This window comes from Syzygium oleosum, unplaced genomic scaffold (genome assembly GCF_021117445.2).
Source record: "Syzygium oleosum isolate NSW1041296 unplaced genomic scaffold, Sole_v2.1 Sole_v2.06, whole genome shotgun sequence".
Classification (NCBI taxonomy): Eukaryota; Viridiplantae; Streptophyta; class Magnoliopsida; order Myrtales; family Myrtaceae; genus Syzygium; species Syzygium oleosum.
Genome location: NW_026607490.1, coordinates 5,712,156 through 5,959,967, shown reverse-complemented (window position 1 = coordinate 5,959,967; position 247,812 = coordinate 5,712,156). Strand labels below are relative to the sequence as shown.

Here is a 247,812-nt window from a genome sequence, read left to right as displayed (position 1 = left end):
AGCAAAACAGATGACCCATCAACACATTAATTTATGCGCAATGATATATGTTTAAATAGGGTAAGCGGTCAACCCACATAAGAAACGGTATTAACAGTGCTATATTCGTTACATGACATAACCCCGTAATGCCAATTACAAACCTTATGTAGTTATGCGCCGTGTCTTGTAAATAGATCGCGTTGAGGATTGTCAATTCAAATTTATCCCTCCGAAGCTTCAGAGAGAGAGAGATCTTGGCAGTTGGAAAAAGGGAAAATGTCACAAATGATCCCAACACTTCGATCGAATGTGCAATGCCGTCCATTGAATAAATGGTTCAGGAATTTTGACTTAATATGCAATGTCGTCTATGAACTTTTAATTTATTCAACGTGGTCCCTGAAATTTGGTCAATGCTCAATATGATCCATGAAATTTTAAACATTTCCATATAGTCTAGGGAATGCATTGAACATTTAACAATAGTTCAAGTACCACGTTGAACAAATTAAAAAGTTTAGGGACAATATTGCATATTGGGCCAAATTTCAGGGATGATATCGCATAAATTAAAAGTTCAGAGAAGGACGTTATATATTAAATCAAAGTTGAAAGATCATCTCTGCTATTATCATTCTAGGAAAAGAATCACAGTTGGAATCTCTTAGACTACTGTTTTAACAAAGAGAACAAGACAAAATAACATCGCCCCCGGGCAATCCTAGCCTCAGTGCACAATGACCTCGACTCGCATGGACCATTAGATGAGATGAGTTCCTCTTAAAAATCACTTTATCTTTGCACCTGTGATAATATTTTCTCCCGTAATAATCATAAATTTCTCCTTCTAATAATCCCGGCTTGCTATTAGGAGGCAATTGAAGTAGAATAAGTTTAATGATGCAAACTACGGCGGCCATCGGTAAAATAGAGAAACATTTCTGTTATATCTAAACGGAAAAGAAATATAAAAGAAACGGATTCACTTGCACTCGGAGCAGACAAGATTTTCTCCCATAATAATCATAAATTTCTCCATTCATAATCCCGTCATAATCATAAGTTTTTTGGACATTTATCCCTTAGTTTGAGGTATCGTGGCCATCCTTAAACAGAATGTATGGCATTCATTAGCTGAACCGAACGATGCTCGTAAGAAAATGTCACTGCACTGTGCAATTTGGATTAGGAATGGCTAGAAAGTTTCATGTCATGGCAACGCAACTAGTGATTTGTTTTGATCAAGGGCAACATTGCAAAGGGCCAAATGGGGTGGTTGCTCCCCTCTTGAACATCGCAAGAAGCAACTTTCCTCGCTACAAACTACTCTGTGTTGCTCGAATTCGAATCCCGACTTTTTGATTCTTATCGAGGGGTCACTCTGAATCTAGTTTATCCTTCGAGTATCTAATCGAATCAAATTTCCAGAATACTTGAGTGACTCGAACTCCATGATACTTAATTCGTTTGGCTTGCTAGCATGATCGATTAGCTAACTCATTTACGTACATGTAAGAACAAACACATGAAATGTCGTGTCATTTGTCAATTTTGATCACTGCGTGAACTTGATGTCGAGATGGAAATTTTTGAAACATGACTCAACTTTTATCATCTCAATTATTCTCCGAAACAATCAAACCTTCCAAGTGAGTCGATTTAATTCTCGTTTTATGTCCACTTGTTTGGACCGTGGCCCATGAACCATGATTAATTACGACCATGTAATTTTTAGAAATCACACCTGACTCATGTAATCAAATGGTGATTGACCTGGTTGACAGATGTTTTATCTTAGGGCAAACTAGTCGTATCGTGTCGGAATATGGGTATAATACAAGCGTGGTTAAACCCAAACAAGACACGTGTAATAAGCATGTGAAATTGTCTCAAAACGAATGCAACACACCAAACAAAGCGAGTTACGCTATTAGACATGACCAACACGACGTGTCACTGTGTCAGGGTCGACTAAACGACTAAAAGGTGTCACCGTGTCGGGTTGACTAAACGACCATCAAACATGTCACAGTGTCGGGTTTTAATACGACACGGCATGTTAACTTATATATATATACACACACATACGTTAACATGTATACATGATAAAAACACATAAAACATATTTATGCGCGATAATTCATATCGATACTTTCAAGACAATAGGAGTAATTTCACTTCACATTAATCTAAAGTGCATCGTTGAAAAATGCGTTTCATTATGTTGAATTTCTTGTGTTTGGAATTATGTTTGTACTTTATCGATTGTTCGTTCTCTTCGACACAATGTTGTTTCTATAGCCTTTTGAAGATAAAAAAAGTCCTAAGCACGAGTGCCAAACATGTTGAAATGTGTCTAATTGTGTCGCATCGAAACATTGACACCTCAACTCAATACACATTGATTTGTGTTTAAATAAATTGAACGCGTCATACCTGTTTACGGCACGAAATTATGGTTGCCTGACGCAAACCTATTTAATTACACGCCGTATCATATTAGTGAACCGTGCAGAGAATTCTCACTTCTAATTTATCCCTCTTGGGCTTCACACAGAGAGAGAGAGAGAGAGAGAGAGAGAGAGAGAGAGAGAGAGAGAGAGAGAGAGAGAGAGAGAGAGAGAGAGAGAGAGAGAGAGAGAGAGAGAGAGAGAATTCTCACTTCTAATTCTCATTGATTTGTGTTTTACTCTTTCTCTTTACAGAGTGTGTGAGTTGAACTCTTCACCTGTAACTAAGGTTCTATTTAGTAATGTTTCTATTTCCAGAAACAATTTCTGTTTAGAAATAGTTTTTTCTATTTTCATTCCCTAAACGATTTTCTTAGCAAAAAAACGCGTTTAGTAACTGCACAAAATTTCTAATCCCGGAGTAGAAAAAGAAGATAAATGCGTTTGGTAGGACACTAAAAATTTCTACTCCCAATTTTTTCATTTAAATATAAAATTGTCAGTAGAAACTTAACAATTCATATTTGGATAAAATTGGACTAAAAATAGAATAAAAATATATTATGATGTAGAATTGGATGACCTTAATACAATCATAAAGAAAATTACTCCTTATAGACAAAGCAAATACCGGGTGGTGGTCGAGGAAATTGCAGTTTATGAGACTTAACAATTCATGTTTGGATAAAATTGGACTAGAAATAGAATAATAATATATTATGATATAGAATTTGATGATCTTAAAACAATCATAAAGTAAATTACTCATTATAGACAAAGCAAATATCAGGTGGTGGTCGAGGAAATTGCAGTTTATGGTGTAGGATTTTAGGATTTGGGGTTAGGGTTTAAGGATTTTGGTTTTGAGGTTTGGGGTTTGGGGTTTTGGATTTTAGATTTTAGGGTTTAGGATTTGGGGTTTAGATTTTAAAGTTTCGGGTTTTGGGTTTCGAGTTTGGGGTTTAAGGGTTTGGGTTTAGGGTTTACGGTTTTGGGACTTAGGATATAGGGTTTACATTTTAGGGTTTATGATTAAGGATTCGGGGTTTTGCAATTGAACATTTTACGATTTTAGGGTTTGGAATTACGATTTTAGGATTTAGATTTTAGGGTTTGGAGTTATGGGGTTTAGGGTTTAGTATTTCGGATTTTGGGTTTTTGGGTTTAGGATTTGGGGTTTAGAAGGTTTAGGGTTTGGGTTTTGGGGTTTCGGGTTTTTTTATTTTAGGGTTATGGGTTTTAGGGTTTGGGTATTAAGGTTTAAGGTTTTGGGATTTAGGGTTTGAGGGTTAAGGTTTATGGTTTTAGGGTTTAGCATTTGGGGTTTAGGATTTGGTATGAGAATATTTGTGAGAGAGAGAGAGTTGATCTTGTTTTTCTATTATTTCTCTTTTTGTTCCAGAAACAGAAAAGTAGATTTTTTGTACTTTTTATTTTTGTTCCAAATCTATTCTCTGACCACTTTTCTGTTCCGATAAACAAAAAAACTAACTGACATTACTAAATAGATTTCTGTACTTTTTTTATTCCATGGAACAAAAGAACAAAAAAATAGAGAATGGAAACATTACTAAACAAACCCTAAACGTCCCGCTCCACCCAATGTTGCCTCTTCTGATGTAGAGCCTCAAAGCTTTAATTCAAACAAACTAAAAGAAAGGAGGCGATCAATAGTCAGTGCGTCCCCATGTTTGAAGAATTATCCGCTGGCATTTTGCATTTCCAAAATAGGAGCTTAATACTGCCCGCAACCAATACATATCAGCCCAATTTCATACGTACCGTTAGATGAGGTGAATTCCTCGCGAAAAATCGCCTCATCCGATGACATATGTAAACCAGGTTCGCTTGCACCTCGAGCAGACAAGATCTTCTCCCGCAATAGGCGCGATCATCTCCTGTTTTTATAATCCCGGCTTTGCTTATAGGAGACTATCGAAACGCGATAAAAGAAACGATACGAACAACAACGGCGGCAATGGATAAACATAGGGAAACATTTCTTCTTTACTTAATGCCCTTGTCCTCTTTCGATTGCAACTTTGATTATATATAAACCGGTGATTAACTTTAGTAATCCACGACCCACGAGCTTGGCACGTGAAATGCAAGTGAGATCGATGAATCTAGCATCCTCCATGAAATTTAATCGTCGACCACGCAATTCAATGGTGTGGTCGTTAATGTCAGAAGCTTAGCGATGGTTCTTAAGCCCTTGGACCACCCCCAACTTCGAAAATGACCAATCGATGAGACTCGGGACATGTAGATTTGCCTACTATAATCATTGATTTGATGCATCAAAGATCCAAATGGGCCTTCAAGAACTCTCCGGCTAGAGGTGGACCCGAGGCGGGAGGGCGAGTGAGGCCATTGGCCTCCCGGACGACGGGCACGGCCTTGAATTAAGGGTTTTGCGTTGAAAAATAAATTGGATTCGCCCCCCCCCCCTCCCGATTGACAAAGTTTGTTAGGATGTACGTGTGAGTTGTCTTAGAGAAATTTCACATCGGAGAATTGATGTGGTGAGAAGCAGTTAATATATTTAAGTTAGCTCATAATTCATTGGCTTAAGCTTTTCACTGAAGATGAGTTCAACTATATATGTTGACGGGATCGGACTTGGATTTTCTCTTGATGAGCTCCTCGAATGAAGGTGTTGGGTTTTCGCTGCGCGCTCACAACAAAGTTGAGGTATGTGACACTATTGAGACATGGGACACGGGGTTGGGCCATGCACGCAAATTCAACTCGTGGATTGAGCTAACACAGCCCACTGAAGCAAGTCCATTGGGCCTCAAATGATCTCCCACCTCAAGGTTTCTTTCTTGGACATCAGTTTGTGATGCACTAGTAATGTCCCAAGCTTGCCACTCCTTCATTTGCATTCAAGTATCTAACCAAATTAAACATTTATGTCGCGAAAACTACGGATGTGCTCGTAGGCTCTTTGCTCGTTCTCATTGCAGTAACAATAATGCAACGTTTAGAGCTCGACTGTGGATTAAGAGATCCTTTCTCACCTCCCCCGTCTCTTTGTCGGGTCCTTCTCACGGATCGCGACGTGAAATGATCATTCCTAATAAATTAGCATTAGGGTCTAGCTCAATTCGAGTACTCTAACTTATATCAAGTCATATCCGCCACTGTTCAACTTGTTCAATCAAATGCCGTAAATTTGTCGACATCACTCTACCAAATGGGCCACACAGATTGACGCGCGCTGCTGCTAAACCGAGAGTAAAAACTTCGACGTTATCCCTCGTGAATTCTGATGGGTCCTATTGAATTGATAATTTCGACAGGTTTGTGTGTGTGGATCCTAATTTGAACGCGAATTTGGGAACAGGGGAATCTGATCGAATGAAGCGAGGGACTGACAGAGAGAGAGAAAACAGACAGAGACAGAGAGACAGCGACCTGTTTTGACAAGCGTGACAGGTGACAATGGAAAGACCCCTTCTCCCATTCAATCAATCTCAAAGACAAGCGAGACTGTGACGCCTACACAGAGAGAGAGAAAGAGAGAGATAGGGGTCTATTACTCGGAGACAGGACATCATCCCGCGAAATGCACGGGAGCTATTTCTCTGATCCACCCCACTCCCCCCACCACGCCCGTACTCTGTTCCGCACCCGTCCAATCATCGCCAAACCCCCCCTTCTCTCTCGCGCGCTCTGTTTTCCTACATCTTTCATTCCGTTTCAGCTTTTGTTTCACGGGGAGAACAGTGAAAGAAAAGAAAAAAGATCACATCCCTTTCGATGGTTTTTTCCGAAGATTTAATCAAATCTCGGCGGCCTCCCCTCGTGCGATAATAATGGAGGGGCGATTGTCATCTTGCTATTCACATGGGTTTTCCTGATATGTTTATGGTGGACTCTGCCCTGTTCTTGGGTGGCCATCTACAGTTGACAGACATAAGTGATGAAGCAAAACTGAGAAGTGAAATTACTTGGATCTAATAATGTTTTAATGCGTCACTAGATAGATACACTCTTCTCTGTTTTCCTTGATCTTGTTTGAAATTGAAAAAAAAGAAAGGAGAGCATGCATTGGAGCACTACATAGGCACAAACAAGAGGGAAAGACTTGGAGATTACACTTGGCGTGCAGTACTTAATGAGCAGCAGAAGTTAGAGTGCCTCATTTTCCCTCTTCATAGTATGGAGGGCTGGTTATTGCTCAAAAGCTTAACTAATGACCGCTAGCCGGTCCTCCCAATGTCAGAACCACGCCTTGAAGATCGCTCCTCTGCTTCGGTTCCCTGCCCAACGGAGGAGAGGCTCTGACGACCTGAGGCGGCCTTGTCCCTTGCGCTTGCTGAGCATGTCTCATGAATTCCGCATGGCCCGAGCTTTGCAGAGGGTGAACGAGGGGAATTTGAGCTGGGCGAGGTGGAGGATTTTGAGTGAGAACGGCTCCTCTGGACATGAAGCTTGGTGCCTGAGTCATAAAGATTCATAGACGAGTGAAAACTATGATGCTGAATCGACGAATATATAATGCGATGTTAGATTTACGACGCTTACCGGTGCAAACAAGACTCCTCTGAATATCTTTCCATTAACACTTGCGGTTACTAAGAAGCCCGAATCAAATGCTCCATCAACTTTTCCGCAAACATTAGCTCCAATCTGCACAAAAGAATTGACAATGATGGCGTTAGAGCAAAACTTGTAAGACAATTGTATCTAAAAAAAAGGGTGATCGGTTCCATTCTAAATTATCGCAAGAGACAAGTAGATTTGACTAATTACCATATTTTGAATAGGCGCCGAACCACCCGGTGTCTGTTCTGGTCGGTGATGCAATCCTTGTCGATAATTGTGAGCAACATGAAACGATGGTTCTTGTCTAGTGATGACTTGTCGCCCCCCTAGAATGAGATCCGGCGGACTTCCTTGACTGTCAATTGTGAGTGTCTTCGGGCTGCTAAGAACATTGCCATCAGGTTGGCCATCGCTATGATTTTGATTGAAGTTCTTAAGAAAATGATATTCTTGAGATCCTCTGACTGAATCGGCGGCTATGAAAACTTGAGTTTGCTCTTGATCAGACTGCGATGGGGAAGAATGCTGAGACAGCGAGAGGGAATGCTCTTCTTGCTCTGATTCTACCTCCAAGGCCCTCGAATTGGCAGTTCTTTCCCGCTTTAGACGAAAAGCATCTAATAAAGAAAATCCTTTAAAAAAATATTCATAAACTAACTTAATGAGGTTTACGATAGAGCACCAACCTGGACTGAAATGAACAGATTCCTTTAATTCGGCTCCTGCTGCCAAAACTCCTCCGCTGAAAATGTCTTTGCCATCGTAAAAGGTATCGTTCTGCATCGCAAGAAACGCGATAGAGAATGAACGGCGAATAAAGCAAAGAGAATCTGATGCTTTAATAGTCGGCACTTTTCAGTAACTCACTGTGCTACTGGTTCCTCTTGGCCGTCTTCTATTCTTTTTGTTCCATTGCTCCGACAAGATGCTACACATAGGGTTGTTCTGATGGGATTTAGGATGTTCTTCTTCAAGCTGCAAGATCAATAGCTCATTGAGCGGACGCTCATCCTCTCCACATCTGCAAATTGGGAACACTGAATAAGAATATTTGCTTTTACACAGAACAGAGAAGAAATGGCGAAGATATACAGGAGATTGTGAAGAGCATTGAGGGAGGTTCTTACCCGCCGTAGATGGCAATGTCAGTTCCTAGAGCGACAGCCGTATGTGAGAATCTGCCCCGAGGTTGTTGGCCATGTGCACCAAGCTGCGTCCATAGATGATTGACCATGTCAAGCACCCAAATGTCATTATAATAATGCTTGTCTCCGACCCCTCCAAGGACATAGATCTGCATCTCATTTCACAAGGAGCTTTCAGTTCTAATTCACATTTGGTCGTGTTGACACTGATACATCGGCCTCAACAACGAGAGTGGGAGTACTAAGAGCATTTAATGCATTCACCTAGGATCACTTATGCTTACTAGCTCGAGATGGGTGCGCAAGTTACCTTGGTTCCGATGCTCACAGCACCGTGACCAGCCCTGACTCCGGGTGAAAATCCTTGAACATTCAACTGTCAAGCAAATGAAACAAGCCTAAGCAATGTTCTTATTGACACAAAACTCCACGACAAGCAAGGGGTTTTCTCTTCCCCTTTCATACCTTCGACCAGGTCATTGTGTCCGTATCGAGTATATCAACATCGCCAAGATACCGATTGCCGCAGTCTCCACCATACACCACTAATTTGTTTTCCATGGCAACAGCGCTGTGACTGTCCCTAGGGACAGGAATCTCGCCTTTTACCTCAGGAGACATCCACCTCATCGTCTCTAGGTCCAGAATATGCAAGTCGTTCAAGTAGTTTGCTTCGCCTTGGCCACTACCCCCAAAAACGACCATCTTATCATTCCCGATAAGCGTGGCAGAGTGACTTTCACGAGGGCACGGCGGTTTCCCTCTGAAGTTCGGCTGAGTCCACTCTTTGGACCTGAGATCCAGTACATGAAGGTCATTAACCTTTCTAGAGCCGTTCGTGCCCCCAAACACAATCATCCTGTGCCCCACAAGAACAGCACTGTGACTGTCCCTCGGGCCAGGTCCTTGGCCGGTGGTCGCAAGAGTTCTCCAAACCATATTGTCGAGATCAAGAACAAGCACGTCGCCAAAATGCAAACCTCCACAGCATCCCTGAAAATGGATTGCAAAGGGAAAATTTTACTCATCTTCTCATATTGAATTTTCTGTTCCAACAAGCACTTGAAAGTTGAAACTGTCAAACTACTACTTCCCATGTATTCCAATTTTAAACTGTTTACCGACTTCCAAAGAGTAGACAACGAAATACGGATTAACAGGAAGCAAAAGAAAATTCTACAAACAATAGGTCCGACCTTTGCGCGGATTCACTGTGTTTGCAATAATATTCTCTTTTGCTAATCCTCGATTCTTTCTAGTCCTCTATCCTAAATCTATGGCACTTCAAATCATGTAAACAGTTACAGAGAAAGTTATTTCAGTTCAAGATAGAAAGCAACTCAGATCAAAGTCATGACGGTCACACAAGGAAATAGATGTGATATGGAAGACGGATTATATGGCCCTCCCTCTTAAGTGCGTAGAGCCTTTTTTGCAGGAGGAATATATAATCCCAGTGACCATCGTAATTTAAAGAAACTATGCGGGGGAAAAGAATATGAGGGAGAAGAAGATAGCAGAGAATGCCATGTTCATGCAGAGGCAGGGATTTCTGGAACAAAAAAATTCCAGACAGAACGATATTACTAAATTAAGAAAGGAGGATGATAATTGTCACCCTGCCTTGTAACTTCCCTCCTAAATGGAGGAAAAACAGTGCAGAACAGAAGGAAAAACCAGAAATCTTCCATCATGAAACAGAAATTAAAAGTGGCAAAGAACTAAAAAACTGGTGGGAAAGTGACCTTGTCGCTTGTCAAAGATAATACAGAGCCTATACAACCAAGAAGCAAATTTCTTGCTCATTTACACAAAAAAAAAAAGGGGACTACATGTTTCAGCTAAATATAATTCTCAGAGGCAAGGCTGCACGTTCAGACCACTCATAAAGAGTAGGTTCATGAGATAGCTGGTCTTGTATGTTAGATAGTCAGTTACAAAAATTAAGACCACCTGAAATTCAAGAAACTCTTATAGATACATACCCCAAAAATGTAAAGATGCCCGTGAGAATAACAAGCAGTGTGTCCCCATCTCTCAGGAGGGTTGAATCCCTCAACCTTTGGATAGAGCCACATTGCCTTCTTCTTTGCACTCTCACCTCCTCCACACCACATTCTCTCTCTCTCTCTCTCTCTCTCCCTCTTTCTCTCTCTCTGAGGTTATCTTTTTAGCTCCCACTCAACTCAAGCACAGGGCATTCACATGGAAGTAGAAGCAGGGGGAGGGGGAGGGGGAGAGAGAGAAGAGAGAGAAAAAAAAGCAAGAGTGTCAAAAGGAGGACATGAACCAGCCAAGTGACATATCAACTATCAATGTCAATAGACATGAAAAGATGGGCGCTTTCAAGTCCAAATCACTGTGTCAACCAACATCAACAGAAATTCTGCGGTGAAAAGAACATATTTTCCCTACTACCCATCTTCAAAAAAACAAGGTACTAGCACATTAAAGCGAAAGGCATAGGCAAATGTAGCTAGCTAGATAGGCTCAAGCCATTCTTCTACCAAGTAATTCTTTAATAAAGAAGACATTATTTGACAGAGGACCGCGATAAGCCACTCCTGATTTCTTTGCTTCCCCACTTTCTATATTTCCTCAAGATTGCAAGTCTTATTTGCTTCCGTGCCTTCAAATTCTTGTCCAACCGATAATGATGGGAGGGGTGGGGGCATCGGGTTGTGGGAAATGATGGGTAAAGACTAGCGGATGTTATGTTGCTGGTGAAGTGGTTCTTTTGACCATATGGATTGATCCACAAAAGGAGGTGGTCTTCTTCAAATAAACAAATGCACAAAACTCACATTATGTTATACAGTGAAATGAATTTTGATGTGGGTTCTTTGCTAACGTGATGTTGGGGGGATTGATGCGAGTGACCGAGAGAGAGAGAGAGAGGGAGAGAGAGAGCAAAGCTGGCTGTTTACTCTCTTTCTCTCACTATATCATTATTATAATGTATCCCAGTTTTCAAGGTGGGTTTTGTTGTGGATCTAGAAATGTCCCTTTCCTCAAGGGTGTTTGGGGAAGCGCGAGGGAGTTTCTTGTGCAACGGGAAATTCTTTTTAAGTGTTTTTGGGAAATGGAGATGGGTGGTGTTGGTGTTCGTGTCTGTCGCCAAGCTTTTCAAACAACACTGTAGTCATGGTGATATCACTCGGTCTTCCCTCGTGATAGAGATCATTGATCGGCACTCCTACCACCGTTATCTTACCGACTTTCAATTTTTACCGGTAAAAAGAGGAGAAAACAGTCTTTCCAAACAACTCAACTGATCGCCGTTTCAAAGGTTTTTCACTCGTAACGAACTGTTTGATCCGAGACGCACCTAATTCACACCGACGGGCAATTCGAAGATTCGAGATTGGTCGGACCGTCAAACATGTACAGCATAATTGGCCAAAAGAAACAATGTAATAATTTGAGGAAAAACTGCAATAATTTTTGTGATGTAAGAGAGAGAGAGAGAGGAGTGGAGTGCACGCGACAAACACGGGAGAGTTCGAGGAGATTCAAGTTCGGGTAATGGCGGTAGACTGTACTGCTCTTGCATTGATTCCCGAGATACCCCCGGAAAAGAAAGAAAAGGGCAAAAGGGGGAGAAATAGTCATTGTAACTTGAAACTCTTTGGGAAAAACAAAAAAAAAAAAAAAAAACGGAGAACTCAGTTGAATGATGGGAAAGACATCTATCTTTTCAAGCACTCCTTTGATGTGCTCCAATAACAAAATAAAATTATTAATTCTTTATTAAACGCCCTCGATTTTAATATTATTTTTTTTCTCTTCTTTTATTTTTTATTCTATATTTCTTCCGGACTTATGCGATGGACAATAAGAAAATGAATTAATACCACGAAAAATCATAAATTAGTACACCTATAAACAAATCTACCCCAAACTGAAATCGATATATTTGTGATAAATTTACTCTTCGGGGCAAAATCCTAAGCTGGTACACACATTGACTGCCAAGTGTCATCCAACTAGATAAACTAATAGAGGATAAATTTTTTTACAGGTGCACCAGTTTGGGATTTTGGGTGGTTAAAAAATTAACTTGAGATAAATTTATTACAGTTGTACCAATTTATGATTTTTCGTGATGTTAACCCTAAGAAAATACAAGTGGTGCTCGGATTATGTGTTGACCTTTTATTTTAGCTTTTTTATATTTTTTTTCCATTTAAATTAAGGTTTTTTATGTACAGATTGAACACCTTAAGTCTTTGCAGTATGTAAATATTAATTTTTTAAAGTCATTTAATCTTTTGTTATGTTTTAAGACCGATAAAAGAAAAATTTTCTATCAAACACCTGCGTCTCTAGTCATCCTCATCGAGTTGTAACTCCGCGTTTCCATCTATTTGAACGCAATTAGCTTTCCTAAAGTAAAAGCCGCATATTGGTATCCAAGGTTAGTAAGTTAAATCAAATTTCCTATTAATCATCTAATGTCGGTCGAAAAACCGAACGGCTACTAAGTATTTGTGCGTCTTCACAACCGTAAAACATTTGGACGTCGCATATCATGATTTCAAAATCGCGATTGAAAAAATATTTTCCAAATAGTTTTCTCACATAAAAAAAGCTATTTTTAAAATATTTTTCTCGAATAATTATAATTATATATATATATATATATATATATATATATATATATATATATATATATATATATATATATATATATATATATATATATATATAGTTGCTAGAGCATTGAAGTCTCTTGGTCTTGGAGAAGGAGGAGGACGAAAGCGTGGCGTACACGGGCCGTTTGGCACGTGCGGAATTCGATGCCGCAGTGAGCATTTTCACAACACCACCTCCCACTGAATTAATAAGTAATTGCATTTTTTTTCCGACCAAAAAAAAAAGTAATTACATTTTAAGCCACCATTTTTCACGAATAACAAAAAGAATGATGCCCGATAAAAAAGAAAGATTAATACCACAAAAAATCCCGAATTGGAACATTTATGATAAATTTATCCCAAATTAATTTTATGATCACCAAAAACATAAAACTGGTACACATGTGATAAATTTACCAAAAACTAAAATTTTTAACCACCAAAAACTCTAAACTGGTACACTTGTGACAAATTTACTTTTCGTCTGTTTCACTTAAATTTGATTAATACCGCAAAAAATCACAAACTCGTACACCTGTGACAAATGGAGAGTAAAACCCCCAAACTGGTATACCCGTCAACTGCCACGCGTCGCCAAACTTAGCAATTTGAAGGTAAAATATAACGGAAACTAACGGGCGTAAATTTGTTACGAGCGTAGTAGTTTGGGATTTGTGTACTAATTTGGAGCATTTCGTGGTATTAAATCTATAAAAAAAAAATAAACAAGAAATATCCAGTAAATCATTTTTATTCCAAAGACCCATGTTTCAAAAGGAAAAGACAAGTGCTGCGACTTAAATTTAATTGGGCCGAGCTTGGAGCTCTAGTCTTCACATGAAAATGGATCAGGTGGACAGCTCAAGCCCAACTATATATTCAATCACGGGCCTAACTTGAACATGGGGAAATTCGATGGATCCTAATGTCTTGCTTCGCGGAAAAATGAGTGATTTGGAAAATATTTTTCTAAAAATAATCGTTCGTATCGCTTACAAAGATAAATGAATGGAAAATATTTTCATTGCCCGCGAAAATAGTTACGCATAGATTGTTATTGATGACGAAAACATTTTCCATCTATTGATTTTTCTGAACGATAAAAGCAATCATCCTTCGGAGAATGTTTTTCAAATCACTCATTTTTCCTCGTAATGAACGCACCCTAAAAGGGTTGCTTCTCCAGCCAGCCATCTTGATTTATGAATGTGTCGACGGTGATCAATTGCTGTAGTTCGTTGCTCGATAGTGTCTTCTCCCACTTGATCCGCTGCGACAAGTCCGCCCCGGGCCCGGTGCATTGGTTCTCCACGAAGGTTATTGTGCCCCTGTTCGTCGATTTCGAAGGAAAAAAAAATGAAGCAATCAATTGTGGAATCATCGTTGCTCTTGATGTAATCACACCGGCATTTTATCGATAAACTTCCTTACTCTTCATTGGCATATAACCAGGGATCCCATCCCTTCGGCACGATGATGTTTGAGAGACCTGTCTCGTGAAACACAACTCTTGCGTACTGCTTGTACGCCCTTCCAAGGTAGACGGGCCCCGTCCCCACCACGTAACACCGATCGAAGACGTACCCGCTAGAGTCCTTCAAGCCGTTGCGGCCCTGAGCCGTGATATAGCCAGCTAATCCGCCTAGGATAGCCGTGCTTGCGTTTATCGTGCAGCCCTGCATGTGATCATGCTTTCCTAAGTCTGCAAATAGTTTACGGCCATGGTTGTAGTTTTGTAGAGAAAGGACAGGTTTCGCGCATGTAACATTCGTGTTTGACCTGATAGATGGATTGGCCGCCGCCCCAGATGAAATCCGCGGCACCCTCGATGTAGCAAGAGTTGAAGTAGTGACGTCCTTGGTAGTCTGACAGTGTGTCTTGCACGCTGATGAACGCGCAACTATAGAATGAGACTTTGTCCGTCGTTACTTGGAATGCCGGGGCCGGCTTGATCGAATTCCAATCTCCACGTCGTGTCAATTCGTTGTAGGTATTCTGCTAGGAATTCCGACAAAGTCTGAGTATTTTCACGAATTCTAAAAAGACGGAGCAATTGTTAGGCAGAATCAATCAAAGTAGCGTTCAATCAACCATAGCGTGAAGTGCACAAGGTCAACAGATGTACTGAAGTCCATACAAAAACGAGGTCGTTTTCCCGAATGTAACACCAGGGTTAACCGCATTAGCCATAGAATGTGTATGCATGGCAATTTCTCAGAAAGGGCAATTCTGACCTTGAATCCTATATTTTTGGCTTTGAAATTATCCGCATAAAGCGTGAAGGTACCGCTTTGATCAACTTCACCGGCGCTGCTCCACTCAATGATGGTGTCCCTTTCCGTGTTCCCTTCGAGGACTATGCATGGCTTGTCCGAAGGTATCGAAACCTTTTCCCTGCAGAAACCATACAACACTTACATTTTGTTCGAGAGCTAGCTTGGTCACATGAAATGTCACATTTTTTTCGACCTACTTGTAAATGCCGGGCCTGACCAGGATACGAGTCCAGACGCTGTTCGGCGCCGGGATGGAGTCGACGGCTTTTTGCACCGTGGTGAATTGTCCCTGGCCCGACCAATCTACGACTATGGTCGTCGAATCTTGACCTCGATTACTACAGTCTTGACAAAAGCTAACCTTTGACAGGCTCAGCAAAGCCAATAAGAGAGCACTAAACGGCAAATACTGCATCTTGAGTTAAAGAGATTACTTCCAAAGACCAGAGAAACTTGAAGCAAATCGAAGCTATGCATGTGTAGCTTTATATTGGAACTCAGGCAAGCAAATATGCATTAGCCACAAACAACTTTCTCTATTCTGTGGATTAAGATTCACCCGTGTTTTGATGATTTATAAGGCAGGTGTTTAAAGATTGCCTCTCATATATGGTCGAGAATGAATTCCAAGCTCCATAAAGAGAATGAAAGATGGATTTCTTAACAAAGGAGTCAGTTGTACCTGTCAAAGGATATCAAATTTGGAATCTAATATTCAGCAGATCTCTAGCAACCATTCTCGATATTCAGCAATCGCTCCTGATATTCAGCGAATCTCTTGCAATCACTCCTTGATTTGTTTCTGATTTATTGTTGATCTGTTAATATCCTTAACTTCTTATAAATGGAAGCTGAACAGAGAGATAAAGATGTACAAAAACATTCATAAAAATTACAATATAGTTTTACGTTTTTAACATGGTACCAAAGCTTTTCTAGTGAAAGCTTTCTTTTTATTGTCAAATGGCATCCTCGCCTTCTTCAGCATCTGCTTCGATCTCAAGTACCATCTCTGGCTTAACAACCCAGGTACTTGGATCCACAGCCACTGGAATTCCTGCAAATTCCGTCTCCTGTCCAGCAATTGAAGTCAAGCTCACAGGAGACAATTTTGTTATTTGGAGTTCACGCCTATTACCGTGTCTTCGAGCAAGCAAACTACTACCAATTGTGGAAGGATCTTTAGTATGTCCACCTAGCCAAATTGTGCAAACAGCAGATGGAACCACCACCACTATTCCGAACCCAGCATATGACGAGTGGGTAACACGCGATCAAATCACACTTGGGTGGTTCTTAGCACGACGTCCGACGCCATCGTCGATCAGCTTTCGAATTGCAACACATCTGCAGAAGCATGGGAATTCCTTGGTACATCTTATGCTGCTCATAATCTTGCTAGAGCAACTCATCTTAGAATGCAGCTGCAAGCTCTTCGGAAAGGTAACCAAACAGTTACGGAATTTCTTCAACAAGCCACTGTTCTTGTAGACCAACTTGCTTCGATTGGCAAGATTATTTCTGATCATGAGTATCAAGCTCGCATTTTTCTTGGATTGGGAGCCGAATATCAAAGCCTTGCAGTATCCATATCAGTGCAAAGTCAAAATCAAACAATGACTAGAGATCTGCTGAATATCATATTCCAGATTTGACTAGAGATGCCCTTCACGGTCTCATATTGTCCCGTGAAGCACGCTTAGACCTCATGGAGTCTACTGTTGCTCCACCGGCTGCATTTGCTGCACATTTTGATGGGCCTACAATGGTTTCCTCACAACCTCAAAGATCACGACAACAACATGCTGTCAGATATTCTCGAGGTAATGGGCATTCTTTCCAAAATCGGAATCAAGAAGGAAGAGACAGAAATTATCGAGAGGCTGGCCAGCAATATCACAATCCGAATCTCAACACCATTTTCAATCCGTCTTTTGGCAATAACCAGAGTCAGAGACCAAGCAATCTTCGGTGTCAGATTTGTAACAAACACGGTCACATTGCCAATGTTTGCCGTGATAGATATCTTCCGCATCCACCATCCGAATTTTCTTCTCAACTCAACTTGGCTGAAATTCCTCCTCCACCTTCCATCTTCTCAAGTGAATCCTGGTATCCTGACTCTGGTGCTGCCCACCATGTGACAAATAATGCTTCCGGTCTGTATAATGTTCAGCCTTATTTTGGATCCCAACAAGGCACCATAGGTAACGGGTCCCATCTACCCATTACTCACACAGGTAGCTATGTTTCTCCTCATTTTCGTATGTCTAATGTTCTTGTTTTTTCCCATAATAAAAAAGAATTTGCTATTTGTACATTAGTTTTGTCAAGAAAACAACTGTGATTTCCTATTCTCATCAAACTCCTTTTTTGTGAAGTGTCGTCACACGGGGAGGACTCTACTTCAAGGGGAAACTGATCACGACCTTTATTTCATTCCAAGGTCTTCTTCGCAATCGTCATCTCCGTCCGTGTTCCAAGCCTTTGCAACCAATCTTGTTTGTCTGTGGCACAACCGACTTGGTCATGCCGCCTTCTCAGTTGTTTGTCAAGTTCTTAATAAATCACCGGTGGCACTCTCACCGTGTCCTGCATGTATGTCTAGTAAGAGTCTTAGTCAATTTCATGCACCCATCCATCATAGGTCTACCTTTCCGTTGCAGTTAATTCACTTTGATGTATGGGGTCCAGCTCCTGTAACCTCTACATCTAATAATCGGTATTATATTTGTTTTGTTGATAACTATTCCAAATTTACATGGCTATACTTGTTGCAATCTCGTGATCAATTCCTCTCCATTTTCTCTGTGTTCCTTAATTTTGTGGAAAATCAATTTTCCACCACAGTCAAAACCATTCAGTGTGATTGTGCACAGCGTTTATTACGGGATCGTGGCATTCATCAGAGGACCTCATGTCCTCATCAACATCATCAAAATGACATAGCTGAGAGAAAGCATCGCCATATTGTTGAAATGGGCCTTTCAATGCTTAACCATGCTTCTGTGCCACCTCGCTTCTGGGATTTTGCATTTGAGACTGCAGTACATATTATCAATCGGCTGCCGACACCAGTTCTACAGAACCGAACACCATGGGAGACACTTCATAAAGCTGTTCCCTCTATTCAGCACCTCAACGTTTTCGGGTGTATGGTTTACCCCAATCTTCGATCTTATGCAAAGAACAAGCTCCAATCCAGATCTCATTTATGCATTTTTCTAGGATATTCGTCGTGCTACAAGGGCTACTGTTGCTATTCTCTAAGAGATCGTCGCATCTACATCACCAACGATGCAGTTTTTGATGAGCAATTATTTCCCTTTACTACCTCTTGTCCAATGAATGCTTGTCAAACTTCTGTTGCGGCTCCAGCATGTCTTATGCTCCCTCCATTTTTGAACAAAAACGTGAACAACCTTAGTCAATGGAGCGCATCTCTACTGCCCCAACTAATTTTCTTTCTCCTATACAGGTTCAGCAAAACTCTCCAACACCTTTTTCAGAATCGGAGTCATCTTTGCTCCTAGATCCACCCACTACTGATGTTCGAAACGATAGTGACAGCACCCTCCAACTCTCCTTCACCGCCAGCTGCCTCATCTCATCCTATGGTGACAAGGCTGCGGGATGGAACTTTGGCACGGCGTCAACTTCGTGCTGATCACACTTATGCCCTGCAAACCGAAGCTTCCTCAATACCGACACCCACTTCCTTCACTCAAGCAAATAAAGATCCAGCATGGCGAGCGGCTATGAATGAAGAATACACTACCTTGATGCACAATCAGACCTGGACCCTTGTATCTCCACCGAAACAGTGCAAACCCATTGGTTGTAAGTGGGTATTTCGAGTCAAGTTGAAGGCTGACGGATCCCTTGAAAGATACAAGGCTCGGTTAGTCGCCAAAGGCTTCAATCAACAGGAAGGGGTAGATTTCCATGAAACTTTTAGTCCCGTGGTAAAACATGTAACGGTTCGCACCGTTATTTCTCTTGCCTTCAGTCAGGGATGGCAGCTTCGACAATTGGACGTGAAGAATGCTTTTCTCCATGGTCATCTTGAAGAGGAAATTTATATGCAGCAGCCTCCAGGCTTCGTCGACTCTACTCATCCTCACCATATATGCCATCTTCAACGTTCACTTTATGGACTAAAACAGGCACCGCGTGCATGGCACCAGCGACTAAGTTCTTTTCTTCTCTCTCTTGGGTTTCAAGTATCTCGCGCTGACTCCTCTTTATTTATGCTTCACTCGGCAGCATACAATGTCTTTCTCTTGGTATATGTAGATGATATAATTTTAACTGGATTGCCCTCAACGCCTTTATCTGCTCTAATCGAATCCCTGCAACGAGAATTTGCTATTAAGGACCTCGGCGAGCTCCATTATTTTCTCGACATTGAATTGCAAAGAACTGACAGAGGTCTACTACTCCATCAAGGCAAGTATGCACACGACATTCTTCAATGTACCAATATGCAAGATGCTCGACCAGTCATGACTCCTTGTGTTACTGGTACTGACCCGTCTTTACTACAGCATGGAGCTTTATTTCATGATCATACCTTATATCGTAGTACTGTCGGCGCTCTCCAGTACCTTACCATCACTCAGCCGGATCTTGCCTATGCGGTGAATACCGCGTGTCAGTTCATGCATGCTCCCACCGATGCACATTGGCAGTTTGTTAAGCGTATTCTGCGTTTTCCAGCGTGGTACTACTAATTATGGCATTCTGCTTACTCGCAGCTCTACTTGTCAACTACATGCTTTCTCCGACGCAGGTTGGGCAGGTGACCATGACACTCGTAGATCTATTGGTGGTTATAGTGTCTTTCTTGGATCTAATCTTATTTCCTGGAGCTCCCGTAAACAACGGACCGTTTCTCGCTCTAGCACCGAAGCGGAATTTAAGTGTCTAGCCGATACAACGGCCGAGCTCATATGGATAGAAGCCTAATTACGCGACCTCCATGTCTCCTTGCCGAGTCCTCCTGTCTTATGGTGTGACAATATTTTGGCTATTTACCTCACTGGTAATCCCATTTTCATGCCCGAACGAAACATGTTGAGATTGACTATCATTTCGTTCGGGAACGGGTGGTTCAGAAGCAACTCCATGTTCAGTACATCTCCTCCATAGATCAACCTGCGGACATCTTCACCAAAGCCCTATCTACCACTCGATTTCATCTATTGTAGTACAAGCTTACTGTGAGATCTCTCACATCAGCTTGCGGGGGATGTCAAAGGATATCAAATCTGGAATCTGATATTCAGCAGATCTCTAGCAACCATTCCCGATATTCAGCAATTGCTCCTGATATTTAGCGAATCTCTTGCATTCACTCCTTGATTTCTTTCTGATTTATTGTTGATTTGTTTATATCCTTAACTTCTTATAAATAGAAGCTGAAAAGAGAGATAAAGATGTACAAAAACATTCATAAAAATTACGATATAGTTTTACGTTTTTGGTGGTTAAAAAATTAACTTGAGATAAATTTATTACAGCTGTACTAATTTAAAATTTTTCGTGATATTAACCCTAAGAAAATACAAGTGGTGCTCGGATTATGTGTTGACCTTTTATTTTAGCTTTTTTATTTTTTTTTCCATTTAAATTAAGGTTTTCTATGTACAGATTTTTTTTAGGTCAGAATGTACAGATTGAACACCTTAAGTCTTTGCAGTAAGTAAATATTAATTTTTTAAAGTCATCTAATCTTTTGTTTATGTTTTAAGACTAATAAAAGAAAATTTTTCTATCGAAATGTTTCTTTACTATCTTAAATTTTCTATCGCACACCTGCGTCTCTAGTCATCCTCATCGAGCTGTAACTCCACGTTTCCGTCTATTCGAACGCAATATACTGTCATAAAGTAAAAGCCGCATATGGGTATCCAAGGTTAGTAAGTTAAATCAAATTTCCTATTAATCATCTAATGTCGGTCGAAAAACCGAACGGCTACTAAATATTCGTGCGTCTTCACAACCGTAAAACATTTGAATGCGCGCATGTCATGATTTCAAAATCGTGATTGAAAAAATATTTTCCAAATAGTTTTCTCACATAAAAATAGCAACTATATATATATATATAGTTGCTAGAGCATTGAAGTCTCTTGGTCTTGGAGAAGGAAGAGGACGAAAGCGTGGCGTATACGGGCCGTTTGGCACGTGCGGAATTCGATGCCGCAGTGAGCATTTTCACAACACCACCTCCCACTGAATTAATAAGTAATTGCATTTTTTTTTCGACCAAAAAAAAGTAATTACATTTTAAGCCACCATTTTTCACGAATAACAAAAAGAATGATGCCCGATAAAAAAAAGATTAATACAACAAAAAACCCTGAATTGGTACACTCGTGATAAATTTATCCTGAACTAATTTTACAACCACCAAAAACTCAAAACTGGTGCACACGTGATAAATTTACCAAAAAAAGAATTTTTTAACTACCAAAAACTCTAAAGCGGTACACTTGTGACAAATTTACTCTTCATCTGTTTCAATTAAATTTGATTAATACCACATAAAATCACAAACTCGCACACTCGTGACAAATGGAGAGTAAAACCCTTAAACTGGTATACCCGTTAACTGCCACGTGTTGCCAAACTCAACAAATTGACGGTAAAATTTAACAGAAACTAACGGGCGAAAATTTGTTACGGGCGTACTAGTTTGAGATTTGTGTACTAATTTGGAGCTTTTCGTGGTATTAAATCTATATAAAAAAACATAAACAAGAAAAATCCAGTAAATCTTTTTTATTCCGAAGATCCATGTTTCAAAAGGAAAAGACAAATGCTGCGACTTAAATTTAATTGGGCTGAGCTTGGAGCTCTAGTCTTCACATGAAAATGGATCAGGTGGACAGTTCAAGCCCAACTATATATTCAATCACAGGCCTAACTTGAACATGGGGTAATTCGATGGATCCTAATGTCTTGCTTTGCGGGAAAGATGAGCGATTCGAAAAACATTTTTTTAAAAATAATCGTTGGTATCGCTTACAAAGATAAATGAATGGAAAATATTTTCATTGCCCTCGAAAATAATTAAGTATAGATTGTTAATGATGACGAAAACATTTTCCATATATTGATTTTTCTGACGATAAAAGCAATCATCTTTCGGAGAATGTTTTCCAAATCACTCATTTTTCCGCGTAATGAACGCACCCTAAAAGGGTTGCTTCTCCAGCCAACCATCTTGATTTATGAATGTGTCGACAGTGATCAATTGATGTAGTTCCTTGCTTGATAGTGTCTTCTCCCACTTGATCCGCTGCGACAAGTCCGCCCCAGGCCCGGTGCATTGGTTCTCCACGAAGGTTATTGTCCCCCTGTTCATCGATTTCGAAGGAAAAAAAAAAATGAAGCAATCAATTGTGGAATCATCATTGCTCTTGATACAATCACACCGGCATTTTATCGATAAACTTCCTTACTCTTCATTGGCATATAACCAGGGATCCCATCCCTTCGGTACTATGATGTTTGAAAGACCTGCCCTGTGAAACACAACTCTTGCGTGCGGCCTGTACGCCCTTCCGAGGTAGACGGGCCCCGTCCCCACCACGTAACACCGATCGAAGACGTACCCGCTAGGGTCCTTCAAGCCGTTGCGGCCCTGAGCCGTGATATAGCCCGCTAATCCGCCTAGGATAGCCGTGCTTGCGTTTATCTTGCAGCCCTACATGTGATCATGCTTTCCTAAGTCTGCAAATATATAGTTTACGGCCATGGTTGTAGTTTTGTAGAGAAAGGACAGGTTTCGCGACTGTAAGGTTCGTGTTTGACCTGATAAATGGATTGGCCGCCTCCCCAGATGAAATCCACGGCACCCTCGATGTAGCAGGAGTCAAAGTAGTGACGTCCTTGGTAGTCTGACAGTGTGTCTTGCACGCTGATGAACGCGCAACTATAGAACGAGACTTTGTCCGTCGTTACTTGGAACGCCGGGGCAGGCTTGATCGAATTCAAATCTCCACGTCGTGTCAATTCGTTGTAGGTATTCTGCTAGGAATTCCGACAAAGTCTAAGTATTTTCACGAATTCTAAAAAGACGGAGCAATTGTTAAGCAGAATCAATCAAAGTAGCGTTCAATCAACCATAGCGTGAAGTGCACAAGGTCAACAGATGTACTGAAGTCCATACAAAAACGAGGTCGTTTTTCCGACTGTAACACCAGGGTTAACCGCATTAGCCATGGAATGTGTATGCATGGCAATTTCTCAGAAAGGGCAATTCTGACCTTGAATCCTATATTTTTGGCTTTGAAATTATCCGCATAAAGCGTGAAGGTAGCGCTTTGATCAACTTCACCGGCGCTGCTCCACTCAATGATGGTGTCCCTTTCCGTGTTCCCTTCGAGGACTATGCATGGCTTGTCCGAAGGTATCGAAACCTTTTCCCTGCAGAAACCATACAACACTTACATTTTGTTCGAGAGCTAGCTTGGTCACATGAAATGTCACATTTTTTTCGACCTACTTGTAAATGCCGGGCCTGACCAGGATACGAGTCCAGACGCTGTTCGGCGCCGGGATGGAGTCGACGGCTTTTTGCACCATGGTGAATTGTCCCTGGCCCGACCAATCTACGACTATGGTCGTCGAATCTTGACCTCGATTACTACAGTCTTGACAAAAGCTAACCTTTGACAGGCTCAGCAAAGCCAATAAGAGAGCACTAAACGGCAAATACTGCATCTTGAGTTAAAGAGATTACTTCCAAAGACCAGAGAAACTTGAAGCAAATCGAAGCTATGCATGTGTAGCTTTATATTGGAACTCAGGCAAGCAAATATGCATTAGCCACAAACAACTTTCTCTATTCTGTGGATTAAGATTCACCCATGTTTTGATGATTTATAAGGCAGGTGTTTAAAGATTGCCTCCCATATATGGTCGAGAATGAATTCTAAGCTCAATAAAGAGAATGACAGATGGATTTCTTAATAAAGGAGCCATTGTATCAATGGAGAGAATTGCCGTTTTCGACAGTGTTGCAGCAATCTGCTCTCATTAGATATAGACAAATGGAGCATATCGTCTGTCCAAACTCCTTGTTTTGGACAGCGGAATTTGATCATTATCTGGCCAAAACTGAAAGCTGCTGCTCAAAAGAAGCAATCATCGAAATGGAAAGTGGAATCTCCCATGGATGGTTCGAGAATGGAATCGATTGTTTCTCGTTCGAGATGTGGACTCACTCCATATGAAGAAGAAATCTCGAATGGAAGCTTTGCCATCAAAACTTCCCCCAAACACCGCGCAGTTGCCACTGTTTGGTGGGACTGAAAGGAAATGACAGCTTATTGCTGTAACCTTCGATGTAGGAACGCCCTAAGAATTTGAACTTATCTCGGTGGTCGAACAAATAAGGACATCTGTGCCTTACCTCTTCTGCGAGCTGTCGAGCGGCCTCTCTGTCGGTGTGCTTTCGTCACCAGATTTTTAGATAAGGAATACTTGGGCGACGTGGCACTTGATCCTTTCTATGGATGGACGAACAAGTTAAATCTCGTAAGTTAAGTTCTTCTTTAACCTCAAAAGTAGATATCTGGTAAATTTTCAAGATACGACAAATATTTCCGCACTAAAGATAGATGAAGCACATTATGTGCTCCGAACAAAACTAGTGGCCGAGCAAGCTTGTAAGTAATGTCGCCAATCTTCTTTAAGATTAAGAGTGGCTCCACGTATCATGGACTTAACTTGCCACGTATACCAAATCATATAACGCCCTTCATAGGAGAAATATTTAGGTGTGCGTGACCCACTAAACTAAATTCTACTCTGCTCTTTTAAGATCTGCATAATTTTTCTAACAATTTTATGTTGCTTTAAGACGCTCTGGGATCAACCTGCTCTTTAGATTTCTCAATAAACTTTGGGCTAGTTAGTTTATTTTCATCAACATCATCCCAAAAAATAGGAGTTCTGTATGTTTGACCCTATAAAACTTCAAAATGAGTCATCTTAATGTTGGAGCAATAGCTATAAGAAAATGCCGCCAAGTGTAAGTGTTTATCCCAAGAGCTGCCAAAGTCAGTAATGCAAGATCTCAACATGTTCTCTAAGGTCTGAATCATTATCTCTGTCGTCCATCTGTATGCAGGCGAAAGTTTAGTATGCAACGATTCTTGTAAACTCAAAAAATTAGACACGAATCTAATTGGCCCTATTTACAAGTTACCATAAAGATAATACATACACCAACCAAATTCAATGGTTAGCTTCTTCTTCTTTTTTTCTGAAAAAGAAAGCAAATATCTATACTCACAATTATTGGGGAAGGAGAAGTCTAATACATGGAATCATCCAGTCAGATATCATGGATTTCATTAGGGCCGGGTCATATCTGTTGATTCTCTATTGTCTGCAAAATTGAAATGGCCATGTTGCTCCCTTGGACCTACTCCACTAGTGTTACGGCTGAAGAAAACGAATCAATTAACTTTAGCAATGACAAGTATGGTATTAACCCATACTAATTATATGAAATGAAATGCTGCTTCTGAATTGGGCAGTGAAAGCATGAAATTGATAAAAATATTCGAGTTGCCGAAAATGCAACCTCTGCATGATTTCCTTCCCACAAAGGAGGAACAACTTTTGGCATCCTATGATATGCCAAAGTGTATGAATTCCCAATATATATACACCTTCGGAACATTTCCATGTGGGTCGATTTTGTCACCCGAAAACTCCCAAATAAGCTAATCAGATCATAAACAAATAAAATGAGAGATGCACATGGTTTCTGCAAAGACTAAAAGGGTTGCTTCTCCAGCCAACCATCTTGATTTCTGAATGTGTTGACATTGGTCAACCTATATAGAACTCCTCACCTGATAGAGTCTTTTCCCACTTGACTCGCCCGGGCATGTTAGCCCTGGCCCGTTTCATTTGTTTTCTGCGTAGGTTATTGTCCCCCTATTCTTCAATTTTGAAGAAAATAAGGCAATCAGTTGACATTTGAATCGATTAATATAGGTATCATTGCTCTTAATGGAATGACATCAGTGTTTATTGATAAACTTCCTTACTCTTGACCAGCATATCTTCAGGAGTCCCATCCCTCTGGCACCACAACGTTTGAGAGATCTGTCTTGGAAAACACTACTCTTGAGTAGTGCCTATTCGCCCTTCCGAGGTAGATGGGCCTTGTCGCCACCACGGAACAATAATTACGCTAGTACGTCGCGTTACCGCAGCCCTGAGCCGTGATGTAGCCCTCGAATCCACCTAGAATATCTGTAGTTGCATTTATCTTGCAATCCTGCATATAATCATGCTTTCCTAAGTCCAGGAATAATTTATGGCCGCGACTATTGTTTTGTAGAGAAATGATGGTTTCGCATATGTTAAGTTTGTTTTTGACCTGATAAATGGATTGGGCATAACCCCTGATGAAATCGGTGGCCCCCGCGATGTAACAGGATTGGAAGTAGTGATGCCCTTAGAAGTTTGTTATCGTGTCTTGTGTGACATCCGGAATTTCCGTAATCGTATTTTTATGACATTTGGAAATTTCCGTATCCGGTAATTATACTTAGATTATAAAGTTAAGTATTATTTCGTTTAGAATTCGGTGGACAAGTAGAAATCTTAGTTTGGATCATAAATTTTGTGAGGCACGGATGATGATTTCATGAACAAAATCGTTCCGAGTTTGACATGTTGCAAATTAAAATACATCAATGTATACGTTAATATTATAACGGTGTTAATTAATTCACCGTTGTCTTAGTAATTGATGGGTGATATTATTAGTTTAAACTTTAGTTAATTAGTGATAATAATTAATTAATTGCAATATGGTGTCAAAGAGAGAGGAATTTTTGTTTTCCTTATAAATTCTCACAAAAACTCCTCTTAAGACACATTAACTCACGTGGCATTTGGAGAACTCATGCATGGCCACATGCCACACTTAAACTTAGCTTCTTACACTAATATGACACATAATCATAAGCCATTAATACCTTTGGTGATTAGTCATCTCTAGTATATCTTAACTTCTTACACTTGGCTGCAGATTGAGTGAAGATTTGCCACCTATGTGTACATGCATTCTTCCACCTAAAATCTACTCTTACACATCACTTTAACCTTGGTAACATCGAAGGAAATTTTCATCTTAGCCGTAACTCTTTTCTTCACCTTCAAACTTTCAAAAAATACTCTAATTTCACTACTTTCCGATGCAAGACCTACAAGGTGGATTGTTCAGACTTTGTGCAAAGTAAGTGAAAACTCTAGATGTTAAGTTAGTTCAATCTACTTAACGCTTTTAACTTGGTTGGTTGAGATATGTCATTTTGTTATGGATATGGTGATTGTTGGATTTGTTTTGCTGGTTTCGTACATGTTCAAAAGGTGTGTGATTTGTTATCTTAAAGTATAGTATAATTGGCAAGTAAAATTATTAAATCTTGTTAAATCTGAACTTGAAAATCTCATCATTGAAGGGATTATTGAATTCGTATTGCTGATCTCATATGTATTTAAAAGGTAATTGATCATTTTTCTTAAAGTGGGGTACATTTGGTAAGTGAAAATGATGAATCTGAATTTGAAAAAGTTATATTTGTAATCCAAACTTAATCGACGTTCGTAAAATTTATTTTCTGAACCCGAATAGATTTTACTCTCAGAATTTGGATATATTTATTTATGAACCAGAGTAGATTTTACCATCAGAATCTCTCAGAATCTGGATATATTTATTTTTGAACCCGATGATGATGTGTATATTTGACTTATATTTTGATTATATTTGGTGGTATTTTGGGCAAATATTCGAATAAATACAGTGGAATTTATTTGTTTTTATGCATTGTGGTTAGGTGATGGTGAATGATGCAATTGAAAAGATTTTGGACGCTTTTGATGTGTTTTTGAGCTGTTGGTTGGGATTCTGCATGCAAAAGATCCATTTTCCAAAGAGCCGTGCTCACGGCTTAAGGTCGTGCGGATGCAGAGCTGGTGCAGAATTTGGGGATGTGATTTGGCCATTAATTTTCATATTTTGCAGATTTGATTGTGCAGGATTTTTGTACTTAAATAGGACTCTTAATTAGGGATATCAGGGAGAATCTTTTGCCTACTTTTTCTCTCTTTCAATGTCGGATAAAATTTCTTTTTCTAGACTTTCTCTTTTTATTTAAGAGGTTGAACGCAAGAGGAGAGGAGACTGGACTCTAGAAAATTCGGAAACATATTTTTTTCTCTTTGGCGCATTTTGTAGCCATGTGTGGCTAACTCCTCTTTAATCTAGCAAAGGATTATCAAAGTTCAAGTTCATTCAAGTTGTGAGATCTAAACTTAATCATCCTTCTTCATTTCTGCAGTATTTATATATTCTCTATTTTATTGTTTAACATTGCTTTGTTGGTTGTTACAATAAGAGCTCGTTGCGCAACTAACAGGGTGATAGTTTGCCAATTGAAATACCCAAACCCGTAATTGTTTAGGTGTTTTAATAATAATGGCAAATAATATGACTTGATTAAAACCAGATTTTCAGGTTGTATTATGAGAATATATGGTCCAGCTTGAATAAGTTACGCGTGTGATTTATTGGCTAGGGTTGGGTTTTTCTCGTTTTTCATGCTATTAGCGAATTGAATCCTTTGCGCGTGTCGGGATTATTCGTTAATAAAGGATTAATTATAGGCGCGTGTCCGGTTAATCTAATATTAAGGAAATATTAGGTTGTTAGAAGCGTTTCAACAACCATAACCAGTCTATTGCAGTGTTTGAGATTATTTGTTTGACTCAATGATCAACTTTCGAACTTAAATGAGATTACCTTTGCTAGATGTTGCATAATCTGATTTTCTTTAATTTCTGTTTGCTTATTTTATTTAAGTATATTATGCATAAACCTCCCTTTTTAATTTCACTTTTATTGTTTACTTGGTTTTCAAAGGATTAACAATTTGTCAGTCTCTGTGGATTCGACTCTGCTCATCCTAAGTACAATTTATTTGTGATTTAGAGAGTATGAATTATTTTTGGTGAATTCGACCACTACCACCCGAGTAGATTTTACTCTCAGAATCTTGATATATTTATTTCTGAACCCAAGTAGATTTTACTTTTTGAATCAGAATATATTTACTTTCTAAACTTGAGTAGATTTACTTTCTGAACCGAGTGGGTTTACTTCCTAAACTTGAGTAGATTTTGCTTTATAAACTTGAGTATATTTACTTTCTAAACTTGTGTATATTTACTTTCTAAACTTGAGTAGATTTATTTTCCGAATCGAGTAGATTTACTTTCTCAACTGAGTATATTTACTTTCTAAACTTGAGTATATTTACTTTCTAAACTTGAATAGATTTACTTTTGAGTGTGATCACATATTTCTTCTTACTTATTTGCTTGAATAAAGTATTTCGTTGCTTTGAAGGATATGTGATGTGATAAGAAGGTGAGTATATGCATGTAAATACTTATTTATCACGGCTTGCATGAGGATAATATATTTTCCGTCAACTACAAATCAATGGTGACGATGCTTTGTGTATGAGGATGCCCCATAGGTTGGGATGTCTTGAAGGGTGTATCGGAATGCCTCAAGAGTCGAGATGCCGCACAGGTTGGGATGCCTTGGAGGGTGTATCGAGATGCCTCGAAGTTGATATGCCCCGTGTGTCAGGATGCCTCGGGAGAGTTCGGGAGGAGAAGTAACGAATCTAACGCATGAGTGTTATACCATACGCTTGCTTATGAACTAAAATATTGTGGAATAATGAAGTAATTAGCTTATTGTGGCATATCCAAATGAGAAAGGTATAACATTTATTCAAGTTCTCTGTATACATATTGGTTGTTATGCATTTACGTTGTTTGTGCAAGGTGAAATGGTATAATGATTTTCTTAACTTAAAATTAGATATTTCATTTACTGGCCTCGGCTCATTCCTTTATTTTTCATACATGTAGGATGGATGTTTCATAGCCTTTGCATTTTGGAATTCCCATGTATTATGAAGGTGTCTATGAAATGGTGTTTATACCTGAGTCCGAAGTAATATATACCAAATGTAGTTCTACTATGTGGATCGACGTGGGTTTTTTGGAGTGGGTTCCCCTACGATTCGTCGTACGGTATTGGAACCTCAACGTCGAGCATCAATCTTTTGTACGGGTAGACTTTTGGAGTATATTCTAGTATGGAGATAGGCAACATCGACCTACCTAGACTTTTGTTTTTTGTGATTATGTGAACTATGGAATGGAGTTGTAAATATGATAAGTAATGTAAATAAAGAAGCATAAGTACTTTGACTACACTCATGTGAATTTCATGGTTAAGAAACGTTCATTTAACTTCCGCTTGCCTAATTATTAAGATAAGAGACATGTGTCACACGTGACGTTCTAGGGAGTCACATCTTGCACGCCGCGCACATTAATATAACAAGACTTTATCCGACGTTATATGGAACACCGAGGCCGATTGGATCGAACTCCATTCTCCATGTCATGTCATTTTGTTGTAGCCATTACGCCAAGAATTTCATTTGGGTCAAATATTTCTCGGAACTTGAAATAAATGGAGTAAATGTTATGCACAATCAATCAAATTTGTACTCAATCAATCATAATATGAAGTACATGAGGTCGATAGATGTATTGAAGGGGAAAACTGTCTAAAAAGTTCTAAATTTATTACACTTTTGCTAATTCAGTTTAAACCTTTCAATTTTACCAATTGAATCCTAAACCTTTTTACATTTTGCCAATCAAGCCAATCTAGCCAATTTTGGCAGAAATTTGCTGATGTGGGCACTAGCCATCCTACGTGACAAGGCTAGCGCTAACGTGAACAAATTTTATTAATTTTTAAAAAAATCAATTTTTAATTATTTTTATATTTTTAATTTCTTTTTTTTCCTCTTCTTCCTTTGCTGATTGCCCAGCCTCTGGTGACCAATCGGAGGCTACGACTGGCGAGGGTCGGCCTCAGGTGAGGTCGCCCTCATCGGGATCTGGCGAGGGATGACCTTGTTGGCCTTAGGGGCGAGCCTCGCTCGTGGCACCCTCTTTGGCCTCTAGCGAGGGTGAGCCTCGTTGGTCACAGGCCACCGCTGAGGCTGGGCGACTGACAGAGGGAGAAGAGGGAAAAAATAGAAAAGAAAAAAAGAAATTTAAAATATAAAAAAATAATAGTAAAATTCGAAAAATATTTAAAAAGTAATAATTTTTGTCTACGTCAGTGCTGGTTGTGTCACATAGGACGGCCGGTATCCGCGTCAGCGAATTCTGGCCAAAATTGGCCAGATGGACTCAATTGGCAAAATGTGCAAATGTTTAGGATTAATTGGCAAAATTGAAAGGTTTAAGACCGAGTTGGCAAAAGTGCAACAGGTTCATGACTTTTTGGACACGTTTCCCTATACTAAAGACCATACAAAACAAAAGACATGGACTAAAGAATAGGGAAATGCATGGGATTAGCTATTTTTCAAAAATAAAAAAAATAGAAATTACTTATGAAGCGTAACTCTTACCTTGAATCTTGTATTTCTGGCTTTGTATATTCTGCATAAAGCGTCAAGGTAGCGCTTTATTAACCGCACCCCCGTTGCCCCACTCAATCACGGTGTCACTTGCCGAGTTCCCTTCGAGGACTAGCATGGCTTGTCTGTAGGCATCACAACATTTTCTCTGCGAAACACATTCAACACTACATTTTTTTCATGAGCTAGCTCTTGCTCATATGAAATATCACAACCTTCTTATAAATGCCTTGACTAGGATGTGAGTTCGGACACTATTTGTGACATCCGGAATTTCCTATGTTCAATATTAATACACACACATATGATATAAAGTTAAGTAGCTTGGAGTTTTGGATGGCTCATATGGAATCGTAGGTGGGTTATTAATTTTGTGGGAAACGGAAAGTGCAAAGGATGATTTTCCACAATCATAATCACCGGAATACAATGCTTTAGGATTAAATTGATAAATGTTGACATGTATGTTGATGGTGTAGGGTGAGGGAATTTGATTTACTGTCATATTAGTTGTAGGAGGGAACCGATAGCTCAAAAACACGTATTGGATGGTTTTCAAGTTTTGAAATTTACTGAGTGAAGATTTTCTCAGTATTCATGATCTCTCACTAGTGGGTTTAAAAAATTTCTCGGACTTATCAATATTTTGAATGGACATCGGTTTCCTTGTTTATTTACTATAGTACAAAATATCTTGGAAGATTATCGAGATTTCTACTTTGAAAACCATATAGTTGAGCCATTTGTTACTTTCTAATTTGAACACTTCTCACTCAATTGCAACCAAGTATTTTAACCCACATGCTCTTATTTGTTCCATTGAATCTACCCCTGAGATGACATCATTCATGACATCTCTTGATAAGCTTAAATTATTACAAATCAAATAATGACTCCTAATCATGCATCAAATTGGGCAATCCTATGCTCTCTTCACTCATTATGCTCATTTAATTACTCAAATTATGCCACTTGTAACCTTTTAATTTGTACACATCTCTCTTATTAATGCTTGAAATGATTATAACTCAAATAATGTTTCCTCATTCATGTATTTTACTTGGCCAATGATGCTCCCTCTCTCTTTCCAATCAAATTCCTTTATCTTTCCATTCAAAATCTTGCCATTTGTCACTTAAGTAATAACACTCTTTTACTTGGCCAAGAAGAGGCCATCTTTCATTTGAATCAAAATATCTTCTTATAGTTCTTCTTATTAGGCCACTTGTAAGGCCACATGTATTCCTTGGATTGAAGCATGACCCCCCCCCCCCCCCCCTTACACCTAAAGCTTTTAACCCGAAGTCATAATTACTTTTAACCCATGGTTAGTTGTTCTTATCTTTTTGTATCTCATGAAAGCTTCTAAATACATCCCTTGTTGATCGTGTGAAGCCATTTCAAGAATCCAAATTCTAATTAGAGAGTTCTAACTTATTCTTGCAAAGAGAGAGAGAGAGAGTTCCATGCCACTTTTCCTACTCTTTCTTTTCCAACCTTTTTAAACAAAGGTGAAGGTCCCACATTTATGTTTTTAAAGCTTCTAAATCAATATTTTCAAGTGTTTACGAGGTGAACTTTCGGGTTTCTTCTTTCATTTTATCAAACTAGTTTTGTTGCTTACAAAGAATGGGAGTTATTAATTGGTGTTATTGCTTATTTTACCTTCAAGGTATCCAAAGCTTTGGTTTTACTCAAACTTTTTATTCAAGATAAGTGAAAACTTTAAGGGCTAAGTTAGATTGATCTACTTAGTATTCTTGACTCGGTTGGTTGTGGGTTATTAACTTGTATTTGGCTTTTGTTGTCAAGTGTAGTTAAGCTACAATCATGGTATGTGAAATTTTTGTGTTCGTTTGAATTGGATCATTAAGCTTGTTACATGCCTAAGATGTGTTTGATAGATTTCTCAGGGGATATTTGATTGTTTCTCTAAGATGTGATGGCACTCTTTTAGTGATAAGAATGTGGAAAAGATGAATATAAACCTAAAAGTGATATCTTTGCAATTTGACTAAGTGTTGTTGGTTAATCAGGTGGTCGATTCTTTGCGTTAGTAATGTTCACATTGTCGAATATTTGAGCTGTTGATGTTCACATTGCCGATTCTCTGAGTTAGTAATGTTCACGTTATCGAATATTTGAGTTGTCAATGTTCAAATTGCCGGTTCTCTAAGATGTGATGGCACTCTTTTAGTGATAAGAATGTGGAAAAGACGAATATAAACCTAAAAGTGATATCTTTGTAATTCGACTAAGTGTACGATTTACTAGCTAAGTGTTGTTGGTTGATCACGTGGTCGATTCTTTGTGTTAGTAATGTCCATGTTGTCGAATATTTGAGTTGTCGATGTTCACATTGCCGATTCTCTGAGTATATTATCATTGCTTGCATAAGAAATGAAATGAGGTAAGCATGCCGTTATTATGTGATCATTGAAAGGCATGATGAAAAATGAAAAGAGGTAAGCATGTGAACATCATTATCCACACATTTGATCATTAAAATGCAAGGTAATAATATGCATGAAAAAATGTTGTATATTGGATATCAATTGTTGAAATGAGTATACATTTCGTTGTTGATCCAGCGGTGATCATGTGATTATGATGTTATTTTGTGCACTGTTGCTATGTGATGAATTTTATGTAAAGTATTATGAAAAGTTATGCTTGTCGCTCGCATATTAGTGGTAACAATGTCCGGGAGTTAGGATGCCCCAAGAGTGTTCGGGATGTCTCATAGTAGAGATGCCTTGGAGAGTCGGGATGCCCCAGGGAGTGTTTTGGGTTGCCCCGGAGTTGGGATGCCTCGGGAGTTTGGATGAAATGAGATGAAATAATTAATATGCATACATGTCTATTAATAAACTAATTTGTGGTAATCATGCATCACAATATATTAGGCAAAAGTACACCACAAGTGCCATAACTTGTGTACGGCGATCACTTTGGTGCCAACTTTTTTGAAAATCGATCACTTTAGTGCCAATGCTGACGTGGCTCGCCGGAAATCCGATGTGGCGCTGACACGACTCGCCGGAGAGGTCCAGTCAGCATTAAAAACCAAAAACGACGCCGTTTAGCCCGCTGACGTGTATTTTTTTAAAATATTATATTATATTAATTTAAAAAAAAAAAGCCCTGCAGCAGCGGCGAGGGCCGGCGAGGGAGCCCTCGCCGCTGCTGTCGCCAAGCCACCACCGCCGGGAAGGGCCGGCGGTGGTGGGCGCAGTGGTCGTCGAGGGTCGCCGGCCCCTGGCCGGGGCCCGACAACCCTCGCCGACCCCCGGCGACCCTCGCCACGCCGGCGAAGGCTGGATCCGGCGAGGCGAGACCTTGCCGTCGCTGGGTCGCGACGGCGAGGTCTCGCCTCGCCCAATGGGGCGAGGCCGCGCCTCGCCGTCGCGACCCGAGCGACGGCGAGGTCGGCCTCGCCCCGCCGGCGAGGCGGGACCTCGCCCGGCGAAGGCGAGACCGCGCCTCGCCATCGCGACCCGGCGACGGCGAGGCGAGGCGGCGGGGCCTCGCCGTCGCCCGGGTGGCGACGGGGCCTCGCCGTCGCCGGGTGGCGACGGGGCCTCGCCGTCGCGACCCGAGCGACACCGAGGTCTCGCTTCGCCGGATCCGGCCCTGGCCGGCGTCCACATTAGCTTTGGGCTGCCAAAATTGGCCGGATAGACTCAATTGGCAAGAAGTGAAAATGTTTAGGACTCAATTAGCAAACTTGAAAGGTTTATGACTGAATTGGCAAAAGTGCAATAGGTTTATGACTTTTTGGACAATTTTCCCCGGTTGTTTTTTTATTGCCTTGAACTTTCGTTGTTTGATGATATCAGGTTGAGTGGTAAGTTGATCTCTTACCTTAGACTTAGATATTTCATTTACTAGGCTTCGGCTCACCTCTTATTTTTCAATTTGTAGGATGGTCCCTTGGACATGGTGATGGGGGGATGAGATGATGTCAGAGGTCATCAACCCTTTGGGTTGGATGGTGGTTTAATTAGTATGGGTTTAGTGGGGTTAGGTTATCCCGACCTTTCCCAGACTAAGTATTTTGTTGTGATAATAAATAATGGTGTTTGTAAAAAGTTGAAAACATATATATTGTTAAACTCGTGCGATTTTCTTGTAAGGGATGTTACGAAAATGTTATTGTGCTTCTGCATGCGTAATTATAACTATAAGTACAAACGGAAATGACACGTGTCACGGGTGATGTTATGGGGTGTCACACTATTCATTGCCAGTACGGAGTCGATGGCTTGTTCCACCGTGGTGAACTGTCCCTGGCTCGACTGATGGACCACAATGGTTGCCAAATCTTGCTTTGGATCGCTTCAATCTGACCTTTGACAGGCTCAGCAAAGCCAGTAAGTGAGTACTCAGGAATGAATATTGCACTTTGAGTTAAAGATGTGATTCAAAGACCAAATAAACTTGAAGCAAATCGAAGCTGTGCATGTGTAGCTTTATACTGAAACTTAGGCAAGCAAAATGCATTACTTACAAAATCTATAATATGCTTAAATTCAGAAGATATTATCCTATTCTGTGAGTCTTAATACACTCACTTCTGATTTTGTATCAATTAAAAAGCAAATGCTTAAAGACTACGTCCCAAATACGGTCAAGAATGAATCCCAAACTCAGTAAGAAAACAACTGACAGATTTGTTTAAAGAGTAGCCAATCGTATCAAAAGAGAGAGGAGTTGTTTCCGGCAGAGGCAAGAGAACAATCTTTTCTAACCAAATTTAGGCAATTAGAGTATATTATCTGTCAAAGATCGCGGTTTCCGACCACATGATTGATAAATTTTCAAGAACACGTTTTCCCCGCACTAAATTTCACTTTGTGCCGTTTATGGTCCGCATAATTTTTTTGACGATTTTGTACTATTTCGAGACTCTCCCAGACCAACATGACTTTCTCTTTAGATTGTTGAATAAACTCTAGACTAGTTAGTCTATTTTCACTAACATCATCTCCAAAAATAGAAATTCAATATTTTTGACCATATAAAACTTAAAAAGGAGTCATCTTAATGCTGGAATCATAGCTATTGTTACCACTAAATGTAAGTGTTTCGTCCCAAGAGCCACCAAAGTAAAAAACACAGGACCTCAACATGTTCTCCAAAGTTTGAGTCATTCTCTCAGACTCAACTCTTCTCGTAAACTCCTCTTCCAAAAAGTATACACGAATAAAGTCAACACGTAGCTCTATTTGCAAGTTACCATTAAGATTATACATGCGCCAACCAAATTCAATGATTAGCTTCCTCTTTTTGAAAAAAGAAGAAGAAGAAGATAATTATACTCACAATTATTGGGAAGTAGGTTTCTAATACATCATGCATTTGTCCAATCATATATTATGGACTTTGTTGGATTCGGATCATATTTGCTAATTCTCTATGGCTCACAAAATTGATATGGCCATTTTGCTCCCTTGGACCTCCTCCACTAATGTCATGGAAAAAACACCCAATTAATTATATTTTATGCATGAGTAGGTGTGGTCCTTATTAACCCGTACTAATTACATGAAATGAAATGCAGTTTCTGAATTTGGGGTGGTAACAAATTTGGTATCATATGCATATGCCAAAATTTATAAATTTCCAATACATACCACTTTTCACGTGGATCAATTTTCTCTCTTGGAAATGCCCCAAAAAGCAAATCATATTATAAGAAAAATAAAATGAGAGATACATAGTTTCTGCTGAGACTAACAGGATTTCTTTTCCAACTAGCCATCTTGATTTATGAATGTGTTGACATAGGTCGACCTATGTAACTCCTCATTTTCTGCGTAGGTTATTGTCCCCCTATTCATCCATTTTGAAGAAAATAAAGAATTGATTGCCGTTTTGATATATTTATTTAATCATCATTGGTTTTAATAGATTCACGCAAGCATTTTCTGATAAACTTTCTTACGAGATGAGAACACCGCAAGTGCCACAACTTTCGTACAGCGCTCACTTGAGTGTCATAATTTTTTTTTCGATTATCTGAGTGACATAACTAATGTACGACGCTCACTTAAGTGCTATAACTATTTATCCGATCACTTGAGTGTCATTTAACTTTTCAATCAATCATTTGAGTAACATAACTTTTTAAAAATGTTCACTACAAGTGCCATGCCATGTTGGATTTAGAACACTTGGGTGAACATTTTTTTAAAAAGGGTTAATACCACGAAAAACCCTAAACTGGTACACTTGTGACACATTTACCCCAAACTATTTTTTTTACCACAAAAAACCCCAAACTGGTACACCTGTGACAATTTTACCCCGAACTATTTTTTTGACCACCAAAAACCCCAAACTGGTACACCTGTGATAATTTTACCCTGAACTTACCACAGAAAACCCCGAACTGATACACCTGTGATAATTTTACCCTGAACTTACCACAGAAAATCCCAAACTGGTACATATGTGACAATTTTACCCTGAATTAAATTTTTAATATTAATTTTTATTTTTTCAAATTTTTATTAATTTTTTCTTTTTTTTCTTCATCTTCAACCTCTGGCCGGAGATGTCGGCCCTGCCGGCCGCTGGCGAGGGCGGCCCTCGCCGGCGTCGGGCGAGGTAGCTCTTGCCTGGGCGGGCAAGGACAGCCCTCGCCTGGGCGGGCGAGGGCAACCCTCGCCTGGGCGGGCGAGGGCAACCCTCGCCTGAGTAGAGCGAGGGTTGTCCTCGCCCGACGCCGGCGAGGGCCGCCCTCGCTGGCGTCGGACGAGAACAACCCTCGCCTGGGCGGGCGAGGGCAACCCTCGCCTGAGTCGGGAGAGATCAGCCCTCGCCTGAGTCGCCCTGGCCCACGTCGGCAAGGTCGAGCCTCGCCAGCGGCCGGCGAGGTCGAGCCTCGCTGGCATCGGGCGAGGGCTGCCCTCGCCCATGCCGGCAAGGTCGAGCCTCGCCAGCGGCCAGCGAGGTCGAGCCTCGCCAGCGGCCGGTGGGGCCAACCTTGCCGGCATCCGCCTCTGGCCGGTCGCCGGTCCGGCGACCGGCCAGAGGTTGAAGATGAAGAAAAAAAAGAGAAAACAAAAAAAAAGAAAAAATTCAAAAATCCAAAAAAATAAAAAATAAAATTAAAAAATTAGTTCGGGGTAAAATTGTCACGTGTGTACCAGTTTGGGGTTTTTTGTGGTAAGTTCGGGGTAAAATTGTCACAGGTGTACCAGTTTGGGGTTTTTTGTGGTATGTTCGGGGTAAAATTGTCACAGGTGTACCAGTTTGGGGTTTTTTGTTGTCAAAAAAATAGTTTGGGGTAAATGTGTCACAAGTGTACCGGTTTATGGTTTTTCGTGGTATTAACCCTTTAAAAAATTTGGCATTTAAGTAATCGATTGAAAGTTGTGCCATTCAAGTGAACATTTTTTCAGAAATTATGGCACTTAAGTAACTACCGTACGAAAATTATGACATTTGTAATGTCCTTATCCCCTTTATTACTCCTAACCACCATATCTCCAGGAGTTTCACCCCCCGTACCACAATATTTGAGAGATATGTCTTGTAAAACCCAACTCTTGAGTACTATCTGTACGTAGGGGTGTAAACAGTTCGATTCGATTCGATTTTTAAAAAAAACGAACCGAACTTTTAAGGGTACAACATTGAACCGAACCGAATTTCGCTTGAGCCGAATATAAACCGAACCGAAAAATCAGTTTGGTTCAGTTTAGTTCGGTTTGGTTAAGCTCAATTTTAAGTTTTTTCTTATTTTTTCTGAAAGTGTAGAGAGGCGGAGGAGGGCGTTCAGACCCAACAAGCACAATGAAGTCAAAGTGGACACACGATCTCTATCTTTCTCTCTCGCCCACTTCTCTCTCCCACATCCCCCTCCCCTTTTTTCTTTGTTCTTCTTTCTTTGGTACCCAGTGACGCAAGCGAGAAAAGGGAAGCCGAAGAGGCACCACCACCACCACTTCCCTCTGTTTCCTCCTCTTCATTATCTGTCTCCCCATGCTCGCACGCTCTTGCGCTTGGCAAATCTTGATCCTTCTCAAGATGGGTCTCTCTGTCACTTGATCCCTCCACCGCCCTTTGCCTTCCCTTCCTTTCTCGTGCTAGTTCCGGGATCAATCTTATTGGGTATTTCTGTTTTTTGGGGTGCTTTGTTTCTTCATATGGGTGTCCGAGATTCGTTGTGGTGGTCGTTGCCGAAACCGAAACCGATGCATGCATACTCTGATGCGAACGAGGTAAGATACGAGCATGGATCGACTAGAACAGCAACTTTTCCCACTTGCGCTCGAGAACCCACATCGCATCCGCCTCGAATCCGAGCCATTTCGTCTGAGCTCTCCTTGTCGATCACGGGAACTCCGCAGAATCTCGCTTGTTCGAGCGCCACTTTTGCTAGATCTTCGCCAGCTCTCGTCGCGAGGCTGCCATTGCAGAATGCCGCACGGCCACAGCCGTCTGGGTGCTGGCACGGCGGAGAGAGGGGCTGAGCTGAGCAGCGCTGAGAGAGCGAGAGAGAGGATTTAACCCTTTTAGCTTTAGGGTAAAAACCGTAGGTTATTTTCAGTTCGATTTCGGTTTGATCCGAACCAAATCGAAATAAACCGAACTGAAAAAAAAAAGAATGGTTTGTTTTGAGTATCCGAATCGAAAACCGAACTGAACCGAAATGTATAAAATTTCCGGTTCGGTTCGGTTCGTACCTCGGTTCGATTTTTCGATTCGGTTCTGACACCCCTATCTGTACGCCCTTCCAAGGGAAATGGGCCCTGTACCCACCACGGAACCCTAAATGAAGACGTACCCGCGTTGTCGCAGCCCTGAAACGTGTTGTAGTCCGCCAATCCACCGAGGATATCCGTAGTTGCGTTTATCTTGCAGCCCTGCATATAATCTTGCTTTCCCAAGTCCGAAAATAATTCATGGTCGTGACTGTAGTTAAGAATGAATACTGCATTTTGAGTTGAAGAAATGATTCAAGGACCACAGAAAATTGAAGCAAATCGAAACTGTGCATGTGTAGCTTCATATTGAAACTTAGGCATGCGAATATGGAATAATCACATAATCTATTTTGTTCTATGTATCTTAAGGTACTCATTGATGATTTTGTTTATCAGTTATAAAGCCGATTCTTAAAAGAGAGTTTCCCAGATATGTTTACAAAGGAGCCAGTTGTATTAGAAGAGAGACTGTATTTTTCGGCAGTGGCCAGAGAACAATCTTCTCTAACCTAATTTAGACAGCTCGATTTTGTAGTCCGTTAAAAAAATCGCCGCTTCCGACTGCATAATTGATTGTTAACTAACCAAAACTCAAAGCTACTGCTCAAAAGCGGCATTCATCAGAAGGAAAGTGGACTCTCCTGTAGATGGTTCATGCACGGAATGGGTTGTTTCTCTTTTGAGATATGGAGCCTTCTCACTCCATAAGAAGAAGAAGAAATCTTGGATTTACCAAACACCAGGTAGTTGCCGTCATTTGGTTGGACTGAAATGAAATGAGAGCTTGCTAAAGCTAGCATTTGATAAACTCGAGTCGACCATTAAGAGAGTACTTACAAATGAAGTCACATTATGCAACTGCATTTTTAGTTGCAGAAAAGATTTGAAGTTCACAGAACATCGAATCAAATCCAAGCTGCATCTATTGACTGCTACTTTTGAGCGGTTTATTGAAGTACAAGGTCAAAGCCAGTGTCTTGACTGCAGTAGTGAGACTAGAGAAAGGAAAAGAATCCAAAGACTGAAGCTTTCCTTGACGATTTTTATGCTACTGGACTAGGCATCTTCTCTCTCCATCCATCTCCATCTACGAAACTCGAGCCGATAAAGTGAGACAGCTCTTTATCTTCCAGTTTCTTCATCCAATTCACTCTCCCGGACATGCTCGCTCCGGGTCCATCACATTCTATTTCTGCATAAGTTATGGCACTCCTGGAAAAAGGGAAACAGTTTCAAGAATTACTAACTCAAATCAAATTGATAGATGATCAATATAAATCAAGAAAAGTAAGGCGGAGGACAATATTCTTACTCCTGGCCCGCTTGCTTCCATGAAAACCAACCTTCGGGAACGATAACATTGGACATGGATGTCTTGTAAAATATCACCGTCGAGTATGCCTTGTAAGCTCTTCCAAGGTACGATTTACCATTTCCTGTTATGTTGCAGTACTTGAATACAAAACCATTTGTTTGCGAAGAATCCGACCGGCCTTGAGCAGTGATGTAACCTGGACCGCCTCTGAGGCGATCAGCTACAGCATGAATAGAGCAACCCTGCGTCAAATTAACCTCCTTTTAACTTTCTTCGTCCAATGTACTCAACTGAAGAATCGACCTAATGTGTTTTTAAGTACAGCTGATGCAAGAAATTTCAGGTATCCCAACTATCCCGATTGCAACTAAAAACAGTTTTGATAATATGGAACGAAAATGAAGTAAGGGGAACGATCACAGGTTGGAACCTGGTACACGGATTGCCCACTACCCCAAATGAAGTCCATTGCACTTTCGATGTAGCAGGAATCAAAGAAGTGGCGACCTTGAGAGTCGGTCAGTGTGTCCTGAATGCTCACAAAGCCGCATTTGTAGAACAATGCCTTGTCTCCCATTAACATGGCCGCCGGTGCCCACGTAATGTTTCCAGCATCGTATGTATTCTGTCAATTAGAAAAATTCTCCAAAGTTAAAATAATCAGAAGTTTAAGAGATCGATCCAGGCCAAGACATAACCAGCGATGATCGAATTACTCGAACAACATTCCCTTTACCTTAATAGTTAAATGTGCCGCCATAAAATTATCTGCGAACAATGAGAAGGTGGAGCTTTTAGTGACATCTCCAGCATCTCCCCACCGGATCACAGTATTACTTCTGCCTTCTCCTTCAAGGTATATGAATTGTCTCTCTTTTGTTATTTGGACCTTTTCGCTTCACAACAAGAGGAAACTAAACTAAGCTAAAGCAAATCAACATACACTGCAGACTGATGCAAAGAGATGCTGATTGGAGCGCGAAAACATACGTGTAAGTATCGGCCTTAAGATGGATGCATATCCAGGCATTGTTGTTGAGCGGAACGGAATCGACTGCTGCTTGAACTGAAGTGAAGTTTCCATCACCGGACTTGTCGACCGTGATTGTGCTGTCTGCCTTGAACGACTTCGGCCTAAACTTCAAGGGGTGATTTCCCCCCTCCGACCCATCAAAACATACCAATAGAGCCATCAACAAACGTCGTAAATATAGAACACGACGCGTTTTCTAGCAATTATAGTGAATGATACTGAACCCAAAAACTGCAAAGAAGTTGGAAATGCGTGAAGATGGTGCAGAACTTGTTTTGCTCGAAAGGGTCCAAGGATTCACATCTTTTATAGGTGCATTGCAAAGTGTAATCAGAGAGACCAAAGAGAAGAAAGAGGGAGAGTTAATGGCAAGTTTTAGGACCTAGATCGATCCAAAATGTTTCCATCTTATTGTGCTCTCCTATAGCAATGTTAGATTTAGTTAAAAAAAAATAGAAATGTTAGATCTTTTAATAAAACTGACACTGTTATAATGAGAAAACATTTGTATCCTTTCCCTTCGGATGAGGTACTTCGAATCATGTCATGGTTCAATGTTTGTAGCATCATAATTAAGACGATCATTGTCTGATAGTGGAGTTCGTTTAAGGAGCGGAAATAGGTTGTTGGTAAAAATTGCATGTCGAGCAGAATATGTCCTAAGTTCAAATCCTCTGCACCTCCCACAGCCATCCAACGGCCCATGTTCGTCCAACCTCCTAACAACGAAAAAAATGTTACACCTGGTTTATGTGGATCAATATCATAATGCACCAACTTAAATAAATAATTTATAAAGAGAAAACTTAGTAATCTCGGAAGGTCCTAAAAATTTGAACTTATCTCGGTTATCAAGTAAATAAGGGCATTTGTGCCTTACCTCTTCTTCGAGATCTTGAGTGGCCTCTCTCTGAGTGTGCTTTTGTCATTAGATTTTCGCATAAGGAATAATTAGGTGACATAACGCTTGATCCTTTCTATAGATGATACGAACAAGTTCAATATCATAATTAAGTTATTTTTAGACCTCAAAAGTAGGGCTGAGCATGGTTCCGGGGTTGAACCTGGAACCTGAGAATCAGACCGGTGTGAATCTATCCGATTTTAGGTTTTAAGGTATGCGGGATAGATTCTAAGTTCAAAAAATTGAGGAACCTGTTTTGATGGACAAGTTCTAAGTTTTAGGTAAGTAGAACCTGGAACCTGGAACCTAGAACCTTGAACAAGTTTTTGTATTTTTCATGATATATGTCTTCGCGTGATCATGCGGTATTCTATGGCGTTCGATAATGAGTGTATAATTTGTAACCACTAGTCTGAGCTTCTATTATATGATTGAGACTTTTACTTTGTTAATGTTTTATATTTTTCGTGTGTCTAAATATAAGTTGTGCTCAGTAAATTATAGCAGTAAATGGTGATAATTAAAGGTGATGATTCGCTGCAATCGTTTAATAAATAATAAAAGTGGAACCCGAGTAGACCCTAGAACCAATCCTGGAATCTGTGACATGGTAGGTTCTAGATTCCAGGTTCCAAGGTATGCAGAGTAGGTTCCGGGTTCCAAAAATTAAGGAATTTGTTCCAATAGGTAAGTTCACCTGGAACCTGTTCCAACATATAGGTTCACCTGGAACCACTCACCCCTACTCAAAAGTGGATATCTAGTATATGTTCAGGATTTGGCACATTTTTGTAATAAAGATATATGAAACACGGTATGTGCTCCGCTCAGAATTGGTGGTAGAGCAAGTTTGTAACTATGTCACCAATCTTCCCTAAAATCAAGAGTGGTTCTACGTATCTTGAATTTAACTTGCCGCATCTGCCAAATCATATAAGACCATTCATAGGAGTAATTTTCGGGAACACGCGATCTCCTACACTAAAGTTCAATCCGTGCTATTAAGGTTTGTGTAACTTTTTTGACGACTTTATGTTGCTTTGAGACCCCCTAAGACCAACCAACTTTCTCTTTTGATTACTTAATAAACTCTTGAATATATTTTCACCAACATCATCCCAAGAAATAGGAGTTCTATTTGTTTGACCCTACAAAGCTTCAAAATGAGTCATCTTAATGCTGGATCAATAGATATAAGAAATGCCGCCAAGTTTAAGTGTCCATCCCAAGAGCTACCAAAGTCAATAATGCAGGATCTCAACATATCCTCTAAGTTCGACAAAAAAAAAACATGTCCTCTAAGGTTTGAATCGTTCTCTCTATCGTCCATATGTATGCAGGCAAAAAGTTGTACCATAATTGAGTTTAGCATCCAACTCTTCTTGTAAAGTCCTCCAAAAATTAGACATAAACATAGTCAAGCCCCATTTACAAGTTACCTAACACATACACCAACCAAATTCAATGGTTAGTTTCTTGTTCTTTTTTGAAAAAGAAAGGAAGATATCTATACTCATAATTATCGAGGAAGTAGAAGTCTAATACATGGAATTATTTAGTCAGATATCATGGACTTCGTTGGGTACGGGTCACCTATGCTGACTCTCTATTGTTTGCAAAATTGAAATGGCCATTTTGCTCCCTTGGACCAACTCCACTAATGTTATGGAAAAAGAAAATGAATCAATAAATTTAATTTAGCAATGACAAGCATGGTCCTTCTTAACCCATAGTAATTACATGAAACGAAATGCAGTTTCTGAATTGAGCAGTGAAAGCATGAAATTGATAGATAGATTCAAGTTGCCGAATATGCAACCTCTAAACGATTACCTTCCCACAAAGGAGGAACAACTTTTGGTAACATACGACATGCCCAAGTCTATGAATTCCCAATACATGTATACCTTCGGAACATTTTATGTGGGTCGATTTTGTCACTTGGAAGCACCTAAATAAACTAATCAGATCATAAACAAATGAAACGAGAGATGCATGGTCTCTGCAGAAATTAAAAGGGTTGCTTCTGCAGCCAACCGTCTTGATTGATGAATGTCTTGGCATCGATCAACCTATCCACCTCCTCACTTGACAGGGTCTTTTGCCACTTGACTCGCGTGGACATGTCCGCCCCAGGCCCATTGCATTTGTTTTCTGCGAAGGTTATTGTCCCCCTGTTCATCAATTTTAAAGAAAATAAGGCAATCAATAGACATTTGAATCAATCGACAAAGTCATAAAATTGCTATAAATAGAATCACATCAGTGTTTATTGATAAACTTCCTTACTCTTGACCAGCATATCTCCAGGAGTCCCATCCCTCCGGCACCACATCGGTTGAGAGATATGACTGGTGAAACACGACTCTCGAGTATTGCCTGTACGCCCTTCCGAGGTAGACGGGCCCGGTCCCCCTCACAGAACACCGATGGAAGATGTACCCACTAGCGTCCGTCGCGCTATTGCGGCCCTGAGCCGTGATATAGCCTGCCGATCCAGCTAGAATATCCGTGGTTGCATTTATCTTGCAGCCCTGCATATAATCTTGCTTTCCTAAGTTCTAAAGTAGGTTATGGCTGCAACCATAATTAGAGAGAGATAACAGGTTTCACTTATATTATTTTTGTGTTTGACCTTATAGATGGATTGGCCGCCGCCCCATATAAAATCCACAGCACCCTCAATGTAACATGACCTGAAGTAGTGACGCCCTCGAAAGTCTGTCAGTGTGTCTTGCACGCTTATAAACGCGCATTGGTGGAATGAGACTTTGTCCGACGTTATTTGGAACGCCGGGGCCGGCTTGATCGAACTAAAATCTCCGCGTTGTGTCATTTCATTGTAGGTGTTCTGCCAAGAATTCCATATGGGTCAAATACTCCTCGGAATTTGAAATAAACGGAGTAAATGTTATGTATAATCAATCAAATTTTTACTGAATCAATCATAACCTGAAGTACATGAGGTCGACAGATGTACAGAAAAATGGGAAATGCATGAGATTAGCTACTTTTCAAAAATAAAAAGTGGATTATACTAATGAAGGGCAACTCTTACCTTGAATCCTATATTCCTGGCTTTGAAATTATCCGCATAAAGCGTGAAGGTAGCGCTTTTATTAACATCACCAGCGTCGCCCCACTCGATCATGGTGTCACTTGCCGAGTTCCCTTCGAGGACTATGCAGGGCTTGTCACCAGGTACCACAACCTTTTCTCTGCAAAAACCATTCAACATAACATCATTTTTTTTTAAAGCTAACTTAGTCTCATGAAAAATCACATCCTTTTTAACCTACTTATAAGTGCCAGGCTTGACAATGATACGAGTCCAGATGTTGTTCTCCGCCGGCACGGAGTCGATGGCTTGTTGCACCGTAGTGAACTGTCCCTGGCCCGACTGATCGACAACAATGGTCACCGAATCTTGATTTTGATCGCTACAGACTTGGCTATAGCTAACCTTTGACAGGCTCAACAAAGCCAATAAGAAAGTACTTAGGAATGAGTACTGCATTTTGAGGTAAAGAAATGATCCAAAGGCCAAAGAAACTTGAAGCAGATTGAGGCTGTGCATGTGCATGTAGCTTCATATTGAAACTTTGCAAGCAATATGCGTTACTCACAAAATCCATAATATCCATAAATCATAAGATATTATCCTGTTATGTGATTCCTAATACAATCGTTCTTGATTTCGTATCAGTTAAAGGCAACTAATAAAAGACTACCTCCCAAATATGGTTAAGAATGAATTCCAAACTCAATAAGAAAACAACTGTAATATTTGTTCACAGAGGAGCTAGTTGTATCAAAAGAGAGAGTAGTTGTTTTGGCAGGGGCAAGTAAATAATCGTTTCTAACCAAATTTAGACAACTAGAGTATATTCTCTGTCAAAGATCGCGGTTTCCGACCACGTGATCGATAAATTTTCAAGAGCACTTGATCCTCCTACTATCCACTCTGCACATTTTATGATCCGCATAATTTTTTAGAAGACTTTCTGCTATTTTGAGATTCTTCTGAACCAACCTGACTTCCTCTTGAGATTGCTAAATTAACTCTGGCTCAGTGACCCTATTTTTACTAACATCATCTCAACAAATAGAAACTCTGCATTGACCATATAAAACTTGAAAATGAGTCATCTTAATGCTGGAATCATAGCTATTGTTATACAAATACTCCTTTAAATGTAAGTGTTAGTCCCAAGAGCCACCAAAGTCAATAACGCTCAATCTCAACATGTCCTCCGAGGTCTGAATTGTTCTCTCTAATTCTCCATCTGTCTGCGGGTGAAAGCTAGTATCATAGTTGAGTTTAGTATTTAGTACCAAACTCTTGTTATAAACTCCTTCAAAAATTAGAAATGAAGAAAGTAAAATCTACTCGATTTCAAGAGTAAATCTACTCAGTTTCAGATTCATAATTTTCACTTACCAAATATACTACACTTTAAGAAAACTAATCACAAACATTTTAAACATGTACAAGACCAGCAAAATGAATCCAACAATCACCATATCCACAATATTATAGCACATCAAAATGGCATAAAAGTAGATTGAAGTAACTTAACATCTAGAGTTTTCACTTACCTCGCGCAAGATCTGAACCATCCAAAGTTAAAACCACCTTATAGGTCTTGGATCGGAAAGTGGTGTAAGTAAAGTATATTTGAAAGTTTGAAGACGAAGAAGAGTTACGGCCAAGATGAACAATTTCCTTCGGTGTTACCAAGGTTACAGTGATGTGGAGGAGAAGATTTTAGATGTAAGAATACATGTAATCATATGTGGCAACATCTCACTCAATTGATGGCCAAATGTAAGAAGTTCAGATATAATTAGAAAGACTAATATTCAAGAGTGATGGTGGCTCATGGTTTGGTGTCAAATTAATGCAAGAGGTTGAGTTTAAGAGTGCATGTGGCCATGCATGTAGTCTCCAACTGCCGCATGAGTTTAACGTGTCTTAAGAGGTGTTTTTGTGAGAAATTATAAGGGAAACAGAACTCCTTCTACCTTTAACACCATATTGTATTGTATATAATTAATTATTATCACTAATTAACGAAAGTTTAGATTAATAATATCACCCATCAACTATTAAGACGACGGTAAATTAATTAACACCGCTCTACTATTAACGTATACATCAACGTTTATAATTTTAATTTTCAAATACGTCGAACTCGGAACGATTACGTTCTCGAAAATCATCCTCTGCGCCTCACAAAATTTACGATCCAATTAAGATTTCTACGTGTCCACCCAAATTCTAAGCTAAATAATACTTAGCTTTAAAATCTAAGTATCGTTATTGAACACGGAAAATTTCCAATATCACATAAATATTATTACGAAATTTTCGGATGTCACAATTTTCATGCGGATCGGTTTTGTCACGTGGGAGCGGCTAAATAAGCTAATCAGATCATAAACAGATTAAACGAGAGATGCATGGTTTCTGCAGAAACTAAAGGGGTTGCTTCTGCAGCCAACCGTCTTGATTGATGAATGTATTGGCATCGATCAAACTAGCCAGCTCCTCACTCGACAGGGTCTTTTCCCACTCGACTCGCTTGGACATGTCTGCCCCAGGCCCATTGCATTGGTTTTCTGCGTAGGTTATTGTCCCCCTGTTCATCAATTTTGAAGAAAATAGGGCAATCAATAGACATTTGAATGAATTGATAAACTCGTAAAATTCCTATTGATAGAATCACATCAGTGTTTATTGATCAACTTCCTTACTCTTGACCAGCATAATCCCAGGAGTCCCAACCCTCCGGCTCCACATCGCTTGAGAGATATGACTCGTGAAACACGACTCTTGAGTATTGCCTATACGCCCTTCCGAGGTAGAAAGGCCCTGTCCCCTTCACGGAACATTGACTGAAGACGTAAGCGCTGGCGTCTGTCGTGCTATTGCGGCCCTGAGCCGTGATAAAGCCTGCCAATCCATTTAGAATATCCGTGGTTGCATTTATCTCGCAGCCCTACATATAATCTTGCTTTCATAAGTTCCAAGATAGTTCATGGTTGCAACCATAGTCATAGTTTAGAGAGATATAACGGGTTTCACTTATGTTATTTTTGTGTTTGACCTGATAGATGGATTGGCCGCCACCCCATATAAAATCCACAGCACCCTCAATGTAACAGGACTCGAAATAGTGACGTCCTCGGAAGTCTGTCAGCGTGTCTTGCACGCTTATGAACGCGCATTTGTAGAATGAGACTTTGTCCGTCGTTATTTGGAACGCCGGGGCCTGCTTGATCGAACTCAAATCTCCACGTTGTGTCATTTCATTGTAAGTGTTCTGCCAAGAATTCCGTCGGGGTCAAATATTTCTCGGAACTTGAAATGAACAGAGTTATGTTATGCATAATCAATCAAATATTTACTCAATCAATCATAACCTGAAGAACATGAGGTCAACAGATGTACAGAAATATGGGAAATGCATGAGATTAGCTATTTTTCAAAAATAAAAAGTGGATTACACTAATGAACGGCAACTCTCACCTTGAATCCTATATTCCTGGCTTTGAAATTATCCGCATAAAGCGTGAAGGTAGCGCTTTTATTAACATCACCACCGTCGCCCCACTCGATCATGGTGTCACTTGCCGAGTTCCCTTCGAGGACTATGCAGGGCTTGTCAGCAGGTACCACAACCTTTTCTCTGCAAACACCATTCAACATAACATCTTTTTTTTCTAAAGCTAACTTAGTCTCATGAAAAATCACATCCTTTTTAACCTACTTATAAGTGCCAGGCTTGACAATGATACGAGTCCAGATGTTGTTCTCCGCCGGCACGGAGTCGATGGCTTGTTGCACCGTAGTGAACTGTCCCTGGCCCGACTGATCGACAACAATGGTCACCGAATCTTGATTTTGATCGCTACAGTCTTGGCTAAAGCTAACCTTTGAGAGGCTCAGCAAAGCCAATAAGAGAGTTCTCAGGAATGAATACCGCATTTTCAGGTAAAGAAATTATTCAAAGACCAAAGAAACTTTGAAGCAAATTTAGGCTTTGCATGTGTAGCTTTATATTGAAACTTTGGCAAGCATTATGCATTACTCACAAAATCAATAACATGCATAAATCACAGGATATTATCCTGTTCGGTGAGTCCTAATACTCTAATTTTTGATCTTTTATCAGTTACGAAGCAAATGCTTAATGTCTACCTCCCAAATATGGTTAAGAATGAATTCTGTATTCAGTAAGAAAACAACTGAACAATTTGTTTACAAAGGAGCCAGTTGTATCAAAAGAGAGTTGTTCTTTTTGGCAATGGCAAGAGAACAATCTTTTCTAAATAAATTTTGACAACTAGAGTATATCATTGCAACTAGGCAAGCAATATGAAGCTGTGCATGTGTAGCTTTATATTGCAACTAGGAATGAATACTGCATTTTGAGGTAAAGAAATGATTTCAAAGACCAAAGAAACTTGAAGCAAATTGAAGTTGTGCATGTGTAGCTTTAGATCGCAACTAGGCAAGCAATATGCGTTACTCACAAAATCCATAATATCTATAAATCACAAGATGTTATCCTGTTATGTGAGTTTGAAGACAATCGTTTCTGATTTTGTATCCGTTAGAAGGCAAATGCTAAAAGACTACCTCCCAAATTTGGTTAAGAATGAATTCCAAACTCAATAACTCACATATTTGTTTACAGAGGAGCTAGTTGTATCAAAAGAGAGAGTTGTTTTCGGCAGGGGCAAGAAAACAATCGTTCTAACCAAATTTAGACAACTAGAGTATTTTGTCCGTCAAAGTTTGCGGTTTCCGACCGCGTGATTGATAGATTTTCAAGAACACTTCATTCTCGCACTAAATTCTACTCTGCGCTTTTTATGATCCGGATAAATTTTTTGAAGACTTTATGCTATTTTGAAATTCTTCTTAACCAACCCGACTTTCTCTTGAGATTGTCAATAAATAAACTCTGGACCAATTAGTTTATTTTTACTAACATCATCCCAACAAATAGAAATTATGCATTTTCGACCATATAAAACTTGAAAATGAATCATCTTACCGGTGGAATCATTGCTATTGTTATACAAATACTCCTTTAAATGTAAGTGTCCGTCCCAAGAGCCACCAAAGTCAATAACGCTCGATCTCAACATGTCATCCAAAGTCTGAGTTGTTCTCTCTAATTCTCCCTTTGTCTGCGGGTGAAAACTAGTATCATAGTTGAGTGTAGTACCCAACTCTTCTTGTAAACTCCTTCGAAAATTCGACATGACTGAGGTCAACATGTAGCCCCATTTACAAGTTACCATTAAGATTATGCATACACCAACCAAATTCAATGGTTAGCTTCTTTTTTTCTGGAAAAAAAAGGAGATATCTATACCCACAATTATTGGAGATCTAGATTTCTAATGCATGCATTTGTCCAATCATAGATTATGGGCTTTGTTGGGTTCGGGTCATATTTGCTATATATCTATTGTTTACAAAATTGAAATGGCCATTTTGCTCTTTTGGACCTACTCCACCAATGTCGCGGAGAAAAATCCCAATCAATTACATTTTATAAATGAGTAGGTATGGTCCTTATTAACCCGTACTAATTAAGTGAAATGAAATGCAGTTTCTGAATGGGGTAGTAACAAATTTTTGGTATCATATTCATATTCCAAAGTTTATAAATTCCCAATACATACCACTTTTGAACTTTTCATGGGGATCAATTTCCCCTCTTGGAAATGCTCCAAAAAGTAAATCATATTATAAGAAAAATAAAGTAGGAGATGCATAGTTTCTGCATGAGACTAATGGCCTATTCGGTAACCGGGCAAACAGTGCCTGATTCTATTCTTTTGTTCCTCGGAACAAAAAAAGAATAGAAATCCGTTGGGTAAATTTTTTGTTCCCGGGCACAAATTTATTCCCAGAAACAGTTTTGGAACACAATCAAAAAAAAAAATTGATTCTTGATTCTGGGAACAAAAATCAGAAATAGAAGAGATTTTTTTTTCTTTTTCTTCTTTCCTAGCCGGCAACCAGCGATCGACCACAGGCCAAGGCCGTTGAGGGTGAGGGCTAGACCCTTGCGGCCTGGGCGAGGGTCGCTGGCCTTTTCCAGCCCTCGCCCAAGCTGGCAAGGGCCGCCGTCGAGGCTCACGGCCTGGGCGAGGGCGGCAGCGATGGTCCAGCCCTCGCCCAAGTCGCGAGCCTCGACGGTGGCCCTCGCCAGCTCGAGCGAGGGCTAGAAAAGATCGGCGAGGGTGGCCCTCGCCTAAGCCGCGAGGGCCGCGATGCTGTTGCCGGTCCTGGCCTATGGCCAGTCGCTGACCATGGCCAAGAAGGAGAAGAAGAAAACAAGAAAGAAATATTAAAATATTATTAATAAAAAGAAATGTTGTGTAGTTACCAAACGCATTTCTGTTTTTTTTCTATTTCAGGAATGAAAATTTTGGGCTGTTAGCAAACGTCTTCAAATGCTTAGAAATTATTTCCGGAAACAGGATAAGAAAAAATCATTTCTAAGCAGAAATTATTTTCGGGAACAGAATAATTACCAAACGCACCCTAAAAAGATTGCTTCTCCAACCAGCCATCTCAATTTATTAACGTGTTGACATCAATCGGCCTATGTAACTCCTCACTTGATAGAGACTTTTTCCACTCGACTCGCTTGGACATGTCAGCCCCAAGCTCGGTGCATTGTTTTTCTGTATAGGTTACTATCCCCCTGTTCATCCATTTTGAAGAAGATGAAGCAATTAATTGCCATTTTAATAAATTAATTTAATCATCATTTCTCTTAATAGAACCACATCAAAGTTTTAGGACTCAATTACATTAGAAATAAAATGATTTTTTATCATTATTAAATCTTGGGAAAATTCCAAATAAGGGCTTAAAATCCTTTCATTTTTACAAATAAGAGCTTAAAGTTGACCTCATTTCAAATAAGAACCTGAAGTACCTTCATTTTCTCAAATAAGGAGTTGAAATGGATCTTGTTTCAAATAATGACCCGAAATGGTCATGTTAGTCTCAAAGAAGGGTCTAACCTCATCGGCTGGTCAAGAACATTTTTGTCATTTACTTTTTTTTCCTTTTTTTTTCTTATTTTTCTATTTTTTTCTTTCCTTTTCGCCGGTAACCGGTTTTAAGCGATGGCTAACCACAGGCAATACTCGAAGTAGGGGTGTGCAAAAGAACTGGGACCCGCCCGGACTGCCCGAGACTGCCTGGAACCGGACCGAAACTGGTGGTTCCAAGGGAACCGATGGGTACCAGTCCGGTTCCCGGTGTGGAACCGCCCATTCGGACCGGACCGGTAATATAATAATAATTTATTTATTTTTTAAATTTTTAATTAAAAAAATCTAACCAAAAAAAATTTTAAAAAAAAGAAAAACTAAATCCCTAAACTAACATAACTCTCTGCTCTCTCATCTCTAGACGCTCAACGACTCAAGTCTCACGCTAAGCTGAGAAGTGAGAACCTCATGCTCACTCTTATCTCCGACTCTTCGGCCTCGACTCCGTCTCCGTCTCTCCAGCCTCAACTGTCAACTCCTGATGGCCACACCTCTGGCCCTCGCTCTCGGTCGCCGTCAAGTAAGTTCAAATCCCTAATCTTTAATCTATTCACTAAATCCCTAAATCTGTAAGTTGTAGGTTTGTTTGTTTGGTCAATCTAGCTCAAAAGCTCTAGAAAAAATAAAACCCTAAATCCTTAACCTCTATGTTGTTTGATTGTTTGGTCGGTCTAGAGAAAAGTTTTGATTAGAGGGCTTAGTTTAGTTGGAGAATGGCTCTGTGAATAGCGATCGGTCGAACTGTAGGACCAAACTTTTTGCTTTTCTTTTGAGAATCGCAATGCTAATTTGAATACACAGGGTCACTTTGTTATCTCATGTCTAAGGTTGGTTCGTATCTGAAGCTCTTGTGTAGTTGGGATATCGTGGTCATTTTTCCCAATCATTGATAGGTATCCACTTGATTTATGGATGATGTGGTTAATAGAACCGATCATAGTGTAGGAATTGTATGGAAAGTTATGTTCTTTTCTTTTTGTTCTGTTGATCCGATGTTGGTCCACATATTTTTTTCATATGTGATTGGCTTGGTCTATTTGGAGTATTGAAAACTCTTAAAGCCTTTTGTCTTATATCTAAAGTTTGGCCTGAATTTTGTTGATACTATTCTACTATTCTTCTTTTTTTGCCAATCGAAATCGACTTATATTTTCCCTTTTTATCCGGGCAAAGTTCAACCTTTTTTTCCTCTGTTTTTGTATGATATTTGCTGTGCTTTGCTTGAGCAGGTTGTGTACAAGCTTGGAAAGTTGTAGATGGCAGTTTTGCATGAGACCATTTTAGATGGAAGTGCATGACTTCTGCATCGGACTAGTGAAATCAAATGCCAAAGTAGGAGTGTTATGTGTATACTGAAGATACATCACACATGTACATTAAGGTAAGTCAAAGTAGCATATGGTGAACACAACCCATCAACGGGCAAGAATTTGACCAGTCCATTTTTTTTTTGTCCAGAAAAACTTGGTGAGACTGGTTCCATGGACCCACCCGGGAACTGGACTGGTGGGTCCATGGAACCACCCGGGAACCAGACTAGTGGGTCCATGGAACCGACGGACGGTTCTCGGTTTCAATTTTTTGGAACTGGTCCTTAATGGGCAGTCCACGGTTCTAGTGTGGGAACCGCCCACCCGGACCATGCTCAGCCCTAACCTGGAGAGGGCCAGGCGAGGCCACCCTCAAAAGCCATAGGCAAGGGCTGGCCTTGCTTGGGCGACCCTTGCCGGCCACTGGTAAGATCGGCCATCGCGACGATCATCTCGCTCGCGGCCCTTGCCCATGACTTGATTTTGTGTTAAGGTTTTTTTTTTCATATTTTATCTCTCTCATGTGGCGTTAATGTTAACTAATGTATCAAAACGATGTCGTTTTTATCTAAATCTTAATGTTTACACAAAATCTCAATTACATTAGGTTAAAATTTCAAAATTGTTTTTCATGGAAAAGAGACACTCAATAAAGAAAAAAAAGTTCAAACTTAAAAAATACACACAAAAAAAATTCAGACCCTCCGCTTGTGACAGCCACCCCTTCGCCGTCCTCCCCCTTGCGTTTTTTTAAAAGAAATTTTTTTTAAAGTTTTCAATATAATTTTTACTAAAATTTAGGTTAAAATTGTTTTTAGATGAAAATGCCATTGACTGACCGGAATATGTAGCCGGTTGGCGAGGTGAGACCCTTATCTCAAAATGCCATGACCATTTCAGATTTTTATTTAAAAATTTTATGATTACTTTGAGCTGTTTTTTTAAATAAGATCTATTTTAAATCCTCGTTTTTTTTGTTCTTTTAGAGGAAAAATTGCAAAGTAATAGATATATTTTTTTGGCTCATCCTACTTTATTCAAAGCATAAAGCCATCGAAAGCTCCCAAGCCTCCTCCCATCGCTTCACCCTTCCGCTGATGATCCAAGCAAGCATGCAAGCAGAAAGCAGCCGAAACGTGTCTGCCGGAGTTGACGAACGCAGCTCCAAGTCCAACGGCCGAACATCCCCGTACGTCGCCGCCGCCGCCAAACCTGTCGAGGATGATCTGTTGAGCGACCCGGACAAGTTCTACGCGAAACTCACCCAGTTCTTCGAGTCCACTGGACTGAGCCTCATGTGAGTTTCGAGTCTTGCTCTCTCTTCTTGTTCTTCTGAATGCCCATTTCCCCAGAAATGGTGCCGCGAAGGCAAAAGTTGTTCTCTTTTGTACGCGTTCAGTGAAAGTTTTGGTTTTGGGGGCATAATTGAAAGAGGAGAAAGGAGTTGTGCTCTGGGTACTTTTGGTTGTTTCTTTGCTGAGAAAAATGTGAGAAAAATTGGCGTAGAGAATCTCCGTATCGACGAAAAGGTCTAACCTTTGTCCCCCCCCATTTTCTTGTTTCTTGAAAATGGGCTTAAAGTTCCTCCCTTTTCGTTTTCCCTTTCGAGTTTCTAAGGAAGTTTTAGGACAACTTAATGCATGGCGTTGTGAATTCAATTCTAACACTTCAAAACGGCAGCCTAAATGCCCGGGAAACAACCTTGGACTTGTTTCAGCTGCACAAGGAAGTTGCCAGAAGAGGAGGATTTCGCCAGGTGAAATCTTTTTTTTTCTATTTTGTCTGATTTACGGGCATTTTCTTTTTTTCTTTCTTTATTTGTTCAGCCCCATGATTTTCGACATCGTGGGATCATCAACTCGCGAGGGACTTTTGAGTGTTCGCTTCCATTTCCATCATTGATTTGACGTTATCTGCTGTGTTTAAAATCGGTTAATCTTGTGGAAGAGCTAAAGTTGCTATTGTCTGTGCCATGTGCTTAAAATTTGTACTAGAAGGCCATGTTCAAGTAATGTGCTTTATCTTTTATGTGGCACGAGCTAGCTGCGTGTTCTCGTCCAGACAATCTGATGAAACACAATGAAGACCGAAGTACATTGTGCTTATTTAGGAGTATCATCTGCAAAGGCACACTCACATGGTTACAAGTTGTTTAGCTGCTGCATGTATTGGTGAAGTCCTGATACCCCCAATTTCTAGAGCTATAAAGATCGACCATGGATGCAGGCTTGAGATTGCTTTTCAACATGTAAATTTTGCACGACTTACTCTTCATTGTGCTTCGCAGATTAACAAAAGGGGCAAATGGGACGAGATAGTCTCTGCCCTTCAATTGGAAAGCACGGCTCCCACGATAGCTACTCAAGTTCAAAGGCTTTATGCACATCTTCTTTACAACTTCGAGCAGTCCATCGCTAGGACTAGGAGTGCTCCCAAACCGCCTGCAGTCTCAGACTCATTCTCAGGTATCTGTTATATTTCATGAATGTAACTGGCTCACGGGGCTTTACATAGAACATGGATGTAATTGACTTACAGGACATTTGAAATATAAGAAGCTAAGGTTGAAAAACTTCCCTTTGTCTATATAGAAAAATTGATTTGAGTTCATGTGATGTATAGTGTTGTGTGACGACTTTGCAGGCTTTAATTCTTCGAACAGCAAGAGCCCTGCCCTCAAGCGGAACAATAAGAACAGTTCTTCTGTGCCGATTGATTTAGTGGATCATCCTGAGGAGAAGAAGTTGCGCACAGAGGCTATCAAATTGCCAACAGGTGAGTCAATCTTTTAATTGCACAAGATTCTCTCTTGCATACTGCTGGTTGTCATTTAATTAAATTGAAATTAGGCAGCATAGTACAACCTATTATTTTTTTATGCATTATATTATGGGATATCAATTCATATGTGTGTCAGGCCATCTAGTTTAAGAGTATGAAAGCAATCATTTCCTTGGTTTAGCCATTAAAGGAGAGGTTTATGCTTAATCTACAACGGCTGTCCACTTTTGTGACTCCTTCCACTTCCTTTTTTGGAAGAAGCAACTGTTTAGCAGTCATGTAAATGATATTTGAGGTTTGTTGTAGTAATTTAACTAATCACTATCAGCTTGTTTTTTCTTCACTCAAGATTCAATCATCTTCCTTTGTTGTTATATTGAGTTTACCTTTGTGGAGCTCTGGTATTGTTGGACATGGCTGATATTCCATATGATTTGCCATGTAACTGTTTGATTAACTTTCTTGTTAGTTGACTTTATCTTTCAATGGTAATTTCAAGATCTGACTGAACCCCTAGGGGAATTTGTAGAATTTGAACTTACATCTGAACTTACATCACCTATAATATGGTAAAATTCGAATCACAGTGGAGACCATGCACGTTATTATCTCTACTCTCTGATAAATTTCAGCACATTTTTAATGTAAAATTGTCAGAAGTTCTGATCTGCATGCTTGTGCGTGTCTCATCACAAAAGAAGAAAAAACGGCTCAGGAGATGGCAGCGAAGCTTAAGGAGCATATGAAAAACCCAAAAGCTCCACTTGCGACACGGAGTGCATATCAGCTCTTCCTCAGCAAGGAATGTGCTCGGCTAAGAACCCTCCGAGGAGAGAGTCAGGAGGGCCAAGATATTCTGAGGGTGGCCATTGATGCATGGAGACAACTTACTGAGAAAGAGAAGGAGGTACAAATTTGCGAATTTTGTTATATTATTAGCTGCACATGTCTGCTGCACGACACCACTTCTGATATTTCTGTCCAACGTAAAGTTTTTCTCCTTGTTTAAGAATCCGAGAGGGTATGATTCTGCAACTTTTACTTAGAGGTTGCGTTCATTCTAAAACACTAGGTGATCTTTGTTTGGATAATGCATTTGCAGCCATATATCGAGGAAAGTATAAAGGATAGGGAAAGGTACGAGCAAGAAATGGCTGCTTTCGCCGAGCAAGGGAAAACGCAAGATAAGGTTACCAAGAAAAAGAAAGCCAGTTTCCAGAAAATGCAAGATGAGAATGGCATTCACAAGAAGCACCTCGATAATGTCTACAAAGTCGTCAATCTGAGCCCGTTAGAAGACCCCCCAGTTCCATGCGCAGATCAATCTGTGGTTGATATAGCCATGGAGATAGCAAAGAATGCACCGACAGACCAGCTGCTCCTCTTCAACTGGGACGAGTTTTGCGGTTCACTTGATATAGCCTGAGTAGTTGGTCGAAGAAGCAGCGATCTTTTGGTGGAGTTTGATTTCAGATGGGACCGAGGTAACCTCGTTAGTTCAGCTTCGAAGTTGACACTCTCTTTTTGCCGAGGTCTCACGTATTGCCAACTAGGAGTGTCTGTTTAGTTGATGATGGAGATGCAACTCTTGTGTCCACCTCTTAAGCTGCTCTGTTTCTTTCTTGTTTATATGATGCAAAGGACCGTGTCAAATAGCTCTGTACAGCTTTGGACATATCGAGCCATCAGTTTCTGTTATCCAATGGAAGGCTTAAAGATGCATCGAACAATGTAATATTTGCTTGCATCAATAGGTTCTTTTTTTTAGCATCAATTGGAGTGGTCGCACGAGGCCTTGCTCGGCGAAAGCAGCCATTTCTTGCTTTTTTAGCATCAGTAGCATCGGATGGGGCCAATTAGCAAAGTGTTGGAGAGCATAGAAAAGGGCAAGGGTTTCGGCTTTAAGGGCGGAAGATGCTTGGACTGGCCACGTGAGACCTTCCATCAATCTTCCTTATGAATCGCCGCATACGCACGCAATTGCCCCTTCCGTGGTCCTTGAGAGGTGAGATCCATCAATATTTATCTTGAGCAAACCGGAGTCTGTTGGTCTCCATTTTGGCTGTAAGTTTAGCGATAGTGCTTTGCGCTTTAAGTTGCTTTTTTTCCACCATGCGTAATTGCGATGCATGTTTAGAGCAGAGTCGATTATGCTAATTGGGTCTAGCTACTCGTGATGGAAGACAAAGGATTTACGCGCTATCCTTGATTAGTTATCTATTGTTGCTAACAGTAGGAGACACCATTTGATTTCTTCTCATGCCCCCCGTTCAAAATGGGCAAAATTGTTGCGGGAAAAATAGAGGGCAAAAGAATCCAAACCTCCAAAATGTCAAAACCTTTTGAATTCTGTGGCCAAAAATTTTCAAAATCTTGGATTTGCTCTCCAAAGGACAAATTTTGAATTAACATGCAGGACATTTCCTTATTTTTCTTTGTCTTATGCGGGGGACGCCACTGTCTTGGCATGGCTGTCGTTTTGAAAAGGCTAAAGAAAGAAGAGAGAAAAAGGGGATCCCTCCATTTGCGCAGCTAACCATACCCCATCAATCAATTCTCACGTAATCAAATATCTCCACTATAAAAATCCTACCTTTAAGCCTTTCAGGACATGCTAGAACAGCCCCCCCTTTAGAGAGAGAGAGAGAGAGATTGTAATAAAGAGAGTGCCCCCCCTTAAAAGGAGGCCAGAGGGTATACAAAGATGCGCTTTGCATTTTAAAAGAGAAGGAATCAAAGCTGCACACACTTCTCTAGAGAGAGAGAGAGAGAGAGAGAGAGGGAAGTTGGGATTGGAGATGTCGGGGAGGTGGTCGGTGACGTCGCTGCGGTGGCTGGACTTCTCGTTCCCGCTCCGATCCTCCATCTTCCGGTGGCCCCAGCTCGTGTCCTCCTACTTCACGGCCGCCCGCCGGGTCGGCGGCGGCGGCGATGGCGGCGGGTGGGGCTTCCCCCGGTGGTGGCCGGCGGAGCTGGGGCTGGGGCTCTCGATCCTGGACGACGTCGTGTGGAGCCTCGTGACGGTGTTCGAGTCCGTGGCCCTCGTCTCCATGCTCTGCTTCTTCTTCCTCTTCTGCGGATGCACCATCTAGACCCCGCCGGGGGCGGCGAATCCGGCGCCAGCGCCGGCGGCAGGCGGAGATGACGATGGCGGTCGGGACAGGGACATGCGAGATTTGGTCGGGGATCGGTAGATGAGCTGGAGCACGTGCGGCACGTGCGGTCTCTCTTTTTCGTTCTCTCTTGTTTTTTTTTTTTCCATCCTTTTTGGAATTAATTTTGCCTTTTTTCCCCCCCTTTCTCCATTTTCTCTTGTCAAAAGTTTTGGTTGCTTTGTCTCTGCTTTTCAATATTTTCTTTTTTTTTTTGCTCTTTTTTTTTTTCATCCTCCTCCTCCTTGTAATATTCTTGGGTTCTCGTGAGAAAATTCAAACCTTGGCTTTGAGTATATAATTTCCTTTGTTTTATTGCTAATTAAGTCGCGAAGGAAAAAAGAAAAATTTTAAAACTCGGGATCTTTAGATGGAAACAAATGAGGCACAATTATTATCATTATTATATTATGAAATTAAATTAATTCGGAGTACATAGCATCGAATAGGACCGTTGACCAATCCGCCTCAACGGCTTAAGATAATTGATTAGCCAAATAAAAAAAGAGACATGAAAATCATGGTTGGCATCTTATCACAGCTTTGAACAACGCATAAGTTAGAAAAAAAAAAAAAAACGTAAGAGCGTGGCACGTGCATTGCAAGATTTGGAATTTGTCTAATTTGGGCATCAATAATAGGAGGTTACATTTTTTCTTGACGGTATTCCTACTCGATATCGTTCGACATCGACCCGCCATCTGTATCGATCGATAGCGAAGGCATTTGATAAGATCGAACCGATCCCGACCAAATACAAAAAAAAAAAAGAGAAAAAAGAGAAGATCGAACCGATAATTTTTTGGAAATTCGCTCGTGATTTTTCTCGTGTAGTCGCCACTGTTACCGACAATTCTCTCGTGCCGTGAAAATGGGTTGTGTCGCGTGTAATCGTCTGTAAAATCACGATAGCCCTCCTCCAAAGCCATCGCCATCGCCATCCTCGACTGCGAGGGGAAAGGTTTTCGCGGACTGCGCAATCCGATTCGTTCGTTCCCGTCCTTTCAAGACTCTTCTCCAGATCGCCTCCGTACGCCGGTAGGTCCTGTTTCTTTGGCGGGTTCGGTTCTTCTTCACTCGTTCTTTCCCATGAAGTTCTTCGCTTAAAGAGGCTTTTTTTTTATCTTTCTGCTGGGGCTGGGGATTTCCGGGCGGATTGTCTGGATGAGGTTAAACGTGTGTGTTTTGAGATGGGTTCTCAGTTATATTCGTTGAGAGCTCGGTAACTGGTGATGGGATTGCTCGAGAGCTTAACCAGTGAAATGGGCAATGTCTTCTTGATGATGATGATGGGCAGTTGCGCTGTGGCGTTTTAGTTGTTTTCGTGCCGGTTTGGGAGTGATTTGATTCTGATGCACTTAGTTTTTTAGTCTTCGGGCCGGACCAGAGAGTTTATAGCATTGATGATTTGATGTGGTGTGGTTATCTGTGGGGGTTTGAGGAGGTGTTCACTTTATGCTGGATTAATTAACAAGCTGTAGCTTTAAAGATTCTCATTCTCATGTTGTCGAAGCAAAAGTTCGGGATGCGCCAATTTCACATTTAAGGACATGTTTTCTCTTGCAGTGTTTGTGTAGTTAAGGTGGGAATACCGGAGTTTTTGCGATGGATCGGTGGAGGGGTCGAAGCCCATGTCGCGAAGCTCGAGTGGGAGATTGGTGACTTCAACAAGTTACTCGTTTCCTGCACGCTCAAGCTCAAGAAGCTCGGCATTCCTTGCAAACAGGTAAGCTAAACCCTTCGATACATAAAATGGAACTAACCATTTTTTCCCCTCGCCATAGGTTTGGGTCATTTTGCTAGTAGATGAGGATGATCTTGCTGGCATGTGTATATGCATTAGATAGTTTGGAGGAAGTCATGTAAAAGTGAAAGTGTTGAATGGACTCATGGGTTTGCTCATTCATTCTGGTGTATTCCTTATGGTTCTGGATCTGAATAATGTTGCCACGGCAATTGTCTTCTATTGTGCTCCTCTATGATGTTTCTTTATTTGGCATTCCATTTTATTACTCTTACTGTAGTTGAATCAATGTCGAGAAGCGCCAGCTCCATCTGTGGGTTTTAGACACGCAATCAGTCTTAAAGAATATAACGATATGATTTACACTCTTTCTGAAGAGCACACTAAGAAGTTGTTCATTTATGCAGAGGAAGTTGATATTGAAGTACACCCACAAATATAGGGTCGGGCTGTGGAGACCTCGAGCTGAGCCTGTCAAAGCTTAACGACAGCGTTCCTGGCAAATGTAACGAAATTATATTCCCGAGCTTTGGTATGCACCTGCAGAATACATTCTGTGCTTGCACTAATCGCAGTAGCAACTTAAAATTGCCAGACAGGTTGTACTGGTTCAGAAAAATATCATGCCCTCGTACTGCCTTTTGCTGAAAAAAAGACCCTTTCGAACTCTCTTTGCACACACCCGGCGTTAAGAAACAAAATGGTACAGAAATGGCTTGTGGAAGCATCCATATTTCAAACTTTTCATGTGCTATGGACTGTGGAAACCCTAAAATGAACTTGCCTTGCGGTACAGTTGTCTCCTTTCTGTGTTTACTGTTCTGTTAAGGTCGCATGGAGGTGCAATAAAGAAATTTCAGTTCATTATCATTGCATGAACAAGATGATGATCCAACAAAACATCGCTCTAAACACCGCACAAACTCCATAGACCAACTTTTATTAAGCATAAAGCTAATCTTGCTCACGATCCCATAACTTAGTTTCTTAGAGAAGTGCAGTCCCAAGCTTGTATGAAGCATATGCATCAATACAAGCATACTCCACTTGGTTTATATTGAGCACCCTGGCCTCCCAGTTACTCATGCTAACATGCTTGGGCTTGTCCATGACAAGGCCCACCACCTCAAGCGCTAGATCCTTCAAGCCCGGCTTACGAAACCTCCCTGGCCAACGCAGTTTCGCCAGCTCGCGAACATCCGCGTGCTTCGCGCACTCCAGGCCGTACTCAACTTTGAGCTTGTCCACATCACCATCGACCTCCACCCCAACGAAAGTGAAGTTAGGGTCTCTGACAAAGTCCTTCAGCAATTCAGGAACATAGTCGATGTAGAATAGTTGAACGATCAGGCATCTCTTGTCGATGCAGAGCTGCAGGGTGGCGGTCTTGTTGCTCATCGACCGGATCACATTAGGCCTCCACTCAATGTCCAACCCTACAACGGTTGGGCTCCCGGTGTGGAGCGACAGAGTTTCTTGTATCCATTGGTTGACCACGGTTGCTTCGTCGGTCACGGTCGTTTCGATGGTTCTACCATCATAGGTGACATTGTACCTGGAGTTCGCGGGATCGAAGGCAGTATGGGTTCTCGTACGACCGGTACGCATCGTTCTCTTCTTCTAAAGTCTGTTTCCTGCAGATACAGTGTGCTCGACATGGAATGCTACTTATAATGAAATTTTAGGACTCTTGGTTGTCATTGTGGAAGAAACCCAAGAAAGGCTTTTGGTTTTTCGATTCATTCGCATTGATTCTGGGCGAGAAGTGCGATCGGTGATTGTGCATCCGTCTCTTCGATTTTGCAAATGTGTCTCTCTTCACATTATCGTTTGATTATCTATGTTTGATTCCTGTGCTCATCATTAATCCTAGGAAATTGCGTTCGTAGTGTTTTCATCATGAGTCCTACTTAGTTTCCCGCCATTACACCTTGAAGGGAAAAAGGTCAATGGCAGGATCAATGTCATGAGCTTACAAGGATAAATAGTTAATGGATCCTTGAAGCCTTAATATAACCAAAATAGAGGGGGCTCTTACTTCCTCCTATCGCGTTAATATGGTATATCGGATTAGCTCCGTACATGTCGCAATTAGGCGGTACGTCGGGACCAATCTTCCATGCACATTGGAATCAATCTGTCTACTTACCTCGATCAAACACGCGTCATGCATCCACACATGAGGACCGGAGATTATCCTCGATCGATTGCCTTCCTTCAAGCGGAAATAGAAAAACTTCCACTTAATAGTCGTTTAACCTACTCGATCGATCTCTCGAGATGGAGTCATGAGGGGTTTTTAGCCATATCCATTGATAGATAAACTCTCCGTAAGGCTAGATTTTGGTGAGCCTATCTTGTTATTTCCAAGATTACTTAGGTGAGCACGCGTGGTATGGTCAACATAAACGTCTCTCGACTTTGGGAAGAACGTTGACCCCACCACGTGAAGGGTGGGGGAGGTCAAACAAAACTTCGAATTTGGGCAGGCAGACAAGGAGGGAGATGGGGACAGATGAGGAAGAGAAACGTGTGCGAATGAAGGAGGCCACGAACGTCGTTGGGTGCGTCACCGCAGAAAGGTCGTCGCTATCTGCCAAGAATGCCATCCCCTTATCAGTTCATGTCAACCCACGTTTATTGTTCTTTTGCCCCAACAATCCCCTCCACAAAACATACCTAAATGTGGGTCATCACTCTGCCAAAATTTGGAGATATATATCCTCTTTTCTATTTTTAGGTTGGTTGTAATTATTCGAATTTTATTCACATATATCTTCGTTCCCATAGTTTCTCTTCATCTTTCTTGATTCTCAAATCTGCTGGTATGAGCACGCGGTAAAGCCGACTGATCGATAAAACAATGCTACCTAATGTTGTATACCGGTCTTGATTCAACTCAAGGAACCGGCATAGCCAAATTGGTTCCGTGAGTTCTTGATGCCGCTTAGGACCTGGCCACATCGGCCTCTGATTTGGACTTTCGGAAACGGCCCCCCTCCAAGGTAACTTTTCTCGGTTTCACTCCCCCAACGCTTGAACCCCGCCTGTTAATTCACTGGGACCATGCACGCTCCTACTTTGCCTGACTATCGAACTTAACATATACGGTAAACCAAAAACTCCATTTTCGAGAAAGCGCCAAAGAGAGGAAAATGATGCTCATATCATTTCACGAAAACGGCATATCTAAGAATTCAAGGCTAACAGAGATTCATCATCAGTTAGGTCCGCATTCAATGGAGGAATTCGGCTAAGGTCACCATCCCAACATGTCGCCCGGACTAACATTATGACAAAATCATTCAATTTTTTCACGTGTAGGGCGCGTCCCACGTACAGATATGGGAACACCAGAGGGGGCAGTGCTTGTAAAAATCGAATTTTGATATGTATTGTTGGAAATCCTAGGTGAGATAAAAATATGAAAAATTGAGAAAAAAGTATTTATTTTCCGACCCCGTTATTCTCAAGTTGTGTGTGACGGGGACAACTCACCTGAGTAAAGGCAAAGGTAGGACAAAATCTCCCGACAATATTGCAAACCCTAAATAGAAAATGAGACAAACTTTTTTCTTCCTTTGCAAGTGCAGTAGCTGTCCGTGATAAATAAGGGTCATTTGCATTTGTACCACTTAGTTTCAAGTGAGCATAATGTATCATATTTCAAGGAAAAGGACAAAAAGGAATTGTTCTTTCCTTGAAAATTTGCTGCTTTCAAGTAAATATCGTGCATCATATTTTGAGAGAGAGTGAGAGAGAGAGAGAGAGGGGGTCGGTCATTGAGTAATTGTATGTTCAACCGTCCTAAGCCTCCCTAGGAAAATGCATATGAACCTTTTGCATTTTCTCGCGCTGCGAACATGTTTAACGTGCCATGTGAACAGAAAATCGATGCATCTGCCTAATAAGTCCTCTTCTTACTGCACCGCGTATAGGCGGGCGGCGAGGGGGGTTTACAACCCATGTGGGACGTTGCCGGTGGTCGCTGCATGTGCCTCGATTCGAGTCACGTTTTTGAACACGACCATTGACACGCGGAGTGATGTGATAGTTTTTAAATAGTAATTAACACGAACAGACCCTATTCGGATGCATAGCAAATCTTTAATCGCTTTATCGTTTTCCAGATCGGTCGCAGCATTAATCATGCTGTCTAACCTGTAAATTGTAAATCGAGATACATGCCGTCGGTTAAAGAAAAGAGACATGCTTTATTTTAACAAAAAGAAAATCACATAATGGGTTGTTTAGGCATTAAAAAATATCATGCATTGATGACTTTAAAAAGTTTGAAACACCCTCTCTCTCTCTCTCTCTCTTCCTCACATCACATGCAAGTCACTTTGGGGGGAAGAAGGGGTGGGGTAGGGGGAGCACATGGCAGTGTAGGGCCATGGAGGCACATGTTATGGCCACTGTGCTTGTTTGTGTCATCACTCATGCAAAACAACAAAAGGGAAAAAAAAAAAAAAAACAAACACCCCCCAAAAAAATTTAAGAAGCAAAAGAGAGAAATCAAAAAAGATAAGGGATAATGACACAAATAGTCCATGAACTTTGACTCAATATGCAATTTGGTCCCTAAACTTTTAATTTGTTCAATGTAGTCCCTGAACTTTAACATAATGTTCAATTTGGTCCCTGAACTTTTAATTTGTTCAATGTGGTCCCTGAACTTTTAACATGTGTTCAATTTAGTCCCTGAACTATATGAAAATGTTCAATATAGTCCCTGCACTTGAATTAATGGAAGGACTATATTGAACATTTTTAAATAGTTCAAGGACTAAATTGAACACATATTAAAAGTTGAGGGACCACATTGAACAAATCAAAAGTTCATGGACCAAATTGAACATTAGGTTAAAGTTTAGGGACTACATTGAACAAATTAAAAGTTCAGGGATCAAATTGCATATTGAGTCAAAATTCAGGGACTATTTGTGTCATTTTTCCAAAAGATAAAGGGAGGGGGCCAAATTGCTTGCCACATGACATGCTGCCTATCCACCTTTGTCAGCCGTCTCTCTCCCCCCACCACCCAAAATCAGATTTTGTCAACTTGATTCGCCCTTGTAATCTTTTGGGTCTTGGTTCTTGCTTCTCTCTCTCTCTAGGATGGGTTTACACATTAGCCATCTTTATGCTGTGGTTTGTATTACTTCAAGTGGGAGCAGCGACACCAGTTGCCTCGACTCTCAAACCCGTGTCTGAAAGGGTTTCTTGAGATGAATTCTTTGGTCCGAGGGCAACGATGTTATTTTGACTAAAGAATGCTCTCGATGTGAATCGAGTACTCTGGATAAGCTCGACTGCAGGGGTTTTGTCGACGAGTGTTCCTGGGGCACCCGGTAATTGTGCTCAATAAAGAACAAAGTTCCGATTTTCGATGTATTGGCCACACATAACACGAGAGAGCCGATGTTTCGTGAATGGATTGTGGAATGTAGCGTATCGATTTGGGATTGGAAATTGTCTATGCTTTCCATTCGATCCAATGACGTGATTTTGATGATGCTCTTCAACCGCAAAGTTTGACATTCTCGACCTCACCACCCACACCCACACGATCCTGTCATGCTAATCCCCTCCTCTTTCCTCCCACCCCCATTTTCCTACTACTGACCAAAACAGATGAATCACATCTCACCGAGCCGAGGACAATGCCCAAAACAAGACAACCAGACCAGACCAGAGACCAAACTTGGTCGTCTACAAAACGCCCACTTCTCTTTGTCGGTCATCGACACTAATCATCACGTCGCAAACCCCCCTTCAACTGAGTTAAAAGGGCAATCTCAGGCACTGAATACTTACTGATGCAGCAAAATTCTAACAATTGAATCCGCAATCACACATTGAGGGTCGCACTCATTGCTCCCTCGAAGTCCAAAAGCTCGTCGATAAAAAAAAAAAAAAAAACACGAATCATGTGGGCTGTTCTGGGCAAATGCCTGTTCAAACAAGTGAACCATCTATCTAATGAGTGCACTTTGCTTTCATTAGTTTTGTTTTCTCAAATCGCGGGCCCAGAGGTGTCGCCTTGACGGGTTTAATCTCACCCCTTCTTCTTTTTTTTTTTGTAACTTTTTTTTTTCGTGTCACGACATTTTTATACTTAATTACGACATCACATCCTAATAGTAGAAGGGCGTTTTCACGGCGACCCGGAGCTCAAAGGAAAGCGATTAACTTAGGCTCCAAATCAATGAAGCTTTTTCTTAAGCAAAAGCCGTGGGGGTGGCCAGTCTTGTCTGAGCCAAAAAAGGGGGAGGAATCAAAGATTAGGTGGCATGCTAATCCCCCAATTAATCAAGGCTCCCTCCCTCCCTCCCTCCCACCACATTATCCGCTAATTAAAAAGGATTAAGCAATAGATTAGAGAGCAAATGGGAGGGAGGGAGGGAGCGAGAGAGAGAAGAAAAGGCCATGTACATAATAATAATAATAATAGAATAGAATAACATGAAAATTTTGATCCTCTCATAAGAAGAAACAAAGGTTGAAAAAGGAAAAGTGGAAAAAACATTACAACTAATGACACCAGCTTTACGCCGGCGGCGGCGGCGGCGGCTTCTTCCGGCTCAGCCGGAGCCGGAGCCGAGGCCGAGGCGGTCGCTCGGCGGCTGGGAGCCGGAGAGGAGCTGGGTGAGGACGGTCATGGCGCGCACCTGCATCTCGAGGGCCGCAATGTAGTCGCTCGTCTCCTCCAGGAGGTTCGACACCGAGATCCCCCGGCAGCCGGGGACCAGCCGGCCGAGCACCCTCACCCGCCTCTCCGCGGCCGGCAGCCTCCGCTTCCCGCCCTCCGGCCGCGGCGGAGGCGGCTTCCTCAGCCAGGCATGGCCGGTCGGGGCCCTCGCCTTCTTGTGGCGCTTGCCGAGCCGGCTCATCCTCAGCCGGCTCGCCAGGATCGCGCGGCTCCACCGGGTCCGCCCCTTGGCCGCCGTCGCGAGGACCCGGTCCACGATCCCCCGGACCTCCCCGGCCCCGGACGAAGGAGGCGCAGGCGCCGCCGCCGCCGCCGCCGCCGCCGCGGGCTCCGCATCAGCGCCGCCGGCGGAGGAGGAGGAGGACGAGGAGCTGCTGCTGCTCCGGCGAGATCGTGACAGGGCCTCGACGAGCTTGGCGGAGTAGAGCCGCTGCTGCGCGGGTGACCTCCACCTGATCTCGCTCCCCGCGGCCGGCCCCCTATCCCGGTCCGACTCCTCGGCGTCGGCTTCGATTTTCCTCCGCTTCTTGCGGTGGGCATCGGCCGCGGGGTCGGGGTCGGGGTCGGAGTTGAAGGCGGGGCTCGAAGACGCCATGGCGGGGGGACGACGACGACGACGACGACCTCCTCCGGATCGAGGGAGGCTTATCTCCAAGCCGAAACGAACCGAGGGTATTCCGAGGCGAGGAAAGAAGGGAGACCCAGAAACGGGAAGCGCGGGGAAGGCGGGAAACAGAGCATAAACAGGGGAGAGGAGAGGAGAGGAGAGGAGAGGAGTACCTGGGAAGGCGAGTGACAGAGGTGAAGGTAGAGGAGGCGATGATGATGAAGAAGGAGGAAGATGAAGATGGAAGGAAGGAAGGAAGGAGGAGAAGGTGGGAAACAATCACGAGAAACCACGCGGCCGAAGAGGGATCACATTTTAATGGGGGGGCGGGGGTGGTTTTTCCTCCTTTATTTATATTCGGAATTTTCTTTTTATAAAAAAAAAACATTTCGAATTATTCTTTTTTTCTCTCTAAAAAATATTTGATTTTTTAGGAAACTATTTCGAATTCAGCCTTTTGAGTTTTTTTTTTGTTTGATTTGGTTTGATTTTTTTTTTCCTCTTTTGGCTCGGGGCGTGTACATTGCATATGAAATTTGTACTGCGGGGGGGTGGTGGATCTATCGATTTGGATTTTGTTCGGAACTCCACTCTCTCTCTCTCACTCTCTCTTTCGCTCTATTTATTTAACTCATTTATTTATTTATTTATTTACGGAGATATTCGAGAGAATCAATTTTTTCATCACTGCTCCATTTTCGAAAAAATCAAAGTTTTCGCCATGATTTTTCCAGGAACATACTTATTTCGATAATCTATTGGCTAGTGGGCGCTCGATTGTACTTTACTCGCTTCGGATTTTCCGAGAACATCAACTTGTAAACGGTTGGTTTTTAACGGGATATCTGTTTATGTTATTAAGTCAAAATGTCGTGTCGTCTCGCTTTTCGCGATTTCCAATGTGGTCCTTGACATTTCATAGATAAGCATTTACCGTATTCTTTTTATGAGTATTTCCTTTATTTATTTCGGCGACGTCCTTCTTCAATTATATATGACGATTTTCATCTCTTTTTAGCCTAATCAATGATGAGTGTTTTTATCCAAATCTATGATAAGTATTTTTATATGTCAGAAAAACTAATTTAAATATATGAGATTATCCAGTTAATTTACAAGAAAATTGCTTTAAATTTAATCGTAATTTGCTAATTTTTATTTTATTTCAACTTTAGATGGTTAGGCTAATTAACTAAACACAAGCATGTAACTGCAATAACTTTAGATGCTTAATACCACCATCGTGCCAAGACATGCATTACGAGCACGAGTGATTATGGAAAAGTTTCAAATAGGGGTTCAAAATAGAGCCATTTTCTCAAAAAAGGATCCAGAGTGGATTTTGTCTCGTATAAGTGCTTGAAATGGCCAAATCGTCTTAAATAAAGGTTTAAATTGGCCAAATCATTTCAAATAAAGACCCGAGCTCGTTGGCTGGCCAAATTTCTTCCAAAGATGTTTCCTTTCTCTTCACGCATAATCGATTGATGATCGTTAAGGACTAGATTCTGCGCTCGAATCGGCCGAGGTCAAGCCAAGGTCCTTAAGCCTATGCCCGGGGATGAGACCCCCGAGTCTGAGCTTGGGATCGCTTAACTCTAGTGCCCCAAACCCCCGCAACCAGGCCTAAGTTGCTAGTGCTTACTCTTGGGTCCCTCAAGGCCGGGACCAAGACCTAGTTTCAGTGCCTAGGTCCTTAGAGGCCGAGCCTAGTTCAACGGAGATTGGACTAGAGACCTCGATGGCTAGGCTTAGGCCCTAGAGACCGGATCTAGGACCTCTACACTTTGGGCTCGGATCTAGGACCTTGACACTCTAGGATCAGGTACCCAAGTACCCGAAGTCGGGATTTGGGGTTATATTAGAGACTTTTTTCTCAAATGTGTGTTTCATAATTTTCCTATAACAAGTATAAGAAGATGACTTCCATTTTATTTGCAAAGTACATCCAAACGTTGAAAAAAAACATTTTAATTGAAAATATGTTCCTTTTAAATTTTTTTCGTTAAAATCTATTTTTCGATGAAATAGATGTAACCTTAATAAAAAAAGAGAGTGCTTGGTCATTTAACTTTTAGTTTAAGGGTTATTTTGGAAATAAAAGAAAGTAAGATGAACTTCAGGGTACAATGTGGTCTTTGAACGACTTAATAGTAAAATTTACTTTGTCACTCTTTTGATTCCAATTGTTTAGAGCAAAAGAAGTAACGACATGGGTGGTTCACAGACATTAATGTTCAATGTAGTATCTAAACTCTTTTTTTTTTGTTCAATCTGATTTCCTAACTCCTAAAAATCCGCTCAATGTATCATTCCGTTAAGTGAATTGCCATGTCACCTGCACTTTTCTAACGAGGATGATGCATAAGCATCTATTGCTCTAAAATAATGATGTGGATTGGCACATTGTTTTCCCCGGTCAACGTATCTATATTTCCTTCTTTCTTCCTTTTTAGCTATGATATATATTAGGAGTGAACATGATCCGAATGGGCAGTTCCTACCATGGAACCGGGAACCACCCACTAAGAACTGGTTCCAAAAAATTGAAACAGGAAATCGCCTGTTGATTCCATGGATCCACTCGAAAATCGGATCGCCTATTCAGTCTAGTTCCTAGGTGGGTCCATGGAACTGGTCCCACCAAGCTTCGTGCCAATGGAGGTGACCGAGAGCAAGAGAGGGAGGCGATGAACGGCCGAAGGCGCGGTAGTGAGTTGAGAGTCAAGGCCGTGAGTCGATGGGCGATGAGCTAAGACCGTGAATGAGAAATAGAGAGGCGACTCGGACAAAGTGAGAGTGAGACGAGACGAGTACTTAGTTGATGGGTGTTGAGCTTTAAATTAGGGATTTTAGGGTTTTCATTTTTCTTAAAATGTTTTCTTTCTTTTTTTGGTTCGAAATTTTCCGTAAAAATTATATATATATTATCGGTCCGATCCAGGTGGGTGGACGGTCGGTTCCACACCTAAAACCGAGAACCGGACCGGTATTTACCGGTTCTAGTAAATTGGAACCAGGAGCCGGACCAGTCCCCACGGGAACCGCCGGTTCCGATCCGATTCTGGACAGTTTCTGGTTCCTTTATACACCCCTAATATATATAAGTCATGTGAAACTCGTATGTGCGTTACATAGATGTCAGCATGACCAATTCAACGTTAAGTTAACAAAAATTATGGTCATGTTAGCGAATAGTATTAGAATTTCTAACATAAAATTTTTTGAAAGTTTGAACAACCCGTGTGGTTATCACCCAACAAAAGATACAGTGATTATCAATGCAGATACAGACAAAGATATGCTCATAGAACAATATAAGTACATATTTAATGTCTTCATTTATAGTTACATAGAACATTGTAGGGCCTTTCTTAACTATATCTACTCATTGTGGATACTGCATGGTAACTTTGGCTATAAAGAGATATAAAGATCTTTTTTCTTTTCTTGCCATGTGCCAGAAAAAGTTAAGAGAATGTGTGGTCAACCCCTTTGTAAACATGTGAAAGTCACTTATTGAAGTTAAAGAGATTACGAATCAGAGTTATTGGTTTAACCCCCTTTTGCTTTCGATTAAGTATGTTCTACATGTCAATCTTCAAAATGAAGAGTCAAAAAGAACATCAATAAAATAACTTATCTTCAGAAAGGATTGGTTGTTCATCCTTCTTCATCAATGTTCTTGTAGAATTATGTATGGATGTGGTCAACCAAATCATCACAGAGACAAGTAAACTATTCTTGTGAATCATAACATCCGCCATCTTTCTGTGATGTTATGATGATCCGCAATGTGTTATACTGAACCAATTATCATGTTCAAGCCATAGAAAGCTAGAATCAATGAATTTTAGGAGAATGATTTCGTAGTGATCCGTTTCCGAGAGGCTTATCTAAGTAGTAGCTAGGATTGAACCCAAGACTTTTTTTTATTCTATTGTTTTGGCCAAGTAAAAAGGCGAGAAAAATATGGCAATCGGTACTAGCAACACTTCCGGTACACAGTTCCAAATTCAACGGTGGAACTGTTACTTTGCCATGTTAATTTACTCACGGTATGTTGCTCATGAGACTTAGAAAACTTTGGGTTCTCTTTGTTGACTCATCATAAATGTACCTCTCACCCTGGCACTTGGCAGGGGAAACATATGTTTTTGTACTTAACACAAACCTTGGACCCACCTCTGTGAAATGTGTGAATTTCGGTGGTGAAAATTGATTGCACGCCACTGTCCAAGTTGTACTTATTGGAAGGGTGAGAATGGTAGCTACACAAGTTACTTGACTTGGTCCATGAATCTTGACAAAATCAAAAAGGATTAGAACTTCACAAGAAACCTGATCCTTTGACACCCATGAAAGCACCTACCTATGTGTTCACAATCATGGGGCAACATGGGTTCGTTTCTCTTATCGTGTCTTGCAAGGTGGGGTGGAATTTTTATATGTCATCTCTCTCTACCCCTAAATTCTTGTCCTTTTTTTTGGGGGGAAATTGGATTTTGATGATGTGGAAAAGGGTGATTGGGTAGAAAAAGTGGTGGTGGCTTGCACTAATTGGGGCTGGGTGGTGTGTGGTGGGGCTGCTTGGTGCTTTGTATTTATGTGGGCAATGATTAGGGCAAAGAAACAAATAGAAAAACAGAGAACATAAAAGAGAGGAGGAAGGAGATGAATGCATGTGGGTTGCTTTCATGACACTTTCTATCAAAACAATTTTGCCTCTATTTTGGCTTTTTATAAAGCATGTGTTTTGGACTCACCTGGCCCTTTTTTCCTTTTGATTTTTGATTCTCGATTTTTCATTTGTTGCTGGGTGTGGACAGGTTTCATCCCCATTGCTCCTGCATCGAGTGCAGGCTTCCACCTTCTGCCTTTTCCTCTCCATTCTTATCACTCCAAAATCTCTCTCTCTCTCTCTCTCTCTCTCTCTCTCTCTCAAATTAGTTTCCTTCCAAGAATGAAAATGAATTATCAACATAAGTGATTAAAATCTAAAAGAAGAAACTGAAAAATCATGAACACTTTTGGCCTTCTCCTTGGAAAATCACTGTATACATCAACATGGACAGTTCAATCAATGCACAGTTTTCTATGATGTTTATTTGAGCTTAGGACAATTCTTTCATCTGTAGATTACTCATGGGGAGTCCACAATTTACGAACATCACAGTTAAAAAAAGAAAAAAAATGAACAGCTCCTTCTAAGGGAGAGGTGAAATGAGGTGAAAATTCTTAGAATAATTTCCACGTGTTTCAATCTCCAATAATAGAGCTTTTAGTGAATTATGTTAAGCCTCTAGGTTTAGGGCAAATTGGAGCCACAAAAGAAGGACAATAATTACCCATATAGCATATTCTTGGAGGGTGTATATTATAAAAATAAGTAAATTAAGATTACTAGGGACAAGTATATAAGGTTGAAAAGTATAAGATGAGCACATGCATCCGACAAGGACAGGCCAGAAAAGCTTGTCCCCTTGCTTGAGACAGGCTTAAATGTCATTTTTGTTCAGTCAGTCCCAAATTTTTTAAAGGTTGATGATCAATTAGTGCAATGTTAGTCGTGTATAGATGTGCAAAATCATGTATGTGCTCTCAATGAAAGGTTCACTGACAATGACCTAATCTTCTGGAAACACCAGCACCTCAGGGGGCAATTTTCAGGGAACCATCTGTCTCCTCGTTTTAAGCTTTAAACAGAAAAAAAGAAGAAGAAGATGTGTTCACAGACATGCACTTAGGATAAGTCGATTTCAGTGAATGAAACAACTATCTTTTTTCCCAGATTTAGTACTCTCTTTTTTTTTTCGATCAATCGCGGTAATATCCTGAAGATGGGATCATTGAGGTTTTGAGACAACCGTCACATGATCTTGGTGAGATATTTAAACTGGCATGGAGTCAATAGGGTTCTTGAGATATCGGATACATGAACAGCTAATGGCATGTGTTGGGCTCATTCCATGATAGCAGAATAATATGTCGTGCATGGAATTAACAAGACACTAATGCAATCTGCAAATGATAAACTTTTGTTCTCTAGTTGATCTTTAAGCCCTCTCTCTCTCTCTCTCTCTCTCTCTCTGGTTCATCCTTATCCATTCCTCAAGGTTACTTCTCATTCATGACAAAAGGACTGTCAGGTTTCATTCGGCATGTCTTTACTTGAAGCAATTAGATAAAAATTGGGTGTCTTGGTCCCTCTCACATGGGTTCCTTGATTTGTTTAGTACGAAAGCCTGTTTGTCATTATCGCACTGAGCCTGGAAATGGGTCGCTCTGATTATTGGTGCTTATGCTTGTATTATGGGGGTGGGGTTTGACTTGGAGCAATGCACTTGATTTTATCTGCAACGAAGAAAAATGCTCCTGTGCACCAATAGGACGCTGCCGTCACTGGACTATATGATTGAATTTTTGTCTCAGTTCAACATGAACTTGAAATTACTCCCCCTTTTTTAGCACAAATGATTATATTTTGCTTTGTTTTTCTTGCTTATTGCCGTGACTGCTCCTCAGCTAGGTTTGGATTATATACCAACTAGGCAGATACAGATAAAAAGTGCCACCGGAGTTCGATTTGGTCTCGGTGTGAAATGTGGTGACCAGGTCTCTTTGTCTAATCAGATGAATGCAAAAGATACTTAATATTTTAAGATGGTATGATCAGGATCAGTGAACCACAACACACCCACAATCAAAGAAAGAGATGCTGGGAATTGGATGAACATGGGATTTGGTAGAGCGAACACGTTTTACGCTGTCAAATGCTATTATAATACTCACCCGTCAGAGCCACCTCAAAGCCTCATCAGTTGATTAAACTATGCATCAGTGCCGCCTTGTTTGAAATAAACGCTTTGCCCGAGCATCGAAATCATTAAGAAAATGCATCTCCCGCGGTTGGCGCAGGGGGGACTTATCTGTAGCTCTAGAAAAAGAATGGATTAGCAATAGTTTATACGATTCCTAATAATTGAATCCCATGGTCATCATATACCCAATTGAAGGACAACACCGCACGAGCGTACGCCACCTGAAGGAATTGATCCTTTGCTTGTCTTGAAAACAAGGATAAGGATAGTGATTATAAGAAACTTAGGATGACAATAACATCATTATAAACAACAAATCGCCATTCACTAGTCAATCAGGGATCCTAAAGGACCAGGTTTGCGCCCTAATTTAGTACATAAATACACTAGTACAGCGTAAGCAGTTCTTGGGCGACAATGGCCCCAACATCGCTTGGAGCTAGATTTGGACAGTGCAGATTTTCATGTCACATATAGGGGAGTTACAACACAATGGAGGATTAAGATCATCCTCTCGACCAATGGGATAACAGCATGATCTTACAAGAAATAAAAGTATTTACTATTTAACTCTGATCTTGAGCCGAAATAAAAATAATTTTGCAGCATGTTGAAATCAATTGAGCAAGGAATAGGACACCCTAGACTCACTTGACTGGTTTATCCTCCCAAACAGCAAGGATACAGTTGCATGCTTGTTCTAATTGTCCAATCAGTTTGAGTCTGTCGTGGTAAGAAATCACCGCCTCTCTTCCAGTATTATTCTTCCTGATAGATTCTTAGCGGGTGGCAGGAAGTTGTAAGCTGTTTGAAGGAGATCTAGGTCTAACAAGATAGGCTAACGTTCTTTCTACCACGTTAGAGTCGGTTTCCTCCAGGAAAGGTACCTCAAAAACCAGAGACTGGTATAAGCAGACCTCATCTTCCTTGCAATAGTAGACCTGCAGCAAAAGGCTGGATTTGTCACAAATTTATTCAGACTCTTAGCATTAAGACAGTGATAAAAGATCCCATTTTCATCAACAAACAACAAGCCTCTTCCCCAAAAGTGGTTTGGATTCAGACTGTTTTATTCTATGGGTTTCTGTTATAAATTTCTCTGAAAAACAAAATGCCAAATTTTCAAAAGGCCAATGTATATAAAAGTGCTTGCAAAATTGGAATGGCTAGGAGAACATTCTCACTCCTAAAGAATGAAGAACTCAAAAAAAGGAAAAAAAGATGGAACTTATTCTTGCAATCACAGTTATCTAATAAGTACAATATCGAATTGAGTATAAATCAAGAGAATGTATTTCAGAATACGATATTTCAAACATCAACTCTGACCTAAACCAATAAGTGTTCTGATTAACATTGTTCCAAATGCTTTAGTAAACTACACGAGTTTGCAGCAACATAATTCTACCAGCAAAGAGCTAATTATTTCCTCCTGAAAAGTCGGAAGATGATGGATCCTCAATTTGATTTCTAGGATCCTCAATTTGTTCACTTATGCAAGGCCTTTTTATGAATATCAATGAAACTCCATTGAATTTCAGTTATCAACCTGAACGTGAACGTTTATAGCAAACTGTACCTTGCAATATATCCTTCCCATCGAAGCTGAGGGGGAGGACCTCTTAAAATGAATATTGCATGATCCTTCCAAATCAAGACTGCCATCCAAGGGTTCAATAGAAACTGCACCTTCAGGTTCAGTTTCAACAAAAAATTTACTGCGCGCTTCCTGCATGTGCAAATTGAAAATTAATGTAAAGTGTAATAGAAGAGAGTACTAATCTCATACAGCTTTTCAACATTTAGGGGTAGCAAAAGTCGCAATGAATTCCATTAAGCAAAGCAGTTCAAGGCCGTGAGTATCTCAGAGAGAGGGCCAACACCTTTGAGAAATGATATCCTTCAGGTAATGATATCTTAAGGCCAAGATTGCCCTCGCTAGATGAGATTCCATCATCCTTAACTGACAATGTATCAGAGGACGTTCGACTCCGGAGGCGCTTCAAAGTTCTAGATTTAGGCACAGGAGGCCTGACTCCTTTCAGCTCCAAAGTAAGAAGTTCAGCATCTTCCTTATTCAAATCTAGATATCTTATTACATTGTTGTTTGTATCAGCTATGAATAACCTTCCTGGAAATATACACAAAGGGATCATATCTGATCAGATTGCTTCTCTAAATAAATTCCCAAATTCATATGTTAAAGGCACCATATCTACATGACAAAAATTCATAGTAAGAGCTATAAAACAGTAAATCAGAATTGAGCACAGATTATTCCAGAAGAGCATCACCCTTTTCGCCTTCAATAATTCCAGCTGGCTCAGAAAGCTGTAGAAAAAAGTGCACGGTCACTATAGTTCATGCCACAAACTAGTCAACCGGCAGAAGTACGAAAAGATATCTTCCTCTCTCATTTATACACAGCATGTGGAAGAAGTGAAGAGGAAAGACTGTTTCTTCTTGACTATACTGCCAGAAAAGCACAGTATTGACAATTCTAATTGATGTTCTTCAGAAATATTGTGGTCAACAGAATATGACCATGGTAAATTGAGGAAATTTACGAATGTTTCTTGTGATTTGTAGTTTCTAGAAATGTTTTCTTGAAGTGCAACTTAGGAAACTGAGGCAAAGTAGTTTCAAATAAATCTATCAACCAATCATAGCACTTTTCTTTTTCTGTATAAAGTAATTACTTATTAATAGAGAAAGCTGTTCAAGTACATAAGGAATACACAAGAGCAGCAAAAGAAAGACCAAAATACAAAGCTAATTCAAAAAAGATTGGAACATGGAGCCCATAAACGCTTCAAATTAGCAAGATTCTACTGACAGGACAAAGATGAGTAACAAAATGCATATTTAGACTCCATGGACATGATGTCCTTATAGCTTTTGCCAGAGGCTATGGAATAATCTAAGGAAGTAAATCAAAGCACGAAGGACTCCATACTTTACACATGTTACTGCCATATTTAGTTATCAGAGTTGAAAAATGATCCAGTGAATTAAGTAAGATAGAACTTCAGGATCTAATCTTTTGGTTCCATGAATGACAGTTTATCCGACAAGTTCATAAAACAATAGATTGTGCCAATCATCTGAATTCTAGAGCAAGAAAATGGGTATGGACCTGAGCGGTCAGTGGAGTGCCATCCCTGAAACCAGCTTTTCCTGTCCCTGCTACAGTGGTAACTTGTTTACTAACTGGATCCAGCTTCTTAATCTGAAATTGTAAGTTAACTTTCAGGAATAAATAATGGTTCCATAAGAATATTCAAAAATGTTTCTTGTAAACAGTTACTTAGAAAAAAAACGGCAACTTAGAACCTTCCAGGGCATTTATTCCTTAGTCATAAAAATTGAGTGAATAGTGCATTACACTCGAATCTCAACATCCCATCAGACTATTGAACTATCCTTTGCATAGAAATTAGAGAGTGCAGCACCAGAGGGCGAAGAAAGTCATTAGCAGATATGACTGGAAGTAATCTTTGGTCAGACAACACTTCTTTTAAATGAAATGACAGATCAGCTACATCTCAGATGGAGCAGCTTTTTCGCCTACGACAACAGTCTCTGCTTGTTCTTATATTTACAGTCCATATCTGACCCTGAAAACAGGACAAAGGCAATCTTGTGGTTGGTCAACCCATGGACTGTGTTTAGACACTCTCTGGCATTTGAAACTTTTCCCAGTCAGAGATAGATCGAAGCAAGCCGCAAGAGTGATTTCTCGACAAAAGTCGTAATAGAATAGTAGGTTTGTAGTGAATCAGTATCTGCTATATCAGAGACTCTCAAACTTGGCCAGTAGGCCTAGCCATGTATGTCGAGTACATAGTCCAGCATTTAGTCCACTATTAATGATCCATAGAGCATCATGTAATGCATATCAAGTAAGAATGATGATCTACAACAATGTTCATGAATTATGTTTTCTAGCCCAGCCGAAGAATGAGAAAAATAATGGCTTATTTACACGTTTTACCATCTTCTTGTCACTTTGCTGAAGTCAAAGAACTCATATTTCTGAAGGAATTCAATTACCTTGTGGTTGTAACTATCCGCTATATATATTTGACCATCCTTTGCATATAATACTCCCAGCGGATGTTGCAGAAGTACATCAGGACCTGTACCATCAAGATCTCCAAACTGCAAAAATCACACATCATCAGACCAGAATCTGGAGTAAAAGCAGATGCCAGATGAAAATCTCTGCTCTGATGTTCAGACCGAATACTTTTGTCGACATAGAATAGGACTTACTCTGAAAAGATTTTCCGAGAAAAGTGGGTCACCGCCAGCTAGCAATCTTGATCCTCCTGTTTTCAAATCAAGTGCTCGGATGGAGCTACTCTCACTATCAGCTATATAGGCCTCTTTGAAATCTACAGGAAAGCATGGACTTTGGACCGTCATCATCATGGTTCACATCTATGTGCCAAAAGCTTTATGTGAAGAAAATTTTTTGTGAGATATTACCAGGTGATAATGAAATTCCAGAAGGCTGTGCAAAGGAAGTGCTTGAAGGGCTAAATTAATTGACAACAAAAGGAAGAAACTGTCATTCTAGTGTTACAATTAAAGAAATTAAAGAAAGAACCAAACAAAGCAGAGCGCAGAACTGCAGTAAACACTAGGCCAGTTTGAGGTTCATCTAAATCCTATTTTAAAACTTGAAGCCACATTACAATCAATATTCTTTCTAATAAGCAAAACTAAGTGGGACTCTGGAAATGTGAGTCCAATTCAAAATTAAGTAATGCAAAACTCGTGACATCATGTAAAGAGCATGTCCAGTCAACGAGCTTCAAATTACGATAGTCGAGCTTTCTATGGCACAGTAACCACAGAAATTGTGTAAGTCCAACTACAGTAAGAAAGAAGCTGATTGTCAAACCATGTAAAAATGTCCAATGCATTAGAATTCAGAACTTCACCCTCCAGTGCAGTTTCAAGAAAGCAAATCAGCTGAAGCTAACCCAATTTCAAAAGAAAAGTACAAATCGTGTTTTCTCTATACGGTACCTTGATCCATTTAAATTTCTTTCGTAACCGTTGCCACTAAAAGCCCTGGTCACACCTTCTGATGTATCATGTTCCCAGATTTGATGTTGACCAGCCATCGCAATGTAAACTTTTTCGTTCAATGGCTCAAAGCAAACATCCCAAGGAGAATTGAGAAGCTGAAAATGAGGGTAGACTTTAGTGCAAAAGGTGTTTCGCATCTAAAAGCAGGTGCCATCTTCAGCTATAGTCTACCAAAGAGGATGTGCACTGGAAAGCTGAAGTTTGAGCATGCACAGCTCAAAGAATCGTAATTTGTATTCAGAACTCGCCTGATCCATTCCTTTTCCTCCACCTTCATAGTCCGAACCCCTGGTCCCATTTCCAGCAAGAGTACGTACAGTCTCATTAACAAAATTAATTTCCCTGCAGCCACATAATGAAACCTAACTGATTGGTATGATACACTGGTAATCTCCTCTTTATTTCAAGACAAGTAATTCCATGTTCCTTCATTATAATAAGAGAACAAGACAAGTTTAACAAAGAGCTACTTAAAGAATAAGGTCTTTTGAAATCTTGATTACCAGCAACATCAGCAAAATCATCTAACTCCTGCTGGAAAGATTCATGATTCTATGATTTTTCCATTACCTTAGAGCGTGATTTTCTGTATCTGCCACATAGAGGATATTTTTCTTTGGATTGTAGGCCAGGCCCTGCAGATGCACAATATCCCAAAATTGCCGCATTTGCAGTCAATATCAAAAGTAAAACACAAGTGCAGAACCTCAGCATGATATGTCAGTATCAACTCACTAGATTCACCAAGATCAGGAGACAGTGGGCTATTAAATAAATAGAATGGTTATGAATTTTTTTTTTTTTTTGAAAGCATGATGGTGATGATAAATTTTAAGGAGATCCTTACTTGGGGACGATTGAACGTGACTTCATCAAAATTACCATCACGTAAGCCCTCCTCTCCTGTGCTACCAATTTGGACAATAAAGTTCCCGTCTAGATCAGTCACCACCTGAACATCAAGCACGGTATATCATTTGATGCTATTCCACCTAAGTCAAGAACTTCAAAACCACCATTACAGTAGGAGACGCATAAATATAGAATCACAGGCATCATGGAAGTATTGCAAAATAGGCTAGCAAGTTTTTGCAGACTTTAGCATGTCTAAATGATGGAAACAGGACTCATCAAAGATACGGGTTCCACGAAGTAGCTTAGGTAATTTGGGGTGAAATAAGAGTATCAAGCATTTTAAATGCATTATGGTCAGCTAAAGACATTCCCTAAACAAGTTATCACAAACTTTGTTCAAATTAATGTCACAACGCGAGGTATACACATGGTCTGTTGGCTTTGGCTTTGTGTCTGCATCTCCGTTTCTAACGTTTTCAACAGTTTGAAACTTACGATTAAAAAAAGGAGGAAAATCTGAAACTTGACCAGTAATAGCACTAAATTTTTTGTGCTTTATCATGTTATGTCTAAATGGAAACCTACTATAAACATCCAGGCATTGTTTTCTAAAAATAGAATATTTAGATTGATAAAAGCTTTCCAAATACCATGCACTTAATCACTTGGGCTGTGGAAATGGATAATACAATATTCGTGTCCTGATATTTTATCTTCCTATTTCAACACCTTGTAGCTGTTTGCATGGTGTTCTTAGTGAATTTGATCTTCCTTGCTTGAGAGAGAGAGAGAGAGAGAGAGAGAGAGAGAGAGAGAGAGAGAGAGAGAGAGAGAGAGAGAGTACAATGCGGTTATGGTTACTGTCTGAAATGAAAAGCCGATTGTTGAGGACATCTATCGCCAACTTTCCAGGAAACTTCAGAGGAGATGTGGATAAGCGTGGATCATTATTTTTCTCCAATCTCAAAGGTAAAGGGTTGTTCTGTAGGAGCTTCTTTCCACCATAGTAGAGAAGAGCTGCTTCAACTAAATCATCCAGATCCTACAAGGAATAAATGATCAACTTTAATATTTTTCTGATCTTTCGACTCCTGAAAATTAATAGCAAAACTGAACGACTGTCTTGAACTTATCATAGCTTTTAGGTAGAAAAAAACACCATTCAGGGGTACAGATGAATTTGCAGAGGACTAGGTATTAATACCTTCCGACGACCCTCTCCGGCTAGTTGAGCAATGATCTTACCATTGGGCCCAACGACAGCAAATGTAGGCCATGAATTAACACCAAGCTCTCGCCACATATACATCTCTCCATCATTGACAACCTAATCAGACAAGATACTTAGTCTAAGAAGGTGAGAAAATCAAGAAATACAGTTGCATGATTAAAATGGTTTTTCTGATGACACTGGTTTGAGTCATAATCAGATCAAAACATTCTTAGAGCTAATGCATTTCATAGAATGTCCCACTGAACAGCTCAATCTAATCTTGTATTGAAGAAAGAAACAACATTGTGAAAAATAAGACACAGCCAGTGTCTAGATCATTTGGTATGAGGAAGTGACTATATCCTATGGTCATGAAGAATAATTTGTTCTTTGGGTGGTAAGATGACTGAAACATGGTCGCACATGGGCAGATAAGAACTTAATAATGCACATGCTCATAAATAGTTCTTCATAGGCAGATGGCTTAAACCCTCAGCAACATGTTAACAACTCACAACAGAAAAGTGTAAGAACACATAAACAGGCATCGTACTCCTCAACAACATAATTGCTTTGGGAGACCATAATGTGTCATATATCTTAATACTAAGTGTCCAACTTACTGGATGAGTGATGTCATAACGTAAAACTGCATTGTGGATGGCTTCTAAATCTTTCTCATTATCAAATTTAGCAGAATGCACTCCGACAACAACAAACTGCCAAGTCAAACATGATTATTTGTCAATGAGCAATATATTCTCATTAGATTCAACAAATAAATAAAGTGGGAACAACAGTTACACAAGGAAATACGTCGTAATGTGAATACTATCTGCAATTCACATGATTTATTTTCTCTCTGCAATTCTTTAAGAATATTTGGTGCAGATTATGTATTGTTACTTCCATAGACACTGCCCTTTAATGATAAAGAGTATTTTGATGACTTGTGAGAACACTGTAGTGAGTTCACAATAAGTAGCATAACACATGCCCAGCAAGCTGCAGGCAATGCATCACAGCAGGAAAGATATTAACATTAATAAATGACAGTACAAACAAGAACATATTACATTGATAAATTGTAAAGTATGAAGTAGACATCTCAAAGGTCCAGAGACAACTAGACAGGTGAAGACAGCTTTTGCTGGGTTTCCATCAACACCACTCCCTTTTTTGTCCATCACTCCTCTTTCCTACCCCTTTACTAATCCAAATCATAGTTTAAAGGCCGAATCGACTTTGGATACTAATTCCTAAATCCTTTTGGAGGACCATGTGCCGTATCTTTTTCTGTTTTTTTTTTTACATAGAGAACTTCGAGCAAGTGAACTAGACAATAAGTAAAGATCATCATTTAAGAATACATTTAGATTCATTATTGCCAATTCCAATTCCTTCCATTTTATTCGAGTAGTCCGTATCCTGCTAATGAAAAGAGGCCTAAGGATAGCGGAAAAGGTACATCCAACACGGCTAATTAGTAAGAGTCACATCCTCCCTGCCTCACTCTTTTCATTAAGAAAGACTACTGATCTAATTAAAGAGGGGGAAAAGAAAAAGAGAAAAAGAATGGTATAAGCAAAGCCTGTATGTTGATGTGCCTATTCAGTATTCACTGAAACTGGATTGTTCCTCAGTATCCTAAGGTGACAAACAGATCATAGCCTTTCACTCCTTCACACATGTAGCGGAATATCTAAGTATCAGGTACACCAGAATTAGGTCCCCATATTTTACGATCGATAAATATTGACGGTATCTAGGAAGCAGTGGATCCAACATGAAACATTTCTCAACAAAGAAGCCACTCATATATGCCAGCAAGGTTCATCATAAGAAACCACAAATCTATAGACATCTGTGGGAATTCAACTTACACTCATTGGATTTTACATGAGAAAAAACAGAAACTTACCGGCATCTCTTTATATTTTTTCTCCAAGTAGTCTAGATCTGGTAAGACGTGCATGCAATTTATGCAGCAATACGTCCAAAAGTCCAACACCACCACCTTTCCTCTCAAATCCTGCAATGAGAGAGTGAGAGAGAGAGATTTAAACACACCATATGCCTATGCCTGCCGCCCTGCAGTGGGGGTGGGGTGGCGAGGTTGGGTGGTTTGAGACGTACGCACAGAGATGACTGGCTAAAAGCACAAGCAGAATTAATCCATCAAATGTCATAGGATCAGAAAGTAAGAATCTATGGCAATTATTGTCTGCTGAAAGCGACTGCACCATCACTTAACAAATCTGCGAAAGTTCATTAATGTTCCTAATGTGCAGTTCCCTTTTTTGTGGGCCTTATATACATGGCTCTCTCTTTCCGGTCCTTTTCATGAAAAAATCATATTCCAGTGCTTGGATATTGGATTTGCAACTTTATATTAGATTACCAGGTGCAAAGCCATAAATGGTTAGCTCTGAATGTAAGAAAAATAGCTGCCATAGTCAATTACGACGCGAACTCTGCAAAAGCTTCCGCTACTTAATGGTCTTGGGTCCTGTGGACGTGAGTCATGGACCACTTCAAGCAGTCAATGAAGGTCTAAAACTATTTATACAGCATACAGGAAAAAAAGAATGAACATGTAGCAGAGTTGATTGGTTGTGTTTAATTATGTCTTGAGTTTGAGCCATGTACGAAGCCTGACCCGTTTGGAGGATTTTGATTTGTTCAAATCGGTGTGCACTTTAATCCGAATAAAATTTGGATAGCTTGGGCAGTGGAACTTGATTTTGTTTCCTGTAGGAGAAGATTATCTAAGTTTCAACGGTTGGACTTCTTGGACTCCAATTGCCACAGAGGAACTTCTTTTGGCCATACAAAAAAGGAAGGGCTCATATATATTCTCTAAATATAAATATACTTGTGTGCCCAGGGAGTAATCAGAGGAAAGAAAATAAAAGCATAGGTTTTGCTTTTATTTTTCGAAGCCTGCTGCAGCCATATAAAAGGGAAAGAGAAATTCTGGATTCCTTCAGCAAAAGAAAGCACCGCACAGTACAAGGACGTTTCTTGGGCAGCCATAAGAAGAGCTTTTGTTTTGCTCATGAACACGAGCGTGATTGTGCTGTGAGCTTTACATTAAAATTGAATTGTTAATTTGTAAATACTATGGGCTTGGGTGTAATCTAGGTGTGGGAAACACTCGAATGGGTGAGCAATTGTAATTCTAATTCACCGATTATTAGTGGATTATATGCTGCTGACTCTCCCCGTGGAGTATATACCGACACTCTGACCGAATAACGTAAATCTTTAGTGTTCTTTATTGTTCCTTATTTATTTTTCTGGTGATTTTTTTTTTTTTTGGTAAGTAAAAATATGCCAAGAATTTTTCTGGTGATTTCACGTTGATTTAATTGCAAAATCCGATATTTTCTGTATCAATTTACAACAGCTTGGCTAAAGCAACTGTTGTAATATCAATTACCATACTAAGTGATAGAACAATCATATAACAAAGTCAAAACAAGATAGTGAAGGCTCTGCTATTGAAGTAGTTACCCTGCCAAACTGAAGGGGAGCTGTATTTAACCAGTCGAGCTTAGGTGGAAACTCTGGCACAAGAGGAGCAGATCCCCTTCATTATGATTATAAAAACCTTGTCAGTTCAACTAGTGATGAAGGAAAGTCATGATAGAAAAATATCACATGACAAGTATGTTACATGAATGACAAATCACTGAAAAGAAATCAGGAACAAGTGAAAATTTTAAAATTCTCACTTTGATTCCAGATCTGAGATGTAATTCACAAATTGTTGAACTCTTGAATAGCGTGAGTCACCTGCAAAAATGATATTAAATCTGCAATTTCACCCTTTCTCTCCTTCTACCATTCATATATCACAAGGAAAAGATAAGGATGAACAGAGTCAAATGACTTCGCCAGCAAATAATGTAGAATACCAACTTTTGAAGGCATTGGCGAGTGCAATATTAAATGCAAATAAATTATCACAACAGGCGCATATTATTACCTTCACCCTGCCAAAAAGATGGCTGATTAACTCCAAATAGCAAATTCCAAAGTGCTTTAGGTGATGCATACTGCATTGCCTACAACCATACCTTCATATCAATAAAGCAAAGTTCCTACATAGTAAGTCACTCAAAGTGAATCCAAATTGCTCATGATAAAATTATTCAGCATGAGAGGAAATTCTTGATCAGAAGCTGTACCTTCCAATTTGTAATGGTGAAGAAGAGACAAGACAAGGCTACACCCAAACTTCCGTATCTTACTAAGTCCCGGCGAGAAACCTGCAACCTGTCCAAAGATTATCTCCGACCTCAAGCTGAAAATGTTACCAAGGCATGCTTCCAAAGGAAAGTTACAACAGTGTTCCAGTAGACATCACCTATAAACATGCAAGAGAAAGAACAACTACAGGATCTCCAGGCTGATAATCGAACATATCTCTCATTCTTAATTTGAATTATAGCATAAGTGACAGAGGTCATAGTGCACATGATAGGTTAACCTCCACAATTAGAGTGGAAGTGTCATAGATGAAGAGGTAGCATGCAGATTTGTAATCCAGGGTAGCAGGAAAACCTCATGACAAAAATGATACCCAATTTAGTGATATGAAAACCAGTGAAGAGTAGAAGCAATTTAAGAAGAACTGTTTACTTTCCACATGGGAATTAAACTATGGAAGTTACCGAAAGAGATCTTTCACTTAGCATCTAAAATGAGGAAGAAACTGCATGGAGGCGTTCCTATTTGATTTCTAGAATTAACTAGGTTCCTGACATCAAGTAAATCCCAAATGCTATATATCAACTACTGCAAGTAACTTGAAAGGAAAAAACTGCAAGGAGGCTATTGATACATTTTTCTGTAAGGTGTGGATCATCTTAATGATCTTCCTAACTCTTCAGGCCACAGTCTCATCTTTGCATTTCAAATGGTGATTCAGATTAGTTGAAGATATTAATATATGGATGCATAATTAAGTAATAGAGAATATTCCAGTTGTAGCATAGAAAGAAACAAAGTTCGATCCGCAATATAAAAGCAATAGGTCATATTTGAAATAGTTAGCGAGTTGTAGAAAACATGAATTCTAATCAACATTGTCAGCCTTCAACATATACGAGGGGACTTACCCTACAGTGGATGACAAATTTCCATTGTTAGAGTATTTAATACTATCACTTCGATCTTTCAGCATTTCTGACGAGATTTGAGTGGATGCCTCATAATACTGAGGTTCCTGCATCTTCTCATCTGCAATAATTTATTCTCGTTAGAGTAACGTCAAGGGTTTTAAACATTGTCCGTAACAATTTCGGTATGAGAAAATCTTTTAACACGCTGGCTGTCTAATTAATAATGGCTTTAAAATTGACAGCCAGAGTGATTTATTGAAGCAAGAAACAAAACCATTGTTGAAGAAGAATTCAGAATAAAGATGAGCCAGATCAACTTGCAGCTCGACAGTCTTTGATTTAAAATGCCCACTACAAGCAAGTAGGTTAAACATAGGTTCCCAATACAAAGTTCATCATAATGATGATAGAACAGACAACACTAGCATCTCAGGACTACATACTAAGGTCACCAGAACCACCACTGACAATATCATCAAGCGAAACGCTTTGTATTTCCTTCCTAACGAGGGATGGACCAGCAACTTTTAGTCTCTCTTCAGATAATGTAGTCGTCAAAGCAATACATCTGCAAGCAACAGAAACTTAATTACTGTATAAAAGAGAAGATGGATTATGATTGTTCTTTGCAAGTGAAACTAAAGCAGTAGACTATGTAGACACCTATATCATCAAAAGACAGGTATAGTCAGTTAAGAAAGAACAAACTTGAGTTACGACAAATAAAGCAACTATTACTTCTACCTCATTTGTGCAGCTTTGGCAGCCTGAACTCCAGCTAGAGCATCTTCAATAACAATACACTGGAACAGGACAGGCAAGATCAGCTTTTCCGGTTACAGCACCAATGCCGCATGAAATACTTGAAAGCAGGGCTGTTTTGCAAATATTTCAGTTTGTTCTGATTTTGAAAACAGAAAGCATCTGAAAATTCTTTGGGTAAATTGTTTTGGTGGGCCAGTTTTACTAAATCTTCTTTTAATAGCAGATCTTTTTGTGAAATTAAGAACCGATAACTTCAAACTTCAACTTATAAGATTCTTTCATTTAACTGCACGCTTGGAGAAAATATATGTTATACTGATTGCTGTGAAGCATCACGACCATGTTAGACTATAACCATGACTATGTTACACAAGTCGTTCTGTGCAGAAACATAACAATCTTCACTATCACTAATTTGTCTCAATTACCACAGTATATTTCCATAATACTTCTTATCATTCTGGAAAGTGCCCTGAAACTGAGAATCTCAAATTTTGCTTGTCTGTGCAATCCAGTTAATAAAGACCAACAAGACAATAGATCCTTTTCTGTGAATAAACAGTGAAATATGAAGACGAATCAATCCCTTCTAGTGCAATGTCTAGTAAAACATCACACTACTGAGCTGGTAACAGAATCACTAGGAGAAGCTTTCTTTCTTTTTTATTTTTCCAGAACATTTGAGTACTGCAATTCATATATGACAGGCTTTCCAGAGGAGCTTTCTTTCTAGAGCGCTGAACATTTTCTACCAGGAGAGATCATAAATGGTTACACTTGATTAATCTTCTCTTGATTGAGATGCTCTTAGCATATTAAGCATTTAAAGAACTTAAGAATGCATACCTCGGTCGGTGGCACATTTAAGATCTTTGAGGCAGCTAAGAATATGTCAGGAGCAGGTTTCAGGTTTTCAAAAGCATCAGCTGACACGATAGCATCAAACCTGAGAAAAAGAAAAATAGGAAATAAGATACAAGGTTTAAACTCATATCGGAAGTAAAGTCTCATGCCCTCTTAGATACTCGAATAGTTGTCGATACAACTGCATCGAAAGATGATGCAAAAAACTCATTCAAGTTTATACCACATAAGCTAGCAACTGCCTGTTTAATGAGGAGAGGCGGTCTTTGGTCATATTCGAAAGATGGAAGAGAACAGAAGTACCATTAGAGAAAGAAAAAGGGAGCATGTATGACTGAAAGAGTTTATGAATAAGCTATTCGACTGGTTTATATCTTAGCACACTATATTCGACCATGTCCATCTAATACGGATTGAAGTCTCCATCCCAGCCACAATTGAAAATTAGTTATAATATTTCGCTCACACAAGAATCAAGATAAAAGTAATGATCATGCATTTGTAACTGGTTTAGCTTACATTGACAAGGGTAAACCAGCAGCAGCCAAATTTGCATCTACCTTGATGCGATCAGCACTAGATGCAACGGCAACTTTAAGGCCCTTGCTTTTACACTGCATAGACATTCCATTGAATGAACTTATTAGCATATGCAGCAACGGATTTTGTTTTACGAGTGAATTGAACTTGATCATCCACAAACCTGAGAAATGAGTTCCAGGGCACCCGGAAAGCCTATGCCGGAATTCGGTTTTGCATACTGACAATAGCAGAGACTTATGAAAGTGTTAATGGATTTTCAGGCACAAATGCAAGTCCACATGAACTGTACTCACTTGTTCATAACTTCAACTTAGACTTTGAAGCAATACCTTATCCAAATAGATCTCAAAGAACCTCTTCTTTGCTGCCTGAGTGTCAAATCCCTTAACCCCTTTAGCAGAAGCAACGCCTCCTAGAAAGTTTGCCTCACCTGATCAATAAGGAAAACAGTTTATCAAATGAGAATGAAATTCCAGCGTTGCACCAATAGACTCGTGGTAAAGAAAAATTAATATGAATGGAAATGTCCATTTCCTATATCAAAAGCTTCTTCCCCAACAATCTGAAACAAAAAAAAAAAAACTTTTGGCACAGGATCAGGGAATAAGAAAAAAGACACGAAATATTCCAGAACAGAATACTACTTGCCATTCATGTTGAAACTGAGTGTCACTAGCAATTATACAAAAATTTACTAGGGGCAAATGAACATGAAATAGCCACAGAAGCGCCAAAAGTGACAGCCTACTCTGATACCGCTGCGGAGAGAGTGCAATGCTTTATTTACCAGCTAACCGCGTCTTCACATTCGGACAAAATTTCAATCTTCGCATTGCGTTTTTGACCTTTTAGAACTTCACAAACCACCTACCTCCATTTCATATACAATTTGAAGTCAAAAGAATACTTATTATGCCTCAGCTACAAGTATATGTATTTTTGCTCCAGATAAGATTAGCAAGAAAATCAGAAATATCTTCAGTAAACTGATCGTGTGAATTTTTATCTAGACGTGAAATTGAGCTAAATCGTTCATACCATGAAGCAATATGAAAGCAAGACTTCGTTTTTCCCGCACCCAAGTAGTGATTTTTCTCTTTGCGCGTATAGATACATAAAACAAACATTTCGATACCTGTTCCCATGAAAGGCACGAAATCCTCCACGGTGACTTCCACGCCCATCTCCGCGAACACGTCGACGGCCGCCCTCCGCGACGGCTCCTCGCTGTCGCAGAGCACCCCGTCCATGTCGAACAGCACCGCCGACACCTTGCCCCACCCGCTCGCCGGCGCCCCGGGCGCGGCCTTCTCCTCGACCCTCGCGCACGCGCGCACGGACATCCGCCGCTCGAGCGGCGGCGGGGGCGGCGGCGGGGAGGGGGCCGGCCGGCGCCGCGGCAGGGCGACGCGGGCAGGGCCGGCGGCGAGCCCGCGGGGCCTGGAGGCGGCGGCGGAGGAGGAGGAGGAGGAGATGGAGAGGAGGAAGAGAGCGTCGGAGCGGGAGAGGGAAGGCGAAGGATGGGAGAGGAGTTTCATGGCGGTGTCTTGCTTGGGAGTGGCGAGTGGCGGCAGATGGAGGGAGAGAGAGAGAATGGCGGGTGATGGAGCTGATTAGACTTTTTTTCTGAACTCCATTTTTTTTGGGTTTTGTTTTTTTTTTTTTTTTTTTTCTCTGGTATGAATTTTTCCTCCTGTCCAAACATCTGAATTCTAAACATGTGATTTTGTTTCATTTGGGCAGCATTGCTCTTGTCAAATCTCAGTCATTAAACATATGAACTTGAGCTATCTTCTTCTTTTCTTGCAAAAAAAAAAAAACACATGCTTGCTTGGCAGTAACGAATGGAAAAGATCTTATTCAATTCTGTGCTCGAAGCATTATTTTTGGTTTCACGGATCTCTTAATTTGGCAATTGAAAGATCAATGAAACGGTGAACTCAATTTTGATGAATGATGAATAATTCAGATTTTACTTAATAGTAATTTATATTTTCTTTTATAAGAAAATAAATCGCATTTTAAAGACGATAATCTGACTTACTTTTTGTTGCAAATTTCAAAAGTAAATTTCTTTTGACATCTTTCTCGTTCATGTAAGGTCATGTCAGTGAAAAGGTGTGCATAAACCACTGGCATTATTAGGGAAGTAAAAACTAAACGAAGGATTTCAGGATGAAGAGACTCATTTCCTTTTTTTTTTTTAAGTGGTGGAGAAGCATTTTGGTCCGGTTGGATTGGTGGTGAGGCACTTGACAAAGCTTCTGCATTATCCACTCTGAGGACCACTAAATTTTCTCTCTCTGTCTCTCTCTTTTGCAACAGCTACATTTTCTCTGCAGATGGGCTTTTGCTAATGGGCCAAGACAGTTTCTGAACGAGTGACCAAGCCCAGGCATTTTCAAGCTCCAACAGTGCATGATCTGTTGCTCTCCTAAGAAAATATTTATGATTTCCCTTAACACACTTCTTAAACTGTAATTAATGTGCCCATAAAATATAAACAGAATGGATTCTCCATCAGTAATTTTCTCGCTGGAGTTCGCTCATTTCTAATGTCTCGGAAACATGACCCATCATATATATAATAATCTCTAACCTGTGTCATGACGAAGCTTTATTGTCATGTGTACTATAGTAAGAGAAACAGGTAAAATACTAGTTTGAAGATCACTTGAAAAATGGTCTTTGGCTCTGCCGTACCAGTGAAAGCTTTGTAGAATGAAAGACTGATTGTTTGTCGTCGGTCTGTTCAGCAATGAGAGTATATATCACGATTTTCGGTTGAGCAGTATAATAGTAGGAGATATTAAACTGAACGTGAATATTGATAAAAAGGTTTTGCATGCAAGTATAATGTGAAGCTGTTCAAGTCCATTATGCTTTTGAAGAACTTTCTTGCAGGTAAAACACTTGCTCTGTCCTCTGCAGCAGATTCTGAATGCAGTGTTAACACAGATATAAAGGGATATAGAAGAAGCCACGATAATCGGCTAATATATTAAAAAAAAGGCAGCTTTTTTTTCACATTGTTCTATAGGACACAAATCAAACAGTATATGCAAGCTAAAATGCCTTAGCTTGTTTAAAGAAAAAACAAAGAAGTGCATAGCAGAGCCTCCATGCCAGACCAAAAACCCCTGACCCTTGGCCAAACAATATGGTATCCTTAAGGTATTGCCAAAATGTCGAAGGACACGAACTTCCTATAGAGCTATATGGAAGAAAATAAAGAATCCCCGCACTATTAGATTACCCAAACTTGAACCCATTGCTGGGAATGTTTGGTACATTAGCTCCAAAAGTAAAGCCTTGAGCATCTCCATTGACAGCATCTTGTGCATCATCTTCTTCCCCATCTTCCTCAGCCCAATATCTCTCCAATATCTTCACAGCCTTCTCATAAATCTCATTGTTGTCGTGGCTCTGCAGACTCTCGATCTTATCCAGACCTTCACATTCATCTATCATCTGTCCGTAAAGATTGACTCCACCGTTCAGTCCCATCTCTTTATCCGCCTCTCCCACTTTCAGTATGTTCTCGAGCCCCTCGAGGCAAACAGTCACTATCCGAGGGTCAGGACAAATCAAAAGATCACAAAGGGGCTTGATGCAATCTTGGCTCACCAAGTATCTGCAGAAATTAAATCAGCTTGTGTTAGCTTTAGTTATCTTGATACAAGAACATGTATCTCCTCAGAAAGCCTAACCAAAATAGAGATTTTAGAATATCTCCTACTAATCATCAGCACATGCAATGGATAGAAAACAAAGGTTTGAGTACACTATGTATGGCATTGTCTGTCTTACAAACAACATAACAGATAACGGAAATACAAGTTAAATTCTAAGCATAAAAATCCATTCAACAGGCCCACAAGATGAAGAACGAGAAAGCAAGTTCCAAAAAGAAACGCACTGAATTTGCTCATGAGATCCTCCAGATGTGGCATTCGAAATTGCCCATGCAGCCTCCTTCTTGATCTCAAACTCAGCATGCTGGAGAAGGTGCACGAGAGGATGGATGATGTTGGCCTCTATAACCGCCTACACATAACATACTGTATTAATTTATCTGTGGACATGTCACCTCACTCAAAAAACAGATCATGAGATGATCCAGAGACTACATGACAAGTAGCTCCTGCATCGCCTATGAAGTGTGAAAAAAAAAATGAGCTTGTCAAAAGAACTAACACCTGATGAGCTGCAGAGAAAAACTAACCTACCAAATGCACAATGCAGTAGCTTGCAATCGCTCCGCTCAAAGCAGTCATGTCTAATTTTTATTTTTAAAAGCAGGTCATGGTCATAATTGAATCAGGCAAAGTAACCCACCATCATCGATTTGGTGTTGGTTTACGATAAACATTCAATCTACTTGAACATGCAGAAAAAATCTTCCACTAAACGAGTGTAGGATTTGCAATACCTGTATCTGAGCTCTATTTCCAGCTGTAATATTTGAGATCGTCCAGCAAGCCTCCTTCTTTATGCTTTTTTTGTGATTTTGAGTCAGTAGTTGATATAGACAAGGGAGGGCTCCATTGTCGATCACAAACTGAAACATACATGTGGAGTATCACTATGAGGAGAAAAAAATAATCTGAAAATCTAGGCACAGAGCAATACCTGTGTTTGGGCATCATCACCCGTGACTATGTTCCCTACGGTCCGTAGGGCAGGTATAAGAACAGTAGCCGAAGGATGACTATCAAAAGAGAGCTTTAATCAGAACATAAGCTTTAGCATGTGTTAGAAGCAACAGAAGAAATCACTGAACAAACACATGCAAATAGACTAGGAGACAAAATGATCCCATGATTTGACAAAATGATGTGGCATTCAAGAGAACTATCAGAAGGGAAAAAAGTTAGAAAGCAAACAAATGCCCTATTAGCACATATTCAAGAATGGGTCTTACAGCAAAAGCTGCACCAATCGTGTACAGACACCTGCTTCGATCACGGCTTGAATTTTGTCATTTGGGCCATCAGAAAGGTATGAGAGAGCCCAGCAAGCATCTGTTAAAACTTCTTCATCATTCACATGAATAAGTTGCTGGAGAACTGGTAATGCAGGCTTCACCTGAGTTAAACAAAGCCAATCAACACTGCAGTAACTTATCAAAAGTCATCATGCAAAACAAGTGCTACACGAAGGCTTCTTACAAAGAGTCTGCCCCTACATAAGTATGCTTACCTGTTCAAAAGGCGTAGGTGGCTTGCCACGGCAAAAGTTAGATAAAGTCCATGTGGCATTCCTCAGCATGGACAATTTTGAGTGTTCATTTAACTGCGATAACAAAGGAACAAGTGCACCATGACCCAGAACGAGATCTCTACAACTTGGAGAATCACCAGCGACATTACCCAAAGCCCACACTGCCTGGTTCATCAAAACAAAACACACATCGTATGTGTCAGCAAACATACCTAGAAGGTTTGCAATAGCATGGGAAAGGCATAATGATATATAATTGTAATTGAGAGACATATGACAAGATGATATCATCATTGTTATTGGCAGAATCCTGACAACATGACAATTCAAGTAGGGTTAAAAAAAGAGTTTGAAGGGGTAAAAAGCAGAAACATTTACTATAACTCAAAAGTCATTAGACAAATTGGGAAGCTTTTCCAATGCCAAAAACCGAAAAAAAAAAATGACAATAGAATAAAGAAATAAGACGATGTACTTCATAGATGATCTATAATAAACAAAGCATATAACAGGAAGGGGTAGGAAGTGGTAAAGGCAAAAGGCACCTCAATTTCAATGGCATGGGTATACGCCATCTGGAAAATACTTCTAAGGCAGTTTTTTCACACCTTAAGGTGGCAATGTACTCCAAAGCATAACTCAATACACTACAGCGTGTCCCAATACCCTGTCTTACACCTTTTTTTCTTCTTTGTCAATTTTATGCTTTCCTGATTTCGTTTTTCTTATATGTCAACAGATTATTATTTGTTATGATTTTCCTGAACTTTTCTGAGATGGCTACTTTTAAGGTGTATAGCTAACTATCGTCCCTTCTGTATTTCTTAAGTGCTATGATAAAATTCGAAGGAACAAACTTCTAATGAAAACTGCTACAACATTAAGTAAGTAAAGAAGAGAAAGAAATAAAGTTAGCAAGAACAACCTGCTCTCTAACATCGTCGCTGGCAGAGCTAAGAAGTTGCACAAACATTGGGACAGCACCATTTTCAATGACAACTCTGGTATGCTCAGATGTGCCAGAAGCAACATTTGTCAATGCCCATGCAGCCTCGAACTGCAGATTGAAGAAAGTAAGTTATGTAGATACTTTGGCATGCACTACTTCAACAATACAATAAAATAGAGAAACAAGAGCAGCAAAGAGAGCCCCACTTGCAGCTGTGGTAGGTCATTCCTTTGTAGAAATTCTACGAACCTCGGGACAACACCAGCTTTGATCACCTCATCTATCGGTGGGCTGCGCTCTGCAGATAAAGGCAGCAACATAATCAACAGATGCCAGGACTAATTATAGTAATGGAAAGCCACCCCGGAGCAACCATCGCACCAATCGACAGCAACTTTCTGAACTGAGTGGTAGCTTCCAACTGAGAGGCAGGATCATCTGACCATACTCCTTGAACCAATGTCGGAAGACTTTCCAACTGCACGACATAAACAATAAAGAAGGAGATGGGAAGAATAAGTAGATAGTCTGCCATTTGTCAAAAATAGTAGCAGTATCCATCATAGTTAGCCCACACAACCATAATGAGAAGTATAGGACCTAACAGGGGGGCTAGATAAAATGTACACAAACATGTCAACTGGACCCAAAATAAAGAAGTTTTCATTAAAGAACAGAACAGCACACGTGCATTCAGATAATACGTTCATTAGGGGGATAATTGATCCAAGTTGAGTCAATGCAGCTAAATCAATGAGACTAGTCGACGTAATTCGATATCCTAAACTTGACTTGACTAGAAAGTCTAGACTCAATACTCAACTTTAGCTCAATCAAGCTTGAATTTTTCTAAGCCGGAGCTCAACTACATATCGCTCTCCATGTGCTTGAACCCGACTCCACATGCATGATTACCCAAAAAAAGCTTACAATATAAACTCGAGTTGATCTTGATTTCAATTTTTCAAGGTGCAATAAGAATTTGAATAACAACATGATTTATATATCCTTATGTTCACTATTGTCAAGTTTATAACTCAACCACTTGACAAAAATCACAAGCTGCTTGAGTCAAGTATTATGAAGGCCAAACTCGACTCAGTTGGGAACTCAAACTCAATAGGAACTAAGTCCAGTCAAGCTCGAGAACTTGCAAGTAGCTTAACTCGTTCACACTCCTAACAACTATGCTTGGATGGCAATTATAGCATTAGGAAGAGAATGAAGACCAAAAGTTCAGGTTCAGTTCTACTCCAAAAGAGATTTCGATATTTCCTTCAACTCAGCTTATGAGCATTCTTCAATGTCAAATGTTCTCGTGTTCCTTTCTAGGCCAATTCTATCTTTACTTCTCACTAAAAGCAAAAGACTTAAACTACTCTAATCATTTCCCAGATTGACAATTAGTTTCCCCAACACAAAACTAGATACGAAGTTATCGACAGAATTAAAGAGAATGGAGTAAAACAATGAAGTATAAGATGACTGGAGACTCGATCATACAGCATAATAATACAATGTACAAGAAGGTTTATTTAGGCTTGTAGTTGGCTTTATCTGACTATTTGGACAAAAAGATCACTTGATTTCTAGACTTGTAGTTGGCCTTATCTGACTCGATAAACATGAGAAATCTTACACTTTCGTCAGCTTAAGTTGAATAAAAGCCAAGGCAAAAAGATATTTCCCGAAGAACACATCCCAATAACGGGAATGGCCTTTCCAAAGCAAATGGGGCATCAGACAAACACAACTCATACCAACAAATAACAAATCCTCTACACTTTATTTACTTAAGACCTACAAAACTACTCGCGATTATGCCCGTGGTTATCAGGAAGCCCGAAAAAGGAAAAAAGCAGAGCAGAGTCGACTTTGTTGTGCTCTGGTGACCAGTCACTTTTACAATTTACCATAATCAAAGAAAGATTTACACTGGCTAAATTCCTCATCTTACGTTGCTTCGCATTTAGCTTCGCGAAATCGTAAATTCAAATCCCACGCAAGAATCGATGCGCACCGAGATGTTAGCTTTCATGATCTGATCACACATGCTAGCTCGTGCTCATAAAAAGGTCGATAACCCAAATGGTGAGGTCAGCTCGAGCCTCCAATGTGCAGTAGTCAAACAGTAACTTCGACAAGTTAAGATCCACAATTCTGCGAGTTTTCTCGATAGATCAAGCAACACGGCATCCAAACGACCCGGCCAACGAATCAAAACACGCACTTTAGACGCGACCGAAGGGGCGATCGACATTGGGTAAGAGAAAAGCACCCTCTTTTCGATGTTCTGCGATCCATCGCCGAATTGCTGGGGCGACTGCTGCTGAGCCTGGACCTGCAGGCCTTCCCGTCGCTTCTTCAAGAGATTGTCCTCCCGCTTGCTCTTCCTGATCTCCACCAGGTTGTCCTCCCTCCTCCGCCGCGCCTCCTCCGCATCGACGCCGGTCTTGTAGGCCTTCTTCCTCGCCTCGTTCCGCGTGCTGGGCCGCAGGGACATTGCCGGTTCTCCGCCGCTGGTCTCGGCCGGGGCCGCCTCGCCGCCGTCGAGGTGTTCGATGAAATGCGGGACAGAGTGGAGCGGGCAGGCAGTTTGTGGGGAGGAGTGAATAGGGGAAGGGAGGAAGTGGTGGCGATTTTTGATCTGCCGATGGATGATGATGCATTAGATACATTTGGGACACTGTGGATAGTGGGATCCATTTTACCATCAATGCATGATCCAATCTTAAATTCTTTCATTTAAACCATTTTTCGACCACGAAAAAAAAAGTATTTTCATCGCTCGGGAAAATATTAAGACATAAATTATTGTCAGTAATGAAAACATTTTTCGTTGATCAATTGTTTTAAGCATTACATGCGATCATTTTTAAAAAAAAAATTTCCAAATTAATAATTTTTCACGAAACAAACAGAACCTAAATTTGTATTTGATATTTCCTATGTCTACTTATCTACGTACATGTTAAGAAAATTCTAGCTGATAGCATATCGAATTGTACATATTATCGCTTGCAAATTTCATATTGCTCATAATTATAATATTATTTATACCCTAATAATAATTACACTCAATTCATCATTGACAAATAATGATGACATGCTCATTTTTATAATGTTCACATACGATCCATTATTTATAGATATGCCGACTTTTTGATATAGATTAAATATCGCAATCTATCTCCAAGATTGTGGTTGGAATTGTCACTGTGCCTCGTATGAACGATTCCATTCCGAAGCTCGTGGTAGAGCAAATTTTTTTGGTCAAATGCCAGAGCAAATTCCCCCTTGAAAAGAGTGGATGGAATATAGAAAAAGAGAAAAAAAAATAAAAAAAAAAAATCGATTTCATTTGTTTCGTAAAAAATAAATAATTCAAAAAACAGTTTTCTCGAAATAATCGCTTGTATCGTTTACGAAAATGAATAAAAGAAAATTATTTTCTGCTATTCATGAAAGTGGTTATATGTAAATTATTATCGATAATGAAAACATATTTATTTAGCTAATCATTTCAAGCGATACTAGCAATTGTTTTTGGAAAAATAAAATGAAACCTTGGTATAATGTTTTTTTTTTCTAGAAAAATTAAATATGAAATATTTCTCACCGTATGGGCTTAAACGCAAGTCAAGCAAAGGCCCATGTCCAACAGCTACTCAAACGAGTCGCGAACGCTTTTTCCGCTTCCTCGCTCCCTCCAGCGCCACCACGTCGCGGCCCGTCTTTCCGCCGCCGCCGCCGCCGCCGCTCGTTGCAGCGGAGGATCTCTCTCCCCGCCATGTCCGACCTCGCGCGAACCGAACCGTACGGCGTCCTCCTGTACTACAAGTACGCCTCCGTCCCCGACCTCGACGAGCTCGCCTCGTTCTACGAGCGGAACTGCAGCTCGCTCGGCCTGCTCGGCCGTGTCCGGCTCGCTCCTCACGGCGTCAACGTCACGGTAAACCTCACTTCTCCCCCGGCCCCCGCGCTTCCTCGTCGTTGTCTCCTTGTTCCCCCTTTTTGCTCCGGACAGATAGGGAAGGTCCTCTTATGTTGTGGATATTGACGAGGTTCGACATCACTCTGTCGTGGTGGGTTCTATGTTGCTGGTGTCATCGGTGGCTGTAGAGTTACATGAAGTAACTGTCATGTCATGTGATATTTCTAGCTAATTGATGAAGTTTGGATTCCAAGTTTAAATTTTTGTTTAGCTGGCTCCTGAGGTGTAGTGTAAGACTGGCATTTGTGCTGAGCCTAGAGTATGGACGTTAGCTTTAGCTGCAGAGGCAAATTAGTGGTCTGGATGGACCCTGGAGTGTGGAAATTCTTAAACAAGTGGCCAGTGGGGTGTGAAAGCTTGAGGTGATAGAAGAGATGTGATGTAGTGTTCAAATGTTTTAACAAGTGGTACTGGTCAGGTCGGAGGCAAGTTGTTGGCGCTGGAGGCGCACATCGATGCAGTCCAGTCGAATGCTTTGTTCGAAGGAACGGACTTTAAGCTTGCTTCTTGCGATCAGCCGTTGAATGACAAGGTCGCAAAGGAGTGCGGTTTCACCTCCCTCTCTATTCGCATTGTTGAGGTAAAATGAAGTAATGTAATCCCCACATCTCTTTTTGTTATTTTTAGACTATGGATTTCGTTAGTCTGTTACACTTCCTTGGTTTAGACTAAGAGACTCGTCTTCTGTTTTTGGCTGGGTAACTGCCCAAGAGGCGAATAAGTGCCTGTGCAATTGCATGATCTCATATGATGAATCTGTTTATGATAGCTTGGTATAGGATCTACTGACAACATGATGTACAGTAAGCGATAGTTCGTTTTATTGTGTGGCAAAGGAAGTTGGAGGGCTATGTAATTTGTTTCAAGGATTAAAAGTCATTCTTCTACCTAATAGATTTGTGCAAGCACATAGCTGAGATGATTGTTTTCGTTTAGTTATACCCACAAAACTCCTGTAATTCTGTAACTGTGAAAATGTGTGGACTCCAAAGTGTGAGCACTTGATGGTCTAATCTGCTTCTGCATTTCTGGTGGATGAAAGCCACAGTCCTATGTCAGGATTAGAATTTATATAGCTGACAGATAGCGCCGGCTAACTCTTGATGCTGCTTATGAGTGCTATGGTAATGGTGTGTTATCATTCTCATGTTAGGAATTGGTGACGTTCAGCTCTCACCCCCTTATAAGATCACCCGACATTTCCATTGCTGGAAGGCACCTATCTGCAGTAGAATTCCATTCTGTCCTGCAAAGTGCTGGTAACTTTTTGTGTATTGTTGCATGTCTCTTTTCCTTTGTCTGTATCTTGTGCTGCTTTTTTATGTTTATTCTATGTGATTGTGGAATTTGTTATTAACCTTTTGTGTATGGCATATCTTTTCCTTTCCATGGTTCTATTGTTCAAGTGTTCCATATTTCAGTTCCTGCTATCCTTGTTGTTGCCATAATCCTGAGCCTACTACTTTGGACAATCTGTGTGATGATGCACAAAATCTCTGGCCAGTTTATGGCGATGTTGTGTGCGTCTGACAACCCACAGATTTGCGCACCAAAAAGAGACGCAGTCCTGGGTTTTACTTATGAGGACCCTTTGATCTTAAGTCAGTCCTTGTGAGGAAGATTATGAAAGAGAGAGAAAATTGAAATGGTTAAAGAGGTTAAAATTGTTAAGCAATGACTTGATAAGAAGTTGTTACTTGGTATTGTGGTGTGAGTGGATGGACTGGCTCTCCTTGTGTGGGCTATCGAGTTTAGGTGTCGTACCTTGTGGGCCCTGCAAAGTTAAAATAATTATCAAATACAATAACTGATGAATTTGACCCCGAGTGAGATACGAGACCAGTCATTTTTTTATCCACGTTAGTGTGGCATTCATATCTGATGGCTATGCATCTCTTTTCCAGGTAAGCTTCTTGATGAAGGTAGTCCTACAAGCAATGAAAGGCCTGTCTTGTTGGATGCAAGGAATTTATACGAGACTAGGATTGGGAAGTTCCAGACACCAGGTGTGGAAACTTTGGATCCAGAAATCAGACAATACAGTGACCTGCATGACTGGATAGATAATAATTCAGAACGTTTGCGAGGAAAACACATTCTCATGTCAGTGCTCTCCTAGAACTTGGTGACTAGGTTTTTCCCGATATTTACTTCTTCCTTTTTTACCTAATTTCTTAAGTCTGCCTCACTGATAATTGTCTTCATGTGAGCGAATGCTTGTTGTGCTGAAACTTCAAGATGATGGTCTGCTTTTTTAGCTCATGATTATCCGTTATATGTGTCTCTGTATACATGTATGAACTGCCATGGCTTTCATATGCCTTAAGTTGCTTTACTTAGATTAGAGATTCTCAGGAAGTTGGGAAATTGAAGTAAACATTATGCGCGACTGTTTCATTTTCTTTATTTAACTGGTCTAAGCCATAATAGGAGTAACTTTTGTCACTGATCAATGTGTTACAAAACCCAGTTTGTTATGTCTTCCTTAATACAAATGGCTCTTTATTGTGCCTAGGGACTGGCGGAGTTGTAGACCATCTTATTTCTCTTACAAGTTCATTCTATCTTGTTTTTCTGGTGCTGAAAGTTAAGCTAGATCATAGTGCAGCTCAAAGGGAATTATCTATGTTTTTCCAGCTGTGCCATGGTTGCATCATGTTCGTCCATAGTTTTATCCATGGTTTTTCTATAGGTACTGCACAGGGGGCATTAGATGTGAGATGGCATCAGCATATATCAAGGGCAAAGGCTCTGGGTTTGAGAACGTGTATCAGGTGGGTCTCTGGAGGAACTAGTTCAGATATGCAAATTTACTTTACATGGTTCTTAGTCCGCATTGGCGCAGCGACTACATGACTTTAGAGAAAAAATATATAATTACCCTGTCATGGTTGGGTCCCTTGGTTAAGGTAGTGATGGGTCTAACTAGGTAGATTTGTTAAAAAAATGAGACTATACAGGGTAAAATCAGATGTTTATATGAAATTATTACAGCTTCAGATGAATTTCAGATGCAAATAAGTTGGCCCAAGGATCCTTATTGCAAGAAAAATAAAATTTAAGCAAAGAATAGTCAAATTGACCTGCAGATGCGAGTCAAATTCTGCTTGATGACTGAAGTAATTTTTCACAATGTGCTCTTCTGCAGTTATATGGTGGGATACAGCGGTATCTGGAACAATTCCCTAATGGTGGATTCTTTAGAGGGAAGAATTTTGTCTTTGATCATCGGTATGTCTCTTGAAGTCTGTAACTGTTTGAGAGATGTATAAAGTCTTGCTTTTACTTACTTTTTCTTTCTTTCTTCTTTTGGAGCTTATTACGCTTGATAAAGGATTCTTGTCTGATATCAAGAATAGGTAATAAGAAACTTTACGAATTAGTCAAAAAGAAAATAGAATTAGTCGCTTTGAACTGGAAGAGGCATACTAACTTTCTAAGTGGTCATGCTCATTGATCGAGTTAGAAAAGAGTATGCTTTTACTATTGGAATGATCTAATGGAATTTTAAGTGTCTCGAATACTTGCTCTAGGCTTATGGCTTATATATTTCAAAAGTCTTCTATGTATATACTTGAAAAGCTGAACTCTTTGCCTCTGCCGCAAATCCATTCCATGCAGAAAATTAGTGGGACCCTTACACATTGAGTCCTAGGTTCTGAATTTGGTTTGTGTTTCTTGGCTCCCAGTGAAATGTGAGGAAAGATAGATAATGACTGTTCAAATTACGGTAGTAATTCTTGCTTTTCATTGGCACTGTAGGATCTCTGTTGGGAGCTCCAACACAAATGTCCTCAGTACATGCCTCCTTTGCAGCTGTCCATTTGATGATTACTCTTCCCGTTGTCGTTGTGCTTCTTGTAGAATGCTTGTTTTGGTCTGTGATAGTTGCCGGGTATGCTCAGTTATCCCCCGAATTTCTGCAACAGTTATTAGCAGTTATCAGTTCCTAATAAAACTCCTACTAATGTTTCTTTTAATTTTCATCCTGAACTATGTGTTAAGTACTTTTCTCTGGTGAACTTGAGATGACATGCAGCGATCTTGCTTCTGTATGAGCCAGCTAAGTAGTTGTACAGCAGGTGGAAGGTTCCATTTACATGTGTGAGCTTTGCCAAATACACGGTAAATGTGGTATTTCAGCTCCAGCAACTGAAAATTGCAAGTCGGAAGTGTTGCCAGAAGAGATAAAACTGAAAATTCCTCTTTCATCTGGGAGACAAGGTAAGAATCTAAGATAGCCCTTATCTACCCAAGGAACCCAATAACAAGTAGTGTCAAATACTATCAAGGACCTTTTTTGCTTGTCTATTTTCGCCATGGCACAACTGTTCGCCTGGTCTTTATCATATAGAATATGCACATTTTCTAGAGTTTGAGGTTGTGTTCAACGTTGTGCTGTTTGCTCTTTTGGGGGATTTGACTTCTGGAGTTCTTCTGAATCTGTGATGAAAATTTTCCATTTGATATTAAAGCAAAGACAACAGGTGCCATTGCTTCTAGAAAGCTCAGGATATTGTGTCTGCATGGCTTCCGTCAGAATGCCTCCAGCTTTAAAGGACGAACTGCTTCCTTAGCAAAGAAACTTAGGAACATTGCCGAGCTTGTCTTTGTGGATGCGCCGCACGAGTTGTGCTTCATTTACCAACCTTCAGTTGTTGATGGGCATTCAAAAGTATCAACAGAACACAGAGGTCCTCCAAAAGAAAAGTGCAACAAGAAGTTTGCATGGTTAGTGCCGCCTGATTTCTCTGCGGGGAGTGAAGCAGATTGGAAAGAAGCAGATGGTCCTTTTGATCCTCTTCAGTACCAGCAGCAGACTGGTGGGTTTGATTCATCATTAGCATACTTGAAGTCCACGTATTTGCGGGATGGTCCATTTGATGGGATCTTGGGGTTTTCCCAGGGAGCGGCAATGGCTGCTTTAGTGTGCGCGCGCAAGGACAAGTTAAAAGGTGAAATGGACTTTAGATTCGCCATTTTGTGCTCCGGGTTCGCTCTCAATCTCGCAGAGTTTGAGCATGGATCTATAAATTGCCCCTCACTTCATATTTTTGGAAGTGATCGTGGGAGAGATAGGCAGATACCTAACACGGCAAGTGCGGGCCTTGCAGAGTATTTTGAAGACGGAAGTCGTGTCATTATTGAACATGACAATGGTCATATAATTCCTACAAGGCCTCCATATATTGATGAGATCAAGGACTTCTTGCAACGCTTTCTCTAAAGGAAGTTCGAGTTGAGACATCCATCATGTGGATCTTGTCGACTTCTCAAATCTCCACCATTCACTGGCTGTGCAGCTTCCTCATTGGCAGCGCCAAAGTAGTACAATTTTCACAAATTATTGCCTGCTCTAAGGGGCCGTTTTGACTTTGTTCTCATGGTGTGTATTTCTTCTCATGTTTCATTATTTTTGTACAACTGAAACTTACGCTCCATTGGTGATTCTACAGAATCTGATGACCTTCCAACTCAAATCATGATAACATGGAAATTGAAAGCTTCAATTTAGATTTTTGTCATTGTTGACATTTGAATTTTCGCCAACAGATCTAATAAGGTTAAAACTCGAGACTCGGGATTCTTGATCGCGTCGGGTTTGGTTTCTTGACGAAAAAGAATCATTTGTATATAGAAATTAGTAAATATGTGCACTAGAAGTCTTAAAACTTGTCACAAAAGTGCAATTGAGTCCTAAAACTTTCAAAAAGTGCAAACAAGTTATAAAACTTGTCACGAAAGTGCATTTGAGTTCTAAAACTTTCAAAAAGTGTAAATAAGTTCTAAAACTTATCACGAAAGTGTAAATAAGTCCTAAAACTTGTCACGAAAGTGCAAATAAGTCTTGAAACTTTCAAAAAGTACAATCAATGGAATGACTTGATTGAATCAATTTGACAAGTTTTAGGACTTGTTTGCACTTTTTTTAAGTTTTAGGACTCAAATGTACTTTCGTGATAAGTTTTAGGACTTGTTTACACTTTTTGAAAGTTTTAGGACTCAATTGCATTTTCGAGACAAGTTTTAGGACTTTGAATGCACTTATCCCTAGAAATTAAGAGCCTTCCATTATATTTGTTGTATTTAGGTACCGTTTTCTTGATAAATCAAATGTTGACTTTTTTGTCAAACCTAAAAAAGTCTATTCTTGGTCTACATTTAATAAAATTTGTGAAAACAATAACTTTGCCTGGTTTTAATTTTTAGTTTTTTTGTAAAAGTGATAAAATTCTGAAAATCCATTAACTTGACTCTTTTTTAGATATTTGATTGGGGACTACGATCATTTAAGATAGCAGCCTCTAGCATAAGCTTAGTCATAGGAATTTTGGTGTCAATACATGATTAGTCTTCTTTAGAGTAGAAATTGCATTCCTAAGGTTGAATTTGATGTGCTTTTAGTTTATTGATCGTTAACTCAAGTTAGATGATGGATGTCTAGGTGTTCTAGTTCAATAATCTTTAGGAATTATATCTAACTCGAGCCAAATCGAACTTGATAAGCGTCGATACCTTGCTGGCAATGAAAACTCCTATTAGATGAAGTGATGAAATAATTTTTTGAAGAATGGCTTCTGGTATGTTTCCCTTGAGAATAACTTTGTCTCAATGTGTTCGCATAGAATCAGTTTTTTTTTTATTAATTGCATGATGAAACCGAAGATGTGCTTACATAGAAGCTAGATTCATCATGATATTGCTTGAGGAATGCAATTTTATAGGGATTGAGGACTGGTTACATGGACCCACTCAGGTGGTTCTCGGTTCCAATTTTTCGAATCGGTTTTTAATGAGCGGTTCCCAATTCTAATTTTTCGAAATTAGTCTTCAATGGGCGGTTCTCACCTTGAAATTGGTAACCGCCCACCCAGATCATACGCACTCCTAATCCCTCACCCCTAATCCCAATAAGTTAATGATGACTCCCATTTAACATAAAATATTCATAGGTTAAAGTTGAACTTAAAATGAATCCAACGTCACGTGAAGTAAGGACTAAGGAGAGCCCATGCCTTATTGAGGGCCATATCAGCCCGCCTTTTGAGCATGATTTCCAAACCCGTCTGTTTTTCCCGACCCCCTGTGTCGGGAACGGTTGCGACAGTCATGCGAGTTGAACGTCAAACAGCCCTCGATTTATGGTTGGCACGTAGAGCATGGGACCAATCCGGTCGTGTCATCTTGGTCAGGTGAGTGGGGTGGGTTGGGACAGGTCCATTTTTCATTACAGACCGCCCAACTACCTCCAATTAAAAGGAACGAACCAGAAGTGTACCTATTCAGTGAAGTCACATCCTCCACGGTAAAAGTTCAGCCATTCATTCCTGCCCGTACACCACGTCCCACCAAAATCCTCCACGCCTTTCGTCTCATACACGTGCATGAAGTCACATCGTTGCCTTTCGTCTTTCTCGTACCGGTTCCTTGCACCAAAACCTGTGCGAAATTCATGGATCCGGTCGACACGATCTCTCTTGCGAAGGTCTTCATTCGGCAACACGAGCATGGTAGGGAGTGTGCATTTGAATCGATCTAGCGCTACCGCCGCTCCCTACCCCCTCTCCAATTGCTGTCGCCGCTCCCTACCCCTCTCCAATTGCTAGCGTTTATGGTTCAAATGCATTAACTTCTAGATCTATCCGAGATGTCTAGGCCAACCCAACTTGCTATTTCACCATGATTTGAGTGGTCACCTCACCATAAATGCGCGTTGAGACTCGCAATGCGCACCAACATGCATCACGTGTGTAATTGTGAACCATAGACAGCTTGTGAAAAAGACCACGGATAAGTGCATTTGATGTGGTAAATCATCAATTGCAAAAGTAAATTACTAGCGCCGTGAAAAAATTACCAACATGGTAGAAAGTATATTTGTTTTATTTATTTTATCTTTGATTAATATCACCGAAAACTCTAAACTGATACATTTGTGATAAATTTACCCCTAACTAATTTTTCGATCACAAAAAATTTCAAACTAATTTTGTGACCACAAAAAACCTCTAGTACATTTGCAACAAATTTTCCTTCTATTAAATTAAATTAATACCACGAAAAATCATAAATCGGTAAACATGTAAATTGGAACACCCGTCAACTATCATGTATTATTCAACTTAATAATTTGACGGTAAAATTTAACAAAAATTAATATAGGATAAATTTGTCACATGTATACTAGTTTGGGATTTTTTGTGATCAAAAAATTAGTTTGAAATAGATTTTATCACAAGTATATCAATTTGGCGGTATTAATCCTTTTATCTTCGATCCTCTTTTAAGAACTAGCATCAATCCGGCTTTCTAATTCGGATTATGATGAGGCCTATTTCAACCTCCTCAATTCAATTTATTCCACGGCGTTTCTTAGGCACAAACGATCATATCTTTAGAAATATTTTTTTAAAATTATTTAAATTTTCGCGGAAAAGATATGAATTGAAACAATTTTTAGTCGGTGCAATCTGTGAGGAAGGCCATAGCCGCCATACCATGCGCGCGACACGCCAGCACCCCAATAAATTGAGATTGGTTACCACTCCCCCAACCACACGCCACGTGGGCGCCCCTCATTGGCAACCCCCATCAACCCCAGTCCTTTCGCCTTAATTTCGCCAATTAATGTTCAACTGCGCGCACATTAGCAGCCCCCCTGCTCCGTCTCAGGATCGTCCCCCCAAGAAAAAGCCCCCTCCTCTTCCCGAAATATTACCAAAATGCCACCCCTCTCCGAGAAAGCAAGATTCTTCGTGTTTGGAGAGATAATGACATTAATGGTCCTGAAATTTGATCCAATATGCAATATGATCCTTGAATATTTAAACATTTTCATATAGTTCTGAAACTACATTGAACATAAATAAAAAGTTTAAAGACTATATTGAACATGTAACAAAATTTCAGGGACTAGATTGCATATTGGGCTAAAATTCATGGATCACATTGAACAAATTAAAATTTCAAAGGCCACATTATACACATTCGACAAAAGTTGTGGAACCGTTTGTGTTGTTTTGTCGCCGGTTAAAGACACGACCGTGATGATATTTTAGCAAATTGGGTGGGCTAAAAATGGCATCTTTGGGGATAATTCGACCCGGGTATTGATGGCAAAGATGTATGCCCTCCGCTATAAAGGAACGGCCTTTATGCATCCAGCTGTAGCTCATATCGTTTTCGCTTGCCTTCCCATAATTCTTTCTGTGCAGAGGAAGAGAGAGAGAGAGAGAGAGAGAGAGTGAGGAGAGGAGGAAGACAAGGAGGAGGAGGAGAGAGAGAAGCAGAAGATGGCTCTGATCACCGAGGAGATCAAAGCCCAAGCCGAGTTCTACACTGGGGATGAGATGTGCCAGGTGAAATCCAAGTGTTTGCTCACGGACATCGGGCTGCCCAACGGGCTGCTCCCGCTGAAGGACATGGAGGAATGTGGGTACGTGAGGGAGACCGGGTTCGTGTGGCTCAAGCAGAAGAAGAAGACCGACCACAAGTTCGAGAAGATTGGGAGGCAGGCCTCCTACGCGCCCGAGATCACGGCCCAGGTGGAGCAGGGCAAGATCAAGAAGCTGACGGGTGTGAAGACCAAGGAGCTCCTGGTGTGGGTGTCCCTGAGCGAAATCTACTTAAATGACCCGCCCAACGGGAAGATCACCTTCAAGTCCCCTACTGGGCTGTTCAGGTCCTTCCCTGTCTCTGCCTTTGAGATTGAGGAGGAGGTCAAGGATGTGAGTAAGAACAAGGACGTGAAGGAAGCTGGTGCATCTGTGGAGGTTAAGGAGGCTTAGGAATTTCCTTTGAGAGAGGAGAGGACCGAAAAAACAGCTCTTGAAGTATTCATCTTTTATCAGTTTTCATCTTTGGGTTTTTACCAGTCTTAGTAAATGCTTTTGTTGCTAAGCGTGTCTGCTGCTGTGGGACACTAATGATGGAAGAGGGCATGCAAACCTGGAATAATTTTTAGTACTTGCTGATTCTCATTGAATATTGTCTTTGCTTCAGTATGTCTTTGCACTTTGGTCTATTAGAACGCACTTGAAGACGAAGTGATTAGCCCACTTTGCGTAAATCCATGGTTTCTGGCAACTCATGTTGCAGACCAAACTGTAGGAATTACACTGTTAAAAGTCCTTGCTGGAAACAAATGCTGCCTAAATCAGGAATAGAGCTGGGGAAGAGGATACTTAAATTACTATGGATCTATGCACTGAAATCTTTGCAAGTTCTTATATTCTTTTCAGTGTCTTTTTATTATCTTTTTTTGTTTAAGCAAGGATACTTCTGAGCAAAACCCAACATAGCATCCGGTTCAGACTAGAGAGAGTTGGGAACAGGCACTGGAGCCATATATCAGCAAAGCTTATATGCTTTTCCAGATTCAATATCTAAAATAAAGGTGGGTATGATGTTTTGGACAAATGATCTGCATTTCTCCATTAAGAGATGTAAAGAAAAGAGAAATCTCATGAGCTAATTGACCCTAGTCTCATGGTGGGATTGCACATGAGTTCCATCGCTCACAAAATTGCCGAGCAAAACACTAGCATTTCTCCTGGGTTTTAGTTAGGGGTGAGCAACTTGGACCGCCCAAACTGGGACCGGATCGGACCGGACCGGACCGACGGGTTTGGTCCGGTTCTCGGGACTATCGGTCCGGTTCCCGGTTGCTAAAAGCGGAACCGGTTTCCGGGCGATCCGGTTCCCGGTTCCAAGGGGGAGCCGGACCGGACCGGATCGATTATTTAATATATATTTTTGTTATTTTTTTCTTTAAAAAAATTAATAAACGTGAATTAAACTCTAAGTGAATTTCATTATCATAAATTCATTGATAAAAATTAGTAAAATGTGAATTAAACCCTAAGTGAACTTCATTGATAGAAATTCATTGACAAAAATTAATAAAATGTAAATCAAACCTTAAGTATTTAATCAAAAAAAAAATTAAACTCTAAGTGATCGGTTTCATTGGATCGGAATCGGACCGGACCGGCGGTCCGGTCCGATTCCCGGTCCTAGATCTAATCGGTCCAGTCCGCAATTCCCAAAATTGAGAATCGATTCTCTCGGTCCGATTTCCGATTTCCCCTTGAAATCGGACCGGGACTCGAAACCGGAAACTGGACCAGGAATCAGTCCTCCTTAATTTTAGTCTTTGTCCAGGTCAATCTGACAGCATCTCAAAAAGCTGTATCTAGGGTTGAAAAATGGCAATTTTCTGTTGGACAGCTTTTAACGCGAATGGCAGTAGGCAGATGCTTGCTTAGTCCCGCAAGCAACAGATAGGCCATCTGTAAGGGCATTTCTCTTTCTCCACCAGATTAAGCCATGACCTGTAATTATAAATATATCATGACAAGCACAGGTGATTTTGTTTCGCTTCAGGCGCATAATAACCTCCTATAGCTGAGGGCGATAACTGATAGTTTAGTTATGGAAATTCTGATTGCCAAATGCTTCTCCTATTGTTAGATTAGCACGGGGAGGCAAATGGTAGATGTGTCCACTTTTTTGCTAATTTTGCTTTGTTTAGACCATAGAGCGAGTGCTCAGCTTGGCCCTACGCCATTAGCACAACTATCAGTCTATTACCCCTTACATCGGGTGATCAAGTTGGAACATTTGTATAGTGCACAACGAAGAGTTCCGTCGCAAGTTGCTGTTGAAATGGTGTTGCAACGGTAAAAGATGTTGCAGCAGACTACGCCGAGATTGAGGACGCGCGACTTCCACACTAGTAATTTGATAAGACATGAACTCCATAATCTCCTGCGAAGTGACTTAAAAGAGTTCCGGCTCTGATGGTCATTCACTCAAAATCACTACCGGGGCAAACAAGTATGCACAACTCTTCCGGGGCATTTCCTCTGGATGAACTACTCAAATTCACTCATCAGCGAGTGCCAACCAGACTGGAATATCATGCACTGGACGAGAACTTTACGGCTTTGGGCAGGTGCGACATCAGCGACGAGATTGTGTGGAGTTTTCGAGCGTCGAATTCAAACTTCCAATGTTTTCGCCCTTTGTTCATCCCGATTGCATGTCCTTAACACGCAAAACAGGTGATCCATGCTTGAAGGAGGGAAAATGCTCATGTGACATGTGAAAGGTTCGGTCATAGCAACTCCACCATAGCAACATCCGTCATAGTTTTAGTGTGAGGCGCTCTTTTCTTTTCTGTTTTCCTCTTAGAGGAAGCTGGAGGGGAAAATCAGAAGGCCATTGAGGATCTACAGATATGCTGCAACTTGCCATTAAAATATTTCATGCAGTTCAAACGTCACTGAATTCTTTTGCTCCGGAACAACATGTTAAGTATGCCCTTTCGTTGGAGCTTAGTAAGAATGCACTTCTCCCATTCTTAACGTATAGTTTGAGATTCTATGCATAATTCAGAAGTCTCTTTGATAACTTGCTGGCAAGACTAAAAAAACTTGACAATCGAGCTCCCACCTTTTAGGAATGGTTTACAAAATCCGGATCACTCCCTAATCCTATGAATTCAGCTTGACATGATGACTGGTTCGATTGAGCTGAAAATCGTAAAATGCAGACGAAACAATAATGCATTTGTTTCGCCAAAAAATTAACGATTTGGAAATTATTTTTGAACAATAATTATCCTTAATATTCGTGAAACAAAAGCATACTAAACTTCAAAATTGAGCAGCATTTATACATGGTTTTGCAAAGATTTTAACTTTATTCATTATTTGTACTCTTGCTGTTGAAATTTGAATTGACTATTCTATTTAGTATTGAACAACTCAAATCAAACATGTTTGACCTCCAAGCACCAGAAAACATCAGAGCACATGTGTCTAAATTGACTGAGTTCCAGCAAGACGAGAGATATTTTCACTATTCAAATTGAGTTTGAGCAATTTTTCAGTCCCCACTGAGGTTCCCGACCAACGACCAGGAACCTGTCCGAGCTTTCACTGGATGATCGCGCGACGCTACGATGACACGGACTAAGCGGTCCATCAGCAAGCACTTCGTCGTCATCCCATGAATTTCGCCAAAGTTCGCAACTTTTCTGCGCTCGTCAAGCCAAGTTTGCACCGCCGCCCATCTTTTGCTCCCACCATCACTCTCTCAATCCTAGAGACCCACTTGGGACGATGCCGCAACCTCAAGCAGTTCAACCAAATCCTATCTCAGATGATCCTCACCGGGTACATCAGAGACGCTTACGCAGCGAGTAGGCTCCTCAAGTTCTCCACTGACTCTCACTTCGTCCACGTTAGTTACTCCTTTCGTGTCTTTAGTTATGTTGAGAACCCAAATGGGTTTTCGTGGAACACGATGATGAGGGCTTTTGTGCAGAATGATAGCCCTCAAAATGCTGTTTTGCTGTACAAGTTGATGTTGAATCACAATGTGGCTCCCGATAACTTCACGTATCCCATTTTAGTTCAGGCTTGCAGTTTGCGGTTCTCAGAATTTGAGGGGAAACAAGTGCATGATCATGTTCTGAAACTGGGTTTTGATTCGGATATTTATGTCCTGAACACGTCGATCAACTTGTACTCGGTTCATGGGAATATGGAAGATGCACGGAAGCTGTTTGATAAAAGTATCGTTCTGGACACCGTCTCTTGGAACTCAATTCTGGCGGGTTATGTTCAGGTGGGGAATGTTGACGAAGCAAAACTGATTTTTGATCAGATGCCTAAAAGAAATGTGATTGCTTCAAATTCGATGATTGTTTTATTTGGAAAGACAGGACGTGTGGTGGATGCGTATGAGCTATTTAGTCAAATGGAGGAAAAGGATATGGTGTCATGGAGTGCATTAATTTCTTGTTATGAACAGAATGGGATGTATGACAAGGCTTTGGTTATGTTTAAGGAAATGGCTGGTAAAGGTGTCAGAGTGGACGAGGTTGTCGTGATTAGCATTCTTTCAGCGTGTGCACATTTGTTTGCTGGCGAGATGGGGAAGTTGATCCATGGGTTGGTGGTGAAACTTGGGATTGAATCTTATGTTAACCTTCAAAATGCATTGATTCACATTTATTCAATATGTGATGAGATACTGATTGCAGAAAGAATGTTCAGAGCTGGATACCCTCATCTGGATTTAATTTCCTGGAACTCCATGATATCGGGGTATTTGAGAAATGGATTGATCGAAAATGCGAAGGCATTATTTGATTCAATGCCAGAGAAGGACATAGTATCTTGGAGTGCAATGATATCCGGATATGCTCAACATGACCATTTCTCAGATACTTTGGAGCTGTTTCAACAGATGCAGCTCACAGGAATACAGCCCGACGAAACCATTTTGGTGAGTGTCATCTCAGCTTGTACTCACTTGGCTGCCCTTGATCAAGGAAAATGGGTTCATGCGTACATTAGGAAGAATTGCCTCAAGGTTAATGTTATTTTGGGTACGACCCTGATCGACATGTACATGAAGTGTGGTTGTGTTGAAAATGCATTGGATGTTTTCCAGTTAATGGAGGACAAAGGTGTCTCCACATGGAACGCTGTGATTCTTGGGTTGGCGATGAACGGCTTGGTGGGGAAGTCACTAAACATCTTTCTAGAGATGAAGAATTGTGGAGTAGCACCCAATGACATAACCTTTATTGGAGTTCTTGGAGCATGTAGACATATGGGCTTAGTAGACGAGGGATGCTTTCACTTTGATTCCATGGTACAAAATTATAAGATAGAACCCAATGTCAAGCATTACGGGTGCATGGTGGACCTTCTGGGACGTGCTGGTAAGCTTAAAGAAGCAGAGGAGCTTATTGAGAGCATGCCTATGGCACCAGATGTTTCTACTTGGGGGGCCCTTCTCGGAGCTTGTAGAAAGCACAGTGACATTGAAAGGGGGGAGAGGATAGGAAGAAAGCTTGTTGAGCTTCAGCCAGACCATGATGGTTTCCATGTGTTATTGTCAAACCTGTATGCTTCCAAAGGGCATTGGCAGAATGTGCTTGAGATTAGAGGAATTATGGAGCAGCATGGAGTGATGAAAACACCAGGTTGTAGCATGATCGAAGCAAATGGGGTGATTCATGAATTCCTGGCTGGTGATAAGACGCATCCTCAACGAGAAGATATTGACAGCAAGTTGGATGAAATGGCTAAGAAGTTAAAGATGGAAGGTTATGTGCCAGACATGAATGAGGTTTCTCTTGAAATCGACGAGGAGGAAAAGGAAACAACTTTGTTAAGACACAGCGAGAAGCTTGCTATTGCATTTGGGCTTCTCAATATTCCTACAGCAATGCCAATTAGAATAATAAAGAACTTACGAATATGTAATGACTGTCACGCAATTGCTAAGTTCACCTCTAAAGCTTACAACCGTGACATTATCGTGAGAGATAGACATCGATTCCACCACTTCAAGCAAGGAAATTGTTCTTGCATGGACTTTTGGTAGCAAAGAATCTGAACTAAACATCAAGATCAACATAGCTGCCTTGCTGGAGAGATCCTCACATTTGAACTTTTGACCCTTTAAGCTTTGAGAAGCACTTCCTTCTGCTGTATGCCCTGGCGAGCCCTGAAGCGAAAAATCCAGTATGGATGAAGGAAAGGCCTTTTATTATTTGAGGTAAAATCTTCTGGTCTCTGAATTCCTTATGTTTTTGTTTATTTAGGAGAAAGATCCTGAATTCGAGATCAAACAAAACAATCTTGTGAAACTGTTAGGAATGGGGGACAAACCAATATCTGGGCATGACATTTATTTCTCATTTATTCCTTGCTGGAGCTTCAGATGATTTAGGACTTCTGAAGAAAGTTAAAGTTTCTGAAATCAGCTTGGGCAATGATGTTGCTTGCCAAGTATGAGATCCGCGTCTTGGTCAGATTCAAATTGACAAATTGCTGCATCGATTGTCCGTGCAACCTTGAAATGGATGCAGTTTCGTGGATTGCAGCCTGAGCAAGTGATGGTACAGCAAGTGATGGAACATCTTCTGTAAATGATATTTGACTTTTTCCCTCGCTTACAAAATCTCTTTCATATTATGTTGAGAATTGCTAGTTAAAATAGACTTAACTATACTAAAGGCGGAAGGTTGTGGAAAAGAGATGATACTTCATTTTGTTGGCAGGAGCAATCCTCAGAGCAGATTCCTGTATCTTATTTGGCTGATTGGATTTTATATCTTCATGTTACTGAAGAAAGAGATTTGTTATTAGTCTTAAGTGAAAGTTGCATGGGATGCTTGTGCAGTGCTTGTTCGAAGGGGCTAGTATCTGTTGCAGAGATAAAGAAGCTCTTTCTACTGATGAGAGGGTCACAATCTCTGCAGAGAAGAAGTCTGAGACTATTTGCCTGAGGATATACACAACTGGAAATTGTTATGATCTCTAATTTTTCTCTGAGGCTGTTAAGTTTTAGTCCTTCTGGCTGTTAATGTAGCTGAAATTATTCTTTTTGTCGTCCAAACGTGAAGGAGAGATTGTTTTATTATGCAAAGTCTTCAGAAAGTGGCTCTTGATTTTTACCAGAAAATGAATCTTTTCTTATAATTCCATAGGGTTGGCTTATCAGTTAAGAAATGAGGGTGTGCATGTAGATTATGTGCTCGACACATGTCCGATTTTCCGCATTGTTAATACATGCAATCTTATGTCTGGGTACCCATCGGAGCTTTTGACTTTTCCTTGTCAATGAGGTTAGTGTGGAAAATTGATAGCATCACAACCTATATTCATCTCGATCCAGCGAACTTACTTTGATGCTAGAAGGCAAACTATCAAAGTGAATTAAGAAGGGGAAGCTTGGCCCGGCTAGTTCAGCATAAGCGTCATATCCAAGAGGGTATAGGTTAACCTCCTCACCTGTCAACCCTCAGGCCAAGAACCGGTCAAACTGGTTACCAATTTGCACCCGGTTGAACAAGGGCAAAGCTGGCTTGCACACAGTGCTGAACTAAACTCGATGACTGACCACCATCCCTTGAAACAGTTGGTCCAGTCCATTTTAGAAACAATAAAATGCACATGGTGGGTACATAACTTGCATCAGGACTAAACATCAGCAGAATTACTAAGCCACATAAACAAAAATTTTGATACTCGACGTAATGGAAAACATTTTCTCAGGTTGTTATCCTACTGTCGAACAGTAAGTCTCGCATGTAGCAGAAGATGGACAAAATATCCATCTTTGCTTCACCCACACGCTAAATATGCTGGCCTGAATCACCAGCTGCAGGAGCCACTTCTCCATGAGAGCCAGACAGATTAGTTGATTTCGCTTATGCGTAAGAGGATCCAAAGCACCCATTATTCCAAGAGCCCGACAAAGGCATATTCTACAAAGTATCAGATGGATACTTATCAAACACTGTCATGTAGTTCAATTTCATATATAGCTACCTTCAGTACTTCGCGTCAGGTAGACCATTTACTCAGTAAGGCGTTATCCGGTACTGCAAAATCAAATGGTACAAGATTCTTGATGTTTTAGATTCATTGCATCAGATTCTTGAAATGGAAAGAAGAGCCATACATGAGTGAAGCATTATGTACATCAGTACGATCGAGGAAGTTGCAAAACATTCTATTGTACCTGCTGAAATCGGAATTCTGAAGCTTACAATTTTACAATCCAATAATCGATGACAGCTCAGCTCGTGCCAATATCAAAGTTGCCGGAGTCGCCATACATTGGACTTTTGCTATTATGTAAGTCTCCTTGAATTTGACAGAAGCACACAACTATTCCACTCTAAGGTATGAATGGAAGTGAGCAAGAACTCATATAATTATATTCGAACCAAGATATGGTCATGATTCACCAGTTAGGAATAATAAACCTGTTAAAAGTGTTATTTCCCACCGGTCAAGTATGGGGTTTCTTCGACCAAAGAAAAATATGGGATTTCAATGGGCTCACAAACATGTAAGTCTTTTAACTTAATGGCTTAAGTTTTTAAGCCGAACTTCTTAACATAGTATTGAAGAGAGACATACCTTCCGAGTTCATTGACTTGGCCGTGGAGCGACAAACGTTTCCCCCTACCATCGGAATCAGGTAGGTAGGCACTCCTTTTCAGCTCTGTTTTCACTGTTTCTTTGAAATCAGAGACGCCAAGTTTAATCGGCAGATTCACGGCTCTATCGTGTGAAAGTAGAGCTGCTATTGTAATGGATAATATGTTGATTTAGGTCTCTGTGTTTCATGTTTAAACTGAGAAGTGCGTTGAAATTGAATCTAGAATTCATGTTACCCACCTGTTCGACAATGTACCTGAGAAACGTGCTTGTGATCGCGACGGCGACGGGTTTGCTCGACCGGTGAAATTGCGAAGAAACGCGCGATGGTGGGTAAATGGGCAGGCCTGGCCCGGTTAAGCCTGAATCAGGTGAAAATTAGGCAAGTTATTATTTGTGCTAACCATATTACCTTCGCAATTGGTTTAAAATCATCTTTTGAAAGTCAAAACTTATTGTACGTCGTCCTTTAAATTCATCGTAAATCCATAGATTTTCCCAGCATGTGCCCTACCTTCACAGGTTCAAGGACAACAAAATCATGTAACGCTTACATCCTATGATACACTGGGCCAGTAATTCGTATCCATCTCTTCTATCCGTGTCAAAAGCTCGCGTCATTTCATGCAGATACCAAAAATTCTTCGAAATCAAACCAAAGCGTCGTTTTGAAAAAATCGAACGAGACCATGTCGATTCTAGTCAGCTTCGAGCTGCGCCGAATTCTGGCTCCTCACAAAATATCCGTGTCGCGTTCCGAGTTGTAGCCATGGGTCGCTGTCAAGAATCGCCCGTCGACTAACTATGCGCCGGCTCGATTTGACAGGGCCTCGGCACTTCGTCGGTCATAGGCGATGATGACAATGTGGGTGCACCCTGTTTAGGGAAACCAGTGAGCACATTTTCAGTTACTTCGGCGGCATCACAAAGAAGGCTATGATGACATCCTTGCTCGAGATCGAGAAGGGGGGGCATTGGAAAGGGAGCAGGAGGAGGGGGAGGAGGGAAGCGACGGATTTCCGGCTTGATTCGAGGGAGAGATGTTGACCGCAAGGGAGGCCCTGTCGGGGGTCGCAAAGACACCCCTGACCAAACAAAAAAAAAAAATCAACGAGGAAAGAGTTCGCGTTCGAGAGAAGTTTGGACATTCGATGGGATCGATCAGGACATGCCAGCATTGTGTGGCACGTTCACCGTGCAATTTTCATGGGGTTGAAAGCGGGGGGGAAACTGACGTATTATTCCCAGGCGTGATTCTTCCCACCTCGGCTCGATCTTAGAGGAATACGCACAAGACTCGCTCTCTCGTCAAATTGGGGCAGCAGCCGACACCGAATTTTCGTGTCGGCTTGGGTTGCCGTTTGCGTAGTGATTTGCTGTTTTCGTGTCGGCTCGCCTCGTTTTGATATGCCAATCCGTACACGACACGCCCCTTTCACGTTGAATTGACTGGCGCTATTCCCATACGGGTCCCTCCCTCTCTCGGCTATAGATCATTTCTTGCCCTCCTCTTCTTCTTCTTCTTCTTCTTCTTCTTCTTCTTCTTCTTCTTCCCTTTTTTTTCTTTTGTTTCGATTTGGCTGGAGGCTTGAAGCCGCCCCCATGCTCCTCTAGAACGGTACTTATTAAAGGGTAAAATCCGGGGCCCGCTCTTGATTTGGCAGTATTGCTTGCCTTCTCCTTTTCTTCTTTTTTGGTTTTTCCCCTTTTCTTTCTTCGTTTGAAACAAGATTGGTGCATCTCTTTTCCTATATATATATATTTGGTAGAAGCTAACTAAGCACAATTAACAGTGAAAAGAATCATCTCCCAGTTTTAGGACGCATTTCCGTTTAATTATAACTTTAATATGTGTCGTTAGGTTGTAATCCGTGTATTTTAACTGCTCAACTTTTATTTTATTCAATGAATTTAATAGCCAATTTTTTAATTATTTATTGTGTGATGTATTTAATATTTCGATCGACTCTGATCCATTTTTTCTGTTTATAGCAACAGACTTCAAAATGACAGTCAATCAAACGAAATCCGATCTTTCTTCTCTGAAGTGCAATAGAAATAATTACGTCGATCATGGTAATTACCTCCCTATCGCAACCAAGAAGAACATATCTGTCTCTCTTTGACCTTTTTATAAAGACAACATAACCTTGAGCAAGAAGATGCATCCGCTCACTACTCAAAAGATCCTCCTGTGATAGAAAATTACCTAGTAAAGTTTCAAGTGAACTTGTTGACCTGATTGATTGCTCTTCTCCATTTGCAGTTTCATCATCAATAGATACATTTAAACAAATAACAATATTGTCATCCATAGTGATTGCATTACAAAAAACAATACAATTAAAAATGAGTAAATTGTGCATAATGCACACATCAACCACAATATCGAAGTTAAAAAATCCACGATCGTGAGAATAATCTAGGGAAATAAAGTAAATAATTTGCAGATAGAACTAATATTTCTTTAATCCGGCATATGATTAGTGTTTGCTCGTATTATAACAATGGAGACTAAGTTCATACAAAGACAAACGTAAAGGAAATGTTAAAATGTAATGGGTGTGGAAGAAGTTGGTAATGTGAAAAAAAGTTGTTTGAACTGAATGTAGGTAATTTTGTCTTTTAGTAAAATTAAAACAAAAGAAAAGGAAGAAAAAAATGTACAAGATAATCTTAAATCAAGAGTGAGACCTGCAAGGAATAATGTAGTCAATTCATTGTAATACGGTATGTCAGGAGCCAAAAAGAGAGTGAAAATTGGGCCAACCACATTTTTTTGCCAAAACTTTAGCTTTAGGATCAATGGAACTTTATCGACCTTGGCAAAATGAGAGAGCCAGCTTGTATTTGTCGCAGACATCTTCATCACTTTTCATTTCCCCGATCGATTCACGCAACTCTCTTATCACTTATGTTTCTTGTAGTAGTTAGACGCACCACTATCAATCCATTTATATAATCTTGGCGTTGATGTAGTCACGCAAGCCCGAGTTAATCACATCTAATCATCTAACTTTTCGTCATCCTTACTAAATTCGTTCTGAAATGCAAAATCGGTATATTAAGCAATTTGAAAGGTTATCTGGAAGCCCATGGAACATCCCGGAATTTCATGAAACGGTTAAGCTCAGACCTTCCATATAGGTCGATGGTGGCCCTGACCCAAAACAATTTACATGCCGTCAGCTGGCAGGATTTGAACAAGTGATCTCTAATTCACGAGCTGGAAATCTCATGACACCCCAATTTACGGCGCTCGACCGTTGGCAAATTACCGGTAACAAAATTTAAGAATTGACTTTGTTATAAATCATTGATTTATATCAAGACAAGATGAAAATATTGATTACTAAGAGTAATTTTATAAATGGTCACCATATTCATCAGAATAACTAAGACTGACGATTCATTTATTTGTTTTTTTTTATAAATCCAAGGACATGAGATTGGAGATTCGACTGGCCCATAGGATACCTTGTAAGCCCTATCAATTAGTTAAGTCTAGATTTTTTATCTATACAGATGGCCCTAACTCAAAATAGTTTATACACAATTGTTCACATGCAAATGAATGACGTTTGAAATCCCCAAATCCATCAACCAATTGCACCAACCCCGAGGGATGACAAATTTATTAACAATATGATTGGGAAGATTAGAGAGTGTTTGGTTGAGCTTTGAGCCTCCAAAGCCCTTTGTGGGAATTATTTTGTGTTTGGCAAATTATTTTTGGAGCTCTTTAGCCAAACGTTGGCCTTCTCAAGGCTGAAAGCTCAAGGCACCTCCTAGGGTGCCTTGAGCTTTCAGCATTCTCGGAATGCTAGTACCTCATTTAATGAAATATGTTAGTTGCCTTTTTTATCCTCAAAATTTGTCCAAAAACCCACTTTTGCCCCTCGTGTGTACTGTTCATCATCTTCTTCTTCGTGAGGTGGCCGGCGAGGCGGCCGGCGCCGGATCGAGCCGGCAAGAGGCCGGCGGCCGTCGCCCAAGGCCGGGCGACCCTCGGCGAGGGTCGCGGGACCCAAGCGGCCGCCTGAGTCGCGCGACCCAGGCGACCGCCGCCTGGGTTGCGCGACTCAGGCTGCCGCTTGGGTCCCGCGACCCTCGCCGAGGGTCGCCCGGCCTCGGGCGACGGCCGCCGGCCCCAGATCTGGCCCGCTGGTGATCGCCCGACCTTAGGCGACGGCCGCCGGTGCCAGATCTGGCTCGCCGGCAGCCGGCCGACGCCGGCTCCGGCGAAGGTTAAGTTAGGTTTTTTCTTCCTAAAGTCCATTTGCAAAAAAAATTCACCAAACACTATATTTTGGCCAAAGTAGTTTTACAAAATATTTTTACCAAACACCATTTGTATTTCCTCAACGGGCTTTCACCCAAAGGTATTTGCATTATCCCAAGTAGCATTTTCAAAGTTGAACCAAATAGGCCCCAAATCACGAGCTATAACCAAGGATGAGTTCATTGGTTGACATCCTGCACAAGGCTGGCCATCTCAATAGCATCTGATCCTGTTCTTCTAGGCATATCAGGATCTTTCACAGCCATAATCCCATGTTTGAACTTTAGTGACACTGGAATTTTAACTTAAGATACACAGACACTGGACCATATCAACACAATTGAAGATTTTATTGAGAAGAATTACACTAGCTGAGTAGTAGTGTCAGTGGAATCAATTTTTGTTTCTCTTATCTGTTAGCTTCATCCAGATGAACATACATATAAAAGGTATGAACAAGCCAATTTCATGTGAACAAACAAACATACAATAGAGACTCCTCTCATTTGATGTGTTGCGAAGTCGTAAGTGCCAGAATACGCAAGACCCAATGACCGCGCTTCGTCATCTCACTATTCTGGGAAAAATGGGGCCTGAACTGTACAGCTTCTATGAATTAATTCAACAACAGATCACAGGTTGAATTCACAAAAAATTCAGCCCAAGGAGATAAAAAATGGGTAACAGGAGTGATCGAACAAATTAAAGCTTCGATCAACCATTTATCAATTTGCGTAAGATGTTTCTTCGCGTTTTTCTGCTTCTGACTGTGAACTGAAGAAGGATATCTGTTTCCCAACAAAAATCACCTCAACAGTATAATGGCAAAAGTTTTTACCATCTTGAGCTGTTTGGGAATTTCAAAAACTGCATTATCAATAATTGCATCGACCGCTCCACACAAATTTGCAAATCATGCAGACACATGAGGCCAGTCTCAAGTCTCCGTGATTCTCAGGCTGTTTATCGTTTTTTTTCTGTCCATGCTATCTTCTTTTTTTCTTTCTTTTGCTAGGCCTGCCTGTATTATCTAGGTCAGGCACATATCCCGCTTTTTTCATGTCCCAAATTAGAAATCCAAGAATTTCATGCACCCTAGGAACCATTTTATCTCCAGCAACGAGGGTAGAAATCTGGTTTCCAACCTCAATCCAACTCCTCCCAGTCTCTTTCTTGCTATCCATTCCCCTCATTAACTTCCTAACTCGTGCAAACTCCACCCATTTACCTTCAGCCGCATAAATGTTTGATAGGGTCACGTAGGTTCCGGCCAACCTTGGTCTTGAGTCCAGTACCCTCTGTGCCACTAATTTTCCCAGTTTCTTAAGTCGGTGTGCTCTACAAGCTCCAAGAAGAGCACCCCAGACAGACTCATCAGGTCTAAATGGCATACTCTCTATCAATTGATAAGCCTCCTCCACTCTCCCTGCGCGGCCAAGCAAATCCACCACACACCCGTAAACCTCGTGGCTTGGGGTAACATTATATTCACCCATTAGTTTGAAGTACCTCAACCCTTCATCCACAAGACCAGAATGGCTGCAAGCACTCAGGACGGCCATAAATACAATTTGATCAGGTCTTACGCCTGACCTGACCATGTCTTTAAACAACTTAATGGCCTCTCTTCCTTGTCCATGAGCACCAAATCCAATCATCATAGATGTCCAAGAGAGCAAGTTCCTGTGAGACATAGAAATGAATATTCTATGTGAATCAATTATGCTTCCACACTTGGCATACATGTCAATGAGTGCATTAGCAAGCCCCATGCTCCCCTCAAGTCCTCTTCGAATAATTACCCCATGAATTTGTTGTCCACATTTTGTAAGTGCCAAATTACCGCATGCCGCTGTAACGCTTGTAAATGTGAAGCAGTTCGGTTGAAACCCTCGGGACTCCATTTTAGAGTATATAAGAAGGGCCTCACTAGAATCTGGTCTTTCATATCCAGCTATCAAGGTGTTCCACGTGATTACATCTTTCTCGTGCATTTCGTGGAAACATTGACTCGCCTCAGATAAGCAAAAACACCTGCAGTACATGTCTAAAATAGAATTCATGACAGGTAGATTGGAGTGAAACCCGTGCTTGACAACTGATGCATGGAGTTGCAGGCCAAAAACTCGAGACCCAATTGAGGCGCAAGCTCTAACTGCAATTGAGAAGCTAAATGGGTTCAGTTCAGCTCCTTCCTGATTTGACATAAAGCGCATAAATAATGTGAAAAACTAGTTTAGGTTGAGACCACTTGAGAGGAAAATGAACTGTGGGCATCCTAAATGACCACATTCTGCTTAAAAAGATCAAATTAACTTCATCCAAAGCAAATTGATGAAAGGTGGTTGTTCAAGACATGAAACACACATACCAATAACATTTGGTGAAACACGCTAAGCCCGCTATAGCCATCTCCTCGGTGGGTAAACCCGGTGATCAATGAAGTCCAAGAGACCTCATTCTTCACATGAATATGGCGAAAAACCATGCAGGCATCGTCCATGCTAGAGCAGCACGTAGCATACAAGTCCAGAAGTGCATTTTCAACATACATAGACGCATCCAAGCCAAGCTTGATAGCCCAGCCGTGGACCGACGCTCCACGCGAAAGACTTCTCATGCCTTTGCAAGCCTTCAAGACACTGGATAAAGTAAACTCATTTGGCTCCTTCTCGTTCCGAACCATCTCACAGAACACAGCCCACGATTCGTCGTAGCAGTTGTTAGAAGAGTAGCCAGCAATCATGGTCGTCCAAGCAACCACATCTCTATGAGGCATTTCGTCGAACAGGACGCGAGCTTCCTTCACCAGTCCACTCTCGAAGTACGTTTTGACCAAATCCGTGGACAAAAACGATGAGTCCTTCGGCAAGAATGGTGGGTTCGGTTGGGTTATGCAGTTTCGGACCCGCCTGAGTGAGTTCAGCACTACTTTTGGTATTGATCGGTAATGGGTCGTCGTGGATAGTAGTTTCTTGGCACTCATGGATAGTGCCGTGCCCGCTCATAGCCTCCCTAAGCACGACCCTGCTTCATCGCTGTGACCGTCAAAACACCGTCTCAGATCACAGATCACAGCTGAGACGAAGTTCTGCGCCGCATGAAAAAGGCTATGCTCGGCTCAGAAGAAAGCAGAAGCGACTGAAAATGTGTTTGGCGATGGCGAGTAACTAATTTGCAGGCGGAACCAAGCGGGCTAGCAATTAAGTTTTAAAACTTTTAAGAAGTACAATCAATTCTTAAAACTTAGAAATTGAGTTTTAGAACTTTCAAAAAGCAGCAATTAAATCTTAAAACTTGTCAAATTGGCCAATCAAGCCTTTTCCTTAATTGCACTTTTTTGAAAATTTTAGGACTCGATTGTATTTTCGTGATAAATTTTAAGACTTTCGATATATTTATCCCTAATTAATAACCTGATCAATGAGCTCGCTTAAGAGGGTCAATGCTGATTTAAGATCTCTATTCAGATTAGACTCATTCTAGGAAGATTTTGCTTTTTTATCACGTCGACGGTATGGGATGAGCTTGCCTTGTGTTCTGTCGCTTCGATCAAATGGTTACTTTTCTAGATAAGGAAATCTGTACTTGTCACAAGGAACACTTCCTGGACCAGACTTTTGGGCAAGTATTTTTTTTTTTTTTTTCCAGAAGCGCTTTCGACCCTAAACAATAAGTAGAAATGAAACAACGAAATCTATCGGAACGTGCTGCGCTATGTCAAATGGAGGTTGGCCACGTATCATCTCTGTTGTCGGGCGAATCTGGAGATCGAATCTACGATTCCTAGGAATCATGTACATATGGCCAGAGAAGTTGCTGTTAACAAGAGTTTATTAACACTAAAAATATAAAAATGGGTAGCACATTACATAAGCAGGACATAAATGACGACATTTCAGGTAACTAATAACAAAATGCCAGAACACTCTGTGCAAGTGAACACTATTGATGTGTATAAGTTACAGACCAAGAATCACATGAAGTCTTTGCTAATTTCCTATCTCTATCACCACATTTCACTTGTGCAGAGTCTATTCCAATCAACGTAGTAATTGATTGGCTAACAAGTTAACAACTATGTATAAATGACCGGTAACCCTTATGCTCTCACTATCAAGTAAGAACTTGCGGCTCCAAGCTCTACAAGTCTATATCCTAAACTCAGTAACTGTACAAATACGTGAGGTGTTCTACCGCCCTCAAAAGAATGTAGCCTTTGTTAGACAAGAATCCGTAATACCGAATCATGCGAAGATCAAGCGAGCCCCGTGTCTGGTAATGAACTCGGCCTCTCAGACCAGTATCTGAGACCTCGCAGCACCTCGAGAGCATTTCCTCCTTCCCGACTTGCTCAGTGCGCAGACGCAGACTTCGAGTAGCTCGTAGTCCTCCTCCCAGAACAGATTCGATGCTGTCTCCGGGTTCTCCAGAAGCATTTTCGAGGTCAAGAAACCAGCAACTGTCCACGTTTGGAAGAGTCGTGATTGCTTTCCAATGAACCTCCCAGTTCTAGTATCATAGTATTCTGGCCAACGGTCCTCTGAAAGTCTCTTCTCAGCCAAGGCTACTGCCCTCTCGGCTAATTCCGGTCTTCCCATCTTGATGCATGCCAATGTGAACTAAACATAAACAGAATGAAATATGGATGAGTAATTTAAAATTTGCATAACGCATATATAATGAATGTCAAGCTTGAGAAAACCATTTCAGTTGAGAAATACTCAAAAAGGTGGGTAGATCAAGCTCACCTGCCACAGAAGGGTTGGCCAAGAGCCTCCATTATGATATGACCAAGGACTGAACATTAAAAGATGGAATTCCTTGTTAGTGGAAGGCAATAGTTCACATAATGTGCAACAATCAATTAGGACAAGAAATCAAGTGCAAAAGCACGATTGCAACAAAGCAGAGACTTACGTGTTCTTTGGATCACTTCCAGTAATTATACGCCAATCTTCATGCTCCAAAGCAGGATAACAGATCTTTAGAGGCATATGCCCAATAAGATCATCCCATTTGGATTCAATCAAATTCAGAATAGCTTCATTTTGCTTTGGGGTACCTAATGAGGAAACAATTGACCAAAGATTCCCAAGGGTGAAGAGTCTAAAATCCATGTGAGCTGGCTGCAGATTGCCAATCAGATAACCGCCATTCTCTGGAATCCAATCCATTAACCACAAGGGAATTTGGTCCGGATAGATATTGAACTTATTGGTGGCATCTGTTGAGTATTCCTCTGTTTTATAACGGTAAATCTCGTTTATCCTCCTCATATCTACCCAATAATATTCTCTAATGTGGAAAGAAAGAGCACTCAGCCTATTGTTGATTGCCCTCACCAAATTCTTGGAGCCATCATTTACACTAAGCATCTCCCGAGAGCATCGCAGTGCATTATAGAATAAAGCCTGAAAAATCAAAGTGCTTCGTGATTGAGACGAACCAACTCTTCAGTGAACCAAGTGAAAGCAAACTCCTCAGAATTTCAAAAGAAGTCAGGTACTAGAACAGGTCAAAAAGAAATAGAAAAACAGCAGCCAAACTAGAGCGGATATTCTAACTTCTGCCTTTAGGAGTTGATATTTTCAATGCGTCATTATGTTCACAGGTAAAAAAAATTTCCAACCCAGGTACCTACAAATCACAGCAGAATACGAAAACAAACAGCACATTGTCCGAACAATTTAAAATTACCACGATAAAAAGTTAAGTCCACACAAGGTATAATTATAACTTGCAATAAAAGAAGAAGAAAAGAAAAGGGGGGGGGGGGGGGGAGGGGAGTATACCATTCTTTTTGCTTGGTACATGATTCTTTTTGCAGAAATTCTATAATGTTCAAAAAACAAGACCTTGAGTATTCTCCTACCGTCCAAATATCAATGGTATTAAAAAAGTCTAAATCAGGAATTTCTACTTTACCGATGTCGACAAATGGTAGTTAATAAACAGCGCCATGAGACAGCCAATATCTAATTCCATAAAACTAAATGGGGAACTGTTAATGTTTCTTACTTTAACAAGCACAGACAGAAGATTGGAATTTCAAATAGCTTAAACCCAAGTGCACTTACTTGAATTTCCAGAGGGTGACCATGGATACCCATCCTTCGATCTATCATACAGGAGCCATCAGTAACAAGCAGAGAAGGGAACATATCAAAACCATCAGTTAAACACAGGTTCATAATCAATTTGATGCCAGTCTGGACGTCCACTCTCTCTTGCAATGCATAATCACCAGTGATCTTCCCATAAGCCCTTAGCAGGATAATCCACCACAACCCTACAAAGAAAATGAGAAGCAAGCTATAAAGTCAGGTCCTAAATAGCTACAGCAGAATGGAAATGTTGAAAAACCAGTTGTTTGCCAATGGGATACTCAGCAGAAAAGTCAAAGTTAGACATATCCATATAGTTAGATCATGATCATGATCTAAACTATAGAGCATCATCTATATCTTTCATAGAGGACTAACCAGAATCTACAGGGGCAACACGCCCAATAGCTGACTCGCCAAAATCAGGATCTAAAACCTCTTCAACTTTATTTTCATCAAGAGGCACGGACCTAACTTTAAAGCTTGCAGGCATCAAACCCTGCCCAGGACTGTAACAATCCACTGTCTTCTCCCAACTCTGAGAAAAAATGCCATACAAGAGTTCAGACTTTCACGTAATTCAAAATGAATCATATTCTGGAATCCAAAACATAGACAATCTTCATTACTTGAAATACTCAACTACCCAAAAGGTGCATCTCTTGAAATCAGCTCTTGAGCTAATTAAGAATTTTCCTTTACGACAAAGGCAGCAGTTCAAAACAATATACTTTCAAATCGAGCATAACAAAGTTTCAGACCATAGGAAAAAGATCTGCTCTCAGAGACTATGAAATCGATAAGCATGCATCCTGGAGAATCAAACTATCATGTGACCACCTATATAAACCAGAACATGGAAACTAACTTGCAGAGTGCAAAGCCACAAACTCATGGAGCATTGCATACCCATAATAAGTAAAATACCAGATATTAGCCAACAGAGCTTTCAATTGCCCAAATAAGTTCACACCAAAAGCAACAAAATCTCAAGAGTAGAGGGAACTCACACAGGCAAGTGATGCTCAATATCAGAAAAACATGTTAGTTATACCAAGCAGCAAAGTAAAGGGAAAGGTTTGAATTGCATTCGATTGATAACTTGAGAGAAACTAGCAGCAAGACACGCACCTATGAAATTCAGAGACATATACACATGGGCACAAGGATTAATTGGTGAAGCATAAGCAATATGAAGACGGACCTGCAATTGCAATGTGTGAAGGAGAAAGTTCCTCACAATCTCTCCTTCTCCCTTGAGCAAGAAGGCTAGGGCAGACGGCACAAAGTCACGAATAAACACCTGATCATAATTCAGTGGCTGCTTATCCGCCGGGTCATTCGCCGCCATGGTCCCCACGGGGCTCCCACAGTACATAACAACAGCATCCTGCAATAACCTCCACGCCTCCTTTTCGACCCGACTTTCCTCTCTCTTAGCACTAACATCATTGGACTCGTTCAGACCAGCCTTAGATTTCTCCAAATTTATGTTATCATCAACAACTTTTACACTAGAATCCTCCCCTCCTACAATATTCTCATCCTTATCAATCCTTTCAACCACCAACGGCTTCACATTCATTCCACCCTGGACATAAATCCTCTCGAAATTCTTGTCATTCACACGGGTCTCCACCGAAGTCGACAAACTCCTAACAGCATTAGCAACAACCACAACCCCTCTATGACTAACATTACCACGAAAACCGCGCGATTTCAACAAATTCCCGGGCCGCCCGAAACCCGACCCGGGCACGCAAAGAGTGTTCCGGACCCCATCAATTGCGCGGCCGAAATCCACGGCCCGGCATCGATCGGCGTGCAAAAGGCATCGGCCGAAATCGACGCGGGAGCTCGCCAAAGCACCCATTGATCCCGCACGGTTACACTTGGCAGGAATGAATCCAAACGGCACAGGACATCTGGTGGCAAACAGAATTCTACAAGCAGGCTTCATGGTCGAGCTTCCCAGATGCAAAAACGCATTCATCACGAGTAATACCGATCTGGGTCGTAACAAGGAGCCAATCAAAGTCGCAAAAGGACGAAGACGTGCTCAGCAATCCATTGAACCTACATACACGCGCGCGCGCGCACGCAGCCACGACTCGTCGAGGCGATATCGGGCGTCGAAAAAGATGAGGATTTTTGAGACGTGGGTCTCGCTTACAGGGAGAGATACCGCAGGAGCGAGAACAACTTGTGGATGCAGAAGAAGGGGAGGTGATTCGAACTTGGTTTTCGGGTGGTGGGAGAAACGGGGAGGGCGAGGGCGAAGACGTGGGCTGCAGAAATGGGAAGGTCCCGTTTTTATACAAGCGGCGAAGAGAGAGAGAGGAGGCTTTTTCCTTTGCCTTGGAGACGACGAATGGCCAACGGTGAAAAGCGCGAATTTACCTCGCTATCCCCCTTCCCAGAGAAAATTTAAAAAAAAAAAATATTCTTGGTTTTTCCACTTTCGGTTGATGTTTGACCCCCCAAAAAAAAAAAAAATTCAGTTGATGGATAAATTGTCGCTCAAAAACAATAAAATTAGTGTCTATATTTATAATCAAATTAAAATAATATAGTCCCCATTATTAATAATCCCGTTGAGAATTAAAATTACATATTTTTCTCATTTTGAGTACTAAAGCTAAAAACCATATATGTGTGTGGGTAACATTAGTAATTTCTTATCAAATGATGCGATTTTCTATCATTTTTTGAAAATAAGCGGGACTCTACAATTAATGACTTAATAAAAAGACATGCGTAATCCTAAATAAAAGGGTCTTAGCAAAAAAATATATATAATTTCCGACAATTTCTCAAGATGTGTTTTTCGGAGATCAACGGAAAACATTTGGTTAATAAAAAGAAGAAGAACGGATTTTTCTCTAATTTTAAAGTCACGCGATCTAATTAACGGAAGAGAGGGATAAGTATTGATGACGTGTCCATGACGAGGTGTCCACCGTTTTCGCCCTTCCCTGCCTGCCTCCAGCTCGTGGTGGAGAACTCCCGACCACCGGCGTGCCGCCACGTCGCATCTAATTATTTATTAGCGGCCCGTAATCGCACCGCCGTCTGGATTTTCCACGTCATCGCTCTTAATTTTCACCGCGGACAAGGGACGGGCGCCACGTCGGAAAAGCGCCGCGGAGCGGGTTCGGAACCGGCGCCGGTGACGTGGCCGCGCGCGGCCGGCCAGCGTGCCACGTCGGCAGCGCGACGTGGGACGTCGGTCGGAATCCCAGCCGGGTCGTCTTTTCTCAGCCGCGGAGATCCGAAGATCCCGAACTGCCTCTTAGCGATCGGAGAACCACGAGAACCCGGAAAAAAGTTGAAATTTTTAAGCTCGATTCCGCACTCTCATGCGGGTCTTCTCTCTCTCTCTCTCTCTCTCTCTCGTCGTCATCATCGCTTTTAAGATGTGAATTCTCGACGAGTTACTTACTGGGTCTGCTGTGGAGATGCCTGATGTTGCTGCATTTGTGAAGTAGTTGATGTTGAGCACATGGGATGAGGCATGGCAAGTGGGGAAGAGGAATGCCATGAGCTTCTGCTGACGTTCACATTGTCTGAGGCTGGTTGTTTACTTTTTTGGGGGAAGCTTGTGATCTTGAAAAGGAATGGGCATCATTCCTTTGTCAAGTTGTTTCTCTCAGAATCTTGGAAAATGACAATGTAGGACGACTTGACGAATCTGAAGTAGTTTCAGTTCTCGCAATACGACTGGATAGAAGAAAGGAGCATCGCGTGTTTCTGCATTGGGCAATAGCGAAATCCTCATAAGAAAGAAGGAACTCATTCCACTCGATTTCTCGCGCGTTTGGACAATGGCATCGCGTGTTTCTGCATTGTGTGCCTCCCTGAGCACTGGTTTCTAGTTCCAAAATAAGTAGTCGAAAGAATCTGCTTTTGTTTCAGGTGAACATAAAATCTTATGCCGACAATAACGAACTAGCCGTTATGCCCCAAGATTGAGTGGTTTGTCCGGAATAGGGTCGGAGGTATCTCTCAGTCGCTGGAGTGAGGATAATAAGTGGTACGAGTTGAGGCTACAGACACCAGAAAATGTCTTTCTGGAATAAGAGAATGATCTTCGCCAGGTCATGTGTTCGTCCAGAGTAAACAAGGTGGCCGGTTAATTAACTTAGATGAAATGTGAAGTCCTAGTTTTTTTAACTGGCTTGAGGCTCTGTTTTCTTCTTTACTGAAAACAAATTTGCATTCGCAGTCACAATTCAAGCCTGCATCAATTTGCAGTAGTATCGCCAAAGTTTTGTCCGAAAGTTGCTCTTTGATGCTCGGTTTTGCTCTTTCTAATTTATGTGCATGGTTTTACATAAGGGTTACAAACAAGGAAACCACATTTAGAGGCGAATCGGCTATTTTGATTAACTGTGTAATTCAATTTCACGATCATGTAAAATTACATACTGAAAGGGCAAAAAGAAGATAAAAAAAACTCTCCTGAACCTGAAGCACTCTGCAGTCAAGAATTACATCATTAATCAGCAATAGCATCACAGAGGATGCTTCAAGTGAAACTGTGCCAGAATCATTTATAAAGAACAAAATAATGTTCCTCCACATGATCCCCAGTTTCTCTGAGTAAGACAGCCTCCAAGTTAGAACCTCACCGTAAATTGAAGCACATCACGCCCTCACTTCGTAGTGCCCTGCTCGAGTGAGAGCTCTGAAACCTTTGTAAGGACGATGAGGTAAGTTCTTTAGATCTAGCTTATCTATTTGCAAGCCAGACAGAGCAATGCCCATTATCCTGAAACCCAGTTGGAATGTAGGGAAGACATGAAGACGTTGCAGTCCCGACTCAAGGACTAATGTTCCCGACAATGAAGGGGATTTATCTTTTGGAATCCGTCCAATTGACCAAGAGCATGTCTGCAGAAATGGATGAATCAAAAGGAATACAGTCTTCAATGAAAAGAGCGCAAGACAAGCACCACGAACAATCAAATGACTGAGTATTATTAAATTACGCTAGCAAGTACCTTATTTGAAAGAATGTTAACTGTTCCACAATTTGAGCTCAAATCAGCAGTTGAAATGCAAGGAGGCAATTGAAATTGCACGACGATTGAGTCAACTGTCTTTCCTGGATCGTTCCGCATTCCAACTAACAGGCTTAATCGGCAGGTCCCAGCGTCTGAAGTCAGCTGTGGCTTTAAGTACAAAGGGATGCTCTTCAATTTTTTAACTCTGTACAGCAAAAAGCAACGAACTTAAAACAGACGAATTGATAAACAAAGGACAGAGCTCAAGATGTTTCTAATTTTTCACCTAAGGCACGGGGTTGTTTCTGAAGTCAATCTATCTAAAAGGATACATATTCAATGTGGCAGTTGAAAATTAGAAAGAATTCACCTACAAGCTAGGACACCACTCAAATCAAGCAAAGGCCATTCACATTCAAGCTAGGACGCCACTTAAATTAAACAAAACTCATGATGTTTTGACCATTCACAATACTTCCGGAAATGGACAACATATTTTCACACCTGTAACTCATGAGCCGAAATTGTCCATCAGGAGGGACGAACGAAAGAATCTGATGAGATTCCCATGGTCGATACCGTACACATGGATGAAATCTCACATCATCCAGAATAGAGGGATTTGCAAATGAAAGAGTCAAATCAGGAAGACCAGAGAGATGAGAGTTTACTTGAACTTCACCATAAATCTCGCATTTAACAAGTGTACCATCCCTAGGAAATGCATAAGAGAGTATTCATTAGTGTCAACTCAGTGAAACAGCTAGATGTAAGTCATTAAAAAGAGGAAAATGGAAAGAGAGGGAAAGTGGTAAAGTCAGCTTTAAGCAAAAAGATAGGAACCTTTAACAAAGCTCATCGAGGTTTTCAGCTAAATACCTATTAATGACAGCATCCATTTCTTCCACGAGATCAACATAAACTTCATTGTTAGCATACTTTGGGTCTGTTGTTCTCCATGGAACACACAATGCTGTTGCAGCAGGAAGTGTCTCATTCACATTCGAACTATTGCCAGTCACAACACTCAACATTTTGCTAACAATATTAGGTGCAGCTATCATTTCTCTGAGAATGTTGGGTTCTGTAGTGAGTGGGAAACCATTATCTATCATCTCGTCCAAAAGCTGCACATTCCACCATAGAACTTTTTACTTCTCACTCAATGAACATGACAAGGCAAAATGAGTGGATGACTTGCTAAAGGGGAAGCGTTAGAAAATAAAGAAAAATGATGTCACAAGCTTAAAATTACAATAGGGGAGGTAGTTCATAATTACACAATGCAAGCGAACATAGGCTGCACAGTATCAGCTGAGTCCCATAATGAGTTTCATCAAAGACGAAAGAGGGAGAGAGATTACAACACATACATCTGAATTGACATTTCAGTGATTACATGGGACATAATAGAATTTAACGAAACATTTCAAGAAGGAACCGTAATCATCCTACAAGAAGTTAAATTGGCCACTTTGCATATCAAACTAGGTATCTGGACAGCATTTAGAGAACAGTTTCAAGATATTGTGTACACATATGCTATGAAGAAGACTACCTCAGGAGCCACAAACAGGGCATTATTCGGATCCAAAAAAACAATGCTAGTGAGCTGATGAATAAACTGGAGTTTTCAGGTTAAGTAGATTAGTGAGCTGAAAGCAGCCTACCATTTAATCCAAAAAAAGAACAAAACAATGCTAGGCTACAGTTCTCTCTCGCAACATGGCAAAGCAGTCACTCGTGCTTTCCATTTTCACAGTCATTCACTGTGCTCACCAATGTTTCATAAGAATGATAAAGACATGCGACCAGATAGAAGTTCAGGCAATGAGCTTCAGTAGATATGATAACTATAGCTTCAATAATGCACAAAATCTGGCTACAAGTGGCTGTAATATACTGAAGTAATTCAATGTAAGGCCCCATGTTCCATCCTAGTTAATACTGAGTCTTAAAGTCATTTTGTCACAGATAAAATGAAGGCACCATTTACAGCAAGTCAGTTTATCAACAATGTCAAACTTTACTCAATATCTACATTTCTCCATTCATGAGACGGGAGAACTAAATGCCCTCGGGAAAACATCAACCAGCCCTTGCATATCTTATCCTCCATGATTCTAGAACGAAATCATACACTAATGTATATTTTGAATATAAGCCTCTCGCCACAACGTGCTGATAAACTCGAATCGCCAAAACAGCGAGTCATAAAATTTGAGGGGAGAAACAGCACACGATCAGCAAGACACGTTACCTCGTAAACAATAACAAAATTATCCTTTATCACATCCTCATTTAGCCCTCCAAGGTAATCCGCGAGGACATCAGCTACTCTGCATAGAAACTAAAATCAAGCAATTAAAACTCAAAAAAGTCCCCGTCTTGTTCGACGCCCAATATCACTCTATCCCGCGGCTCATCGATACCGGCCTAAAACGTATCGTACCTCAATGCCCATCAAAGGCGGCATCTCGACTTGGCTACAAGCTAAAAACGTGATGCCCTCGCGAACAATTTGGAAAAGGTAATGCGTTGGAGAAGCGATCACGGGCTGTAGCTGTATGGGGGCAACAATCAACCAATCACAGGAAAAGAAGGGTTAAACCCATCAGAGAAAAGAACACCCGAGAAATGGAATCCAAGTAATTTGCTCAGAAGAAAAAGAAAAGCCTAGTGCATCTGTACCGCTACAGATACAAGAACGAAAATGAGCTTGTGAGATAAATATGCGAAGAACATGAACCTGGTCTCCTTGAGAAATGGCGTGATCCCAATACCAAGCGCATATGGACCGATCCACACGATGCCCAGTGAGCTGTTTCTCCAGCATCACCTCCCTGTGACAAATCCATGTTCAGATACCCACAATTACATTCCGCTCGAAGATTCACCGATTTCATCTCGGTTTCAAGAATCCAGCATAAAAAACAGAGGAAGAAGAAGAAGAAGAAAGCAAGAACTTTGCATCGCAAGAAACGTATCGGTGCAGGATCGAATGATGTTCCATACCCGGAATCGGACAGGAGAAAGATGCACTGCAACATCTCGTCGCTGTACCTCTGTCGGGCGCGATCGGGAAGAACGAACAAGTAGCGATGTCGAAAAAAGCTCAGACCTTTGGTAATCGAAGAAAAGCCTAGCCTAGCAGCAAACGCGAGATAAAATCGTCATTAAAAATCGAGTCTTTGAATCTCTAAAACAGTGTTCATATTTAAACCTTTTGTTCATTGTGTTTTTTTTTTTTTTGCTGCAAAGCTACATTTTTCCATTTATTACTACAATATAAGTACATTTTCTTATAGATGAATCTCCAAACATTTGATTCTTTTTATTATCATTTTTTATTTTTTTTCGCTTTTCTAATTGATAAGCAGATTGTATGTTATTTTACAGGTGATAAATAACAAATCAAACTCTAGGCTCAAGCTAAGTCCACATCAATTATAGCTGACAAATAGGTTCTTATGACTAATCTTAAAAATCAAGTATGAAAGCTCAATAGGCGGTCAATACATAACTTATATATACTCAATAAATCTATCTGTTTTCAAAATTTTAGGATCACGGTGTATCATATGAGGACGATAAAGGTAAATTTATCATTTGTCACGATTTTAAGATTGTATTTGGAACACCCATTTGTGTATTGACATTATGTCATGTGAAAGGATTTTAGGTCTTCAATGGAGGTGTGGTCCATTTAAGCTGATCATCTTGTTGTAGAATGAAGAACAATGAGACCTTTTGGTATGCTATGCCTCCTCTGTACATCTCTCTATTGGAGATGGTACATTGTTTGGGGGTTTACTGAAATCATACATTTTTTTTTGGTCACTTACTGAAATCATACTTGCACGGTACAGAACCTTGAGAATGAAAAAGAGGGTTAGAAAAGGGCACAAGTGCTGTGGTTTTCATGGTTTCGTCAAGATGTGAGAATTCGGAGTGGCTTGGATGAATGCAGAGTATCGCTGTGATTAGTGGCCACAGCAGGCTTTCAAGGGCACAAAACAAAACAAATAGTTAAATACAAAAATAAGAAAAACTGAAGGAGGAGGAGGAGAAGAATGTGAGGCTGGGTTGTGTGTGGATATAACCGAAGCTGGGGTGGGTCATTGTCTTATCCCAACTGGACAGAAATGAGAGAAAACCATTGCAAGACCAAAGCATGGACACACACATACATACACAGAAAAATTCCCTCAACCGGAAGTTTTCTAAGTCTCATAATAAACTTGCTGCAAGAAGAAGCGGAGGGAGGGGGCATAGTGAGCGAGTGAGCCATGGCAAAGTTGGTGGCAGTGCAGCCTCAACACCAGACACCTTCCCTCTCTCTCCTCCCTTCTTCTTTCTCTGACTTCAATGGCACCCGACTCCATGCTTGCATTCAGGTCCTCTCTCTCTCTCTCACAGTAGTTCAATCAGGAAATCTTGAAACGTTGGCATTTTTCTTTACTGGGTGTTTGCTCAAATTAACATTGATCATCTTGGTTTTGGATTGTGTTCTGTGATGAATAAACTAACACACATTTTGTTAAAAAAGGAAAAGACGAGCATGTCATTTCATTGTCTCTCCATCAATTAGAGTATGATTGAGCTGTTATGATTGTATCCTTTCCCAGAATTCATGATCATTTCCTATGCAAAGTGACTCCGCAAGAACAGTCATACAGCTTTATATGCCCAATCGAAGTTGATACTAAGGGCTCAAATTTGGCCTTGAAACTCCTGTTATACAATTCAACGACGTTCTTTCATTTGATCATTATTTTGAAGAATTCTGAGATGGAGAAAAGGAAAATACTGTTTCATTCAGCTCAAACTAAAGCTGATTTTATGTTGTTATAGTATAAGAGGAAGGTGTGGCAGCCTAAAGGAGCACTGCGGGTCACTGCATCGAGCAATAAGAAGATCCTTATAATGGGAGGCACCCGTTTTATTGGTGTGTTTATGTCAAGACTACTTGTCAAGGAAGGTCATCAGGTATTGGCAAGTTGTATGCCATCCTTTCCTCATTGTTTCTCATGTCAATCTTCCTTGAAACCTTGCTCTTTTCAAACACCTTTCAGTGCCTTTATTGCTTATCTTGCTATTTTGGTAGGTTACTTTGTTTACCAGAGGAAAAGCACCCATCACTCAACAATTGCCTGGTGAGTCGGACAAGGACTACGCTGATTTTTCGTCCAAGGTAACTGCATTGGGCGTAGCCATGTGTTGCGGATAATTTATTCGACAAAATTCTGCCTTAGAATGATTTGTGCTGAGCTTCTTATATCTGATGTCAACTTTTTCTGTCAGATCCTGCATTTGAAAGGAGACAGAAAGGATTTTGATTTTGTTAAATCTAGTCTTGCTGCAGAAGGCTTTGACGTTGTTTATGACATTAACGGTATGGAGTGATTTCTTGTTCAGTTCTCTCTCAATGCATTTGATATTCACATGGTTTAATCCAGCTAGGATGCTCATGATCCTTGGCTTTTAGGTTGCATAAATAAATCACCATCTCCTCCAAATGATGTATAAGACTTCTTTCGCATTTACAGGACGAGAGGCGGATGAAGTCGCGCCAATATTGGATGCCCTGCCAAATCTAGAACAGTACCATCTCTCTCTCTCTCTCTCTCTCTCTCTCTCTCTCTCTCTCTCTCTCTCTCTCTCTCTCTCTCTCTCTGGTGCAATCGGATTTTGTTCATCTCTATCAAGTTACTCCATAGTTCCTGGAACTTATGAAATTCATTTGAGCGATTCTCTTGCTCTTAGACTGAGGTTACTGTTTGTTGGAAATCCAATTATAGGCACAGCATCATCGTACAAAACTGTGAAAATTTTGTGATCTCGATGCTCATGAAATTCAGCATATGGCTCTATATGTTGCTGGGCTCAAATCATAGGACAGAAATGCTATTCACCTACCTTTCCACCTGCCCTTTATGTCATACAATCAGACCCTTATAAATGATCGCATGCTCTGAAAAATTGGCAAATAATCTTTCTGAAAGAAGCAGAATTTAATGACATATGAAGGTTTTACTTATCTTCAGGTACATCTACTGCTCTTCGGCTGGTGTCTATCTCAAGTCTGATTATATGCCTCACTGTGAGGTATGTTTCTTAAGATACTATTGCTTCAAATACTCTCATGGCATGCGTAAATAATAGAGTTCTGACAGAAATTCTAGGACTTCATTTCTTTTCTCCTTTTGTTCTCGGCTTATCTCTTTATATTATCTATACAATCCTCATCAAATTTCTTTTTGCACAATGGTAGACAGATGCGGTTGACCCGAAGAGTAGGCACAAGGGAAAACTTGAAACCGAGAACTTGTTGGCCTCAAGCGGTGTCAACTGGACTTCACTGAGACCGGTGTATATCTATGGGCCCTTGAACTACAACCCCGTAGAAGAGTGGTTCTTCCACCGTCTGAAAGCAGGTCGTCCCATTCCGATTCCCAACTCTGGAATACAAATAACTCAGCTTGGCCACGTTAAGGTCGGTTAGTTGCTACTTTTCTCTTTTGTCAGTCTCCAATAAATTTGAGGCTGAACAACTATCCCTCTGTATGATCCTCATTATCTTCTAATTCTTTGAGCTAGCTAGAGCTGAAGTAGATTTAGAAAAGATAATGAGAACATCTTGCTTCTATGAAACGAAAAAGAGAATGTGCACTAGTTGATTCTCCCATTTTCAATACTGTATAGACTTTACTTGTGTTTACGAATGGAGGAATGATGTTTTTGGGTTGGAAAAACAGGATCTGGCAACAGCATTTGTTCAGGTTCTTGGTAATGAGAAAGCCAGCAAGCAAGTGTTTAACATTTCGGGAGAGAAGTATGTGACATTCAACGGGCTAGCAAAAGCATGCGCCAAGGTACTTCTGGCTACCGCTCAAAGCCTAAAGGATTAGGAATTAGCTAGTGTTGGGCTCGAATTACCCATACATATTAACCTTCTGTAACATTTTTGTAGGCTGCTGGTTTTCCGGAGCCTGAAATCATCCACTACAATCCCAGGGAGTTCGATTTTGGTAAAAAGAAGGCATTCCCATTCCGTGACCAGGTATACATGAGAGAAAATCATGTGCTTTTTTTTATTTTTCTTGATGCAGAAAATGGAATTGATACGTTCCTTGAGTATCTATACATAGTGATTTATGACCAACTTCAAAATGGAACGAAATATCTTGTTTACAAAAAATAGCACTCCACCTGAAGTGCATTCACTGCCACAGATCTGTCATCCCGCATAATCAATCTCCTATGAACAACCCCTTTTCATGCATGTTCTGAAGCTAAAACTCTTCAAAGAATCACCTGGACAGTTCTAGATGCATTTGGTCATTCATACATCACATCCGCAGGAAGACTGAAAACTCGAAAATCACTTCCAAGGAGGGCGGTTTTTCCCCCTCTCCAGATGTTATAGACTTAAAAATTCCTGTTAATTCAATCTTTTTGGGTTGCAATAGATAGTACATTCCCCTAGAAACCCTTCAAGATACAACACTATGGGCATAAATATGTGGCTCACATTTCACAATGCATGCAGCATTACTTTGCGTCAGTCAACAAAGCGAAGAGTGTGCTTGGGTGGAAACCGGAATTTGACCTGGTCGAAGGCCTTGCGGACTCCTACAACCTAGACTTTGGCCGAGGGACTTTCAGAAAAGAGGCCGATTTCACCACCGACGACATGATCCTCGGAAAGAGTCTTGTTCTTCAGAGCTAGACAGATTCAAACTCTTTCTGTCGTGTTCTTACAGATTTCTCTTTCTTTCTGCTCATGCTATATTCTTTCTCCTTTCACAAGGCCTCCATGACGTCATGATCTTATGCGAAATTGAAAAGTTTTCCTTTGGGCAAAGTCATTGGAGAGATGTAATTGTTGCATTTTGTAGCATTAAATCAAACTAGAAAAAATATATTCAGAAATGCTCTTTGTTAGAGTGAGACTCTGCTGCTGAGTTTTGCAACCAGAAGGTTCGTTACTTGGACCCAGTTTAACATTCAGCATATTACCAGCTGAAGAAGAAAAAGAGCAACATAGAAGTTTTTCAGGATTGAGTAAACTCTAAACCCAGATGTGCATACACTAGTTGTGGAGGTCTATTAATAGGTATTACAGAGAGGAAAACACGAGTGCCAAACAATGGGAAGGCTGTGATCTGAACCCAAATGCATAACACAAGTCAAGTCATGACCAATGAAGTATCAGTCCTTACAGTGGCTCAGCTCAAAGCACTGGATTGCAAATTCATGTCAGCATGTCTTAGTCATGCACATGAATTTGTAATCTGCGTTTTATCTTATAATTCGCCGTGCTGTTGCTAAGTAGGAACTCTTCGAGACTAGACCTTTTCTTGAGCCTTTCCGATCTCCTTACCAAACTTTGCTGTCCGTGTCAACACAAGTTGAGCATATCACATCTTAATCATACTTAACTTTTCTCCCCGGTTTTTCGTGCTTCTTGAAAATTTTCTTCAAATCTCAAATCGCTGTTCAATACCGTCAGCCCTTTAAACACAGGCATATCAGATATGGCATCAGACAGGAAGCAACAGATGCACAAAGTTTAGACCTGAACTCATTGAATCCATTAGGCCAAAAATGAATAGTTTAAGAGTGCCTAAGCAAACCTCACAAAATGCACAATTATAGGCCTATCAGCCTCACCACTTTGCTTTTCAAGGCTTTTCAACTGCTTGTTGGTCCATTTTTGGGATTGGGGTGTTGATATGTCACCAAAGAAATTTGGGGGAGAGAATTCAACCGAAAGGCCCCTTGATCTGCTCCCAAATTTACGGGAGAGAATGCAACATTTTCAAATCCTAATTGAGATAAAGCTGGTAAGTAATCATGGTGTCTCAGCTGATATAAACGAACTAAATTTAGTGGTCCCAAAACCGAAGGAAAAACATCCCCTGAAATCCTAAGAATCTTTGACTCTTCAAAAATCATCCAGAAATGTCCACCTAACAGAAAAAGGAACAATATCTTGACCGAAAAAGGAAAAATAGTACACACACCGATCGTCGGTGTAACTAATATTTTTCGAAAGAGGCATCATCCGCCCTTGATTTGAGGATATAGCCATCCATTCTCTCGAATCAACGGTGTATGGAGCCGCTTGTACGACATTTCCTTCACACTGTCGGTGCAAGCGATATAATTACTTATCAAGAAAACCCTTAAAGAGAACAGGACATTACCTACTTTTCGAGAGTCTAGGTGATTGGCGTGGGCCAAAGAGAAGGGGATTAGTCAAAAATTCTAAACAGCGGTAATCACTCAACTAATTTTGGTCCAAAGCTTGGAAACTTTCAAACAATATCCCCTTTATCAGGTCGGCTTTCCTGAGAAAAGTACAAGTATTTCATCCTTAGGAAAAGATACGGTTTTTTCAGTTGATGGGGAGTCTTCCTCCAGGACCCAACTGCCAAACCCAAATCACGTCATATGGTCATGCTTAAAGTCTAAGGTTGGTTTATTATCCTTTTAACTGTTGTCCTTTTCGTTTTCCTCCTTCCTGCTCCTGATGCAACTTCGGTCCCACCACACGTCCTTATCCACAAAACTCGACTGAATCGCCGCCACCTTTCCATGGGGAGGCCAGAAGAAGCTGGAACGATGCATAGGAGCCTACCAGAGCGAGAATCGGACGAGCCGGCACCGCTAGATCCTGCGGCCAAGTGTCGACCGTTTCCGTTGCATGCGTTGCAGCAGACTTTTCGTTCAGTCAAGTCACCAAAAGAAAGGGAAGGAAAGAAAAAAAAGAAAGAATGCAGAGAAAGTTACGTGGACTCGTCGCGGGATGATTTCGGTCGGCTGGGTTGGCTTGCCTTAACGATTCTCTAAGCTGTCGTGATTTTCATATTCGGAACTGGGAAGAAGGAGACGATTCTGTATCATGCGAAGAGTACGCACAACGACAGCGGATCTCGAAGCTCATCTGGGTGTTAGACAGCACCCTGAAATATCTACATGTCGGTAACGTATCGTGACCCTGCACGAGTGAATGATTGGATAGTTACGATCGAGTGGTCCGACATGTAGTGCTCATATACATTATATGGCCAACAGGCATGCGGCCCTACTGATAAAGGGATTGGAGAATGGGGCTGGAGAGTATTAGATTCGGGATTCGATTCACATGAACACTGCACACACATATACATATATAGAATTAGAAAGGAGCGAGACCATAAAAAAAAAATTATACGGTATATGCCCTCGCCAAGGAGAAGAAAGTGTGGTGCAAGAGACTATTGAGTTCAAGCCACATTGCCTTGAATTTCTAGGTGATCGCCTTCGGCAAGGATATTTTCGAGTCGAGACAGGACAGGTCAGTCAGTGGGGCCTTATAAGGTGGTGGGGGTAATAGTGATGCCCAATTTAACTCCCGTAAGGTTGAAAACTCATGCTTCTAGAAAGTTTAATTGAGCTTAATTTCCATAAATTTGACATTATAACTCTTACATTAAATCTTCCTACGACTATAATCCCTCGTTGCCCGGTGATCTTGTAATGTCTAATCAACGACACAACGTACGTTATCGTTTCTTAAGGAAACTTAATGAATTTAATGGATAACGCTTAGTGTAAGGTTTTTATTCGAACACGTGGTGGATATGATATGAATAGAGAGACTAGGGAGAGCCCAAAACGAACCGACTTCCACCAGGTCAACCGAAAAACGGCAAAAGAAACGACGGCGTTTTTAACGCATGGGATCAAATTGACTATGTCCACGTGGGGGCGTGCATTAACATCGGGCGGTCCTAGATTCACTCCACCTCATAAGATTTTCCGAAAATAAATTCATTTTATAAGAATTTATTCTAAATATAATTTTCCTTACCTTAAATAAATTAGCCCAAAGTTTCTATTATAAACCCCACCACTCCCACCTTCTTTAGCCCCTCAAGCCAAACCAATACTCTCGAGCTCATCTTCGAAAAACAAACCAAACTTCTCTTCGCGCCGTCATATTACAACCCACTTTTAATGGCGACGGACATCACTAGGGCTGCCGCCGCCAAGCCCGACGGGGACGCGGAGCCGCCCGCCAGCGCGCGGAGCCAGGCGTACGTGACGTTCCTGGCGGGGGACGGCGACTACGTGAAGGGGGTGATAGGGCTGGCCAAGGGGCTGCGGAAGGCGGGGAGCAAGGGCCCGCTCGTGGTGGCGGTGCTGCCCAACGTGCCGGCCGAGCACCACCGCATGCTGGCGGAGCAAGGGTGCGCAGTGAGGGAGATCGAGCCGGTGCACCCGCCGGAGAACCACCGCACCGAGTTCGCCATGGCCTATTACGTCATCAGCTACTCTAAGCTTCGTATCTGGGAGGTAAGCGCTCTGCAAGCGCTACACGTATTTACTTTTTTGTTTCGTCACTTGGACATATTTGGGTCTACGCTTATAAGGTATTTGAATAGGGTCCGTGGCTATCGATGGGGGTAGTTTGGTAAATTTGAACATGTTTATTTCGAATTCATCGTATGATTACTATGATTCACTCAGTCTTTTGCCTAACAAATTAGTCATCATTTGAGTTGCTGATTTGGGCATGTTTTTTTTTTTTGTTCAATTTTGATCGAAATTTGGCAGTTCGTGGAGTATAGCAAGATGATATACCTCGACGGGGACATCCAAGTGTTCGACAACATAGACCATCTCTTCGACCTCCCGGATGGCAACTTCTACGCCGTGATGGACTACTTCTGCGAGAAGTCATGGAGCCACACGCCTCAGAACCAGATCGGGCGGGCATGTTCGTGGTCGAGCCGGATCTCAACACTTACCGCAACCTGCTCCGCACCGTCAGGATCACCCCTCCCACCCCTTTTGCCGAGCAGGTTTGATGAATTTCAATTCGATTCGATTCGAGCAATGCTATGGCGTTAATCGTTTCGAAATTGGACTTTGATGTGACTTAGATTGCTAGATGTTTGATTCTGGTGTCGCGAAATTCATCGTAGGACTTCTTGAACATGTACTTCAAGGAGGCGTACAAACCGATCCCGCCGGTCTACAACCTTGTCATTGCCATGCTATGGCGCCACCTTGAGAACTTCGACCTCGACGAGGTCAAGGTGGCTCACTACTGCGCTGCCAGGTCCAAGCCGTGGCGGTTCATGGGCAAGGAGGCCAACATGGACAAGGACGACATCAAGGCATTGGTCAAGAAATGGTGGGACATTTTCGACAACGAGTAGCTGGACTACAAGAACTTCGCGGGGCGAGATTGCACCCCGCCCGTGGACTTGCAGCCCTTCCTAGCGGCGATGTCGGAGGCTAGGGTCCACGATTATTTCTCCGCTCCATCCGCCACCTGATTAACCTCGTCGCGGGTGCTTATTAAGATCGTAACTCGAGTAAACGATGGTTAATTATGCTTATGCTGTTTAATTAATTTCCTAATTTGACTAGCAAGGCCTTTGTTTGGGAAGGGTAAAGGAGCATGGGGAATGACAGTACCTTAGTTCTTTGCTTTGAGTAGTTTGGTTATGTTCCCACTAAATGTTGAGCTATGTTTGGATTGTGAAAAGCATCACTAGATGATGATGATGACGACGATGATAAATAAAATTTATACAGATATGTTGTAGCATCATATAGTGAGAATTAAATTAGCGCAAACCCTAGAATCTTTCATGCGTATATGTGGTGAAAATGAAAAGGGCACACTTTTTACAAGTGATTTACAAAACAATGAACTGTTTATATTCGATCCTAAGTTCAACCAAAATTTTTGAATGATGGAAAAGGTCCAATGTGGGTTGTTTCTTGAATTAACCAATCTGATTTCCCATGTCAAGCCCACATTTTGCTAACTTACCGAGTTTGGTCATAATAAATCCAATCTTTCCTTCTTTAAAGTTTCTTCTTTGGTGAGAAGAGAGTAATTTCGCAAAGACATATCTGGATATCCAGCATTTTTCCCATGCCATTTCCTCGGCTTAGCAATACTTTACATGCTCCTTTACTTCCTAGAAACTATTACCAATCCAAATTTCACTCGCTAGGAAGAAACACACAAGTTGTAAAGTCTCAACTTGCAGCAGGCTGATGAGATAGGTCCCGATCCCGTCCAAACCCTTTTTTAGGTAGAGAAAAAAAGACGTAACGATTTGTCTAAGCTTTTGCTAAGGCACATCTCAATGTAAGTACTGGATTTATATATCCACCAGAGGTATCAAAATAGTATACCTGTTAAACGGATGGGTTGGGTCGGACCATTGATGACTCGATTCAAATCCGACTCGACCCGATTCACCCATTTAATAGGTCTAATATCCACTTACTACAACCCAGTTAACAACAAAAATGGCTTTTATCTTCTTTTTCCACCTCCTGCAAGTGTTCTCTTTATCATCATTCTTCATCTTCTCCTCTATACCTACCTTGGATTGCAATGCAATTTCCCAAGATCCTATATATTTCATTTGCCTTCCATTGCGCTAATTCGGCAGGTTTCCCTCGCTTTCACTCATCTCGATCGAATTGACCACGAACGAGGCCGAAGCTATCAGCGACGATTATGCTCGAATTCGCAACGGGATTTCAGATCCATCGGAGAGAAAAAGGTTGCGAATTTTTGCGTTTCCATGTACCAGCAGATTGAAGACGATTATGCTCAATACATTGTCGTGGATGATGCAAATTTTCCGTTTGTTCATTCTTGAAAGCGATACAAGTGATCATATTTAGAAAAATGTTTTTCAATTTACTCGTTTTATTGTAAAACAAACGGCGCCGTATAGTTATAGAGTATTATTTCTTCACTTCCATATTATTTGCATACATTGTAATTCTCATTTCTAGTAACCTACCGTAAAATGGTTTTGATCAAAACTGCCTGATCAGGCACTTGCTAGAGTAATTAATATCACAGTAATCATGTCCAAAACATGAGAATTAAGTGAGAAATCAAGAGATCGTCTGGTTACGTTTGTGCTTTTTTTTTTCATTTATAGACAATAAAATCATTTAACCCGTTTCAAGTTTATTTTTTTTATTCTTTATTTTTGGTCAGAACGTTTCAAGTTTATTTAAACGTTTCTTAATTGAAAGTGGTGTTTATCCGTTTGGCAATGCCTAGTGATAAGTGCTTATTCAACATCATTTTCGTTAATGAGCGTTTGTCATATCTAACTGTTACTCGTACTTCGTTTTGTTTTATTAAAGTAATAGAAAAAACCTAATAGCTACACATAATTCAAAACAATAGCATTACTGTTTATCGGACATAAACATATTCTAATTATCAAAATAAAATTAAAAAATCTCGAAAAAGCTAATAGCGTTTATCACATGAAATGAGGAGATCACGTAGCTGGTCGCTACTACATATTAGGATGCGTTTGTTTCTCTGAAAATGAATTATTTGAAAAATATTTTTCTAAAAATAATCGTTTGTATCACTTACGAAGTCGTACGAACCAAAAACATTTTTAGTGGCCAAAAAATGTTTATACACGAGACATTTTTAATTGATTAATTATTTCAAGCGATACAAGCTATCATTTTTAGGAAAATATTTTTCAAGAAACAAACTGAACCTTAATCTTAGGTTGCAAGTATATTATGAATAAAGAAGACGAATGCTCCTCAATATACGAGATTTGCTATCTTTTGGTGCCGAAATTTTCCTTTATCGATTTAAAGTTATAGCTAACATTATCTTTGTCGTCGATTATAAAAACGAAAATTTCTACTTTCAACATAATAAGTTATATAGATTTTCGTTTTCAAGATAACCCATTTTATCCATAGCTGTCCAAACAGTGTTTTTATGAAAAAAAAATTACTTCTTCCTTCCTAAAAGAAATTGCTTATGAAAATTTAACCAAAAGGCCACATCAAGGGATGGGCGAGGGCAGCCCATGCCCAGAGGCCAGTGGACGGTTGATATCCATTTCAGCGATTTCAGGTAAAAATTAACCGAAAGGACTACATTGATAAATCGATAAAAGGTTTGGGACTAAATTGGTACAATTAAAAAATTTAGAACTAAATTGAACGTCTGACAATAAATTTATGACTTTTTGGACAATCATTTCATGACCTTACTAGATATTTTATTATCCAATGATTCCGTATAATTTATTTCAAGAAAGAGACGTAGCACCGGCACGAGATTCATGCCACACAACACAATCAATAAAAAAATCATATAAAATCAAGACCCATATCTCATATATATTATATATATTTATATATATAGACACGCAATGAATAAAAAAAAAATCACCCATATATATATATAAATGTATATATATTGACACGCGCACAAAGTACGAATAAAAAAACTACTTAGCAATGGACAATAATGTCCTCTTCGCAGACACCAACTTTGACTGCTCTTTCCTTCGCATCTCTCCCTTTCTTCTTCGTCTTCTTCGTCTTCTTCTGCCACTGCAATGGAGTCTCTCAACAGATGATGTCCACCTGTCTGCTCGCAAACCCAGAACCACAAACTCTGCGCGTCCCTCCCGGGCCGCCTGCCTGGCTCATAAATTTGAATAAACGAAAAGTATTTTCATTATTCATAAAAATATTTAAATATAAATTATTATCGATAACGAATTTTTTTTATTAACTAATAACAATTATTTTTTAAAAAATATCTTTTAAATTATTTATTTTTTGTCATACAAACGAAATAAATAATTTCATATAATTTATTTCCAGAATCGATACCACGCAACACAATCCATAAAAAATCGTACAAAATCAAGACCCATATCATATATATTTCTATATATAATATATACACACACCACGCACACACAAAATACGATTGAAATCAAACCACCCAGCATGAGATAATGTCCTCTTCACGGACACCAACTTTGACTGCTCTTTCCTTCGCATCTCTCCCTTTCTTCTTCGTCTTCTTCGTCTTCTTCGTCTTCTCCTCCTTCGTTTCCGACTGCAATGGAGTCTCTCAACAGACGATCTCCACCGTCTGCTCGCAAACCCAGAACGACGAGCTCTGCGCTTCCCTCCTGAACAGCGACCCCCGGACCGCCTCGGCCGACCTCCCTCTCCTCTCGCTCGTCTCCATCGAGCTCACCCAGAAGCAAGCCGGGCGAAACCGCGAGACCTTCGCCCGGCTCCGCGACAACATGACCGGCGACCCCCGGCTCCGAAAGGGGTACGCGAACTGCGCGTCGCTGTACGGGAAGGTGGAGGCCGACCTGAGGCGCGCGCACGAGCTCTCGGAGGCGAAGGAGTACGAGGAGGTGATCAAGGAAGGCCCGGGCTACTCGCCGGCCTACGACTGCCTCAACGGGGTGGAGTTCGCGCCGGCACTCGGGGAGATCACGAGGGACATGCTCATCGCGCTGGAGATGTTCGCGAGCGTCGCTTCGTATGTGGCGCAGCAAATTCGATTAGGTCTGGTTTAGCAGGATGTTTTCAATTAAGATTGCAAGAGCGTTATAAAATTTCAGCTGGAGGCCTATTAGCTCAGTTGGTTAGAGCGTCGTGCTAATAACGCGAAGGTCGCAGGTTCGAGACCTGCATGGGCCATACAATCAATCATCTTTCCTGTTTTCTTTCCTTTTTTGCACGTTACATAACTGCCGGCCGGCCGCCGCCAGTTACGGCGCTAATCACTCTTGCTCGGTCCCGTCGCTAGTGGTTTTCTAGATCCACAGGAGTTATTATTATTGAGTTAGGCCAAATTCCACAGGCACTTTAGCCCCCCTTGGATAAGAGTTTATCCGGTGGGTCGGGTTCAGCCGTCGCCTATCATCATGCTTTTAGCAGTGCCTTATAAGAGACGATTGAAATATTTGTGCTATCTGCTTGGAAAAAGATTTATGGGATAAATATACTGGAAATCCTAAAATTTGTCACGAATTATCACAGTAATGCAATCGGTCCTAAAATCTGACACGAAAGTATAATCAAATCCTCAAACTTTCAAAAAGTGCAATCGAGTCTTAAAACTTGTTACGAAAGTGCAACTGATTTCTAAAACTTTCAAAAAGTGTAATCAACGGAATGACTTAATTGAACCAATTTGACAAATTTTTAACTTATCACGAAACTTGATTGCATTTCGTAACAAGTTAGGACTTAATTGCGTTTTTTAAAATATTTAAGACTCAATTGCACTTTCATGATAAATTTTAACACATTCAATGCACTTATTCGAAAATTTATTTAAGAAATGACAGACCATATTATTCATCGAACACTCACATATCTCCACAATGCCTTTTTTTCTTATTCGATTGTCTCGTCTTGACCAGAATATATTGTCTCTATTTCGTTTTGAGAAGGTGATGTATGATACCTCTTCCGGTTGGTAGCATTCTATTCATTTTCTCTGGGAAAGAACTTCAACAATGATTATTGGTAAGTACGTAGCTTTTTTTTTTCCGCCCGCTCTTGAAGCACATCTAGAATCATAAACCAAATAGTCACTTTACTTGATATTGCAACTCATCCAAATAGGCTTGCCAAACGCAATGACCAATGATACAAATGGTTTATGAACTTTAATCTAATATATAATGTGATCTCTAGATTTTTAATTTGTTCAACGTAGTCCCTGAACTTTGTCCCGATGTATATTGTGGTCCATTAACATTTAATTAGTTCAACTGATCCCTAGACTTTTGATACATGTTCAACTTAGTCCCTAAATTATATAAAAATGTTCATTATTGTCCTTCAAGTAATTCAAAGTTTAGGGACAATATTAAACATTTTTATACAGTTCCATGGCTAAATTGAACATGTACAAAAAATGTAGAGACTACATTGAACAAATTGAAAGTTTATAGATCACATTGAACAAATTAAAAGTTAAGAGACCACATTGCACATTAGACCAAAGTTTAGAGATCATTTGTCCCATTTTTCCAAAGATAATAAACAAATAAGGATACCTTTCCATTTTTCAAAAAAAAACAGAATTTTCTTTTCCGACTGATACATTTTTAAATGAGTTGGTAAGCATCAAATAATTGTTGTTAGATTACTTGCGACTTTTCTTATTTTACACCAACTTTCGTTTGCCCTTAGATTGACCGACTCGTATATGAATTGTTAACTTCAACTTAAGTGATTTATCGACTTTTTCTCTTATTAATTATTAACTGATCATGAGTTGTCAACTCCTACTTGAGTTAGTTACTAACGTTTATATGATTTTTTTTTATAAATTACCAAATCAGTTGATAAATAATTGCCAACCTTCTTACCTTAAAGGCTGGTGTGGTAAGTGGTAATTGCTTGCTGCCTGATATTGGTTGATAATTTTATATAATAATTAATAAATTCGAGACCTTACTATATAGCGTATGTAATAAAAGTAGGTAAATCGGTACAAAAATTGTCACGTTGCAAACTTTAAAAAGAAAATTGGTAATTACATAGAAGTATTGATAAGTTATCAACAAATTATTCAGAAAAAAAAAAAGAGTCGCCCATTGTTTCATAATCAAAAGTTTTTTTTTTGACAATTACAAAAACACTTACTGAAATTTACCGGCGCGGGAAAAAATTAAAGGGTTTGTGTGAATAATGGAATGGTAAGCATTACTCATTTGAAAGGGTCCCGCAATGATCTAATATCTTTTCAAGAAAATGACGGTTCCAAGTAACGTTACTAGATTGAGATCTGAGCGGTGGCGGGGACTTCAACTGCCCTGTATTAGGTGAAGAGAAGAGGGTGGTAGGCTTAGTAGGGCTCGAACCTACAATATAACCGTTATGAGCGATACGTTTCAAGAACCGGTCTACTTATAGATAATAGTAAGCTAAAGTCTTAAAGTTCATCAAGATCGATTTGGGTGTGTTAAACATAGGTGTCTGATCCATTTGAGGAAGACTTGTCTTCTTCCATTGTGAAAATGTAATACATATAAGGAAAGACAGGGACTGGCCGGGTTTCTCTTCTCCTGACTTCATAACTAGGGCGGGCAAAGCCCTCGACCAAAAATCTTATTCCTGGCTAGGCCTTTTCGCTATCTACGACAAAAGCAGTTCTAGGTCCGATCTTGCTCTGGGGCTTATCTGGTACCAATTGGTCCAGCAGGGGAAAACTTCCGATTAGATGAAAGCCTACTTCTCTCATTATCTTCAGCGACATCAGACTTGTCAATCGTCCGATTAGTGGATAGCACCCGACCAGGAAACATATTTCGTTCCACCACGCGGTGAATTTTTGTGTTACATTTATCAAAAAAATAACAGTTTGAGGCTATGAAATAAGAAATAATTTTGATTAAAAATTATCAGCAAACAAAGCAGTACCGCGAGCTCTCATTGTAGGCCCAAAATATTTGCGTCCAAATTGGGCTTTCCGGAGCACATGGGCCTGGATTCGGGTCGGAGGTCCGACGAGGGCAACCGGCGGTTTTTCCGTCTCGCGGCGTTGCCACCCTCTCTTTACTCTCTCTCTCGGAGTCGCAACTGTAAGTCCTCTCGAAATCGTCCCTCCCGCCGAGCACTTCGATGAACTGATCGGTCTTCCCGGATCACCTTCGGTTCCGTGTCCAATCCGTCCGATTGATCACGCCGGTTCTGATCCAGATAGTCCTACTGTTTTGGTTCGACCGGAACTTGGGCTGGGGGTCCTTGGATTGATTGGGTGGGAATCCGGTTCTTGGTCGATTTGTACAAACTTTCTCGAAATTCAAACTTACCTGGTGTTGCATTGTAGCCGCTGGAGCGGAATTGCGTCCCTGGGTTTCATTTGGCTTCGTAATTACCAAAGTCGGAGCACGGAAGATTTCGCCGTAAAGCCCTAGTTTTAGGGAGGTTCTTCGTGAGCAACAGGTCACTGCTACGACCGAACGTGTTCTATTTTTCGTTTGCCGTGCTCACAATGCTCGTGTCAGTTGTCTTTTGCTGAATTCTGTGAGCTCCTGAGCATAACGTTCTTATTTTTTTTCAATGTGATAGATCTTGAGGAAGACATTCGGCCGTTGCAGCTCGAATCACGGCAGGTACTATGAGGAGACTGACTGCATATATTTTCTGTCGAGTTGCATTTGTGGTTTGCAACTCTTTTGCCAATTGCTCAGGTAGTTTGACTTTTGTACTTTTGCCAATGCCGCAGCCCTCTTTTCTTTTGGCTTCGCAAACTTTTGAAGCTGCTGAGACTTCTGGTGCTTGTTCCCTTGGCAACTTAGGACAGACCCGAGCAAGTAACTAGTAAACCCCTTGGTTCCCTTCTTCATCTATCTTACCTTGTATGTTCAAGTAGGCCGGTTCCATGGACCTACTCGGGAACCGGACCGCAATGTCTATGGTCCGGGTGGATCCAAGGAACCAACGGGCGGTTCCTAATTTCCATTTTGTGGAATCGGCTCTTAGTAAGCAGTTCTTGGTTCCAAGGTTGGCGGTTCCTATCCTGGAACCTCTCACCCCTAGGTGCAAACACCCGGTCGAACCGTAACACATATTTGAATTTTCAAGCATTTCAAGATCACATATCTTGTCCAAAAAAAAAATGACAAGATCACATATCTTCTCCCGACAAAATTCCAATTAAATCTAGGTTTCTTCTGTTTAAGTCTAAATTTGAGCTCCTGACTCTCAGTTTCTTCTTCAGTCCTCTCTCCCATGGAGATCGACCCGGACATCTCTCGGTGGATCCTCGACTTCCTCCTCCGCCAGCCCCTCCTCGACGACAGCTCCGTCAAGCTCGCCCTCTCCCTCCTCCCTCTCCCCGATTCCGACCTCCGTCTCAAGAAATCCATCCTCCTCCGCTCCATCCGGTCCGAAATCGACGCCGCCTCCGTCTCCGAGAAGACCCTCGATGCGCTTGAAGTCATCGAAGAGGTGGACAGGATGGCCGGCGACCTCCCCGTCTCCGACGCCATGCGGGAGGCGTACCGCTCCGTCGCCGTGGAGTGCGCCGTCAGGTTCCTGCACGGGCGGGTAGAGGAGCGGGGCGAGTATTTCCGTGCCGTGGAGAGGATCTGGCGTGGGAGGGTTCGGAGGATGGATGAGTCGGCGACCAAGAGTGGGCTCCTCTCGCCGGAGTTGCTCCGGTGGAGGCTCCGCGTCGAGGCGGCGATGCACGATGGGGGCGAGCGCGAGAATCTGTTGGCGATGAACACGAGAGGCGATGCGTTTAGGTCGGTTAGGGCTTATTTGGGCGAGGCGTGGGAGAGGATGGGTCCTTCTTTCATTGAGGTCGCGGCGAGGCGGATATCCGAGGCCAATACGTGCAGAGAATTGGTTCTTGCGAATGAGAAAATTCCCGGTTTGTTCTTTTGCATTTAGGTTGCTCTGATGCATCTAAGTGTCTTTTGGCTTGTGCTTTTGTGATAATCTTGTCTCTTCTAGCTGATTGTTATGGAAGCATTAGATACAAGTTGGTGAATCGGGTAACTGTTTTCCTTAGAAACGTCGAAGCGGGATGAGGGATTGATCAATACTAAGCAGCTTGCCCGCCATAGGCGATCCAAAGGGGGAGTTAAGATCATTGCTGATAATGGGGAAACCGGAAGAGATGCATCACGTAGCGAACTTGATACACTCCTTTCGCCTGATGTTAATAGAGTTCAAGAAGCGCTCAAATCTAGCTCTTTGGAGCTGAGAGCAGCGGTCGCGGACCCACTTCCTGATGCAATCCGATTGGCCGACTCCCTTGTGCGTAACGCTGCCAGATCATCTACGAATTTTGAATGTGCAGAAGCACAGATTAGAGAAGATGTCGATGCATCCGATGCCTCCGCCGACCAGAATGCTGGGCCTGTCCCAGGTGGTGAAGTAAATCATGTTAACCGGTCAACCAGTCATCAGAATAACCAGTGTAGACCTAGTTTGTTTGAAAGGAATAGCTCTGCTCGTACCTATGAGGTATCTAATTAATGGTTGCATTTTGCTTCGCCTCTTCATACTTTTTCATCATTGTGTATGTGCGACCGTGTGCTTTTCTCTCCATGTCTCTGTTATGCAACTTAATTTGTTATCGAAACTCGGTGTTGGTGTCGGCCTTTGTCTGTCTAAATAAATAATACTTTGCCAGCGTATATGCAACGGGGGTATGCCCTGCATATATACATTGATACTTTATTTTGTTATTAGCTAAAAGATTGGGCGGATGCTTCTAGTTGTGAGAAGAAGAAAATTTTCACTTCCAGATCTTGAAGATAATTAGTAAAGCATGAAGAACGAAGGTGGTGATAGCTTTGATCTGCTGAAAGTTTAATCCTCTGTGGATTATTTTAGAACAATATTTGTCAGTTGGTTGGCATAAAAATGGCATCATGGAGCCACGTCAATCTAAAAGTATGTCTAATCATTTATTTGATTCATTAAAGCAATGAAGTAAAGCTGTAAAAACAGAAACTAAACACTCTTAATGTTGATTAACTCTTGCAGATGCAGAAGTGTACTGATGCCTATCGTCTCTCTTCTAAATTATGGTCTTTTGGGGAAATTTAGTGTGTTTGTTTTGACGATATGATAGTAGTAGCTCATATTATGTTTGTTGATGATTCGTTTTTTCAGTGGGACGATTCAATAGACGGTTCACCTGAAGGACCTTCGGGTCACTCAGATAGGCTTCTCTTACCCAGCCCAAGAAGAAGCGCTGTTTCTCCATTGAGGAAGCCATTGACTCGGAGTTTGAAAGTTTCTGGACGGAGAAAAGTAAAGAGATGGAGTTTGGAGGAAGAAGAAACTTTGAGGAATGGTGTCCACAGGTGCAATGTTAATTTTTGCAGTATCTATTAACAGCACGAGGGTTTCATTGTTGATATTTGTTGTCCATAGACTTTTGGGTGCTTCTGTGTTGAAGTGGTGTCATGTGCTTTGAGTTCCAAGTTGGTGTAAACATTGCGGCATCTCATTGTTATATTTGTTTTTGCAATCTAGGTTTGGCAAAGGAAATTGGAAGCTCATCCTAAACTGCTACCGCCAAATTTTTGAGGAGAGAACCGAGGTAATGCTTGAATCTTATCATATCATAGATTGACCGCATCACGGAATGGAGCTTTTCTGTTCCAGGTGGACCTGAAGGACAAATGGAGGAACATGACCCGCTACTGAAGTGCAAAATAATTGGTGTTTCTCCCAGTGCTGGAGAGGCTTGCCGGCGCGTCTGTCGCTTGCCAGTGCAGAAGTTTGTGTCGAACTTAGGCGTTTCGACATTCGTAGCGGTGTGTCTGTCCATTTCGACTGTTGAAAACCTTCTTCATAAGCTAGTTTGTGCGCAGCGAAGCACGTCAAGTGCACAATAGTACAATAGAATGTACGCACGCAGGCGTAGTGACTCTTGAGTGGCCTTGAAGAGCTTGGAACAATGGGAAAAATTTATGAGAAAAAAGGTGTCTTTTTATGTAGTGTAAATGTATATCAGGCCAATCATTTAGACATGGGCCCTCCTGAGAAACTAAGCAGACAAAAATCAGCGAAAATTGGAGAATTTATATAAGAAAAATCAGGACATTGTAACTCATCTAACAAACAAAAGTCGATAACAGCAGAAGTATTCTGACTATTGGGACAAGCATCATCTAAAGTCCCCTTCTCAAATCCAAACTCGATGGTAAGCACTGCTGAACAAATCATTCTGACAAATCGATCCCGAGCAACATGATCCATCGAGCTTCGGCCCGTGCCTGGCGACCATCGGCTCCATCCTCTTACCCTCTCTCCGATCTTGTCTCGGCATCGCCGTCGAGCCACAGTCGCCCAGGCAGTAAGTAACGTTGTAGTCGACGTCCTCTTTCTCGGGAAAAGTGCCATAAAAGTCCTAAACCTTTTGCATTAGTGCTAATTTAGTCCTAAACCTTTTTTTGGTGCCAATTTAGTCCTAAACCTTTTGCATTGGTGCCAATTTAGTCCTAAACCTTTTTTTGGTGCAAATTCAGTCTTAAACCTTTTAAATTGGTGCCAATTCAGTCCTAAATCTTTTGTTTTTGTGCCAATTTAGTCCTTCCGGCCAATTTTGATCGGAATTTGCCGACGTGGACGCCTGCTGGCCAGCGATCGGTCACCGGCGCCGACGTGGCGATGACGTGGACAAATTAAATAATATTTTAATATTTTTTTGAAATTTTATTTTTTTCCTTTTTTTTTTCACCTGACCATGCCAATTTAGTCCTAAGCCTCGTCGACCTCGCTAGATCCGGCGAGGTCGGGCCTCGCCTGACCATGGCGAGGCTCGCCCTCGCCGTGGCCTCCGGCGAGGGCTCGAGCCTCGCCATGGTCGAGGGAGGCCCGACCTCGCCGGATCTGGCGAGGTCGGGCCTCTCCCGACCAAGGCGAGGCTCGAGCCTCGCCGAGCGAGGTCGCCCTCCCCAGTGGCCGGTGAGGTCGAGCTCACTGGCCGGTCGCCGGACTGGCCAGAGGAAAGAGAAATCCAAAAAAAAAGTGAAAAAAAAAAGAAAAAAAAAGGAAAAATATAAAAATTCAAAAAAATATTAAAATATTATTTAATTTGTCCACGTCATCGCCACGTCGGCGCTGGTGACCGATCGCTGGCCGGTAGGCGTCCACGTCGGCAAATTCCGGTCAAAATTGGCCGGAAGGACTAAATTGGCACAAAAACAAAGGATTTAGGATTGAATTGGCACCAATTTAAAAGGTTTAGGACTGAATTGGCACCAAAAAAAGGTTTAGGACTAAATTGGCACTAATGCAAAAGGTTTAGGACTTTTATGGCACTTTTCCCCCTCTTTCTCCAACGCAGACAAATCATCTTTGACCTTCAGCTTGAAGAATTCCTGTACTATCCCGTGGCGTCCTCTCTTGGCTGCAAAAATCTCTCCTTTGAATTCCACTAGATGGAGTTGCAATGTCTTAATGGACTTATCCTTGCAAGCGATGGCATTCCATGTGCCGCCTTTGACATTGAATGCACCTACTCTTCCCTTCAAGTCCATACAATACAAGATGCCTTCTGCATAGACTGCCCGCCAGATTGACTCGAAATCTGGATTTACATGGCTAAAACCATGCCGGGTCCAAATTTTGTCCAACCTGACGGTGAATGTGTCGATTATGACTCGATTGTCGAGAGGGTGTATAGGTGTGCTCACAATGAAGATGGTGCAATTCGAGGACGTGGGAGCTGCGGTGAATGTCCCGGCGCTTATAAGCCGATTACGCCGAGGGAGATCGATTCGATCTCGGGTTATCAGGTTGAAGAGGAAGATGGACGAGGTCTCTCTCGACGAGAGGAGGAGCCATCCGTGCTTAGAGGCGAGACAGTCGACTTGACACTCGAGCTCGGGGATTTGCACCACGTCGAGGCGCCCCGTGACGGGGTTAAGGAACCCATGGGTGGTTTCGCCGGAGAATGTTCCTAGATAGAACAAGACGGGAGTTTTTTTAGTGAGGAGTCCATGATACTAAATTTTAGAATATGTGATTTAGGTGAGAATTAGACACACACACACACACACACATATATATATATATATATATATATATATAGATGGTTTTGCAAATATTTCCTAATTCAACATGGATTTGGATAGTTTAAGAATATGTGATTTGATCTAGATACATACATACACACACACACACACATATATATATATATATATATATATATATATATATATATATATATATATATATATATATATAGGCCGTTTTGCAAATATGTCCTAATTCAACTTCGATTTTGATAATTTTAGAATTCGTGATTTTTTTTTTTTTGGTCAGCAGAATTCGTGATTTGGTTTTGCTACATATTTGTGTTAAATTATCACCCAAATCACATACTACGTACTGCAAGGAAATTTTATTTTTCTACTGTATAGATTAGGAGATTAGGTAGTTTTCTTTTTTGGAGATGAGATGTACAAACTTTGCGTGTATACAAAGATTGACATTGAAAAGATTTTCTACCGACCAAAAAAAAAAAAAAGATTTTCTGAAATCGCCTTACTACCAATATGTAAATTATTACTTAATGGAAAGAATTTATTGACGCAATACGGGAAATTGTATGCATATACGTGGAAAATGAAAAAAAAATTTCAACATTCAAATTTTTGCAATGCAATATGTAAGAGATAAAATAGAATTGTTAATCAACGCATTTGTTCAAACATAAACTCTTATCTTTTATATAAAAAAAAACTACCTAATGATAATTCGTGGGGAAAAAGAGGATTGTGATCTGATAGGTGATCATCTTTGCTTTTATATAATAGAATAGATTAGGTTCTTCTTTTTTTAATTCCTTTTTCTTGCACTCTCTTTCCATTTTCTGCTTTTTAGTTTTGTAAGTTTCTAATACAATTCACCTCAACAACAATATATATACTGGATGTTGAGTGTATCGAAAACTATCTCTCATTGATAACAATTATTTTTCCAATAAAAAAAGAGGTCGATAATTTTGAGTTCTAAATCTATTGCGCTTTTGTTAATTCACTTCTAAATCTTTTAATTGTGTCAATTTAATCATAAACATTTTCATGTTTTGCTAATTGGCCGAATATCGTTGACGTGGATGTCGGCCATCTTACATGGCATGGCCAATGCCGACGTCAACAGTTTTTTATAATATTATAATATTTTTCCAATTTTTTATTAATTTTTTTCTTTTCTTCTCTTTTCCTTCTATATTTTTTTTAAATTTTTTTCCTTTTCTCTTCTCTTTTTTTTTTCTTTTTTTCCCCTCCTCTGGCCATTGCCGGTGTCATCGATAACCAACGGAGGGAAAAAGGGAAAAAGAAAAAAGTAAAGAAGGAAAAGAGAAGAAAAGAAAAAATAATTATTAAAAATTTGAAAAATATTAAAATATTATTAAAAATTGTCCATGCTAATGTTGGCTCGTGCCATGTAGGACAACCAACGTCCACATCAGCAATTTCTAGCCAAAATTGGCCCAATGGACTCAATTGGCACAATTAAAATGTTTATGACTGAATTAATAAAAGTGTAATAAGTTGATGACTTTTTGGACAATTTTCCCCTCCATATGCGTCACGACGGCCATCTCTAGCAGCACAAACTTTTGGCACTAGCCGTCATGAATGACGCTAGAAGAGTAACAAGAAAAAGGAGGTATTTTCAAGATGTTGCGGCGGGCGATTGACTTCGAAGCTCAGTCGATTTTACGAAATGGCTTGAAAGCTATTGATTGCACCATTACCACGCTTGATTGATCATGTTGATCACATTTTACACACTCGCGAAATCTCTCTAATTGGCTCATGACCCACTAGAAACATGGAAGCATTCACCCGATTTTATTGTACTTCGTCAAAAGAGAGATTGGATTCATTCCCTTTGCCCAAGCCACCTACATTATGTAGTGGAGGCTTCCAAAAAACTCTCCCAATGATGATTATCAGGTCAAATTGAAAAACCCATCAATGGTGGAGCCCTCCAATTGGTCCAGCATTTGGGAGCTATTGATGTGTACATTGTATTCATAGTAACCAGCACAAGATTAAGTAGTATTGTTTAATGATTACATTCAAGAATTTATTCCACTGTATGATTACATTCAAGAATTTATTCCACTGTACGTGGCAATGGGTACTGCCTGACTGCCTATTATGCCATGTTAGTAATGTGACCCGCACGTAAAATATTTTTTTTGATTGATTGAACGGGAGAATCGCGAAAATAGTCATTGCGTTAGGTATATCTTTTTATTTGACCGTCATAAAAACTGTTAATTATCTTACCTTCATTGCTTAACTTGCGTATACATGTGGTATGTTTAGAATTTTTGACATAAGATTTATATAACAAGAGTTGAATTATTATCTTAGTTTTACAAGTCGAAGAAGGTCAAGACGAGATATTAAAATTTGGTGCGATGCAATATTATATGTAAGAGATAATGTATATAGCAATTTGAAAATTAAGAGATCTTTAAATATATCACAATTTGAGGATTTATAATGTAAATTATTAATTTCTAAAGTTGACTATCGGAAGTGATTGCCATGTCAAAATCCATCAAAACGGTTCTTATAAGTGTAAGACTAGCCTGTTCGCACGCGTGCCATTGCCCTTCGACTGTTCTTATGCAACATCCACTGGCGGATATTTGCCCGATGAAAAGAGTTCTTTTTTTTTTCATTTTTGTGCACTATACAATTTATTTGTATACAATCCGGTGAGAAAATAAAGAGAGCAAGTGACATCATAAATATATTTTTCGACCGAAAAAAAAACAAAGACATCATAAATATTCATTTTTTAGATTTAAAAGTTATAATGCGTGTCGAGAGAGAGGTCAATGCTTGAAAATACAAATTAGCTCGTAAAAGAAATTTAGATGATGGTAAGATGAGAGAGATTAATAATTAATTATGAAAATTAATTTTTTTCATCGGATTAATTGACAATTCTCATGACATGAGATTTCGTCCATATCACGATAATATGTTACTATAGTACATTTTAACAAAAGATATGGGTATCTCAATACAAGTTGGGACTGGGGACCCGTTATTATTATTATTATTTTGGCATAATTTTCTCCTATTTTCTCTTGACATAACTATTGCCCTTCCCCTCTATTTTCTATTTTCTATTTTCTATTTTCTCTCAACTTGACCCAAAAAACGATTTTCGCAAAATATAACCGAGATATTTGGACAATAAGTATAACCACAAAATGGTAAAAATCAATATTAAACCTCAACTACTTCACTAAGTCAAGAGTCAATTATTGGTGTGGGGAAATAATGGTAAATTTGAGGTGGACAACAAAACTTTGAAGTTTGATTTCTATATATATAGTATATACTAGTACTTTCTATTTTTCACTAAATTGAAGTAGATTCAAGTTAGACGAAACCAAATGCCGGAAAAAGAAGAAGATGCAACATTCAAGTTTGGCATGATGCCTTAAAGGCGAGATATTATCATATTGCGATCTATCTGAAAATGTCGAACCTATATCGTGCACTTAAGTCACACATACATGTTGAGTTCCTCAACCAAACCGTGAAATCACACATACCTAATAAGGGCATCAAGGTCTTGGTCTTGGCACAAAGATGTCAATGTCAAGGAAAGCTAAATACTATTATTTCGTGGAGCGTATAATGTCCAAAAATGGTGGTTCGTTTCTTGTCCGGCTTAAATTTGGGAAGGTCAAATTTTCCCTTTTGTTTTTTTTATCATCTCGATCTTAGCTAAAAATCGTTAATGTGATGTCAATAATTTTACAATTTTTATTTTTTTTTGGAATTCTTTTATATTTTCTTCTTTCTCTCTTCTTCTACCGGTCGTCGAGCCTCGACGACGGCCGACGACTAGCCACAGGCAACGACGACCGGCAAGGGTCGCCCGAAGATGGCGAGGCTGACCCTTGCTAGCCTCGGGCAAGGTTCGCTTTGCTAGATCCGGTGAGGTTGAGCCTCACCCGAAACTAGTGAGGCTAGTGAGGTCGCCCCTCACTAGATCTCGGCGAGGGTGACTTCACTTGAGGCCTCGAGGGTGACCCTCGTTGGTTGTCACCTGGCCGGGTCGGTGGCTATCATTGAGACCTAGCGATCGGCAAAAGAAGAAAGAAAAAGAAAGAAAAGAAGGGAAAAAGAAAATAAAACAAAAAAACAAACAATAATAATAAATTATAAAAATTGTCCACGTAAGTGCTGACCGTGCCACGTATAACGGACGGCGTCCACGTCAGCGATTTCCGGTCAAAATTGATCAGCCGGGGGTTCTAAATTGGCAAATCGTAAAAAAAAGGTTTGAAGATTAAATTGACCAAATCGAAAGATTTATAACTGCACTGGCACAAATACAATAAGGTTTATGACTTTTTCGGAAGTTGTCACCGGCAATTCTTTGTATGCAAAACTTGAAGGTTGAACCGGTACACGAAGACGAAAGTTCCGCGTTAGATCAGCGTAGCCAGCCGCGCTCGTTCTAACGTTTTAAAATATTTGCCCATCTAAGTTTGAAAACGTAGAGGGTCGCTAGCTAATAATGGTAGGGCAGAATGAGGAAAATGTACATACAATATATAGTCATATTCTACGCACGAACGATGATGGCGACCTCATCCATGCATCACGATGCATCGATCCTTCCGCATGTAAGTCAATGGAACGGTAGTTTTACTCGGAGGAGGGGAAAACGACGTGCATGCGCTTAAGTTATTACAGGAGGTCTTCCTTGACGACATGTCTTCACTCGGAGAAGTCACCCAATTTTTTTTAAAAAATTACCTAAATTTTTTTATTAAATTTATTGCATTCGTGTCGATTCCGTCCTAAACCTATTCCGCCCGCGTCGATTCAATCTTAAACCCAACGTTTTCGCGTTTTGCCAATTGAGTCCGTCCGGCTAATTTTAACTGGAAATCGCCGACGTGGACGCCGGCAGTTCCACGTAGGACGATCGGCGCTGACAAGAACAATTTTTTTTTATAATTTTTATTAAAAACATTTGAATTTTTTACTTTTTTTTTTTTTTACTTTTTTCTTTCTATCAAGCCTGGTGAGGGTCGCTGGTCACGGGGGAGGGCTATCCGACCCCTCGCCGACCACGGTCGAGGATCGGCAATCCTCATTGGCCACTGTGCAAGGGCCGCGAAGCCCTCACGAGCCGCGGACAAAGGTTTGGAATAAAAGAAAAAGGAAAAGAAAAGGAACAAAAGAAGAAGGAAACAAATTTCAAAAAGAAATTATCAAACTTATCCACGCCAGCGCTGGCCCGTGCCACGTCGAGCGGCCGGCGTCCACGTCAGCGATTCCCGACAAAAATTGACCGGATGGACTCAACCAGCGAGACGCTAAAAATGGCCAGGACTCAATTGCCACAATTGAAATGTTCATGACTGAATTGGCATAAATACATTAGGTCTAAAACTCTTTCGATCATTGCTAATCCTATGATGAGCGAGGGACGAAAGTCGTCTCTCTATCTCTATCTAGTAAGTGCAAATCCTAACCGATACGCGTATGGGCTGGTTGACCCGATCCTGTCGAGAAGAGGTTGCCGGTTCTAGAGTTAATGCCAAAGTAGGGAAAGTAGTTCGAAGGGCATGGACGACACGAGATACATTGCGTCTTTCTTTTCTCTTCAGTGCGTGACCATTGATGATCGCTTCCCGCGCGGTGCGAGAAGCAGATGGACTCTCTAGGCTCTTGGGAAATGGAGCGAGAGTGACGTGCGCTTTCTCATGAACTTCTCCTCCCCCACGTGTCCACCACCGAAGATGATTGGGACTTTGGGGTTTCTTTCGCCTCCCTCGGTTAAAAAAGTCGGATTTGGAGATCGGAGAGAGGGGAAATTGCCAATTTAAAAAAAAAAAGGTCGTAAATTTATTTGTATTTATGCCGATTCGATCGTAAACATTTCAGTTAATGCCGGTTTTTTTTTTGGTCGGATCAATTGTGCCGATTGAATTATCAGACTTTTCACGTTTTGGCAATTGAGTCCATCCGACCAATTTTAGCTGGAAATCGCTGACATGAACGCTGATCGTCCTATGTGGCATGGCCGTTGCTGAAGTGGATAATTTTTCTTTTATAATTTTTTTTTTAAAAATTTCTAAATTTTTATAATTTTTTTTCCTTCCAAGCTTGGGGAAGGTCTTTGGCCGACCCTTGCCAGTCACAGGCGAGCCAAATCTTGCCGATCACGGGCGAGGGTCACGACCCTCACCAGATCTAGGCAAGGATCGAGACCCCTCGCTTGTGACTGACGAGGGCTTTGTGTCAAAAGGACAAGAAAGAAAGAAAAAGAAAAAAAGAAAAGAAAAATAATTATCCACATCGTTAATGGTTGTTCTATGTGGTACTATTGACATCCATGTTAGCGATTTGCGCTAAAATTTGCCGAATAGACTTAATTGGCAAAACGTGAAAATGTTTAGCACTCAGTTGACACAGTTGAGAGATTTGAGATTAAACCGGTACAAATATAATAGATTTATGACTTATTTGGTATTTTTCCCGATATGGAGAGCGCAATTTACTTTGTCTAATCGGTTTAAATTTTTAAGTTTCGTAGATCTTGTGCAGCGTACAATGATGTCCACCCATTTGAATATATCTAATGTATTTGGATTACGCGTGCAATAATTATACCTCTAAGTTATGAGAAGTTTATCCCCATGCATATTTTGCACGCAGCTTGATGGCCCTTTTTTTTTAGTCAAATTGAAGGATAGTTACCAAATCAGTCGTGAATTTCTTATACGGATGCCAATTCAGTCCTAAACTTTTCGATTTTGCCAATGTAATCCTAAACCGTTGAGCGAAATTCCAATGTAATCATTCCGGCATCGGTTTTAGACTATATTGGCAAAATCGAAAAGTTTAGGACTGAATTGACATCCACACAATAAGTACGTGACCAATTTAATAATTTTCCCCAATATTGGGTATACGAGCTAGTTCATATCGATTTAAAGTATCCCTTTATCTTAAAGTGAGGGAGAAACATCAATAAAGAGGACTGCATAAATAATCAAAGACCACCTTGATCATCATGGTCTCATGGCTCTCTCTGCACGATTTGAAGACTCCATACCCAAGAGAGCTCGAGACTAACATTGATTACATTTGAATACTGCAGCACATCACAGCGCAACTCCAAGAACATCAAACAAATTTATGGTCAACTCCACACCGCCATGGCATATTATATATTTGGATATCTTTGGGAAAGGGCACTTGGAAATGCCACGAGAAAGATTACGATACGTTACAAGTCGCGACTCGTGAGAAATTCTTTATCAAGTAGTATGATTTGTCAATTCTGAAGTTGGTTTGTTTTTTTAAAGTTATTAATTGACTGACCGAGTGGTGTAGCAAACTCCGGCCAGTCCGTCATTTCTGAGTTGATATTGGATCGAAAGGTCTGAAACCGAGTTTCTATCCCGAGAGAATGTTGATATAGGCCTCGGATTCGACGGTTTTTATCGTAAGACCGAATCGGTAAAGTCTGCTGTTACTGTTTAGCGACCGAGTGGCGTCGCAAAAACTTCAGCCAGTCCGTCATTTCAAAGTCGGTATCGGATCGAGAGGTCTGAAACCGAGTTTTCATCCCGAGAAAGTGTCGATAGGGGACTCGGATTCAATGATTTTTTTCTCGTAAGACCGAATGGGTAAAGTCTAAAGTTGGCTTTTCGAACTTGTCCGTCGGTGCCCGCTTTTTGACAAACTCACATAATCGTGATTAAGATGGGACTACACGACCAATTACCATGTAACTTGTTTGTTATTTGGGATGCGAAACGATGCCATGTCGTCCTTTTGTAGCCGAAGCGAGGAATTGTACAAATTCGGACTTGGATTCTAGAGGGCTTTGCCTCTGACTCTGTGCAGTCTCTGTTCTCTTTTCTCCATCTTTTTACCAAATGGAGGAGAAGAAGAAGGTGAAGGAGAAGGAGAAGGTGAAGGAGAAGTTCTTGAAAAGCGTTAACGCATGTTTTGATCTCCGCACGGCGATCAACAAGGTCTGCGCGTTGACATGTCAACGCACGCGGTCAGCGCGGCGAAACCCAGTTTGGGCAATAGAGAAAAATCTGTGCTTTTCTTCTGCAGACGGAGCGGTCCACAGAAAACCACAGCCATCACAGTCCTGTGACACTAGCTGACTTGCTGACTCCACCATGGATGCCTGCCCCTCCATTTGTGCCATGGCATGAAAGCGAAATGGTGGCGAGGCTCCATCATCATCATCTCTCTCTCTGAATTTCCCTTTCTGTTGTGGACGACCACTAAAACATGAGCGACCAATTGTAAGAATGGTCGGATTTTATTTAATCTTGCGAAATCTTTTTTTGTTTTTAAAGACAAAGCCTTCGTTGTTTGATGGGTCTCTTTCGTTGTTTCTATAAAGCGAAAAAGATAAAATTTTCTTGTCTCTCTCTCTCTCTCTCGCTTTCTCTCCCCGTTTCTCTCCTCTCTCTCTCTCTCTCTCTCTCTCTCTCTCTTTCTGTGCAAACTTGGTGGTTGTCGTACAGGGCAGGAGCTGCTGCTTATCTTTTGTTTGCATACAACATCACGCAGAGAATTATGTTCCCTTGGGGATAAAGATACCACAAAAGAAAAAAGAAGAAGGGAAAGTTTGTGCTGTTTAGGAGTCCAGTTGACAGGTGTGTCTGGGCTCTTTTGTTGTGGTTCTTGGGGGGATTTTTGTTCCCCCCTTGTTCTTGCTTTGCAAGATTCTGTCAATTTCTGGGTGTTGTTTGGTCCATCATCAGCCAAACCTCTCTGAGGTTCTGATTCATCACTGAAGAACTGGGAATGATAGGAAGGAAGCGTTTTATGGGCTAGAAGATTGTAAGCTCTGATTATGGCTTCTTTAGAGGGTTTCTCTTGTGCTGTTGTTGGCTGTTCACTTTCCTTTTCTATGAGGACCAAGAGAAAGATAGTTTGAGAGGTTTTGAATTCTATTGGGAAGTTGGTTTTTTTCAAGGGAGGTGGAGCTGAATTTTGTTGGGTCTGCCTAATCTGTGTGTCTGGTGGTTGAGAATTTTCAATAAAAAGTGGTCGCTGGGTTTAGTGGTGGTGCTTCAATAGTTTTGCTGATATTCTGGAAAAGCAGCAGAGAGAATTTTGTGGTGGTTCTATTGCCCAAGCAGGGACAGAGTTATCTTGGTCGCATCTGTTGCTTTACTCACCTGGTGAGTTCCGCTCTAATTTCAACTCGTTTTTCAGTTCTCCAAGATTTTCTGATGTTCTCAAATCAAATTCATCGTTACGTTAGTGTATCTTATTGTAGGATTGTAGCTTCTATTGGAACTTATTAATCTGTTGCTCACAATATCAAACTGGAGGATATCTCTTATTATGCGGTGAATTGATATTGAGTACTTAATATTTTCCATTTTCAAATAGGGTTATTTATGCTGGAAGTTTAGTTGCAGAGTTTGCTTCTGGTTCTGGGTAAATTTATGATTGTTCCTCATGCTGTTCATAGGAGGCAGAGTAGCTGCCATCTCATTTTCTTTAGGAGAAATCTAGGTATATGTTGTTTACTTTTCCTATGGCTATCAGTTTAAGGGGACTTTCTTGTTGCTGTAGTTGAAGTTTGTGAAGTTAATTTAGTGCAAGAACTGATAGTATTTGGTTCTTTTTGTGCCTCTGAAACGGCAGATTCAGGACAGACTTTGTGCCGGATGGGAAGTGGTGTTAATGAATTTGTGGAGAGATCATATCCTTCATCGTTTAAGGTATAGATTACTTTCAGAATTACACTCTCTTTTTTGGAGTAATTTCATCAATGGTAATAGGCAAGTATTGTGGTAGATTTATCCGAATGAAGGTAATGAATAAATATCATCAAGTACTTATAACTGGGATTGAAATATATTAATTCACTGCAACCTATAAATGCAGGTTCACCGTGCATTGTGTGCAGAGCTCATGAGAATAGTTAACAAGGTTTCTAGCATACTACCAGAGATTGAAACAGCTCGACCTCGATGCTCGGCTGGAATACAGGCACTATGCTTGTTAAACCGTGCCATTGAGAAAGCCAACCTACTTCTCCAGCATTGCAGCGAGTCTAGTAAGCTCTACCTGGTAGGTATCTGATTAAGAAGGTAGATATGGCTGTTTTGCTTAGAATTATAAGGGCCACCGGGCAAAGGATCACTTCTTGCTACTACCATATTCCTCATTTTTCTGAAATGGGGCATTATATCTTATGCATAGTATCATAGATTCAGGCTGTCAAGTAAGTCGAGTAAGTGTGCAACTTAAAGGAATTAGTTTGGAAACTCTGATCATGTTGCAATCTCCAATGATTCAGTTGTTTGATTTTGATACTTCCTTATCGGTAGTTAATTTTTTGCATTCTGTTGTTTTAAAATTACAATATATTGAGAAAGAGAGGACGTTAAAGTACATGTTTTAATGTCAAGTCAACTGAATAAAATAAGGTTTTCTCAAGCTGGTTATCTTCCACAGATCATGCTTTTCCTCCTCCCTTAATGGTCCAACTTTAATCATTTCAGGCATTAACTGGGGATACAATAGTCGCAAGATGTGAAAGGTCAAGGAACATGTTGGAGCAAAGTTTAGGCCAACTTCAAAATATGGTTCCAGTATTGTTGGCTATAGAGGTTAGTTGTCGCACCATAGCTGTAAGCTTAATAAACTTAGTATTTGCTATGCTTGCTCTCTGATAAACAAATGTTGCAGATCATATTAATTAGATGGTAATAAGCAACTGATCTTTGTGCAGATATCCAAGTTACTAGATAACCTAAGGAGTGCGACATTTATCCTGGAACCGTCTGAAGATGACGCAGGAAAGGCGGTGCATGACTTGATTCGGCAGGGTCCTTCAGAATCTGGTTCGACCGAAAATTCAGAACTAAAAGCTCTTCAATTTGCAGCATCAAAGCTTTTTATTACTTCGCCAAAGTCAATGTTGGTGGAAAGAAGATCGATCAAGAAGCTACTTGACAAAGTCGGTGAAAGTGATCCAAAGAAGAAGAAGATTCTACTTTACCTTTCATCTCTTCTGAAGAAGTATGGGAATTCTATTGTGAGCGGGCAAACACAGAGCGTCCGCATGGAGAATGAAGGAACATATTTGACGGCTAATTCCCGACATAATTCAGTCTATACAGAAGCTGCTGAAGTGGCTGAGACTCATTTACCAGGGCACCGTGAGGCTCAAGTTGATGTTTCTGTTGACGCAATACTCCCTGAAGAGTTCAAATGCCCGCTCTCTTTGAGATTGATGTATGAACCGGTTGTTATTGCTTCTGGACAGACATTTGAAAGAACGTGGATCCAGAAGTGGTTTGATGAGGGTAATACTTTTTGTCCGAAAACAAAGAAGAAACTAGCCCACCAGTTATGGACCCCAAATACTGCCTTAAAGGGACTAATATCACAGTGGTGTACAAGACACGGACTAGAAATACCTGACCCTATCATACAGCAAGGAACGGTACATCCGTGGGATAATTCTAGTACATCGATTGCTAGCCTAGGCAGTTCGCTGAATGACCTACGTCTTCAAGTGGACTTCAGTAATGTCTCACTTGGGTCCCTGGGGAGCAGCAATAACTCTGAATCTTTGCTTCGAAGATTTGCAAATGCATTTAGTCCTGTGACCTTGCATACAAAAGACACGAAGCAAGACCATTCTTACGGGAGTGTTGACGAGGAATATTTTGATATCTTTTCTACACTAACCGAACTCCCGTGGCAGTCTCAGTGCAAGGTGGTTGAAGATTTCAAAAGCAATTTGGAATACAATCACCAATCTCTTCATTCGGCATCAACAGAGAATTTCCTCGAAGCGCTCGTAAGATTTCTGGGGAAATCACGTGATCTAGGCGATGTAAAAGCTCAGAAGACCGCGTTGCAGTTATTACTCACGTTTCTGAAAAATAGCAGGTTTGTAGTGCGGATACTAGTTGTGGTTGGTTTCCTTATAGAAGATAATTTCATGGTTCTTCCTTTCACCCTTCTCTTTCGACCAAATGTAGTGAAATAACGAGGGTGCTGCTTCATGCAGATACGAAGTAATGCATGTCCATCAAGATGGATTTTCCATGTTGGCTTCCTTTCTTGATTCGGAAGTAGCTGAACAAGCCTTCGCCATTATGGAGATTCTGTCTGCTCAGCCGGATTGTAGACTGAAAGTCGCTAATTCCGGTGCTATTCCTTCTACTTTGGAGACCCTCGACTGCGAGATCGGAGACCTTTACGTGTCCGCCCTTAAAATCCTTCACAACCTCTGCTTGAGTACTGATCTCCGTCCATATGTTATACCCTGCATCCCGAAGTTGGTCCGTTTTTTGAAGGATGGTGAATTAGCGAAATATGCTCTTCTTATCATCAGGAACTTGTGCGATATTGAGGAGGCAAGGATCTCCATGACCGAGACCCACGAGTGCATCGCCTCTGTTGCCGAACTACTCGAGACTGGGAGCAACGAGGAGCAAGAGCACGCCGTGGCTATCTTTCTTTCTTTGTGCTCTCAACGCGTACAGTATTGTCAGTTGGTACTGGATGAGGGTTTTGCTGTCATCCCAGCCCTCGTGAGCATATCCATCAATGGCACCGAGAGATCGAAAGTTTGCGCTATGGAATTGCTCCGGCTCTTACGAGATGCGAATGACAGCGATGGTTGTTATTTCTCGGACCTGGATCCCCCTACGCAAGGAGACCCTGGTTGTCACTGCTTGGAGACGAAACCATCTTCCAGGATGCCTGGATTCTTCGGACGGAAGCTCTCGATATTTTCTAAAAAGCCTGTTTCTGCTGTGCCACGAAAGAAGAAATGAAATTCATAATCGGGTTATTTCGTGATCTCACAACGACTTGATTATCTGGGCGGTGAAGAATTCTCCGTTTAGTAAGGTTCTTCTTCCTTTAAACTAGAATGGAGCAACTTCTGTGGATTGTTTCGCTGCTAGACATGTATGTAGCTGGGGAATTTTTGTTAGGCAAGCTTAGGCTAGATCAATCTTTGATGGGTAGTGTGTAGGGCCTGTATGATTGGTAGAAATGTGCAGTTTTTTTTCATGTTCTTGTCAATTGGAAAGGGCTCTTGTTTGTAGCTTGAACAAAATCCCTGCTCGCAAATCGGTGATTGTGGTCATCTTAACTGAGAGTAACGATTCAAGTTGACGGATAGCGGCATCTACCGATGTTCCACACACACAAATTTTAGCTTATTCGTCATTTCCGCGACCCTTCGCTCGACATCGAATGAAATTCGAGGGACACGCGGTCGTTCGTTCCATCCTCCAAGACCGTGGAGTTTATGGAGCTCTGCAGCGGAGAAGAAAGTCAGCGATTCTTCTCTTGAATTAACTTAAAATTCACAGACTGTCTTGTCTTGTGGATTGGGATGTCAAGATAAATCGGTTGGCAGTTGATGAATGAGTCAAAGGGACAAACGGACGGGTTTTCATGGGCAATAATTTCGTGCAAGAATGCTCCTTTTGACAAGGGATTTTCTCTTCTATTCTTCTCCCTTTCATGCTACTTTTTAGTCTTTAATCCTTTACTTGTCCGGCTGCATATGAGCTCTCGTTTTTGACCCGCATCTTTGCACAGCAATACAAGGGAAACTTCTGTGAAGCACAAGGTGGACAATGCAGTCAACTCTAGCCAAAGTTGAGGCACTTTCAGCATTTTTTTTTTTAATTCATGCCAGAGATACATTAGGAGGTCCGGAACATCGAACGAAAATTCTCGTCTATAAAATTGAGTGCGCATTTGTATATTTCCGCTACTTTTCGCCCCCAATGTGCCAAAAATATCCTCAGAAACATAGGAAACGTCCTTTCGGGAGTCATTCATCAGATACGTTCTTCGCTTTTTCGGGTCGTTATTGAGTCGTTGAAGAAGGAATTTCGATCTCACGGCTTGCAATTGAGATGGCAGTTTTGCACGTTAAGATCATTGAATGAATAAAAGATCGGTTTAGAGATGGAGGGCTGACATTTTCCGAAATTTTGAAGGTCATTTTCTTGTCTAGTTCATGGCCGTATAGGGCCAAAAAAGCTGGAGGAAAAATCCGATATGTCTAGGGAAAATTCTGGAAGGCGGGGTTTTTGACCAAGACTAGGCAGGGAATATAGCATTAGGACACATAGGAAAGACCCAAAATTTTTGTTGACAATTTCAGTTTTTTCCAAGCTCAATTTTTTATAGGATTAGCTCTGTTAATCATTGTTTTGGGAAAACCCAGTTCATTAATCATGGGATTAAGTTGCTGCCTTTGTGTAAACTCACTTTTTTGTAATCACTGCTTGATCAATGGCCAAGCACCCTGTTCTATGTGCTGTTAAAAATGATGTATCAAAAGAAGCAGCAACAGAATCAATGGAGGTAGAGAGGTTTGCGTCAACTGAGGCAATTTTGTCTAATTTCATGTCAAGGAATCTGTTTCTCTTCTACCATCCTATCGATGGCTTGTAAGCATGGATGAGGATGGTGACATGGGTCCTCTCACTTTGTGTCAAAACCCCGGTCAAAATCATCCCAAAATGTAAAGCAACACGAAGATAATTCCCCCTCGAAGTTGCGTGATCTAAGGATTAGGCCCTGATACGAGCCTGTTCGCGTCAATTTCCTAGTGTCGACGCAATGGTACGTCGAAAGATTGTGTTTTCGCCGGATAATCGTATTTCTCGTGTACTTCTTTATGGATGAATTCATCGAACCGATGTGTCACGTACCCAAGATCTGTCAATGCTTCGTATGTTAGAGCTGTCAAATTTAATCTAAGATCGTAAATCTTTTGCAAAGATCTCATGAAGATTCGCACAGATTTGGGGCACGGAATCATATTTAAGAGTAAAAATTAAATTAGACGACGTGAGCAATAAGAAGCTGGAATAGCTCAGTTGGTTAGAGCGTGTGGCTGTTAACCACAAGGTCGGAGGTTCAAGCCCTCCTTCTAGCGCTTTTAGATTTTTTTTTTTTATAAAACCAAGATTTAATTAAAGAGAAACTTTCATTTTATTTCCTTAGCATTTACAATACACATGACTTTCAAGAAAAAAAAAGTCTATTTTCATTTTTTTAATGAAGTCTCTACTTTAACATTGATTTGTGTAAAAAATAAAAAAGTAAAGAAAATGGAGAAAAATAAACTAAATGAAATACTACAAGAGAAATGAATGTCAATAATGATACTTTCAGAATTTGATGAATATATCAACAGGACATATAGTATATTTAACAGAAAAAGAAACACAACTAAGTAAAAAGGAAAAATAAAGGCCGCAATAATGAATTGAAAATTTTGGATATTCATTATGTATATTTGATTGATGGCTTAATTAATGCAAAAAATATTATTGATCAATAAAAATAATATATAATATCACCTTAGGCTTTGGTTAATCATTTCTTTTTATGAGTTGAAAACATTATTTTCTTTTATAACTTTTAAATTATTTTATGAATCGATTATTTTTTAACTTAAGTGATCCTTAAATATACGGAACGAGTAACCAATTTTTGTAATTTTATCTTTTTGTTATTAAGACCTTTTCCCTTTTCTGTTTAATTTGCGCTTTTTTTTCTTCTTAGATTACCTTATTTAGTCCTATTAAAGTGGCTATATTCATCAAATTTTAACAAATTTTTGCTGTTTAATTTTGATAATAATAGTATTTATTTTGTTAGTACTATTTTAATTAAATTAGTTTTCTCCCATTTTCTTTTGATTTTTATAACAAGTAAGGGTAAAAGGGAGATATCCTTAAAAAAAGAAAATATAATTTTACTCCTTAAAAATCATGTCCATTGGACATGCTAACTTAAAAAATAACAGAGGACTAACGGCTATAGCAAAATGAAAGCTCGTGGGGGTATTGTGTAACAATTAAAAGTTTGCAAACAAACATGTACTATCCACAAAGTTCAGGGGATATTGTATAATTTCCCTTAAATTAACCCCTCATATTTTGCCGCGATGTTTTACCAAACTATTTTGAAAATTGAGAAATTGTAATATAATCGATTGTGTTTCACAATAGACACATGGTAATTGGAATGTTGTAAATACTTTACTCCCTTGTCAAGGTCTCAATCTCATGTTGGTAGTATGCTATACCTTAGTTGAATTACTTATATACTTCAAATGTTTGCCCGGAAGCAATGACAAATTTTCTCACAAAGCATTGTGGAAAAAGAAAGAGGGATGGAAGGCCCTTGCCAATCAAGCAAAAATGGCCAGCAATTCAGGACATCCCCTAAAACCCTTGTGCTTCTCAGCCATCTCTTTCTATTCTTTCTTCCTTCTTTTTCCCCAGCTTTGGCTTTTGGTAAGTCCCAAAACCAAAGGGTAAGATTCTGATGCTGGTGAGAAGGATTCACTTAGTGCCCACCAAAGAGAGTGGGGGCAAAAAGCACTTCATCGAGGGAGACATCTGACCAATCATGCCCAAAACCATCAGCATCCACAGGAAGGAAAGCGTTTTGCTTGATCAAAGGGGTTGGTTTTCATTTGCGGGCATGGAATGCTGAACAAGAATCCTTGAAACTGAGACTATCTAATGGCCATGGCCTTTCCTTTAAGGTAAAGCTTTGGCCCTGTGATTTGGGTATGGTTGGCATCGTGTAACTCTCACAGAACATAGAAAAAGTTCCTCATCATACATTCACATATTGTCTTGTTCAGCCAAGGCCAAGATCAACGTTTAACCAAGAAGCCTCGTGTTTCAGCATAGCTTCAATCCTGGTCCAGAAAGTTCAGCCTCCACGTCAGTTTAAAACGGATTAAAAGAAATCGCCATCAATGTTTTGCTTCCAAGCTTTGGCGTCCCCTTTCGCGAAATCTCCTTATCTTCACTGTTCAGCTCCTACCTAATCATGCCAACTTAACACCTCTCGTTTTTCTTTTTATTAACAAACTCATAGCTTATAAGCTATGCCATCACTGCATCCCCCATGTATATTTATACTCGAGAAGCTCCAGCTCTCGTCTCATTCTCATTCAACAGACATATTCCACAAAGGGAAAAAAAGGAAAGGCAAAAAGACTGCATTTGGTTCCACCGATATGATGTCGATCCGCAGGAGGAACTTGTTTTCGAGAATAACGCTTCTTTTGTTTGGGTTCTTGGCGTGTTTTACTTCATCCGAAGCTGCCATAAAGAAGTACCAATTCTACGTGAGTCATCATCTCTGTTCGCGTTCGTGGTATTTCGGATCTGCACATGGTGTATATGTTTCATGTGTATGATGCTGTTGTTTTTTTGGCTAAATGTCACAGATTCAAGTGAAGAATGTGAGCAGATTGTGCCATGCCAAGCCAATTGTCACAGTAAATGGCATGTACCCAGGTCCAACCATATATGCCAGGGAAGGGGACAGGGTCCTCGTTAATGTGACTAATCATGCACAATACAACATGACAATTCACTGGTAAAGTCCAATCCAGAAGACACCATATCAATACTAATTGGAAATATTCGAGCTGTCATATACTTATTAATTCTCGCTCTCGGTGAATTCCATAGGCACGGATTGAAGCAGTATCGCAACGGCTGGGCTGACGGACCGGCCTATATAACGCAATGCCCTATTCAAACCGGGAACAGCTACACTTACGACTTCAACGTGACAGGACAGAGAGGGACATTGTGGTGGCACGCGCATATTCTCTGGTTGAGGGCCACTGTATACGGCGCGATCGTGATTATGCCGAAGCAAGGCACGCCATTCCCGTTCCCACAACCGGACAGAGAGCAAACCATTCTGTTCGGTGGGTTAGAAATACGTGCATCGGAGATTTTCGAAAACTTGAAAGAGTCCTAGTTAATGAGACCTAAATAGTTTTCTCAATTCAATTCTTCATGTGTTGCAGGAGAATGGTGGAACTCAGATGTTGAAGAGGTTGAGAAGCAAGGAAACCAAATGGGTTTGCCGCCGAACATGTCAGATGCTCACACGATCAATGGAAAACCGGGGCCTCTCTTCCCATGTTCCGAGAAGCGTAAGTGACCCCTCTAGTTCCAAATCTCGAAAAAAGTTGTTGTCTCGAGCTATTAGAGCCGAGTTTCGGATAATAGCTCAGTTAGGAATTTGTGTTGTTAGATACATTCGCGATGGAGGTCGAGCTGGGGAAGACCTATCTCCTGAGGATCATCAATGCTGCCCTCAATGATGAGCTCTTCTTCGCGATTGCGGGCCACAGCATGACGGTGGTCGAGGTGGACGCGGTTTACACGAAGCCGTTCACCACGGAGGCCATCCTCATTACCCCTGGCCAGACCACCACCGTCCTGGTCCAAGCAAACCGAGTGCCGGGCAGGTACTTCATGGCCACGAGGCCGTTCATAGATGTGCCAATCCCGGTGGACAACAAGACCGCCACCGCGATACTCCAATACAAAGGTATTCCGAACACGGTCATGCCCGCCCTCCCCCAATTGCCTGCCCCAAACGACACCGCCTTCGCCCTGAGCTACAATCAGAAGCTCAGGAGTCTGAACTCACCGCAGTTCCCGGCCAATGTCCCTCTGAAGGTTGACCGCAAACTGTTCTACACGATCGGGCTAGGCAAGGACTCGTGCCCGACGTGCATCAACGGGACGCGCCTCCTGGCCTCCCTGAACAACATCTCCTTCGTGATGCCCAAGGTTGGGCTCCTCCAAGCTCATTACTTCAACACAAAAGGCGTATTCACCACCGATTTCCCCGATAAGCCCCCGACCCCGTTCAACTACACCGGTGCCCCGCTCACGGCCAACCTCAAGACCTCGCAGGGCACCCGGGTCAGCAAGATCGCCTTCAACTCCACTGTCGAGCTCGTCCTGCAGGACACCAACCTCCTGACCGTCGAGTCCCACCCGTTCCATCTCCACGGGTACAACTTCTTCGTCGTTGGGACCGGCGTCGGCAACTTCGACCCGGCCAAGGACCCCGCCAAGTACAACCTGGCCGACCCGGTGGAGAGGAACACGGTGGGAGTCCCGACTGGCGGCTGGACCGCCATCCGGTTCAGAGCAGACAACCCAGGTTAACTTCCTAGCCCAACTTTAACAACCCAAAATCTTGGATCTTGGACATACATTCTCACGTTGACGTGTTCATGGCATCTCCTTTCTTTCTAGGGGTTTGGTTCATGCACTGTCATCTGGAGCTTCATACGGGTTGGGGACTGAAAACTGCTTTCGTGGTGGAGGACGGACCGGGACCTGATCAAGCTGTTCTGCCTCCACCCAGTGATCTTCCGCCATGCTAATAACCAAAACCAAAAGCAAAAGCAAAAGCAAAAGCAAATTCTTTTTTTATTTTCATCCTTCTGTGGATTCACGTCGCGTCCTTGTGTTTCGTTTTCGTTATGTTCCTGCCAAGAAAAGCTGCAGGGAAATTTGAATTTGTTTTGAGAAGAAACTGGTGACAGAACTTGTAATCCAATTTGTTTGTGTTTCGCCGGAAATGTTGCCGCGACGAAATATAATTTACCGAAAGTTATTTTTCGGTTTTTTAATTAGAGGAGACCGGGTTCTGGGTCTAATTTCGGACAGGAGTTATCCAGGCATGAACAAAAAGTTCGATTGTCTTGATTAATAAGTCAAATTTCGTACAATAATGAAGTTCGACTTATATTTATGAACAATTCAAATGAGTCCATTTAGTGACTGGCGACGTCCGAAGTTCATACATACAACATTACGAGGCTACTAGCTTAGAAAATAAACAACTACAGTTATGAAAATGAAAGGTGCGATACTCGCAAGTAATGATAATTGAAAGACAGCATTTTGGTTTGTATTCGCGAGGCTTTCTTTTGGCAGCTGAGTGCTATTTATAATGTGGGCTTGGTAACCGCCTTTGATACCGTGTTCACTAACCACCGTTGATCTCATCTTCACCGTCTATCTAATGACATCTGTCCGTAAACTGCCATCGATTTTATCTTTTTGTCCCAAGGTGATAACCGTCGTAGAGTTCATACCGTTTAACACCTGTCATTCTCAAAGCAGTAACCGTTATCAAGCTTATATCGTCTTAACACCTGTCTTCCTCAAAGCAGTAACCGTCATCGAGCTCTTCTTGGCTTGACATTTGTCCTTTCCGAGGTAATAATCGTCGTTGAGCTCTTCCTGGCTTGATACCTGTCCTTTCCGGAGTGATAACCGTCGTCGAGCTCTTCTTGGCTTGACACCTGTCCTTTCCGGGGTAATAACCGTCGTCGAGCTCTTCCTGACTTGACATTTATCCTTTCCCTTGTCGACAGCCTCGACGCTCGCTCTTTCTATGACTCGAGCTCTTTCAATTTCAAATTCCCCGCCGGTATCTCCTAGTGCTTGCTAGCTGTTTTGCTTACATGAGCCATCCCATATGGGCTACGTCATTCTTTGACGTCTTTTATTATTATTTTATTTATTTCGGTTGTCGACAACATAATTAATTATAGGTGTCAACAGTTTGATATCGAAAATGGCAATAAAAGCTCCAGAAATTGTATATTACGCGACTCCCGTACATCAAGAGAGAGAGAAGGGTAAATGTTAATACTACGAAAAACACAAACAATTATACTCGCGACAAATTTACCCCTGTTAATTTCTGTTAAATTTTACCGTCAAATTATTAAGTTGAATAACACGTGGTGGTTGACGGATGTATCGGTCTAAGTTTTTACCCTCCTTTTGTCATAAGTGTAGCAATTTGTGATTTTTCGTAGTATTAATCCATTTTAACTGAAACTAATAGATGGTAAATTTGTGAGCTTGTCGTTTTTGGTGATTAAAAAATTAGTTCGGGATCAATTATATATCGGTTTGGATTTTTTAATGATCAAATAATTAGTCTGGGTAAATTTATTAAAGTTTTGGAATTTTTCGTTGTATTAACCCGACAAAAGTGAATATGCGAAATATACTCGGCAGCACAAAGCCGCGAAGAAAACGAGCGGCGGAGATCTTTTTATCCATGCGCGAGCCCGACGCCGTACGTCCGATCATTCCACTCAACGGCCTCCCTCCCTTTCGTTCCTCCCTCCTTTCGTTATACAGACGAAGTTGACTCCCCAACTGTAAAATTCCGAAGCGCTCGTTCATGGCGGCGACGGTTTCTGCGACCTCTTCGCTCGCCACCGTTAACCTCCCCAGCTCCCGCCGATTCCGCCGGTCAGTCTCTCTCTCCCTCTTTCTCTCTCTCTCTCTGCGATTCGTATACGGAGCTCCTGCTTCATCGGCATTGGAATCGCGTTGCGAATTTCCGGCTTTCTTTCTTTGTTTCTGGGCTGAAATCGACCGCTCGCGGCGGCGGCGGCGGCGGTGCAGGTACGGGCGCCCTCGCGTCGGGATGGCGTTCGCGAGCGCGGGAGTGAGCGTGACGGAAGGCGAGGGGAAGCTGCCGAAGCTGGTGCTCACTTCGGCGCGTGGTAGGTGAGTTGAGCGTCTTCTTCTGTTCGCTTGCATTTGTCCGTGCTCTCTTTCGGCAACGTGCGGATGGATCTGAGACTGGTGTGATTTGAGGCTGCGGAGGTTTGAGTTCTTCTTGCGTTAAGTGGACCTTCTTGCCGTGTTCTGTGGCGATATCGATGACTGGGACGACGTTGTTTTTGTTGCCGTGTTTGGATGGCGCGTGGTCGTCTGCTGTTCTAGGAGTTTCATGTTGCAGAATGTAGATAATCCAAAAACAGGAGATCTATTGCCAAGTAAATGACAGAGAAATTCAGATTACGACCTTCGCGACGTGATGCATTCCCTACTTTAGGATGTCCTGTTGTGATTGATTCCATGATAAGTTGAGTTAGCTTTGCGTTGTATTTTTGGGTTCGCGCAATCCTGGGGAAGTTGACCCGTGGAGAAATAGGGGAAGTGAGAATTTTCGATGAGCACAAAGAAAGCGACTGGGCAACGTATACCAGCTAGGCGCATTCCTTGCCTGATCATCTCTTTCGACCTGGTTTTGAATGGTGTGGCGTGAATTCAGTATTATACTTCGCATACCTCGGGCTTTTTATATGTGTCTGAGCAAAATGCCTCTTGTTTAACTGCTGAAGTATCTTTTAGTTGATCAGCCAGAGTACAAGTTTTAAATTGGTGCAAACTGCGAACTATGTCCAGGTGGTTTAAACTGTAGTTATATCACAGCTCTCTGTTGGCTTTTCAATCAGTTTGTTTTACTCAGACTCAAGTTGGGGTCTCAAGTGCAGGTCCATATGCTGTTGTATGGCACCTCTGCTTCAAGTTTTGGAAATGTGGGTTGGCAACAGGATTAACACTATGTATAGTGTTTGAAAAATCATTTTCCTTTTTCCGAATGCTATACGTGGATGTGCACTTTTGAGAGGATCTCGCTAAATAGTCGACTCTTATACTCTAAGATTTTATTGCCATCAATCTTTTGATGAGCATGTTTGAGCTTCTTCATTCACTTAGTTCTACCTTCTCAGTGAGGCAGAGATATATCTCTATGGTGGTTGCATCACATCCTGGAAAGTTGCCAAAGACAAGGATCTCCTATTTGTTCGACCAGATGCTGTATTTAACAAGAAGAAACCAATAAGGTGAACTTCTCCATTTCTAACCTCGTGCTCCTTGAATGCATTCTTATAATTTGACAAAAATAGGTGCACATGTCTTACTGAATTTGAGTTTCGGCAGTTGGTTTGACTGAATTTTGCAGTATGTCGAAGCATATAAAAAACTATTTTGGAGCACTGTATATGATGCTGGTATGAGAAAGTGACTCCATCGACCTTAATTTGTGCCCTTCTTGTTTACTATTCTGAGTTAGAATAGGCCAATATAGCCTTGAGGTATCACACTTTCTGGTCAGTTCCATAACTTAAGGCCATGCATGTTTGGGAAACCAATACTCATCCAATGACGAAATGGGCAATTCAGGCCTCTATTTAGGCTCCAGCCAAAGACAGCGTGCTGTGGCAATCTGATAAGTCGAAACTTTATGAAAGATGACATCTCAAAAAAATAGAGAGATCACAGAAATTTCATTTAATAGCCCAACTTTACAGAGTCTAAGAAACATAAATTTCTTCAAGGTTAATTTGCATAGCTCCAAAGTGTGCTTCATGTAATCACTGCTTAGTAGCATAACTTTGCTTGTATCTTTGCCTTGAAAACTTGCGGTTTCACCTGCACTGACTTATATTTCCTGGGACAGTGGAGGTGTCCCGCATTGTTTCCCACAGTTTGGACCGGGTCCAATGCAGCAGGTATGCCTTGCCATTTTTCTGAGTGTCTTTATGAGGTTTCCCATTTAGACTCATGATCCTTCACAACTACCATATGCTTGTCGTAATCAACTCAACTTTCAAGCAAGAGCCATTCACCCACGGATTACTGTGCTTGTGTCCCTATTGATTAAAACCTCAGCTTGACAATGAAACCAAATGGGACTGATGGAGAAATCTTTCTGAAGCTAGCAATGGGTTAATTACTTATAATTTTTATCCATTCTTTTGTTGGCTGTGCATTTTGTAGCATGGATTTGCAAGGAATATGGATTGGTCCGTTGCTGAATCCCAAACTGAGGATGGGAATCCAATTGTAACCCTAGGATTGAAGGATGGCGCCTACAGCCGTTCCATGTGGGATTTCAGCTTTCAAGCTTTGTACAAGGTATGACATGTTCCCCAAGCAAAGAATTCTGAGCTATCTGTCATTCTACCCTTACTCACATGTTGCAAGACCCTCCGGTTAAATAAAGCTCATCAACTCATTTTTGGGTTTAAAGTTTTAATTTTTCCCTTGACCCTAAATCAAAATTTCAAGATTCTTGTGTGATTTAAAGTTTAGAAGCACATGTTAGCAGTTGGAACTCAATTTTCTCTCTTTTGCAGGTCTACTTAACAGAGAAGAGCCTTTCTACCGAGTTGGTTATCACAAATACAGACACAAAGCCATTTTCATTCAATACTGCCCTGCATACATACTTCCGTGTAAGTTCTGAGACATAGTGCTCAGTAGATGATTTTAGGACGTTTATTACCCAGGAAAGTGTACGTAAATCAGGCTGTAATCTAAAACTTACTGATCGGCAGACCATGGAAAGATTGGAATCGAGGTGGATGTATGAAATATAAAGTCAATGTATCTATTTGTGGATATCTATAGGATGAGCACAAATATTAAGCACTGGATTCAAGCAGGAAACTGTGATATGATTCTGCCTCAGATGAGCCTAATACTTGAGTATATTCCAGACTGCTGAGCAGATGATCATAAATAAAGTGTCGTTCGATAGTTATAACTTCAAGAATTGTGAAATTCAACATATCTGATCTTTTTATCCTATCAATTAGGCTTCTGTAACAGCTGCCTCTGTGAGAGGTTTGAAGGGTTGTAAGACATTGAACAAAGATCCCGATCCAAAAAATCCACTAGAGGGAAAGGAAGAAAGGTAATCTCTCTCTCTCTCTCTCTCTCTCTCTCTCTCTCTCTCTCTCTCTCTGTCTTGCGTCAGAGTTACTGTAGCATAATTTTATTCTCTGTAAAGCTGAAAGCTAAAGAAAGAAAATGAAGCCCTGATGGTAGACTTGGCAATTTGTCTGTTTTTTGTGTATCTATACAACACTTATAAGAGGAGGGTAACCCAACTGTATATCTAGCATGCATATGTATAGTCAGTTTAACTATAACTACATCGTAACTTATTTTCTGCATCACCTGTTTTGAATTCTGCCTAGAAATATCCGTTGTTCTTCAAAGTGACTGTGGCTCACATGTTGGCTTGCCCACTCTCATGTTTCCCTCACTCTATCAAAATGCATCACAGTGATGTTATGTTCTCCAGTACATCAGCATGTCCATTAAGTTTGTTGCTTATGCGGTGGATCTTTTGCTAGAAATTGTACTGTATTTTCTGATAATGCCATGTCATATCAGGGACATTGTCACATTTCCTGGGTTTGTAGATTGCATTTATCTCGATGCTCCTGGTGAGGTGATTCTGGATAATGGCTTGGGAGATACTATAACCATCCAGAATACGAAGTAAGTGTGTGTGGAAAACAGCCTATGATGCTTTGTTGGGATTTGAAAATTTTCCTTCTTCTTTATAGTTTACTTTTGGCCCCTGTCTCTATAGTTGGTCAGATGCAGTCTTGTGGAACCCACATCTACAGATGGAAGCATGTTACAGAGACTTTGTTTGCGTTGAAAATGCCAAGGTACGGAAGATGCTTAAATAGTTTAATGTAACTTGTTAACTCCAGGTTGTCTATTTATCATACTGGTAAACACTGTAATGGGTGGGTCGGCCATTTTACTTGCTGACTATTTTCGTCTTGATTTTGCGGCAGATTGGGAATGTCCAGATAGAGCCTCAGCAGTCTTGGGTGGCCAAGCAGATACTTAGTATTGCCTGAAGAGCTATGAAGAAACTTTCCTCGTACTTTAATTTTTTTTTAATTTCCCTTTAAATAATCACTAAAAGAAACCTTGAAAACACAAAAGTCTGTTGAGCTAGTGGAAATCTCGTTTTCGTATTTTTGGTTTCACTATTGTGGCCAATTGTATTTTTACGTTGTAATAACATACTCCATGAGGAGACTATACTGCTCGATTTTTAATTTCATGTGCTTACATGTGTCTGCATTTATTCACCAGAAGTCCCCACAAGTACATATTCCATCTCTGAACAGATGAAAACGAGTTCTATCCCGCATTACTATCTCCCTAGAGTAAATCTTGGAGATCATCTTTGTTACTACATGGCAGTCCTCACAAATACGAAGGTTTTTAAAGATTCGAATGGTCGTCCCCGGTTTGGTGCTGATTAACCCGAATGCAATTGCTAGCTTCTCACTGTGCTGATGAATGGCTACCTCTTTTTCCTCATCCTCAAGATCAAGGAGCGAATTCTCAACTTCAGGTCTATATCCTTCCAGTTCTAGTCTCTCCACTATCTGATGCCACATCTGGTGAATCTCCTTATGTTGCGGGTGTTTACAGTCGCCAGCAAAAAATTCGTGAACAGACCCGTTTATGGTAATGCTGCTGCACCCTGGAAATTTTCTTATTCCTTTTTCTTTCATCATTCTTCTTATTCTCACTGCTTTGTCCCATTCTCCTGATGCTGCAAAAATACTCGCTGCATGAATATATCGACCGCCATGTCCAGGGTCTACTTCCATCAGTTTCTTCCCAATTACTTTGCCTAACTTGACATTTGCATTCTTTTTGCAGACATTGAGGAGTGCTCCCCAAATGGCAGCATTTGGCTCGATGGGCATTGTCTCAATCACCTCTTTGGCTTCCTTTAGCAACCCTGCTCGGCCAAGAAGGTCGACCAAGCAACCATAATGCTCAATTGCTGGGTTCAAGTTGTGAACTGACGTTATGCTCTTGAAGATTGATTTTCCTTCATCAACTAGTCCTGAGTGGCTACATGCAGTCAAAATTGCAGTAAGAGTGATCGAATTTGGCTTGATCCCTGCTTTCTGCATTTGCATATAGAAATCCATTGCTTCTCTTGCCTGTCCATGAATTGCAAAACCAGAAATTGCTGCTGTCCATATGGAGACACATTTCTTCTTCGATTTAATGAAAACTTCTAAAGCTTCTTCCATGTGACCGCATTTGCCGTACATGTCTATCAGTGCGCAATATAGCTCTTGGTCTATTTTTATCTGGTTTCTGTCAATATACATGTGAATCCATCTGCCTTGATCCACTGCTCCAAGATGTGCACATGCTGAAATTGAACTTGCCAGAGCTACATTGTCAGGTTTAACACGTGCAATGAGCATATCCTGAAACAGGTTTAAGGCCTCCTTGTTCATTCCCACTTTTACAAAGCCAGAAATCATCGACGTCCACGAGACTACATTTCTTTCCGACATTTCTCTGAACAGTTTGAAAGCTACCCGCACTTCACCACACTTAGCATATCCATCAATCATTGTATTCCACGACACGATGTCTCGTCTAGGAGCCTGGGCGAAGAGGAGGCGTGCAATTTCCATTCTGCCAAACACGGCATATGCATGGAGCAGGGTGTTGATGGCGAAGACATCCGAACCAAATCCCATTTTCACAACTCGAGCATGGATTTGCATTGTCCCCTCTGAGGATGGCAACTTAGAACAGGCTCTGAGTAGGAAAGGCAAGGTGTGGGTATTGTGTGGGACTGAATTACTTATCATCTCACTGTACAGAAGAAGGGCTTGTTCTGGTTCTGGGCTGTCGGAGTATCCTCTGATCATTGCATTCCACATGAAGGTATTTCGGCTGCTAGTCTTGTTAAACAGCATTTTTGCATATTTGATATCGCCGGAACTCGGTGAGCTGCAGAAAGCGGGAAGTCTGCTTAAAGGGATGGGTTCTGAAACAAGGCCTGTTTTGTACATACTTGCATGAATCTGCTTAAGTTCATCCATGGTCGAACAAACCTCGAGAAGAGACAGCGGTTGCAAAGGAATAGCCATGGCTAGGCTCTGGATACTTTTGCTTCGGAGAAGACAAGCCAGTGAAGGATTCAACTGATGAAATCCGGGATGGCAGTTTCTGTGGCTTTAATTCTTGCCAATGTGGATAAGGCCTATGTGATAAAGGAAAATATCAACTTTGTTGCTTCTGATTTGATATGGTACGTTGCTCCGTGTGTGTGTGCTGTGCTGAGTGCTGGTCTTTTGTGACAGATACTTGTCTCGACTCTGCTGATGGTCCCATTGCTGTTTGCTCCTGTTCTCATTTGCCCTCAAGTTGCCTATTAAGCTGTAAAATGGCCTTTGCCACTATCAACTCAATTGCTAAGCATCCTAAAAATGATTATTTGTATTGTTTAGAAGAAAAATTAGTAAATGAAAAATACTTTCATTATCAAGATGAATATTTATGCTAGTTCATTTTTATGAGTGATACAAGTGATCATTATTGGAAAAATATTTTCCAAACATTAGTTTTCTGTGAAAAAAAAAGCACATTTAAAGTGGCGCAAGTGCTTTTGTAGTTAAGAAGTGTCATACTTTTAACAAGAGAATGAGACATCCTAAATAGTGCAAGTGTTTTTGTAGTTAAGAAATGTCATACTTTGAATAAAGGGTATTGGAATTTCCTATAAGCAAGGACTCGAAAATGAATATTAAGCTTAGCTTGACTTTATTCCATCGGAACATGGATAACGAATTAGATGTTAACAATTCACAAAACCGAAGGAGAAGAAAGAACTGATGAATTTCTCGAAAATCTTTGTCAATTGTAGCAACATATCGAGGATTAGGACTTCGTGACATGAATTTTTTTATTCCGGAGCATGATTTGACTATTCGATCAATCATCGAGCAAATGATGAGCAAATTTTAGAAGTCATCTTCCAATGCTTCTGGACGTGTGTATACATATAGTCTTTGAGAGAGTGCACACGATTTTATCAAAGAAATATTTTGTACAGTCTTGCATTCACCGGCTGAAAAAAAAAGATTCCAAATGGATATACCTTCTAGATCACTATCAAAGCAATTTATGCACTTTTTTTTTCTTGAAATGACATGGGGGAACCAAGAAGCTTTCCCACTTTTTGTGACGTCATTAATGAGCGATAGAAAATGAAGTGTGGAATATTATCACAAATGAATAATAACACAGACAGTTCTTGCAACGTATGTTTAACGTGATCCCTGAACTTTTAATTTATTTAATATGGTTCCTGAACTTTTAGTACATATTCAATGTGATCCTTATATTATTGATCATCGAACTTATTTTAATAAAATGATTACATTGAACATTTTCATATAGTTCATGGACTAAGAACATGTACCAAAAGTTCAAATTAAAAATTCAGGGATCACGTTACAAATTTGGACAAAGTTTCGGAATTATATGTAAGTGTGCAAATGCTCACGGAAACTTAGAATGTCCCATCAAGACGAAGCAAAGTGCACGTGCACAGAAGAGAATCTTTTGTAGATGCGTAGAAGTTAATTGCAAAAAGTCGGTTTGACGTCGTTGCATCGGCAAGCCCGGCGCACAACAAAGTGGCATTAAAAAACCCATCTTTCTCCCGTCATCGGAAGCAGCAACAAAAAAACACACATTCCTCGACACCGGACAAGGAGATCCGCAATGCCAGACATAGAAATTGCAGGAAAAGGTTCGAGCTTTATGGTTGTCAACGAGCTGTGTATACGGCCTCCTGTGTCTCCAGCTTGCTCGCTTCGTCTTCACCGATGCGCTCATCTTTGGAACCATTGGATTCTTCTCCTTAACCGTTTCCCGCCTTATATTATGCTCCCATGTCGCTTGCTGCAGATGCCCCTCGCGCCGTTCTTTCCAAGATCGGCTATATAGTCCACGATCACACTGTTCTAGATTCTCAAACTTGCTATACAACAAGATCGTTTTCATTGGGATTCTGGGTCTTTCTCTTGTGCCTGATAAACGTTTCTGGTAATGCCACAGTAAGGTGGGTTCAGCGAATCCTGGATCTTCTTTTTTTTTTCTCTTTCCTGAGAGAATGGAGAATCCTCCCAAGTATAGCAGGCCCTATCAGCTGAGGAGCGGTTATGAGCCGTCCGATACAGAGACGGAGTGGCACGAGAATCCACGGCGGGAGCAGAGACAGCACAATGACGATTTGGAGTTTGAAGGTCCGAAAGTCGATTTGAGCCGGCCCAGGAACGTTAGTCCCCTGAAGCTGAGCAGGAGGCAACCTTTCTTTGGTGGGTCTTCTCCTAAAAAAGAAACTGAAGCCGGTTTAGTTCGGCGGAGACACAGCAGTAAGTCGCCGTACAAGCCGAGGAGAGATAATGGAAATGCTCTTTCTCCTAAAGGTGGATCAGATGCACGCAGAAATGTCAGTCCTTTATCAGAACCTGAGCACCGGAGGCATATTTCGCCTTATAAGCTGGGAATAGAAGAAAATGCAACTGAAGAAAATGAGATTACAATCTCAAACAGGAAGTTAAACCGTAGAACACATTCAAGGGACGATAGGGAAGGCCATCCTCAGTTCCTTGATCTGAGTAGAGTAAGTTTGAAATCAAACTACAGTCAGCGATCTGTTACTGCACCGAAACAGAGAGCAAGGGACAGGGAACAGCATAACAACCCAAAGGGAGAGCGGACCCTGTCACCATTGGAAAGAAACGTGATTCAGAAACAGCGGGAAGCTTCTCCCTTGAGAAAACCTTCTGTTGGTGAGATTAATGAAATGGTAGCAAATTTAAAGCTCTATAGAGGTCCCATGAATAATGCTAGTATTTTTGAAAGCACAGATTCCATATCACCTGGCAATATTTTCTTTTCTCGGGACCACACAGCTTTGGCATTTCAGAAGAATGTCTTCCCAAGAAATGATGAGCAGGATACACGTTTTGTTCCGATACCCAAAACTGTTCCACAAAGGGACATTTCTCATCAGCGGATGAGATCAAATGGTGGCTCTGACCATAATCCACAAGGGAGTGCATCTAGTTTGAGTGCATCAAGGACGGCCCCAAATTTAAGTTCCAACATAAGTAGGCAAAGCAGCAACAGAAATAGCACTGTGAGTAGTAAGATGAGTGACTTCAGTGCTGGAACAACGGATAGCATTAAGAAATTTACAGCCAACCGTAGGAAGAGCCAAACAGAAGCATGGTTTGCTTGTATGAGGAAAGGGTCATGTAGGACTTCAAAATCACCCAAAGCTACTAGAGCCTTTGATGAAGCCTCCTTCATTGAGAAGGCATTTGTGGTTGAAAACCTGAGGCAGTTTTGGGCTGATAAGCATCAACCTCGTTCTCTCGATGGATTCAGTTGCCACAAACAGGAAGCACAACTTCTTAAAAATTTAGTAAGTTATGCTGCGTAATTGAATTTTATGACCTTCCTTCCTGGTGTTTGTCTGTGTGCTAGCTGATCAATTATATTCAACGTGTTACAAGTAAAGAGTACCCTATGCACTAGATTTTCACATTTGGATTTCTCTATTTTTATTCTTTTGCTATAAATGTAGTGATAACATTATATTTAGGGCCGCTCTTAGTATTGGTCTCTCAATACTACCTGAATGGATGATCTATTGAGACTATATCTGAATTCAAATTCTGTGGGATCTGCAGGTGTTAAATGATGTTTGCCCTCATATTTTGTTGAAGGGTCCTTCTGGATCTGGAAAAAGGGCATTAACAATGGCCCTTTTAAGTGAAATCTACGGTGACCAGTCTTGCAATGTATGTCTTTGGTAATAATTTGTATCAGTTTTGCAAGTTTATACGTTAACGGAACTGTAGCTGACTGGTGCCTTAATTTCCCTCCCTGTAGGTAACTCATGAGTTACGATCCTTCCATATCCAGGTACATAAAGATCCTATAGAATTAGAATTATGTATTTCCAGATGTGAAATTCTGGCAATGATGTCGTCTCTTTTGCACTTCCAAAATTTGAGCAACATTCCTCCTTTCTTTTTTCATTTTGTTTTGGTTTCTCCTAATCTACAATTTTTCAGCTCGTGCTTTGGACGATCATTTTTCCCAAAAATGATGCTGATTCTCCAACACAGATTATTCTCATGGCTGATTGATTCCCCTGTTTTTCTTGTACTAATCATGACATACTTGGTTCGTGCCTATTGCTTTGCTTTCCGTACATAGGAGAAAAGGCCAACGGAAGTAATTATTCCGCTGGCATCCAGCGCTCATCATGTGGAGCTGAATGTACATAAAGAAACCAATTCCAGATTTGCACTAATGGCTTTAGTCAAGGAAATTAGTAGCAATCATGCAATCATCCCTGAAGTCAGTCATTCAGGTTTCAAGGCAGATTATAAAGGTTCAGCATCTCTTAGAACGAATAAAATTCTCTCTGCATTATGATCCTTGTGTATATTTTTATGAGTTTTTATCTTGTTGACTTCAGTAATAGTGCTCTATGAGATTGACAAAGCAGCAGAAAACGTCCAACACTTGATCAAGTGGATAATTGACTGCTATTCGGATTCTTGTAAACTTATGCTGTGCTGTGAGGATGATGGAATTATTCTTGAATCAGTGAAAAACCGCTGCAAAGTCATCAATGTTGATGCTCCAATCACTCATGAGGTAATTATACGTTGGTTGCTTATTTGACATGCTTAATTAAAAAACAATATAGACCGGCAGATTCAATTGAAAATTAGCTTATTTGTTGCTGTTGTTGTCACTGCTACTTATGATTTAAACTGGAATGTGTGGATGTGCACAGCTTGTGCGTAACATTAAAATGACATATCTTAATTTTTTCAGCATGTATCCGTAGGCCTGTTTATACATTCAGATTTTCATTTATCATCTCTTATGTTACTTCACAGTTAGGCCTAGCCAGCCCTGGAACTAACAGATACAAATTACAAAGATTTAATTGATACAAGCAAGTTAGTAGTTTGTGGAGATATCTTTGGTTTCCATTTAATGACCAGGCACAAGTTTAGTGTATGTAGCCTTGTAGGAATAATGTCAGAATTAGCCAGGTCATCGTTTTATTTTGTTTTCTTGGTTCGGCCGAAGGAAAAGTATGTGCATTTTTAAATCCTGCTGGACAGCATGTACGGTGATCCATAAGGTGATCATTACTATGTGCTAGGCTAGTCTCATCTGTTTCTGCTTTTCTCCTCCTCCGCTGTTAATAGTAAAGATAAGGATGTGACAGTTTTATTATCATTATGTGCCATATAAAATCTATGCAGCCAATTATGTTCAGTGGACTCCGAATGTTATAATTAGAGCTCGTCGCTTTTTCTTGTCTCTGCTCATGCCATCTTTCTTTTCCCAGATTATGGAGATTCTCATCCAAATAGCAAGGAAGGAAGACTTTGAATTATCAATGAACTTCGCTGCCAAGATAGCCGCCAAATCGAAACAGAACCTCAGAAAAGCTATTATGGCTCTTGAAGCATGCAAAGCACACAAGTGAACACCACACTGTCAAAAGCACTTGCTTGGTCTTACGTCACATTTTAATATCTCACATGGAAATTTTCCTTTACAGCTACCCTTTCGTAGATAACCAACCAATTCCATTGGGATGGGAAGAGGTACTAGTGGAACTTGCTGCTGAAATTCTGGCTGACCCAACTCAAAAAAGGTATGTACTTCTTGCATAGGTTATGAGATTCCAGGGCTCGCAAAATGGATTCAACCTGGTAGGGACACAAATCAAAATATAATACACAGAAATTCAAATGTGAAACAGCCCCATATGTTTGCCCGAATTTCAATTGGAATTGACACTTACAGAAATAAATCAGTTCTCTAAAACGTAGATAGGGACTAGAAATATGAATGTGATATGATAAGTTGAATTGCCATGGGACTTCTCTAAGTGATCCTGTTAAGAGGAAGAAATTGTGGTTGGTTGATTTTAAAAGAAATAGTCATGCTTCTGCTTTGGAGTGACCTTTTTAGAATTTCAATTGGAATCGACACTTCCAGAAGTAAATCAGTTCCCTAAAACGTAGATAGGGACTAGAAATATGTATGTGATATGATAAGTTGAATTGCCATGGGACTTCTCTAATTGATCCCGTTAAGAGGAAGAAATTGTGGTTGGTCGATTTTAAAAGAATCAGTAATGCTTCTGCTTTGGAGTGATCATTTTAGAATATGATGTTTCTTTCTATTCCTTTGCTTCCTGTTTGTTTGTAGATCTCAAAGTTATACTTTTCCATGAAAGATAACTTCCCATAAAATTCACTCTTTAAAACTTTTTTCAGATATAACTGACACTCAAAAAGATCAGAAGATCAGATAAATAGCATAACGCAAGCAATGCGGTTGTTAGTTAAGTGGTCTGCATGTGACAAAGCTCTAACGGAAGTAAGCCTAGGATGATGCAATTCATGTTAGCCTCAGAGAGAACAACATGAGGCGCTCTCGACATCCCTTGAAAGCCTTCAAATTTATTTGCCAATGAAATTGTTATGGACTTCCTAATATTTTCTGCATATTGTGGATGAAAAAACCAAATGATCTTGTTCATGGTTTAAGCAGATTATTCTTTGTACGGGGAAAGATTCAGAAACTTCTGGTGGATTTCGTGCACCCCAAACTGATACTCCTGGTAATGCATTCCATACCTTTGACGTAGTGGCATATTTATAGTTGCAGGTCCTAATTCGGTGTTCATTTTGATTGCGCAGAAGCTTACGGAACAGTTTTTGAATGCAGTAGAGGCTGGTTCTAAGAGGGACCTGTACTATTGGCATGCTTATTACGTAAGTTATATTCCGTCGAGTTTGGTTGTTTGCTATTTATTAGCATTGAAGAGACGCCTTTGCCTATTGTTCTACAGGATAAAAGACTGCCAACTGGGACGACTGCTTTACTGAAATTAGAAGGTAATAGAAATTAAATGGAATGCATATGAAGAACGTGCCATCAAAATGCACTTAACCCCGAGTCCATCTTTCTTTTGGAACGTGTTTAACTTGTTCTAAACGTTACCACGGAGTTCCAAGGACTCCAACGTTTCAGTTTGATTGTGATTTTCTCAAGCCATACAGCGTGAGCACTGTCGCTACCGTGCTTAGCGATCTGCTGCTCAATTTTAACCCTCGTAACCTGTATGAGATTTTGGCAGTCCAAAAGGCTTTAGATAAAGCCAAAATCCATTTCTCAAGCAAACTGAGCTTTCATTTTGTATCCTTCCCCACTTCTTTTTCAAGCAAGGCATTAGGGATGGAAGAGGGACGGGTTTGGTTCCAAAACCGTTATAAGTTTTGATATAATATCCCAAACCCGTCTCACTAGAGTAGTAGGGTTTTTGTCAAGTCTATGCAATCCGCCACAGTATTTTGTAATAAACAATAATCTTATATTGATAATAAACAAACTCCTATTTGCAAATGCAACTATTAATTCGAAACCCATGAATTGTAAATCTCCAATCAGAATTCTAAGATTAACGATCATAAAAAATGTAAGGTCTAATAATAATTAGAAGCTAGGATTGAACTGGTGATCGTCGTTGAAATATTTGATGTTATACTATATTTGGTTTTTAGTTCTAACAAAATACTATAACTAAGTAATCTAGAGAGTTTTAACAAAGTAAAAGCAACTTGAAATATCTCAACAACCATTATAAATCACAATAGAGTTAATAATGTATATTAACTCAACCAACTAAAATAATAACGAAAACAAATGGCATTTTAGTAATCATACATATCGGATTCGGATATCGAGTTTCTCAACTATGAAATTCCAAGCTACCCTGTAGGGTTTTTAGCAATTGACCCCAGACCCGTCCCGCTTTCCCAAACCCTCTACCGCTTTACATATCGTTAGGGTTTGGCCTGGTGGGGAACCCTGTCATACTTGTCCTACTTGCATCCCTATTACGAATGCTGTCTTACACATATTTAATTTATGTTCTCTCTAAGTTGAAAGTCTTAGGGACCCCTTAGAATGTTTGCTATAAGCCATTTTCTATAAGCTGCTATTCCAAGTTGTATCTTGTTGCTTACTGATATCACTTGCAACATCACGCAGAATTCGTGGCCAAGTTCATGAGCATGCACAGGAAAAGTTCCGGCAGATGTCAGCATGTATAATCGCCAGGGTCCCGGTTCAACTCTTCAAGGAGCTTTCTATTTCCTTCTCCTTTCTCCGAAATCTTCTGCTGAAATTAGCGGTTACATGCTGTAGAGTGAGCTCTTGAACTTCAATATGGTAACATTTAGGCACTTGTCCCTGCCTTGCACGTCAAAACTCATGCAAATGTTCGTGTAAGGTTTAGATTGGAAAGAGCTAAGTTTGCACGACAGATGATTATACTTGTCTGAATCGCGTACTTCCCTGTTGTTCTACCCTAGTTTCGTGACCTTGAGCGACGTTCCTTACTATTAAGAGAAGCAAGAAACTGCATGTACTTTGTGGTGCTGCAACTTTACTAGCCAGTGATGAGTTTGGGGTTTAGGAGCCGAATTTACGCCGCTCCATTCCATCTCTTGACGCTGGTATGACACAGTTCATCCCTCGAACAAGATCAATGCAGTTTTCTAAGGTTTCTGGAGGTATAGTGTCTGCACAAAATTGTCTTTGAAATCGGTTGCAGGGTCGAACAATCTTATCGGGTTAGATGATTTTTCAACCAAAACAACATTGTTTTTATTTCACTTAAGTACGTGGGCACTGCATTAACACAGTTTGCCTTCCGGCATCCATGTAGATAGATTTTTAACACTGCTCACTGACAGAACCTTAATGAGAGGGCGAATGGGTCATATAGGTACAAGTTTGGGATTTTTTATGTCATAGAAAAAAGTTTAGAATAAATGTGTCGCAGTAGACATAGTTTGGGGTTTATGATGGATTTCCCGTAAAGATAAGAATGGTAATAAAAAGATAACATATTATTTATTAATTTAGGAAATGGATTGAAATGGAAAAGAAATATTCCAAAATCTAGGCAATAGTGTTATTGTGAAAACTTATAAATAGTCCTGATGGACTGATTTGACTTTGTGAGGGGCTAGAATGGACAAATTGAAATTTTTAGGACCGGATTGAACTTTTAAGATTAATTCAATGACCACATCGAACAAATTAAACGTCCAAGGATGACATTGCATATTAGGCTAAAGTTTAAGAACAATTAATTTCCTTTTCTCCTCATATTTTCAATCTATACCTGAACAACCCTAATTCGTTCTTTTTAATTCTTAAAAGTTGGGGCAAATATTGGGCATTTTAACTGTTTTATGCAAGTGTGAGTAGTATTGGAGAAATGGGTTTTTTCGGAAATGCCCCTAATAAAGGGGCAAAACATGTAAATAACGAGCAATGTTTATTGGCGGGCCATTATTTTTTAACGACTATGAGTTAAGTAGTTACTGGACCAAAGTGATCAAATTGACAACATATGTTGCAATAAAGTCAAGTCGATGAGAAAATTTCGGGAAATGGACGCCACTTCAGAGGTTATTGAGTTAAAACAATCAAGTTCACGAGGCATTTTGAAACGAAACTTTGAGGAAGGGATACTGCTTCAATAAAATTTACGGTATTTTTTTTTCGATATTTCATAATAAAGTGATTTTGCATGATCTTTCAATTTTCAATTTCCTTATGTACACGTCAGGCCTTTGCACACGTTTGCCATTTTCAAAGTAAAACGAGCACTTTTAGTCCATTCGACGCTAGTCATGCCAAAACTGGATGCTTTTTCCACACATTTTTTTTTTCTTTTTAGGAAAAACAAATAAAAGAAAGAGAAAAATTCAAAAAGAAACTACCCCCCCCCCCCCCCATAAAATAAAATAATTTGCACTCCCGGCCACAACCAACCTGGAATTCCCTCGTAAATATACCATTTTGGGACCAAAAGACATACATACATACACATATATATGTGTCTGTATATATATATATATGTGTGTGTGTAGAATAATTCCATTATGTCACCCCAATTTTGAAGTTTTTTAATGTTGATCCCTGGATTTCTGCTTTCTTTTTATCTTTTCTCATTATAGGTAGAAGCATCACTTCAGAAGAGAAAGGACACAGCATAAAACGAATCATTGGTCGACTTCCGTACGTAATTCGCAGGTACTGTCTGGATTTGTTTAGTTTTCAATGGAATCGCAATCCCACCACCTTCAAACAAAGAGAAAAAAAAAATAGATGATAGGCAGTCTGCTCGTCGTACATTATGTCCTCCCCACTATGTACGCCGGCCAAGAAATTTCAGTGCAGGAAGGAAGGAAATTGGGGTTCATCATTGACAACAAGAAAGATCCATTCCGCGTACGATCTCGTGATTGATGAGCACCACTAACGTGAACAGGATCGATAAGAGGAATCTCGACAAAATTATCAAAAAGTCGTGAGTGATAACGTGTGTTTGGTAACGTTCCAAATTTTTTATTTTTTTATTCTTCGAAATAAAAAAAGAATATAGATCCATTTTCTAACATCAGTTTTTATTTCCCGAAATAGAAAAGTGGCCAGAGAATAAATTTGAAAAAAAAATTTAAAAATTATTTGTCTATTCCCAAAAACAAAAGGAAAAATAATAGAGAAACAAGATCAATTATCTCTCTTTTTCACAAGATATTTTCATGCTAAACCCTACAACCTAAATTATAAATCCCAAACCCAAAATCCCAACATCTAAACCCTAAACCTCAATATCCAAACTCTAAACGCTAAGGGCGCGAATGATAATATTTCTCTTTCCCGATCCTATTTCTGGTTAGAAATTAAAAAATCTATTTCTTTTTCCCGAACGAGTTTTTGAGCAAAAAGTAGTGTTTAATAACGACACAAAATTTATGTTTCTAAAATATAAATACGTTTGATAACAATGCAAAATTTCTATTCCCACCGACCGATGAGCGGCAGTGGTGGTGGCAAACGGCCAGTGAGCGACAATGGAGACAGGCGACGGCAGATGGCCAGCGGCCGGCGAGCAACAGCGGTGAGTGGGCGGCGGCGAGCGGCCAGGGTGAGTAATAAAAGAGAGTTTTTATTTCTATTTCTGTTATAGAAATAAAAAAGTAAAAAATGTTAATTTCTCATTTCTGTTTCGAATCTATTTATGGACCAAAATTTGTCCTAGAAATAAAAAAAAATGAGATTATTTTACCAAATGGATTTTTGTTCCAAACCTGTTCCCGAAAACAAAAAAATAGAAAAATAAGCAAACAGAATGGTTACATTCACGCCCTAAAATCCTAAACCTATTACCCAAAACCCCAAAACCTAAATCCCGAATCCCTAAAACCCTAACCACAAACCCAAACCCCAAAACCCAAACCCAAAACCCTAAAACCACAATCCTAAAATTATAAACCCAAAACCCTAACTCCTAATACCCTAAATCGCAAAACCTCAAACCCTAAACATAAAACCCTAAAACCCCAAGCCCCAAAACTCGAAACCTAAAACTCAAACCCTAAATCCCAAACCCCGAAACCCTAAAATCCAAGTCCCAAATCCCAAACCCTAAACCTCTAAACTTTAAACTGCAATTTCCTCGACCACCACCTAGTATTTGCTTTATCTATAAGGAGTAATTTTCTTTATGATTGTATTAAGATCATCTAATTCTATATCATAATATATTCTATTTCTATTTCTAGTATAGTTTTATTCAAACATGAATTGTTAAATCTCCACTGACATTTTATAATTAAATGAAAAATTGGGTCATACCAAACATATTTTTGTTCATTTTCTATTCTGGGAATATAAATTTTGTGCAATTACCAAACACGTTCTTTTGCTCAGAAATTCGTCCAGGGAATAGAAATAAAAAAAAACTATTTTTGAACAAAAACGTTACTAAACAAATCCTTATTATACTTATGTCGATTCCAACCAAAATTGGCTAAATGGGCTCAATTGACAAAATGTGAAAAGGTTTGTGACTTAATTGACACAATATAAAAGTTTAAGACCGAATTAGCAAAACATGATAAGGTTTAGGACTTAATTCCTAAAAAGTATAGCTCGAATTCCCGCCGAAACAACCAAATATTTTGGTTGATAATTGTGTCAACTAATAAGCCAAAATGGGAATTGACAACCACCGGTACGGCTCATAGAAAAAATCTTCCCTAAATCCTCGAATAAATTTAACAGATCCTCCGATGTCGAACTCATCTGGCATCAACATAGCGAAGTCGAAACATTCCTAAATGTGATTTTACAATGCTGATTTCCATCTTGCGACGTGTAATGACATTATCAAGAAGTAATCACTAATTCTTCTTACATGGAATAATATTTTCAAAATGGTATTCAAAGATTAAATTGGATTTACTGCTCAATATTTTATCAAACAAGTTGAACCGGCCAGAATCAATCAGAAAAGACGTTAAAGGTGTGTTTGTTTAGTGGAAAATGAACGATTCGGGAAAATATTTTCCTTAAACTGATTACTTGTATCGCTCGAAATGATTGGTCAATGAAAATGTTTTTGTTTCCGGCAACAATTTTCGTTTATTCATATTTGTAAATGACACAACCGATCACTTTTAAGAAAATATTTTTCACATCATTTATTTTTCACAAAATAAATATGCCTAAAAACCGGTTCGGACGTATCCCAGGATACAATTTATTATTATTATTATTATTATTATTATTATTTCAAAACGTATGGTGTACAACGTGCAGAGCATGTAAATCAAGAAATGGACTTTAATTCCAGAACATGGTGACAGCTTGAGCCCATTTAGATGTGACCCTAAAAAAACAAAAGCGGCCAACGCGGGTGTCGGGGCCCACGGGAGCTCCTCTTTCTCGTACTCATGGGGGCCCACATCTTTGGTTCAATTATTTCAGACAAATTTCCTTCTTCTTCTTTTTTTTTTATGGGTCAAAGATTATTTCAGACAATTTCAGAAGCAGCACTTCCCTGCTTTTTTCCATGGACGAGAAGCCACCAGCTCAAAAAGAGAAAAAAAAAATCTGGACTTTAAAAAAGGAGAAGAAAACTAAGAAAATGTGTCGGAAATCGAACTTTGTCTTTCTCGCGCGATTTTGCTTTTCTGGGGATATCTTCGAACGATGCAAAGAGGAGGAAGAAATGGAAACTGGGAAGGTCATGAGAGGGCAGAAACAAGTGCTTTTTTATGGTTCTTTCTATATAGAGACAGACCTCAAAAGCCAAACGCTAAAGTGGATCGTCAAGAACGCAAAGAACCTCGTTTCGGGCTTTGTATTTTGGGATATTTACACCAATAGTTCCTAAACTTTGATTCGATGTACAATTTGATCCATAAACTTCTAATTTGTTCAATGTAGTCCATGAACTTTAGCCTAATGTTCAATATAGTCCATGCATTTTTTATACATATTCAATGTAGTCCTTGAATTATAAGAAAATATTCAATGTAGTTCTTAAACTTGAATCAATGAAAGGACTACATTAAATATTTTTATGTAATTAGGGAACCAAATTGAGAAAAATGGCTTTGAACAAATTAAAAGTTTAGGGACCGCATTGCACATTGAGATAAAAATTAGGGACTGTTTGTGTCATTTTCCCTTGTATTTTCTTATGTCTGAGAGAGAGAGATCGGGAGGAGTTCTAGTGTCTGAGATAGAGAGAGAGAGAAGGTAATGATGGGACACACAATAGCTTCTTAAATCAAAGGAAACAAAGAAGAAAAGAGTGGGAAATAGAATAAAGAGTAACGTTAAAGTTTGTCTCGTAACACTGATCGAAGTATATTCGATTTTGATTTTGAGAATTATGATTATGCACAGTAATAGAGTGATTGATGTATTGAAAATTATGAATTTTTTTTAATTGATTGTTTAATAAGTGTCTTCAAAACACTTTTAAGAGTAGCTTGTGCAATACTAAGACGGAAACACAAGCTCTCTTGCTTTCCTTTTTAATGAAGTTTCCAAGTTGGGGACAAGGCATGGTTTCTTTTCATGATGGATGTTTGGCGGCCAACTGTGCTTAAGCTTAATTTTTTTTTTAGATTTTACTTCTCATCCATGTCTATGCATTTTTACATTTAATCAAGGCCCTGCACTTTTTATTTGTGTTAAATATGTCTTGAATTTTATGTTCTCGGTCCGATTCAACACCCGACCCGACATATTTTTGTGCGACCCGAAAATTGAGATTTAGTTCGTGATGCGGAGAGTTGGGCCGATAGGCCCAACTCGTAGCAAGTGAACAAATCTCAATGGCGGTCCGCCCGAGCTGGAGCAAGCGAACCAATGTCTCGGGGGGTTCGGGGGCGTAGCCCTCGAGGAAAAATTTCGGGAGCACTATTTATACTGCGGCTAGGTTTTCTCATTGACATAGAGAGAGAGAGAGAGAGAGAGAGAGAGAGAGAGAGAGAGAGAGAGAGAGAGAGAGAATTTTATTTTCAGAGAGTTTTGTAAGCTGTGAGCTTTTGTCGTTGTTTCGACTTTTGAAAACTGTACTCTCTTTGATTATAGTGGAATCTTGTCTTGCCTCGCCCGTGGACGTAGATCACGTTGTGATCGAACCACGTAAATCCTCGTGTTCTGTGTTTGCTTTTCCTCGTTTGCTACAACAATTTGTCTAATCGAATCCTTCTATTTTCATAAAATTTTCTAATTAAATCATTATGATACCAAACCCAAATAAATCTAGCTAATATAGTTGTCAGCCGACGTCACAATGTGACATGGATGAAATTTTCGCAGCATGAATGTCTGCATTGGCTAAGTTTTATCGACATCATATTCTGACATCGTCCACATTGACTAAATTTTTCATGACGTCCCCATGGGTATATCATAGTTTGTTCGCATCATACTTAGACATCGTCCAACAGCCATATCAGCTGAATTATGTTGCATTTGGTATCGAAGGGACTTCATTACAAAATTTGTGTATTGCATAAGGCCTTAATTAGACGAATTAAAAGTATAGGAAATCGATTAGAAAAAGGCGTGAAACTACATGGATGAAAAAGTAAATGTTTTTTAACCCGATCACACATGCTAGCCACTGATGTCCAAGGCGAAACTCTTAATCGATCATCGGATTAATTATGCAATTAAACTCATAAAAAAAAAGATGGATAAGAATGTAAAACTACACATAGATATAGACTTGTAGGAGCCGTGTAATTGACAATACATAGATAGAGACTTATAGGGCTAATAATGAATTAGGACCACCTATTAATTTTGTATCTATCTCAGCAGCTGCAACATAGATCTTCTGAATGTGTGGAAGCTTCCAGTTGTATAAATGTTCACGTTTAGCATGGTCCTACTATGCCACATTAGTCTCTTCTGTCTTAGCTATTTGTTTCTTTTCTTTTAATTTCTATTCTTTTACTTCTTTTTTTCCTCATGAGTTGGATGAGAGATCTTGCTGGCACACCATCATGGATTTCGATATGCTCCTATATAAATTTTTAATTATTCTAATTGATTTGGATGAATGAATATAATTATTGATGAGAGATATGGGTTTATTCAAGATTTGTTATAAAAAAAAAAGTGCACAATAGCACACACTAGCACTAGCTTAATTTCTTTGTGTTGAATTAATCACGTGAAATGCTACATGATTGGCTTCAAAGATTAGGACGATTTAAATAGTATGTCCACACCCCTTTGTCTAGAGGCAATTGAAAAGTACGTTGCGAGATTGTTTCGAATAGCTTAAACTTTTAATTATGACTTATGAGATTGGGAGTGATTTTTTACTTTCAATTTTAATGGTGGCTCTTGTTGAATGTACAATTCAACTTGAATTTGAATATGACCATGCTTTTAGATTGCAAAAAAATAATAAAAAAAAAGTATAGTCTAAGCTACAGCAAAATAGCATGTACAATTAACCAAAAGGAGAAAAAAAAAGTTTTTGAGTTGCATGAATTTCTCCTAGAAAAAAGGAAAATACTATGAAAGAATTCTAAGTTGGTACTCTCATGACACATTTTCCCTGATCCAATTTTCGTCCAACAAAAATTCTCGGACCGGTACCCTCATAATACACATTTATCTCAATCTGATATCATCTCGTGAAGAATCTCAAACCGGCACGTCTCACCCTGCTAACAAAGAATAGAATTTTTCGTGAAATGAATATTAATTCGGGGTAAAAGTGTTGCAGGGTACCGATTCAGGATATTTTGCGAGGTGAAAATCAGTTTGCGACAGGTTATCACGGGCCATCCTAGATAATAATTATTTCACTCTGGCATTATACTATGCAACTAGATAACATAAAAAAGAAGTAAGGGTCATGTCGGTTTTCTGCAAATGGCTTGGAGGCTCCAAAGAGGACCGAAATTTCCACGATGTTAATGCATCCAAAAAAAAGCTGTAAAATAGTGACAAGGACTTTTCATATATATATATATACAAAAATAAAAGTCATTATCATTGATTTAGGACGGTTTGGTAGCAAATTATGCTCAACGTGGATAGGCACCTAAAATTTTCAAATGCATGTATGATGATTGGACTCCCCCATGTATAAAATGTCCAATGTCTTTTTTATTTTTATTTTTTTTAGGGTGAAGTATATCTGTCTTTAAATAGGACGAGAAAACCAAACCACAAGTTTGTGTTAGAGAATTGATGTATCTCTGTTGAATTTTTTTTTTTGGCATTAAATTAAGGTTTTAGTTTGATTGGCTTGTAAGCTATCTCCCACAAGCATCAATGATTCATCTTCCATGCAAGCTTCTGCCACAAGTGTGCTGTCGTGGGATTACTCTTGAAACCCAGAGGCTAACACACATGATCAACTTTAAGATTAAGATTAGGGAGATAACATGAAAAGGAGAATTCACTGAAAATTTCATTCGAGCACATGCTCATATGTGCTTTGCTGTCTGTTGTATTAAAATTTATATTATCTCGATCGTTGAGCTCGGTTCCTTCAATAGATCGTCCGGAATCTCTAGACATTTCATATCTTTCCCGATTGTTTCCTTACACATCTCTTCCGACTCGTATCCTTCCATTGCCCCCTTTTGACTGATGGTTTTGTATCTCGCTCGCATCTCCTCACTCGAGCCTCCCGAAGGTCCATGTTTAGCACGACTGAACCGTCTCCAGCACGGCATTCTCTCATGTCACGTTCCATTCTTGATTTGGGTGCAATACCTACTTGATCTCGACAAGATTCAATTCCAATCTCTGTCGCCTCGTCTTTGAAGTCACTCATTCCGTGCCCAAGTTGATGTCTCATATGAAGAGTATGACTCAAGTCACTCATTCCCAATAAGTAAAGCTTTTAGAGTCGGAATTCCATCGCTTCTTTAATCCTTGTCGGTAAATACAACGCAAGGAAGAGGGCAAACCAGTAATTTCCGCTTCCGAATTCCTCCAGCAGCCGAACAAAATCACGCATTATTATTACTATTATTATTATTATTATTATTATTATTATTCACGAAAACAGCAAAATTCGGGCCCCACAATCACAGCCACGCCGTACAAAAGTCCCCAGACCCACTTCCGTCATTTCACCCAAAAAAATACAAAAATAATGCCCTTTCCTTCCCCTTTTTTTATTTTTCCGTATTTCCATATTTTTCTTTTCCATCCCCTTCTTTTCTCTCTCCTCTTTCTCTCTCTCTATGTCTGTGCTCTGTTTTCTCTGCAACTAGCAGAGAAAGAAAGCTACAATCTTTGCGGAAATCGAGCGCCCGGAAACCACCCCGCACCACCACCACCACCACCATCTCCGCCGAAGCGCGCACCCGCGAAAACCCTAGCGAGCTCGCGGCCCCGCGGGCAATGGAGAACCTCCCGCATTCCTCCCTCCGCCCGGGCAAGCTCCCCAAGAAGCCGCCGCCGCCGCAGCACGCGGCCGCGGCCAAGGCCCTCTACGACGACGTCTTCGGCGGCCCGCCCCGGTACGGCGGCGTCCCCGCCCTCCTCTCCCCGCGCCCGGAGGACTACGGCGAGATATTCGGCGGCTTCCACGCGCCCCGGGCCGCGGCGATCCCCGTGCTGGATCTCCCCCCCGCCGCTGCCGCGGCGGCCGGGGGCGGGGGCGGGGGCGGCGCGTTCGTCGACGTCCGGAGCCCCGGGTTCGACTACTCCGAGGTGTTCGGCGGGCCCGGGGGCCTGGATTTCGCCGACGGGCGGGAGGTCTTGGCCGGGCAGGCCAATGGTGGGGATTGCGGGTCCAGCGATGAAGCTTGGTACGTGCCGTGCGCGTGCATTTTCTATCTTCTTCTTCGGCTTGAATGTCTGTTGGGTTTTTCTTTTGAAATTCCTTCTTTTCTTGGGTCGGTTTAGTTCAGTTTTCAGAGTAGAGAATGCGACTGCGATTGTCTTTAGCTGTCCGGTTTCTGCTCTATTTAAATGGTTTTCTGGTTGGTGAGTTAGTTAGTCAGGAGTTCTTTGCTTGTAGAACAATGCATCAAGTTCTTTATCTTCTTCTTATTATTTGTTTTTCTCTTTTAGCTTGCTGAATGAGTTTCATGAGGATCGCTTGGTCATTGACTGGTTTAGTTACTTGGGGATGGTGAGATTTTGCTTTGTGGGTGCTGTTTATGGGGCTTCCAGGTGAAGTGTAGATGTCAAAACGGGGCCTTCTTCTTATTTTTTTTTTCTTTTTCTTTTTGTGATTCTTTGGGGTTGGTTTTGTGGGGTTTGGTGGATGGGACAAATCATTCTTGCAAGTGCAAGTTACTTGAATTTGATCTATCCGGTCACTTGGCAGGTTTAACTGCATTGCAGCGAACTTTTCTGTCAAGGCAAATATTTCATTTTCGGGCGAAATTTGAGTATTTTCAGTATGGGAAACCGTCTGTTTGTTGTCCAAGTGCGGTGACTCATTTTTTCAGCTAATTCTCTCATTTTTCCTCATGATTGTGTGCAAAGACTCTGAATTCTAAAGTGATAATCTTCATACAGACCGTGAATTAAGCTATTTGCTGTAAATATCATGGCTTGCTGCATTATTAACCGACTCAAAGCGAAGCAGGGCTTCTTTTAACTGTAGAGCATGTTTTCGGTTTCAACTTCTTTGTTCACAGGACCCCATCAGCATCAGATTATATGTCCGAGGAGTCAGACCATTCCGGGAGTAATCAATACTTCTCAAATGGGGATCCTTATAATTCAGTTGATGCCGACATAGAGTACAACATGTCGTACCATAAAGCCAACATTGGAAGCAATTCAGAAACTTCAAATGGGATTAGACATGCAAATCAGATACATGCTGTTCCCGGTTTCTCATATTTAGTAGATCAAAGATCTGCTATTCCATATCAAGAGTGTTCAGATCCATCCTCGTGGCGAACTTGTGACGACAACCTAGATGTTAATTTTTGCAGGGAAAGGATGAAGGGAAAAGGCAAACATCTTAGGAAGACTGTATCACACCTCTCTAACACGGACAATTTCCGAGAAACATATCAAAACGATATGAGACCTCAGAGGGAATATGGAAGAATGAATTCTTGCCCCAATAAGGCATTTGTGACGATTTCGGAGATCAACCTCAGGACTGAACCATCTCATCTGCCACCACCCTCGAGACCGCCGCCTGCATTTGATTTCAAGATTGGAGATGCCAGTGGATTGGCTTCAAGCTGGAAGGAGATGTCTCCTGAAGGGAGTGAAGGTGATGGTTCTCCCCGTTTCTTTGATGTAGAGATAGATGCCAGTTCATCTGCAGCAGTAGCCTCTGCTGCTGCAATGAAAGATGCGATGGACAAAGCTCAAGCCAGACTGAGAAGCGCCAGAGACTTGATGGAAAGAAAGAAGGAGGGTGTGCACCGTACAAAACTGGGTTCTCATAAAGACTCTAAAGATATAATGGGTAAAGTAAGAAGTAAGGTGGCCGACGGAATGGATAGTCGAAAGGTTGAGAGAGTGCAAGCCACCAATCAGAGAGATAGCGGTGAAATGAAAAGCTTCATAACGCGGAATGTGATGGAGCCACATCAGGGTAGTACAGATGAAAATATCTCCAAAAGACGAGGGAAAGGATCGTCTTCCTCTCAGATGTTTGGCTACTCTGAGGAAGCTGCTGAATGGAAAGAAGCAACACTGCTTTCAGAAATGACAGGAATTGATAGATCTGGAGGGGCTCATGAACATACAAACAGGGAAAGAGTTCTTGAGTATGATAACGATCATGGCAATGGGCAGATTGGGAAAAACGCAGGTTTTGAAGCTTTTGAGACTCAAGAAAGCAGTAGGAAGATGAAAGTGGTCAGAGAAGCATATAGGGGGAAGGAGTTTGATGACAGTGGCCGAAGGATGGGTAACAAGGAAAATCCCACGGCAGCTAAGCAGGTCCATAGGCAAAAAGACCCTGAAAGGAAAGATAAAGTGGTTGAAGGATTTGTTCAGAGTGAAGGGATTGAAAAAAAGCATAACATGGCTTCGCATCAGATTGAAACTTGTAGTAGGCCTGAGAATGCTCAATATGTGAAGAAAGATGAGAGCATGGGCAAAGTTCTGGGTGAAGTGAATGACTTTGACCTTAGAAAGGGTGTGCAGCATGGGCAAGATGGGAAGAATCTGGAAAAGGTGAGCCCAAGCTTTGGATCTGAGGAAGAATTAAAGGAGAGTTACAAGTTAAGAGAGCAGATTTCTGACTGGGAAGAGAGAAGACCTGGAATAGCTATCGAGCAAGAGAAAATTCAGCATGGCAGAAGGAGGACGTTCGAGATTGAAAATACTGAGAAGAATCTGGAGGGAGATCTCAAGTGGACAGAAAACGGTCGAAAGAAGGAAGAGACTGCTGAAGAAGAAGAAAAGAAAGGGAGATTACCAGATGTGTCTAAGCAAGAAGAGGAGGAAAAGAAATTGAAAAACCTCCAGGAGCTGAAAGACAAAGAAAAGCTAAAAGAAGCTCAAGAAAAAGAAGAGAGCAAGAGACGACTAAGGGAGGCTCACGAGCAGGAAGAGAAGAACAGGAGACTAAGAGAGGCTCGCGAACGGGAAGAGAATGAGAGAAGGCAAAAGGAAATTCTTGAGAAGGAAGAGAAAGAGAGGAAATTAAGAGAGGCTCGTGAGCAAGAAGAGAACGAGAGGAGGCAAAGGGAAATTATTGAGAAGGAAGAGAAGGAGAGGAGACTAAGAGAGGCTCGTGAACAAGAAGAGAAGGAGAGGAGGCAAAAGGAAATTCTCGAGAAGGAAGAGAAGGAGAGGAGACTTAGAGAGGCTCGTGAACAAGAAGAGATCGAGAGGAGGCGAAAGGAAATTCTCGAGAAGGAAGAGAAGGAGAGGAGACTAAAAAAGGCTTGTGAACAAGAAGAGAAGGAGAGGAGGCAAAAGGAAATTCTTGAGAAGGAAGAGAAGGAGAGGAGACTAAGAGAGGCTCATGAACAGGAAGAGAACGAGAGGAGGCGAAAGGAAATTCTCGAGAAGGAAGAGAACGAGAGGAGACTTAGAGAGGCTCGTGAACTTGAAGCGAATGAGCAGGAGAGGAGGCAAAAGGAAATTTTTGAGAAGGAAGAGACGGACAGGAGACTAAGAGAGGCTCGTGAGCAGCAAGAAATTGAGAGGAATTTCAGGGAGACTCTTGAGAAGGAAGAGAAGGAGAAGATGCTTAGAGAAGCTCTTGAAGTGGAAGAGAGAGAGAAGAAACTAAAAGAAGCTCATGTAAGTGATGAATACGAGAAAAAACTGGCAGAAGGTAAGCAACGGGAAGACAGTGGGGAGATGCTAAAGCCGGCTAGTGGAAGAGGAGCAGCTGAAAAAGTGGGCGATAAATCTCAAGCAAATGAAGACAACGAGAAATGTGTTGAAGAGGCTTCTGGGTTTGCAGAAAATCGCGAAGTTTTGATGGATGTCCAGACGAATGAAGAGATCAAAGCAGCATTTGATAAGGAATCCGAACTGGAAGACCTGGATAATGCATTCAAAGATAATATTGAGTTTGAAGTGATTAATGACAGGCTCCACGAAGTAAGTGATATGGGAGAATTTAGTAGTCTGACAGAAGATTGTATGCTAGCTCAGAAGGATCAGGCGTGCTGGCAAAATAGGAATGAGAATATCCGGTCACATAGTGCGCCTGGGGAATGTGATGAAAACTTGGATACATCAACAACTACGGAGGCCTCTACTCAGGGCAATAAAGTTTCTAGGAATGAGTCTGGAAGTGAAAAGAAACCATCAGCAGTTGAAATTACAAAGATGACTGATGAGGGTAGTAAGTTTGCTGGTGTGGCCCAAGCCGAGTTGAAAAATAGAGAGGATGTATGTAAAATGGACAACATCAGAGAGTCATGGCCTTTGGACAACAGAGATAAGACGACTGGTGCTACTTTTGCTGGGGTTGAGCAGATGGATGTTGAGGCTAGTGGAAGAGTCTCACGTGCCAGTTGCAGTACTTCATATAATGAGGGAAAATCTGGCCATGAAAAGGGAGAGAGAAAAGATAATATCAAGCAGAACCGGATTCCGTTGCAGCAAAATGAAAAGAAGGATAAGTTTACATCAACTCAAGTCTTGAAAGAGGGATTTGATATTGGAAAGAAGACAGAGACATCTCAGCCAGATCTACTAAACCCTCAGAAAACAGGAAAGCAGCACAATGCTCCCCATATTGGAGTTGGAATAGAGAAGATTGTAAATAGAGCAACGATAACAGAATTGAAAGATGCTGATGGGTTGAGAAAAGAACAAGGACTGGAAAAGGAGCGCCTTAGAAAGCTGGAGGAGGAGAGGGAAAGAGAAAGGGAACGAGAAAAGGATAGGATGGCGGTTGATAGAGCAACCCTTGAAGCCCGCGAAAGGGTATTATCTGAAACTCGTGAGAGGGCAGAAAGGGCTGCTTTGGAGAGAGCAACTGCTGAAGCTAGGCAAAGAGCAATTACGGAGGCACGTGAAAGATTGGAGAAGGTGTGTGCTGAGGCCCGGGAAAGAACATCTACTGAGAAGTCATCTTCAGAGGCGAGGCTCAGGGCAGAACGAGCTGCTGTGGAGAGAGCCACAGCAGAGGCTCGAGAGCGTGCTGCTGAAAGGGCAATGGCTGAGAAGGCCACTTCTGATAAGTTCCCCACTTCAAGATATAATGGAATGAGAGAAAGTTCACAATCATTGGTTGGTGCAATTATTTCCTACTTCTCTCTTACTGCGAACATATTTTGATTTAGTGGATTTGTCGCTATCTCTACATTGGCATGCATTTTGTCTGATAGTGTCTTATGTGATATTGTCTTGCAGGATCTGAGGGACACACAAAACCAAAGTGCAGGCTCTTCCAGCAGTTCAAGATATGCATACTCCTCTGGATATAGTGGTGAGCAGTATGGTTGCTAGAATAGTTTTAACACTGTGCGCGCGCGCTTTAACCCAAACTGCGTGTCTTTATTTTCTGTTTCCATCTCCTAACTATTATTGATTGTAATGTTTCGGTTTACCTGTATCTAAGGTTCTCATAATGCTGAGAGATCTGAAGGAGTGGAAGGTGAATCAGCTCAGAGGTCTAGAGCAAGGTTAGAGAGACATCGACGGACAGCTGAACGAGCAGTATGATTTCTCCTCTTCCATTGCTTTAAAATGGTTTTTGAAACATCCTGATGACTAATCCACCTTTGTGGTGCCCTCAGGCTAAGGCTCTTGCAGAAAAGAACATGCGAGATCTGCTTGCTCAGAGAGAGCAAGCAGAGAGAAACGTAAGTGTTTCTCCATAACAGTGATATATTGTGGATCTTTCAGCTGTCGTACAGATCTTGGTTCATTCGCTCTCTTGTATATGTGACAATTGCAGAGATTGGCTGAAAATCTTGATGCGGACGTCAAAAGGTGGTCAAGCAGTAAAGAAGGGAACCTACGTGCATTGCTCTCGACGTTGCAATACGTATGCTTTTGCACTTCTATCTGTTTCATGCAAGAAATCTAGCCTGCTTTTCCTGTATTGCTGGAAGAAGATTGAAATTGTAGTCTTTTAAGTTTATGTACCCAACAGCCAAATTAAACTGAAGAAATCACTTTATAGACTTTCTGGGCCTTCTTATCTTCTTCTGTCCGAAGAAATGATTCATCGAATAATGAGTCACCATTGATATCGACCCATCTGAGATCTCCAAAGATCTCTTTTTGAAGTATTTTGCATCTGTGCCTTAGACATTGTGTGTTCATACATAGATGTGTTAGAAAATTGATAAATTACTGGTTCACAAGTTTTTCTTAAAGTGGGACTTCCTTGGTTGCCAGATCCTAGGACCTGACAGTGGATGGCAACCCGTTCCACTGACAGAAGTGATAACCTCCGCTGCAGTCAAGAGAGCTTATAGGAAGGCCACTCTCTGTGTTCATCCTGACAAATTACAACAACGAGGTGCAAGTATTCAGCAGAAGTACATCTGCGAAAAGGTCTTTGATCTTCTCAAGGTGTGTCTCCAATATTCTGACCTGTGCTTTTGGCTTTCAACTTGCCTGCGCATAGCCACTTGTAAGCACCAAAAACCTTAAGGCTGAAATGAAACTGTTATATTTTGACACTTAATCTCCACATAACTAAATGGCCATGCGATTATCAACCAAAATGTGATTAGAGCAATGAGTTATTCATATTGATGGTGTGCATTTGTATTTTAAGAGTACGTAATTCAGCATTATGTTTATAAGAACCATTCAATAAGATCTTGAGAGTGCCCTGTTTAGTTTGCTTTCTCTTTTCACCTTTTCTCATGTGTCTTCTTCCCTTGTCCATCAATCTTAGGAGGCGTGGAACAAATTCAACTCAGAGGAGCGATAGCCCATGATTTCACATTCCACTATCTCGATGTAATTAGAGCCATTACCGTAGCTCGTGGGTGCTGCGGAAAAGAACGACCTATACTTAGCAATATTCGGATGTAAGAGTAGTCTTCAAGGTAGTTTGTTCTTTCAAGTCTTCAAGCTAGGTTTAACACGTGTACAGATGGAAGAAAGTAAGTCGCTCTCTTTGTGCTGCGGAAGCAATTTCTGATAGTCCAATATCCATTGTTGGAGACCGGGAAATTAGAATCATCCTGTCTTTCCTATTTTTGGAGCAATGCACGGCTCATCCTTTCATGAGCATTAGGTCCTGTATATGTCCTCCCCTCTGTTGTGCGCTAGGATGTGAATGAAGTAGAAATTTGGTGATCAAAGTACGATTAGTTGGCAGAGAATTTTCCAACTTTTGAAGCATGTTGATCTAGCGTGTTCCTTTACTCGTGCGACTTAGGAATTTCATCCCAAGTGAGCTTGCGTTGATCTCTTTTCGATTTAACGGTGAAGATGTCACCTCACTATCTACCAATGAGAGGTCACCTTGCAACCGACCAATTTGCCAGCCCTTGAAATATTCTAGTGAACAGTACAGATGCTTGCCCGGCCTTCTCAGATGAATAACGATGCATAGAAAATCTCAGGACCGTGACACTTTCCTTAGACACACCAAGTAATATAATTTTATCCCAACGAGTTGATATTTGAGGTCAATTTGCCTGTCGAAGTCGGTTTACTTTGCCAGGTGTTATTTCTTTTTTGATGGTTATTTTGGCATCTGTAAGCATTAAGCTCATACTGATCATGGTGGTGATCTTTGAACCCCAAAAAAAAGAAAAAGGTGATCCATCTGTCTTTTGGACGGTCATGTGTTAATGGTGGAAATGGGACATGCCCTGAATTACTACGGTTCAATATCGAAATGAGAACAAAAGGCGACAGACTCTACTCGTTGCAGAACCGGCCATCATAATTAATAATCAAGATGAGATCACGCGCGATGTGCCCCCACACTCGTAATTATTCTGCTGTTGTTCTTTTTGTCTACGCTTTAGTATTATAATTTTTAAAGGTTTATACGACGAGAAATCTCGAACCGCGCTACATATTCATTTCGAATCAATTTTTGTGTCGCAAAAAACCCCAAATTTGGTATACTCTTTTCATGTTTACATTGAACGAATTTTCGTGTCATAAAATATCCAAAATCAATACATCAATGTCCCATTGATCTAGAAATAATTTTGCGTCTCAAAAAATCCCAAACGAATACCATTCTCGACAATTTTACCCCGTTAGCTTCTATCCTATATCCTTTTAAATTACTGATGTGAAAACACGTGTGGCAACACAATTGGGATGATCGGCATTTGATGTGGGTTCGACGTGAAAATTCAACATGAAAAGGTCTCCCGGGAAGCAAGATCCAAAGAAAACGAGTTGAGATTGGGAAATCCGTTGAAATCCCAAATTCTACCCCAATTTTACCTTGAACTTTAGGTAGATTTGTAATGGCTGTAGAATTTAAAATTTTGTACCAATTTTATCACGAGACTTTCGGTCGTGTTAACCCCAACTTTTACTTTAAGAAAACCGTCTTAAGAATATAGAAGATGCATGATGCAAAAATACTTACTTGGCCATGAGATTAGTGGAGATAATTCATGAAATTGGGAGATAAAAATAAGTACAAAAGATCTTTAAGGTGAGCAGTTTCGTCTTTCATACTATTATTTTAATCACATAAATTACTATAAGAGAATGACCACATTCATAAATAATGTGAAGAAAATATTAAGGGACAAGTGCGTTAGAAGCCTCATAATTTGTCATGAAAGTACAATCGAGCCTTAAAATTTGTGCAAACAAGTCCTGAAATTTGTCAAATCGATCCAATCAAGTCCTTCCGTTGATTGTACTTATTGCACTTTCATGACAAGTTTTATGACTTAATCGCACTTTTTGAAAGTTTTATGACTCGACTGTATTTTCGCAACAAGTTTTAGAACTAAATTGCATTTCGTGATAATTTTTAGTACTTTCAGTGTACTTATCCAAACATCAATAAAATATACACTTTTTTTTTTTTCATCTGGAACATATTGAAAAGAAGGAAAGATTAAGCATTTTACTTTACAATGCGCTGAAAAATAATAATGAACATAGTAAAACGCGAGAGCAATGCAGTTCATTCCTCCATTGTTTTGGGAAAGCCCATTCATTTCTTGACAAGCTTCATTGAAACTGTGTAACATGAGAAGTCCCACTCGCTGACTGATCTTTGAAACCGCTTCCGTCGTTGATGTTTCCATGCATCAGCCGTCGTCTCGCCCACTTGCCCGCCAAAGCCATCCTCAGCAATCTCAGAGCCTCCTCTGTTCGGGCCATCCCGGCGCGCAGCCTCCACACCCATCACTCGTTCGACGAAATTCCCCACCGGGACCTCCGGTCGGTCAACTCCCTCCTTGCTTCGCGGGTCCGCTGCGGCGACGCTGCTGGTGCGTGGGTCCTGTTCCTTCGGTTGAGTTCGTCGCGGACCGACCTCGACGCGTATACTTTCACGCCCGTCTTGAGGGCTTGCTCGGCGCTTCCGCACCCGCAGCGCGGCCGGCTAGTGCATGGCTTGATGATCAAGACGGGCGCAGACTCCGGAACCATAAGCAAGACCGCCCTCGTGGACGTCTATTCCAAGTATGGTTGCTTGAGCGAGTCGGTGAAGGTGTTTGGAGAAATGGAATTTAGGGATGTTGTCAGTTGGAATGCTCTGCTTTCGAGTTTTCTGCGTCACGGCCTCGCGAAGGATGCGCTCCACATTTTTGAAGGTATGAGGAAGGAAAATGTGGAGATCAGCGAGTTTACCTTGTGTTCGATGCTTAAGGCTTGTGCTCTGCTCGAGGCGTATTCTCAGGGGAAGCAGGTTCATGGTATGGTGGTAGTTATGGGCCGAGACTTGGTGGTCTTGTCCACAGCCTTGATAGATTTTTACTCCAGCGTTGGGCGTATTGAGGAAGCCTTGAAAGTTTATAATTGTGTCGATCGCAGTGAGAGTGTGATGCGGAATGCAATGATTTCCGCTTGTGTTAGGAATCTGAAGTATAAAGAGGCCTTCTCAATAATGTCTTCGATGAAACCAAATGTTATTGCCCTCACAAGTGCTCTTGCAGCTTGCTCTGAGAACTCAGATTTGTGGATTGGGAAGCAGATACATTGTGTGGCAATACGTTTTGGGTTCACCTCCGACACTCAGCTGTGCAATGTTTTGTTGGACATGTATGCCAAGTGCGGGAAAGTTGGTCACGCAAAGACGTTGTTTGATAGCATTTTGAGAAAGGATGTGGTTTCTTGGACAACCATGATAGATGCATATGGAATAAACGGCGACGGGCTTGAAGCTTTTGTGCTTTTCAACAAGATGGGTGAGCTCCGAAGTGAAGTCTCACCAAATTACGTGACCCTTCTTGCTGTTTTATCAGCATGTGGTCACTCTGGATTGGTGGATCAAGGTAGGGCAAGCATCAACCTGGCTAGGCATAAGTATGGTTTGAACGCTGGTCCAGAGCATTATGCTTGTTTCATTGATAGTTTGGGTCGGGCAGGTCAAACAGAAGATGCTTGGTGCGTGTTTCACGAAATGGTCGAGAGTAATTGCAGACCTAATGCTGCTGTCTGGGCAGCTTTGCTGAATGCATGTAGTCTCAATCGAGATTTCTCTAGGGGGGAGCATGCTGCGAAGCAACTGTTGGAATTGGAGCCCGATAAGCCGGGTTATTACGTTCTGGTTTCGAATTTTTATGCCGCATTCGGTATGTGGGACTCTGTAGATACTATGAGGAATGAAATGAGGAAGAAAGGGCTTGTCAAAGAAAAAGGAAGTAGCTGGGTCACTGCTAGGTCACCATGAGGAAGGCATTCTCGTTTCATAACTGACACAGTGGAAGAGCTTGTTGAGCACTACCACTTTGGTGCAGTGACGCGGCTATTTCCGTTAGTCAGATATGAGTTATTCTAGCCATGGTCTGCGAACTTGGCATTAGTAAAGCTTCCACACTTATCTAACTTGGGGTTTCTTAAGGATAACTGAACGATGGCAATGATTCTGAGTACATATCTGTGCTGAACCGAGTCACTGATGTGTGCGCGGTGCTCCGATTGCTCGTGCTTACTAATACCTTTGTTCGCGGATGAAGGAATCCTATCCGGATGCACCATGAGGATAAACCTTTGATTCAAATACTCTCGTGGGTCGAAGCTAGTTGATTCGGGCCATACAGTTCATCAGCGAAATTCTCAGGAACTTGACGGTTACTTCTCCTTCTTTCTACTTTCGCACTTGGGATTCAGGAAATGAACCTATTTATACCAGCATAGCGTCCCTGTGCTGAGAATTTCGTTTCATGTTTTGACACTCCTTTTTCCCTGGTTCACTAGTACAGGATTCCCCAATTGAAATCTCAAAGTAGGATAAAGGATGGCATTTCAGGTTGACAACATCAGTTTCAGCTAGTACTGATTCTGTACCTGTGCATCCTCTTGGCGGTTTGAATCAAATGCGAAGCTCGATTTAGTTTTTGCTTAACGTTCAGACCAGCCTTCGTTCGAATAAACTTCGAGACAAGAATTTAGAACTTTGGCCGGCTGGAGCTAACCTAAGTCCAATTTTCTGGTAGTTTTTCCCTACTTTTCCTAGAAGTTTTGGGCACGCAATCATGCTTAACTAGCAGCTTCCATTAAGGGGTTATATGAAACTTCCCTAATTTCGTAATAAACTGTTCAATTTTAGTTGTAATGCTTAGGGGACCTTGGAAAATCTTCCTATTTGGAGGGGAATGATCACCATTTTGTTTGGACCCTCATAGAGCTGATGAAGAATTTTTTTTTTCTTTTTATTTTTCAAGAGTATCGCTGTTATCAAATTCTTCTCTCTCTTACTTAATTTGGGGCAAAAGGACACTATAAATGCCATAAGTTGTGTACGGAGATCACTTTGGTGCCATAACTTTTTTTCGGATCACTTTGGTGTCAACTTTTTTGAAAAACGATCACTTTAGTGCCAATGCTGACATGGCCGCCGGAAATCTGACGTGGCTCTTTTTTTATTAATTTCCGATGCTGACATGACTCACCGAAAATCTGACGTGGCTTGCCGGAAATCTGACGTGGCTTTTTTTTTTTGCCGGAATTTTGGCCGGAGTCACTAAAGTTATCTCTTTTCCTCTGATTTGGTACCAAAGTGATCCGAAAAAAACTTATGGCATCAAAGTGATCTCCGTACACAACTTATGGCACTTATAGTGTCCTTTTGCCATTAATTTCGAAAGACGGTTTTAAAAGTCTTTTATCTTTTTTTTCTATTTGTTCGACGGCATGAATATACATTCCATTATGTTGCTCAATCTATTTAAATATACACTCCCCTTTACTATCAGCTATAGCTTCTGGCCGCCCTGTCTGAATATAAGCTACGGGACTCCCCTCTACCATCAAATATATTTATTGATATGAGACCTCGTAAGTAAGTAAGCGTTCTACATCGCCTAGGCAGGGCGTTCTAGTCTTGAATATAAATTTTGGGACTCCCCTCTATTATCAGCTATAGTTTTTGGTACGAGACCCCTGTAAGTTGGTATTAGAGCTCGGCGTTCGGTTGACATTGTCAGGGGTCACTCTCCCCTAGTGGCTAGGCGAGTCCCCTGAGGCGTCGGTGAGGAGGACCGGGTATTGGTACGAGACGCTTCCTGTTTACAATTCAGTTGGCTCTTCAAAAAGCTGACATGTGGGCCCGCTTGACACGTGTCGATCTCTGAGTGGAGTGTTTCAAAGCTGAGTCGGCAAATATGATGTATACAGTATCTTCTCGCTCCGGAGGAACCCCCCGCACCGCCTTGCGGGACGCCACGTCAGCACCGCGGCCCGTGCCGAATCTGCCGATTCACGATCGCAAGAATGTCTCCTTTCATTTTGACTAAAAGTCAAAGCCCAACAGAGTCCCGGCGACGCCGTGCCGTTTTCGGAGCTGCTTCGTACTAGGAAAGCCCCCACGTGAGGAGACGGCGCTTCGCTGTCCATTCCGCCTCCCGCTCCTGCTCCCGCCGCCGCCGCGCCGAAATGCCCGCACTCTCCCTCCGCTCCCCCGCGGCGGGCCCCGTGGATTCGAGGGCAGTGTCGGTATTTCCGCGGCGAGTGGCCGCAGAGGATTAGGATGGAAGAAAAAAGAGCGGCATTGGCTGAGAAACGGCAAAGATCGCGCATTCGAAATATTTGCGGCGGACCGCAACAGAAATGGGGTATTCATCGACGAGAGCGATGACGTCGCCGCCGCCGCCGCCGCCGCCGTCGAAGCCGGTTTGACATCTCTCCGGTCCGGACTCTCCGTTGCCTCCTCCTCCTCCCTCTCCTCTTCGCCTTGGGGTTTGGGACTGGCGAGCTTCAGGGTAAAACCAACAGTACAGATTACTTGTTAGTTTGAACACTTCCTGTTATTGTAGTTGAGCTTGCGCGCGGTGATGGGGCTGCGCGCGGTGCGTAGCGGCGGTGAAATGAGACGAGTACATGGGTCGTTTATATCTGGCTGCAATGAGCTTTTCTGTGCCATGTTTTTACTCTGTTTTCCTTTTCCTCGTCGGGTGCCGCCGCATTTTTGGGTGGTGGATTTGGTTGCTTCTTGGTTTTTCACGCTCGTCACTCTGTCTTAGGAATAGGGAGAATTGGAATGAGCGGAGAAAAGCCCCGCTACTATTCTAGTTTTGTTCTTAGAATCCATTCTTGGAATAATGGCATTAGATCGGAGGTCGTGTTCTCATTCTTCATTCGAAAGCCGCCTTGGTGAATATATATGAAGGTGCCGTTGCTAGGAGGAGCCCTTCGGGTCGGCCTTTTTGTTCTTTGTTGCTTTAAATTCTTGAATTTTAGATGAGCTGCAAGAGTTGAAATGAGTAAGGAAGTCGGTAGAAGGCAGTCCATTCATACGTTACCCTGAACAAACCGGCATATGAATAATGTTCTCTCAGACTTTCTCAGCACCCTTAAAGCAAAAGTCCATTAAATTCGGAGTCTTTAATTTTCTCCACGTGTATTGATACTGACCTTTGTCTTTCAACGACTCGGTTATGCAGAGCCATGCCGACATTCACAGCAATAGCTTTGAACAGGCCGTTGGAACCTGGGGCTTTTAAATTGGTCGATAAAGCAGTCGACACTTCAAGCTCTTCTCCTAATGCTAAGCCACCAAAGCCCAACCCAGTGTTGGAGTCGAAGCTAGAGAGGCGTAACAGTGTACCGGCCATTGGAAGGAAAATTCAGCTGCCTCGGCTAAGGCCGTCGCTGTATGCCACTCCTGAGGTGACCCCTCTTCCCGACTCACCTTCCTCGCTTCCTTCTTCGTCCCCTTACATCATCAATCACAAGCGGCGTGGGCCAAGACTCCTGAAGAGTTTCTCACTGGACAGTGCTTCCTCTCACCACAAGGTCCTAGATGAAGAGAAGTCCAATGGCAACATCAAAGATGCAGAAACTTGTTGTCTTGCTAGTGAAGAGGATGTGGCTGTCACATCAAAATTTTATCAACATATTGCGGATAGGCATGTGATTGGGGCTGATGAAAGTGAAGTCGCAACCTGCAAGGACTTAAAGAACAGGGTTTTGAATGCTGGAACTGGTAGTTTGAGCTGCCAAATTGTGGAGGAAAATGTTTCTGCTAAGCCTGTTGCACTGGCTACTGAAATTGAGGGGAATAGTGAAAATTTCTGTCATCCTTGGGATTCCTCTAGTCATACAGGTAACACTGATGGAGAGGAAAATCGCATGACAGAATATCTTTTGAAGTTTGAAACTCCTGTGGTGGAGTTTTTTGATGCTTGGGAAGGTACTTTAGCTCTTGTGCATCTTTTTATGATTTCTTTCATATTTTAAGTTCTTTCTTCTTGTGTGTATGTTGTTCAAGAATTTTTTACTAGGATGTCGTCCATTTTGATTTATGAAAATATGTAACCATGTTCTCTTCTCAATTAGAATTGTATTGTGTGTGTGTGTGTGTGTGTTTGAATCTGCCTCAATGAAGCCACTCTCTCTCTCTCTCTCTCTCTCTCTCTCTCTCACACATTACTCAGGGGGTGCTTGCACGTGTTTTTGGTGACAGAGTGGTTTTTCGTTCATGGGTTGAGCTTCTCGTAATCTTTGTAAATCTTTCTAGATAGATTTTGGCTGCTGATGCTAGTCGTTTTATTGGGAAGAAATCAGTGCATATGAAAAGAAACATGATTATCCTTAAAATTTGCTGTTATTTGATCACATGGTAAATGAGCTGATTTTCCCTTTCCTCTTTAGAGTTGTCATCTGAGGGTGGAGCGCTGTTTTCTCGTCGTGATCTTGAGGAGGAATTACGTGAGATTAGGTTGAGTTTATTTATGGAAATAGAGAAGCGCAAGCAAGCAGAGGAAGGTTTGGCCAATTTGCAAAGCCAGTGGCAAAGGATCAAGCATGAGCTATCCTCCATGGGACTGACACTGCATGCAGGTCCAGACATGGCATGTGAACAGTTGGAGGTCGATTCCCTCGAAGAGTTGTTGCAACGAGTTTTTCTTGCACGTTTTGTATCAAATGCCGTTGGGAGGGGCATTGCAAGGGCAGAAGTGGAGTTGGAGGTGGAAGCTCAGGTCAAGGAAAAGAATTTTGAGATTGCCCGATTGTTGGAGCGGCTTAACTATTACGAGATTGTGAATCACGAGATGTCCCAGAGGAACCAGGAAGCTTTTGGTGAGATTCCTTCCACTTTATGCCTTTACAATTTTTGATTTGTGATACGTATCTTTAGAAGTATTAGGGATCTGGTTCTCATCTGTTACATGTGATGTTAAGGATATGCTTACAGATGCATTTGCTATCATGCTATAGCTTTGCTTTAACTTTTAGATGTTCTCTCCGTTCTTGAAGTAATTAGAAACTGTACATGCTGAATCTTGCCTTCGTAATATGTTTTTGCAACTCTGCTTCTTGCATGTTGAGGTTCTTACTAGAATGTCCTAACTTCCAATTCCAGGGCATTTACTAGGTGATGTTGGACATGTAAGGGAAGAAACACAGATGATATGAATGGCGAGTGAACATGATGGGTTAGCCATTCTATTTTGTTAACATGGTAGAGACCATCAACCTATAGGAAGAGACTTGAATGTTGTCAATTGTAAAATCCTTGATATTGCTTCAATGTAACTCAGGGAAATGGGAATACATGATTGGGGAGCAGGCGCATCATGTTCCTTGATTTTGTTGTTCATGTTATTTCCACTGCCCCAATTATCTCGATTCTTTTGGAGAATCAGCTTTCTGACAATGGTAGATACGAACATCATGTTATTCTTTATAATTACCACCATGACTTGCTGCGCTAGATTGACTACTACATAGAACTATTGAATGTTTTCATCATGATTCGATGGTAAGGCAAATATAGGAGATTGTTCATTTATTTGTGTAATGGGTGCGACATGTCAATGCTGGCAAAAAGTTGCTATATACTGGCGAGAAGCAAGTCAGATGGAGGCAATTAAGTTGATTTTTTGTTTTCTTCTGCATCTTGTAGAGATGGCTCGGCGACTCAAGCAAAGAAGGAAAAGACGGCACAGATGGATTTGGCGTTCTATAGCAGGTGCTATATCACTTGGTACTGCAGTGTTGGTGTGGTCGTACCTCCCAGCAGGACAAGGGTCCTCCACCACTAGCCATTCTCTGGCTATTGCGCAAAGCAATGAAGCCAAATAGTGAATCCCTTCTTTTGAACTTGACAAAGTTGCAAAAGGGAAGGGTGCTCAACTCTGTGAATATGATTTTTTGAACTTTGTCGATGCATCGTCCAACAAATAATACGAGAAACTTATGCTGTTGCCATGCACCATCTGGAGGCTGATGAAGGGTGTGATTATTTTTCAAGAGATCACACCCAGTTCATGTGCTTTCTGGGATGCACGAGACAGGTGGCCATTGTGTTCCAGATGTGGCTTTGGAAGGAAGGTTTCAGCACAGGACAATAGTACGGATTCGTGCTAGTTATTGCTGCGATTCTAGAAAAATTTGTGGAAGGATTATGAGCTAGAGTGGCTGGTCAAGGTGTTCCGGCTATTGTTTCAAGATGCTTTTACGTTGTATGTGTTGTCAAAATCTTCTTAAGTTCTCACCTGACGTTTGGCTCGTGGAACAGAATAAGGCAGAAATTGAATGCTATTCCACAAAAATCAAACAGAGCAGAAATATCAACAGGATACACATTCCTTGGGTTGGTTCTTAGAATGGAATGGTTATTCCAAAATTATGTTCTTTCGTTAGGCTAACTAGAATTGCACACTAGCGTTGAACATTTCTCAACACCACCATATAAATAGGTGAAGGCGCATTTAATTCGACACAAGCATAACACGAAATGACACTACTCATAGGAGTCTGATGAATCTGACAGATCAGATCAAAAGTCAGAAATAGTTGGCACGTTGCTTTTGGTGTATTCAACCATATAGAGGCTAAAGGATGAATGTTTCCAACGAATTTTCCTAAACATTGTGCGGACATATTCGTGAGAGTGGCAACTAGGGAGTGAATCGATGTGATCATCTCATTTAAAACCATAGGTCAAAGTTCATCTTTCATCGCGTAGCCAGTACCGAATTACGTACAAAAGAAACCCGAGGCAGAAGCAAGATACACCCAGAATGACCACGATTCTAACCCACAAAAACGATTCAAAAGCTCTCAGCATGAAAGCACTCCAAGACCAAAACCACAATGCAGAAAAAGCCGACCCCAGGAAGGCGCCCACGACCACCTGGCTGATTGTATGTAGTTGCTGCGAGACCCGTAACCATGACTGCCAAAACAAGTTATGGTACAAATATCAGAACCCAACAACATTTTCAGTTTAAATTTAGTAGAAAAATCAGTCCTTCAAGGCAGAATTGTTTCAACAAGGTAAAAGATGGTTATAGCAGGCACCGTTTATGGTTAAAAATCTTTAGACTCTTCACCTCACGAGTAAGTGTTGGACTTCTATTGCACTGGATATAAATCTAATGCAAAAGACGGATTCGAAAATAAAAAATCTGCTTCTTTGTGGTTTCACCCATACAATGAATTAGATACAGCTGACGGGTACATTTCTTTCAAAATCTTGCGTTATCATGCAATTCCATTAAAGTCAATCAGACTTCCAGTCTTGCAAAATTCTGTAACTGTGCCACATGCATGAGATTTACTACTAATGGCACATTTCTAACTCCAGTGTACCGAATGAAACCATGGGCTAGTTAAGGAAAATCCTAACATACATCGACTATATCAGAATCGAGAACTACTTCACACATCAGTACAAAACTCGCAATTTGCTTCTATGCTTCTGCATAAGAAACTTCGCACGAAATGGACCAGAACTTTCAGACGCCATAATAATAATTATTTGGCTAAATAGAATAAAAAAATTGACACTATCATATGCATATGCAAGAATACAACTTCTCAGAGTTTCGGCATATATAGATTTCACCAAATTTCCAGCTCTAGGATTATATATGGCATTATAAGTCGAAACAACTTCACCTCTTGAAGCTGCAGACACGACTACACCAGATAAAAGCAAAAACACAGGGATACTTACCAGATATGAACCAAATGCCAAAACAAGCCCGCTGATAATCAGAGTAATCTCGTTAATTCCAAACCATTCACCTACTGCATGAGCATACAGGAAAGCCAGCATCAGAATCTCAAAATTGATGAATATTAATAAGCTAGACAATATTGAACTTCACAAAACTGAGGTTCTGAGACTATCACTGACTTTAGACTCACTCTCTCTCTCTCTCTCTCACAAGGGAAGAAACACGGTTAAACCATAAGACAGAAATTCAAAAGTTATCGGTTCAAACTGCAAAGATTTATTAATAGGACACTGTAAATAGGCCATTAAAGGCCAATGTGAAAATGTAGATGAGTGAAACAAGGACATTACAGGAAAGAGTAGAAGTAGTCATCAGTGTGACAAATGAAGGACATTAGTCAGGAAAAGTCTAATCTAATCATCCTGCAGGAAACAAAGTTCCAATCATCGATCCACAATTCAGACCCAGTTGACAGATTCTAGTCTAGGAAGAACAAATTGTTGAATTTGCACAAGCTGATGCTGCCTTACAACCCTCCATCACAATGGTAGCTGATTAAAGCATAAGACTTTCATGAAGAAGCAAAAGTTATCCTATGTTTCTCACTCTAAGATAGTGCGATGATCGATCAAAGTGAACCATAGATTAACCTGATACAATGGCAAACACAACTGTGAAGAAGATGGACTGAGCATGCGAAGATGGCATCCCAGGGTCCGATCTCGAGGTGGGCACTGGCCTTTCTTGATTCAGTATTCGTTTGAGTACGACCGAGAGAATGGTATTTACAACCGAACCCATAGCAGCCCACAGAGATTCAGCATCATGCCTCAATAAAATGATGGCACCAAAAACACCAGCAACAAGCCACTTGCTCTGCAATCAACAGCAAAGATTTTCTAGGAAGTTAACACACAGGGTAAATAAGTATACAACTGCCTATAGCATTCTGAGCTTTTTTGAATAGACGAGCCAATCATGCTATAAGAAGCTACTGTTTTACAAAAAATGAAAATATCCATCCGACACATTTCAAAGCATGTGGAGAACTTTGCTCTTTTACATTATATTTTCTTTTCCAACCTTAATCGGGCTTCGATTGGTGAGAGATTTCCCTGACAATTCAACTCCAAGAAGGTAGTACAATCACCAGAAACTTTCAAGCAAACAGAGAGACGAAACAGGGATGCACAAGATTAACCACCCACCTAGTGCAACTAGCGTGGCTTAAAAGAAGAACCCGGCAACTGTAACGATCAAAGCCTTGTTCCTATGTACCTAACACACAGGACACACTATCGCAAACTGTAATTTTTACGAACAGAAGGCGCAAGAAAAACGACCCAACGGAGAAGGCACCAACCAGACGATTAAGGGTCGATTCCAAGCCACCAGCCACGAAACCAGCCGACCCATTCGTAAAACCTTCCTGCTCAAGAATCCTAACATCCTCGTCGCTGCCACTACCGCTCCTGAAAGAAGCAGCTCTCACGGTCCCAGCCATGCGCATCCGACTCAAGACTCCGTCTTTCCCACTGGCGAGCACGCTCGAGCCAGACCCACCATGGCCAATCGATTTCAAGCGGCGAAAGTCGAACGCCAAAATGTGATTCGGCCTCAAAGATTTGTACTTTGAAGAAGAAGGAGACGTGGGTAAGGCATTAAATCTCGGTTGGTGAACAACAGCCGCAGAGGTGGGCATCTTGGGTAACGTGGGAGCAGAGAAACAGAGGCACATGCAGCGAGAAGAGGCCAAAATTGATCGACATGTCGAAATCCGCAAGTTTCATTATGTGGGGTGAAATTTCTGATTGAAGAGGAACGGATTAATGGCTTTCGGCGATTGGCTGCCGAGAGGGAAGTTCCAAAGGAGGAAACTTGGATGCAATGCAAACCTAAATGCCGTTTTCTGAGAGGGATCCAAGTCACCCCTTTTGTTCTTTGGTGTTCTTTTTTTGGGGAGGTTGAAAAAGACACTCGGTGAAAAAGACACTCGGTCATCACATTGTGTACTTAGAGCAGATGGGGTCATTATAACAAAAACAAATCATAAAAAAAAATTGAATTAAACAACCATCGGGTCTGAATCCGACTTATTTTTATTGCCTCTTGGGATGAAGCCCGACATGAGTCAAGTCGAGCCGAGTCCCATTCGCTCCAAATTATCACTAGACTCTTGTCGGCACCGTCCTTATTTTATCACTTGATAAAACATGAAGTAACTTTTTAAGAAGTAATGAAAAGAATTTAATATTTAAGTGCTTATCGATCTCATAATTAACAAGCCAGTCAGCAACGTTTTCTTCTTAAAAGTTATGTTGCGCTTCGATTTGAAGTGAGAGCGCAACAGTCTTCTGATATGTTTAGGTAAAGTACTTAATCATAAGCTTTAGAGTAACAAGATCAATGATGGCTTTGGAGTCAATCTCGATGATGATTTCGAGAAAACTAAGTTGTTTTACGATGTTGAGTCCCAATTACAAAGCTCAAAATTCTGCTCGTATCAACGAGCATATTCCTCAGAATGCGGCAAAACCACCAATTCATCGAAGAGCAAAATTGAAAAATGATTTATAACCGCTTGAGCTAAAGCTAATTAGGTTACCGAAATAAAATTTGAATCGAAGTTTGTTTATTGTTGACGCCTAAATTTTTGGCTCATGTATTAGCCAATCATTTCATGAAAAAATTAGGGATCAAATTTTGACACCTAAATAAAAATCGATATGAGCATGGCTTTACATTTACATTTAGGAGCTATATGAATTTAAGCTTAGGATTAGTTTTACTACACGAAGCAAAGGAGGCGTTGGAGGGGGTCCAAAAACGAGTTGGAGTGCTATTTTCACATTGGATGACAAAATGGAGAAGTAAAAGTTGAAAAAGTAAAGATGGTGGGAGATGGCAGAAACGTGAAAGTGACGAGTGCCGTGCTATGGGGAAATGGCGGAGGAGACAAAGCCGCCATAAATAAGTAGAGCCCACACGCGAGGTAGAACGTGGACAGGAAAGACAGCAATCATGAGTCAAAGCTGAGGAATAGCAGAGAGAGAGAGAGAGAGGCGGCTATACCCGTATTGTCAATTTTCGCACCTGAAAAGAAGGTATTGGCACAGCCAGCAGACGATCATAAAGGACTAACACGTCTTCAACAGAGATGTCAGCGGGGAAAAGGGCAAAGAAATGCAGAGCAAACGCAGAAATCACGGTTGTCGTACTAAGAAGATTTAATCAAAGATTCACGGCCGTGCATTCCGCCGGGTGAACATTCACGCGGGCCATTCATGAACTCTGCAGCGACGGTTTTTGGAAGGGATCGCTCCGTCAAAGCAAAGCAAAGAAGATCGTGGTTCTTAAATGCTCAGATTTGAAGACAGATCCATCCACCAACACAGCTTCGGACTCCTTCACCGGAGGGCAAAAAAGGAGGCAAAGAAAAAAGACGCAGAGAGCAATGGGGGAAAAGGGTGTTTTTCTTGTTGGGTCTGTCGGGTCAAGCGGGATTTCCAAGTGAAGGACCGTGAGTATTGGAGAGGAAGACGACGTTCGGTTGAAGAACATTCTTGGCCATGTTTGATTCAGTATTTAAATGCTGCTTTAGAGCTCTAAAGTTTCTTAAATAAATATGAAATTATTTAGCAAGTTTTGAGGAGATGCAATTACATCTCTAAAGCTCTCCAAGAGCCTTTGGCTGAATGATGAAGCCTCGGGGAAGTTGCATTTTCGGGATGCAACTTCACTGTTCATCGATTACTGCTCATCTTCTTCAAGCTTTGGGTCCAGCGGCTGGTGACCGCCGCCTGAGGGGTAGCGCGACCCCGGCGACTGTCACTTAGGGTCACCGGACCTCGAACGTCGCCTGGGTCGCGAGACCCAGGCTAGTCGCGCGACCCAAGGCGTTGCCCGAGGTCCAACGACCCCAGGTGGCGGCCGCTGGGGTCGCGCGACCCCTAGGTGGCGGTTGCCGGACCTCGGGCGTCGCTTGGGTCGCACGACCTAGGCCAAGCGTTGCCTGGGTCGCGCGACCCAGGGCGTCGTCCGAGGTCCGATGACCCCAAGTGGCGGTCATGCGACCCAGGCGACGCCGCCTGAGGTCACTGGACCTCAGGTGTCGCTTGGGTTGCGCGACGCTTGAGGTCGCACGACCTCAGGCCACCTCACCTGAGGTCGCGCAACCTCAGGCCACCTCCCCTGAGGTCAGGCAGCGGTGGCCAGCGACTAGATCTGGCTGTCGGCGGTTGGCTAGCGACCAGATCTGACCGGCGGCGGTGATCGGTGGGTGAGCTCCATTGAGATTGTTTTTTTTTCTTTAAATATCAGCAAAAGTCTTTTACAAAATATAATTTTTACCAAACGGTATTTAGGCCAAAGTTGTTTTCAAATGTGATTTTAAAATACACATTATCAAACACTACTTGTATTTCGAAAAATCCTTTTAACTTAAAGGCCTTTACATTTTTTCAAAAATATTTTTCCAAAGTCGAACTAAACGGCCCATTGAACCTTTGTCTCCCCGAGGCATCCTCTTTTCACCAACCCCGCTCAATCTTCATCACCCACGATCATCATCATCGGCATCTTGAATCTCCTGGACACTCGCCTCGTCAATCACCCATCATCAACGATATCTTCCTTCTTTTATCTTCAACCCCACTCAACCCATCACCAAAAGACTTCCCCCTTTAATACAAAAATCTATCTTCAAGCCATGTCCATCACCACCATCCGCAATCGATAAACAAAAAAATTGCAAAGTAACGTTTTTTTTCATTCATTTCCACCATGCCAACCGTTGGCTATACTCGTAGGACGGTCAATGCTGACTAGACCGTCAGGTCGGCGATTTTTGGCTTAAATTGCTTAAATTGACTATATTGAAAAATCATCAAAAGGTTAAGACTGCATTGGCCGAAGTAGAAAGTTTAGAATTAAATTGGCGGTGCCATACAATAGATTTTAAGACTTTTTAGACAATTTTTTCAATTTTACTGACTATATGTGACATCATTTTTGTGTGTGTGTGTGTTTCAAACCATTTTTGCACTCATTTATGATCAAAATGAACCTATTTACTATAAAAAAATCACTCTTTTCTTAAATTTTAAATGGATGTCATGATGTATCCTATCGAAATTATATATGACAAAGCATGTGTCTTTAGGACGAATTATGATAAGGGAATGGTTCTTTGAGAGACTATAAAAGACCTTGGCTGATATTTGTAACGAATGACATTTAATTGCAAGAGAATAATATTTTCTTAAATTTGATGCTGTGCTTCCGGCATTTTCATGAATATGAACGTTTTCCACGTAGAGTAGCAACCCTTTTTCCTCGAGTAAACCATATATGAATATCTCTATTCATGGTTCATCCCCGACGAGGCACACGGTGATGCTGGTGTTGCGGGGAGGTGGGCGAGAGAGCACGGCATTTGACGATGACCGGTTGGCCCAGCTGGCGTTTACGGGCACGCCCTTGGAGCTAACCACCTTCACCGTCAGGGTATGGCCGTTCATTTTGAGCCGTAGGCGATTGACCTTCGTGAAGAATGGCTTCCTCTTCTCCACCACCTGAGGCACACTGCCAGTGCTCTTCGCCGACGAGGTCTTAGGAGAAATGGGGAGGAGGGAGAGCAATAGTTGGAGACTAAAGGTTTTCTGGGGTTTTCGAACGAATTGCAGAGGGTTTGGTTTTGATTTGCATTTTTAAAAGATTAGAAAAACGAAACCTGAACTGAACCGACAAACTACCCAAAATCCTTTACCTATTAGCCGAACTGAAAAGACTAGAAATTTTCGGTTCGGTTCGGTTTTTCAGACCCCTAGTACTGACTATTGCCACACCCACGTTACAAAATGTCAGGACCTGCGTGCTATTATTGAATAGCCCTCCACATGGTGTTTATATGTTATGATAGTGACTTCCTACCTTCAGTTTAATTATGCTTCCAAGTTCTTAATCTGTAGTTGGCTTCATTAACTTTTTTGCATGTCTAGATCCTCAATCGATGGTTGTGAATGCAAATTGTTATTTCATATAGTACTGATCAACATTGTACGTAACTTTAAAATTAGTTTTCAATGTCAAATTGATGGTAGTAGGGGTAAAACCTTTCATATGTTTCGAATATGTTATTGTACAACTCTTATGGTTGAGTTTCTAATTTCGGTTTTGATTTAGTCGAGTTTGACTCATGCAGTTTTCTTTGGATGGAAAGCGTACTTCATTTAGCTTTCTTGTTATATTTTCCGGGCATTGATACATCAAGAAAAATTCGATCAATTAACCAATGCTGGTGGGGGATATGCCAAAGAAAAATCCTTTAAAAAAATCCCAAACGTCAAGCCCTTCAACTTTCAAGTCTCTTGCATTTTCCCGACACAAGATAAGACATAAGAAGTAATACAAGTGAGAAAGCCACACCTTCATCAAACTACGATAAGCACACTTGTGACATACATATTTCAATTTCACTATATACTTATATATATGTAATATATTTATTCGTGAATTTTTTGCGATTTATCTAGGCAATCTTCTTCAGCGAAATGACCACATTCACAAATGCGATCTTTTCCTTGGACATGTGATCGGCGAGTTGAGCCCTATACCTCAGATATGAACGTTAGTTTGATTTCTTTTCCTAATCCAAATTTGATAAGAAGAATCTTGCGGATTGCGTGGATTGTTTGAGTGCGGTTGTTATCTTTATTTGATTGCTTTCTTTTTTAAATAAAGAAAATCCAAAAATATGTTAGTTATAATTTAAATTTAAAGTTTGCATGTTTAAAGAATCCTAAATATATCCAAGAGAGTAAGATAATTATTTGATTTAAATTAGGATTTAGAGTAGCATATTTCCTAGTTTAAATTAGAAATTGTTTTAATCTTTGTGGATTATTTAGGATATTTAGATTTCGAATTTCCATGAAAATCCCAAAAAAATGAGTCACTTTAGGACAAATTAAGATAGATTGCATGTTAATTTAGACATTTTTTTATTCCGAATTTTATGAGAAAAATACAAAAAATAAATCATTTGTTCGCCATTAGAATTAGGTCATGTCGTCGCATGACATATAGTTCGCATGCTAGGTTGCATTAATCGCATGTCATTTTTTGCACGTCATTGCATATAGGTTAGTTTGCATTTTAATAAAGCGCAAACCATAAAGAACATCTTGAGTGCCTTGCTTTGTTAATTAGAAATCATATTAGGATTGTCTGTGTGATTTTCTACTAACAATGCAGACGCTTGCATTGCTTTAAGGTACGTCATTCTCCCAATCTTGCAATCTATTTACTGTTTTCTTGGGTGTTAAATTGGTGGTTTGCGCACCCGCATGAACACTTTACATATTAGTGATTAGGTAATAAAATGGATCCAGACTGCATAAATATTTTTGAAAAGAAAAGGTACTGAAAGGGCGTTAGACTAGATCTAGCGTAACCAAGTCCCCCGAGCTTAAAATCTCTGGTTCGTAGGAATAAAACATATCTCCCTATGTTTTATTTAGGTTTCTAATCGACCTACCACAAATAGATTAGTGGCGACTCCAAGCATGAAAACTTTTGCATGTTAAAAATTTAAACCCTAAGTTGCGAATTGGTAGGGCTTGGGAGGGCCCGAGTTAGGCTTAGTCTTAATAAGCCATTAGCTTGAGAAATTTAGGCCGCGACATCAGTAAAATATCTTAATAAAAGTTATAGTTACTTGTTTATTTAATTGGCTATGCAACTATTGCATACCGCTGATACATGTTGTTTCCTCTCATGTAAATTGGGTCTACACCATGTCCAAGAGGGAACACTTTGTGCGCTCGAAACACCTAGTAATTTTATCTCTTGTACTCTTATTTTCTCGAATACATTCCTAAGGAAGATATAAAATTAATTATGTAAGGTTTCCAAATTGCATGTTGCTTTCGTTCCAACAATTCATGTGAAATTTCTAGCTAGAGGTCACAAGAAAATTTTTTAGGTCATCTAACAAATACCGTGGGTACTCTACTATTGGGAATACATCATTGATTGTAGGGATAATGACACAAATAGTCCCTGAAGTTTGGCCCAATATGCAATGTCGCTCCTGTACTTTTAATTTGTTCAACATGATTCCTGAACTTAAGCATAATGTTCAATTTGGTTCATGAATTTTTAATTTATTCAATGTAGTACCTGAACTATATGAAAATATTTAATGTAGTCCCTAAACTTGAATTAACGAAAGGACTAGTTCAAGGACTAAATTGAACATGTACAAAAAATTCAAGGACGACATTTGACAAATTAAAAGTTCATGGACCACATCGCATATTGGGTTAAAGTTTAGGGACTACAATGAGCAAATTAAAAGTTCAAGAATCAAATTACACATTGGACCAAAATTTTGGGACTATTTGTGTCATTTTCCCTTGATTGTAATCATTAATCTCATTTTATTTCCAATTGATGGTTATGATTGGTCTGGGAGTGCCAAAACAAAAATTACTCCGCAAGGACCAATAAATCTCACTGGATTCCGCAGTAGGATATTACATTTTTACTAGAGGCAATAAGAAAAATCAATCGTAATTTGTATCCTAACGCCTGATCGACTATTCAGGTACTCTTTTGATTTTCTTTTATTACCTCGGAGACCATCTCATTGAGAACAGTAGCTAAGAGCTCCCAAAAGTGGCAACACTCTTCGCTTGAAGGATCGTCGCTTCTTCGACCCGCGAGGTCAAAACCATACGTCCTCCCACCACCAACTCTTGCCCACTACACTCCAAGAACGTTGAGAAGTCCCTCTGGAATTGCTCATAGTATGCCCTAATCACACTCAGAGGGCTCGACCTCGCAATGTATACGTTGCCTTTGTTTCTCTAATCCTCGCGGCACCTGAAGAGAGAGAGAGAGAGAGAGAGAGAGATTGTTTCCCAATCACACCCTCTGTTTCTTCCTAGAAAAGAGAAAATTTCTAAAACCCTAAAATTGACTTTCTGAGTGTCTCAACCTTTACATACTTTACTTTATCAAAGAAAAAGAAAAGGTTAGACATTGATGTTTCCCATCGAGTTGACATATGAAACTATGGGCCAAAAATTTACCTGAGAAAGCCACATGAGGCAGTATGAAGAATGAATGAAGTAGAGGCTCTCCTGAGCGAACAATCTCCCATAGAACGAACCAGGAATACCACTGAAGAAGCATGCCAACGTCGTTGACGCTCCGTACTTGCTCTTCATTTGTTCACTCAGCTTATCTTGGAATCTCGGCAAGAAGCTGCTGAAGAGGGTGTTGAAATTGTTCCCCGGGAGATCGTTCAAGAACACTATGAACTCCGGCAGCTCGTGCTTCTTCACATTGCAGAGATTGATGATGATGTTGATGGTCTCGAACACAGCGAAGAGAGTGTTGGGGCCGCAGGAACAGCCCAAGTCTGCGATGGCAAGGCTCGTCGGGAAGGTGGCGTTGGCAGTGGAGTAGAGAGCTGTAATGGCTGCCTCCATAACGGGCTTCGTCAGCAATATCACCTTTTTCTACAAAAAAGAAAAAGAGAGCATTGACTCAACAGAAGATAAAAGGTTTGAGTCTTTAGTTTTTTCTTTTACAAAGAAATAAATATCATTTGTCAAGAATTTCTTATACTGGCGAACATATCCAATGATATATTTTGGAATATGTAGCAGTTCATATAAAACTCTTGAATATTGCGTATTGCATGCATTTTCTATGTTAAAGGGAATAGATTTTTCTTATGTTGCAATGATCTTGCAAGTTCTTGCACTTTTAGGTATGTTACATGGTCTCAAAGAGCATGGTCAAATGGTGTCTTTTGCATATAGAATTTCAAATCTCGGTGAACAAAAGAACCCTAGTTTGATATAGAGTGAAGCTATGGTATTGGGGTACATAATGACAAAAGAGTGTAATAATCGATCTTTAGATGCACTCACTTTAATCCAAGACTTTATGAGCCCAAAATAGGGCAATGAGAGATGTACCTGAATCAATGAGTTGTTTGCATAACTTGTTTCTCCCATTCCTCCATTCATGTGCAATACTTGCGTGAATTCCATCTCTCTCTCTCTCTCTCTCTCTCTCTCTCTCTCGTGTTTGTGTGTCTGGCGTTGCTTTAGTTGGCCTGCATTTGAATTGGTTGGAGGCTCTTCTATTTATTGACATTTTTGGGGTACTTTGTCTCGATGCCCTCATTTAACTGTAAATTGAGTCCATTTCGAGGGTGAAACACGCATGTGCATGAGCTTGCACGGACATGTCCACTTCAGCATAAAAGCGATGAAGGGAAATCACTTTGCTTTTGAATTTTAAGAAAATGTGAGCATTGGACATGAGCGTATCATTATCAGGAAGACTTTTGGTGGTGGGAATTTTTGGTGTGAGTTGTATATGGCTGTTGAGTTTGTGACTTAGTTTTTTATGGACATTTACATATATCGTTTTGATGGATTATAGAAAAACTCTTATATTGTAACCATGTGACTTTTTATCAAATATATATCTACGTATATATTTTGATATCGCGTTGAGTTATGTTTATGATGAGGCCATGTCCTTTGGGTGAAAGGATGGCCAATTCTGGCCAACCGGCATTGACGTGGCATGACCGGCGCTGATGTGGCATGGTTGGCGCTGACGTGGACAATTCTTAATAGTGTTAGCGCCGGTCGTGCCATGTCAGCGCTGGATGGACAGAATTAGCACAAATACAAAAGGTTTAGGACTCAATTGGCCCAAAAAAAGTTTAGGACTTTTATGGCACAATTATAATAAGTTTAGGACTTTTTTTTTTTGTAATTTTCCCTTGCATGAACGGAGGCCCACTTTGGCATAAAAGCGATGAAGGGAAATCACTTTGATTTTGAATTTTAAGAAGATGTGAGCCTTAATTGGCATGTTTTTCCCGTTCAATGATCCATGATAAAACGGTTGCATAACGTGCATTCTCCTTTCTTTGTTGGCGTGACGTCTCACCTTACGCATTGAACTTGGGCCTATGAGGTCGTGGGATATCTCGCACACATCTCATGAGTCGATAAGGACACGAGTTTAAATCTTCATAAATGACTTTAAAATGAGATTCCTTTGTAAGTTATTCGATGAATTGAATATATGTGCTAATTTAAACGTACAAGTTAAATCCTATGATTGGCCATTATGTCAATTCACGTGGCCAAAGATATGGAACGCATCTAACACCAACTGGAGAAACAAATCATTTCCACCTTGCCATATGCGAATAAGACTTATTATTTAACTAAATCATAGGAAAATAAGCATCATGGTTAGGTTGAACTTAGAAATTCAAGATTCTTTAAAAACTTCTCGTTATTATGCATTTAAAAAGTAAAATGTTCGTTCTTAAGTCCAAGTTTCATTGACATACTTATATCTTGAGATGCTTGTTGTTTGGACATTGCATAGTGTATTGTTACGTGAGATCTGCTCAAGGCTGACACAACTGAATTGGTCGAGGAAAAGGAAAGGCCAGCGACCAAGCATTCCCGCCCCAGAAAAATATATTTGCTAATTGAAAATAACGTTCAGTTTGTATTTCGAGGATGCCAGTTTTTAATGAGAAGGTGAAATCAAGAAATGAAGGTGACGCAAAGGCCTTGAAGGGCCGATGTCTAACAAGTCAAAGTTTGCATTCACATGATAAGAAATTTCATAAATTGGAAGGGCAGAATTACCAAAAATGTCATAAACCTATTACAATTGTGCCAATTCAATCATAAACATTTTGCATTTATGCCAATTGAATTCTAAACTTTTTACATTTTGTGCCAATTTAGTCCATCTTACCGCTTTTGGTTGGAAATCTTTGACATGGACGCCGGCTGTCTTATGTGGCGTGGTCAGTGCTGATGCAGACATTTTTAAATAATATGTAATAATATTATTTATTTTAATAATATTTTAATGTTTCTCTTTCGTTTTTTTTTCTTCCCTTCTTCCTCTAACAGGTCACTAGATTTCGTCGACCAGCCAGAGGCAAGGGTCGGCGAGCTCGATCTTGTTGTCATTGGGTGAGGCTCGCCCTCGCTAGATTTGGCGAGCGTGAGCCTAGCCTAGCCATTGGCGAGGCCTACCTCGCCTAGCGAAGGCAAGATCAAGCCTTGCCTAGCGACGGCAAGGGCAAGGCTGACCTCACCGACCCTCATCTCTGTTCGGTTGCCAAGTTCTGGCGACCAATTAGAGGAAGAAGGGAAGAAAAAAAAAGAGAAAGAAAAGAAAAAAAACAAAAAAGAAAAAAAATTCGAAAATTTATTAAAATATTATTTAAAAATGTCCACGTCAACGCCGGCTGTGTCACGTAGAATGGCTGGTATCCATGTTAGCGATTTCTAACCAAAATTAGCCGGATGGACTTGATTAGCATAAATGCAAAATGTTTACGACTCAATTAGCCAAAAAAAAATTATAACTAGATTGGCACAATTACAATAGGTTTAGGACTTTTCTAATAATTTTCTCAAATTGGAAAGACCGGAAAGTGTCTCAAACAGAAGAATCAAATTTTGAAGTATCTAAGTATGGTTAAGGTTGTCCCTTCAATATAATCATTAAGTCAAAGAAGATTGCGCCAGATGATGATTGATCATTTACACGTCACTCAAATAAACACGAAAGTAGTTGGCGTTCTAATCATCACTTACGAATTTTTTGTTCGGATAAACAAGCGAAAGTTGTGTCGTGCATCATTGTCTCACTCGTCTACTCTTCTTATTATTAAAAAAAGTGACTTTCAATTAAAAAAAGGGCCATGTGCTATTAATCAAGAGAAGAGAAAAGCATAGAAGAGGCAGGCAGAGAAGACAAAAAGAATAGAATTCAAGTTTGGTGAAAGATGGACTTTGTCTTATCAAGAATTGGCGTTGTCAAAATGACTCAAAGCTCACTTGGGTCGTACATGGGTTAACTACAGTGCAAAGACCGAGTCGTTATGGGTTTAGAGAAGCAAAGCCAAACTAGATTTGAATTTTAATAGGTCTGGATTTCACCCGCTTGTAACCCATGTTAAGCAAAGGGGAGAATTGAAAAGGAAAAACAAGTTTGAAGACCGAAAAAGATAAAAAATTGTGATGCTGATCGAGATCGAGAGATTGAGAGAGAGCGAGCAATCATAACCCTATAATTATCCGATGATATATAAGGTTTCGGTAGTAGAATTATATGGTCATTGTTCGCGTAGTTGGTAGAGTGAGATATTGATTATATAATATTGGTTGCTTGATATGAACGTCATAGACCAATCACGAGGAAGCCATGTAAGCTTAAGAGGACGATTCATTTAATTTTATAAGGTGGAAGATAGGCCTTTAGTTAATATAATACATATGTTTCGATTTTCGCCGTATTATACTTAGGAGAAACGATTGCAGTGCCCAAGTATTTTATGGCTATTGTCGTTTATATCTAAGGCAATGCTATATTTGTAACGTATGCATCTATCCGTGTATGTTTACAAAATGACCAAAATCGACCTAAATTCGCTAGGAAACGTATAGAAGTTGAACCCAAAAAAAAAAAAGGCGTTGCCAATTGCTTGTGAACTTGTCATGTTAAGATGCTAAATGCAATCTTGTCGTAGGCCGGCAGCTTAATTCTTGACCTAGCCAAAAAAAAAAAAAGGAAATCTAGATCCGCAACTTTGACCTTTTTGTTTTGGTTTTAATTTTTTATTGGTCGATTTTTGTAGATCTTTTAATTGAAATTTTTTTTAGATTTTTTCTAAATCTAATCTTTTATCTGACATTTAATGTTTTTTACTAATATAAATTTCCCACAATATTGATGTGGATGGCTGAGCAATGGCTGTGATGACATTTGGACACATTTTCAACTCACCTAATCAATTTAATCTAGTTCACCTATTTGACAGGTTTATTAAGAATGGACTGACTATTACATATTGAATAGAAATTTCTTTTTGCTGAGATGTACATGCTCCCAAGCAAGATTATTAAAAAAAAAGTTGCATTTCACAAAATTCGTTCAAAATTTAGTGACAATAATTCGTCGGAAAATTACACAAAGGAGATGGAGTTAATATCCTAAGCACTTTCAATCCTCAAGTGTTAGCTTGATACGAATGCTGCAAATCCCATATTCAAATCATAGTGACTCCCATCAAAATAATCTTTCAAGGCCAAGTCTGTCATCATACATGATAGGCATGGATGGCCGTTTGTGTACGCCATCCATGTTATAGGGTCCTTGCCAAAAATTCATTACAAAGTTCTCTACCTTACTAAGGATAGATGGTAGAGGTTATAGGGTCCTTGTCAAACTCAATTATACAAGATCTCGTCACTTTAAGCGGGTTCTTGCTATGTACGCCAAGTCTCGTGGTCATAATGACTATCCTTCAGAATCGTGGCTTGGCAGAGTGAGCTCATTTGCTTTGGTTTTCTCTGAAAGATCTATGATTTGGCAGCAATTAGGCAAAGCTAATCGGTGGAATAATATCAATCGCGTTCTGTATCGGTCAATCGCTTTGATGAATGAATCTATTACGGATGTCATTACATTAGCTTAGTTGCTTGTTTACGATCCCTTGCTTGAATCAGAGTCTTTCTCATAGAGCATTTTCTTGAAGCTGAAGGCCTCTTCATATTCCTTGACGTAGGGTAAAGGGGATAAGTGAGCATACCTTTCGTTGAAGTCAGCTAATGAAAGCAACATTGGAGTTCAAAATCTCTCTTCCTTTCGGTAAGCTTAGTACTCGAGGGAGGATACGAGAATATACTCCTTACCTTACACCTAGCGGTATCTCTTTCTGTATCGGCTTTATTTCTAAGACAAAAATTGAAAATGAAACAATCAAAATATTTTCTATCTGTAAATTTATCTAGATTCATAATATCATCATCTTCTAAATAATTATTAATAGGGATAATACCTCCTGCATATCAACTAATTTACCTATATGTATGTTGTTGTAATTATAAGAAATTTTTTGTTTATTATCTATATGTAATGGTATACATAACTATGGGAATCCTTTTTATTTTCAAAAGAATAGATTTATATGAGAAAAGGTCATTATCTATAGAATTTTTGAAAGTTATATTTTTTATTGGTTAATAATTTGATTCAAAAGATTTTTATGTCTTAATTCAGAATGAAAAATTCCTTGTGAAACAAAATAATCCTTTATTTCATTCTTAAGAAAAAGAGATGTTCCGTGATATTGAAGAACATATCTTAACTTATACAAGTTAATAACTTGGGTTTTATAAAATTGGTAAAATACACATATGCTTGTGAGAAGGAGGATAAGTAACAAAAAATTTGTGAATTCTTCTTATTAATAGGCGAAATAGATTTTTCTATAGTCTAAATAAAGCGAATTGTATATTTATTTGTTTCATTATTGTAAATGTATTGATCAACGACGCAAGGTGCCCATGCTTTTTCAGGGTAAGAAGAGGTCAATAAAATGCCTCGAGCCATTGCTCAAGTACTGGGCATTACGGTGCTGAAGTAATCCATGCTATACTCTTAGGAAAAGCTCGAACAACTTTCAACAAAAGGGTACCCTAGACCCGAAACCGACATAGGTGGGTAGGTAGAGAATACCTAGAAGATCGAGACAACTATCCTTAAGGAACTCGGCAAATTAGCCCTATAACTTCGAGAGAAGAGGTGCCTCCTCACAAAGGGGGTTGCAGTTAGGGGTGAGCATGGTCCGGGTTGGGCCGGTCCACCCCCTAACCCTAGGACCAACCCGCACAGTGTTGGTCCTCAATTTTGGGATCGAGGACCGCCCGTCGGTTCCATGGACCCGCCCAGGAACCGGACGGCCGGTCCGGTCCGGTTCCCGAGCGGGTCCATGGAACCGGTCCCACCAAGTTTTCCTGGACAAATACAAAAAAAATATGTGGACCAACATCGGATCAACGGAACAAAAAGAAAAGAACATAACTTTCCATACAATTCCTATACTATGATCGGTTCTATTAATTAACGACATCATCCATAAATCAAGTGGGTACCCATCAAATGAGTGTCCAGAGATAAGAGAGCAGAGAGTTATGAGTGTCTAGTTACGTTTTTCTTTTTTAATTTTTTTTTGGTCAGATTTTTTTAATTAAAATTTTAAAAAATAAATATATTATTATTATATTACCGGTCCGGTCTGGGTGGGCGGTTCCACACCGGGAACCGGGAACTAGACCGATACCCACCGGTTCCAAAAAATTGGAACCGGGAATCGGACCGGTCCCCTTGGGAACCACCGGTTCCGGTCCGGTCCCGGGCGGTCCTGGGCGGTCCTGGGTTTTTTGCACACCCCTAGTTGCAGTGACCAGATCCGGGCGACTGTTACAAAAACACAGGTCTCCACTAAGTCGTAAGATCGTGATTGGGAGTTGACACCCGCCCAGTGTCGGAAGGTCAAGGAAGTTGGTGTCCTAATGACAAGGGAGCCGAGGATCGAAGCCCCGGTGAACGGCGGCCGTAACTAGAATGGTCTTAGGGTAGCGAAATTTCTTGTCGGGTAAGTTTCGACCTACATGGAAGGCGTAACGATCATGCATTGTTACCCCCACCTATGGAAGAATTTCCATGAGAGACGTTCAGTGAACAAGGGATCATGACAACTGCTTTGGAATGGAGTAGATTTCATTACGGCCATTCGCGAGCCTGTCTAGGTTGTCCAAGGTCATAAGGGCTTAGATATGTTTTCTTGATGAGCGAGGGACGAGCACGGAGATTGGGGCAATAGTGTCCCGTGGAGCACTGCCATAATGGGGTAGTTTTCCATGCAAAAAATGCCCCATGGGACATTAGGAGGGGCAGGGCTAGTATTAGGGTATGTAAAAATGCCTCCAACTGATGATGAACTAAATAACAATCTTCGAAGTGGTCATATTTGATGGTTGATCGGTTCACTCAAAGAGACTTTTTTTTTTCGATAACCTAGGGACATGGTGTAGATACTTAGTTACCTAGAGACCTATGAAATATCCTACAATCTCTATGAACCGGCTAAATCGAGGTTTTTTTTTTATTTTTAATCTATGTAGGTTGCTCTGACCTAGACCAATTTGAAAGCGTTTAGCGAAATTTGAGCAGGTGATCTCCAATTTCTGAGCTGGAAATTCCCAACGCTCCTGTCACGACCTTTCCAAAGGTGAAGTACTCAAGGGAAAACTAATAGATTACTAAGCCAAAGGCTTAGAGTCAAGTTTATACCAATCACAATTTTGGGGTTTTGACTTAATCAATTTAACATGCAATTCATTCAATTAGAAGTCACCACCAATTAGTTATTAATAGGTTGATTAGGCACCTAAGTAAAGCGTGGGAGATCACTTTACTTCTGCGAACCAGAGATTTATGGATACAGGGACTTGATTTAGATAAATCTAAAGCCCTTTCGTTACATTTTCTTTTTATTTTCAAAAAATATTTTGCAGGCAATTGACATTTTTAATTTAATTGAGGTTTATGGATAGTTATTTTATCATGCTTGCATCACCAAATTTTCACTGGGGAGAATCATAATTAAGACAATTTTCAATCATAACATGGATCTCTTGAAAATGTTAAATGAGAGATTTTCAATCTGAAAGAATTTTTAGCTCATTCTCATTTAGAAGCTATTTTGTCCCATCCATTGATGCGAAAAGAATGAGAAACACTTGAGATTACCATTATGATCATGTTGACAAGGGTCCGATTTTTCTCGTAAGCGGTATAACCTTGTCAATCTATGAGGTCTTTCGGTAGGACCGTAATGTAGGCTTGGTCAATGACTTATGAAATGGTTAATTCAATTCATGGCTATGAAAGGAACATTCATAATGGATTATCTCAGCCGGGATTACAAGTCAAGAACCCTACAAATAAGATAAAAACAATATTGTCGACACCTTCTTCGAGCAAATCTTTTAACATTTGAAACTCCTATGTTAATATAAGTGGCATAATCTAATGAGACTTTGCAAGGGGCATAACGTAAATTCAATTAAGGGTTAAGAAATGAAAAGATTGGTTAGGGTCAACAATTTTTCAGTGAAGGGGTTTCGAAGTTGGTGATCATTTCGGACCAATCTTCTCCTCCATTGGGGATTATCTTCTCTTGTAGATACTTCATTGACCACGAGAGTTTCACATTAATTCTTGAAACTTAGGAGATCATTGCTTCTTTGTTGACGATGATTTTTACAGACTTGACCTTGGGCCACATCTTTTATTCCTGTCAACAGCTGGGCTTTACATCAACATTTTCTCACTTTTTTTTTTGTTGCTTTTTTTTCCTGCCTTTTTGGCTTTGCTTTTTTTGCAAGATACTTCTTTGCAGTAAGGACCCGTTAGACTATGACTTTTTGTGGCTTCATTTGCTTTTGAGTGGCTCAGCACTTTTGGACTCTACGGGTCTTTATTTTTAGCCGATGCTCTGAGATCTTCCTATTTGAGTGTGGCAATTCATCTATCTTGCCCCAGTGTGGGGATGTCACCAACTGGGATCTAAAAACGAATTTGCAGGCTCAATTGGGTTATGCAAGAAGTAAAAGTGTGTAGGATAGAGAAAGAAATGCAATTCATCATCTTAAGGCACTTAAATTCTCGTATGAGTTTATCTGCAACAAGATACTTGAAGATTGATACAAGTGAGGGCAATTTTTTTATTTTATATATTTTTCTCAGCTTGTAATGTTAACTTTACCTCCATTTTGTCCTCGCTGTGGGTGGTTCTTGATGGGTTTAATTTTAAAAAAATTCCAAAAACTCAAGCTCAAATAGGTTAAACAATGGTTTACCTGCATTGTTTGGGATACAAGAATAAAATGCCTCTCGTTATTTTGGTTTGCATATCTTTCTCGAAAAAACCCTTTACCTTGATGACATGAAATTTATTGCACTCATCTCATAGTGTATAATCAGGGGCTTGACCTTCCTATCCAACCTTGCTTCCATCAACTTCAAATAAAAAAATATAGTCGAGTTTTTACAATTTCTTTGCACCGTTCTACAATTTTCAAGATATTCATATTATCCTTAGCATAGGTAGCTTTTATTTTTTTTTGCTAAAGAAATGGTTGAATATTCAAAAAACTAATGCTAAAAATATTAAGAATCATTTATACTAATCGGATTTACTAAATAACAAATGGCCGAAGAAGATATGACAACCTGTGTGGCGGACATAGAGAACAAGATAAAGCAAGTCTTCACCTTTTTTCGACAACTCTCGAAATAAGTGGAACATCTGTCAGTCCACTTAGACCAACTCACCATGACTCCGCTTCTTCATCCAAGACCAAGGGTGATGATTCAAATGGAGCCATCCAGTGTCAACCCGAAAGACAAAGCTGCCATATTTGACAATATTCTCAAGTCCCTGATCCTAAGGAATTGAGCACCCTATGCCCAAAGTTCATGCAACGTGAACAATGCATATTCTATATAACCGTCCGGGCGAAGCCATCACAAAAGCAAAGTAACAAAAAGCAGTTCACTCTACTCCCCGGATCCCCATCTCAAGTGTTAGTAATTCTCTAAAAGAAGGGCTTACTCTCTATTGAGCCGAAGTGTTATAATCCTAGAACTTCTCCAACTACGATCCATTCAAGAAGTGTGACTATCATATAGGGGCATTTGAAAATGACACAAACTGAAAAACACATCAGTCCCTAGAGATGATAGCGGACCGACTAATCCGATAGAGGCAATCCAAGCAAAAATCATCCAACCTTCAAGATGAAATATGGGGCAAATCTCATTACTACTAGTGTGAGATATCAGTCCCAAAGAGTCAGAGAGAGTGCTGAGCATTCTTTGACTCCATGATGAGTGGAATATTATTTCGTACAATAAAGTCGGGGGCAAACCAAGAAGAGATTACCCCTTTTGAAAAAAAAATGTATGTCTTATTCCTTAACAAATTTTGGAAATGACATTTCATCCATTTTCTTGCAGAAGATAATGAACTGAGGAGCATGCTAGACTCTGACGTGCTAGCAAGCCGGATAGAGCACAAATATTGGGACCTCTCGAACGAAACACGACGAAATACTAAAAGGATGTATCTCGTTCCTTATCATAGTCCAAATTTGTGCAAACAACTAATGTGTTTTTGCCTTAAAAATGCAGGGAGCGCTTAATTGGGAGAGTAGACTAGGGGGCATGCAATCCCTCAGTCCATCAAAAAGAGTGTATTTCGTTCTTAAAGTTCATCCAATTTAGCATAGAAATGACATATCATTTCCTTTTATATAGGACGGATTTGAGTAAAGGTCCAGCACAAGCAGCTAGAAAGGACTTTGCATATGACAAAATGACGCTGATGCTAATCCTGACAATCATATAAGTGTAACAACCTGGGTCCCACTCGCAAGATATTGTCTGCTTTGGACACTAAGTCCTCACGGTTTTGTTCCTCCGAAGGCAACTTATACTATTCCTAGAAAAGACCTCTTGCAAGTTAAAGTTTCCCAAGCCTTTATAAGCAAGCCCAAGGCTCCCTCCCTAGGCGATGTGGAACAGGAGACATGCCCCCTTCGCCATCCTAGAAGCCTGCCAGGAGCCGTTCCTTGTCCAGGTCCTCAGACCCCGGCCACCATTCTCCGCCCTCATCGGACCGGGTTGTCACACTCTCCCCTCCTTCGAACACAGCGTCCTCGCTGTGGCCCCACATGGAGTCAAGAGTCGGCTCTGATACCACCTGTAACAACCTGGGTTCCACTCGCAAGATATTGTCCGCTTTGGACACTAAGTCCTCACGGTTTTGTTCCTCCGAAGGCAGCCCATACTACCCCCAGAAAAGGTCTCTTGCAAGTTAAGGTTTCCCAAGCCTTTATAAGCAAGCCCAAGGCTCCCTCCCTAGGCGATGTGGGATAGGAGATATGCCTCCTTCACCATCCTAGAAGCCTGCCAGGAGCCGCTCCTTGTCCAGGTCCTCAGACTCCGGCGACCACTCCCCGCCCTCATCGGACCGAGTTGTCACAACAAGTCTCAAGAATAGTCCTCGAAAAGGATTACGACGCCCATATCAGTCGAAGACATTTAAAATCAAGATTAGCTTTGCTACGAAGATCCCCGTGTAAGCAAGTGCACATGCCCTGTGTAGTCAGGAATCAGATAATTCCCAAGAAGCTCCTCAACGTGCCCGAACCGCATTGACATAACAACATGCATCGAGAATATGACCGCCTAGTTGGGAGTACCCTTAGCTACGGAGGATTTCATTCGAGCTTTAAGACGAACCAAGAAGGAGTTTCAAAAGAAAAGACTCTGCTAGCTTTGAAAGCAAAATGGAGAAAGGGTAATTTAGTATCGTTCTCCATTTACCCTCGATCATTTCATTGCTAACATGAGCTTATGCTATTTTCAATAGATATTATTGACATTCGAGAAAGCTCAAGGAATTGTCAATTTAAACTTAAATAAAGGGAGACATGAAGGGTAATATTGTATCGTTCTCAATTTCTGTCCCTCAAAGAGTCGTTCATTAACATGATCTCTCTTATTGCCTTGCAGGTTTACCTCGCCACTGCTGTAGCACAGGTAAGTGTTTTTTTTCCTAAAACTCTTTTCATAAAAGTAGAAAGAATCAAAGAAGAGGAAACAATTTAAAGCAAATAAATGCTTAATCCTCCTCCTAAATACATCGCATGTCTTTTGGAAAGGAATTTTGCACGGTAATTTTTCTTATTTAATTCACCAATTCCATGTGAAAATTTTGACAATTCGACGAATGGTGTTGAATTGCTTGGGTATGCTGAACGAGATGTGTCGGGATGATAAAAGGCAATCCCTAGTCCATACACATCCCCACGTACTGATCCCCGGAGAGACAAGTGAAAAGATTCCATGTTTGCAAGATAAATGGATTTCTCGCATAAGGTATGGTAGCCAAAATGACGAGAGGCAGTTCATTTCTTTGCCCCATACACTATCAGTGATCCTTTGCTTAACCATTTTGAGTCCATACACTTAGAGGTTCCTTTCAAATTACCCCAATCAAGAATTACCCTACATTGGGGCAACCGAAGGTAAGTCGACAGCACAAGATGAGAAAAATGGATAGAAATTTTTTTACTCTCACTTACATCAATCTTTGAGTGTTATTATTGTAGATGAACTCTCACGATGATTTAAGTACCATAGGATGATGAAGAGTAGTTCTTCCTCTATCCCATACACTTATATCCTCGTTAGCCCAATTGAGCATGTGGTTTCGTTTCGTACGAACCCAAGTTGGTGATCATCCTCCTCACCGAGGTAAGGCAGGAGTCACTCCAATTCAAGCGGCATGATCTAAAGTGCTAGTTGAAAATGAAGACCCCAAGAGCCTAATAATATTATTTTGTTCGAAATTGTCTAGGCTAGTTCCTGACAACATAAAAAGAACAACAAAAAATGTTGAAATTAGGGGGCGTGAAAAAGCAATGTGCCTAGTAAAAGCAAGGCCAACGCCCATAAATAAAAAAATGCTAAAAACTAGGGGCATAAAAAACAATGTGCCTGGTAAAAGTAAGGCCAATGCTTATAGATAAAAAGTAATCAAAAAGTGAATTTCGACTGTAAAGGAATTTGTATCCCTAAGCGAATTTGCAATTGTTAGACAAAAGTCCAAGAAGCCAAAGCGCGAAATTACCCTGGGGAGTTTTCAAAGAAGATCCTGACGGTGAAAAGAAGACTAGTGACAATGCTAAAATAATCACCAACTCTCAGCCCTTATACACATATTTTTTAGCCTAACGATTCTTTCGTTTCTCAACCTGTGAACTGAGCCTACGTTACATTCCTCACGAAGTCTCTTCTGACTAGGGCACCTGAATTATCATAGAGTTTCAAATATTTATAAATGTCGCTGGAGGAAGTGCGAGCAAGACCACTTCTGTCTCATTTTGCAGGGTTCTTGACTTATAAATTGGAGATAATTACGGAGTATTTTCTTTCATGGCCTTGACTCGGACAGTCTCCTTTGTTAAGCCATTGACCAAGCCTGTATTATAGTCCTAATAAAGACCTCTCAGATTGGTAAGATCGTACCGCTTGCGAGAAAACTCAGACCCTTGTTGATGTGACGATGGTTAGATTGAGTATTTTCAATTTTCCCGCATTAATGTTTGGGACAAACAACCTTTTTCAATGAGAGCGAGTGGAAAGTCCTTTCTGACTGAAGGTCCTTCGTTCAACATCTTAAGAAGTCCACGTTGCGAGCAAAAATTATCTCAATTGATAATTACCCTCGGTGGATATCTGGTCGTGCAAACATGGCAAAATCATCATGCATGAGCTTTCAAAATGCGCATTCTAGAATAACTTAGTTTGTCTATATCCTTGATGAATGCATGTATATTTGCGCTAATCATCTCTGATAGGTAAAATATCCTCAAAGACTCAAAGATCGCATGACCTTTGGAGTGTCTCCAAAGATGTCCCAAAAACTTTCAAATGTTCTTCCCCAGCAGAACAGACATGGCCTGCCCCAGCAGTCTGGAGTCCCCCTTTTTCATGGACACTGCTTCCGCAGCTTAAAGGCCCCTTCTATGGACACTGCTTCCGCAGCTTAAAGTCCCCTTCAACGGACACGGCGTGCCTCGACAGTTTGGAGTTTCCCTTTTCATGGACACTGCTTCCGCAGCTTAAAGTCCCCTTTAACGGACACAGTGTGCCCGAGTAGCCTAGAGTCCCTATTTTTCATGGACACTACTTCTGCAACTTAAAGTTCCCTTCAACGGACACGGCGTGCCCCGGCAGGCTAGAGTCCCCCTTTTCATGGACATTGCTTCCGTAGCTTAAAGACCCCTTCAACGGACATGGATTACCCTGGCAGCCTAGAGTCCACTTTTTCATGGACACTGCTTCCGCAGCTTAAAGTCCCCTTCCATTGACACTGCTTTCGCAGCTTAAAGTCCCCTTCAACGGACACGGCATGCCCTAGCAGCC

At 40.7% G+C, this 247,812-nt stretch overlaps 30 protein-coding genes, 1 long non-coding RNA gene, 2 other non-coding genes and 2 pseudogenes across 45 annotated transcripts; 19 read left to right on the top strand and 16 right to left on the bottom strand.

Annotated features, from left to right (window-relative positions):
* Positions 1 to 6,361: 6,361 nt before the first annotated feature.
* Positions 6,362 to 10,388, bottom strand: LOC115680297 (acyl-CoA-binding domain-containing protein 4-like). The gene is made up of 9 exons (XM_030604098.2): positions 10,117 to 10,388; positions 8,597 to 9,124; positions 8,442 to 8,507; positions 8,114 to 8,280; positions 7,854 to 8,007; positions 7,673 to 7,763; positions 7,194 to 7,603; positions 6,966 to 7,070; positions 6,362 to 6,879 (listed from the first exon to the last, which is right to left on the bottom strand). The coding sequence occupies exons 1-9, from the start codon at positions 10,246 to 10,248 to the stop codon at positions 6,631 to 6,633; spliced, it is 1,902 nt and encodes a 633-aa protein (XP_030459958.1). The 5' UTR covers positions 10,249 to 10,388; the 3' UTR covers positions 6,362 to 6,630.
* Positions 10,389 to 13,799: 3,411 nt separating this feature from the next.
* LOC115666073 (probable pectinesterase 29) lies at positions 13,800 to 16,362 on the bottom strand. Its single transcript, XM_030587864.2, has 8 exons — positions 16,330 to 16,362; positions 16,183 to 16,239; positions 16,052 to 16,117; positions 15,242 to 15,453; positions 15,003 to 15,162; positions 14,548 to 14,763; positions 14,200 to 14,444; positions 13,800 to 14,096 (listed from the first exon to the last, which is right to left on the bottom strand). The coding sequence occupies exons 1-8, from the start codon at positions 16,360 to 16,362 to the stop codon at positions 13,934 to 13,936; spliced, it is 1,152 nt and encodes a 383-aa protein (XP_030443724.1). The 3' UTR covers positions 13,800 to 13,933.
* A 6,147-nt stretch (positions 16,363 to 22,509) lies between these two features.
* On the bottom strand, positions 22,510 to 23,639 carry LOC115665937 (probable pectinesterase 29). The gene is made up of 4 exons (XM_030587756.2): positions 23,560 to 23,639; positions 23,321 to 23,480; positions 22,866 to 23,081; positions 22,510 to 22,758 (listed from the first exon to the last, which is right to left on the bottom strand). Exons 1-4 carry the CDS (start codon positions 23,637 to 23,639, stop codon positions 22,510 to 22,512), a joined length of 705 nt encoding a protein of 234 aa, XP_030443616.2.
* Positions 23,640 to 41,369: 17,730 nt separating this feature from the next.
* LOC115680133 (probable pectinesterase 55) lies at positions 41,370 to 42,834 on the bottom strand. Its single transcript, XM_030603869.1, has 5 exons — positions 42,632 to 42,834; positions 42,378 to 42,537; positions 42,072 to 42,266; positions 41,639 to 41,883; positions 41,370 to 41,538 (listed from the first exon to the last, which is right to left on the bottom strand). Exons 1-5 carry the CDS (start codon positions 42,832 to 42,834, stop codon positions 41,370 to 41,372), a joined length of 972 nt encoding a protein of 323 aa, XP_030459729.1.
* A 2,687-nt stretch (positions 42,835 to 45,521) lies between these two features.
* On the bottom strand, positions 45,522 to 50,569 carry LOC115680132 (putative pectinesterase 10). The gene is made up of 10 exons (XM_030603868.2): positions 50,352 to 50,569; positions 50,111 to 50,270; positions 49,689 to 49,904; positions 49,336 to 49,580; positions 49,124 to 49,220; positions 46,878 to 47,089; positions 46,637 to 46,796; positions 46,214 to 46,429; positions 45,868 to 46,112; positions 45,522 to 45,752 (listed from the first exon to the last, which is right to left on the bottom strand). The coding sequence occupies exons 1-10, from the start codon at positions 50,567 to 50,569 to the stop codon at positions 45,590 to 45,592; spliced, it is 1,932 nt and encodes a 643-aa protein (XP_030459728.1). The 3' UTR covers positions 45,522 to 45,589.
* A 5,445-nt stretch (positions 50,570 to 56,014) lies between these two features.
* LOC115680165 (high mobility group B protein 10-like) lies at positions 56,015 to 59,496 on the top strand. Its single transcript, XM_030603913.2, has 6 exons — positions 56,015 to 56,277; positions 56,661 to 56,736; positions 57,268 to 57,445; positions 57,624 to 57,755; positions 58,460 to 58,668; positions 58,864 to 59,496. Exons 1-6 carry the CDS (start codon positions 56,078 to 56,080, stop codon positions 59,185 to 59,187), a joined length of 1,119 nt encoding a protein of 372 aa, XP_030459773.1. The 5' UTR covers positions 56,015 to 56,077; the 3' UTR covers positions 59,188 to 59,496.
* An 839-nt stretch (positions 59,497 to 60,335) lies between these two features.
* LOC115680166 (uncharacterized) lies at positions 60,336 to 61,214 on the top strand. The gene has a single exon (XM_030603914.2). It carries the CDS (start codon positions 60,560 to 60,562, stop codon positions 60,851 to 60,853), a length of 294 nt encoding a protein of 97 aa, XP_030459774.1. The 5' UTR covers positions 60,336 to 60,559; the 3' UTR covers positions 60,854 to 61,214.
* A 568-nt stretch (positions 61,215 to 61,782) lies between these two features.
* Positions 61,783 to 63,527, top strand: LOC115680131 (uncharacterized; the record flags this gene model as incomplete). Its single annotated transcript, XM_030603866.2, has 3 exons — positions 61,783 to 61,951; positions 62,491 to 62,639; positions 63,065 to 63,527. Coding segments are annotated over 3 exons (396 nt in total), but the record flags the coding sequence as incomplete, so codon positions are not given.
* Positions 63,528 to 63,644: 117 nt separating this feature from the next.
* LOC115680130 (3'-5' exonuclease-like) lies at positions 63,645 to 64,265 on the bottom strand. Its single transcript, XM_030603865.1, has one exon. The coding sequence runs from the start codon at positions 64,263 to 64,265 to the stop codon at positions 63,645 to 63,647; it is 621 nt and encodes a 206-aa protein (XP_030459725.1).
* Positions 64,266 to 66,089: 1,824 nt separating this feature from the next.
* On the bottom strand, positions 66,090 to 70,280 carry LOC130138387 (uncharacterized). The gene is made up of 2 exons (XR_008816794.1): positions 70,153 to 70,280; positions 66,090 to 66,818 (listed from the first exon to the last, which is right to left on the bottom strand). It is a non-coding gene; the product is annotated as an uncharacterized LOC130138387 (long non-coding RNA).
* Positions 69,074 to 70,158, bottom strand: LOC115680129 (transcription factor bHLH149). Its single transcript, XM_030603864.2, has one exon. The coding sequence runs from the start codon at positions 69,965 to 69,967 to the stop codon at positions 69,245 to 69,247; it is 723 nt and encodes a 240-aa protein (XP_030459724.2). The 5' UTR covers positions 69,968 to 70,158; the 3' UTR covers positions 69,074 to 69,244.
* A 6,820-nt stretch (positions 70,281 to 77,100) lies between the features above and the next one.
* Positions 77,101 to 92,893, bottom strand: LOC115680164 (protein SUPPRESSOR OF QUENCHING 1, chloroplastic). 3 transcript variants are annotated; one of them, XM_030603912.2, is made up of 28 exons: positions 92,405 to 92,892; positions 91,599 to 91,699; positions 91,430 to 91,486; positions 91,246 to 91,340; positions 90,709 to 90,808; positions 89,842 to 89,900; positions 89,541 to 89,665; positions 89,095 to 89,215; positions 88,162 to 88,249; positions 87,960 to 88,038; positions 87,706 to 87,766; positions 87,485 to 87,560; positions 85,890 to 86,000; positions 84,592 to 84,687; positions 83,960 to 84,082; positions 83,600 to 83,797; positions 82,748 to 82,852; positions 82,471 to 82,535; positions 82,149 to 82,242; positions 81,838 to 81,995; positions 81,292 to 81,341; positions 81,076 to 81,197; positions 80,854 to 80,961; positions 79,937 to 80,029; positions 79,095 to 79,131; positions 78,684 to 78,931; positions 78,380 to 78,529; positions 77,101 to 77,741 (listed from the first exon to the last, which is right to left on the bottom strand). In XM_030603912.2, the coding sequence occupies exons 1-28, from the start codon at positions 92,805 to 92,807 to the stop codon at positions 77,580 to 77,582; spliced, it is 3,285 nt and encodes a 1,094-aa protein (XP_030459772.2). In that variant the 5' UTR covers positions 92,808 to 92,892; the 3' UTR covers positions 77,101 to 77,579. The 3 variants fall into 3 exon arrangements, with proteins under 3 accessions (XP_030459772.2, XP_056168290.1, XP_056168291.1); XM_056312315.1 differs by lacking the exons at positions 77,101 to 77,741; positions 78,380 to 78,529; positions 79,095 to 79,131 and having other exon boundaries at positions 78,699 to 78,931; positions 92,405 to 92,893; XM_056312316.1 differs by lacking the exons at positions 77,101 to 77,741; positions 78,380 to 78,529; positions 78,684 to 78,931; positions 79,095 to 79,131; positions 79,937 to 80,029 and adding an exon at positions 80,061 to 80,417 and having other exon boundaries at positions 92,405 to 92,893.
* Positions 92,894 to 94,240: 1,347 nt separating this feature from the next.
* Positions 94,241 to 100,112, bottom strand: LOC115680220 (importin subunit alpha-4). The gene is made up of 10 exons (XM_030603986.2): positions 99,720 to 100,112; positions 97,823 to 97,919; positions 97,648 to 97,739; positions 97,418 to 97,549; positions 96,472 to 96,657; positions 96,194 to 96,357; positions 95,902 to 95,980; positions 95,702 to 95,830; positions 95,189 to 95,316; positions 94,241 to 94,903 (listed from the first exon to the last, which is right to left on the bottom strand). Exons 1-10 carry the CDS (start codon positions 99,942 to 99,944, stop codon positions 94,522 to 94,524), a joined length of 1,614 nt encoding a protein of 537 aa, XP_030459846.1. The 5' UTR covers positions 99,945 to 100,112; the 3' UTR covers positions 94,241 to 94,521.
* Positions 100,113 to 101,089: 977 nt separating this feature from the next.
* LOC115680287 (rhodanese-like domain-containing protein 6) lies at positions 101,090 to 106,915 on the top strand. 2 transcript variants are annotated; one of them, XM_030604083.2, is made up of 9 exons: positions 101,090 to 101,393; positions 101,854 to 102,015; positions 102,589 to 102,694; positions 103,340 to 103,538; positions 104,128 to 104,209; positions 104,584 to 104,666; positions 105,198 to 105,330; positions 105,518 to 105,659; positions 105,911 to 106,915. In XM_030604083.2, exons 1-9 carry the CDS (start codon positions 101,232 to 101,234, stop codon positions 106,660 to 106,662), a joined length of 1,821 nt encoding a protein of 606 aa, XP_030459943.1. In that variant the 5' UTR covers positions 101,090 to 101,231; the 3' UTR covers positions 106,663 to 106,915. The 2 variants fall into 2 exon arrangements, with proteins under 2 accessions (XP_030459943.1, XP_030459942.1); XM_030604082.2 differs by having other exon boundaries at positions 105,515 to 105,659.
* A 3,712-nt stretch (positions 106,916 to 110,627) lies between these two features.
* Positions 110,628 to 111,420, top strand: LOC115680283 (uncharacterized). The gene has a single exon (XM_030604076.2). The coding sequence runs from the start codon at positions 110,729 to 110,731 to the stop codon at positions 111,221 to 111,223; it is 495 nt and encodes a 164-aa protein (XP_030459936.1). The 5' UTR covers positions 110,628 to 110,728; the 3' UTR covers positions 111,224 to 111,420.
* Positions 111,421 to 114,164: 2,744 nt separating this feature from the next.
* On the top strand, positions 114,165 to 117,945 carry LOC115680242 (pentatricopeptide repeat-containing protein At3g62890-like). 4 transcript variants are annotated; one of them, XM_056312594.1, is made up of 3 exons: positions 114,168 to 114,683; positions 114,861 to 117,017; positions 117,183 to 117,945. In XM_056312594.1, exons 1-2 carry the CDS (start codon positions 114,450 to 114,452, stop codon positions 116,841 to 116,843), a joined length of 2,217 nt encoding a protein of 738 aa, XP_056168569.1. In that variant the 5' UTR covers positions 114,168 to 114,449; the 3' UTR covers positions 116,844 to 117,017; positions 117,183 to 117,945. The 4 variants fall into 4 exon arrangements, with proteins under 4 accessions (XP_030459874.1, XP_056168568.1, XP_030459873.1 ...); XM_030604014.2 differs by having other exon boundaries at positions 114,165 to 117,017; positions 117,192 to 117,945; XM_056312593.1 differs by having other exon boundaries at positions 114,165 to 117,017.
* A 6,081-nt stretch (positions 117,946 to 124,026) lies between these two features.
* LOC115680322 (putative pentatricopeptide repeat-containing protein At1g56570) lies at positions 124,027 to 126,861 on the bottom strand. Its single transcript, XM_030604129.2, has 2 exons — positions 126,067 to 126,861; positions 124,027 to 125,890 (listed from the first exon to the last, which is right to left on the bottom strand). The coding sequence occupies exons 1-2, from the start codon at positions 126,679 to 126,681 to the stop codon at positions 124,682 to 124,684; spliced, it is 1,824 nt and encodes a 607-aa protein (XP_030459989.1). The 5' UTR covers positions 126,682 to 126,861; the 3' UTR covers positions 124,027 to 124,681.
* Positions 126,862 to 127,573: 712 nt separating this feature from the next.
* LOC115680321 (alkaline/neutral invertase A, mitochondrial) lies at positions 127,574 to 131,911 on the bottom strand. The gene is made up of 6 exons (XM_030604128.2): positions 131,007 to 131,911; positions 130,181 to 130,340; positions 129,776 to 129,987; positions 128,616 to 129,109; positions 128,447 to 128,495; positions 127,574 to 128,317 (listed from the first exon to the last, which is right to left on the bottom strand). The coding sequence occupies exons 1-6, from the start codon at positions 131,793 to 131,795 to the stop codon at positions 127,991 to 127,993; spliced, it is 2,031 nt and encodes a 676-aa protein (XP_030459988.1). The 5' UTR covers positions 131,796 to 131,911; the 3' UTR covers positions 127,574 to 127,990.
* A 2,338-nt stretch (positions 131,912 to 134,249) lies between these two features.
* LOC115680323 (AP-3 complex subunit mu) lies at positions 134,250 to 138,014 on the bottom strand. 2 transcript variants are annotated; one of them, XM_056312808.1, is made up of 8 exons: positions 137,824 to 138,014; positions 137,558 to 137,651; positions 137,261 to 137,365; positions 137,069 to 137,158; positions 135,688 to 135,935; positions 135,313 to 135,522; positions 134,806 to 135,013; positions 134,250 to 134,695 (listed from the first exon to the last, which is right to left on the bottom strand). In XM_056312808.1, exons 1-8 carry the CDS (start codon positions 137,856 to 137,858, stop codon positions 134,450 to 134,452), a joined length of 1,236 nt encoding a protein of 411 aa, XP_056168783.1. In that variant the 5' UTR covers positions 137,859 to 138,014; the 3' UTR covers positions 134,250 to 134,449. The 2 variants fall into 2 exon arrangements, with proteins under 2 accessions (XP_056168783.1, XP_030459991.1); XM_030604131.2 differs by having other exon boundaries at positions 137,261 to 137,371; positions 137,824 to 138,012.
* Positions 138,015 to 138,961: 947 nt separating this feature from the next.
* On the top strand, positions 138,962 to 142,755 carry LOC115680324 (chloroplast stem-loop binding protein of 41 kDa b, chloroplastic). Its single transcript, XM_030604132.2, has 10 exons — positions 138,962 to 139,205; positions 139,663 to 139,797; positions 139,916 to 140,002; positions 140,113 to 140,203; positions 140,358 to 140,412; positions 140,856 to 140,916; positions 141,083 to 141,304; positions 141,567 to 141,683; positions 141,782 to 141,871; positions 142,361 to 142,755. The coding sequence occupies exons 1-10, from the start codon at positions 139,098 to 139,100 to the stop codon at positions 142,538 to 142,540; spliced, it is 1,146 nt and encodes a 381-aa protein (XP_030459992.1). The 5' UTR covers positions 138,962 to 139,097; the 3' UTR covers positions 142,541 to 142,755.
* A 3,060-nt stretch (positions 142,756 to 145,815) lies between these two features.
* LOC115680128 (galactinol synthase 2-like) lies at positions 145,816 to 147,143 on the top strand (annotated as a pseudogene).
* Positions 147,144 to 150,604: 3,461 nt separating this feature from the next.
* Positions 150,605 to 151,264, top strand: LOC115680293 (uncharacterized). Its single transcript, XM_030604094.2, has one exon. It carries the CDS (start codon positions 150,639 to 150,641, stop codon positions 151,218 to 151,220), a length of 582 nt encoding a protein of 193 aa, XP_030459954.2. The 5' UTR covers positions 150,605 to 150,638; the 3' UTR covers positions 151,221 to 151,264.
* Positions 151,265 to 151,270: 6 nt separating this feature from the next.
* Positions 151,271 to 151,344, top strand: TRNAI-AAU (transfer RNA isoleucine (anticodon AAU)). Its single transcript has one exon. It is a non-coding gene; the product is annotated as a tRNA-Ile (tRNA).
* Positions 151,345 to 154,910: 3,566 nt separating this feature from the next.
* LOC115667365 (uncharacterized) lies at positions 154,911 to 158,136 on the top strand. Its single transcript, XM_030588954.2, has 6 exons — positions 154,911 to 154,979; positions 155,387 to 156,043; positions 156,185 to 156,642; positions 157,297 to 157,490; positions 157,663 to 157,729; positions 157,795 to 158,136. The coding sequence occupies exons 2-6, from the start codon at positions 155,398 to 155,400 to the stop codon at positions 157,834 to 157,836; spliced, it is 1,407 nt and encodes a 468-aa protein (XP_030444814.2). The 5' UTR covers positions 154,911 to 154,979; positions 155,387 to 155,397; the 3' UTR covers positions 157,837 to 158,136.
* Positions 158,137 to 168,616: 10,480 nt separating this feature from the next.
* On the top strand, positions 168,617 to 173,288 carry LOC115680222 (U-box domain-containing protein 5-like). 2 transcript variants are annotated; one of them, XM_030603988.2, is made up of 6 exons: positions 168,618 to 169,360; positions 169,833 to 169,909; positions 170,076 to 170,261; positions 170,696 to 170,803; positions 170,926 to 172,094; positions 172,216 to 173,288. In XM_030603988.2, the coding sequence occupies exons 2-6, from the start codon at positions 169,856 to 169,858 to the stop codon at positions 172,985 to 172,987; spliced, it is 2,289 nt and encodes a 762-aa protein (XP_030459848.1). In that variant the 5' UTR covers positions 168,618 to 169,360; positions 169,833 to 169,855; the 3' UTR covers positions 172,988 to 173,288. The 2 variants fall into 2 exon arrangements, with proteins under 2 accessions (XP_056168455.1, XP_030459848.1); XM_056312480.1 differs by lacking the exon at positions 170,696 to 170,803 and having other exon boundaries at positions 168,617 to 169,360.
* A 1,757-nt stretch (positions 173,289 to 175,045) lies between these two features.
* Positions 175,046 to 175,119, top strand: TRNAN-GUU (transfer RNA asparagine (anticodon GUU)). The gene has a single exon. It is a non-coding gene; the product is annotated as a tRNA-Asn (tRNA).
* A 1,959-nt stretch (positions 175,120 to 177,078) lies between these two features.
* Positions 177,079 to 179,688, top strand: LOC115680086 (laccase-11). The gene is made up of 6 exons (XM_030603823.2): positions 177,079 to 177,336; positions 177,439 to 177,590; positions 177,686 to 177,930; positions 178,033 to 178,161; positions 178,263 to 179,186; positions 179,282 to 179,688. The coding sequence occupies exons 1-6, from the start codon at positions 177,094 to 177,096 to the stop codon at positions 179,410 to 179,412; spliced, it is 1,824 nt and encodes a 607-aa protein (XP_030459683.1). The 5' UTR covers positions 177,079 to 177,093; the 3' UTR covers positions 179,413 to 179,688.
* Positions 179,689 to 181,148: 1,460 nt separating this feature from the next.
* LOC115680214 (putative glucose-6-phosphate 1-epimerase) lies at positions 181,149 to 185,754 on the top strand. The gene is made up of 10 exons (XM_030603977.2): positions 181,149 to 181,306; positions 181,463 to 181,567; positions 182,581 to 182,694; positions 183,312 to 183,363; positions 183,632 to 183,769; positions 183,991 to 184,089; positions 184,453 to 184,550; positions 185,036 to 185,143; positions 185,238 to 185,319; positions 185,452 to 185,754. Exons 1-10 carry the CDS (start codon positions 181,236 to 181,238, stop codon positions 185,515 to 185,517), a joined length of 933 nt encoding a protein of 310 aa, XP_030459837.1. The 5' UTR covers positions 181,149 to 181,235; the 3' UTR covers positions 185,518 to 185,754.
* On the bottom strand, positions 185,705 to 187,728 carry LOC115680213 (pentatricopeptide repeat-containing protein At5g66520). The gene has a single exon (XM_030603976.2). The coding sequence runs from the start codon at positions 187,576 to 187,578 to the stop codon at positions 185,752 to 185,754; it is 1,827 nt and encodes a 608-aa protein (XP_030459836.1). The 5' UTR covers positions 187,579 to 187,728; the 3' UTR covers positions 185,705 to 185,751.
* A 1,453-nt stretch (positions 187,729 to 189,181) lies between these two features.
* On the top strand, positions 189,182 to 195,921 carry LOC115680212 (uncharacterized). Of its 2 annotated transcripts, XM_030603974.2 has the most exons (11): positions 189,182 to 190,928; positions 191,197 to 191,307; positions 191,399 to 191,431; positions 191,729 to 191,906; positions 191,994 to 192,175; positions 192,885 to 193,021; positions 193,101 to 193,196; positions 194,102 to 194,171; positions 194,251 to 194,325; positions 194,403 to 194,448; positions 195,605 to 195,921. In XM_030603974.2, the coding sequence occupies exons 1-11, from the start codon at positions 189,609 to 189,611 to the stop codon at positions 195,664 to 195,666; spliced, it is 2,310 nt and encodes a 769-aa protein (XP_030459834.1). In that variant the 5' UTR covers positions 189,182 to 189,608; the 3' UTR covers positions 195,667 to 195,921. The 2 variants fall into 2 exon arrangements, with proteins under 2 accessions (XP_030459834.1, XP_030459835.1); XM_030603975.2 differs by lacking the exons at positions 194,102 to 194,171; positions 194,251 to 194,325; positions 194,403 to 194,448; positions 195,605 to 195,921 and adding an exon at positions 193,825 to 194,047.
* A 9,207-nt stretch (positions 195,922 to 205,128) lies between these two features.
* LOC115680127 (auxilin-like protein 1) lies at positions 205,129 to 212,674 on the top strand. The gene is made up of 8 exons (XM_056312237.1): positions 205,129 to 205,728; positions 206,569 to 210,598; positions 210,722 to 210,797; positions 210,930 to 211,027; positions 211,108 to 211,173; positions 211,269 to 211,358; positions 211,715 to 211,891; positions 212,223 to 212,674. The coding sequence occupies exons 1-8, from the start codon at positions 205,319 to 205,321 to the stop codon at positions 212,256 to 212,258; spliced, it is 4,983 nt and encodes a 1,660-aa protein (XP_056168212.1). The 5' UTR covers positions 205,129 to 205,318; the 3' UTR covers positions 212,259 to 212,674.
* Positions 212,675 to 214,442: 1,768 nt separating this feature from the next.
* On the top strand, positions 214,443 to 216,742 carry LOC115680093 (pentatricopeptide repeat-containing protein At5g66500, mitochondrial). Its single transcript, XM_030603831.2, has one exon. It carries the CDS (start codon positions 214,557 to 214,559, stop codon positions 216,153 to 216,155), a length of 1,599 nt encoding a protein of 532 aa, XP_030459691.1. The 5' UTR covers positions 214,443 to 214,556; the 3' UTR covers positions 216,156 to 216,742.
* A 1,394-nt stretch (positions 216,743 to 218,136) lies between these two features.
* Positions 218,137 to 222,519, top strand: LOC115680094 (uncharacterized). Of its 4 annotated transcripts, XM_056312153.1 has the most exons (5): positions 218,138 to 218,685; positions 219,367 to 219,592; positions 219,719 to 220,115; positions 220,577 to 221,005; positions 221,832 to 222,519. In XM_056312153.1, the coding sequence occupies exons 2-5, from the start codon at positions 219,371 to 219,373 to the stop codon at positions 222,008 to 222,010; spliced, it is 1,227 nt and encodes a 408-aa protein (XP_056168128.1). In that variant the 5' UTR covers positions 218,138 to 218,685; positions 219,367 to 219,370; the 3' UTR covers positions 222,011 to 222,519. The 4 variants fall into 4 exon arrangements, with proteins under 4 accessions (XP_056168127.1, XP_056168128.1, XP_056168126.1 ...); XM_056312152.1 differs by having other exon boundaries at positions 218,137 to 218,685; positions 219,367 to 220,115; positions 221,289 to 221,864; XM_056312151.1 differs by having other exon boundaries at positions 218,140 to 218,697; positions 219,367 to 220,115.
* A 310-nt stretch (positions 222,520 to 222,829) lies between these two features.
* LOC115680095 (lipid phosphate phosphatase epsilon 1, chloroplastic-like) lies at positions 222,830 to 225,839 on the bottom strand. Its single transcript, XM_030603833.2, has 4 exons — positions 225,257 to 225,839; positions 224,544 to 224,769; positions 223,890 to 223,963; positions 222,830 to 223,106 (listed from the first exon to the last, which is right to left on the bottom strand). The coding sequence occupies exons 1-4, from the start codon at positions 225,629 to 225,631 to the stop codon at positions 222,879 to 222,881; spliced, it is 903 nt and encodes a 300-aa protein (XP_030459693.1). The 5' UTR covers positions 225,632 to 225,839; the 3' UTR covers positions 222,830 to 222,878.
* A 6,658-nt stretch (positions 225,840 to 232,497) lies between these two features.
* Positions 232,498 to 233,969, bottom strand: LOC115680126 (S-adenosyl-L-methionine:benzoic acid/salicylic acid carboxyl methyltransferase 3-like; annotated as a pseudogene).
* Positions 233,970 to 247,812: the final 13,843 nt, after the last annotated feature.

Excerpts from the sequence above, each read along its gene's own strand:
- LOC115680093 (XM_030603831.2), top strand. The coding sequence starts at position 214,557 with ATGTTTCCATGCATCAGCCGTCGTCTCGCCCACTTGCCCGCCAAAGCC.
- LOC115680297 (XM_030604098.2), bottom strand. The coding sequence starts at position 10,248 with ATGTGGTGTGGAGGAGGTGAGAGTGCAAAGAAGAAGGCAATGTGGCTC. Across the intron at positions 8,508-8,596 it reads ACACAATGACCTGGTCGAAG|TTGAATGTTCAAGGATTTTC; the intron begins GTATGAAAGGGG and ends TTTGCTTGACAG. Across the intron at positions 8,008-8,113 it reads GACATTGCCATCTACGGCGG|ATGTGGAGAGGATGAGCGTC; the intron begins GTAAGAACCTCC and ends CCCAATTTGCAG.
- LOC115680086 (XM_030603823.2), top strand. The coding sequence starts at position 177,094 with ATGCCATCACTGCATCCCCCATGTATATTTATACTCGAGAAGCTCCAG. Across the intron at positions 177,591-177,685 it reads TACAACATGACAATTCACTG|GCACGGATTGAAGCAGTATC; the intron begins GTAAAGTCCAAT and ends TGAATTCCATAG. Across the intron at positions 179,187-179,281 it reads GTTCAGAGCAGACAACCCAG|GGGTTTGGTTCATGCACTGT; the intron begins GTTAACTTCCTA and ends CTTTCTTTCTAG.
- LOC115680129 (XM_030603864.2), bottom strand. The coding sequence starts at position 69,967 with ATGGCGTCTTCGAGCCCCGCCTTCAACTCCGACCCCGACCCCGACCCC.
- LOC115680287 (XM_030604082.2), top strand. The coding sequence starts at position 101,232 with ATGTCCGACCTCGCGCGAACCGAACCGTACGGCGTCCTCCTGTACTAC. Across the intron at positions 104,667-105,197 it reads AATTTTGTCTTTGATCATCG|GATCTCTGTTGGGAGCTCCA; the intron begins GTATGTCTCTTG and ends TTGGCACTGTAG. Across the intron at positions 105,331-105,514 it reads TGGTCTGTGATAGTTGCCGG|CAGGTGGAAGGTTCCATTTA; the intron begins GTATGCTCAGTT and ends GTAGTTGTACAG.
- LOC115680165 (XM_030603913.2), top strand. The coding sequence starts at position 56,078 with ATGATCCAAGCAAGCATGCAAGCAGAAAGCAGCCGAAACGTGTCTGCC. Across the intron at positions 56,278-56,660 it reads TCCACTGGACTGAGCCTCAT|CCTAAATGCCCGGGAAACAA; the intron begins GTGAGTTTCGAG and ends TCAAAACGGCAG. Across the intron at positions 58,669-58,863 it reads TTACTGAGAAAGAGAAGGAG|CCATATATCGAGGAAAGTAT; the intron begins GTACAAATTTGC and ends ATGCATTTGCAG.
- LOC115680166 (XM_030603914.2), top strand. The coding sequence starts at position 60,560 with ATGTCGGGGAGGTGGTCGGTGACGTCGCTGCGGTGGCTGGACTTCTCG.
- LOC115680127 (XM_056312237.1), top strand. The coding sequence starts at position 205,319 with ATGGAGAACCTCCCGCATTCCTCCCTCCGCCCGGGCAAGCTCCCCAAG. Across the intron at positions 210,798-210,929 it reads ATACTCCTCTGGATATAGTG|GTTCTCATAATGCTGAGAGA; the intron begins GTGAGCAGTATG and ends CCTGTATCTAAG. Across the intron at positions 211,359-211,714 it reads TGCTCTCGACGTTGCAATAC|ATCCTAGGACCTGACAGTGG; the intron begins GTATGCTTTTGC and ends CTTGGTTGCCAG.
- LOC115680321 (XM_030604128.2), bottom strand. The coding sequence starts at position 131,795 with ATGAATGCGTTTTTGCATCTGGGAAGCTCGACCATGAAGCCTGCTTGT. Across the intron at positions 129,110-129,775 it reads GTCACCCTCTGGAAATTCAA|GCTTTATTCTATAATGCACT; the intron begins GTAAGTGCACTT and ends TTGATTTTTCAG. Across the intron at positions 128,496-128,615 it reads GGAAGTGATCCAAAGAACAC|TCCTTGGTCATATCATAATG; the intron begins GTAAGTCTCTGC and ends TTTAATGTTCAG.
- LOC115680214 (XM_030603977.2), top strand. The coding sequence starts at position 181,236 with ATGGCGGCGACGGTTTCTGCGACCTCTTCGCTCGCCACCGTTAACCTC. Across the intron at positions 183,364-183,631 it reads GACCGGGTCCAATGCAGCAG|CATGGATTTGCAAGGAATAT; the intron begins GTATGCCTTGCC and ends TGCATTTTGTAG. Across the intron at positions 185,320-185,451 it reads TTTGCGTTGAAAATGCCAAG|ATTGGGAATGTCCAGATAGA; the intron begins GTACGGAAGATG and ends ATTTTGCGGCAG.
- LOC115680213 (XM_030603976.2), bottom strand. The coding sequence starts at position 187,578 with ATGGCTATTCCTTTGCAACCGCTGTCTCTTCTCGAGGTTTGTTCGACC.
- LOC115680283 (XM_030604076.2), top strand. The coding sequence starts at position 110,729 with ATGGCTCTGATCACCGAGGAGATCAAAGCCCAAGCCGAGTTCTACACT.
- LOC115680293 (XM_030604094.2), top strand. The coding sequence starts at position 150,639 with ATGTCCTCTTCACGGACACCAACTTTGACTGCTCTTTCCTTCGCATCT.
- LOC115665937 (XM_030587756.2), bottom strand. The coding sequence starts at position 23,639 with ATGGTGCAAAAAGCCGTCGACTCCATCCCGGCGCCGAACAGCGTCTGG. Across the intron at positions 23,082-23,320 it reads CCAAAAATATAGGATTCAAG|AATACCTACAACGAATTGAC; the intron begins GTCAGAATTGCC and ends AATTCCTAGCAG. Across the intron at positions 22,759-22,865 it reads GCGGCCAATCCATTTATCAG|GGCTGCAAGATAAACGCAAG; the intron begins GTCAAACACGAA and ends GATCACATGTAG.
- LOC115680130 (XM_030603865.1), bottom strand. The coding sequence starts at position 64,265 with ATGCGTACCGGTCGTACGAGAACCCATACTGCCTTCGATCCCGCGAAC.
- LOC115680242 (XM_030604014.2), top strand. The coding sequence starts at position 114,450 with ATGAATTTCGCCAAAGTTCGCAACTTTTCTGCGCTCGTCAAGCCAAGT.
- LOC115667365 (XM_030588954.2), top strand. The coding sequence starts at position 155,398 with ATGGAGATCGACCCGGACATCTCTCGGTGGATCCTCGACTTCCTCCTC. Across the intron at positions 156,643-157,296 it reads GCTCTGCTCGTACCTATGAG|TGGGACGATTCAATAGACGG; the intron begins GTATCTAATTAA and ends TCGTTTTTTCAG. Across the intron at positions 157,491-157,662 it reads TTGAGGAATGGTGTCCACAG|GTTTGGCAAAGGAAATTGGA; the intron begins GTGCAATGTTAA and ends TTTGCAATCTAG.
- LOC115680222 (XM_030603988.2), top strand. The coding sequence starts at position 169,856 with ATGGGAAGTGGTGTTAATGAATTTGTGGAGAGATCATATCCTTCATCG. Across the intron at positions 169,910-170,075 it reads CATATCCTTCATCGTTTAAG|GTTCACCGTGCATTGTGTGC; the intron begins GTATAGATTACT and ends CTATAAATGCAG. Across the intron at positions 172,095-172,215 it reads ACGTTTCTGAAAAATAGCAG|ATACGAAGTAATGCATGTCC; the intron begins GTTTGTAGTGCG and ends TGCTTCATGCAG.
- LOC115680323 (XM_030604131.2), bottom strand. The coding sequence starts at position 137,858 with ATGTTGCAGTGCATCTTTCTCCTGTCCGATTCCGG. Across the intron at positions 135,523-135,687 it reads ATGGATGCTGTCATTAATAG|GGATGGTACACTTGTTAAAT; the intron begins GTATTTAGCTGA and ends TGCATTTCCTAG. Across the intron at positions 134,696-134,805 it reads TTAACATTCTTTCAAATAAG|ACATGCTCTTGGTCAATTGG; the intron begins GTACTTGCTAGC and ends CCATTTCTGCAG.
- LOC115680132 (XM_030603868.2), bottom strand. The coding sequence starts at position 50,569 with ATGCGGTATTCATTCCTGAGAACTCTCTTATTGGCTTTGCTGAGCCTC. Across the intron at positions 46,430-46,636 it reads CCAGGAATATAGGATTCAAG|AACACCTACAATGAAATGAC; the intron begins GTAAGAGTTGCC and ends AATTCTTGGCAG. Across the intron at positions 45,753-45,867 it reads TGGAGATATGCTGGTCAAGA|GGGGACAATAACCTTCGCAG; the intron begins GTAAGGAAGTTT and ends ATTGATGAACAG.
- LOC115666073 (XM_030587864.2), bottom strand. The coding sequence starts at position 16,362 with ATGGCGTCGGACGTCGTGCTAAGAACCACCCAA. Across the intron at positions 16,118-16,182 it reads TTTGCTTGCTCGAAGACACG|GAGACGGAATTTGCAGGAAT; the intron begins GTAATAGGCGTG and ends ATTGCTGGACAG. Across the intron at positions 15,454-16,051 it reads GGGTTGTTAAGCCAGAGATG|TATTTGCCGTTTAGTGCTCT; the intron begins GTACTTGAGATC and ends CTCAAGATGCAG.
- LOC115680220 (XM_030603986.2), bottom strand. The coding sequence starts at position 99,944 with ATGTCCCTGCGGCCCAGCACGCGGAACGAGGCGAGGAAGAAGGCCTAC. Across the intron at positions 97,920-99,719 it reads CGCAGAACATCGAAAAGAGG|TTGGAAAGTCTTCCGACATT; the intron begins GTGCTTTTCTCT and ends TATGTCGTGCAG. Across the intron at positions 94,904-95,188 it reads GGATCTCATGAGCAAATTCA|ATACTTGGTGAGCCAAGATT; the intron begins GTGCGTTTCTTT and ends TAATTTCTGCAG.
- LOC115680164 (XM_030603912.2), bottom strand. The coding sequence starts at position 92,807 with ATGAAACTCCTCTCCCATCCTTCGCCTTCCCTCTCCCGCTCCGACGCT. Across the intron at positions 87,561-87,705 it reads ATCTCAGATCTGGAATCAAA|GGGATCTGCTCCTCTTGTGC; the intron begins GTGAGAATTTTA and ends ATCATAATGAAG. Across the intron at positions 84,083-84,591 it reads GTTATGACATCACTCATCCA|GTTGTCAATGATGGAGAGAT; the intron begins GTAAGTTGGACA and ends TTGTCTGATTAG.
- LOC115680324 (XM_030604132.2), top strand. The coding sequence starts at position 139,098 with ATGGCAAAGTTGGTGGCAGTGCAGCCTCAACACCAGACACCTTCCCTC. Across the intron at positions 139,206-139,662 it reads GACTCCATGCTTGCATTCAG|TATAAGAGGAAGGTGTGGCA; the intron begins GTCCTCTCTCTC and ends ATGTTGTTATAG. Across the intron at positions 141,872-142,360 it reads CATTCCCATTCCGTGACCAG|CATTACTTTGCGTCAGTCAA; the intron begins GTATACATGAGA and ends CAATGCATGCAG.
- LOC115680095 (XM_030603833.2), bottom strand. The coding sequence starts at position 225,631 with ATGTGCCTCTGTTTCTCTGCTCCCACGTTACCCAAGATGCCCACCTCT. Across the intron at positions 223,964-224,543 it reads TGTGTTTGCCATTGTATCAG|TAGGTGAATGGTTTGGAATT; the intron begins GTTAATCTATGG and ends ATGCTCATGCAG. Across the intron at positions 223,107-223,889 it reads TGGCATTTGGTTCATATCTG|TCATGGTTACGGGTCTCGCA; the intron begins GTAAGTATCCCT and ends TTGTTTTGGCAG.
- LOC115680094 (XM_056312151.1), top strand. The coding sequence starts at position 219,371 with ATGCCGACATTCACAGCAATAGCTTTGAACAGGCCGTTGGAACCTGGG. Across the intron at positions 220,116-220,576 it reads GTTTTTTGATGCTTGGGAAG|AGTTGTCATCTGAGGGTGGA; the intron begins GTACTTTAGCTC and ends TTTCCTCTTTAG. Across the intron at positions 221,006-221,831 it reads GAGGAACCAGGAAGCTTTTG|AGATGGCTCGGCGACTCAAG; the intron begins GTGAGATTCCTT and ends TGCATCTTGTAG.
- LOC115680322 (XM_030604129.2), bottom strand. The coding sequence starts at position 126,681 with ATGAGTGCCAAGAAACTACTATCCACGACGACCCATTACCGATCAATA. Across the intron at positions 125,891-126,066 it reads TGTTTCACCAAATGTTATTG|GAAGGAGCTGAACTGAACCC; the intron begins GTATGTGTGTTT and ends ATGTCAAATCAG.
- LOC115680133 (XM_030603869.1), bottom strand. The coding sequence starts at position 42,834 with ATGGCTCTATTGGTATGTTTTGATGGGTCGGAGGGGGGAAATCACCCC. Across the intron at positions 42,267-42,377 it reads CGGCACATTTAACTATTAAG|AATACATACGATGCTGGAAA; the intron begins GTAAAGGGAATG and ends TCTAATTGACAG. Across the intron at positions 41,539-41,638 it reads TGGAAGCAAGCGGGCCAGGA|GAGTGCCATAACTTATGCAG; the intron begins GTAAGAATATTG and ends CCCTTTTTCCAG.
- LOC115680212 (XM_030603974.2), top strand. The coding sequence starts at position 189,609 with ATGGAGAATCCTCCCAAGTATAGCAGGCCCTATCAGCTGAGGAGCGGT. Across the intron at positions 191,907-191,993 it reads TTTCAAGGCAGATTATAAAG|TAATAGTGCTCTATGAGATT; the intron begins GTTCAGCATCTC and ends TGTTGACTTCAG. Across the intron at positions 194,172-194,250 it reads ACCCCAAACTGATACTCCTG|AAGCTTACGGAACAGTTTTT; the intron begins GTAATGCATTCC and ends TTGATTGCGCAG.